A 224,368-nucleotide genomic window follows, 5' to 3' on the forward strand; every position below is an offset into this window, starting at 1 on the left:
AGCAGAAGCTGTTCCGATAGGTGTCGCAAAGTCTCCGTCTTCATGTTGCTGGAAAAGTTGGATTTTCTCGAGAACGCAATTTATAATTTCAGAATCGATTGTTTGTAACCAATATACAAAAATGTCAGGTTCGCGATCAAATACATATTTATCGTCCGAAATAGTCATACGATTATCATCACATCGTTTTATGGCTTATCATCTCGTTGCACACGGCGGGTGAAGTATCAATTGAAATTTTATCCGGCACTATCACTAATTGACCGAAAAAGTTCATTGTGATGTGGCGTATATTCTTCCATCTTGCGCAAATAATTATAAGCAAGGAAATTTAGCCGCGGCACGTTCTTCACTATAAATCGCATATTTCACTGTAACGGCCTTGTTATCAGGTGTGATCGGTTGAGAATTAGCATTGGAGAATTGTAGAATTCCCATCTTCGATGGCTCTGAACAGTCACATACAGTTGTTTCAAATGCCTGTGGGTGTAACCCGTAAAGGCATAGCAACAGTATGAATGGAATCGGTGACATTTTCTATAGATGAAAACATATAGTGAACATCGCAATCAAGTTAAGCAGCGTAACATATCGATAAAAGTATTTCATAACATCATGTGGGTTTCTTAAAACTAGTTAGGGAAATATAAAGGAAGGTAATATAATAAGCAAAAGCGGAAAAGTATATATGATGGCAATTGGAAAGGTCAACGATCTTCCGTTGGCCTTTCAACAGTTGCCGATGATCGCGAGCGAGTAAAAATACGCATATAGGGTATGCAAAAACACGCTTTGTCTGGAATAAGAGTAAATATTTTTATGTAGTGACTGGTGTCTTTGGAAAGAAGAAAGAATACTCTCAATGATGCAAAAGAAAAATAGAGAAAATAACTTACAGTGCGGCTCCACTTATAGGACCACCCATTTATCGGACCAAACCGGTTATCGGACCGAGGTCAGACTCGCACACTTAGTAGGGGAGGGAGCGCCACTAGGGTGGATTTAATGAAGCATTTTTTAGAACCGGGGTGAGCCAAGAGCGGTCTATATGAAGATGTCCCTTCATTGAAAGAGAAGTTGCTTAAATATGGATGCGTTGCGGTAGATGCCATGATATCCGATCAAACATTATATGACTTCGTTTCAAAAACTAAAGAAAATTTGTTTTAATTAAATGCGTATGTTAAACACAAATTTATTATTTGTCAGCATTGATAAACTTAATTTTTCTTTAAACAATTTTACGCTATTCTGTTTAACTTCGCTTACGTTTGGTGTGTGTTTAAAGTAAAGGTTTCAAATGTAGATCCTTTAATTTTTATTTTTTTATACTATTATTCGTTTCTGTAAGTTAATTCAATTATTATAAAGCTTATCTAGATAGGTGAGTACAGAGAACCAGTGGATACGAGCGGAGCATTAGCCATTATTACGAATGAGCGCGACGAGATGGCGCTGACCGCAGTCGAGCCGCTTTTCGGACCATCCGCTTATCGGACCACTGCATAGGGTGGTCCGATAAGTGGAGCCGTACTGTATCATTTAGGCAGGAGAATAAGAAGATGCATGTTACAAATTTAACAACGGGGAAAAACACAGGTCAATTTTCATTTGAGTTACAACAAAGGGCGGATACAGACAGGGTAAAAGGCAAGTGAAACACGAGCAAGGAGAAAAAAGGCGCGCTTGGTGGGCTTGGAGGGTGCATTTTCCTAAGCTCAACAAAACACGTGACACTGGTGCTAATAGTTCAATGACAGAGCGTTCAGCTGTGATGCTGGAAGTCTGAGGTTCGAATCCTCAGCAGGACTAGATAACTCATCCATCAATAATGGTGTTCACTACGCAAAAGGTTACAATTCATTATTTAAAGAAAAAGAAAGGACGCGAAATCTAGCTTTTATTTGCGCCAATTTATTTGAGTCCAACACATGAGAAAGAATAGGGGGGAGAAATAAAATGTCGCAAAAAGGGAACAAGCCTATGGGGGGAGAAAGAAAAAACGGCTCGGTCGAGACAAGGGACATTTGTCTCCGGCACAAGAGATTGGGGTAAAATAGGCGTATTGCTAGCGAAAAACAAAATCTGGGGAGTTTATGGCTTTTGTTTTGTTCATATGCGCGAAGGACGAAAGGGAGGGAGAAAAATAGAACCTAAGTGAAAAGAGAGAGAATCCAGAAGCTGGGAAGGAAAAGGAGAAAGAAAGGGAGCTCAGCAAGGGGGTTTAGAAAAATCTTTATCACAGGGTAGAAAACTAACGCTGGAGTATATTTTCTATGCGCAACTATAGGGAGAGCCCTTTCCCCCTATTTTTTCATTTTTTTCTCTAACTTAAGATGGAATGCGGAGTAGTCGCTAGGAATAAAAGCTGGAGTAAATATTGTTATTAGCGCGATGTATTGTTAGGGAGCAACATATGACAAACACAAGGGGATAATTGGAATACAAGACTGGAATAGTATTTAATTTTCTTCCAGCGGCGTGTTGGGGCGGCGGGTTTCAGGATCCAAACTGAGAATCGAAGTAAACATTTCGGTTGCCTCGCGCCATTCTCCTTGCTCGATCACCTGGACGAGTTCTTCCGTCCGAGTTCTTGTTACACGAGCTATTCCTCAGCGGTTTTGAAGATGGTACTGGAGATCCGCCAATCTTGTTCGGAATGGGCACCGGTTGTCGAGGGCTGCCCATACGGCCCGGCTTTTTTCCTCCTTTGTCGAAGTAGTGCTGGTAGCTTCCATCACTACCACGGAATTTCCGGTGTTGATACCGCGGCAAACTCGCTTAGAGTGGTGTAACGGCAGTCTCCGTGAATGGTCTTCGGCCATCTTGCGAAGTTGTTGAACCACCGTTTGGCAGCTGTAGTAGTGCTGACGATCGGCAGCGTCGATGAATCGAGAGTGGAGGTTCAGCGTTCAAGACGCGTTGACTTATATAGTCAAACCTCCCATTTGTAGTTTTCGGCTTCTCTTATTATTTTTGTTAAAAAGTCCGAGTTTAACACTAAGTCTCTTGAGGCGTCCCTCGATTGTTTCAACAGGTGTCAGTTTTCTTTGACGTTGTCGTGAGGGGAATTGTTTATTGCTGTGTAGGGTCGGATAGCGTTCTTCCAAGGGCGCACCACGGTTCGTTTTTCTTCCATTTTTTTACAGTTAGTTTTACTACTGTTTATTAATTGTTGATAGGGAAAGAATAAAAAGTGAAAGAAGAAATGACGAAGTGTAGTGCTTCTACAAGTGAGTATGGTTAATTATGCATAAATTGTGGATATCAACTTATGAGGGATTCGAAATATGGGCGTTGACTGTGTGGCATAATGTTACAGCTTCTGACTGCGACTCGGGAGTCTTAGTTTCGAATCACGCCGTGACCTTGATTAGAAATTTACTGGTAGGTTCCTCGGGAGTTAGTGAGGTAAACTATTCCCTAACTACTGAACTGTGGTTTGGTTATCATTAAATATTTTAAGCTTTATTTATCCTGTTTCGAACTTAGAATTACACTTGTTAATGAAATCAGTATGGTAAATGACTAAATGGCTGGTTAGTATAGCCCTCGACCACGGCTCGAGAGCTCTCAATTTGGAGCCTCGCCTCAGCCGTTGCTGATATACATCAAATAAATGTTTTCTTTTCTTTTGGTATTAAAAAAAATTATAGTTGTAAAATGGCGGCAAAAATACAGATCATAATCTTTCTGCTACCTTTCATTTCCTTTTCTATTTGAGTGTTTTCAGTGCGATGACGTCCTCTTTTACTCTTGTATCTTAAATTTGCCTACAATGAATATTTAAAGGAGGACACGACGTTGTCATGTTGCCTCCGATACGGAGAAATAAAACTAAACGCAGCGCTGTTACTCACAATGTCGCGTATAAGTAAGCACGAGACAATACGTGTTTGATAGAATAATCGTGTATTAAAATACCACAAGTAGTCAATCGAATGAACAGGTCGGAGGCGAGGGCCTGCTATTACGTATCTATTACTCGGGCATACACTACTAAGGAACAACTAAGACAAGTAGCGAATATTACTAAGGAGGGGACTTACGCTTCAGCTTATGAGGATGAGGTAGCGGCTCGGAAGGATGTTGAGGTACACACGATAGCTCTCTCAAGGGACGACTAACTACTGCGAGTTGCCGATGGCTTTTTATATGTTAGCCATCGACTGTGAGAGCCATACGGCACAGTGTTAAAGGATAGGCGGCAATATCGGGCGGTATCGGGCGATTTTGGGCGCCATGGAGAGGTATAGGCGGGCAAATTCGGACGGTATCGAACGAATTTGGACGATAGTTAAAATTCGGTTGGACGGTTTTAGGCCATTTCGGCCAATCTCAGACCAACCAAAAGAAATCTATTTTTAGCTGACGTGCCGGGACATGTCTTCTTTATTTTTTATATTTTTATGGGACTTTTTAAAACTAGGTTAGTAAATGAAGGCTTTAAGTAAAAAGGCTACAGGTATAAAATTCTAGTCTATTTGAAAAAGGAAGTAAGAAGAGGCTTGCTAGACGATTCGTTACAAATAGCTGATGTAATTTATGCATTCTACTGCGTTTATTTTTGTAGCGTTAAGATAGTGGATATAATGCGAAGGGGAAAAATTTTAGGGGTAGAGTTCTATACTATGGGGAATACATTGCTAAAGGGAGTAAATAAAAGTTTTTTTCTGTCGGTGGTCCTTTTCCGTTCCTTTTCTTTTCTCGTTGTCTTCAATGGTGAAGGTTGGGGTCGTGCCTCTGACGTTTTCTACCTGTGTCACACAGGTCTGGTGTCCAGTTGAAGGGAGGGGGATGGCGTTTTGCTGGATCTAGGTCTAAGATCAATTTCAGGGTGTTCACAGTTCCTCCCCAATCTTCGGAGAAGAGATCAACGTTGAGTTTACGAGTCATTGCGGCGGTCCTTTCTTCGATGCGGCGCTCGTAATGCTGCCGCTCAATCTCCCACGATTCCTGGCTGTCTGGTTCCGGGGAAAGCGGCGTCTGGCTAACGACGTTGACCGTTTTTTCCGGTACTGGGGTCCACTCGTAAATTGGAATGGCAACCATCGGTGCCATTACTTTTTCTGCCTGTTCGTTGGCACTGAGCCACTCAGTGGCTGATGGATTCTGATGGCTGCTGGAGTTAGCGCTAAAAATCCTAGCACTGTTTGGCGGGTCTGAACCCAACAAGTGTAGGAAACGTTGTGAAGCTTCTTTGAAATTTCTTGCTGTTAAATACATATCGGGTACGTTATGTGACCGTTTGAATTGTTTAAACATAACCGTTCTAATTTCTATAACGTATAGGTAGTCTTCGATTTCTTCGCGGGCGTCCGGTTGCATTTGGGGGTGTCAATTCGTCTGCTTGATTGACGGCAGGCGCCACCTGTCGAGCCTCAGACTCCAAATTTATGGCAACTACATTGTTTTCGGGAATTGGTGTAGTTTTATGTTGATTTTTAAACATGTCATCAGCGATTGATTTATCACCGTCTGAATCATGTGTTTTTCCAGTTTCGTTTTCAATGTTGTTTATTGTTTTGATCGGCGTCCATTTGCATTTAAGCTGGTTCCAATTCCGCGGTTTCAGATTCCACATTTTCCACATCCACTCTTTATGAATGTTCATTTGCCGGAATTAGGTTTTCTGATTCCCTCACTTCCAATTCCACATTTTCCACTTCACTTATTTTTGGCTCCGTATGTTCCGCAATTTTCATCGTTTGGGTCGAAATCGATCATCATATGACGCACCGATGGGTGGATATCTAGCCTTTTACAAAACTTATTTGAAAGTCAAGAATCATTATTATTGTCCAAATATAAGGAAAGATATCAAAGAATATTGTCAAGCTTGTGAGCTATGCATTGCCAACACGTCGTCAACTTATAGAGCATTATTGCATTTTCATGGAAATAGCAAAAGCCCGTTTTCAAGTTATAGGAATGGACTTTTTGGGTCCTATTACGCCAGCTTCGCCTACTGGAAACCGTTATATTTTAGTTATTACAGATTATTTTGGCCGATGGGTAGAAGCTGTTGCATTGAAAGATCAAACTGCGCAGACGACAGTAGAATGTGTATATTGTCACACTCGACTTTACTTTATAAAAGATTTGTATTGATCTTTAACAGAAAATACAAAACATATCAGAAATGAAGAACAACTACGCGTTTTTACTTACCTTGAACGTGAAGAGAACTAGGAAAGTGTGGGAGAACTCGAAGAGTACGGGAGAACTTGAGACCTAACTCAGGGCTAAAAATGTATGGGCTTTTATACCCTCGTGAAGGATATACGCCCCATCTCTAGGGTTACATGAGTTCTAGGGATAACTATCTTTTACCAAATTATCGGCGTGTTGCAGCATCTTTTCAAGAGAAGCTGTATTGTACGCAAGTTAAACGTTGGGTGTCACGACTTTTCAGAAATGACAACCACGTCACTATTTTCCCCTCGCGACAATATAAAACAATTATAGTTAGGCATGGTATGCCTAAAGCTATTCTTTCAGATCGTGTAACCAATTTCACGTCGAAATTTTTTCGATATTTTTGGAAGAAATTAAAAATTGATCAGAGACTAGCACTGCTTATTGCAATAATCAAGACCCAGTCACGTCTGACGCGACTGGGGGATTAAGACACACACAATACTGACGACGGTCAGGTTAATTTCTTAAAACTAATACTCTGGTTCGGATGGGTGGTACATAATTATGTTTGTTATGATCCGTCAGCCAGTCACGTAGGCTACCCGGATATGAAAAGGACGACGTTTAGGAAAAATAGGAAGAATAAGAGAGTGACAGTACTGATTGCCGGAGAAATAGGACCTGGAGAAATAGGACCTGGAGAAATAGGACCCGGAGATTTAGGACCCCAAAATAGGACCTGGAGAAATAGGACCCGGAGAATTAGGACCCAATCTTCAAACATATTTAGAAGGGTCCTATTTCTCCATCATAAGGGTCCTATTTCTCCTTAGTATTGGTCCTATTTCTCCATGGGAAATAGCCCTAATGCCCGCTGTTATAAAGGAAGAACCGGATGGCTTATATAGTTTTCCGCACTCCAAACCACGTTATCAATTGCTCTTGCAATCAGTCCATCATAACTTTTTTGTTAAAAATTATTTTTGTATTTTTTTTGCACGATTACACGCATTATCTATTGCTTTACACAGCTCATGTATAAAAGTTATATTTATTTTTACACAGTGTTTGATTTTTTGCCCTTGACCTTTCGTTAGTGGCGTTCGCAGTCCTGGTATCGCTCTCCTCCCCCTCCCCCGGCTGATGTCCTTATTCCATGGGAGTTACCGGGGGCGAGGAGGTGACTTCCCTGAAATACCCCTTAATACACTGATAAATGAGAAAAAAATTATATGTAGGTAATTTAAGATAGATACATTTTATAATAAAAAAAATACTCTTTGCCACAAAACCACAGATAAATACCTATACGGTCAGAACGAAAATAATGCGTTCCGCGGGGCTTTAGGTGGGTGCAGGAAACGAATATGTTAACATAAAGACTAGCTTATTATTAATAACTTTTGATAAATAATGTTTATAGGATTAATAATACAATTTTTAACTAAATATCGCTTGAAGCAAGGACAAAAGGAGGACTACTATAATTCATTCTTGATTCAAATACTATTTATTTCATCATAAAATTTTCAGTGTTTATCAGTTACAAAGATTCCAACAATTATATTAAAATCAAACCCTACTGCTATAACTATACCAGGCTGTGAAAGCTGCCTGTTATGTAGGGTAGGAACGCTTTTCACCAAAGCAATGAATGATTTTGGTCTTTTCCTTTCTCTTTTCCTGTTCTTCGATACGTTCAACCCACTTCTTTTCCGTTTGTAATTTTGATTTCATCCTGTTTCTTAATTGGTTTGGTAAGCAATTCGACATTGTCTTTTGCCCATATTACCTTTAGTATACAGAAAAGTAAAATTATTTGATGATATAAATTTTTTTTTGTCAAATGAAAGTTACCTTAACATCTTCAACTCTTTGCCGAGCACCTTCCCGTTGCTGTTTCTCTTCAACGCTTCTTGCCTTCTCAACTTCTCCTTCGCTTTCCAAGAATATCAATTTTTCTTTGACTTTTTTTCATGTTTATGATTGACGCGTTTGGACCTCAAGTGTATCTTTTTTTCAAAATGGTTGAGAGTTGATTGATGATTTGCTGATAACCATGCGGCCTTCACTGTAAGAATTGGTTTTGGCAGCGTACTGGTAGATCAGGAATTTCTGTTTTGACACACTCTGTAAGATCAGAGGTTAATGTCATTGATGCTGCCCTTGTGGCTTATGCAAGTTTTACAATTTTGGACCTCATCCTGTTATGTTTCCTGTTTAGTTTCTTCTTCTCAAACTTATCTAACCTCCGTTTAAGTTGGGTTTTCATTTTATTAGTCTTGCTTTTCCCCTGAAATTATATGGCATAAGCTGGCTGGCCTTCCTTAAATAAAAAGATTAGCACATCCATATGAATTGTGAGTATATTTGCAGTATTTTTACTTTCTCTTACTTGAGGAAAAAACGGAAATTTAACCCTGAAAACTTAGCTGCTAAACATTCTTTGTGATCTTCAGGATTGGTAGAACGATTACTGGTGTCAATTTTTAGTTAGAACTATTGCAGTCAACACCAACCATGTTACTATCGAGATCTTAAGGTGTAGAAACTGTGAGTTGGAATATTGATCAATAAGCAAGAATTGTAAAGGTCTTCAGAGGAGAGTTTGATCATCGCGTTTCATCAGGCTCTTGATTTTTTGGTTCCATTTTCTTAAACTTTGTTTAGACGATACTTTCAAGCACTTGTTTTCCTTTTGCTATTTGCCAAACTGCCTGTTAAGTGATAACCATTAAAATCAATCATTGTATACCTTGGTGCCTTATTACGCACCTTGCTACTCCTTCGGCATTATCACACATCACTCCGTAGATAAAACTTTACAAATCTAGCCTATTTTTATTTTCGTTAGGCAATAACATTTTCAATCATAATCTGCACGCCAAAAAATGCCACAAACAATGGCGTCTGCTGGAAAGCTGTTATTTAGGCTCAACTAGTGATCAAAGCCTCCACCTGGGGGCAGTATAAGCAGAAGAAGCATCCAAAAAAATCGTGGGAAGGGTAGTACAAATTGCTGCGACAGCAGCCCATGTTATTTTTCTAATGGGGATGACGAACCAGTAGCATTTATCTATGGCAAAATATTGTGTGTAACCATTTGTTGATTTATATGGCAACGTTGTACTACAAGCAGACGATTTGGTATGTAGCTACTCTCAATCACGTAAGTTTACCAACTTGTAAATATTGTTGTTAATAGAAATTAATGCTGCTATTTTGCAATAAAGTATGACTAGAATGTGGAAGTGACCGACATGCCTGTAACCTCAAGTGTTAATGATATAACCCAAGATGCAAACATCAGGGAGCCTTTGGTAAGGCCTAGTCCCAAACAGATGCTTTCCTTCACAAAAGTGGTTTATCATAGCAAGTGAGTATTAGATTTGGCAGTATCAATTATTCTACAGTCGTGGTAAGTATACTTAAATTAAGAGGTTTATAACAGGAACTCATTTTTTGAACAATATTGTTTATGACAGTGGATCAATGGTATTGAATTATCCAATCCTTCGAGAGGCCATTTGCCTATTGACGTAAACATTACCGACAATTTGAAATTTTGACACTTAAACTGGATCACTGTAGCTGTTAACAGGTATGGTAGTTAAGTTGAATTTGTTTATATTGGTAACTAACTATAACTCTGTTTATTCAGACACTCTCAAGCCATGGACCATCCGTCAGGGTAATTGGCATAGAGTCAAAGAATATTTTCAGTTACCGAATGAAATTTAAATGCAGATATAACTCTGAACAACAGCTTTAATTGTATTATTACACCTAATATGCTCTTTTTATTTTTTTCCTTTCTGCAGGCTATTGTGAGCAACAATATAATTTTGCTTATGAATATGTTTTGTTTACTTAAACAGTTGCGATTTTAATAATTACATGCATTTTCAGGAAAAAATGAACATACATTAGAAGAATATATAGATAACTGCATTGCGTTGTTTATGGAAGAGGAGGAATCATGCTTGGTGACAAATGAATCGGAAATTAGTACAAGTACAGATGGACTTTCTATCATCTGTAGGCGGATGATGAAGCGGATATAAACAAGGGATCATTTGTGGTTTACGGTTTATATTGAAAAGGTATGACGGGGTTGAGGAAATACCTGAGCATAGAGTTTTCCCCCGAGAATACGATATTATGCGGTGAGCAACAAAGGGACAACGCAGTGGACAGGTGATGCATGTGGCGCAATGGCTCCTCCTTCAAAAACATGAACAGTATAAATAGAAGTGTTGGTTCCTGAAAAGGTAATAGTCTTTGTTTTAGTCTTGCGCTACTATCATGGCTCCATCTAATAATCGTTGTTCCCGCTGCGATACTGCTGTTTCCGTTAAGAACCAATTCTGTTGCTGTCTTGTGTGTCAAGTCCCAGTCCATCGGGCCTGTTGCGGAGTGATTTTTCATAGAGGTGTTTCACCTACCTGGAAAGAATTCTCTAGCAGCTATCATTGTGCTAAGTGCACTGGTATTGAAGATGATAAAGTTGAAGGTGCCCGTGAGGAAGCCGATGCTAGTGGTGTAGAACATGCCAGTGAAGCGGCGGCCGGTCCTAGGTCTTGCGTGGAAGTTGATGGTGTAATTACCGGGCGTCCGAAGAGAAATTTGAAGCGCAGGGAGATCCTTGACCCTTCACATGTCGCAAAAAGGCGCAAGAATGAACCTGTTGCTGCGGATAAGGATGACCCACCACACTCTTCCCCCCGAATCACACCAACTCGCCGCCTTTCTCCATTAGTAAATTTAATTTCTCCTATTTTTCTATTGACCTCTGTACTTAGGTCTCCTCCTGGTACTCCACCTGTTGCCCCACCACGCCGTAGACGACATGGCCAAGTCCGCAGAGCTGATCCGTTGCTTCCGATTCCAGTCTCTCCTACTCAAACAACCGTTCTTAGGCGAGCTCATGAGAGTGACGGTATTCGGCCTGAACCGCCTGTGGAACCAATTGAGTCCATACTCGAGGTAAATTTCATTTGCTAATCTAATAGTATTGCTTTTCATCAGAACTTTTCCCTTTTACAGAAATCTTCATTTGAAGTGCCAACGGAACCAATTTTCAAGATTCACAAGGAAGGTTCAAACAAGGGAAAGGTTAAGCTAACCAATGGATTGGGTAATTAATTTTAATCATTTTTCCGTCAAAAAACAACTTAACCTTTTTCTCTTTCAAAGGTTATTGCTTTACGAAGATAAGGGTCAGCGGGAAACTGTTTACTTGGCGCTGCAGTTCACGTTCTGCTAAGGACCCTTGCAAAGCAACAGTGACCCAAAAAATTTACAATTCCATCGATTTCTTTGATCACTATGACCAGCAAGATTTCCAGGAAAAGCCACACAACACCGCCGGAGTTAATCACAACCATCCACCAGATTACGGAAACCACAGGAGGGTAAGCATAAATTTAAAATAAAAACTAAGAATGAATTGTCTGATTAAAAATTTATTACATTAGGTTTCAATCTTCAAAAATGCTAAAAAGACATGTATGACGGAAAAATTCAAAGCGCCGAGCCAAATCATAATCGAAGAGATAAAAAATAAATCGGGAATTGCAGGGAGGGAAATGCCTGACATCGATAATGCTACTCGAAGCTTACGGTAATTACTGAATTATTAATAAAATAACTTACCTTAATACTTTTTTTCATGCAGATACCAACGATCGAAATGTTTGCCACCCAATCCTAGAAAGGATGACCCATTTTTTGACGTACAAGAGGCATTCTTCCCTCCCGATTTCTATCAATGAGCGGTCTTTGCTGGAACTGGAAACCAGAGAACACGCCACCTGCTATTTTTTACCTCTGTCATGAAAAGACAATTAGAGGATTGTAAGACGTGGTTCATAGACGCTACCTTTCACTTCATCCAGGATCCTATTAAACAGGTAAGATTTATATTATGAGCTTTCTGTTTTGCGTTTGTACTAATCTTTGTTACACCTAGCTTTTCTCCATAAACGGCTTCATAAAAAACGAGAAGGGAGATCTGAAGCAGGTGCCACTACTCTTCTGCTGCACGACCAGTCGGCGGGCGGTTGATTATATTTCAGTTTTTGAGAAGATTAAGGTATTGTACATTTAAAAGCTTATTTATCATCTGTTTTAGACAATTTATAAGTAACGTGTACCTTACCTTCAGGACTTTATCCCACTCCCGAGAGTTGAGCGAATCGTTACCGACTTCGAAAGGGCCATTTTTGTCGCCGTCCGAAAGCTTTATGGAAATTGCATTCATCAAGGATGTAACTTCCATTGGTGCCAAGCCATCGTTAAGAAGCTTCGCGATATAAAGCTTACGGCAGCGTATAACAAAAAGGGGCCCAATCCTATTCGAGATTTTGTATTTCGTTTGCTCTGCCCTGCCTATCTTCCAGGTAACAATGATTTTCTATTAAATCAATGTGTTGAATATTTGTTTAACTATTATTTTACTTTTTAGCTGAGAAGATCCCTTCCGTATTTGACACTTTGCGGAACTCAGCACCGCCGGAATTGGAAAGACTCCTGGAATACATGGACAAGAACTGGGTTCGAGGTCGGTTTTGGATTCCAGAGAACTGGTCGTGTTTCAATCTGCTCCTGCGAACCAACAACGATTGTGAAGGGTTACACCACATGTGGAATAAGGTACTAAAAATTACAAGCACAATAAAGAAGATACTTAGCATTCTTTTTTCCCAGTTAGCAGGCGGCCCTAACTTACCCTTGTATAAGATGACGATGGTACTACAGCAGCTTTGTGACGACGTTAAAATTACCCAGAAACTCCTTTCTCACAACAAGATTAAAGCGCATCGGAAAAATGAAACCAACACCAAGAACTCGATCCTGTTTACGCTCTGGTCTCGCTACCAAGCGAATGAAGTAATTAAGCCTGTTCAAAGTAAAAAAAACAACAAAAATTAACAATTTCCTCTTTTTCCAGTTATCCAGCCATGAGCTACTTGAAGAATTGGTTCGAGAGCTCCGAAGTTCCTTCCCCACCCCACATAGCACATCTCTGCCGTCGGATGTCCGACTGTGATCCGAACATCCGTTAGATATCCTGCGCCATATCGGGTTGTTCCATGGATGTCCGTCGGCTATTAGAATTTGAAGCCCGGTGGAGGTGCCAAAACAAGATCCTGAGGACGTCCCTGCAACAGCAAAGAAGAGTTTCAATTTTTTTTCTTTTTTCTAAATAAACGTTGTTAAAAAAAGAGAATTTAAACCATGTTTTAAATCGATATCGAAAAGACCTCTTAGGTTTTGATTCAACTTGAAAAAGCTTTGTTAAAGATCACCATACGTAAAAATGATGTTATATAATTGAACGGTCGTTGAAAAAAATTATTTGATTAAAAATTAGACCATGGCGAATGAAATGACAAAATGTTAAACATATTACATAATACATTGTACATTGCAATATATTTATCTCATCAAATCTTATTTAATTTTCAACATACGTTACAATAATAATTTTAATTTTCAATTATTTTTTAATTAAATAATTACAATTCCTAACATTATTCATCTGATTTGTGTCAAAACTAGATTAAAATACCTTATCTCCTCGTTCATCCTACAAAGGTAGATAATGCCGTTACCAATAAACCAATCTTAATAATGATAAAAGTAAATACATTCGGCAATTGCTCGAAGTGCCAAAATTCCTGACTGTTTTTATCTCCCAATCCACACAGAAAAGTGTCTCCTTCAGAACGATAAAGGAACAGGTAACAAATTGTCTTTAAAAACATTTGCTAAAACGTCAAAAATTGTTTGTGTTAAAATGGGGAAGATAGGTAACCATTTACGGCCAAGAACCCCATCAATACCTTAAAGAAGAGCACGTAAAGTGTTTGCTGAAACGTACATGTTAATGAAACTGTCTGTTGGACTCACCAATTGTGTAGAGTTGAAATTTCTCCCTCACTGTGGGCTCATTTTGGCTCGGGGAGCCACAACCTCAATAGAAAAATATAAAAATCATTTGGAAGATAGCAATGGTAAATAATCCCATTCATCTCTAAGTATAAATTGTCGAACTCTGATATCTAAATATAAGAAAAATGTAACGTTAACCAAAATAAATTACAGTAAATGTAAACTTGCCTGATATTCTTCTGATGTCTCACTCGAGCAGACGTTACTTTAACAATCGCCAACTGAATTCAAATTTAGCATTGAGAGGTAACCCAATGTTAATAAATAATTCACAATTATCATCTAAAACGGACTTTAAACACTTACTGTAATGTTTAAACTATATCCTTGTAAAAAACTCCTTCAATAATCAAGTTATTATATAAAAAGATTTTTGAGATGAAACCATTCCCCGGTGTTTAGGGAAAGACTACTGAAATGATAAATAATGGTAGTTTCGACATTCCAATTTTCGCATGCTGATTCAGCATTTCAGCTAGTCATCGTTTAGTTGTTCGTGGTGTAGTTTATCGTCTGTGGTGTTTATGTGCTACGTCTGGAGTTTTCGTGTAACATTAAGTGAATTTCGCGTTTGGAACTTTTTTCGTTAGCAACTAGTGCTTCTGTTACTCTGTGGGCTACTACCGTCTTCCCATTTTGTCTGTGCTGTGCCGTTCCGGATTACTTTCAGTGCCTATGTGCTTCTCTCGATGCTGTCCAGCGGCCTGCTCTGTTCCTCTCCAGCTGCGTAGTCTTCCTACTGAGGCCCCTCACTGTAGATTATTAAAATGGATCAGTTTTTTATTTGTCTTCCAAACTTGAAAGTTACATGTTGTATCTTATATGTCGGTATATGTCAATACAAAGAAATTTCTCACCATAATTCCATCGTTGTGTTACATTATTTATTTTTCATACTTTACTTTAGCCAGGAATGCTTAAACAAAGGTATTTCCATAATTCTCACATGTTCAGAGCATGTTCTTTTCCCGTCCAACAGGACTTCCCTCGGATATCAATCGGCATATTCCCGGGAGGTCTTCTAATATTCCGTCTGCATCCGATGGACATCCAACCAGGAGGTCGGGCAGTTCCACGGATGTTCGTAAGATGTCATCGTTATCCAAATAGGATATACCACGGATGTCCGTGGGACCGAATTGTGCTATGTGGGACAGTTGTTCAAGACCATCCTCTGAACCTCAATGATGACAACATTGATGAATTGGATATTGTAAGGACTCTCAATAAGCTTTAAGCTCAATAATGTAAGAACCTCGACAAACGTTAAGTTCAATAAATAATTAGATGATCTGAGTTATAGCCCTTTGTTGCTGCTACCCCCTCTACCTTCCCCCACTGACTATTTTTGTCTCTTGTTTCGTCTTAAATCACCCTTTTGACGCATAATGGGGGGGTCATCGACAGGGCATAAATCAGCTGACCTCGCTTCTCGCGTAACACGCTGGTTCTGTTCGACGACCCCACGCAACTTAGCGTTCCCACGGAGAGTTGGCGTCATCAAGCCACCGCACGGTATAAAACCCACGCCGGAGTTATGCTCAAGGGTCAGTCTTCACTTAGTTGCCCAAGTGCAGTAGTCATAGAAATAGTTCCTCAGTTTTCTTTTGCCTTGTTCCGAGTATTGTGTAACCCCGTATTGTCAAAGTGCAATAAACTGTGACGCAGCGCTATTACCGACGTGTTTTCTATTTCCTCCTTACCAACGTTCCGTCGAGCCGACGATCCATACCGACGCCGCCCTCATACCTCGACACTGCGCCACCGCACCTTTAGCCCTTCGGAACCATGGTTTCCATGTAAGTACCTCACTACCCCTGCCCTTCCTAGCTTTCTTTCGTGTTCTTTTCATATCCGGGCAGCCGACGTGACTGGCTGCCGGATCCTAACCACTATAACTGTGCACCACCCATCCAAATGACCAGAATATTAGAATTTAAGTACTAACCTGACCGTCGTCAGTATTGAGTGTTATTTGTGTTGTGTGCTTTAATCCCCCAGTCGCGTCAGACGTGACCGGGGTCTTGATTATTGCATCTGGTGGCAGCGGAGTCGAACCGTGACCTCGCCGCTCGAGAACCGACGTGCCCGCTACCAACGAGCTGTCCTTCTGGAGCGTGTCGTGAACGATACACATTGCACGCGAATTAAATAATGAAACGTGCTGTGGGTACCAGACGCTATGCGTGAATGAACGAACAGGTCGTCAAATTGTAATAGCCATCCCTTCCCCCCCTGCTGCCGGAATTAAACAACACGCACCTGCGACGCGTAGTGTAAAACCGTAAAGCTACGGACAACTCCCGAAACTCACGTCAACTCACGCCGAGTCCCGAAACTCACGTCAACTCACGCCGACTCCCGAAATCCACACCGACTCACGCCGAGTCCCGAAACTCACGCCGTCCCGAAACTCACGTCAACTCACGCCGAGTCCCGAAATTCACGTCAACTCACGCCGACTCTCGAAATCCACACCGACTCACGCCGAGTCCCGAAACTCACACCGAGCCCCGAAACTCACGCCGACTCCCGAAACTCACGCCGAGTCCCGAAATTCACGTCAACTCACGCCGACTCCCGAAACTCACGTCAACTCACGCCGATTTCCGAAATTCACGCCTACTCCCGAATGTCACGTTAACTCACGCTGGCTTCAATCGCAAGGGAAAAGGATTCACGTCGACCCCCGTAGAGAAGCAAGACCCTCAAGCAGCTCGTACTACCTCCCACAAACACCTGAAGATATGTCAAAAGGAGGGCCAAATTCCCAAAAAAGGATTCCGCTCTTCAAACGCTGGGGAAAATCCTTCCGCCAAACCCTCCCTTCCTTTAAGAAGGGAGCAGGACAGGGTCAGCCCACCGCTGACCAACAATACATCGAAGACCAATTAAAGAAGTTCGTCGCAAGTTGCAAAGACACACGATTCGACGCAGGCCACTTCACTCCGCAAGAATTACAGGAGCACGCCAACGACGCGGAGTGGGAGCGCCTGGGAGCCCGACCTAAGACCCCACATCCACAACCTTCCGCGCCCCCCAACAATTCAGCATCCCCGAAGACTGTGCCGGAGAAGAAACTCAAAGCATTTTAAGAAAGAACAGACTTTTGGACATCGCCCGACCTCTACTAAAGGACGCATCGGATACCGAAGAAGAACGAAGAGAGCTGCTAAGACAGGCAATCACCCTCCTACAAGAGGAGGACCCTTCTCTATTGCCAAGTGACACCCCGAGGGCTTCGTTTCACAGCCAGTACTGGAACACCCCGATAGAAGAATACCCGAAGCGGAAATCATCTTTGAACTTCAACATCATCTGGAAGCCAACCACCGAAGACGACTGGACTCCGGGCAGACAAAAGCTGCATTGATAGCCCTACTCGAACTCCACCCTTATCTGTCCACACCCGCCCAAGTGTTTGAGTTCCTAGACCTGCGGACGGCCTACAGCCCCATCCGACCGGGGTCTTACGACAGCAACAGCCTCTCCACGGACTCCGCAAGCGACACCCCTCCGCCACCCATCGGAGCAAGCCCACTACAGCCTCCCAAAGTAGCCGTAGGCAAATTGGTCGATATTTCGGAAGGCAACTCATCAAGAACCGACCCTCCAGGAACGTTACATCACCTCGAGCCATTGTCAGGTGGACAAGCAATCCACAGAACCAAACCGAACCCCCCCCCAGTATCGTAGAAGAAAAAATCGTACCTCCCCCGTCTACGAGCACCCCTGTCCTCTCCCCCACAATGCCACAACATCACGCCATGCACCCCACTCCCGTTAACACCCTGTCTTACCCAGTAGCAGCAAAGGTGCCTTCCAACCGGAAAGTATCGTTCACACCGATATTACCCACATACACCCCTACAATGGACCCCCAGTCGACAGAATTTCAGGGAGATTTGGTGGACACATGTGAGAAGGAATTGACCCGACTCCTAGAGGCAGGTGTCGAAATCCATGCAGCAGTCAACACCGCCTTATCTCGCACCAGATTGACCCAGGGTAATTACACCGCACCCGGACACCCAACAACGAATGAGTATCTGAAACCGTCTGGTACCACTCTACAGACACCACGGACGGAACACAGCGCTTCCCAAACTCAAATCACGGCACCGCAAATGACATCAGAACTACCCTCACGAGCGTACACTACCCAAGGCATCGTAACATCAACTCCCCTGAAAACCCAACCAGCGACGGACGGGCAACACCACCCGTTTTGGAAACTTGCTCAAGAACCTCCAACATACACGTCAAACCAAAGCCAACCCCAGCCATCAATCACTTCCGGCATAACCATTGAAGACAAAATCAGGTTAGCCCAACAAGAGCAGGCCATGCAAGCGTTCAGCTCGGTGGCCATCTTTTGCGATAGGCAAAGGTCCGGTCGTTTCGATGATTGGGTGGCTCACCTTGAGGCTACCCTAGACTTAGGTAACTTCGAAGAGGCGAGGAAACTCCGCCTGATGCGGTCCAAACTATACGGAGAAGCCGCCGAAGAATTCGATAACTTTAAACTAGACAACCCAATCCGTTCCCAGGACTACGCAGCAGTTAAAGAGAGGCTCCTCAAGCTCTTCCACTCGACCGAGACGAGATCACAGAGGAGCGTGGAGTTTCACAACATGAGAAGAGAACCCGAAGAGAATATGCGACGTTACGCTAACCGCATACGGAAGGCATTCTACAAGGCTTATCCTATGGAAGGTGCCCTAGATGCCGCCACTGCAGCATCCAGGGAGCAAATGATGATGGACCGGTTCATCGAAGGTCTACAATATGAACTCCAACCTAGGTTGAAACACAAGGAGTGGAACTCCTTCGAGAGCCTTATCGACAAAGCCGAGCTGGCAGCGATGGCCATCGAAGAAAGCCAGGCGAGGATACGCATCCAGGCTGCATATACGTCACCAAACATCCCCAGCAGCCGAAATGCTGAACTAGCAGGCGTAATTGAGGCCTTGGAAAAACTGAACTCCAAAATAGAAAAGAACGCCTCCGACCAAAACCTAGAGTTGCAACACCGGTTGGCCGATCTGCAGCGCCAACTGACCAAACAACAGCAACCCGCCAAACCCCGAGACCCCATCGCATCGCAACCGGAGGCCCTCAGAAGAGCAGCAGTGTTGTGTGAATTCCACAACACATATGGAGGTCATACGACCGAAAATTGCTTTGCCAAATATCTACAACGCAACGATAAGTGCAGCCGCTGCAATGAGATCGGGCATCGCCATAACTTTTGCCCCCTGATCAAGAACCCTCCACCCCCACCACCATCACACAAAGCAGAATCGCCCTCGGCTCAACCGGGCGCTATGCGGCCGCAATCGGGAAACTAAACGCCACCGACCAGCTTGTTGGGCCCCTCGGTGGATACCCTAAGCCCCAACAATTCGTCGAATCTGTATCCGACACCCCAACCGCCCCAAGACTTAATCTAAACGTAGGAGGCTGCTCATTCCGAGCATTAGTGGATAGCGGAGCAGGGAAGAGTCTCGTCAGCAACACACTTTTCAACAAACTCCTGAAGCAAGGAATTAATCTGGAACATTCAAAGGAGGTAGCCGTCGACCTCTTTGACATAAACAACAGGCCCCTGACAAGCCAGGGAACAGTAGTATTAAACCTTCTCGTCGAGGACGAGAAGCCCCGTGAACCCTTCCGGCAAGAGTTCATCATCGTTCAGGGAATCATGGAAGATTGCGTTCTAGGTTTAGACGCTCTTTACAAACATGAGTTCACGATCGATGGTCGTGAGAAGCGCGTCTATCGTGCGAAGGAGTCTGATCAACTCCAGAACGAGGACAAACCGACCATGATGGCGGCTCATCGAATTAGAGTACCTCCATCATCCGCATGCGTGGTGGAGAGCGAGAATAGTGACTTCAAGCTATCTCTCGACAATGCCTGTTTCTTCGTTAAAGACTCCCGCTTACCCCCTGGACTCCGATTGGATCCTTTCGTCTCGACACCGCTGAAAAATGGATTGTTTCGTATTGTAATGGTCAACGAGACCAACCGCACCATCAACCTACCTCGTTACACCACCTTAGGGCACGTGACTGTTAAACCACGTACCTACATAGCCTCTTGTTCCACCGAAGCCCCTACCTTCCAGCCTGCTGTAGTAGAAGCCGCCCTACCAGATGCCGCCGAAGACGTCAAGGACAGTCTGCGCAACCTGCTCTTGGCGAACCAGCGCATCTTCGCATTCAAAACTAGCGATCTAGGTAATACAGGCCTAGTAAAACACGTAATCGACACTCAAGGACAAGGGCCCATCCGCCAAAGGCCATACCGAGCGTCACCCCGACAAAAAGAAGTCTCAAAAAAGATCATCGAGGAATTGCTGGAAAACGGTATCATACGACCGTCACTCTCTCCGTGGGCCGCCCCGATCGTACTCGTGAAGAAGAAAACAGGGGATGACCGGCTATGCATAGACTACCGAAAACTGAATGCAGTAACAAAGAAAGATTCCTTCCCCTTGCCAAGAATCGACGACGTTTTAGACCTCCTACATGGCCAGAAATGCTTTTCCACCCTGGATTTAGCCTCCGGCTACTGGCAGATCGAGATGGAAGAAGCGTCTAAGGAAAAGACCGCCTTCATCGTGGAGAACAACCTGTACGAATGGAACCGCCTCGCGTTCGGCCTCACAAATGCCCCAGGGACATTCCAAAGGCTGATGAACTTCGTTCTACAGGAAGAAATTGGAAAAACATGCCTCGTTTACCTAGACGACATAATCGTGTTTTCGAAGACCCACGAAGAAAACATGAAGAACCTGGGCAAGGTGTTCGCACTGCTGGAGAAAGCGAATCTCAGGATAAAACTTTCGAAGTGTAAGTTCCTAGCGAAGTCAGTACAATACTTGGGTCACGTCATTTCAGCAGAAGGAGTGGCGCCAGACCCAGCCAAAGTAGAAGCAATAGCCACCTACAGTAGACCGCAGACCGTCAAGGAATTGCAGTCCTTTCTAGGGCTGGCCTCGTATTATCGCCGTTTCATCAAAGGATTTTCTACTATAGCCCACCCACTACTATCACAGACGAAAGCAAAACCGCAAGACAAGATAGTGTGGGGTACCGAAGAAGAGAAGGCCTTCGAGTTCCTCAAAAACTGTCTGACATCAGAACCCATCTTGGCCTACCCAGACTTTACGAAAGAATTCATGATCTATACCGATGCTAGCGACTACGGGCTCGGCGCCGTTCTGTCCCAAATGCATGAAGGAAAGGATCGGCCGATCGCCTACGCGAGTCGACACTTGAACAAAGCCGAAGCGAACTACTCGACGATCGAAAAAGAAGCTGCGGCCGTAATTTTTGGGATAAAACGCTTCCGCCACTACCTACAAGATGAGCCATTCGTCATTATCAGTGACCACCGACCACTACAATGGCTGCAAACGTTCAAGGACGAAACCGGCCGACTCGGACGATGGGCCATCATGCTGGCAAACCTCAAGTACTCCATTAAGTACCGCCCCGGCAGAGTACACGAGAACGCCGACTTCCTATCGCGGATTCCCATCAACGCGGTTCAGACATACCCGAAAACCGACGATATTATGCTGAACGAGCAACGAAAAGACGCTCTCTGCAGCGACATCAGGAGGAACCTAGAAGATGGTGCCCTCAGCGAAGAAAACAACAAAGAGATCTGGGTAAAGGAAATCGACCTATACTCGATCTCCAACGGAGTACTGTTCCGCCGGAACGAACCAACATCTAAGAAGAGGAGACCCTTCGCCCAACAACAAGTAGTAGTACCCCTTAACCTAAGAAAACCGCTGCTACAAGAGTACCACGACTCACCGATCTCCGGCCACTTAGCCTATCAAAGGACCGTCCTACGGCTGCGGGACAAGTATTACTGGCCGACGATGCTCTCGGACGTCAAAGAGTATTGTCTGGCCTGTGCACCCTGCGCCCTCCAACGACGATCTAATTTACGAGCCTTTTTGAACCCATTGGATCTCGCCTCGAGACCATTTGAGGTACTGGGAATGGACTTCTTAGGACCCATTCAACCTCACTCACTGCAAGGAAACAACCACATCCTTGTCATAACCGACTATCTCACAAAATGGGTAGAAGTCGTTCCGCTCCCAGACCAAACAGCCCTGACGACGTGTAAAGCCCTAATGGATAAAATCATTTTATATCATGGACCCCCAAGGGCGATAATCACCGACCGCGGGTCAAATTTTACATCCGAGCTCTTCTCGTCATTGTGCAACAACCTACAAATCAAGCAACTGAAGACAACTGCCTACCATCCCCAGACCAATGGACTCACGGAAAGGTTTAACAAAACGGTCGTGGAAATGCTACGAAAATACATGGACCAAGGGTTCCCGAAATGGGAGGAGATGCTAGGACCAGTAGGATTCGCCTACAGGAATTCGGTACACTCCTCTACCTTAGAAACACCGTACTTTCTAAACCACGGTCGCGACCCTACGATGCCCATCGACCAATTTCTACGGGCGCCAACAACAAATATAATCACACCTTCGGATTACAAAAGCCAAATCATGCAACGTCTGCACGAAGCCTTCCTCTTAGTCAAAGACAATCTAGCCCAAGCCAGGGAACAGCAGCGAGCCCAGTACGATAAACGTGCTAAGGAATACGACTTCAAAGTAGGAGACAAGGTCCTCATCGACGTTAGGACCCCGATGGCCGGTACCAGCAAGAAACTTATTCCACGATTTGCGGGACCATACCGGATAATCAAGGTGCACAGCAACCAGACCGTGGAAGTCCAAGAGTGCCCAGGTAAACAAACACAGCGAGTCCACGTAAACCGAATAAAGCCGCTGTACGAGTCCATGATCTGGAAAGAAGAGCCGACCGTCGAACACACAGATCCCCGCCGACAGACTTGGACTACTAGCCTCCCCGGCGAATTGGAACTCCCAGCCCCAGTTACCCTGGAAGAACACCTTAACCTCGACGAAACGGACCTCATAGACTTCCACGGATGGTCTCAGCCAATAGAAATAACTGGAGAAGAAATCCCAGTCCACGAGATAATACCACCATCAACAAACCCTGACCCTCCTACCCCACTCATACCCGCCATACCACCCTTACCCGAACGTCACCCTGGTCTCCGACCCCGAAATGTCCTTAGACCCCCGCCCCTCTTTGAATAACAAACTTTACTTTAGCATTAGAGTAGTAAGACGTAGCAAACAGTTTTGCGCAGAAAGCCAATAGTGCCTTTGTTTTATTGTCATTTTTTGTGTGTAGAATAGGTATTTTACGTTATTATTGTTCTCAAAAAAAAAAAACCCTGTCATGTCTTGTTCCCCTTAGATTTTTTATGATGACCTTACTCGCCCTTTCATCCCCCACCCTCGCGGCTGCTTTTAACGTAACCGTATGCAACTGCGACAACGCGGTGAATTTGGGGTTCCTCAAAATGGAAGAGGACGAGTGCGCGTACGAAGCAGCACCCACACCACCAACGCCGGTGGCGTACGCCATCTACTCCTCACTCCCAGAAGTCAAACGGTTCGCTGGACACACATGCAGCATGTGGGAAGTGACCACAACGGTGTACAAAGACTTCCTGCAGTGGAACCAAGTGTCCCACAGCCGCAAACCCATCGAAGTGGACGCAGCGACATGCCGACGGATGAGGGATTCGCGACAGTGCCGAGGAAAAGCCATGGACATCGTCGGTCCAAACGCTTTTGCTCTTGAGGGCTACCCGTTCGTAGAGACGAGTTGGTTACAGACCACTACGGAAAAAATGACCAATTGCCGCCTCGAAGAAGTAACCCTACAATCGGAGTGCCCAAACTGCACCATCAGCTCCCCGCTCGGAGATGCCCCTGGGGCAGCAAGCGGTTCCCTCCAACACAACTTGGTAACCCTCGTATGGGAAGACACCTGGAAAGAAGCGAAACCATGCGAACTGAAGATGATAGGACACGGACTCGGCGTTAAATACACAACGGATAATGACACCATTTTCCGCGTACGTGACCCATCAAAACAACTAGACTTCATATACTCAATGGAGAATCGCTCCGCCTGCGACAACCAGACCTTGTTTGCGCTTCACCCCGTCCTGGGCATGGACAAAGTCGTCATCGCAGTACGAGAAAGCCCCGAGATGGAAGAAAGGACCGAAATAATAGCCAACCAGTCGAGCGAGGCGGTACCGTCATTAGCGCAGGCAGAGATCGAGTATGCAAGCCACACCCAATACATCAGAGATTTCGCAATGGAAATCTCCAATCATCTAGCTCGTGAGATACGTAGTCTACAATGCGAAAGCCGCAGGGCAGCCTATCATGCCGCCACGACAACAGCCCAATACGACAGCTGGCTAGCGGCCACACATCTGGATCTTCCACTCTGCACCAAACTGGTAACAATAGGAACCTCCGTGTCGGTGCTACAGTGCTTTCCGCAAAACGTCACCTTCGAAACTGTCTTCACGCCTTGCGGCGCCCAACCTAAGGCGGGGAACAGTACGATCAGCATAGAAGGATGGGAGCTCACGAAGTATTCCGAGTGCTACTGGCACGCGAACTTCGTCAACTTTAACGGCAAGGCTCACGCTTTCAGGAATAACACTTGGACGCCCGTGAACCCCAGCTTGGCCATGCACGGCCGACGCCTAATCGACGCGACACCACTAGAAATTGACAACTCCCTAGGCATGATAATGCAGTTACACCCCACCATAACATCGCACCCACTGAGCACCTCCAAAATCATGGCCGACATCTTGGCATACATCCAGCTCGGATACGTCACCGAAATGTCGGGAGAACGACACACAGACACCATACTCATCCACCCAAGCCAAGCAGGGGACATCTCCTTCATGGCAAGACTCGGATCCTGGCTCCGGAGCTTCGGGATTCTATCAGGAGTAGGAATGGCAATTGCCTTAGCCTTCCGGTTTTGTGGATTGGGTTCGCTTCTAGGACTCTACATTCCATGTTGTAGGCACTTCAATCCCTGCAGCTGGTTAACACCACCACAATCCATTCATCGAGACATCGAGATGGGACTCCCAGCTGCTTCTGCACCACCACCGAGCGCCCCGGTGACTATCGTCAACCTGCCGCCCACATCGTCGACGGGATTGAATGGCGCACCAAGACCCACATCAAATCAACAATACTTCGCACAACCATCCGCACACCCCCTTCGCCTTGCACAACGGAGAGAAGCAGCCGCCCTCCTGTCCAGCCCCTAAAACTAGCCAATGTCATGTCAATGTCAATATCATGTTAGCATCGTAGGCCCTTAAGGCAATAGCACTAGTTGATCGTAAACTTGACTTAATACCGTAGAATGATTTAATACCTCCACGATGCCATATCTCCAACCCCCCGTCAACGTACTGTAACCCTACCTAACTCTACCTACCTTAGGACCCCAATACCGTCGGCCATAACCTCGGACCCAAGAAGCCATAGCAGGGACGGTCACGCCTCCTGGTGGGTCACTGACGAAGACGACGAAGACATTCCTTACTGCGCCGATTATCCTTCCAACGACAACGACACACAGCACGCCACGACTCACTACGAAGACGAAGAGGAAATTCTCTACTGTGCGGACTATCCCCATGACGACGAGGCCATGTACGATACCGACACTACAGACGAGGCCTCACTACCCCCGGAAGATGTATTTTGGGCGGAAAACTCTTTCTCTTCAGGCACATCGACCGTCATTCTACATTTAGCCGAAGGTGCAGCCGTCAATCGCCAGGAATCGCCGTACAGTCTGACGCCAACCAGTGACGAAGAAGAAAGAGGTCTGAACTTTGCGGCGTTAAACGACAGTATTGCTAGGATACGGGGCGAGAAACATAATGTTAGCGTCATCAGCAGCCATTATTCGCTGGACTCTGACGAAGAGGATTTCGCAGCAGCACGTTATGTCGAGCGACAATACCTGCTCCCCTCCCAAAGGAAGCACGGCAACGGCTGGGAAACCGCCAGTTGGGAGGATTTAAGAACCGATCTATGGAGCGACATGGAGGACCCGGGACCGCGAACATCCACACCGACGAGTGATGGCGAATCCTGGAACCGACCCTAGGCGCCAGATGACTACCAAATAGATCCGATTGCGAGGCGCAATCTTCCGAGGAGGGGAGTCATGTAAGGACTCTCAATAAACTTTAAGCTCAATAATGTAAGAACCCCGACAAACGTTAAGTTCAATAAATAATTAGATGATCTGAGTTATAGCCCTTTGTTGCTGCTACCCCCTCTACCTTCCCCCACTGACTATTTTTGTCTCTTGTTTCGTCTTAAATCACCCTTTTGACGCATAATGGGGGGTCATCGACAGGGCATAAATCAGCTGACCTCGCTTCTCGCGTAACACGCTGGTTCTGTTCGACGACCCCACGCAACTTAGCGTTCCCACGGAGAGTTGGCGTCATCAAGCCGCCGCACGGTATAAAACCCACGCCGGAGTTATGCTCAAGAGTCAGTCTTCACTTAGTTGCCCAAGTGCAGTAGTCATAGAAATAGTTCCTCAGTTTTCTTTTGCCTTGTTCCGAGTATTGTGTAACCCCGTATTGTCAAAGTGCAATAAACTGTGACGCAGCGCTATTACCGACGTGTTTTCTATTTCCTCCTTACCAACGTTCCGTCGAGCCGACGATCCATACCGACGCCGCCCTCATACCTCGACACTGCGCCACCGCACCTTTAGCCCTTCGGAACCATGGTTTCCATGTAAGTACCTCACTACCCCTGCCCTTCCCTTCTTTAGCTTTCTTTCGTGTTCTTTTCATATCCAGGGCAGCCGATTGTGATTTGTGTTGCTGTCGCGGATCGGGGTCTTGAACCAATATGTCATTAAATGATAGTTGTGTTTAATTGAATGCACCACCCATCCAAATGACCAGAATATTAGAATTTAAGTACTAACCTGACCGTCGTCAGTATTGAGTGTTATTTGTGTTGTGTGCTTTAATCCCCCATGTCTTGACGTAACTCTAACAGCTGTAATGCTGTGTTTTCATCTGAATGACAAGAAAAATGATTATATAAATTTTCTGGGCGTGTAGTTGGTTATCTACTCAACAAAAAATCTGTGAACACCTAGATTACCAGAAGGATGATAGTATATAAGGCAGCAGAAGGATGATAGTTATAACAAGTTGGTTCCCAAACGGTTTATGGTAAATCATGCTCTAGTTTCATGATTCTCCTTGAAAGTATACACCTAAGAAACATTTCGTATAAGTAATCTGTTTCAAATTTCCAACTGCAATTAATCAAATTTTATCTACACTTTTAATACCTTTCCTTCCAAATAAATTTGTTCCTTCTGTGGTGCTAATGCCAACATGAATTTGAAATGTAGCATAACTGCCAAACCTAGGAAATAAAAAAATTTTAATTTTACTGAAACTAACCACTTACCTGTCAAACAAACACCGCTTACAATAAACAACTTCAACGATTCATAGAATTGTAGGATGTTGACACTTCGAGCTTGCAACAGTCGTCTGCTTGTAGTACAACGTTGCCATATATATCGTAAAAAACAATATTTTACGCAAGAGCAAACAGTGTTTTATTATTAAATTAAAGTTTCTTCAATTATTTTTATATAATAATTTGCGTATTAAGAGGTAGCTGTACGCCCCCCAGGATCTTCATCGAGGCACGAAGAAAAAAGAAAAAAGTGAATAACGGCATTAGTAAAGGGCGGATGATGGTAGGCCTGAAAACACCAGTAATAAAATGTAAAATGCAAAAATCAAAATACTGTGTAAAAAAATTGATTTTCAATTATATGAACTTTAAGAAACAATAGATAACGCTTATAATCATGCAAAAAAAATCACGAATATTATTTCAATAAAAAAGTTATGATGGGATGAAAAGACGTCATATTGATAACAGTGTTTGAAGCGCAGAAACCAATATAAACCGATAGGTTTTCTTTTCAATAATCGGACAGGTGATGTCCGATAAACATTATGTATTCTTCTGATGGAGAAATAGGACCTCTATGCTGGAGAAATAGGACCCTCAACATGGAGAAATAGGACCCTTCAAAAAATGTTTGAAGATTGGGTCCTAATTCTCCGGGTCCTATTTCTCCAGGTCCTATTTTGCGGTCCTAAATATCCGGGTCCTAATTCTCCAGGTCCTATTTCTCCGGCTACCCCGCGAGAGCCATACAGAACAGTGTTAAAGGATAGGTGGCAAAATCGCGCGGTATCGGGCGACTTTGGACGTAAGGGAGAGGTATAGGCGGGCAAATTCGGGTGGTATCGAACGAATTTGGACGATAACTAAAAATCTATCTGTCGGTTTTAGGCCATTTTGGACAATTCCAGACCAACCGACATAAATCTATTTTTAGCGAACGTGCCGAGGCATGTCCTCTTTATTTGTTATTTTTTTAAAGGGGTTTTTTAAACTAGGTTAGTAAATAAGGGCTCTAAGTAACAAGGGCTACAGGTATAAGATTCTAGGCTATTTGAGAAGGAAAGTAAGAAAGGGCTTCGCTAGACGATTCCTTACAAATGAACGGAGCTGGCAATATACGAGAACGGTGTTAGCGGAAGGTGATCGGATCCCATCCTTCTGGGCCTGGGCTATCGATTGTATTGTGGGGAACTAGCCAATTTGACTTTAGTCAGTCTTGTTTGTAGTATTGAAGCTGACAATAGTGTAGTACACCTTTAAACTTATTGAGTTCTTTGAAAGCCTTTAGTCGATACCGCGACAATATGATGTTTTACCCAACTTAGTAGAGGTTTCTTTCATTCCGCTTAATATTTGTTTATGACTATCCGTACGTACTATTTCTACGCACAGCGTGTTTGTCAAGCTGTATCGTTCTTTTTATTCATCTTCATTTTTCTTTTCTCGTGCAACGCAGTAAGGTTATGCGTGACCAGTCGATAGGCTACTTGTTGCTAGAAGTGAACCTAATGGTGTCACGAGGCAAGAACCTTCCATTTTGTTGAAAACAGTTGCAGGGATTTGCTTGATTGAATACGCTGATATTTCTTGACGATCGTTTGAAACCAGGAGACAATCTTTCACTTCTTCCGATTGAAGAAGAGAAATTTCTGCACGTGGTGACTATCCTGTCGTGAACGGCAACCCTTCTGATTCGCAGTCATTGTGAGTGGCTTGAAATGTCTGTAAGAATCGTTTTCCAATAGTAGTTCATAGCCCGACACCGGCATGACTATTGTGTTTCCTGTGATAGTTTTGACCATGTGGTTACTTCAATATCTGCCGTAGTCGAAAGGGACACATGTATGGCCGTTTACGAGAAGAATCTTCGGTCCACTCAGAAGTTTTTTGGAATCTGGTTTTTTCAAAATAATTCGGATGAAATCACGGTGACTGCAGCTCCTGTACTAATCAGCACCGTTGCATTCAGGGCTCAAAAAAAGAAAACAGATGCCTGACTTAATTTTGCCGCCGCGCTGAAGGGCTTCTTTTTTACAAAGGCCAAACCGGTGCAGTTCGGTTTGTTACTTTTTTGAACAGACAACATCACGGTTTAACGATTTGCACCCGTGGTTTTACACGGTACAGCGAATGGAAATTTATGTTTAAAACAAGTTGTATTTTTTGGATAATCGTGTGTTGCGCAAATACCTTCCGGTAGTGGTAGTAAACAAACCATTTCTCACCTTAATATTTAAATAATCATTCGCTCAAATGAAATAAAAAATACATTAAAATGTTACCTACCAATTGAAGACTAGACTCACGCTCTCCTCGCTCAACTTAGAAATTAAAGGTCAAAATTAATTTAAATGTATTTAAAAATTAAAAGACTCCTTGAATTCAATGTGATTTACACAGGGAAAGGCTAACACGGAATAAAGATGGCTGATTTTTTTCGTTGCCGCATTGAAATTTCGTGTTTTTCGCATTGTGAACCAGATCTAGGGCTCGTCCCTGATCGTCTTTGATCGGGGCAAACCGCGGTTTTTCATAAAAAAATTTTCAAAGCAATTTTTGTCTGCTGTTTGGTTTTCGGTTTAAAACTGGGCATAACCGGTTTGAACCACCATTAAAAATTTTTTTTTCAAATTTTGCTGACATTCCAAATCAACTAATTAGCACTAATTGTTGTGAGCGTAATGGCTTTCAACAACTTGTTATAAAGCAAATTTCCGATCAGACTTGCCGTCATCGCGATCGAAAATTGGTCGATCTTTCTGCCATCTAGCGACAAGCCTTTTACTGATTTATTGTCCTATGCAAACCGTAAATCCACGGTGCAAACCGTGTAAAACCGCGATGTAAACCTCAGTTCACAACGCAGGTACAAACTGCCTGTATAAACCATCAAACAAGGGTTCGATCTGTTTGAAAAAAACGCAAACCGAACCCCACCGGTTTGTCCTTTAAAAAAAACCACGTGGTTCGTCCAAAATTGTGCCCGATCGTCGCGAGGCCGAGCCCTAACCAAATCTATGGGCGCATTTTGGCGTCAACCTTTTGTTGAACCGTTTTAGTTCATCTTTTCGTCAAAGTTGGCGCCAAAATTGAAGTTCATCGCAACAGTTGAGAAAGGGGAGAAGTTGAAGTTCAGTTGAAGGTCAACGGTGGTCTGGACCACCGTTGAAAAAGCTCAACTGTTTCAGTTGAACCTCCCACTGGTGTTGTCGCCAAAACGGTCCCCTAGTTGAACTATCTACCGGGCAGTTGACGCAAAAATACAAGTACACTAAAAAAAGTTGAACTAAAAGTAGACGCCAAAATGCGCCCTATATTAAGTATCAGAAGCCAGTATTAGTTCAGTGTTAAGCCGCTAGAGCACGAACACTGGTACGGCCAGAGATAAGGAGATGGGACGCGGAATACGGAAAGCCGCCATGACAGATTTCGGCATACCATCTAGCGGCTAATTCCCTCCCTTTCTCATTAGCAGACGAATTCCCTGCAAGCAAGCATTGTTACAGACGGCTGATTTGAAATGGTCACGGAGAGTTAGACAAGGCGCCAGAGAATAACACACAAAAGAAAGTTTCATGACTAATATTAAACTCTCAATGAAATTAGTTTTACAGATTGGTTTATAACATGATTTATTTAACTGGTTATGATTAAAAGTTCCTTCCTTTTACGAGGTAACTAACAATATTTGATTCCGCTTCATGCTGGTCTTGGGGTCCATCCGAATCGATATGTGCATATGAAACTATCAAATTAAGTTTACTATTAGCTAATATATTCCATTTCGCCGAGAAAAAAAGCCAGTATGGTATTCCAAGTTAACAAAGCTGAACCAAAGTGGGGTGAGTACAAAACAGAAGTTTTTAAAGGCTTAAATCTAGGCGCCCAATGTTTCAGTAAGATAATTAGTCGCAGATCATCGCTAGGAACCTTACGAAATGAAACTGGTTGATCACTACTCTTCGAATTGCAGTAAACGGCACTACATTTGGGAGGCATTTGTGCATCTTACTCAAAGAGAAGAAGAAAACACATCTAGAACTACTGTGAACAACTTGTAAGCTGAGGCTGGGTATTTTGCAGGATAAAATTCGATAATTAGCTAACAGTTCCCTGGAAAGTATTTGTAAGACAAAAATTCCAGAAAATCGACCCCTTTTGATTCTCCGAGTCACCGAACTTTCGTTGTGTGTTTTTATCTGGCGAAATGTCCGACTTTCCTTACCCATATTCAAATTAGCCGCCTGTCACATTGGTTTCTTGAAGGGAATTTGTCTGCTAATGATGAAGGGAGGGAATTAGCCGCCAGATTCTGCCCTAAAATGTGTCATGGCGGCTTTAACACGGTCGTGTCCCGTCTCCTGATCTCTGGGTACGGCCGGATTCTGATGCCTACGATAGGAAAGACCACTGGACAGTGTCATGTCAGACATTTTAATATTTCTTAATTACCTTCTTTAACTTTATAGCCTTTTGTTTGTCAATGACCAAGTTTGGCCTACTGGCTGAGTATTTTGCCTATCTCATTTTTTAACTGCAATTCAATGTTAAAACTTTCATTTACAGTTGAACTTGTCATATTTTTCCGAGTATTATCGCTGACTATGCCGCTAGTTTCGGGTTGCTAGTTGTGCGCAGACTTGCCGCGATCGCGATCAAAAATTGATCGGCGATCCGATCTTTTGAGAAAGATCGGAGATCGGATCGGCGATCCCAAAAAACTGATCGCGATCCGATCATTTTTAGCGATCAAACTTTTCGCCATCTAGCTGTAAATTTTGCAGTCGCGTGGCTCTTTGCACTACTGTTTTTGCGAATGCCAATTGAAGGAAACTGTTTAGGGTTCACCCTCAATGGCCGTCAGTTACTGCCGCTGCAACAGCCAATGCAACATTCGTTAGACGGTGTGAATTTTAAGCGTTAGATGTCGCACAAAAATGATCGGTAAAAATGATCGGCAAAATTTGATCGCCGATCCGATCAAACTCAAAAAGATCGGATCGGAGATCGAGATCGGAAAATTGATCGGCGCGGCAAGTCTGGTTGTGCGCACGTGACATTTCTCAGTATGCAGAATGTTTTGTTTAAATAGATTTATTTATCAATATAAAATTATATTTTGTTTATCTCTCACTTGAAATATTGCAATATTGTTTCTAGTACGATTTTAAGTAACGGGATAGATAGCATTTACATTTACCCAAACGCTCACTATCCCCTAACAATAGAATGCACCACAAAAAGACGTTTCACTCTGAATTATTTAGGGATCGTCCCTTTTCCAGTTGGCTTATTCATTTTTCTTTGCCCACTTTGTCTTTCTTCACCTGTGTCCCCTTTTTATTAAAGCAATTACCTCGTCTATCACGTTACTGTTTTGTGTGCCAAGTTGAAGTCCCAATTCATAGCGCACTCGATAAAAATAAGAGAAAAGTCTTATCATTTATGAATAGATCCTCGTGTTATTGAGTGTCTCTCACGAGAGGTACAGTTGCGATGGAAACTACACAGCATTATTTTGATAAGAGAAAAGATAGCTTTTTAGTGAACAACATCCGGATTGCAAAAAAAAAAGAATGAGTGGTGTTTTTGACGGACTTATGTATAAAGAATGCAATCAATGTCACTGTACACTTGTATACAAGAAAACAGGTGGTCGTCGCAATTCATCTGTACTTGAAAAACACGAGAAGGGAAAACAAGAGAACAAAAAAAAAAAATTAACATTCGTCGTCCTGTGTCCATACTGTCAAGTCATCGGCTTTTTTTTTTTGTTTGTTTGTTTTTGTTTCAAATCGAATTTTGTCGAGGAATGCGGTCACAAATGAGTCGACCTCCAAGTTCCAACACGCGATCAAGTCATTCACACACTGTCACGATCGAGCGGATATCACCATTTTCGACCCGATCGCCAAACGAATAACGATTTCCCGGTTACGCAAATCAACGAATGAGCTCGATTGGACAGGCAGCATTAACAAACACACACACACAAAAAAAAAAATACATGTCAAAGGAATAAAGCGAAAATTAAAAAAAAAAAAAAAAAAAAAAAAAACGCTGGCGGATGTGGTAATAATGAGACAAGATCACACGTACATTCGCAGTACACAGTCACATGTTTATATACAGCAAGCACGCTCGTAAATTTATTTGGAAAAAAAAGGTAGGGGGTTGGGGGGAGAGGAGTGGGGTTGGAGAGGTTGAAAACATGATGAAATCCTGATGTGGTGAGGGGAAAACAAATTTTTTTTTTTTTTTTTTTTTTTAAAACAAGATTTGTTGTGGGTACATCCCGCTGCACAGGAGGAAAAAAAAAAAGAAATGAAAAGAAACAAAAGAAAAACGATGTTAAAAATTCTGTTTCAAAATGTTGTCATATGCGATTGAAGAAGACGAGTGAAGCGGGTGGAAAGACTTTGCTACTTGATTAGGATTGGTCCATAGAGTGGGGGGTGGAAGTGGTGGAGGGCGAGTGGGGAGGTAGGACGACACGAGAGGGAATGAATGAGGTGCCACGATCGAAGCCGAATAGATATCCTGTGTCCACACCAAAAAAAAATTGAAACGGCTTTTCTTTTTGTTTATTGCCTATTTAAATAGCCACTTAAAAGAAGAATTTAAAAAAAAAAAAAAAAAAAAAAAAAAAATGAGGGTGGGGTGAGGAGGAGGAAGTGGAGGACAAGGGCTAACAGAATATGACTCGAATGAACAGACGATATAGGAATTTGTCCTTATTATTATTATTTTTTTTTTTGTTTTTCGTTTTTGTTTTGCGCATTTTTCGCTGCTCCGGCCAAGAAATTGTAATCAGAAATATATAAAGTATGTTGGACGTCAAGCGAAATGAAAGGAAAACAAAAAAAAAACAAAAAAAAAACACACACACACACGAGTTTTGAGGTTTCGTACAGTTCTTTTTTTCAATTTCAAGGGCTGCCCATTTCAGCGGCCATGAGATTTCGCACTTGCTCCAGTCGATAAGCCAGTCGTTGCTTTTGCGAAAATTCGTCTTCCTCTAGTGCCATCATCAGCTGCTCATAGTAGCGATCGGCGTAGTTGTACAACTCCTGCAGGGCGCAATTGACGTTGAAGTCGACCGTGTGCTGGCGAGACTCTTCGGCAAGCATCGCGTTCATATCCTGATCGGAGATGGCCGCCATCGTCTTCTCATCGTAAATAATAAATAATTAGCAATTAGAGGGATGAAATTTATAATTCTTCTTCTTCTTCTTCTTCTTCAAAAAAAAAAAAAAAAAAATAGCCTCACCTTGATGTCGGCGTAGTATCGCTCTACCCATTCCTTGTAAACGGGTATGTCTTTGGCGAAGAGGAGCTTGGAGCTGGGCGAGTCCTTGCCCAGTCGATGGTCGGAAGTTGAGCACGAATCCATAAATGTTTGAGCGACGACCGAGAGGCACGAGTCAACAATATTGGACTTGTGGACGTCAAAGACAAAATTGGGATTCTTGATGAGATTGACCCAGAAGCGGAGAGGCAAACTGTTGGATTTCCACGTGTGGACCACCTCCGGATCCGTGATGCCGTGCTGCAGAGCCTGGTCGTCCAAAAAGTCAAACATGTACTTGATGGCCAGCGGCAGGGCGGATCCGCGGTTGGCGATGCTGAAAATCGTTTCAAAGAGATCGTCCACGTATTTCTGCAGCGTTATCTTTGTGGAGAGGAGCCGCGTCAGGTAAATCTCGGAAACCATTTTATTGCCTCGTTGGTCGCCATCTTTGCGGTTGTTGTCGTGGTCGTGATGACGGACCAGATGCCACACTTTGACGCTCGGGTCCTGATCGCCTCCGCGATCGTGCGTTCCATGGCCTCCTCCTCCTCCTCCACCCCCTCCTCCTCCTCCGCCGCCGCCACCGCCACCGCCGTGGCTCCGATCGCCGTGATGGTTCATGGGCGACGTAGCCCGGCTCATGGGCGGACTGGCCGAACTGAATTTCGACAAGTTGAGGTTGAGCGTCTCGTACTTGTGGTGGTGGCCCTTGTCGGCGGCGCCGCCGCGGTGCTGATCCGACAGGATCGACAGGTTGTACATGGACGACTGTTTGGGAATGAGCGTCAAGAGGGCGCCGTCCGGCACGCGGTAGTGAGCCAGCGTGTTGAGCTTCTTCCAGTCGCCCTCCACTTTGGAAGTAGAGTCCTCGTCGTAGAGCACCAGCCGGCCCGACGTGCCCGTCCGCCACTCGAGGTCGAGATCCTCTTTGCGGGGACGCTGGCTGTAAGGCGTCGAGCGGTAGATGGTGTCGAACGCCTTGTCTTTGACCTGGACGATCGTGTCGCAGTCGAGGACCTTGACGGGCGTGTCCGTGTTGTCCGTGTGGGCTTCGAGTCCGCTGACGTAGATCGTCTGCGGCGAAATCGAGACGTAGACGGTCATGATCTTGTACTCGATCGACTGGCGGATGAGCTTCTCTTCAGAGAGCGAGTAGCGGGCCTCGGACGTGACGCAGTCCACCGGTCCCTTGTCCACCTGGTGTTTGATGGCGCGGAAGAGGAGGTAGAGCGGCTCGCCGGCGCACTCGCGCAGGAACTTGTAGAGCAAAAAGGTGAACCAGGCAGAGAGCATCTTCTCGGCCACCGACTCGGTGCGACGCAGCAGCAACTTGGGGTGGCTCTTGCCCTCCATGCACTTCTCAATCAGCTCGGCCAGCAGCGTCTTCAAAATGTCGGTGCAATACTCCATTTTGCTCTGGAGCGTCACCATGATGAGCGAGGCGACATTGACGCGGTCGCGCATGTAGAAATAGCGGTTGCTCTCCAGCGTGCGGATAAAGAGGAGGAGGAATGTCTTGTTCATCAAAAGCTGGCCAAAGAGACGCAGCGGCTTGTCCTTGCGCAGCAGCTCCGGCCGTTCCCATTGCAAGAGCGTGTGCTCCTCCATCGAGGGGAAAAGGATCTTCATGGCGTAGGTGCGGTAGTCGAGGAAAGGGATGCCGCCAGATGTCAGGTCCGACGTCAGGTCCGTCATTTCCGTTTGGAGCTCGGCGAAGGCCTCTTTGCACTCGGCGGCCACCTGCAGTTCCAGCGTGTCCATGTGCTCCTGCATGCTCTTGAGGACGCGCGAGCTCTCGGTCGACTTGCGACGGTAGGCGATGACGACGCAGATGAAGACAAAGACCAAAAGGCCGCAGCCGATCGTGACGCCGATGATGACAGACTTGGGTAGCTGGCCCTCGCCGCTGTTGGGCGAATCGTAGCTCAACTTGCCGATGACGTAACGCAGGCTGCGGCCGACCACCACCACCACCTCGGGCGCGTCGTTCGGGTTGGCACCGGCCGCCGGCGGCTGGGCAGACGGAGGCCGGCACGTCAGCTGATTCCTGGAGAGCGACGTCACGTTGCACGGCGCCGTTCCAATCGATACCTCCACGTCGTTCTCCTAAAAAAAAATTCGTTCCAAATCCATTTTAAACAATTGTTCCAGTGAAAAAAAAAAAAAAAAAAAAAAAAAAGTGTGCAAGTTAATACCTGACAGGCTCGATCCAAGTTGATGCCGTTGATGGTCAAATAGTCGCTCTTGTAATACTTGACTTCTTCGTCAAATTTCTCGTAAACGGGATCCGGGTAGAGGACGAATTTGGGGAAGTTGGGCGAGTGGGACAAGTTGCGCACCGACGGGACATCATCCATCAAAAATCCATAGTCGAGCGAGAGTGGCTCCTCGGGCGATATCTGCTGGCCGAGGACGGGCACCGAAGGAGACCGGCACTCCATCCTCTGATTGGACAGCACCTGGCAACTACTCGAGTGGACCACGTCTCGATAGCGGACAAACATCTTGGGTTCCTATTTGTGATCGCCGTCAAGCAGAACGAAAAATCAATATTAATAACGAATGACAATTTAATTATAATAGAGGACAACATTATCCTTTTCACCTGAATGTATTCCAAATTGTTGCCGGCGACCGAGATGATGATGCCGCCTGCGGGGATGCCTTTGGGCACCTTGACTTGGCTAACGACGCCCGATTCGGCGTACTCGATCGTCGGATCTTCGACGTATTGGTACATTTGTCGAGTGTAGCGGCGGACTCCGCGGTCGAACGACATTTGCAGCTCTCCGCTGCGGAGCCGGTTCGAGGCGCTCGTCCGGCAGATGGCATGCGTGGCGTTGGTGTAGGTAATGGCGCAGGCCAGTGCCGGATCGATGACGGCCTGGATGGAACTGCCGGCGTTCATGAACTGTCCTCGAATGATCAATTGAGTGCCTCCTGAGAGCGGACCCCAAGTCGGATGGATGGACTCGATGATTGGATTGACAAATTCGTAATAGTCGGCCGATTCGCCTTTAAAATTGGAGACGCGGACGATGACGGGCCCTCGTAGCGGTTGGCTGTTCTGCGGGCTGTCCACCAGGCAGACGATCCGTCGCGTTTGGACGTAGAGCTCTTCGTAGGGGTGACACGGCATTCCGGCCACTGTGATTCCGCCGGATATGTCGCCAAACGTCTTGCCCAGATTGACACCCTCGATCGTCACGTTGGTTCCGCCTTCCCACGGGCCCAGTCTCGGGTCGAACCGTTTCACCTGTCAAAATTCAAGAAAAAAAAAAAAAATAATAATGATTAGTCTTCTTGTTTCTTATTCAAATTTTTTTTTTTTTTTTGTGTGTGTGTGTTTTAACAAATAGGAGGAGAAGAAGAAGAAACAAATGAAAAACGGGTTAGGACAAAAACTTTCACTCTGATTACGTCAAGATTGAAAAATAGAGAAAGCGCCATATGGGTATTGTCTCTCTCTCTCTCTCTCTCGTCACACACAAAAGAGAACGTGAAATTGATTGATTTTTTTTTTTTTTTTTTTTTTTTGTTGTTGGTTCCTTTTTTGGAAGCAATGACCAAACGTTAAAGAGAGAAGAAAAAAAAAAAAAAAAAAAGGAGAAAGTTGCCAAACCAGATCTCTCTCTCTCTCTCTCTCTCTTTGCTAAAGATTTTGGAAAAACTCTGGATTTTCAAAACAGAAAAAAAAAAAAAAAACATAAACAAACCTCAGGGTTTGGACAGATTTGGTCTCGATCCAACCAAGGCGCTCCCGTCGCCACCGAAACTGATCCGCCGATTCCACTACGATCGCACTGTTCCCTCACTTCGCACCTAATCAAAAAAAAAAAATCCAAAAATGAAGAAAATCAATTTTGGTCAACGCCCATCTGACTGCGAGACAGAACAACGAACTTGTCGGACGTCTGACACCATCCGCAGAGGTATTTGTCAGCGAGGGCGAGGCAGAGTCCGCAATTGTCGGCCATTTCTCTGCAGCGATAGATGAGGACGTGGACGTTGTCGGGATTGTCCAGGGGTTTGGATCCGCCCCAGATGACGGCGAACGTGGCCGTGATGTTGGGCGCCCGCGACGAATACGTAAACTCCATGTCGTCGCAGTAAATGATGTCGCCGAGGAGCTGGGCCCGCACGTGCGTCACCCGTCCCTCGATGTTGAACTGACAGACGAAATTCGTCTGCGCGATAAACTGGGCGATATTCTCCACTTTGACTTTGATGCTCTTCTTGATGCCGTGCGACACGAGGATCTCCGTAGAGACGCTGGCCGTCGCGTTGATTCGCGGACAGAAGCCCGGTCCACTGCGGATGCTCGGCCCGATTCTCTGCAAAAAAAAATGTGCATTTTTTTTTTTTTTTTTTTTTAATTAAAGCAATTTTTTAAAGGGAAAAAAAAAAAAAAAGATGCAACTTACGTTGACGCCGGTAACGAGAATGTCGTTGCGGCAATTCTCGGCCGTGTCGTGAGTGCACCGGTGTCCGTCGACGCACCAGTCGCAGGGGTACGAGGACGAGACGCATTCCGTGCACGACGTGTAGGTGGTGCAGTCAAAGAAGGTGAAATTGGTGGCGACAAAATCGGGTCCGGTCGTCGTCCTCACCGACAATTTGGCCGTGAAATGATCTGTGTGTTGAAATCAAAAAAAAAATAAAACGAAAAATTTCCTTAATTTTTTTTTTTATAGCCAATGATTGAACAGTCACGTCCTATCAAGCTCGTGATCGCGAAAACGATCCACGAAGCCAATCTTTTTTTTTCTTTTCTTTTTAGGGGGTGGGCAAATTTCAGGTGAGACGAAGGGAAAAAAAAAAATAGATTTTCTTTTCCCTTTTGATGTGTCGTCTTTCAATTTTTTTTTCTTGGCGGAGGTAAAGTAGCCAGATAAGAAAGAAAGAAAGAAAAAGAAAGAAAAAAGGTACAAGATGAATCACGCTTCACAGTCGGAAGCACCTCTGTGTATGTGTTCTGTGTACGGAGGGGGGATCGATACGGGGGGACTGTAACTGCCTCGGCCCTACACCCCCCCACCCCCACAAAAAAAAAAAAGGCCGGTAAAGAAAATAGAAAAAATCGAATAACTCAATTTCCTTAATGGTCCTAACGTTGATCATCGACCAAATCCTATTTATGTAGTCCCCCCCCTCCTCCTCCTCCTCTCCCTCTGAGCTTGCAACCCCCTCAATGCAAACGTGGCGGGCGACTTGAACGCTCATGCATAAATAATACAATCATTAAAAATTGGGGGGGGGGGGGGTAGAGAGGACGAAGAGAAAAAAAAAAAAAAAAAAAAAGGCGGTGGAGGGTGAAGTCGATTTTCGTTCTCATCAAACGAACTTGTCGCCGTTGAGCAAAAGTTTTTATTATTTTTTTTTCCTATCCCGCGCTTAGTTTTCGCTTGAATTGATTTGATCAAGTTAGTTGAGACAGACTGCGACCCATCTTCAATACTAATGAGTATCATCCCTTTTTCTTTTTTTCAAACGGACAGAACAGAAGCCCCTGCAAGGAAAGATTTTGTTTTTAAAAACAAATTTAAAAAAAAAACGTGTTCAAGATGATCTCTATTGATTTTTTTTTTTTTTTTTTCATGTGTGTGTTGTTTTCTATGATTTCGCTCCTAATTCTTCAAGTTCAACATTGGCAAACATGAAAAGTACAAAGTCTACCGACTGCCAAGTAGAAACCAGAGCTCTCTCTCTCTCTCTCACACACACACACACACACACCGAGAACCCGGAGGCCCCCAACTTATCGATCACGAGCCCCACCCTCCGCACTGCGATCGTTTCTGTATTTTTCGATGCTAGACGGGGAGGAAGACGAAAGGAGAGGGAAGCGGGGTGGAATCCGAGAGAAAGGAGACACGTGTGAAGCTTGCAAAGAGAGTGAAAGGCGAGATTTGAAGTGGGATAGGAGAAGGAGAGAGAGAGAGAGAGAGAGAGAGAGAGACGGGAGGCAACAGCTGCAACGACAGTAGCCAAAGGTTCCACGCTCATCAACCGGAAAAAAAGGGCAAACGAAAAATAAAATAAAAAAATTAAGTGAAGCAAAGTGGAAAATGAACAATAAGGCCATCTAGCGTGAAAAACGCACTGGGAACAAAAAAAATTAATTAAAAAAAAAAAAAAAAAAGAAAAAGACTCTCACGTTGTCCGGGTGGGTTGGCCGGTATGTGATCGGTGCGAGGTGTTGTACAGCTGACGCCGTTGGCCGTCCTCGTCGCGTTCGTCAACAGCGTTTTGCCGAATGCTGAAAAGGCGCACTGGAACTGGCCCGAAAGGGTTGGCAGATTGTCAATCACCAACGAGAGCTGCCCATTCAACAGTTAAAAGGCAAAAAAAAAAAATATATATATATATATATAAATGTACAAACAAAGAAAATAGGCGGACCATTTGTTTAAAAAAAAAAAAAGAAAGATGGTACGAATTACCGTGCGAGCTGTGGTCCGTTGGAGCTGGTTGGGCGTGACGGAAGTGATGGTGGTGCACCTTCCGCTCTTGTAAGAAATCCAGTAGAGCGGATCCTTGGCCGCATCTTGACAATCGCTTCGCAAACTGCACCTGCACACCCAAGACACAAGAAAAAGAAAAAAAAAAAAGGCAAAACATTAGCCAAATACAGCGGAAGGGTCGTGTTTCCTGGTATAACGGGGCAGACGGTTTTTACTTGTTTTCCAGGGAACACCATCCGCAATAGGGGTCGCGGGCTCCGAGGCATTCGCCGCACGTCTTGTACACGCCGCAATCCTGGACGCGAACTTTGGTCACCTTTAAAAAATACGAAAACAAAATGTCAGGCCAACGTTTGTTTTTTTTTTTTTGTTTTTTTGATCCATTTGGCAAATTGCAAATGAACGTGCAAAGTGTATTGATTTTAGTACTTTGCGTTCCGTCATGGCGTAGAGATGCATCCGCTGCGGATCAAAGACCAGATCGGATGAAACGCGGCTTCCTTCGTCCACGGTAATGTCACCGTACTCGAAGGCTCCTCGACCTCCGCTATCTCCTTTGACATTCTCCACCACCACCTACAAGACAAACAAAAAAAAAAAAAAATCAAGTCGTCGTTTTATTATTTTTAGATGAAAATTGACTTCTTTCTTTTTCTTTTTTTTTTTTGCATCCAAAATCCAATTTTTTTTTTTTGGTCATTGCTCAACGAGGTGCGCTTTCTCCCTCCCCTCCCCCTGTGCGAACACCTTAAAAATCATTTTCCGGACGATGATTTCCATTAAAAGACGTTCACAAAAAGAAGAAACCCAATCGACTTTGCAATTGTTTTTCGCTACATCGATTCGATTGTGGAACTTGGAATTTTAAAAGAAAAGGCAGGTGTTTTCCCAATTGGGGGGGGGGGGGGGGGGGGGGGAAATAAATAAATAAATAAATACTAGGAAATGGATATTGTTCTTCAAACAATTCGCCCAATGGGCAAAACGATAAAAAAAAAAAATAAAAAGTATCGTCTTTTTTTTTTTTTTTTACGATGTGTCGTTATCACGTTGCTGGAACGCACCGGGAATCGTTTTCTTTCCTTTCTCCCCCTCCCCCAACAGTAAATTTTTTCTTTTTTTGCATATTTAATATAACACAGAATTTGATGTTAAAAAAAAAAAATCAAGATCAATTTACCCGCCCTAAATGTTCATTTGCGTATGAAAAAAAAAACAAAACTGTCAGATAAATAATGTAACAAGAGATTGAAAGGCTGGCCAGCATGCCATTTCACGCAAAGAAAACGGAAAAAAAAAAAAAACTGGAACGTAACAACCAACGATTGGCTTCTGTTTTCTCTCGTCTCACGCTTCTGACCTGTTCACAACCTTTGAACGAATTGACAAACTAACAAGAGAAAAAGCTCGAGGGCGTGATCATCAGCTTTCACCTCTCGTGAATCATTTTCTTGTTCTTGTGTCAAGTCAGTGAACTCCTCTCTTTTTTCTCTTCCTCTAGTTCCAGGCCCCAGAGCGAGAAAAATCGGAATTCATAAAGACCTCTAACCTCGAGAAGGTAAACATGAAAATAGACACATTTCTTTTTTTTTTTCGTTTCCCCCCTAAAAAAAAAAAAAAAAAAAAAAAACTGCCAAAGGAAAAAAAAAAAAACCATTAAGAAAACAAAAGAACGGCGGGGGGTGCATGGCAGGAAGTCACACGGAGACAGTTCAAATAGAAAAGGCAAAAAAAAAAAATAAATAAAAATAAAACACATGTTCCCAAATAATAAAAAAAAAAAGGAAAAAGAAAGAGAAAAGGTAAATAGAAATAGAAAAGAAAAGGAAGATTCGTACCTTTTTCAAATGTCCTTTGGAAGTGCCGAGAAAGACGACGGTGAAATCACCAGTGGATGTGGCTGCCACGGCCGTCAACAGGACGTTGTTCATGGTGCAGACGGGCCGCTCGATGACGGGTTCGCCACCGCCCAACGGAGTGTTGACATCCAGACCGCAAAAGTCTTCTCCAATCGTTTGCAATTTCTACAAAAATAAATAAATAAATCAATAAAACAGACACAAAAACATTTTTTTTTTTTTCTTCAAGTTCGAGATCAACGTCGGTTCTAATGAGCTATCGAATATTCAAAAAACGATAAAGAAACTCGTGAGGGGGGGGGAGTCCAACCATTTAAGCCAATTTACGATTGGCAATGGCGGATACTTTGATTTTCATCAAACGATGACGACTTTCTTTTCAAATTTTCATTATCGGATTTCATCATCAAAGGAGGGACGATGGCAGACAACTAAGAGTCTCTCGTTTTATTTTATTTTAAAAAAAAAGAAGATAAAACACGCGATGCGATAGGGAAAAAGTGAACCATCCAGTGGAACGACATCGTCATCCGGTTTTGTTTCGTTTTTGTTTTGTTTTTCAAAGGTGTACGTGTTGCGGTGCAACTTGGAAAAAAAAAAATGATGGTCGGTGAAAGAAAAAACGAGTCTTGCGCGACGATATACCGCAAAAGACAATGACCATCTGGCAACGTGTTCACGGGGGGGGGGGGGGGGGAGCAAAAATAATAATAATAATAAAAACGTGGAAAACGTTCAATCTCAAGTTACTACCGGATTTGTCTTCCGGTTTCTTGTGAGAGGGAAAGGCGAGAGTTTCAATCAATAACACACCCACCACCCCCCTCCTCTCTTGTAGTCCTGGCGCTGAAACTGTTGATTGGCTTGTAAAAAAAAAAAAACTGGGGAAGGCCTTATCGTTGTTCATCCAACTGTAGGAATCAGTCAAGCGAATGAAACAAATTCCGGTTTCTCCTGTTCCGATTGTTTTGTTTTCGCACAGCGTACGCCAAAGGCACAGAGAGAGAGAGAGAGAGAGAGAGAGAGAAAAAGGAAAACAGGGGGGTCGATGTAGGCCACTCGATCGTGACTGACCGAAATAAACTCGATCACGAATGGCGCCTCTCCAAAATGAAAAAAAAAAAAGGTCTGACATTTTCGTTAAAAGAGGCCCTTGAAAAAAAAAAAAAAAATCATTGCAAAATAGAAGAAGTTTGGGTTTGTGTCACCTGTTTTGTTTAAACGTTTCAGTTGGGTTACGATGTGTGGCACCGTCAACATCCGACCTTCTATAACGAGATTCGTAGGAAACAAATCGCATTTGAAGGTGTGCCCCCAGTCCAATGTGAATAACGACTCGAAAACTTAATTACAAGCCACGAAAAAGAAAAAAAAAAAAAAGCCATAAAAAAGAAAATGGTTTCAAAGCGTCTTCTTCTCGCCCAGCAGCTCCCAACGGCTTGTTCAAGACGCACAACATTTCACCCCTCTCTCTCTCTCCTTTTTCCATGTCACCTCCTCCCATTTTTTTGTTTTGTTTCTCCATCTTTATTTTATTCCCAAGAAGAAGAAAAAGGGCGAAAAAAAAAAAAAAAAAAAAAATCTTTCAACACCAGAGGGGTCTGCCTGCCTCGTCTAATGATGGAATAAAAATCGATATAGAAAAAAACTAGCAAGGTCGTTTTTTTTTTTCTTTCTTTCTTCGTCTAAATTGACAATAGCTGTGCGATAAAAACATTTTCTCGATCCACCGATATCTTCTTCTTCTTTTTTTTCGAAATATTTCTCCGGGTGATCCGGTTCGTGGTGATAGCTTTTGTGGTGTGTGTGCATGTGTGTGTGTAGCAAACGGCAAGAGATGAAATACAAAGTTCACTTCATTTCTCATGTTGTTGTGGTTGTACGTGTGTCTCTCTCGGTTGGGGTTTGTCTAGTCATAAAAGGCGTACTACACTGCAATAGCCGCAGGGCATCACATGTTACCTCCCCCTTTTTTTTTTTTTCTTAAGGAATTCTTCTTCTCTCTCTTTTTCTCTTTTTATTTCGTTTTTTTTTTTTTTTTTTTTTTTTCCATCGAAAGAAAATGACCGGGGTCATCCGAGCCGCAGGCTGGAGGGGAGGGAAACAACACACACACACACAAAAGTCCTCCTATTTTTCCACCATTTTCACGGGCTTCAACGCCATTGTTGCCTCTACACACACACACACACACACTCTAGTTGACGAACGCGCTCGACCTTGAGCGAGAAAGAAATTTAAAAAAAAAAAAAAAAAAACTGTCTCTTTTTTTTTCTACTTTTGGTCTTCTCCGACTACGAAAAAAAAGAAAAAGAAAAGAAAGACATGACACGGTTTCGACTTGAAATCGAATCCTTGGAAATTAAAAGTAACGGGGTAAGGTGGGCGGGGAAGGCAAAATAAATCAAAGAACGCGTTTTGCATATGTAATGAAAAACAAGGACGTCTCTTTTTTCCCCTATTGAGTGCGCAGAGATCTTACCGTGTGAACGCAGGGTAGACTGGGCGAGATAAAGTCCAATCCGCGATGTCCTTCTCCGCTAAAACACTTTTGAATGTTGTGCATAAACTTGCGCCGGATGGATTTGAGCGAGTAGACGCAGAGAGCGGAACGCGGCGCCGGTCTGTTGCTCATCTCGCCGCCCTCGGCCGGGTCGGACTGGGCAAAGACGGCGAACAAGATATCGTCCTGTACCGTAATGCCCAATTCGGCTGCCAAATCCGATCCGGGCTTGTCCACGTAGGCGGCTTGAACCAAATTGTATTGAGTGCCGTCCTCGGCCACACATTCTAGCGGCACTTCCGTGTAGGATTGATAGTGTTCATCGTCTTGGCACACGCGGACCAACTTGGAGATGTAGGACGAATTGTTGGTCGTCGATTCCTTCATTTGAGTTGTCAGGAAATACGAGAAACCCTCCGAGGAAAAACCGTAGACGTAGTGAATGGGGTAGCGGTTGCGACTCGGCGAATTGACCGAAATCCGCGTGCCTGTCGTCACCCGCGTGTCGCCTTCCCTCCTCTCCATATTGGCGATTTGGAACATTTTGTGACGGGCCAGCGAACGCGACGACACGGCCGGCACATCGGATCGGTAAGGGGAATTGCCCGTGTACGTTGCGCCAACGTAGAGGACGTGCGTACTGGGCGGATTCGGCGGTCCCGGAGCGATGAAAACCACAGTCGTCGCCGTCGAATTGTTGGCCACGACCGGCTCCCTCACGTCCATCAATTCCTCGCTGATGTTTTTCAGATTTCTCACACTGCAAATGCCTTTTCATTTTGATTTGATTGAAAAGAAAAAAAAAAAAATGTGTTGAATGAGTTTGAAAAAGAAGGGGGAATGAAATCAAATTGAAATTTACCTTGGTAGAAAGTGCCACAGGCAATGAGCCTCGTGTCCGTGTAATCGATAACAAGGGCTTTATTGACATTGTCCGTTAGCCTTTTGACGACCGAGTCGCTGCAGCCGACGGCCGGGCATTCAGGGCTGTCTTCCCTAGGGCCCGTCTCAACCGTCACCTGTAGATCAAGATCCGGCGAGAGCTGGTAGAGCCGGTTGACTCCACCGACGTAGACCAGACCACTTTGCTTGTCCACAACGAGATGCTGCAGGCGGTGGCCGCCATTGCCTTCGTTAAATGTGTTCACGATCGGACCGGCCGATACGAGACAAAGACTCGTCAACACCAACAGCGGCCAGCAGATGGAAAACCAATCTCCAAACTGATGTTTCGCACTCGCCATTTTTGATTGCACACCACTTTTGTAACGTGTCTCTCTCTCTCTCTCTCTTCGTTTTTATTTCCGTACAGACGAACGAGTCATCACAGCACCAATCTAAAAAAAAAAAAAAATAAAAATCACCATCGTTTTTTTTTAATCGAATTCAATAAAGAAAGAAAAAATGACATTAAAGGTGGGCGTAAAGTGATTAGAAAAACTAAAGTTTTTTTTGTTTTTTTTTAAGATTATATGGTTTCTTAACTTGTCCGTAAATAGACTAATACAGCTAAGGTTTCGTGACGTCATTTGATACGAACAATCTTTTTATTATTTTAAAGAGGGCGTCCTTTTTTTTTTTTTTTTTTTTAAGAAAGAAAAAAAAAACAGGTATTTTAAAAGAAGAAAGAAAAAAGATTCTGTGCTGCCCTTTTTTTCCCCACCACTTTTGCTATTCTCAGATTTTTTTAGTTTTTTGTTGACATCGTCGTCGTGTCTGGACTCGCCCTGTCCTCTCCCAAAATCCCTCCTTATGTACTAAACCATCACCCACTACCACCATCTTGTTTCTTTCTTTCGTGCCCGGTAGCTGGAAACCGTGTTTCTCTCGTTGGCTGGTCGTTAAAAAAAGAATATATATATATATATAAATATATAAATTGACTTGAAAATTGTTATGTGGTGGTAGAAGAAGGGGAGAGAAAGGCGAACTTGCTCGAGGGGGCTAAAAAGGGAGAATCGATAGTGCACGAATCGATCGAGGATAAAAGAAAGAAAACAAAAAACAAAAAAACAAAGAAGAAACATGTCCAGCTGCGTGAAGAAGAAAAAAAACTGAATCATTGCAACTCGGTGTGTGCTGAAAATGAAGCCGAAGAGAATTCAATCTGGGCGAGAACGCACAGTTGCCACACATACACACACAGACTCGCAGACACACACACACACACACAATGGAATGCTGCTTGCTGCTGCTGCTGCCCTCCCTCCTTGGACGCTCTAGGCTTTTGACAACCCATCCCCCACACACACACACACACACAACACGAAGGGGATGAAAAGAAAATGAGGGAAAAAAAAAGAGATGAAACAAGAAAATGGCATCAATTCCAGTGGGTTCACCTTTGAAACACGAGACGAAAGAAAATGGGCAACGTAAGAAATATGGCTGCCTTCAATGATGAGTAAAGCGAAAAATTTGTGTGGGCAGAACAAAAACAGAGTTTTCTCTTCTTCTCACGACCAAAAAAAAACTATACACACACTACTACACATCTAGACACACACACACTCACACACACAAGTCGCTTGGGAGGCGACGCTATGCGCTTCACTCTCTAACCTAACGGGCACTAACAGCAACTGAGTCACGAGCTTCGAATCCGATGCCTTAGCAGCAGCAAAAGCCTTGCGGCTATTCGACGCCCCTCTTTCCCCAACAAATTCATCCGCTCCCTCTGATCCGACCGCCATCCAGCGTTCGACAATCCAACTGTTTCTGGATTCAATTCAACTACAACGTTTTTAGTTATTTTTCTTTCTTTATTGGAATAGGAAAAAAAAAATGGTTTCACCACGCGGGTTTATACAAATCAGCTGGAAAAATATGTCAAAAAATTTCAATTCGATCCCGATTGACATGATGACGGTCGTTATTTTTTTTATTTTTTTTTCGACAGATTTCCCCGGATTATACTTATTCATCCCTTCAATGAGGTAAGGGGGGTGAGGCAGGAAAGAAGACGTTTGATTGACGTGATGCCAATTGTATGCTGGGTGCAACTGCCGACATAACTGGAAAAAAAATAAATATTTCAGAAAATACGGAGCGGCTTTGAATGCAACCCAGATGATTTGCCTATTCTTCTCGTTTCGTCACTCTAATGATAACAACGTCAGTTAGTTTCCCATTACTACCGTTTTATTGATCAAGCTCTTTACTCTCTCTCTCTCCCTCTCGCCCACATTTCTCTCTTTCTCTAATCGACATGTAATTCCCAGTTTTGAACAAAAAAAATATTAAAGAAACATGGGGGAAAAAAAAAAAAATAAAAGCGGTTGCCATTTGGGGGTAGCAAAAGGTCAAACACGAGGGAATCGGAATCCCGCGATATACAGTCCGACCAAAAGAAGAGGAAGGGGGAGGGAGGAAGGCCTATCCGTTTCAATTAGATGGTAGATCTTTTTTGTTTGTTTGTTTTTTTTAACGTTCACCGCACACGCAATCTAATATCAAAGTTTACAACCCCCTGCCAACAATCTAAACCTCTCGTTGATGGTTTGCTTATTTTTTTTTTTCCTGTGTGTGTGATTTGTCTTTGGGAAATCAGCATTTCGCCGCAATCTATCGTCTAAGGTAATAAAAAGAGCCGTTTTTCTGTAAAGCGATTTCATCAATGTGAAACGCGAAAAAAAAAAAGAAAAAGAAAAAAGAAAGAAATAACGTAAGCATTTTTACAACGAGTTATGCCTCGTATGCAAATGAAACGCTGCGGGGACCGGTTCGTTTTTCACGTTGGTCATCATCGCCAGTTTGACCTGAGCCAAACGATTTCTTTTATCCACATTTCAAAACAGACAAACTATCTCAAATATGTTTGTAAAGACGCGCGGACTAATGCAACAGTCGGTGATGCAATGCGCACGGGCGATAGCGTCACTAACCAAATCAAAATCATTTCCTTTTTTTTTTTTTTTTCCTGTTAAAATAAAGAGCATTTAAAAAAAAAAAATCCCGTACTATTTAAAAAAAAACCGCAATGCGGGTTTGCCTTTTTTTCCCGGAAATCTTTCCGATTGCTTATATTGCAATGGTCTGTGTGTGTGTACAGTTCAGAACAGTAGACACACACACGGTACGTAGAGGTTTTACGTATATGTATTATTCGACAAGTTTTTTTCAAACCCCCCTTCTTTCTCCAACGCTAATCAATACGCACACAGCGCTTGTATGGTGTAGCGTATATAGACTGTTATACTGTCTACATGTGTATAACGCTGGCCCTGGCTATGGATGCAAGGATTATTCCGTCCTCTTACGTGGGGGGGGGCCATGGCGTCGGTTTTCACATCTTCCATCCTTTCGCTCTTTTTTTTTTTCTGTTCCTTCAATCTCTCCTCCTTTTATTTATTTCTTGTTCCCCCCCCCCCCGTTTTTTTTATTTTTTATTCGATCCAAGGCTCCGACCTCGAGCGAAAATCCATACACACAGAGCATCTCTTGCCATTGAAGAAAAGAGAGAGAGAGAGAGAAAAAAAAAGTCTTGTTTCCTTTCTTTTTTCGATCCCTTTCGTTCAATCCCGAACGAAATAAAGCTCCGGGTCTCCGAACAACAAATCCCCCTGTTTTTCCGCCAATAAAAATGCTTCGGTTAAGTAAAAAAAAAAAAATGTATAAATGCACGTCATTGCTGCCAATAGCAAACAAAAAAAAAAAACATAGAAATAGAACAGGAGGCAAGAAGAAAAACAAGTCCAAAGATGTTGCTGTTAGACTAACAGAAAAACACAATAGACACACATGAGAAGATGATCAGACCTTGTTTTTGCCTTATATACCGGAGGATACAGTTGGTGGCATCTTACCTGTTCCCCGGTATGGGGCAAATCAAACAAAAACTGGAACAAAAAGATTTTGTTTTTAAATTTAAATTATTTGTTTTTGCCTTTTTTCTTTTCTTTCCTGAGAAAAGAATGACATCATAAAGAACATTACAGCAACGCCTTGACTGTTGGCCTTGTTTGCTGATACGCAAATGACTTCACGATGACGTGCGCAATTTCGTTTCTTTTTTCTTCTTCCACGGATACCGTAGTCATTTCGATTTAATTTCTTTTTTTTCTTTTTTGCTCTCCCTCCCCCCTTCGTTTTAAAATGATTTTTTTTGTTTGTTTTGTTTTGTGTACGTGTTAAGGCATTCTCACCTGTCGATAAACCTTTTGCCCTTTTTAGTTTTTTTTTGTTTTAATCGTTTCCTCTCTGTTCGCACGGTTTGCGTATGCGCGCAGTACTCAACCAAAAGTGCGAACTAAATTTCACAAAGGGTTTCCCTCATTTATTCAAAAACAAAACTCAATTCTTTCTCGGATTCTTTGAGAGAGAGAAAAAAAAAAGAATCCCCTCTCTAAGAAATAAAAATCTCATCAAAAATGAGTATAGACGCACTTTGATGCTGACCCTCGTCGATGCTCGGCCGGAAGTAATGACTTTTGCAGCAGCGTGCAGTTGTTCAGGTGCACACACACACACACATACACACAAAATGCCGAATGATTCATATATAAGGAAACGGGTATAGCGCAAGACTATACATCAGTTATTTGCGAGTGTGCGTGTAGATTGCGCCTATGGGCTCCGGCACAGCTTCTGTACACATTAGGGGGTTCATTATTTATCAATGATGGTACCATACAGTGCCCTCCTCCCCTCTCTTCCGCCAGCTATACATACATAATGTTCATCGCTTCAGATATATGTGTAACACTAATGGCACACACACACACATTGAGAGGAATCTAAAGGATTCGGCCAATCAAAAAAAAAGATTTTTCTATTTTTGAAATGTAGTGGTTGTAATGGCGCCAACGATTGATTAATAGCCGACTGCTGTCCTAATAGACATACGAGTTCTAACGTAGACAAAAAAAAAATTAAATTAAAATAATAATAATAAGCTTTTTTTTTGTTTTGTCTTGGTCAGATGGTACAGAACTAATTTAGTGGCGGGGAGATGGAGGATAGCGTTTTTATATACAGATGCATTTTCTCTGCCATTCCTCGTGTAAGATGGTTGAAAATTAAGGAAAGCCTACTCCTTAATTAAGTTATAGAAAAGCGAAAGAATAAAAAATGTTCGAGCCAAAGTATTAGATGTTTCTGTCTGTTAGCTCTTTTTGGTCAGCATCGACTTGGTTTCTCTCTCTCTCTCTCACATACCTCTTGTCTCACTCTCTCTGTCTCTACACCCAAACGCACATGAGCAACATAAAAGAGAATTCCAATCGTGCTGTCTCTAGATCACCTTTCATGTCGCAACTGTTTCTAAGATCTGGCCTATTAACTTCTTTCTCGCACCGTCTGGCTTCGACTTGCAATCCAATTTCCTCCGTTGCTGCCTCCCTTGTAAGACATGTACACTATGTAACTGCGTCCACACACACACATGTGTGTGTATAGAAGGAAGTCGACCCCTTTCTTTCTTAATATAAAACGCCAACTCTGTATATACAGGACTGTCAGTGTGCAGACTAGCGTTATGGACATAGAGGAGCAGTTTGAGTTTTTTTCTTCATTCCTCTCTTTGTACCCCCTCCCCGAACGTGGGGCGTTTTCAATTAAATACCTTCCGCTTCTGATTTTGAGGGGGAATTTGCTGAAGGAGACGAACCGTGTCCGCGAGGCCGGCAAGAAAACGGGGGGGGTACAGGAGTTTCGAGCAACTTATTTGCCATCCAGCGTGTGTATAACTCCCCGTGCACTGGCTCACGTTTTTTCAATTGAATGCCCGTGAGTTGGGGAACTGTGTAATGTATATACAGACAGAGCGAGAGAGAGAAAACGGGCGTGACACGGGTGGCTGGACCAAAAAGCATCTGTCGAGTCTCATCATCACCGTGCTCACTGCTGCAAGACGGGAGAGGGGCAAAGGCGAGTCTGAACAAGTATAGACACGCTGAGACAGAGAGCTATGTGCGCTTTCAAACGGCCGAGAAATGGCTAAAGATGTGAGGAGGGGGCACTTGTCCTGTGGAATGGGATGGCAGAGCAGGAGTTGGGTTGGCCCGGGTGGACATGGGCGATAGCCGCCCGTTGTACGGCACACACACGCAATCATCGATTAGCTGAAGACCTGTAATATTTTAGTGCAACTACAGAAACGGGACGTGTTTCAATTGCTCCCTGGGACGGATATGGAGAGAGATAACGTAGCAATGTCGTGTCTCAATCGTCATTCAATTGGCTTGTCATTACATATTTTCTTGCTTTTTTTTTTAATTTAAAATGTCATCATTAAGGCCTAAATTAAAAAGAAAAAAAAATTGTCAATTAGAGAAGAAATGGGCAGTTTCGATGAATTGCTATACATGAACGAGACTCTTGCGTTCTCTATGATACGCACATGGCAGACAAAACAAAGATGGAACGAGCTCGAAAACATATAGGATGACATCTTATTTCTTTAGCCAAACGCTAAGTTTGGGCCTATATCCGACGATGCAAGTACACGTCTTCTCTCTCTCTTTTCTTTTTTTTTATCTTACTTTATACTTTACAAGTCTAAGGCGGCCCCCGTGTACTGTATATAGAGTTACGAAGAAAGGTATATTCAGCATAGATACACACAGACACGCGTTACGGTATACGGTATTGATCGACGCTGAACAAGAAGACCTCCCTCCCTCGTTGCTCCGTTCACCGCTCCGACGCCACGCTCCCGCTGTTATATAGACTTTAGCCCTTGCTATGTCTGCAGATATGAATCATTGCTCTATTCTCTTTCTCTCTCTCTCTCTCTATCCCTCCGTCCCTTCGTTTCCAGAGTTTGACTCCCAACAGATGAACTCGCTTTTCTCGTCTATACACACACTAAACCTGAATTATATAATACAGACACACACACACACACACTGGCCGTGAAACATCTTCACGCTGCCATTTTGTCAATTTGCAAAATGGATAACTTACATATCGTCAGTGCGGATGTATCTGCGCCCTCTCTGTAAATGTCTCCCTCCATGAATGTGTGTGTTTACATTGAATATAGGACGTCTATTGTCTTGTTGGTTTGTGTTGACTATCTGCACGGACGTTTATGGGGGGGGGGATACAGTCTACAATGGTGAAGGAGCAAGAGAGAGAGAGAGAAACGGTGTCGAGTTTAAAGTTACAAATTCTTGCGCGATGTGTAGCGCACACCTTTTGTTGCAATGCTAGCGGCTGTTTTGGATACATATTTATAGAGCCTTTGCGTGTGCTTGTTTATTTCGCCTCTGGTATGGATAGGCAAGAGAACCCCATTTTTACAACTGAAACTCTGTGTGTGTATGTGTATATGTAATATATATATAAAGGGTCGTGTGCGGTGTAGGTTAGGGGAGCAGGCAGAGCAAAAATGTCTAAACAAAAGTGAATTTTTTTGGATAGGACGAAAAAGAATGTCGAAATCTGGAACGATATTTTGTTCATTCTTTTCGTTTTCATTTTGAAAAATGGGAATCGTTGTTTGTTCAATTGACGTGATCCCTCCTCCATTTGGAATGTCGATAAAGAATTTTTTTTTTTTTTTTTTTTTTTTTCACATCTGACATCGATCGCATTTTCTTTTAAGGCTTTTGTGTATGTAACTTGTACCGAGTCACATTCAAATAACAATGCACGCATCACTAGTTTTTTTTTTTTTTCTGTATGTGTGTGTGCGCGTGTGTCAAAGGTAGGTTACGCGACATGACACACGTTTGTCCCATTCAACTGGTACGGGCTTTATTTTTTATTTCACTGTTTCTTCCTATCAGGTTGTGAATTGCTGTACAGATTAGAAGCATACGACTGTTGATTATCAAATCGGAATGCCATTCTTTGCTTAATCCTTCGTTCTTCATACGCTAAATGCCTTTCCTGTGAGTCAGTATAAATTTCAACAAAAAACCTTTGTTTGATTCATAATTCTCCGATGTTTCGTCATTAACTGAACGTTATTGCACATGCAGCGTCCGAATGTGGAATGTTTTTGATGACGCAACCGTTTGTGGTTGTAGACCATTATAGATGACGCACGCAGACTCCCGACGAGAGAGAAACGATCAAAAGCGACAGCCGCGATTCTTCATCGTCCTGAGTGCTGCACACACACACAAGGAAAAAAGAAAAAAGAAGGTAACGGTTTGTTTCTTGGTATCCATTTCGTTGATTGAACGTGGCAACTTAGGTGCGACGATATGGTTTTTTTTCCCTACATCGACTCTTTTTTTTCTTTTTACGGGAAATCTACTCGCTTTTTGGGTTTTCTCTAGAAATCCATTTGTTTCAGAGGCCACACATTTTCATTTCTGTTTTTCTTTTTTTTCGTTTGTGGTGTAAGTTTTACGCAATCCATACACACACACACACACAGCTGCAATGCTTGATGTATGTACGCCTAATGCTTAAGTTTTTGGATCGAGATAAAGAGAAAATGCCGAATAAACAAAATGATTGTTAAAATAAAGACTGTTTTGAAATATCGATCTAACTGACGCTACGTATTAATATAGATACACCTGATGCGGATTTATTAATGACTTGTCTCGCACCGCGACTGGCTCTCGGGTCGTTTTCAGAATGGAGGTCTATAGAGTCGGGGAATAGAACAGCGTATTAGATGGCCACATTGAGCCTGAAGTCCGTCCAATTCATTAGCGGGCATGCCCGTTGCTAACGGCAGTAATCCGTAATGTCTTATATAACCTTTTTTTTTTAAAGATCCCGTAGATGTTTATTGAGTCGTTAAGGCACGTCATTGGATCTTAGCCAAATAAAAAAAAAAGCACAGGAGTTTCATTTAAGGTGACATCACTTTCGGAAACGGTTCATTCTGAACGTGCCAATGGCAAGACATCGAACGGTGATAACAAAATTCTACACGTCCTATTTGATTTCTAGACTGTGAAAATCAACCGCATTACGCAAACAAAGTGTAACACGCTCGTCATGTGGGGAAACGAAACCAACTCGCAAGAGCTCATTTGCATACATCCGCGATGAATAAAAAATCTTTTAATTCAAAGGAAATAGAGAGAGACCTCCCATGGTGCTGTATGGGAAATGGACCCAAAACAAAAACGATGCAACTTTTAGCCTTTTTATTGATGGTTTATTTTTTTTTTATATCGTAGTACATACGTCGTCATGGGGTGGCGTCTGCCCATTGGTTGTCAGAGACGCCAGAACAGTTGACGTGACCACGACATTTCGAATAATTGATGATCAGTTCGCGACGACGGTGACTGGGAACGGTGCAGCGGCACGACCGACGATACGCCCTGTTGTTTAACTGATAGGGATCGAGGCGCAGGTCGTACGATTCGACGAAGGCCTGCGAGTCGTCAAACTGGCAGTACAGGCTGTCTTCATTTGCATGCTGATTGTCAGTCGGACGACGCAAGGTGCGCAAGCAAACGAACGTATTATTGGCGGCGTCTTGGCATTTGCAGCCGAACTCGTCCAAACACAACTGAAAAAAAAAAATCAAAACATGTTAATAACATTTACAAATCAAAAGAAATAGATCAAAAGATAATTCTACACACATATGTTCGTTTCTATTTTGTTTTTTTTAAATACATCAAACAAAATATAGGAAATGTTGTATTAGATGTGATGGCCAAAGGCAAAATACACCCTAGAGCTAACTGCCTCCTTGTCGTTCACAGATAGGCCTTTGGTCTTGAATATATAAAAAGCCTGGGGATTCTATATACAAAATAGACAAAGATTTTTTCTTATTTGGCAGAGGGGGGGGGGGGGGGTCATTATTGTGTCCGTATAGTAACGGCTTGGTAATAGGGGGCGAATCCAACAACAGAGGACGGTGTATTTGTGCATGTAGAAAGGTCTTCATCGATCGATGCGCAAGCACAGCCTCTAGAAAACAAATACTTGACTCGCATCAAATGTTCAGGCGTATCGTAACAATAGAACAAGAAACTAATCATTAAATGTTTAAAAGGGCCGTATAGCCCAAGGCCCACCAGTATAAGGGCAGCTGTTTTTGCCCTGTCGGCTCTATACGTATCTAAAGCAATTCGTGACATGTCGTGTAGAATCCAATCCAATAATAATATAACGAAAAAAAAGCCACGAAAAAGATGACAAAAATAAGAAATTGTGTGTCTCTCTCTCTTTTTCTCTCAAATATATACCGTCGTATTGGCGTCCTGTTGGCATTGAAGATCGACATCTTGCAGGTCGGCTTCGCCGTGGTATTCGATCAAGTAGAATGTCCTCCACGGTTTGGCTGATTCATCGATCCCGCGCCAATGGCTGTCCCGCGGCTCGGCAACACGCGACACCTCCTTTGATACACAGCACGTCATTTTAGTTTTATATTATATACGTAGAGTGTGCATACATCAAAGAGCAACAGCCAAATCAATGGGGTTTTTTTTTTAGATATAAAAAGGGGGAAATTTCGCAATTCGATCATCATCAACAAGGCGAGACAGCTTCCATTTACTTTCTATTACACGGATCCCCAACTCGGCCTTTTTTTCTTTTTCTTTTCAACCGCCTCGGATGATATGCGGGGGCAAAAGGCTTTTTTTTTTTTTTTCAAGAGAGAAACGGGCCACTCAATCAGCTGTCGAAAAAATGTCGCAACATCTCCTCGTTTTTTTCGTTAACGATAACGAGAATTTGATTTATGGTGTCTCGCCCTGCTTCTCTTTGGTGTTTTTATTTTTTTGAATGAAAAGAAAATTTCTTTAAAAAAAAAAAAAAGCAAATTCTATTCGGATGTCGGAAAGTGTTGAGAAAATGATGAACGGCAGTTGTCAAAGAGATCCGTAATCTTATAAGCTGTTCGTCGCTAATTAAGGTGATTGGGAATAAACGATCTGGAGATTTGTTTCCATCGAACTTTGATTTCTTTAATGAAATGCAACTCGACCAACCCAGCTAAGACAAACACAGTCCTATATATGGGCAGTGTCGAGGACTTGTACGAACACACAAACGTGCCTACATCTAAATCTATACGAGGGGGGAAGATGATTGGATGCCATTTGCTTTGCCATCAGCAGTTTCAAAGGGAATTTTGAAAGGGAAAAGAAACATGCGACTTCATTAGGGAAAGAGCCAAACAAGAAGAGGAGGCGGATGTTTATAGTTTTCTATCGTTTTCACCCTGGCCGGGCAGCAGCAGAGGGCAAAACAGGATCCTCGTTTTGTTATTTGTTCAGTCTAAATAGATGTGTAAGTTTTTTTGGCTCTTCTTTCCCCTAGAAGGTGGGCGAGCGCAGCGGATGTGGTTGCCTACGAAAACTAATGCCGTTATGTAATCAGCTGATGCGGTTTTAGCGGTTCTGACGTATCGTTCGCCCAACACGCAACGCTGATTTGCATACGCACTCGCTTCCGTTTTTCTTTGCTTCGCAACCAACAAACGGCTCGTCATAACAAACAACAACAACAACAAACAAATAAAATAAATAATCAAAAGGTTTTAACCTTTGAAACGTTGCCGTGATGCGATGGGGGGGCGAAGGCGTTGGCCATCAGCGGAAGGAGAGAAACACCGTCCATCTGGTCGGGGACGGGTAGGCCGGCCATGTCGAGGACGGTGGGCGCCAGATCGATGGAAACGACAGACAATGAATCGATCTCAATGTCACGGCTCTTGTTATTGGCTGTCGGCCGGTTATGGCTGGCGGCGACGACCAACAACGGCACGCGAATGTCCGTTTCGTAAGGTAATCGCTTGTCGATGGGCATGGCAAATTGGCCCATGTGGTACCCGTGATCGGACGTCACGATCATCCACGTGCGATCCAGTTGACCCTTTCGACGCAGCAATTTCACCATGTTGCCTATCTTCTCGTCAATGTACGTACGAGAAAAAAAGGGTGTCCAATTAGGAAGGCGGGGATTTCACGTTGAAAGCGTTCGCGTTTGGAAGAAAAAAAATCTAGACGTTATGCATAATGCAGTTGGGCAAAACGATCGTTTTTCTATCTCATTTTGAACGGGCAAGTCGACTCTATGAATCGTTGACGAGTCATAAAAGGATTTCACTGTTTCAAAGCTCTCTGCTCTCGCGTATTTTTTTAAAGAGAGCCCAAACGAAATGAATGAATGATGATAGAGAGGAGAGAATCAGGGCTGATGGCAGAGACATGAAAGAATGAAAAAATAGAAATTCCCCTAACGGATCGACTAACTTTCCGGCAATGTCAGGCCGACACTGGAAAAATGTAACAAATGAGCTGTTACCGGCCAAAGTATAGCACTATCCAGCAACATCGAATGCCGTATACGACTCGAGGCTGAAACATCTCGTTTGTTCTCAATCAAAACGAGTCGGCCGAATGAATATGCTAATTCAAGGCAAGTGGTTTTTAAGATTCATACGCTAACAATTAAAATAAGAAACGTACCGCATTAAAATCGATAACGTACCATTTGATCGACGGACAAGAGCGTCCTCCATCTTTGTCGGAAAACGTGGTCGACTTTGCGAACAATGTCCTTGGGCAATGCGCCCTGAGGCGCTTGCCGCAGGAGCCAATGTTTGTCGTCGGCCGGATGGCGGTTGAAGCTGGGCGAACGCGGAGCTCTGCGTCCGGCGAATTTGCGCGAATGCTGCGGCGCCGGAGTGAAAGGTGAGTGGCAAGCCGGCGGAGCGATCACGGCGAAGAATGGCCGGCTGTCTGCGGCGGCCGATAACGAAGAGGGATGTCGGTTAGGAGCGACGCCGTCTATGAAACTCAGCGCCTCCCTCGCCTGTCAATCCCACAGTTTTCCCGCGCCCCGCCCGCAGTTTTGCCGCATGAAACAAACACACACGCATAAAATAATAAACAAATGAGTCAAAGGAAAGTCGTATTATGCAACGAGAGATAAAGTCAGAATCGGGCTGAGATGCACAGCCCCATCGTTTTTTTTTATTTCCAGTCAAACCCTCTCCCCCCCCCCCTTTTTTTTTTGTTATGCAAAAATGGGGAGGATGAATAAAATCTTTAATCCGCTATCGGATGAGATTATTCAGAAAACGAAAAGAAGGGCAAAAATAGAAAAATGCGGGCAGCATTGTCTACTAGTTCTTAGCATTTCATACGAAGAAAACTATAAGGGAAGTTTTGAATATTTCCCATCGATTCATTTCTTTTTTTTTTTTTTTTTTCGAGTGGAGCCGTTCGAACTTATTTTTCTTCAAAGGGGAGAACAACAAAAGGCCGTCTAGACTTTTACGAAAGAAAAAAGGGCCCATGCTAAAAAAAAAAAACGCGCAGCAGCCGCTTAAAGATGGACGATATCTACGTCATCGACGTTCTCCGACTGGCAATCTCTCCCCCTCCACTCCAAAAAAAAAATGAAAGAAGAAAAGGCGTTTTTGAGCTTCGTAAGACGATTAATATTTTTGCTGTACACAGGAAAAAAAAAGAAAAAGAAATATAAATATAAATCGCTCCGAGGTGGAGCAACGACGACAACTGCCCTTCTTCTCTTTCTTTTTTACTCCAAAAACTCTTAAGCCGGAAATGATAAGCAATCGTTTTATTGGTAGGACGCGCGCGCGCCAGCTTTTGATCGGATATAGCTATATATATATATAGAAAGAGAGCCCTGTGGCAAGGTTGATGATTCCGGCCTTTCCCTTTTTGTTTGATTATTACATCCTCTTAGATATGGGCAGGGCGGGGGGTATTGTCTCTCTCTACGTTGATGGCGAAATGAAGGGGTTTCGGGGAAAAAGAAAGAAACGAGAAGGCAATTGGCACTGATCTATAAAAAATAAAAACGCCCACCGAGCGTGAGCTCTTGCCGTCGGGGTTTTAGTGACAACAATCAAAAGAAACAAAAAAGAAAATCAACGTTAAGATGATTGGCATGAGTCTTTCTGTTGGCACGTGCCGCCACGAGGTGTACACGTAGACACCCTCATAAGACAGGGAGGAAGTGTGCGTGTGTGTGTGTGTGTGCGTATGTGTGTTCGTAGCACCAATCAAAAGTGTTGAGCCCTCGTCAGCTCGTATATTTTGCCTCGAGACAATCATTGATGACGACAGTAAGAAAGGGCAGAGGAAACAACGAGACTCTCCCCCCGCCCTCCCGAATCAATTAAGAACTAATGTTCATCATTTCCGCTCGGTGTGACGTGCTAGTAGTTAATTTCTGAAATCTTTCATTCAGCTCATCAGAAATCTCGCAACGATAAACTGCCCTTAATGAGAACTCGTTTCTTTGGTTTTCAAAAACTCGGTTTTATGTAGTGAAAAGCTGCGAAATGAGATGATGTTTGTATCTCTAATTCGCTTTCATCATCACGTCGACATTCACATCGTCCGTCGTATAGAAACGTGTGACACCCACAACACGCCGAATCGCTATCCATCGCAATTTTCACGCGACGCATAAACTTTGGGTTCCATTTTGTAAGTTGCCTCGGGATTGAGTTTGTTCCACATTAATGCAAAATAGAAAGGCAAAAAAATGATCGCAATAAAATCAAAGACATACCAAAACGTCGGTTAGGTAGTCACGGTGATAGTCTTCTCCATGATCCCGGCGCCTTCCATCCACCGACAGTGTGTAGTTATAGTAACGCGAGTTGCCAACCAATCCCACTGCATTTGAGCCAAAACAAGAGATGACATTTAAAATTTCGCAGCATACACACACACACACACGTGTTTTTGTTTTAAAGACGATCCATTTTTTAATGTTAAGACATACCCCAGCGATTGTAGCCCGGTGGCACGTGTTCAACGCCGCCCGTTTCATTTTTGCCGTACTTTTGCCGAACATTGTTTTTTGTTTCCGTTCCAGCAATCCGATTCCACCCGAATATTAATAAATAATAATAAAAAAAAAAAAAGAAGGTAATAGAAAAGAACAAAAAATATTGTGACGTGATATCGTCGGTTGCGCAGAGTGCGCGACCGGCAACGATTTCAAACGGTAAGAAGGGAACACTTGAATTGAAACTCGATCCCCGCCCCAACCCATGTCCCAATGGGAGCCTCTCCGATGGCACCTGACGCTGGGCTTCAACTTGTTCTTTTTCTTTCTGGAAAAAAAAACCTCATTGTTGTTGCCAGAGGCATCAACCATTTTTTTTTATTACAGCAAAGAACTATGCCCCTAATGGATTCAAACGTTTTTTTTCGATGTACAAAGGATTTCAGTAGGCATAAAAAAAAAATTCCGGCCTCCTTCAAAAACGGGCAATTTCATTACCTGATTGAGGTATTTGCCGCCGTAGAAAGTGGCGTATCCGTTGGCTTGCAAATATGTCGCCATCGTCTTGTGTTCTTCCCCGTCCTGCCATTGGCGGCTGCTGCAATTGCCCGTCGCCGTGTTATTGATGACCCTAATTCGCCAAACGTTCAATGCTTAATTAAGGTTTGAACTATTCTAATCATGAATTTCGTAAGGAACTCGGGTTTGGATCGTAAAGACAAGTAATGATGCGGGCTATTGAAAATAGCTTACCGATGATTATGGACGTATTTGCCGGTCAAAATGGACGATCGGCTCGGGCAGCAGACTGGCGTCGAGATGAACTTCAAGTGGTGTCCATTCCGATTCCATGAAATAATAATAAAACAAGAAAAAACATTTTCGATCCATTTTTTACGACGACGGCACGAAAACGTAGCATGCACGACCCTTCTTCCAATCTGCGTAGGTAAGCACGTAAAAAGAAAACGGAGGGTTGGTGGGGGTTGGAAGGGAAAAAGCAATTGGGGACGGGGTGTTTTTCGAGCTTACGGCATTGGTAAAAGTGGCGCCATGTTGGCTGACCAGACGACGGGTGATGGCCATCGGTTCCTATTCAACATTGAAAAAGAAACAAAAAAATGACAGTCAATAAGAGTCGACATGTTGTGAAGTAAGACAGGGTAAGGGGAAAAAAGAAAAGGAAAAGCTTATACAATGGCTGATACTATATAGCGTGCCACTGTATATAATAGCATTAGGGGACACGCAATCCAGTAAAACGACATAATACCCCCCTTCTTCTTCCAGTCTTGACCATAAAACAGTACGTTGTAATCTGTTTTTTGAAACAAAACAAAAAGAAAAAGGACTTACCAGGCCACCTAAAACATAATCGAGATCATCAATTAGAATAAGCACTATGTTGGGTCGTGCATTTGGAGGTGTTTTACAGTTCAGGCGGCCGATAAACAGTGTAAACCAAATGGAAACAAGGTGAAGCGTTGCCTTTCTCATTCTATGAGTGGAAAATCAAAGACCATGTGTTTTGTCACACTCGTATACAAATAAATAATGTAGTTGGAGAAATCTGAAGGGATGATAAGCAAAATAACTCTCAATGAACTCGTTTCTTATGGAATTACAAAACTATTAGGTGAATCATTGTTGTATGGTAATGATGGGGGTGTGATTTCGGCGTAAAACATATTTCGACTCAATGTAAATCAATACCATCTAGCGACAATTTCCAAAACTGCATCGTTTTAGTTTCAACTTAAGTCGAATTTTTATGTCGCTAAAACCAAACGAAAAATGACACAGAACCTACCTGTTATGGCATCACTTTAAAATGTGACTTGAATTTCAATAATGTTGCATTGTAAAACCGATTCACGAAATCGAAAAGCAGACACGATAATGGTGAGCCGCGACACTGGTGGCCGTCTCATCAAGCTACTTTTGTACACAATGGCGCTACCCACGATCTCAAGACTTGGTTAGTTTCGACAATTTAATAAATAACCATAAAGTTTATGATGGATTGGTTTCTTTATTTTTTCGCGTAACGCTTGTGTAGGTTTTGAACTGACAAGGATAGGACAGAATGGATCACGAAGTTTTGTTACAAGCAGTTGTTGCCTGGTAGAACAAGATTGGCGATACAAGTAACAAATTCTATTTTTAAAAAACAAAATACAGAATTATTTATTTTACTGTGTAAAAATTAGAAACGGACTACCGAGAAATCCGAATGCATATGGTCCCCTGACTGACGGACGTGACTTTACTTTTGTTGATCAAAGAGTTACCCCAATTGGTGCTGGTCAACTAAAACGTCTTGAGAAACACAGAATTTATGCAGTGAGTAACTTTTAATAGTTGACTACTTGAAAAATGCACAGAAAATGATGCCATTCAACTATACAGGAAAAAATTCTGCAAACTGTAAAAGAAATGAATTTTGCAATTGAGAGGCGTGCAAACCTTCAAAAACAGAGTGTTGAAAAACGGAAAGAGATCCTAGAAAGCAAATTGAAACCTAAAGGTCACTTGCTGCTTTCTGAACGAAAATGAAAAATGAAATTTTCTAGTACAACATAATTCATGTAATAAAAGATTAACAATAATGATGAATAGTTACGACATCTATTTTCGTCTTTGTCGTTAGCTTTTCAGTTAAAATTTTTGGAAGAGACGTGTTCAAGAAGAGTATCATAGCCCATAGCTTAATCTGAAGCTCACCGTTGCCAGTTTATTTATTGAAATTGAATATAAATGATGTAGGATCTCCTTTGCGGCAGCCGGCAGTCTACGACTAGGAGCGCTTGTTTACCAAGCACCATCCTATACTGCAGGAATATTGACATAAATTGGGTCAGGCCGACACAAATCAAACCATTTAAATATATTTAAAAAAAAAAACAACGCCGTCGATTATTTAGTAAGATTATAAGAGAAAGATGCCATCCTCTTGACATTATTTCCAAATTTCGAAACGAATTGGACTGTCGGTTGCTGAAGGCGTTTTTGTTATACAGCCTTGTTGTAATTTTTAAAATCAAACAACGTTCTATAAACGCAATGCCTAAAACGAAACCCTAGGCATACTTTGTAAAAACTACGCACTACTTTTGCCATTTGGGAAATGCATTTCGAAAAATAGAAATCTGTGTGAGATCAAAAATGTGGTCAAACGGCTTATAAACGTTTCTGCAGTTCCTTCTCCTAGGTGGCGTTGATACCGGTAAAATTAACGTCAAAAATCTGCTACAGCCGACAGTTCAGTTTCAGTCAGGTTGCTGTGGTCACCGATTTGCTTACTCTCATACATGTGCATTCCATTTGTCTTTTGGATTTGTTCTACCAAGTAACCAATAATTTAGATTGCGACCTCATTTTCAGGATCGTTTATTACTTTTGAAATGCTGTAACGTAAATTTTTGTAGATTTGAAAAGTAATACGGTCAGTAAATCAGGTTGTAAGGTGGCACCAACTAAAATGTTAACCCTCATTTCTGGTTTGGTTCTTTGGTCATTCTTCAGTCTTCCCGGATGAGGTCGTTAAGCCGTTCGTCGGTTTTGACCCTTGCTGCTGGAATGACCTTTGGCTTTTGCCTGGCTTACATCTTCCATTCAATCCGCTTATCAAGTCATTCACCCTTCTCCCGGTTGTAAGCCAAATTTCTTGAAATTAAACTTGGTGATTTTGTCTATCTACCTTCAAAATTTTTTATATTTTTACAATTTTCTACAATTGGGCTACGGTTATTTAACAAAGTACAACTTGCAAATTGCTACAAAGACCTTAAACAATGCTAAACAATTTCATGACCTGTAACGTTGAAGCAGTTTCTCTGCATATTGCAAAGAGGTTGTCTGACTAAAGCCAAAGTGGTATAGCACTAACTGGTGATTGGTGTTTCCCATCAGACATAAACCACGCTTTCCAGGAGATGGTGGTGAGGATGCGCATGGGCATGGGCATGATCACGGTGACGTCCACAATGAAGAGGACATGGATCATCTATCTGGTCCTGTTCATGATTTTGGATTGCATGGCAGTCACGAAGACTCCCACGCCGGTTAGTCAACCTTAACTTGTTCGCTTACTTCCTTTTGAACTATAGTAGTTTGTCAGCGATAACAAAAAACGAGGGCCATCGGAAACAAAATCACTCTTTACCCTGTGTTTTCACTACCAGACTTAACAAGTTCGGTGTGATTAATTATTGAGAAGGAAGTAAATGGATTTGTTTTCAATTTTGTTGCAGGTGAGGATGAAGTGGCAAAAGAGCTACGCGAAAAGGTTCGTGTGTTATGCTGGGTCATGACGGGCCCCAAGAACCATGAGAAAAAGGCGATTCATGTGAAACGCACTTGGGGCAAACGCTGCAACATACTCGTATTCATGAGTTCCGTGGAAGGTTCGTATATCACCATTTTTTCATTTGATATTGTAAATTGATACATTTCCTTCTTGTGTGGCGTCAACACAGACAAGTCGTTGCCTTCTGTGGCGTTACCTGTCGGAGAGGGTCGTGAAAATTTATGGGGTAAAACGCGCGAAGCATACCGTCACGTTTGGGAAAACTACCGAGACAAAGCTGATTGGTTTATGAAAGCCGATGATGACACGTATGAAAATAATCTTTTCACGTGTGTATCTTTTGTGGTTTATCCTATTCCTATGTTTTTTTTGTTTTTTTTTACAGTTATGTGGTGCTGGAGAATCTCCGCTACATGTTGTCACCCTACAATGCTTCGGAGCCCATTGCATTTGGCCATAAATTTAAACCCTTCGTCAAACAAGGGTATTTCAGCGGTGGCGCTGGTAATGATTGTCCCTTATTTATCTGTTGACATCAAAATAAGCAGTTTGTAACGTACACGCATTTGAAATAATTTACCAACTGAAACAAATGTGAACATGGAATAACGTACGGCCGTTAAAACATTTGTTTGTTGTTTGACGTAGGATATGTTTTAAGTAAAGAAGCCACCAGAAGATTCGTCGAAGAAGGACTTACGAATCCGAAAAAATGTAGAGAAGATCCTGGAGGTGCTGAAGATGTCGAAATGGGTAAAGTTGTGTGGTCGGTGTTTTACATTTATTTGCAATTCTTTTTCTCACTGATTTTTATGTTTCCGTCAGGTAAATGCTTAGCCAATCTGAACATAAAAGCGGGTGATAGTCGGGATTCTTATGGCAGGGGTCGGTTTTTCCCATTTGTTCCTGAGCACCATTTAATTCCAGGGCACGTCTCTAAAGACTTTTGGTTCTGGCAATATATTTATTACCCTGTTAAAGAGGTGAGATGTTTTTTGCATTTGTGCCATATTTTTCGTGGCGGTTTCATAATTACCTATGATTTCTGGTGGAAAAATTTTAGGGGCTTGATTGCTGTTCCGATACAGCCGTGTCCTTTCACTATGTTTCACCAAACGAAATGTACGTGCTGGAGTACTTAATATATCACCTGAAGCCTTTTGGGATCCAAAATAATTTGCAAGGGACCGCTGCCCCACCACCCGACCAAGATCTGAAAGCCACGCCGTGGTCAGGACCAACTGATTGAGAATATACCTGTCTCTTTATCTTTTGCGTACTAAGTCAATGTTATTAGTTTTTTTTTTATTGTGTGAATTCTAAATCATTTTGTATTGAGGCCAAAAGAAACAAAATATATTTATGAAATTTTCGCCAATTGTGCATAAATATTTTTTAGGTGGTTGCATCCCAAGTTGATTGCTGTGATAGGGTTCATATTTGACGTTGGACTTTTGAAAATGGAATAGAAATTTACTGATCCATGGAAAAGACATAGCTGTTCTTTTTTTTTCTTTTCCTGGCTTTTGAGTACTTTGCGAAACAAAAAACTACCAACAGCGTTTGAGAAAAATAGTTCACTTTATCCCTGGAGAAATACGATGACACACATCACCCTAAAGAAATGTGGTACTCAAGAGAACAACAACAACAAAAAAAAAACGAGCCAAACAATCAATTAAACGTGTCGGAAAATCGCAGAAAAAATCCCCATGCTCTACTTGTTCATTGAAATCAAATTTTTTTTGAATCAAATACAACACAGACATTCACACACAAAATGTGGATATCAAATAAAAAAAGCTCGACAGGAAAAAGAAAAACCTGGATAAACGTACCTATAGCTAAAAGGTGAATGACAATTACGGTAAATGTTGACGTGTTTTTTCTTTCCTTCTCTTTCATCTCGTCAAGCCTCTCGCATGTAAGTTTTTTTTTTATTTTCCGGAGGTAGTGGGAATCGAAAGATCTTTTTAAGGTTTGTGCCTGTTTTTTTCCAAAAATCTTTTCAATGGGCGGAGTAAGAGGGGGAAGAAACGAGACACACGGAACGCTTTTGTATTCGTTTCTGTCATTGCCATCAATTCCCCCCCATTCTGTTTCTTCCGCCATCGCCAGAGGCTAACCGTCTTCAACAGCTGCTCTCTTCGGTGAGGTGATGGCGCTTGAGCCTGCCACAGCTTAGTGAGTCGGTAGAGTTGGCCGAGAGCGGACTCGTTCAGTCATCGGGGTTTCATTTGCTTCAACTGGTTTTTCTTTTCGTTTTACGCGCTCCCAGCTTTCACTGTAGGGAATGTAAATATTTCATCATTCCTCCTCACTACCAAAAGAAAAACACACACACGAAAAAACCTGTGGCGCTTTTTTTTTCGGGATTATTTCGTGCCAAAACATACAGAACAAACGAGTGTGTTTCTCCTGATTATTTAGGCCGCGGATTATCCCGTCTTTCGTTTCATCTACGCACGGCACACACACACACACAAAGAATTCAAACGTAAATTCCTTGAATTCCATTCGAACGCAGGTGTTTGAAATTGACACTCATCCAACGGGAGGAAGTGGCCACGAAAAGGAGACGGGAATTCATCACCGTTTTATTTTTTCACGAGACGAGATCCGGTTTGAAGCACAACAGAAGGCGGAAGTGCAAGTTCAATACCATAATCAGCCATGCCGACATCGTCTTAGAAGCGAACGAGCCAAACAAAAAACAATTAAACTAGCCAGAGAGAGTCAAAATCTTTTCCGAGGTGAACGTCCCATCGCGCTCAGGTCTAACGGTTTTCGACGAATTTCTCTGTTTTTTTTCGTTGTCTTCTTCTTTCCTCCAGCCGTCTTCGGTGGGAAATCTTTCACCATATCGGATTCTCGTCAAATCGTGTAGAGCTTGCGCAACTTGTTCTACGAGAAAGAGAAAGAAGAGGAAAGAAACAGCAAACAAACGGAGAGATAGTTTTGTCGCACATCTCAGTCAACGCACCGGCCGGATCGAGGACGAGACCTACCAATTCACACCGATTTACCTTCTGCCACGCGTCTGGAAAACACAAAACCAAACGAGTGCTAATTCGAGACGAACGGAATGCGGTCGACTTAGGTGAGCTTCTTTTCCCTTTCTATGTTCTCGTTGAAAAGAATGTGGGGATTTATATTTTTTTTTTGTCCAATCGATTGGCCTCTTCATTCATTAGAAGCCATTTCTTCATGATATTGCTAATCGAAAAACGTGGGGCTGTTAAGTAAGCTAAGATCAAATGAGAGTTGTTTGGCCCTATAACAACCGGGGAAAAAGAAACGAAATCCCGCCGGCCAGATTCACGGTCGTGGTTATACAGACAGCAACAGGTGGCACTAAAGGTTATTCACCCATCAGTTTGTTGTTATTTTGCTTGTGTTACGGGCCTCTCTCTCTCTCTCTATCTATTCTAGTCCGTTCATTAATCACACGCTGGGATTTTTTCTATTTTTTATTTGTACACCAATTCGAAAAGCAGGTTTAACTAACTTCATTTTATGTTGTTTTTTTTGTAAAATGCTATGACCTGGTACAAACGAAAAAAGAGTGTCGTTCACCAAGATGATTGCTTTCTTCTGGCTGTGGCTTCTTCTAGCTGCTTCACCTTTGCTGGCTAAATCTATAGCACCGACAAGCTACCAAGAAGGTAACGTACACCTACGAGCAGCAAACGCTCCACATTTTTTTTCTTGTTTTATTTATTTACGTTATTTTAACCCTGTAAAAACCGCACGAGGGCTGTGTCTCTCCTAGACGCCCCCCCCCCCTTTTTTTCGATGTCTCTTGAAAAAAAAAATGGTGTCGCTGATGACACAGTCGTATGAGAACGAAACCGCTATTCAAGGAGCAAAAATGTTTTTTAAACGAGAGATGTTTCTGCTTAAATGAGGATAAGGTATTTAGCTCTTAGCGGGGCTTGAACCACCGCGGTGGAACGAACGACAATGTTGCGTGACATTCAAACAAAAAAATAGGCTAAACTGTGGTATTTCGAATGTTATGATGAAAAACAAAACAAAAAAACGGGTGTACGCTACACGTTTGCGAGCTTTCTTTGAGGAAACAGTCCTCAATCTGTACACTCTCTAGTGTCATTGGAATAGAAGGTCACGTCTCTTAGCCCGCCAGTTGACCTCAATAATCGGAAGGAAAAAGAAACTGTAAAAGAGAAAAGAGGGATAGAGAAACGGGTCACTGAAAGCGTGCGGCATCAACTACGCTGAAGAAACAAAAAGGAAAGAAAAATGGGATGTAGCGGAAGCGAAAAAGAAAGAATACAGATTGGGAAAGAGTTTTTACTTGGTTTGTTTTGGTATAACGCAGTCATGCATGGAAAAGTTCATCAAACAATGACGATTCATGGTGCAGTATGTTACCTGCAACCAGGAAGTATCTCGCCGACGGAGTCAAACTGTAAAACGACATCCTATTGCGTAATTGAAAAGGGACGACAATAAAGAAAAATTAAGCCTGCGCAGGATCTTAACGGAATTGGTCCTTGATGTTTTCCCCTTTTTGAAGCAGTTTGAATCCAACAGAAGAAATTCTTTTTGATACGTACAGGGGGGGGGGGGAAGGTCTGTTGAATAAGGGAGAATTAGGGAGGGAGGAGGGAAGAGTTGAAATGTTTAGATAAAAAAAAAGGGATTATTGCATTAATTGTTTATTACTTTTTCTTTCCTGGACTCTGGCGTGTTAGGTGATTTAATGTATGACATTCAATGGGAACGGAGGGGGGTGAGATGCGCAGCTGGGGGCCAACTTTCTATCCTGCTGATGGGCGTTGGAAACTAGAAAAAAAAAATAGTAAAAGATGGAAAGAAAAACGGAGAAAGGAAGAAGAAATAATAATAATAATAAAAAAAAAATAGAATCCCGTTATTCAGGCCACCAAACTGGCGCCAAGATACCCTGGCCTTAATTTTTTACCAAGCCAGTCGCGTTTCCTTTTCAGCCGTTTTCACCTACCTTCTTTTTTTTTGACAAAAAAAAATAAAACGTTAATCAATTCCAATATGGAAAGTCGTTTCCGTATATGCAGATAAGCTCAGCTCGTTTCTTTCAATCCGCGTGTTCTACTGAAAATGGCCAAAAGAAAGTTTCTTTCCGCGTTGTTCGCCAGCGACCATTCGATCGTTTAAATTACGATCGACAGCTTTCTAAAAAAACTGACCGCGATTGCAGAAATATCAAGCGTGTCACACTTTGCTTAAAATTGATGAAGATTAAAACTAAACGCAGATGTGCTGGAGGTGGATCAGCCGTTGGCCAGCGGCCGATCGTCGTCACTGCCCGAAAGGTTCTTGCAGATAGCCCACAAGAACTGCCAAGGTCCCGAACGCCAACCGGGCATTTGCATGTTCAACTTCGAATGTCAACAGCAGCGAGGCAAGGTCGTAGGCGCTTGTCTCGATGGATTCTTATTCGGCGCTTGCTGTCACTTGTCGGCCGATCATTCGATGAATGCCGCCGTCGTCTCCGCTTTGCAGGCCGTCGGTGCACCCACCGTCGTCGATGGACCGTAAGTTTTCACATTTAAAACTCCGCCTCCTTATTTCATCATACGATGAAGTTAGTAAAAACGTGATTTTAAAATGATACGTGTTTATGAATTCAAATAACGGGAGTTCTAATTTATGTGTGTGTGTCTTTGCTTTCAAAAAAAAAAATAAAAAAATAAGGGCTCATTCTTCGGCGAACGAAGGGGATGTTGACTCGGAGGTCTCTGGCCATCCTGAGCCGTCTAACGTAACGTCCGACTTGATTGGCTACGGCAGTTTGCGCGTTCCCGCTGCGATTGGTGGACACGACGTCGCCGACGATGCGAACAAAGACGCATCTACACCTGTGCTGCCCCTCGTGCTCATGTTCAAAAACGACTCTGTCGCGGCCGTGGCGACCTCTGGCGAAACGCAAAAGGAAGGCGAGGGCGATTTAGAGTCGACGGCCACTAGCCAGAACAATAAAGCGTCCCAACTGTGGACCAGTGATGTCAGCTTGCCCATAACGGCACTTGCAGACAACCAGATTGCGCTCTCTTCGCAAGACAATCCGACTACAGCCGGTTCGCTTTTAGCGGACCAGCCGGTGCAGCAAGTCGTTCTGCAACCGACCGCTTCGCTGCAGATCGATGCGCAATCATCGAAGCCGCCCGCGGACGAACCGCCTACGCCTACGCCCGCCACCAACCGCGTGCCCGTGCGCGTCAAAGGTCAATCGAACAAGAGGCCGCGACCTAAACCGTCCACGGCTTCGACTAAAAATGTTGAAACGACGTCGACTACGGCGCCATCTGTGGAAAACGTGGTGACCACCACGTCGGTCGAAGTTGGTAACGTTGCGGTCACGGAATCGCTGGCCGATCAACAGGCCAACGTGCTCCAGTTTCTCGTCAGCAATCCGCCCGCTTGGGTTTTGGATGAAATCATCAACGGCTCGACTTTAACCACCTGGTATCCTCTACCCATCGCCGGTTTGTTTATTTTAAAATAAACTTCCAATCATTTTTATTGTTGGACGATGCTTTAAAAAAAACAAAAACATGAATGTTATTGCTTGTTATAGAAAGTGGAAGTATGATTGATCTTGGGACGGACGTCGCGGCTCCTTCCGTTTCCGCATCACCTGGGATCCGACCGCTAAAGAGGAAGCCGGTGAAGAACCGACCGCAGTCGACAAGCAAAATCAGCCCTACAACGGCACCGACCGTCAGCCAGATGGAAGACGACAACGACGACGGGGATGACGGTGAAATCAGTGAATCGGTTACAACGGTAGCGTCCATAACAACAACGACCGATCCACCAGCAACATCGACCGTGACCACTAGGAAACGAAAGCCGGTTTTCGATTACGTCAAGGGTAATTTACCTTAACAAATAATAAAAAACAGATTCCTTTTTTTTTATTTTAAATACCGTAGAGATTTTCAATCGCAAGTCTATCAAAACGCCTTTTGTTTATAATTTTTTTTTGTATTGGGGGGTGGTGTAGATTGCGGAGTGCGGCCGATGGCGCCAGAGGCTCGCATCGTGGGCGGTAGGCGTTCGGATTACGGCCGTTGGCCGTGGCAAGTGCTGATTCGCGAATCCACCTGGTTTGGAATCTTTTCGAAAAACAAGTGCGGCGGAGTGTTGATATCCGATCGGCACGTCCTCACCGCTGCTCATTGCCAACCCGGGTAAGTGGGGTTCCAATGTTTTATAACTCTACGCTTCTTCGCGATGAAAACCCAATCCGCCGTTACGTGAAAAAGATTCGACGTGTTTATTTCAATGTCGTCTATGGCGATGCTCGTCGTAGCGGATTTTTCTGGCCGTAAACGAGATTGAATACGACGTAAGCCGCCCATAGAGCAAACAAAAAACAAAGAACCGCACCACTATCATTAAACATTGTTTGGGCGCCTAGTCGGCGGGACGAAAGTCACAGCTTCTCGCGTCGCGAAGTGTCTCTTGGTAGGTACATAACGTTCATCGACACCCAAAATAAAAGAATCACGCTCTGTCGACAAACGGTAATAGCCCGAAGAGTCGTTCTTCCTCTTTCTGCACCACTGGTTTGTGACCAGATGGTTTGTATGGGGGGTGGGCTTCAAACCGTTAACTTCGCTACGCGTACACAAAACGCGTGAAACCAGAAACGAGATCTTTTCCCCCCGTCTTATTAATTATCCGTTAATTCGAAGTATTTAAACAGAAAAATCTAATTCGATATAATGTTTTATTTTCGATGAGTTTAGGTTTCTTGGATCGCTGTTGGTGGTGTTGGGAGAGTTCGATTTGACCGGTCATTCGGAGCCGAACACGCCGATGGAGAAGAACGTGAAACGAGTGGTCGTTCATCGCGACTACGTCGAGCGAACGTTCGAAAACGATTTGGCCATATTGGAACTCGATTCGCCCGTTGAGTTCAAGCCGTACATTGTTCCTATTTGTTTACCTTCAACTTCCGATGGCGACTTTGTCGGCAAAAAGGCTGAGGTCACTGGCTGGGGCAAATTAAGCCACAGTGAGTATTTTTGTTTTATTTGGTTGTCTGCTGCTATGCGGCGTTGCCATTTTCGGTGGAAGATGTAAATGAAACATTAAAAAATAAAATTATTATTTCAGACGGCCCTACTCCCGGCGTGTTGTACGAGGTTGACGTGCCGATCATAAGCAACCCGGAGTGTCACGACATGTTCAAAAAAGCTGGTCATGAAAAACGCATTTTAGATAGCTTCGTCTGTGCTGGTTACAGTGAAGGCAAAAAGGATTCGTGCGAGGTATTTCGCTAATTAAAATGGAAAAATCAAAACGAGCAAAGAACAAAAAAAAAAAAAAAAAGAACTACTAATAACTTATTAATATTTGTATCTATTTAAATAATAAAAAAACAGGGCGACAGCGGCGGACCGCTCATGTACGAACGGGACGACGGACGATGGTCGCTGGTCGGAACGGTCTCTCACGGCATCCGATGCGCCTATCCCAACATGCCCGGAGTCTACATGCGCATGACGTACTACCGGCCGTGGATCGAGCGCGTGACGGGCATCGGCGGCACCCAGCTGGGCCGGTGAATACACGTCCATCCTCGTCTTAGCCGAACGCAGCGAGGAATAAGCTGTGATTGTTAGATGAAACCTGACTAAGAGATTCCCGTCTTCTACGTCTATACAAATTTAAAAACAAAAATAAATCCACCAAGTTCATTCAGCAGTTCAAAATGGAAAAAAAAGGAGGAACAAGCTGAGATGAAACGTGGCCCCCTCTTACATTTGTAAATAAAACTTGAATTGACATGTTGCCGGGCATTTGTACTATGTACAGCCTGTTCCGGTCCCATTCGTTTTAGTTGCACCTTTTTCAATGGCACATTTAAAAGAAATAAACTTGTGTACGAATTCAGACTTTGCAACAAGAATTTTCCTATCGCAGTCAGTTTTATTGATCAAGTCATCCCCCCCCCCCCCAAACCGAAAGTTACAAAAACAATCGATAGTAATTTAGGAAAAAACAAAAACAAACATCGAATTCAAGAGTAAACCTTGTGTTTGCTCGAATTGGACGAGCTGGCTAGAAAAAAATTCGATAAGGGATGTTTATAACTGTTGGGTGGAGTTGCCGTTCCACGTTCCGTTATCATCACTGCTGTCATCAGGGCTAGCGTCGCTTAAACGGTGTATGTTACCATCAGGCCTCCGACGGCGAACTCTAGAAAGCCGTAATTTAGAAATATAACTCCTGAGTTCGAGATGGATAACGAGTAAAGAGCGCCGAACCATACCCATGATTACTAGGCTGTTGCTGAGCCGCTGGAACATCGTCAGTCACACGAGGGGTAGGATTCGAGAAAAATGTCCAAATCCAATTCCAGATGAGAAAAACTCGTGCGAAGAGCGAACTAAACAGCGAAGGGCTGGCGGATGTGCTAGCCTTCGGCTTAGAACCTGATGACAAGGTGAACAGAAGATTGAAAATGTAAAAAAAAAAATATTCCATCTTAGATCGAAAAGGAAAGAATAAGAGAAATGACATTAAAGGTAAATAGGAAGCCGAGGAATGATAATAAAAATGAGAACACAAACCGGCTGCAGGAATGATAAGAAGAGCTGCAGAAGGAGAAAGATCCAGTTCACGTAACGTTTGCTGCATGTGAAACTCATCGAATTGGCGGCGAGGGAAAGTAGTGCTGATTGTATAAGGTCTAATAATGCAAGTGAGTTGATAAATAAAATGGCAAGCGCAAACGGGTTATGGCTGCATGTTGGATTAGGACGTAAAATCATTCATTAATACAAAACGCTACCTGAAATTTGGTTGAATTTCGCGATCAATGAATTCGATGACGGCCGATAATTTGGCGTCCGAGGAAAATTGATCGGTACGAGTGGAACCGTCTGGCAAACGAAACTGAAGGCGAGCAAACGCGCTACGAGCCGCTGAGGCCCTTTCTTGTTGAAGTTGTTCTTGGGCACTCTGAGCAGTACGTCGCCGCTCCTCTTCGCTAATCTGAGCCGCTTGGTACCGGGCAGCTCGATCTGCCCTGTCTTGAAGAATTTGCTGTCGGATTTTCTCCAGGGCTTCTTTTTCTTCGCGTTTTTCTTTCTGACGAGAATCAGCTTGTTCACGTAATTCGCGTTCTCGCTGCATTTCTTTCAATTGTTGAAGTTGTTTGCCTAGTTCTCGACGTTCGCGTTCCTTAATTTTTTCTTTTTCACGTTCTTCTTCGTTCTTCTTCTCACGCACGCTAGAAAATAATTAGGGGTTGGTACACCAGAGTTAAAGACGCACTATTTAATTGGATAATGCTGTAGCATAATTACAGTGCTAGCAGCTGATCAGCTCTTTCTAAGCGAGCTTCCAATGGTAAATTACCAGGGACAACATCGTTATTTTCACTTTCACTTTTGGAAGCTTCATCGCTTCGTGATGAATGTGATGCTTCTGTGCTATGGGCTGTTGTTTCTGGCGAATCACGATTGTCTGCCGGCTAAAATCACATGAAACAGATCATTTAAAGAATAATAAGAAGAATTGATATAAATACCTGCAATATTTGATTCACATTCTGCTGTTTGTCATGTGCTTCCAATGCTAACTGGGCTCTCTTTAACAATGTGGGAATGTCTACCAATCCACCGATAACTTCTAATGGTGATCCTTGAAGACCAATCATGTAAATTGCTGGCAGGATGACAAGAGGGTCTACATGGAAGGAGGTATTGAACATTAAAGATACAAGAGAAAACAGGGAGACAAATGATAAAATTATACATACACAACTGACTGAACTGATTGGCTTCACTGGTCCCATTCTTTAAGGAAATTGAGACACAACTGTTAAATAATTTTGAGACTTCTTCATCTTCTAATCTGGCTAAAAGGTTTCGCGAATCCTCATCTTCTGTGGTTACAACTACTACAAATATGCATTTTCTATTGCGTGATGCTCCTATAGCTTCTGGAATACTCCCTTGAAACCAAAGCATTTTTATTCGTTAGTTTTACTATCCCCTTGCTTGATTGCAATTGGAGTGCAAGAAATTCGTTCTGTTTTCTCTTCAATAACTGCCACAGTATATTCCAGAACTTGGGAGTAGGAGCGGATGAAAAAAATGTAAATGATAACACCTGACGACGACAACCAGAAGGGTTTACCATAACATCTGTACTGGCCAGTGTAATGTGCGGACGTGGGCCGCGGACTGTGAATTTGGCAAACAGTGGACTTCAAGCCGCGGACTGGCTAAAAAGAAATTGCAGCAGTCCCCAGTTTCCCCACTCTACAACGGTCCGCAGTCTGCGTATTATACGGGGGATGCAGCATACCACGTAGCACAGTACCGGGTTGCCTGCTTGCATCTAAGTGCCATCAAATCCACCTATCATCTACCCTAGAAAATACACTTAGCCTAACTTCCAGTAATTGACGAAAACACAGCAAAAACGTGGATTATAATTATCACTGAATATTAAAATGAGTTTATGTGACAGATCGAGGCAGAGAAATACTGATTCAAACTGGAACGTTTCATAAAAATTTTTTTGCTCATGTAAGTATTGTTGCTGTTTTTTTTTTTGTAAAAAAAAAAGACAGTCTTTGTTAAAGAAAACATGATCTCCAGTGAAAATTGGGGATTGAAATCGACATAAAAGATCAGACAATACACTGTACAAAACAGTGCGATCGGGGTTTCTGATCGGGTTTGGTGATTTTTTTTCAGACCAATTTTGATCGGGCTAAAAAAACGGTGCTCGGTGCACCAAAAAATCCGAACCGTAATTTCAAAACAACCCAAAACCCACAAAATCCAACATGGTCTCAGTACATATGTACTAAGTAGTACATAGTTGCAGATGCACTTTTTCTTATGGGGTAAATGACAAACGCGCAGGGCGTTAGTCAATTGTTTTGTTTTTTTTAATATTGTCTGCTTGGAGTTTTTCCACGCGGAAGTCGCGATAAAACGTGGTTTTCTACGCGGATATGTGGAAAAAGAACCCTAAAATTGTAAATTAAATGAGAACCCATGAAATAAATTTGTTTAAATTATCTTACTTAATTTTTAATACAAGACGGAATGTTGAAATTTTCTAGACACAAACAAAATGTAAATATGTACTTATAATTAAATATTTTTACACTTATTTACACTTTTTAAAATTTGAACTTGGCGCGGTAAAAAAATGGCCGCCATAATGGTTTATCAAAAACAACTTTTTCAAACGTAATTTTTGGGGTTAAATATAGCAGCTTAAAAGTAAACGTTTAGAATAACTTGTTCCTGGAATCACCAGGAACAAAAATATTATAATGGTTTCCTGTTTTGACGAAGATTAAGCATCAAACAATCAATGCAAAGTTTCGTCTTTTTCACACACCCCCTCCCCTTTCTAAAATCATGAAATTCTTTAATAATTATTTATGAAGAAACTAAACAGTTAAAATTGACAAATTTTGCATCAATCGATAGCTCTTATCAAGAGCTATCTAATTCTATGAAATTTATGTTAAATTTTCAGAAAAGGAAAGAGTTTAAGTGTAACATCTATTTTTTTATTTTTATCGGTTGCGTCCATTAGAACCTTAGATCGAAAAACAACAAAAACACATTTTGCGCTTAAAATTTTTTCGATTTGAAAATATTGATTACAATTACCTAAAAATGGATAGCCCTTACCAAGGGCTATCGATTTATATTATATTTATATTATTTATGTATTAAATCAGCGAATATCATAATTAATTTTGCTGACAAATAATTAAAAAATTGTTTCTCTTATATTCCTTTATTTCAATTACTATAACTATTGTACATACATATAATAGTAATATATATATTATAATTGTATGTATAAATATATAAATATAATTGTACGTATGTATAAATATATATGTATAATTTGTAATATACTGTATATATGTGTATTTATTATATTGTAGTATTTATGTACATTATCATAATATTGTAAATATAAATTTATATAAACCTAATTCATGTTATTCGCTTCGAAAAAAATTAAGACATGCGCTACACGCATTTTTGTTTAACTAGTTTAACTTTAACGGTTTAACCATTAAAGCAACCAAATCAAAGCCCTAGAGGCGACAACACACACTTTCCCCATAAAGAAAACTGTAGGCGCGATTATGTACTAAGTAGTACATATTGCCTCGCGACCAGCCTGACAAAATCAGGATCGATCACTGACCCAAATAACGCGGGGCTGAGTGGTAAATGTGATCGAGGTTTGCCCAGTCCGCGGTCCGTGTCCGCATTTTACTCTGGCCGCCGGTCTATAGTGCCAACGTTGCATTTGCCAACTGTCAAGTAGGTGATAGAGCTCTCCCATATCGTTTGTGGATTTCGATTACAGCAAAGGTTCTCTCTAAAACATTCTGTACATTTCCGTATTTCGTGTGTTGGGAAGCACGTTCTGCAAAATGGATAATCATGTTCTGGTAACGAAATCCCAAATGTTAATCTTGAACGTTGTTTTTTTTTTCAGGGATCCGCCACAGGTGTTCAATGTAACGCAAAAAAATTCCTTTTACTTTCAGGAACCTTCACTGTATGTAATTAAAGGCATTGCTATTCTGGATAATGACGGGAAACGCATCCTTGCAAAATACTACGATCCAAATACACTCTCCACTGCAAAAGAACAGAAGGCTTTTGAGAAGAATCTCTTTAACAAAACACATCGAGCCAATACAGAGATCATAATGCTTGAAAACATGACTTGTGTGTACAAAAGCAATGTTGATCTTTATTTCTATGTCATGGGTAGCAATCAAGAAAATGAGGTAGAAGGTGCTTTGTTACTTTCTGAACAAAAAGAATTCATAGAAGTTGAATACTCTAATTTTTTTATATTTAGCTGATCTTGGTGAGTGTTTTGAACTGTTTATATGATTCCATCAGCCAAATACTTAGGAAAAATGTTGAGAAACGATCATTGATGGAAAATCTGGATGTAGTTATGCTGGCCCTAGATGAAATATGTGACACTGGGTAAAATATATCATTTTTCTTTGGAATGGTGTTTACTTAAAACTTAATTACCGTGATTTTCCAACTTGGTGCAGAATTATTCTGGAGTCAGATCCTACTGCCATATCATACAGGGTAGCTCTCCGTAATGATGACATTCCAATTGGGGAACAGACAGTTGCTCAGGTTTGTGTTAAAAGTTTAACAATTATTTCGTAGAATAGAGACATCTCCTTTGTATAACCAAACCAGTTCTTTTGGAAAGTCTTCAGCCAATTTTTATCAGGTTCATCTCAGAACCAAAGCTTTTGTGCATAGCATATGTTATGGTATCAAAGGAGATTCTCAGTACTTATTGCAATCAAATGGCATTTAATGTAAAAGACATTTTTCTAAAATGAGTCTTATTAAACCATTGCTCTGTGGCTATCTTGTGTTGATGCAGTATTATAATAGTAAAAAGTTAAGGTCTAATCTGACAATTCCTCGCTTTTTATGCATAGGTGCTTCAATCGGCGAAGGAGCAACTGAAATGGTCTCTTCTGAAATAGTGGTTGAATCTTTGTATCAACTATGATCTACCAATGCCGTTGAAAACATTTCTCTGTGTTTTCCCTACAGTTATTTTGTTCTTATAAAATACAAATCTGTTCTAATGAAATTTGTTAACATTTTTACGTATCAAAAACAAAAATATACAATAAGTTTTTGCATTATGAAAAGCATGCATGGAAGACATTGTTGTTATGCCCCTCTAGTTTTATAACTAAATTATTTTGTGAATGTTTCAGTGTAACTTGGTGGTAATCTAATTTTATGTGACACAGGACGCTGAAATGTAGCCCTTCATTAGCTTATATAGGGAAGTCCGTGCAAACTATATACTGTACGTTTGCGAGTACAGCGGGAATTCCGAGTAATCAGAAGTTACTCCACTTTTACCTCCTCAGTCGAAATCGCAAAAATTAACACGTTCGTGTAGTAAATGGCATTACCTTGATGGGCACTATCAGTTAACTGATAACTTCTGTTTTTTCCCCCTCCAGGTAATATTTACCAACCAGTGAATTATTATGTTCTAAAAATTCCAAACCCAGGCCAAAATACTTAACTGGATACCTCAATATTTATAAGAAATAAAAAAAAAACATGTACATGTACGGATAAACTAAATGCAAAGTAGATCGCGCTTACTGTTTTGTTCAGTCATAGCTCGGTGTATTTATTATAAACAAAATAAGCCAATAGTAAAGAGATTCGTATTGTGAAGATCAATGCGTTCAGATTAAGTTTTTTTCTGTTTAAATGAAACTTAGTAACAATTCTGCAACATAGGATCTAGCTTTGAAAAAGGGGGAAGTAATTTATTGTTGTGGAATCTCATTGGGCCTGCATCGCAATTCGCGAACCCATATCTGTTTAAAATTTTAAATAACGTCAAGAGTGCAATTAACTGCATTGACAGTTCTAAGCTATAGACATAACGCGCATTTTCTTTAGATAAACTTTTCTGAGGCTTTCCCCTGAAAGAAAGGGGGAGGGGCTTTTTAGCTTTCTGCATACCGGGATTAAGCAAACTAAAGTGGTAAAGATGTCAATTTGTTTTCCTGTTTTTTGTCGTCATTAGAGACTATAGCGGCAGGCTGACAGCTGATCGTTAAAGGCAAAGTCAGGCAATGTTCGAATTCGAAGCCGTGATCTTTCTTTTGAAGGCGTGGGTACACTGGTATCCTAGCAACCTGGTTGCAATTTGTGTAATGAAGTCTGTTGTTTGTTTTCGTTATAACTACTATACCATTTACTCGGCTTAGAGCTTAGTGACACCATTGACACTAAAAGATATCCATCTTAATTCCTTTTGTTTCACAATCGTCTAAGATTTTGAAATCCTAAACAAAAATTTGCCTTACACCGCTGCAGATAATTAGGAAGGAGTGCAGTATTAGCGGTATTAGAGCACAATAATGTGTGCTAAGAAATTTGTTTGCCTAGTACTGGATGGGATGACGTAAGTAACACTTGATTTCGGCAGTAAAAAGGAACTACTTGTATGAAGGATAAGTGTTTAAAAAAAAGTTTTGGTTTTGTAATGAGGAGAAAACAGAATGGTTCTTTAGGTGTGAGTGTAATGTAACAGGTGTTATAGGTATACTATACTGTACTTAATAGGCTTAACTGCACTTTTCCAGGTAGATTTCCACAAAATGGCATACTAATTGCAGATAACATGGTGACAAGATAGTGATATACAAGCAGAAGACTGGTATTGACAAAAAAATGCATTACACAGATGTGCGAATTCAACATTTTTTACATTTCTGTTTATAGATGACCCTGTGGTTTCAGTATGACTGTGTCTTTCCTATGAAAAATTACCTGGCTGCACCTCCCGTTCTGGAGCTCAACTTTCTAAAGGATTTTGATCTGGACAAGCTTAGAAAGCTTCTCAGAATAGAATCAAATCTTGGTAGGACATATCAATTGATATGGATGGAAGTTCAGATAGGGTCTCGCGATTTAAGGAGGTGAATCAGCATTTGGCTTGCGTTATTGGACCTTGATTGGAGCCATTGGTGTCCGGTGGTAGTGCATAAACAGATGTCAGTATAGATACAAGTTGATGTACGTAATGGAGCAAAAGCTAAGAATTAAATACTAATGAACGTTGTAGCAATTTTTTTATGGAATTTGCCTGTTTGTAAGTTGTCTTGCCAGTCGCTTACCATACTTGCTAATAGGCAAATAACATCTTACTGTATATGTACAATGTAGGATACGTACACAGTCTACCTTCCTTGTCTAATTGACGGAAGTTGTTTTGTTTTAATTATCATTTTTTTAGACAAGGTAAGGACGCTTCATGATTTGCTAACTTATGCAACATTTATGTTCGATGGGCCTTCATGGGAAACGAAGAAAATATGCCATTTTTGTGTTTGTCTTTGCGCCATAACGGACATTTAACATTGCATATTGCCATGTCACGTACGAACGTATTTGAAACCTACCTTTTGATTTGCGCAGTCAATGCGAAATCGGGGGTTGATTAGCGCAGTCAACCTGGATTGTTTGGGGGTTGGGAGACGCCACATCGGCTGCTGAGCTATCAAACGGGAAAATGCAGTTGACGGAAAACGAAGCAAAAAGTGGAGTGTTCGGATTTGCGTTTTCCCATTTCATGCTTCCAAGAAAACTTGGAAATTTTGGTGAATATTGGGCATTATTGTCCGCCATGGTCGTTATAGTATGTGTTTCTTTTAACAGTTTTACAGCAGTCTCGAGATCATATTGGGGTAAATTGGTATGGCTCAGATATAGACAATTGGACACAGTCTACGTTCTTGTACCTGTTGGTTATGATTATAAAAACGTTGCTTTGTAGAAGAAAGTTTAATTCCATGAAGCATGGGCTTGTTTGTCTAAATGTTGTTTGAGTAGTGAAGTCGAATACAAGCTTAACCGTCCCAATGCCAAAAAAGGGCGAACACTTCGGTTTTACGGAAAATGAATACGGAATTTCGCAAAATTCCTTTTACTTGACCGCTTTAAGGTGTGTTCTCATCTCACGGCGCTTCATAAAACTTTGCGGAAAGCGTAAATCTCTCTTTACACACACACACAGAAAAGTTGAAATAAATGATCAATAAATGTTGCTGAAGATCTAAAATCATGGGCCAAGCAAACGATTCATCTCCCACTGAACTTCCTTCGCTATCCGGAGATTAAGGCGAACAGAACTTCTGAATCCGACGGAGCATGCTGGTATATGACTAGTGTCAGTTTTTATTTTATAGACACGATTCGTTTTTTAAATTCTTACCTAAACCAAAATAACTCCCTTGACTATAACTCTAGGGGATTTTGGCCGGGATACGCGATTACCCTGTCTGGGTATCACCGTCTGATGTTGAGGCGGTACATATCTCGCTTCGAAAGAGATACAGTTTCTATTAATTAATGCAAAAATAAACAGTAGAGACGGTATCCAAATTTTTTTTTAGAAAACACCGTAGCATTCCGTAGCTCCACGGAAAGTGCAACATGATCGACAGGCATAAACAGTTGCAGAAAATGATTAAATAATTTAAAGAGTCAAGGTGATGGAGAACCTCGTGAACCCCGTGAGTGCCTATAATCGATGGTTTAGTTTTGGCGAATCAACAAAGTTCCAGTTTCTTTTTTCCTTTAAATAACCATGTAACTTTAGGTTGCGGCACAAGATGGCGTTGCTGCTAAGTGGATATGCGTAAAATATCGAATTGGAATAAAACATTTAACAGCTTAATGTAGTAAAAGTATACTTATCGTCGTATTTAGTGTTTAAAATGATTATGTTTCTTATATTTTTTTATGCCAACCTTTTTAACATGCAAATTATTGAACTGATGTGTCCTCCTCATTCAGTATGAGTTTCTTGGCCGGGTTTTATAGTCCACCCTGGTGACGTTTCAGTAGGGAAGGGCGGGGTTTAAAGTTTGTCTTCTGCGTCGAATTTTCATCGCTTGTCCGCCATCTTGGCACGAGCAAAACTTACCAGCAGATTGTTTGAAGAAATTTTGTGATTATTTCCTCTTTGGAGAGTGCTTCGACAAGAAACGACAATATGGCTATGTGTTAGTTAAGATGCAGTGTTAATAAGTGTGGGGTAGGACCCTCTTAGCCCTACGTTGGGCTAGATTTCCAGCAAATTGCTTGATCGGCTCAGCAGATTCCCGGGCTCTTCAAGATGAGCACGACGAAGTTATCGTTTCGAGCCCGGGCTTTGGATGCCGCCAAGCCCATGGCCGTCTTCATGGCCCATGAACTGCCAGATTTACCGGATTTCACGATTATCAATCGCGCAGTCCCTCAAATGCCAACTGGCATGGAAAAGGAGGAAGAAACGGTATTTAGATTTTGGCATAATTGTGTAAATTATCATTAAAGATGGCGGACAGCGGAAATTGCCGCCATCTTGGATGCTCCTAAGGTTGGCGCCAAATTCAACTGTAAATCTGTTTTGAATGAGTTTTGAAATTCGAAATCATTGAGCTCGTGTTTCGTTACACTCATCCCTGGACATTCCCCCCATGATTATTGTTTTATATTTATTTTCATTTGTAGTAGATTTCTTTTCCAAGTTTTAGTAACAAATTTACAATTGGTTTTTTTTTTTACAGGAACACCATCTGCAGCGAGCTATTGTCACTGGCTTGATTATTCCTACTCCAGAAGTGTTCCAGGTTGATGAAGCTGGTTGCTACAGTAGATGTTACCCAGGAGAATGGAAAGTGCCAAGAAACCTTATTCACATGCAACGTATGTCAATTAATTATGTGATAGATAGTATTGTCATAATGATACTTAAACCAAAAATATATGGAACAGCATTTACAATGGAACAAGACATTCCAGACTACGACATGGATTCAGATGATGAAAGATGGATTACTTCTCAAGCAGGAAAATTAGACATTACTCCATTACAGGTATTTATATCCACATTGGTAATCAAATACAAACATAGTTTATTTCTTTATGTTTAATTCAGTTCGAAGAAATGATGGACAGGTTGGAAAAAAATTCAGGCCAAACTGTAGTTACCCTCAACGAGGCAAAATCATTGTTGAAACAAGACAATGATTATATAATTGCAGTATATGATTATTGGCTAAACAAACGTCTCAAAATGGTATGTTATTGTTCACGTCGATAATTGTTTCCATCGCTTAAGTTGATGGATCGGTTTTTTGCAGCTCAATCCGTTAATTCCACAAGTGAAGACGGAAAAATTCGGAGGGACTGGTTCCAGTGGCAATCCGTACATCGCTTTCAGGCGTCGAACCGAAAAGATGCAAACACGCAAGCATCGGAAGAATGACGAGGCTTCATACGAAAAAATGTTGAAACTGAGGAGAGACCTTAGTCGAGCGTTGTCACTTTTAGACATGATAAAGAAACGTGAAAAGTTTAAGCGAGAAGTTGTTCACTTTGGTATTGAAGTTTACGAGAAACGTTATCAACTCTCCGACTATTCGGGACATGTCATCAATGAATTAACTGCTCAAGTTAAACAACAACCTCGTCCCAATTCGGCACCGTTGTCCACTATTCAGAGCTCCAACGTATGGCCTAATGCAATCCCCCCTTTGACTGGAAACCTTCCTTCTCTACAAAGAAATCGAGGCCGATCTTTCAAAGTAAGATGGCTCTTATGATAAAACTTTAACGTTTTCCTATACTAAACTGAATTAAATTGTTTAAGGACGAGTTGCTTATCCGTAAAGAACGCCGGAATTACCGGAAAAGGCGGCATAAGAATTCCACAACCCGAGGAGGATTGGCAACAGCCGGAGTTCCTACACCGACTGCGTCAACAGTATCGGCATCAGTCGCATCATCAGTGCGTGGTATGAGTTGTTTTAGCGATGGACCTTCTGCGAGCTCTGAGGATGAGGCAGAAACTGCCGCTGTTGCATCCCAAAGCGAAGCTGATGAAGCTGAATCCGACATCGAAAAACAAGGCCCCTTTACATTTCGGCGTAAACTTCACTGCAACTACCTTGCTGTAAGTTCGCAGCGATTCTGCTGAACGTAGGCATGTCCTCGCAGAAGAATTGCTTACTGTATCGTACAAATTGTTACTGTACTCAAATAATTTCTATTCTTTGTATTATAGCCGACCCAGGTGTCAAGTCCATATCCCTACCATGGTCCCGAAGATGGTGGGCTAACTGATCAGAGGTTCCGATTCTGTCTGACATCTTTAGCGACGCCCCGGCGTCGTTGTATTGGGTTGGCCCGCAGACGTGTCGGGCGGGGAGGAAGGTACGTTAATTTTCAGTTTATGTGATTCGCTGGTGTGGTGATTTACATGTTTTAACTTTTTGTATCATAGGGTTGTCCTGGATCGCACTTCTTCTCCTTATGACGCCACTTGGGGCAGTATGGATGACAGATCTAGCCATCAGACTCTATCTGAAGATTTGAAGGAAGAAATCCGAACAAGCTGGAAACATTATAGGCCAAGTTCGCCCGTCGAACAACTGATAGAATCGAATTGCAACGACCCCAGTACCAATACTGTCGGTTCAGATGATATCCATACGGATGAAAAAGAAGATCATTATCAGAATTTCGATTCTCCGACTGTTGACAGTTTGTTTTTCGATGCCGGTCTAGACGGCTTTAGAGTGCCACCTTCTGAGTTTAGCCCACCTTGCGTCACCAATTCGAATTTCAACGTTATTGGTGACACTGCGTCCTCTATGGGGAAAATGGATCTAGACTGGTGGAATTATTTTGACTCAGTCCAACCCGAAGATGTTACGGGAGAGGCTAACCCGCAGGAATTGAACGGCAAAAAACCACTTCCCTCTGTTCATATGAATGGAGTAGGATCACCTTCAACTGCGACAGATTCCCCATTCTGGAAAATTCCTAAGAGTGCCTCTTTGCCGAATAACGATTGGTAATTCTAGTATTCACTATAAGTTTGCCTTACAAGATTTCTTCACTAACGGGGCTTATTACAAAAACAGTTCCATGGTCAATCCATGCTTGGGCGATTTACACACTGCTGAAGACAAGGACCAAAGCAATCAAACTGTCGTCGATTTTCTGTTGATCGATTCGACATTTGCCATGGAAGTCACGTGACTTGCGCTAAAATCGGATCCACGCGGAAATCAACCTTGTTTTCTCTCATCCCAATTCTTTTTCCTTTTGTATCATTGTAGATTGTTCACATCGTCCTCAATGATTATTATTCATTTTTTACTCAGGGATAGTCTTCAGTTACTTATCCGTATTCTCTATGAGAGTTCGCTTATGTAGAAAAGTTTCACGTGTACATTTCTCATTCTTTGGTAACGTGCTCTCCATTTTTCGCGTAAATGTTCGTTTATTTAAGGAGAACCAAACACGATCTTACGTATTAAGCGGAGATATGAGCTTCGATGAAGAAGCAAACATTTCTATGGAGGATCAATAAGCAGCTGGTCTCCCAACTCATTGGCATTGGATGGCACCTTTAGGGATTTCGTAATTTTCCTTTGGCTGTGAATTTGTCTCGTTTTGCTGCCACTTGTCTTTGCTTTCCGTGGAAGCATGTCGGCTTGACAGCTGGTTTAAGTAATCATGCTTGTGTCAAGGTTAACAGACAGACGCGTTAATTGGTCTTTTTCAATGATTGAGTTAAGACTTCTCGAATGTTCCATTTTATTTTGGAAAGAAACCCTCCTTGCGAACCGCTGGAGCCTCTTGTGTAAAGTGCAGCCTCGAGCAAAAGGCTGAGTGTGATAATTTGGCTCCAACAAGAAAAATGCTTTTTCCCACAGTAAAAATTTTTCCCCCTCATCTCCCCAATCAATTTTTTTTTTCTGTTTTATAAGCTGGAATACCATCTTCATCGAAAATCGCGTTAAAAAAAGGATGATTCTGAAAAGCGAAGTATTCATGATGAATGTACAGTGTCGTTCGTGTGCGTGTAAATACATGTATTTTGTTGAAAATCTCTCATGTCTTGTGTTTGTTTCGTTTCGTTGCTATTTATCAATGAAATATCGTTGTGCTATTGAACGAAATCTGTGCGGATCACATGGTTCTTTTTTTTTTTTCGTCTTTTTTGAAGTACGGCGTCTTTCCCCAATTCGTTCAGTTTAAGCTTCCGTGATGTCGTGTTCTAGTTGCGAATCGTTTCGCGAACTGGACTCCATGATCTAGTACTGTGAGAAGTTGCGTATCGATTGAAAGTTGAACTATTACCATTTAGGGTTATCTGAACAAGTCGACGAGCAAAATCCAAATGACGCTGATACCCAAGATAGTCATTGCTCACCCGCGTGTAGATAGTTCACATTCCTGGCATTCCTGTCGAGTGTATTCAGCATTCCAACCGCATGGTTCTTTCTTTCGTTTTTTTTATCCTCCGTAACTTCGTGAAGGTCACTCGAGATCTTGGCGCCATCAGCTTACTGCAAACACTTGCATTTAGAAGGCAAGCAACATCGTAACGGTCTATACCTCAAGGTTGCTGAAATTCCTTGCTAGGGCTTCATAAGGTTTACGTAGCTGCTCCTGAACTTAACCTTCTTTCGTGTATTTTCCGCCCCAATCATGTGAATAATTCATTGTTAACTAGAAGCATGGTTACTTTCAATTATTCTAAATCCAAAATTGTAAAAAAAAAGGAAAGAATATGAGAATTTGTTCAGTACGCAAGAATGCAACGGTGCCGAAAGCTTTTTGTTTAGCTTTCTGATAAATTTAGCCATGAATACCGTACGTTTGTCACAAGTACGACTGGTAACTGAACATGTTTTCCCTGGTTTATTCCCAATGAAAAGTGACCTGTCTTCTCCTGAACGATGTTCGAGTTTCATATTCGACGCTAGAACGTCAGATACTAACTTTTTTTTACGGGGTTTTCAATTAACTTTTGGCCTCGTGATGTGGATTTCTTTTGACAATGTCTGAGTAGGAGAAATAGAGTTGAAAATTGTCCTGCTCATCTGTAACATGAATTCGGGAGTTCTCGCTAAAAGAGGAATTCCTTTCTGGATGCCTTTTAAGGTAATTCTCGTGACGCCAATTCCATGCTACTGCGATGCACCAGGAGGCAGAGGTGGCGCCGAATGCCTAAGATTTTCACCTGGAGCGGTGTATCGCCGCATTCTTCAGCGACGAGTCACGAATAATCTACGACAATTCAAAGGTCCAATGCACAGTCAATCGAAAGTCCCCTCCTCTTTCGGCTAACAACAGCTAGTGCAGAGCGTTGCGCGAAAAAATGCGGAAGTGTTTGGAGAGGGGAGGCATCAGCCTTTCAAGGCCGATTCGTGAAGCTACTTGAACGGACGAGTAGGCGAACGTGAGCCGTGGGTCTTCTGATTGTTTCGATGCCATTCGTCGCGCTGTGTGGAATCAGCTGTAGGGCTAGCACCCACATACCTGAAATTCTTCGGGAAATCCCGTACCTGGCTTACCTTGCAGAATATGACAAGCTGTATCCTTTACGAAGGACAGCCTTTATTTCTTGCATCTTTCCACCATTCCTTCTATCCACGCTTTTTCTTTTTCAACGTGGTTTCTCAAGATTGTTTCCCTTTATCCTCAGTTCTTTCCCAGTTGCTGTCTAATACCGGCATCACAGTCAGCCCGCGTCTCAAACGCCGCGTAGCAGTCGACCGCGACGTTCTATCCCAATTTTGCTCGATCGCCCTTCCCCGCTGATTTGTGTGTACTGTAGTGTGAACACGTAGCTCACTTCACATTTTGTTTTTATTTAAAAAAAAAACACACATTTTGAAAATTTTCGGTGGTGTAAGATTGTTTCTTATGCCGACCTAATCTACATTGAATTGAAATTTACTGTTCGCCGTATTAGGTAGCTCGTAATCGAAGGCCCCGTCGAGTTTCGTATTTTATGTGACTTCATCCACTCTGAGCGGCAACATCTGGATTACGCCGTTACATTGACCGCAATCTGCTTCAACCACGAGAAGAGGTAATCAGGCAACAACTTCGAGACGGTGGTTAAAAAGTTCCACAATACGCATAACATATTTGCTTGGTAGCCTCTCCTAGGCTTTGTCTTGTTTACGTTTGGGTTCTTTGCTTCGGCAAGAACAATTCTAGACAACGTCTTGGAGAGCGCTACTTAGCAGGTATCAAAAGCCACCTCTGACACGCATGCCTCATTTATTTCTTATGCAACGAAACAACCGAGCTTTTTACAGAAACTTAAATTTTTCTTTCTCTAGAAGTTTTGAGGAAACGAATAATGCAGGTAATATTTTGAAAGGAAAAGTTTTCGTAGCTTACTTACAATACGTATAGGTACAAGTGTTTTTGTATGATTGGCTGCAGTTTTTCACTGTTAACAGAATTGCCTATGGCTTAAATTTTCTGTAATGTTTCTTCTTAAATGAAGTCGGTTGAACTACCGCGTTCAGAATTCATTTACCATCTATTAGTGACCTACTAGAACGGTACTAGAAATTGTACTAATGGACGTTTAGGTATGGATCTCGCTGTGCTTTGCTAATTCGGAGTAAAATATCTTGGAAATGCCATCATGAATGCTTAATTAAAGGCTGACCTTTTTTTCCACGTCCATACGTGTACGAGGATGACAAATAATAATAATGGTTTGCATCGTGATGAAGTATTAGCCAAACCGATCCACACATGAAATGAAGATACGATTCAAATATGTAGGAAAGGGAACTTTTCTTTTTGTTGTACAAGCAAAACATTAGCAGCTCGATGAGTTGTTCGTCTTTGTAACAGTTTTTGAAAATCGCGAAAGAATTGGGAAACATGAAGGCTTTTTAAATTTATATACAGTACATTTTATGAAGGAAGTGTAACTTGCATAAATATTAGTTTTTGTTCTTTTAAGTTTACATCATGGCCTATAAAGTACACGATTTGTTTCCAGTTTTCAGACACGTATTTTTAGACAGCGGTCGCTGCAAGCAGGATTCAAGCTACAATCTCATGCTGCCATCCTGTACATTATCAAAAATATATGATCCCACAGTTAGGTAAAACAAACTGGTACCTACAGAGTAGGAACAATTACCGAAGGTCACTAGCGGGAGCAAAGTAACAACCTGGTATTAGCTGCCTCGCCACTATATTCTGGTATTTAATATTTCGGCGTGCAAGTACTTACGGTTTCCGCCCTCGAACTTTTCCTGAAAGGCATGGGGTGTATCAAGGCTTTACCATCATTGCATATTTATTTTTAAATTATGATCAAAGCGGTTTAATGCCTCTTATATTTATTTCTCTAACTTTGATGCATAGTTTAACTAAGTAATGCATGTTTTTCAAGGTTTCTTCAAATAAAATGTCGAACAGACCTGAAGAGGATACTGATTTGTGGAATTTTTGCAAATATGCCTACAACATTTGATCTTAAAACAATAATTATACCACACGTAAAATCTATCGTTAAATTTACAATATTATCATAATGATGTAATGATCTTGTAGTTGTATTCAATATAGCTAATTTGGCGATCTTTTGAAAATTGGGTAGAATTGCGAACCGAGACTTTGGGGTCTATTTTGTAAGCTCTGAATGGTACGACATCGCGGCATTATTTCTTATAGCAATCCCATTTTTATTTCGAAGTGTAATGGAACTCAGATGCAATGCACTTTTGCTATAAGATCCGAAAAGGTTAAGAAACAAGCGACCGATGCACAACGGAAAAGTAAACAGCAAAAGATGTCACGTTGATGACGATTTGACGTTGAGGCAACCGTACAACCTAGCTCTTAACCCCAAACTAATTGATAAAAAAAAAATTTTCGTGGAATTTGCAGACTAGATAAAGGGCCATGATCTGCAGAAAAGCTCACACAAAATAGTTAAGTTAGGTACGCTAAATTTAAAGGAAAAAAATTTTACGGTTTTTTACGGTGTAAGTAAAAAACACAAAAATTTGAAAAAATGAACTTTAAGAACTTACTTCTTCGTGTTCCATGTGTGTGTGAAGATATTTTTCGATATTTAAAGGTGTAGCTTTGTTAGTTAGTTATGTGAAAAATAAAATCGCTCGACAGAAAATATGGCATCAGCTTTTTTCCGCGGGAGAAATTTGAGTTTGTACCTCGGCTGAGGTCAAGTGCATGTGTTCGGTAGTCTACCACGTTGAACAGGAATCCACGAAAAACATTAGAATCCAATGCCACCAAATCAAGTTTTATTTGGGGGAAGACAGGCTGGGTGGCCGGCCCGATCACAGCTGACCGAGTTCCGCATACGACGGGAAAAGATTCTGTGGCACTGCGCAGTGAGAAGCCTGTATAATTGCAGATGGAACAAATATATGACAGCTACAACTGTTAATACAAACTGAATGTGTGCGAAGAGTTTCCTTCAAGAGGGGGAAACGGGGGAAGGCCAAATAAATTTTCGAAAATAGTTGCATTTTTGTGGTTTTTCGTGTTTAAATATTCAGTTCAGTTCAATTTGAGCTAAATTGTATTACATTATAAACTGAATTGAGTTCAGCAAAATCGATTTTTTCATAAAGTGATTTATTTCAGCTGAACAAAAGAGTAGAATGTAGTAAAAACCTACCTTCAAAATACTATGCGACAAAAGTAAAAAAAGAAGCCAAATAAAATAATATAAACAAGGCGACACCTAGGAGTACAAGGGAAGAACCTTACTTCTTACAGAGAAGCATCAGATTTCTGGTCTTCAAAGAAAGCGTGGGTTCAAATCCCACTCCTGACAATTTTTCTCTTGGGCGATGTCCTTGTAAAATGGATTTGTTTTAGAAATGTATTGATTAGCATAGCGCGATGGTGGTATAGTGGTTACGACATAATGTATATTTTCCTACCTGGAACAACCATATATGGCACACGTCCATAAAGGGCAAAGAATTACATAATGAAATATGAACATAAGACTGATATACAAGAAAATCATAAAATTACATACATGACAGCGCTATAAAATGGAAAATAGAATACCGTTCAAAGTACAATTTTCAATACTATTTACAGAGCGTAAAATGGAGATCAGCGTGTTATGTTTGTCTGGCGGGATCATTTGTGCTAGCTAGGCGTTCCTTTGCCGTCTCCATGGATTCTTTACTAGCCGCCAATCTGGATTTCCTCCCGAACGAGGACCAGTTGCGTTGGTCAATTTTTAGAAGAGATCGGATATCTCCGTTCAGTGGATACCAAGAACCTAGGGAGCCAAGCACTAGTGGTAGCATTTGTCACCGGTGTTGATACTTGGTTATTTTCCGGTTGTATGCTGCTTTGAAATTTTCCGGTAGGTCGTAGGAAATTGCGACGTCAATCATCAGACAAGAACCCAAAACTTGGAGTTCGACGTCGGGTTTCATTCGCGATTCTGAAAGTTCTCGGTTGATGGTGGCAGCATACCCCTTTCTAGATAGCAACAGGTAGAGGAGCTCTAAAACGGCGTCATGCCTTTGTGTAGCAAGAGCCAAATTAACCCTACAGTTGTTGAGAACATGAAAATCGTTCTCGGAGCTTTCTTCGCAGTGGCGAAGGGACTCGCCACTGCGAACTCGTCGGAAGACGACCAGGCGTATCCGCGTAGAGGGAGGAGGTCAAGCCTTGCTCGGTGGAGGTACCTCCAGTCGTCGTGTAGTAGATTAGTCCTGCAGGGGCTGAGGGGGCCATGCCTTTGGTCGATTGGTCTATTGCTAAGGCCGAAGCAACTCTTCCTTGATGAGGAGCACATGTAAATTTCCGGGTGTGGCGTTGTTGTACCACCTGTCGAAGGCCATGAACTGCCTTTACTAGGGACACGGAGATGTCGTCGGTGATAATTCTGAAGATTCCGTCGGCGGATACAGTTATCCGTGCTCTTAGGCGTTTGGCAGCACCGCAAGCGAGTGCCCACAAGTTGGTACCAGCCGGTTTGTAGCAAAGTCTGTAGAGACCGGCTTCTGTAGAACCGGTCGTAATAAAGGTATTCCCCATCGGGTGATTTGCTGGGGTTTCTCTCTAATCCCTTGCAGAATGGTGTGCTTGAGCTGTTCTATGAAGAAGTTCTTCACCAGCGGGTCCATGCTAGTGAGCAGTTGAACAGATCTTGCGAGGGTCCAGATGTCAGCATCTTCAGTAATGTTGAAAGTTCCAAGGCCACCTACTCGACTATCCGCGTAGAAAAATGGTATCGTGACAGTGTTGGGAACCATGATGATGTGTCCGAAAAACTTGTGGCATTCGGTGTCGAGGAGGTAAAAATTTCTTTTAGGACTCTTGCAGACGCTAGGGGGCGAGAAAGCGATGGAAGAGGATGACTCCGATATAACTCAAGTTTCTGCCATGTAGCTAATAGTGATATAGCAATCTTGTCAATATTACTGATGAGCTGAATAGAAAGGCGGAACCGAAGCTTAGCGCCAATTGAAGTGCCGAGATAGACCTCTTGATCTTCTGGGCCCAGAGATCTAATTGGTCAACCATCAACAAACGGTTCTACTTGAAAAGCTTTCCCATTGTCGAAGTTGAGACTGGCACGCTTCTCAGCATTGGACCTAAGGCCCAGGATTTTAACTACCTGTGATAAGTGGTGAACTGTCTCTTACAGTGCTGGGCTGTATTGGACACTACCAATAAACCAGGCGTAGGCGGCAGCCTTGGCAATTTTTTGAAGAGGTCGATTCTATAGTTGCTCTCCGACAGTGCTGCTTGAATGAGCGATTCGGCGGCGAGGTTGAAGACGGTGATACTGAAACAATCACCTTTCCGAACTCCTGCTATAGTTACACATTCTTTTCCGACAACGAAGTTCATGATGTCTCCAGAGTATATATCGGAGAGCATGCGCTTCAGTTCACCCGGCAGTGGAAGGGAGAGAAACAACTCGAACACTACTTCATAAGGAACTGAACCAAACGCATTGCACAAATCCAGCTAAGCCATGGACATGCACTTGCGTTTGGACGTTGCGTGTGCTCTTGGATGCCATGAACGCCTAGTAGATCTTTTTGGTGCCCGGGATAAGCAGCCTAACTATACTGCGATGGCGGTGATTTACTGGCTAAGGATGCCAGAGTAAATCTTGTAGAGGGTAGACAGAAGGGAGATTGGCCTGAAGTTAGAAAAATCCCTAGGGTCACCTTTTTTGAAAATGGGAACCGTTCGTGACTTCCCCCATTCATCTGGATTCCAAACTGCCACACCTTTTCATCGATAACTTCGAATACGCGGCCTTGAGGGTCGAGGGCTCTTATGTGGCGATACTTGATTCCGTCAGCTCCCAGTGCAGAATTGATAGCGCAACGTTCAAGTTTCAGTTCAATTTCCTCGCTGGTTGATGGCCGATTCAAAAAACTTAACTGGTCTTCTGTCGGGCTTGACCAGTTGCAAGCATCGAAGAGTCGTCTAGCCCTAGTGTATTCTTCTGCCAACAGCTGAGGATGGACGTATGTGCTTTGAAGATGTTAGTCCGCTGTCTCAGTGCTGCCAGTATACGGGGACGACTTTTCTTCAAATCCAAGCGATCAAATCAGCGATGCCGATCCATATAATAATATGCCAGAATGTCCAAGCGGTCTTAGACGCCAGACTCAAGCATAAACCTTACTTCTCAGGGAGAAGCATCAGATTCCTGGTCTTCAGTGATGGCTTGGGTTCAAGTCCCACTCATGACAATTTTTTCTGTTGTGAGATGTCCTCGTGAAATCTTCTTTTTCTTCTTATTTTGCTTTAATATGTGTGGTTGAGCAGTTAAGGCGACCGACTCTAAATTATTCCCGTCTTGGGGTGTAGGTTCGAATCATACTATCTGCGGAGAACCTGTGCAAGGAAGCCGAAAAGGTTAAACTGGCTAAGTTTCCCCAGACTCTTGTTACGCAAATATTGAAGTGTGAATTGGTTTCGCCTTAAGGAATGTATTAAGAGTTACCCTGATTGTGATTGCTTTGCTTCTCGCGATGTCTTTGAAAAGAAATCGTGTGAGGTTTGTGTGAAAAGTGTGGAACCAACCTTATGCTCACAGTGATTTCAAAGGAAAACAGAACATTTCTTTATGATACTAACTAACTAACTTTTAAATCGGAAAGAAGATGCTGGCTCATCTATTTTTGCCACTACAATAGCTTATATAATACAACCTGTTAGCTCAGTTGGTTATAGCGCTGTGCTAATAACGTGGAGTTCATGAGTTCGATTTTCTTATGGGCCAGTTACGTTTCCATCAATATCGTGAATTTGCTAACCTCAACATTTAACGCTCGTTTCAAAGCGGCTCTTTTGCTGACATCAATGTTTCAAACTCTAAGTTTTGTGTTTGTGGATGCTTTGACTATCGATCATTTTATTCATCGACAGTGTTGTAGTAGATGTGGCCGAATGGTTTCCACGTCAACGTTTAACGCTCGTTTTAATCCGGTGATTTTGCTGACGTCAATGTTTCACATATCGGATTTTTGCGTTTGTTGACGCTTTCATTAGTCACCCTTTCAATTTACAATTGATTTTATAGCAGATGTGGCCGAGTGGTTAAGGCGACTGACTCGGAATCAGTTTCCATTTGGGAGCGTTGGTTTGAATCCTACCATCTGCGAGCAACCAGTGCATGATATCAAAACAAAAATTTTAGTGTGGCGTTGGCATTAAACTTCCCCAGACTCTTGTTACGTGAATGGTGAAGTGTGAATTGGTTTTGCATTACGGAACGTTTTTAGCGTTACCCTGATAGTGATTGCTTTTAATTTTTGGGATGTCTTTGAAAAGAAATCGTGTGAGGTTTACGTGAAAAGTGTGAAAACAACCATGTTTTCAATCCAAATGAAGATGCTGGCTCAATTTTCATCACTACAATACTAGTGTAACTTTAATGGCCTGTTAGCTCAGCTGGTTAGAGCGCCGTGCTAATAACGCGGAGGTCATGAGTTCGATCCTCTTACGGGCCATATATATTTCCATCAATAACTTCATTTTGCTAACCTGAACGTTTAAAGCTCGTTTCAAAGCGGCTATGTTGCAGACATCATTGGTTCCAACTCGAAGTTTTGCATTTGTTGATGCTTTGACTATCGATCATTTTTATTCATCGGTAATGTTGTAATAGATGTGGCCGAGTCGTTTCGACGTCAACGTTTAACGCTCGTTTTAGTCCGGTGACTGACGTCAATGTTTCACACACCGGATTTCTGCATTTGTTGACGATTTCATTAGTCACTCTTTCAATTCAAGATGATTATGATGACGTGGGCTCGTGTATTCGGCAAAAAGCCGAAATAGTTATAAAATGCGTTGATCTTCAATTTTACCATCATCTGTTAACGTGAATGTTGATGTGTGAAAAGCTCGGTTCAAGCTAATGATTTTTTAACTTCACAGTTTCTTTAAATGCTGGCTTATTCATTTACATAAAACAATAATATTGATGAGTACCTGATAGCTTAGCTCATTAACTAAGTTTTTCCCGTTTCCAATAGTGATGACACATCAAGGAACAAGAAAATCTTAGTGTTGGAGTCCGCTTTATGCCGATTACTGCAATTCATAGGTCAACAAGTATTTCCCATTTGGTAATTTATTTTTAAGACGATTGTCAGTTGTTAGTTTCAGTTACCACTGTAGAAGTTATTTTAATAACTTATTACTATACTTCCAGTACGCGTCCTGTGTTGAGTTCTCTCTTATGATGTCGGATAGTTCCGGATACGACATAAAAACATTCTGCATTAGTGTGCTGTGAAAAGCTGCCCTACCAGAATGAACTGGAACGGCAGCTTAGACCGAGTTATTGATTCAAACATATTGCCCTTTAAGAACGCACTTATCGGATTTTCGTGTCCCTAGGCAAAAGTTAGTAAGGTTTCTCACAAGATGTCGCGCTAAGAAGCACATTTTGCTGTAATGTCACTAGAATTCAGGCCCGACTAGGCCAAACACGACTGATCAGATCGGCACCTCTTTCCAGGGGTTTGACTGGGTTGAAGGTTTAACCCGAATAAACTGATGCTATTTAATGAAACTATGGTTTGAAGAGTTATCACTTGGAAAAGATCTGTTTTTGGCTAACTGTCACTGGATTTCGTTATTAATAAACGAGAAGTTCGATCGGGTTACACATTCTGATCAAACAACTCGATCACAATCCGATGCGGCACGGGTTGAAAAATACAACTGGCCAACCCGCCCTGAAAGTCAAAATGACCCGACTGGTCAGCAGAAGACCCGACTAACGGGGGTGGCCGAGCCCTAAATGTCACTTATAGAAATTACGGAAGTTAAAACTGACATTTACCGTAGGGTGGAATTAAGGGGTTTTCATTGCACACAGTTGATTATGTTATACTGCTTTCTTTCTGAGCCAAAGAAAAAGAAGTCGATCGCAAAAAAAGAAGTTCGTTCTTCATTTACTCATGCGATCCGCTGTTAGTGCAATTTTGTCAGCTCCGGCTCCAGAGTCAAATATGTCTCACCCAGATTACAGACAAGTGAACGAATTATGTTATTTCACAAATGGATGGATTCTTAATCTGACACTTGCATCTTAGACAGCCCATGATCATGCTGCTTTGTTGATTATGGTGAGGCATCTTGGTTCAAAGCTAAATCCTAGAAACTTTTCCCGGTTATATGAACGCATCTCAAAGCAAAATTCTTTTAGAATTAAGGATAGCTCAGGAAGTGTGCGTACCATTTCAACCCGGTTTATTAAATCATATCCTGTAGAAAACAATGAATGGGGAGATTTCCAAGTCAGTTCATATTTCCATTTATAGCTCTATTTTTTTAGAACATGTTCTGACTTGTTGATAATTAGACTCACCGTAGAGTGCTTGGTCTCATTTGTGTTGGTGAATGCACTAATACACAAGAAGTGAGTGAGCTTAGCAAAATTCACGAATCCTTGAGATCTAAATTCAGTGGGACTTTGTATGATTCTTGCTGCCTTTTTTTGGGTTTACAGCATGATGGTAAGTGTGAATTATCAAAAATTCATGGCAAAGAACCTAAATAATTTGTTTGCATTATGGAAAGGTACACCCTATGTCACATCTGCTGTTGAGCATTCACCAAAAGAAAAGCAACAACCTGTGCTCCCTAAAGATCAAGAAAATTCATCCATTTCCAGTAAAACCCACAGTAGTCCAACGGAGTCATATCATCCGTCTTGCAGCGATGCTGAGGGGCCTAGGTCTCCTGGTATTAGCGACCATGATAGTTTTGGTGAAACACCGACCGCTATGAACATAAGTAACATCACAAGCAAAGTAGTATCTCATCCGTCTCGCACCCTCTATTATCCGAGTTTGGACAAGTGTGTCACTTTAGAAACAGATTTACAGGTACTGAAATGAAAATGAAAATGACACTAATATTATCTACCAAGTTTTTTCCAACTTGTTAGTTCATGAACTTTTCTTTTTGTATTCCAGGATTTCGTGTCATCACTCTTTTGGGTGTTGGAATCTAAAAGGCTCGTCGCTATTGGCAATATCGACAAGGAGAAGCAACCTTTTTTGTGTGCTCCATTTGAACGAAAAGATCTTATCGGTGTGCTCCGAGTTTGGCAAATATTGCGATGCCGACGACTCACTTAATTTTTTTTACATGCTTTTCTTTTATAGGAATGGATTTAGAATCTCGAACTCATCGGAAACGCTGCATTGGTCGTTGGAGGAAACAAGTTGGAGATTTATCTCTTCAGGCAGGACTAATAGCCGAAGCACTGGAGCATTACCAAGCGGCGGCGGATGTCCTTCGACCAGCGAACGATTGGTAGCGAAGTCCTAGATAAACATTTCCGAGAAGTGAATTATCGAATATCATACAGGCTTTGGTTAGCTGGCGCTTTCGAAGGACTTTGTGCCGCCTCCATCACTCTTCTTTATCCTCATCTTCGGCGGCCCACGGCCATTCAGAGAAATGGATCACTAACAGGCGAAGGATTCAATGGTCGAATAAGGTATGTCATAATCATCTGAAAACCTTTTAAGCACAAATAATTCACGGAAATTATGCTTTTAAAAAAATTATTGCTATAACATCCGTTTTTAGTATTGAAATACTTGCCCTGAAAGCTGGTGTTTATCAGTTCAACAAATGTATCGTGATTTTGTAATTATTTGTTCGTTAGGTCGAATTCTTCGGGAGCTGGAGTTCGTTCTCTTCCTCCTGATATCGACACCCATCAGCATTTTCTGAAGAATCGTTTGAAATTCAAACATGCGTTGGGACCAGACGAAGTTATTGAAAAGTATCACGAAGCCGTAGTCCATTACTCCAAGTACCGTAATGCTGGTGTAATTGAAACAGAAGCGTCCATTAAGGCTGTACACGTTCTTATTGAACAGGTTAATTTAATCATTGTATTTTTTTTTTTTTCTTCCAAAACGCTCACTTTTCATTGGTTGACAGAGAAAATACCTTTCGGCTGCAGAATTCCTACAAAACGTAGTTTTCATCAACTTACACCTTTCCGATGAAGAAAAGGTATATACCTTAATGGATATCTAGGTTTCTAAACGATTTTATTTTTTTTTTTTTGTATTGTTGTGAAAAGCGGTTTTTTTTTAAATTTTGTTAATTGATTTGGTTTTCTTTCTAGATACAAAGATTTACTGCCCTGTCTGAGCTTTATAACCAACTGGGATTTAAACGTAAAAGCTCTTTTTTTCGCCGCGTGTCTGCGATGCGTTGTGTTGCTCCTATGACAACACTTCAACCGAACTGGACACTTTGCTATCAGCTCCTTTTTGAATCAATTGGTGGTTTTAAGCTTTCACTTGAGCCTGGCGTATTATCTTACGGTAGCCTAACAAATACCCTGTTCTACCTCATTTCATAGATATATAAGCTTGAATCTTTTGTTTATTTTACAGAGCACGCAAATGGATGGCCAGCTTTGCAAGTTCAGATTTTACAAGAACTAACTGGAACAGCCAGACGCCTGGGCAATGTTCCATTGGCTATTCGCCACGCTTCTTTACTGGTGCACCTTCTACTTATCCAACAACAACAAGCCGGTGCAGCGGCAATCCTGTCAAGTCAAGAGCAAGCAGAAATGGCAAAACAACTTGAACAGCTGTCGCAACGGTCGGAGACGCCACTGCATCCGGGACCTCTTGCACTTGAAAATGGCACTATAATCCCCCCGGTTTCCTTGACTCTTTTGCCGAAAATTGTTAGCTTTAAATTGCAGCCGCCAGGAGCTGTCTTGGCCGCTCAAAGGCTTGTGCCTGAGGATGAAGTCAACAATGGTCCCTTTTTGTTTACCCCTATTCAATTCGGATCTTTTAGGAAGCAACCAACAAGAAAAACACAAGTTGAAATGGGTGACTATATTTTGTTTTTATTTTTGTTTTTTAAATTAAATTAAATTAATTTTATTTTATTTTTTTATATTTTTTTTATTTTTTTATTTTATTTTCTTTTTTGTTACCTTTTATTTAAAAGAGTGTTTGATAATCTTTGAATATTACGTATCGTAGATTTCCAATGGGTGGAAGGCGACCGATGTGAAGTCATAATGCAAGTCATTAATCCTTCTGCTTATGAACTGCGCGTTTCCAACATGCAGTTGTTGACAGAAGACGTTGAATTTGAACCGGAAACTACGAACGTTATTCTTCCTCCGGCTCTTGACCCAAAAACAGCCACACCTACACCTATAACCCTCAGTGGTAATGCTTTTTCAAATCATAATTTTTTTTTTTTAGTTTTTTTTTGTTTCCTTTTCTTCATCTCCGATCTCCGTCTTCCGTTTTCGTCTTGTACTCCATTTCTACTTGTCTCAGTGTTTCTTTTTTGCCTAGTTTTTTTACTTTGTTTTCAAGTTCCACAGTTTTCCAGTTGTAATTTCTTTCTTTTTTGTTTTGAAGGCATACCACGTAAACCTGGACTTCTTAAAATTGTGGGTTACTCGATGACCGTACTAGGTTTAAAGAACCACTGCAAATTGAAAAGTGCAATGCCCTTCATGGGCAGTTCTTTTTTTTCAATTCATGTGGTCCCGGTTTTACCCCGTTTATCTGTTCAGATTGCCTCGCCGAATCAGTAATCGAATACCTTATGCTATATGACATCTCATTATATTTGACTTTTATTATGCCCTTTCCTTTAGTAATTTAATCACCACCTCAGAATCTCAGTCCGTATCAGCAGCTAGCTCAGTACAACTTTACGCGGGACAAAGTACTGAGTGTAATTTGTCGTTGGTCAATACGGGCGATGCTTCGGTGGAATCTTTTGATTTGGAATTAGTCCATGCCAACCGATTATCATCTAATCAAGTTTTCAGCGTCAGGTAAAAAGTCTCTATACATGATTTTTGTAGTCAAAAGATTTTTTTACTTGGTATCTCTTTGGCAAATTTCAGCATAGATAATCTGAAAGCACAGCTTCCATGGCAACCTGGTACGGCCGTGAGTGTTACCGTCTATGTTCAGGGTGCCAGTGATTTTCTCATGCCAGCCATGAACGATTGTCTCACAAATCTCCACTCGGCTGACGATTCTGCAAGTCTTCCAAGCTTGTCTGGTATTTCAGTCGACGTGAAAATAAGAAGGTTGTCCACCATTTTAATGCATGTGCTTGATTTGTATATTTTGAGCAGGTCCACCATCAATATTTTCGCGACTGAGCAGTCATACTGGAGTTACTGGTTCACCACGTAACAAAGCCAAGCGAGCCGAATCTCTTGTATCAGTCCGCTCCGGAGCATCTAGTGTCAGATCCGGAGGAAGCAGCAATCTTCGTGCAGCTGAATGTCACAGCAACAGTCACATTGCTCCTCGCACGGTTGCAGCTCTGCTTAAGCTGCAATATTCTGGAGGTCTAGGATACACAGCAGGGTTTTGTAGGTCCACTAGTGTTGCTTTGACTGTCGAAATATTACCGTCAGTCATAATTACCAAGTGGGACGTACTACCTGCAGAAACCCCTTCGCACTGTTATCTTGTGCTCGACATACTAAATGCAACTCAGTATGGTAAGCCAATCATTATTTGGGACTTTAAATTAATAGGGAATAAGTCAAATTCTAAAATGTCCTTAATTTTGGCAATAAAATGTCAGCGATAGCTGTATCTTCCTTCTAGGCAAGTTAAGATATCATTATTTATAAACACAGCTCTATTGTTGGAAGTATTTAACCACAACACATTCATGCTAATTAAAGCAAAAATGTATGATAGATCTTTAATGTAGCATGTTCGTTTAAGTGGAATGATCGTAATGTTGCTCTATCCTTATTTACTTGGGAGGCGAAATTCAATAATTCGAGTAATTTTCTTATATTGGCAGAAATGGAACTCCAGTACAGCAGCTGCAAACACATTGCTATTGAAGCCCAAGACACGTGCCGTATCCCTGTGCCGGTGGAACGATGCCCATTGGTCAAATTAGCACACGTTTATACTGAAAGTGATCTGAATCCGGAGCAGCAGCTTGAAAAAATTGCCAAGATTTGCTGCGAACATATATCTTCTTTGGTCGAACTGAAATGGAGCATTTCGGGTGTCAACCAAAGTTCTTGTACTTCCACAGCTGATGGCACGGAATATAATTCCCCTAGGCCAATAAAAGGCAAAGCCTCATTGAGTAGCCTGCGCATAGCGCCTTCAATGTTGGACCTTCTTCACATCCCTCCTATCCAATTGGAGATTGAATTAAATCAAGAAACGTGGTCGGCTGAGCGAGCCGAATTTGTCTGTTCAGTGGGCGATGTATTGGACATCACTGTCAATTTATTTAACGCGTTAAGCAAATTTTTGGGACCCCTGAACCTGCAGATAGCGGTATACCAAGACCTACAAAATGGTACATTTCACCGGCGATTAGATACACGCCTCCTAACTATTGGGTCAGACCGTGCTGTTGTCGGAAAGGTATAATGATTGCCCTTTTTGTTTACATTCAAACCTGTAACTTTTCTTAATTTTGCCTTTTTCTTTGTTAAGATGGATCCAAATAGTAGCTACAAACATAATTGTGGCATAATATTTTTTACACCTGGAAATTACAAACTAGATGTGGTTTGTTCACTCCAAATTTCAACGCAACATAGAGAGTCGAAATTCAATATGTCATATGATCCAACTCACGAACAACATATTTGGAAATTTGTCCCATCCGTTGAAATCATCGTTTCTGAACCGTGACCTTTGAAGAGTAAGTTCACATTGAAGTTGTAATTGGAACTTATTAGCTTTCCAATTGTATAAATGAGTAAATATCATCTGACTTGGTTGTAAATTGTTAACCATCGGTGGCTATTTGCCCTTCAATTGAAAATGGTGTTGTTTCACGCTAAAATTTGTAGTTTTTATGGCGCTTTTTGTTTAAGTTTGAGCTCTCTTTAGTCGCCCATGTAACAATAGCCACCAAGACGAACGACGAACTTTCTTTTCTTATGGTATAAAAAACATGTAATACTGCTGTATTTTCAAATTCAAGTGTCACCGTAAACTCCATTGTAAAAACAAAGTATCCTGCAGTAGCTATATTTTCCGTAGCGATATCTAAGATTGACGAGAATTCCAAATGGAAAGTAAAAAGGTGTGCATAGGGAACAGCGATAGAGTCTGGGGGTGGCACCGTAACCGGAGTAACTGAGCCATTGTGGTATCGTCAAGTGCAAGAGTAGGCACTACAAATAGTGGCAGCATGTGGAATTTCTAAACAAAACCGGAATATGGTGAAGCAGGAAAAGGCAGTTTTGGTGGCTTGAAGCAGTTAAAGCAGCTTGTTATGAATTATTTAATTAAACAATTAGAAATTCCAAAGTTGGCAAACACTGTAGACCTGATGTTACGAGCCAGCAGCAGTCTCCAAGTAACGGCTGGGCGGGTAAGGGAGACAATAGAATTAGCGGTTTTCTTAATTTAAGGCCGTAATAATGGTGTTATGTTTTTAGTCGTTTCACAGCATCTATAAGAGGCTTCCTTTGACAGGTGCCCTTATGGCAGACGTCAGCCGTTCGGAGCACAAATTCGCACAGGGATGATGATGAATAATCATGCTTGAATCGCTTGAACGCCATCAGTTCCCCAACGCTCTACCGGAAAAAGCACCTGTAGAAAATGTAATCGATGTAATGTGAACGGCAAATAAAAAAAAAATTCGAATGTTTTGCGTTACCGCTAGCGGATGAGCCGAGCATCGCCGTCGAGGGGTTTTAAGGGATCGAAGTCTTCAATGTTCAAAATTTCATGTTGTAGTCTGCTTGATAGTGCTAGGGTGGAGGGCCTTTCTTTCTAGTTTTTTGTCTGCTACCGTAGCCGGCAGAAGTTTTTATACCTATGTTTAAATTTCCATAAAAAATCGTGAATTGTCTTTCTTCTCTAAGTTCTTTCGTTTTCTTCTGCAGTTGGTGCCTTAAACAACATTTTTCTAAACGAATTTCCACATTCAGTAAAAGACATACTAGTGCTGCTTCTCAAGAATAATTCAGAAATGCTCCCCCGTTGTCTACGCGTAACTGATACTGCACTATGTTTGTTCTATGCATTTGTTTTCTCATATGCCTAATTTTTTTTTCTAATTTAGGCCTTCAGCAAACCTCTATGCATTAGTTTCCAAGAAAGTGGAATACTAGGAAAAAATTTAAACCGTCATTTGCAGTTTGTTGGAGTCAACAGCTTCAGCTCAACAAGAATGTCTTGCATGCCACAAGACGTAAGCCTGGAGGTGAATGAAATGTTTGTTGTTGTTGCTATTTTAGATTAACAGGCATCTTTTTAGAAATGCAGTGGCAAAAAGGATACTCTTTACAAGAGTGTAGAGATTGAGATACGTAGTGGTGAACCAGCTGTCCTTCTAAGCTATGAGTGGTTTACCTCTTATGCTGCAAAGCAATTGGGAATAACTATAGGCAAATGGTAAAATCTTGCATATTTTTCCTTCATCTCACTGCACTCTTACCCTGTTCAATTACAGTTGGGCCCCACCAAAGGCACATCACAATCGATTGACTCTTCTTAAGTCAATTCACATTTATAAGAAACACAGAGTGCAATACGAAATTCGAACTTACTTCCGCCACATGACTTATGAAAGGTTAACAGAATCCACGCTTAAAACTTTCTTGGAATATATTCAACGTAATGTTCCGGAAGGTGTTGCTGTTAAGGTCACTAAGGTAAGGTTCAGTTCCTCGTGTTTGTTAATATAGCATTTTCATTTGTTATCTTTTTCCCTAGAAATCCGTATTGAATCTTCCGTCATCACTGAGTGATTCAGTTCGAAGATTGTCCATTCAATAGTTATTGAAGTAAAATTGTAATAATTTTTGAAGAATTGAAATAAACACATAAACGACATGTGTAATAATAAAAGAAATTAGACAATAAATCTATACACTCACGTACAGTTAAGAATGCTTTGGAAAAAAATGTCTACGGTAAAAGATTGTAATTAACCTGGTGCAAACTTCCCTTAAATAGGTGCAGTGAACAGGGGACAAGAATAGGATCCAACGCCAAAAAAAAAGGATGGATTACATATAATACAGTAGTAATTGCCAAATCGAAGCTATCGGATTACACGAAGATAAGCAGTAAGAATATCGAACGGCGAAGGGTTCATATGTTGCTGAAAGAAGACAAGAATAGTTCGTTGTTTCCGTTCACGGAAACCTCCTGCCCACAGATCTTGAACTTCTGATGTTGAAGGTAAACGCAACTCTTGGCAGAAAGCTTATACAACATGATGTACATATTTCATGTATATTACTGTTTCCCAACGCAAACCCGTGTGGACTAATAACCACGTAATTAACAAAAGGAACAAGTACAACTCAAGTAACGAAAAGATAATGGATGCGTAAACTCAAACAAGAAACGTCGCCAAATTAAGGTAGGGTTGTCGTCGTTCCTGTGATGCTGCTACTACTAGAACCGGAAGTGGCCCAAACTAAATAAAAAAAATTATAATAAATTTAAAACAGAAAACAAAGAGAACTAAGGCAGGAAACTAGCATCGCACAAAGGGTAAATAAACGAAATTAAGGAACCGACAGCTGTAATTGAAATTTAATAACCTTAAGCAATAAAATGCGAACGGGGAATGAAGGCATGAAGAAAAATAAACCATTCAGAACAAAATCTGACCGAAACACTTAAATGATGCTAGCGTAAGAAAGATTTGCCGTAATGTCGACAACCAATGTCGCAACGTACACTATACTAACACATCACTCACCCAACAAAATGAGAAGACGATCGTTCTACGGATGCACAACAAAAGGTTGATAACCACTTAAAATGTCTCCTAGCCAGGTACCTTTATTCATTAAAGGTTCCAAAAGGGACAATAAGGGAGGCATCTAGTCATTACTATTTTCAAACCCTACTGAATTAAATGCCTTGAAAGCCAGAACATAGTTGATGATATAATTCTGTCACAGCCCATTTTACCCAAGGTGAAATTTTGAAGGAAAAGTAAGAAGAATGTTCTGTACCGGAGTCTTATGAATTTTACATAAAGTTCACTAAACATAACGAAATATTTGTTAAAGATGGTAGGAATCCGCCAGCAGCCAAAAAATAGATGCGTACAAGTAAAGTAATTAGATTATTGCTTTAAACACCATAGACGAATATTCGATTAGAGAAGCAAAGACATACTTTGCAGTACAGTTTTGGAGAAAGAAAGATAAAACTAAAGCTTACCTATTATAATGATGAGGATTATCAGCCCAATGACGCCCATCACAATCATCATCTAAAAAATATTCAAATTTATTCAGAATTATTTAAACCACACTTCTGCATGCCATGTTTTTTCGTTTTGTAACGCAGAGGACCGCCCGGAATTCTCGTTATTCATGATTCAAGTATAAATGGTAAGCAAAAATGGTACGTAAAGCCTAGGTAATCAAACATATCCTATACCTTCAGATTCTTCCACCAAAACTTCCGTTTCAATTTGCCAGCTTGTTGTTCAAACTGTGAAGCTCCTTGTTGCAAAGCATCTATGAAAATAATTATTTTTAATAATCTTTGCCCATTTGGACAACAAACATAATAATGTTTTAAAATGTTTTAGTGTGGAAAACAAGGATGTAAGATAAAATATCACACCAGAATGAAAGAAAATGATGAACATTGGAAGGATAAAAACTAAACTTCAAACACTTAAGTTAAAAAAAAAAAAAAAAAGTACTACCTGCTCTATCGTCAAGTTCTGAAAGCTTTTGATCTCTCTCCAATACTTTCTCAACGTTTACTCGCATAATTCCAACAACCTATCAAGATCAAAGGATCAACTGTTAGCTGGTTCCACTAAGTGTTGTATATATGGGCTGACCTCATCCACTTGGGCTTGGGTTTGCTGCAATCTTTTTTGGGCAGCCATCTGTTGCGGGTTTCTATTTCCTCCAACAACTGGAGGCTGGCCATCAGGTCCAACTTCTGTTCCGGGTGCAGCAGACCTTAAAATACAGTACATATTTAGAAATCTAGTTGTTCCATCTTTAGAAGTATCAACCTCATATTTATATGCCAACTATGAAATAGAAGTTAACGTAAAATGGTCGCGGAAACTCAGATTCGGAATATCGAATGAATAAAATAACTAGCATTTAGTATTGTATGGACCATCTGCAAAACCCTGACAGAACTCGCCCTAAAGTTTCGCTCATACCCGTTTCAAAATATACCACTACATTTCATTCTAATTTGAATATTTTTACGTATACACTGACCAAAACAGCGGTTAGTTGAATACTATAATATGTTAAAAAACGATAATTCTTTGCTTACATTATGATTCCGAATACGCTTGCAGGTTTGACAGTACAATGGAGGAGCTCCTAACGTCTCTCATTTAGCAGTATGGACGCTTTTTTGACGTCATTCTCAGTATGGCTTTCTTGATATAGGAGGCCTGCAATCCGAAGAAAATTCTGGCCCCTGCGTGAGTCATATGGCTTTCGCAGGCAGAAGGCATTTCAGCGACGCTTGCGGAAGAAACCAGAAACAGGTTCCCAACGCCAACTTTTAAATAACTATAGATATTTTCTAGGCGAGACTTATTTGATTTCGTAACCCAAGTTATCTGCTATAGGTATGGCATAATGTTTTGTATTTCAGTTTATGCTCGTGACTATTTTTTAGCATCTGCTCGTTATTTAATAATTTAAATACATAACTGATATAATCCACTTTCTCCGCTAGATGACAGGAAACACAAAGTTCTTTAGGAAAAAAGAAATGCGAGGAATGGAAAGTAGGCGACAGTTTGGGTTTATGGAAGAGAAACGGGTATTCTGGCTTTTCGTTATAGTTGCGCTATGTCATGTCTATAAACCGATAACACGGATTATGAAACTGGCCTACGAAAGCCTGCACAGACCCACAACATCGAGACGTGGCAGCCACTGTGTAACAAGGCCCGACCTAGTTGCCAGTCGTTACTCCCCGCCCTGGATGAGAAAAAAAAAAATTATCCATTTCTTTTCACGCTAAACAATTCGTATGATGAAACATCCGTTTGCTTGCTGTGCATTTATTCGATGTATCACATCAAATTTTAATGTCATAGTTTTCATGACACTATACTAACCGATTTTCTTAAGAGTAAGTATAGCTGTGGTTAAAATCTTAAATAACTGAAAAACAGGAGACCTCCTATTCCTTCAAAAAAGTGTCACGACAAAGAACTTGTATTGATACTTGCTTTTGGGCCCTTCGTATACAAGGATTAATTAGTTGTAATACTATTCGTAAAACGGCAACTCATTCTGAGCTTTATTTTCACGTCATCGAACATAACGCCATAAAAAGTAACTTGCTGAAGCTTGTAGTCGTTTTGCCGCACCTTCCCCGTTGGTATCAACTGAAAGAAAACGCGATTTGTATTGCACGCTCCATGTGTAGTTTATTGTTTTATTTGTCTAAAAATTGTTGAAAGCAGCTTTTCTTTCTGTTCTTTAGCAAGGGATTTCCATAGCTACCGTTTTAGGCGATCACATGTACATTAAAAATTTAGCTACTCTTAATTCGGATTTGTAGTTGAGAAAACGTGTTAACTTGTTTCCCATTGCATATTATCCGCCAAACATGGATATGGCATAGATTTCAGATAGGCAGAACTGGGAAGCCGCAACGTGTAACATTTAACGGGTACTAGGATGGGTTCAATGAGCCATTTTAAAAAATCTTTTTTTCTTTTTCCCTAGGTATGGGCCTAGGCCGTAGCATTAATGCTGCGGCAATGGGGCTAGTTTCAAGACGAACCTGTGCGCTTCAGGTGAGACTGGCTGCAGCATGCCCAACCCAGGCTTTGCCTGGTCTGCAATGCGTTCTTGAGTATAAATTGCCGAAATGGTGGCCTGCTTGCTCACGCAGGCCATCCCACCCCCCATTGACGGGGAAGCGAGTGGCGGGAGAGCCGAGCCAAGACGGAGTATGAGCAATTTGAATTAAAGTCGCCGGATGGTGTACAGACTGCACGGGCAAGGGCTTATTGGCCTTCTCAAGGATGAACAGTCGCGCATGGCCTGAGCGCCATGCGGAATGCATTACATGCAATCGTCTACCTGAATTTGAAAATTAGCAAAGTTTAATTGCTGAACTATCTAACCAATAGCTAGGCAGACCTCTCCTACTTATCATATTCAAGCTCACATTCTAAACTACCTATTCACCAGCTAACAAGAAAATGGCAACCGTTCGACCATCTCTACCAGTATCGATTGATCTAAATCGGCTACAACGGATATTGATACCTGTGCTGCCGCAACCAGAACCTGATACGATGCGCCAGCTACCACCGGGAAAATTGCTTCCTGTGGAGGAAACATACAGGGACGTAAAACCTAGACGCATACGGGTGGCACGGGAACAATTACAAGAGAGGAACGTGTTGGAGGCCAAGAGAAAGCGAGTTCAGCAATCACTATTGGCTGAGGCTAAGGCCGAGGCTGAGACTAAGCAAAAACTTAATAACGGTAAGAATTTGGCTATAACTAAAGCTCCTGTTTTTTTCAGATATACCCGCTAATCCTGGACCGTCCAAACCAGTGGGTAAGCGTAAGCGGGAAGAAAATGCGACGGCAATTCTTCCTGACGAGAAACGTTCGAGACGATGAAAATCCTCCTTTAGTTAGTCTAAGTTATTAGTAGCGTGCATTCACGAAATTCTGTAAGAATGACTGTGTGTGTGAATGTGTATACCTTTGATGTAAATATCCTAGTCAAAATTATTGCGTGTTGTGCATGTGTGTGTGTGAGTATGAATGTGGTTTGAATGTATCATGTTTTGGTTTTAATCTGAAAATGCACTGCTTAATACCTAAAAAACTGTCTTTTCTCAATTTATTTGGTTGGTGTGGGGGGATATTAAGGCTAATTTCGCCTAACTTAAAAGAAGTTTGCTTTGGTAAGCCATGTACGTGTAATATCGCCTTATTCTTTTAGCTGGCACTCCATACAATTTATTTGCCGCATGGTATCTTTTCATCAGATAGAACATCAGAAAAGTTTTCAAATTCCGTGATTGTTCAATTGAATAGAGACATCTCGACGGAAATGATTTGCGTCCGTCGTCTTGGTGAAAGAAGCGAAAAGGCAGAATGTCTCGTACGAAAACGGTTTTCATGCGGAGGTTCCTAAACTTTGTTTGAAATTGCAAAAAAATTTCCTAGACAACAGAAATTGTAAAACAAGTTTGTTTTGATTCATTTAACGGAAAAACGCATGCTTTTTTATGGACCAAAATATTATTTTATGTTGGTGCGACATGGGGAACACATGTCTAGGCTATAAACTTAAAACTATGAAACGCGGACAGTTCGTAAGGCTCTTGCATTTCCGTTGATGGACTGTAAATACAAGCATGAGTGTATTGTCACGTTCAAAACTACACTGTACGTTTCGGGTTTTTAGAAAGAGTTTCAGTTTCGTATTCAATTTCAAGTCTTGGTTTTCTCCTGGCATTATCTTTGACGGCATTTATATCTTTAGGTTCAATGTCTTCGACATCGGATTCACTTTCTAACTCTGCTTCAAGATCACTGTCAGCTTCAACATACTCCACCTCTTCATTTTCACTTTCTTCTTCAAGTTCTTTTTCTAGCTCCTCATCAATCTCCTAGTTACAAAAAAAAAATTATGAACTACAAATATACTTCACAATTCTACAAGATTTTCAAAGGAATCTACAAACCTCTTCTGCTTCTTCCCCTTCGTTTTCTTCATCTTCTCCATAGTCCTCGCCTTCCATATTCACTTCCGCGTCTTCCTCCTCTTCCAAAGCTCTATTAAAAGCAACTTGAGGGAAGTTGTAAATGTCACCGTACTAAAGATTATTCCAATCGGTGAGTACTATTATTATTTCAATACTAAAATTATATTTTTAAAAAACATACAGTTCCCCGTTTAAGACGTTCAAGAAGTTCTTTTTCGATAGCCGAATCTAGACGGGCAGCGACTAGGGCTTTTTCTTCTCGGCGACGTTCACGTCTATCTTGTTTTCTTTGGATAGGCACCAGCTTCTTCCTATTGGGAGCAATTATGGAATATTGAGATATTTAGGAAAATAGGGTTATTCATGCAGAATAATTGATAAATGACATTTTAAACACTTACTGTCTTCTCAGCCTTAATTTTCTCATACGTATGAGGTACTGAGAAATTTTTAGCAAGCGCTGTTTACACTTTTGTTTAAGAAACCCAGGCCAGTATACTAGGTATTCATTAATCTGTCTAAGAGCTTTTTCTAAACTTTTAGACAGCTTTACTTTTTCCCACATATTTCGAGGAAATCCGGACCTTAAATGAAATAATTGGTTTTACATCTAGACAAACTATGTACTAACAAAATTTTACCTTTCTACTGTTTTCATATAAAGAAAGCAATTTCCATCTTCTTCTCTAACTGTTGCATACTGGCTGTTGGCAAGAGGGCAAGATGAACGGTTGCACAATCCAGTAAGGTTGTACTCATTCCTGCAGAACCTTTGTGTTTTTGTGCTGCACAGAACAAGGATACAATTTAAGCATTGTCACTCGATAAATATAAGTCGTTATTTAGACGCCAAATTAACTAAAACATACTTGACTTTGTAAGAACAGAAAGATTTGTTGATAATCGACCAAACAATCTATCCGGATTTAGAAAAAAATTATTAGCAATCTGTCAATGAACGTAAAATATAATCAAAATATACATCGTCGTTTTCCATTTTTTAAACAGTTGCTCGTTTTCCCTAATAATTGCCTCAATTACTCCTTTTTGCTGTCAACTGATTTAAAATTGCCGATGGAAATACTGTAGAAAGAAAATTACTGTTCACTGTCCACATGCTCTACAAACAAGCATGCGGAATCTCACAGTCGCCGTCTGCGTGTCACATATGGAAGTACCAGATAAAGGCCAAAAAAATAAAAAAGTAAAAAAAAAAATTCTTAACATTTTCAGTTCTGCCCGCTTCTAGCAGAGTACTCTCCCGGTAATCGGCGTAACTGTCTCTTCATTGATCGGCTTTCATCGTTTGGCGCCGCTACTTCAACGGATTTCTTATTTTTATCGCATGGAAATGAAAAAAAGAAAAGGTCTCCGCGCGATTAAAGTACGCCAAAAATCGAAAGGAGATGTGATTATAAAATACTGATTACGGAATATTCTGCAACGGTACTGCTCTTTGGCATAGACGTAGCGTACAGTATGTTCCAAAAATTAGTTCAATGGTAAAGTATTCTTTGGAATGGTCTTGCAGAATTCTACCATATCAGCCGATAGCAATTCGAGTACGTATTCCAGTCGTTCGGCACGGGTTTTGTGAGGAAAAAAAGGCTCACGCCAGAGTCAGTGGCAATGGCTTGAATTACTACAACAGAAAATATTGCACTAGGCTACATGCATAACAAATAAAGTACCAAAGCTGCTGGTCGTTTATGCTATTCTTATCCATTTACTCCTTTTCCCGAACAGTGTGCTTTATCACTCTATATGATAGTGAAACAGAATTACAGACCTATTGCAACCGTCCAATGGATCATCATTTATTAATTTTTAAACAATATGTCGTATTTTCTCCGATTTTCTCTTACGAATTGATCATTTCCGTCATCGGAGCGGTGAACAGGAAACAAAAAAAGAAAAAGGGGGGGGAGGGATCATTAGGCTGTGGGCAGTGGCCTACGCTAGGGAGGATGATCATTTAAAAGAGTAAATCTGGTGGTTGTCTGCCTAGGGAGCCTGCGTTGTCAAAACCAGATCGAAAGGTGCAAGGTTCAACTGGACCTTGATCATATAGTTCACGATAGATTTTAAGTTCACGTTAGATAGAGTTTAATTTTTTCATACATATAATTCAGGACAATCGTTTCTTCCCAGATTTGCGAGTTCAATGACTGAACACATCGCTGACCCGATATTAGAAGCCACAATGGAACGTGAAAATTGGAATACTTTAATCGTTGTGCTAACACAAGCAAGTCTCACGGTGGTAATTTAGCCTACAACATGCCACTGCCGATATTTGGGAAATAGCCTACATCTCTAACGCCTACTGTTTATTCCATACGGCAATTCTCCATTTTCCATTGGTAAGTGTTGCTTTGCAATTGCAGTACGTCACAGGGACAATCGAGGATCAGCTATTTTTTTTTTTTACTAGCTAAAATGCTACTTCATTACACATTATTTTCAGCTACACCACATTATATCTTTGAATTCAATTGCGATTTGATATTTAAGTTTCAGCGTGCAATTTTCAGCTTCTAAATTTGCCGATTAAACTGTTTTCTTACGAACACTTCTGCTTGCAGTAGGGCCTAGGCCTAACTATAGGCTATACGTGGACAGGGTACAAACTTAACGTAATTTTCGTCCTCGCTTAGGCTAACGTCGAGCTTCATTTTACAGGGTATGAACTATTACCGTTAGACAATTAGCCGTGTAGTTGAAATGAAAAACGAACCTATGCTAAGGATCAATCAACCAAATCAATTCAAACGGAAAATGATCAAGTCTGAATATAGCGAAGAATTTTCATCTTTTAAGAAAGTGGACGAGATTCTTTGTTTGGATATGACATTAGGTGCGGGTACGACAAGTTGCATGTTCTTTTATTTGAGTCATCGGTTAGCGGTAAATCTTGCGTTTTATTATAAATGAACATCTGTCCTACATCTAGGACGTGTGCACATGCCCATTAGAAATGTCATTACTTAAGGATAAAATCATCAGTTTTAAAGATGGAAACAATTTTTATAAATAAATCTATTGCAATTCAGCGAGGTGGCCGCAATAGTTAAGGCTCGCGGGGATATTTGAATAGTCGATTCGGTGCTGTTGTTGATGTATCTGGTAGCTTGATTCGACCACGGGGATCTCATCTCGGATATTGTTCTGATGATGCGAGGACTGCTGTAATTGATTTTGCAAATGGTGATCATCTTCAGCCATGCACTCGTGGAGGTTAAAGTGATCAACGCTTGAGGTGGGCGAATCAGACCCGCTATCTGACGAGGAATTTGTCTGACCGTTGCCGGACTTGTTGAACATGAATGGCCAACTCTGATCATTCAAAAAGTAAAAATGAAGGTGGATTGCAAAATACGGCTTAATTCAAATCAGTAGCTTATTAAACGGCTGACGATTGGTATGTTACGAAACACACGATTTTTGCGTGTGCCATTTCATCAAACCACCGCCTACAGGGACACTCATGTTGTTAATTAATGCAAAATAAGGGAATGGTAAAGTCAATCGCATTTCTTTGTCCAACGTTCAGATAGAAATTATGTTTATCAAATTCAAAAGAAAAAAGGTTTAGTGAGATTTTAAAGCTGATGGAATGCACCCCTTTCAGCTCGTTGGGGACAGAGGGTCATTTACTTCAAGTCCAGGTGGGAACAGTCTTTGCAATCTGTCTCAACAGTGTACGACTCCTCTACCAGCCTGTTCTAGATGTTAAAGACTTTTCAGCCTGTGCGCGCGTTCGTCTCCTTATAGGCTTGTTGAAAGTAAAGGAACATTAACGTCAACGGTGCCACGCGACGCCGATGCTCGAAGGAACCCAGCTGGGTTTACATTAAAGCTCAAACCGGATTTTTTTTTCCTTCTTCTTCTTTTCTGCCTTTATTTTACTTAATTTATTTTATTTTATTTTATTTTTTACAATTCTTGCTGCGGTTGTTGGATAATCGTCATTTCAGTCGTTCTGTTCCCTCATTTGTGCTTTTGGACGTGCTAATGACAGCGGAGTGAATGGACGTAAAACGAAACAATTGGGATTCAGGAGCTCTAATTTAAAAAATCTCAGAACAAATCTACTGGATGCATCAATAATTATAAAATGGAAATAAGTTGACCCCTGTTATGTATAAGTTAGACATAAAATTAGCCTATCTTTTGGAGATAAACAGATCGAGTGGTTTCTAAAATTGATTGCAGGGAATCTCACGTAGGGCCTAATGGAGACCATTTTTAGACATAAACAGATAACTAAAAATCCACGCATAGGCTTTTTTCTCGAAAGTTGCATGACCGAATCATCCCACTCTCGAGTTTAAGCGATCGAACTAGTGGACACATCATACGATCCACGTTCAAGACAACACGCAATTATCCAACGAAGCATTTTTCCACGGACTATATCACGAAAGCAAGCTAAAAAAGAAGAAACAAAAATTATACCATGGACACAACCGGATGAGAGGTAACGGGCGAAGTTCTTCCAGCAGTGCTACCTTCCACCAATACCGCTCGTAGGTGTCCGATATAAGTTGTAGCCAATCGTAGAGTATCAAGTTTAGATAGCTTTGTGTCGGCTGGAACCCAAGGTAAGGTCGTCTTTAAGCGACAGAAAGCTCGACTAAGCACACGCATCCGAGCACGTTCTCTTGCATTTGCCGCTGGATGGAAAGAAAAAAATTGCATTGCCTAAGTTAGTTAACCATTTATAGTAATAGGCCTAAACAGTATATTTTGATTTGGAATGTCGTTTCAATATGTTTCGAGGATAAGACGAATTCACGTACAACTGCTATTACCGTTTCGCTGTTGGGGCTTCTCTTTCGTGACAATCGACCTGTGATGAAGTTGTGAATATCCGCGACTCACGGACGACACCGTGACGCTTCCGCTGATCATGTCTTTCCGACGTCGTGGCATCTGTGAATAACACATTTGAAGTTAATTTTCCTTCAATCAAAAACTGATAGAACTTTTTTTTTTCGTTTATCCCAGGATTGACCATCTTTAAAACCAAAACCATGCAATCCATTTTCTATAGAAGCACAGAATGCAAAAAGCGAACACTTAGTTAAATGAAGGCTTTACTTACGTTTTATATAATACGCTCGGTTCAATTCAGACAGAACGGACAAACAGCAGAAACCGCAAGTGAATGTGACGCCAGCAGCCAACCACAAGAGAATAAGATCACTTGGCTACCGTGTTCATCTTTAAGACACAGAATTAGAATGCAGAGCTAGTCATTGCTTTCGGGTTACACTCGACTTAACGGCCGTAATCAGCCAAAGAGGGGTGGAGCTTTGCGTCTAGGCCACACCCGGCACAACTCGTACAAAGTATTTCCCGTGCGTCGCAATCGACCAATGGAATGCTACAATCTTAAGAGCCAGCTGAGGCACTTCAAACGCAACGACAACGTCAAGATACAGGGCCAGGAAAAACAGCGACCATGCTGTGCCTCTTTCCTGTTCACCCAAAACAACCGGACGGGCTGCCGCCTCCGCTTTCTGCTCGTACTATACATAAACATGACATTTATACAAAGGAAAAAAAAATAAAAGGAAAGTTTTAAAAAAAAAATGTTCTGTGTCAGTTTGGCGTACATCGATATGACTCTCGAACAAATTTAGAAATTTCGTAGAAGGCAATAGTTGCGATGAAATTAATTGATTAAATACCACACTTAAGTCTTCGTTGTTTTCCTGATAGCGTGTTTTGTACGTACAGTTAAACATGTGTGGTTTTTTTTGTTAAGTTGTTAAAATGTTGGATGACATCGGAAGTGCTCGAAGTGCCGAAAGCAAGCGTGGGAAATAATATAGGCATGAGCGCTTTATCTATAATTGAAGCTGATTTGCCGAATAAAGTTTTACGACTTTTCCAACGGCGGCATCTTCTTTGAGATCGAATGCCATTTAAAGAGGCTGTTGAGAGTTTGTTGAGTTTTCCGCCACAATGCCAAGGCGTGCCTCGATCGTTTGTTTGTTGTTGTTTCGTTGGACCGAATTTTACCATGTACCCAGCTGAAATATCAACACCCCTCGTCAAACGCTGGTAAACGCTTCCGCTCTACAAACTAGAGCTTCAAATTATGGCCAGCCTTATTGTTCATACTGGGACAGACAAAATCTTATTCGGACGTCGTCCCATACAAAATCTAAATCTAATCAATCAGTTTTTTCCGATGGGAATTCGGATCGTTAAACAGACAAGCCACTTTCCGCCGAGTCCATCAAACGATTTCTGCGTAGGAAAAAAAAACATTCTAAAAAATTAAATTGCAATTCTAATTTTTGATATTACCACTTAAGTCCTTTCAAGTATTTCGTGATGGCAGAAAATAGTTTAGAAGGCATTTACTCTATATCAATACTGTTTGAAAGAGTTAGTAAAAAAATATTTGATTTTTATTACATATAGTGCTAGACGGTTAGTTGAATGCACGGGACTGTAGGCCAAGAAGAGTTAACATTGGATGGACGTTCTAAGTGAATAAGTGTATATATTCATGCTGACAATTATGGTTTAGTCGTGGCCTTAACTTGAATGGCTGTAAAAACCATTGAAAGGCTAGCCTTGCGTGTGCTCCAAGTCCTTTGGTTTCCAATATTGAGCGTTTCGTCAACTAGCCAGAGTTCATGGCCTGTCATCGGACCACTTTGCAACCTAAGCCCAACCCCCCTCTCCCCTCTCCTCAATAGTAATTCAGTCACTCATCAGTCTCCTCCGCGGTAGATCAATCCTGCCGATTGTTGAATTTGCTCTCAGAGCGTCGACGGTGGGTACAATCGTAATGCTGTTTTTAAGCAATTTTTGCAAAGAAATTCATAATATGCATAATGTAAAAGAGGGACGAAAAGCCATACTACGTACAAAATATATTTTTAAAATTTTAAGAAAAATTTTTGCTTTGATCAAAAGAGAGAAAAGGGGGTAGTGAGTGAACTGTTTAACCCCAGTCGGCACATGACACAGAACCCTAGTGATGGGGTTGACCCGCTGCCCCAACTAGTCGTACAAGACTCGTGTGAATTCTACGCGAAGACAGCCTTAGTCATGATGGTGCTTGCATGGGGTGTTAGGAATATCGAATATCCGAAATCCGAACTTTGGGACTGAACTTCTTGGAGACGATTCTGAATGGCTGTTTTGGCCCATCCTCTATACTCTGTTACGGTAGTTCTTTATGCAGTACGTTGCGGAATATACGCGGACTTCATCAGCTCTCCTTCGTAGGTCAAAAAGGTTCACTGCCACATATTTTGTATTTCGAACACCTTATTCTTTACCGCTGTTCTTTTATGTCGTTTTTTTTTCGTTTTTGCAGAAACTGGTGAAAGAATGAATAGTACTCGTTGCTCTGGCTGTCCTGTACATGCGTTACGTTGTGTACGTGAAAAAGGAGTAGCTTTATGGTCACGGCTTTAAAAACAGTAAAAGACTTAAATTTGTACAATCATTTTGAGTTAAACATGAATGAATGAATAGTCCTACATTGGCTTTCGAAAGCTCCTTATATCTTTGTTCATTAAAGTACTGTATTATGCAAAAAGTTTGCATTGGCGAGAGGAGCATATGATGCGAAAAATTTGATTTCATTTGCACAATCAACTCGTTGCATTAACTGTTAGTTGGAAATATTATTCCTATTCAATTCCAACAAACTGCGAAAAGGTGAACAATGCAGCGTTAACTGTGCAATTAAATTGCAAATAGCTGAAAATCGAGTACACGGTTATAATAACGTGACGACAGAATCACCTGTTTTCTATTATTAGATGTTTGCGGGTGTTTCGTCAAACGTGTACAGTCTGGTGTATTCGGAGGTGACTCTCGATATCGACAATGATTCACAAAACGAACATATTTCAAGGTACGCGGCTTATTCGTTTTCCGTTACTCGGAATCACGAATCAATTCTCCATAATAAGCGGTAATTGTTTTGACTTTATTGTTTAATATGTTTTGCTCAATTTCAGCTTTGCCGTCGCTAGCGGCAAGTTCAATAACCTGTAAACATAACCATTATTGTCAGGCGATTTAGCGACAACCAGAAGGAAATTGTTTGGGACAACAAATTTTTACTTGATCAACGTTGGTATTTCTGGGAAGAAAATAAGCCAGGTTAGGTGAAATTTTTCGTGCTGCTTTAAAAATTTCAAATCCGTTTGGCTGCATGTCTTCAAGATTGAATTGTGGCGCTTCGAGATATTTTGGCCCTCCCCACTAATGATAATAAGAGCTAGGCACTAGTGGCTGGAATAATATATGCGTACAACTAGTTATAGAAACATAACATGGTTTTAAGTTACCGGAGGCGAGAGAAAGACTACGTCAGCCTTCAAACTAGGGGCCAACTGGAAGAAGTCTCCGACAATGAATTCAATGCGATCAGCTACTCCATATACAGAAGCGTTATGGCGAGCTAGCTCTATTTTTACAGGATCAATATCTATGGCGATGACTGTTCAAAGTGTTTACGAATGAAATCAGTGAATTTCTTTGGTCATGTTAACAACAAAGTTATGTATAATGAAATACCTCTTTCACACTTGAACGCAAACTGAATTGAATTTCCACCAGCTCCGCAAAAGGCATCAACAATTAAATCACAGCGGCATCTTTCAGCAATGTGACGAGCAATTCGTTCTGGTGTGACTGAAAACCACGAATCTAGAGAAAGACAAAGTAAGTTCAATGATTGCATATGGTATAATATTAACATTTTGGCACCATAATCTAGTTTTATGCCCTGATCAAATCTTGAAAACAGTCTGTAGCGTTGAGCCCAGTATTTCATCAACTCTTTGTTTTCTTGTACTTCTGGCAAACATGTAGTCTGTTGGGTTTCTTCAACTTCCTCTTTCTTATCATCAGTCTTCAAATAGCATGCAAGTTGTTCAGCAGCCATTTTACTGTGGTATAACTAAATAATTTTACAAGGTAATTTTTAAGCATGCAATCTGCAGACAGCTTCTGAAGATTTAAAACTTTTTCAGCACTTTTCAAAGTTATCCTGTCCGTTATTTATGAAAATGTGCAATGTAGAATATAACAGAGTGGCAGAAAAGTAAAAATACCTTCTTATTCTTGCTTTTCTTCTTTTTCTTTTTCTTCATAGCCAATACTTTACAACTACTAATATTCGAGCCTGTTTTGTTCATGTTGCTTGAGAGTCCCAAACCAACCAAAAAATCTTGGGTTTTTTCTAAAATTCCCTTTTCAGAGTGATTCACATCAATGACATCAGAAGACAACAATGAGACCTCCATTTCCATGTTTGTTTGAACAGTAAGGTTTTCAAAATCAAGAACTGCAGCAGAAACCTCGTCTGCTAAGGATTCCTCATTTACTTCAAAATTGCATTGTTCATTGGCAACATCAGCAACTTTGTTTAATAGCTCCTGTTCAATCCACCACTGTGAGAACCAATTTTGATAGTATAGGTATTGTTCCAGCTGATGTTCTTCCCACAATTTCGTCCATTCATGATTTGTTGATTCTGAAAATTCCTTATCCTGGGTGCTGTCTGGGCAATTTTCACTGTTTTCTTCCTGAACCGTTTCACTTGTGGTATCAATGTAATTTTTGTATTTTTCAATCCAGCTTTCAAGAACCAGTTTGTTGCCCTGTTCTCCCCAGTATTCAATCCAATCACTTTCTAAGGTGCTCAGATTCACTTTGTCAGTGACATTTACAGATGCCACTACTGTACTATTATCTAAACAATGGTCCAATCCCTGGACAAGTAATTGTGTATCACTAAAAAAAAGAAGTAAACATTGCTTATTAATAATATCCAAAAGCACCAATAACTATTAATTTGCTTACTTTAAAAATGACTGCGTAAAATTACACCAAACCTCTGCCGGTGGATTCTTAAACACGAAGTTAAAAATACAAATAGATTTCCACGATTTTTGTTCATTCATCCTTTTTACGACCCTAAAACGTTCAAAACCCAACTCACAACCACGGACCCCGGTAAATCGTGTGAGCGTACCGTATACCGGTACATCGTGGAAAAGATTGTGGAATGGCTTCGCCAACACTAAAGCGGAGGAGCTTAACAGCGTAGAACTGGAATGGACGTATTTTCTCGTGAACGAAGAGGGGGGCTTTTCTTCTTGTTTTATAATACATTACAGCTTTCGTGCTGGACAGCTAGTAATTAGCGTCTTACGGCACCAATAATTATCAGTTGAAAACATTTATTTATCATTTGGGGGAACGGGAACGCCGTGTCCTTCCGTGTGTACTGAAAAAAAGAGGGCGGTGTTACACACTCCAATTTGACAGATCCCTCTGCTTCATTCTTTTAGACTTTTACCAGCTGATAATTGTTGGGGTGCTAGCGTAGTTAATATTAATCACTATTGCCTTCCTATCACGGGTGGCTATAAGCCTTTATATAATGAAGATAAACGTAAATGGCTCTCTTTTTCATCGAAATTTTTGTCCCATATTTTTTGTTGCGCTCTAATAAAAGTCGCGGGTCGTCCCACCACCCTTTTGAAAAAGGGGTGGTTTAACTGAACCATTTCCAGTTAAATTTTACTTCTCATCCGCCTTATGTCTGTATGGCCACTATATACATAGCCTACAGGTCGTTTGTGTATGTAAATAATGCCTCTGTTTGGTAAGTAAGTAACACTTTTCTCAATATTTTATTTAAAACATGTATTTGCACCAGGTGTTGTATTATAATGGAACATGTTTGTCGGAAATATTGTTTTTAAAGCAAGAAAGATGTAGGGTTTTAAATGTCATAGTAAGAGTCATGGCGCCAACACTTATCGGCCTACAGTCGAACAGCTACAAATAGAAGGAAACGTGGAGGAGGAGGGGGGGGGAGAGTTGTAAGCACTTTTAGCGAACATGATTAAAGAATTGTGGGTAAGCCGGGAAATATTTTTAGTAAATTTAAATGCATTACTGCAAAAGAAGAAAAGGCGAGTTACGGGGTCATCTGCAGTTCCGAGAGTCAAGCATTGCTGCTGAAAAAGTTACTCATGTTCGCTTATTCTGTTTGGGCTGGGTTATCATGGAAGAGCATTTTTGCTTTGGACTTCAGGTTATTGGCTTTTTCGGCCATCAAGGACCCTGTATGCTCCAACAGCTCTCTCCAAGTTTTTGGAGGGATTCTGGTTAAAAAACCATGTTTTAATAACCACTCCTCTAAAGTTTCGTTCTTTCCTACGGGTTCCTCCTTCCCTACAAAGGTGTCAGGACCTGAAGCTTCGTCCTTGGCGTGCTTAACTGCTACTTGCAATGCACTGACTGCTTCAGTCAGAGCTGCAACCTGTTCGTTTGAAAGGAATTCAGCCTCTTGGTTGCGTTTCAACGACAACTCCTCCATTTCCTTTAATTTTTGCTCCGCCAATATCAACGCCGCTTCATTAGCGTGCTTCGTAGCTGTTAGCTCCATAATCTCTTTGTCTGTGCTTTGTCTTATTTCCATAAGCTGACGTTGTGCTTCTTCGGCATCCAACTTCAATTGCTTTTCTCCTTCTTCATAAAGAGCCTTTTGGTTGGCAAGCGCATCGGACATTTCTGTCCTTAATGCTTCTGCGTCCTGTGTGGCTTTTCCTAACACGTCTTCCAGCTCTTGCTGTTTCTTGTATGCCAATTTTAATGCTGCTTGACCATCTTCCATCGAAGATTTTAGCTCCATTATCTCTTTGGAAGAAGTTTCTTTCAATTGCTTAAGCTCATACTTTGCTTCAGTCAGAGCTGCGGCCTGTTCGTTTGCCATGGATTCAGCCTCTGGATTGCGTTTCAATGACAACTCTTCCATTTCCTTCAATTTTTTCTCTGCCGATATCAACGCCGCTTCATTAGCTTGCTTCGTAGCTGTTAGCTCCATAATCTCTTTGTCTGTGCTTTGCCTTATTTCCAAGAGTTGACGCTGGGCTTCTTCGGCAAGTAACTTCAGTTGCTTTTCTTGTTCTTCATAAAGAGCCTTTTGGTTGGCAAGCGCATCGGACATTTCTGTCCTTAATGCTTCTGCGTCTTGTGTGGCTTTTCCCAACATGCTTTCCAGTTCTTGCTGTTTTATGGATGCCAATTTTAATGCTGCTTGATCATCTTCCATCGAAGATTTTAGCTCCGTTATCTCTTTGGATGAAGTCGCTTTCAATTGCTTGAGCTCATACTTTGCTTCAGTCAAAGCTGCGGCTTGTTCGTTTGCCAAAGTTTCAGCCTCTTGGTTGCGTTTCAACGACAACTCCTCCATTTCCTTCAATTTTTGCTCTGCCGATATCAACGCCGCTTCGTTAGCTTGCTTCGTAGCTGTTAGCTCCATAGTCTCTTTGTCGGTGCTTTGCCTTATTTCCAAGAGCTGACGCTGGGCTACTTCGGCAACCAACTTCAGTTGCTTTTCTCGTTCTTCATAGAGAGCCTTTTCGTTGGCAAGCGTATCGGACATTTCTGTCCTTAATGCTTCTGCGTCCTGTGTGGCTTTTTCTAACATGTTTTCCAGCTCTTGTTGTTTCTTGTATGCCAATGTTAATGCTACTTGATCATCTTCCATCGTGGATTTTAGCTCTGTTATCTCTCTGGAGGTAGTCTCTTTCAACTGCTGGAGCTCAAACTGTGTTTCTTCAGCCACGGATTCAAGTAATTTGCGAGACATTTGATCGGCATGCAAGATCTCTGTTCTTAATGCTTCGGAGTCCTGTGTGGCTTTTCCTATCGAAGATTTTAGCTCGGTTATCTCTTTGGACGAAGTCTCGTTCAACTGCTTGAGCTCACGCTTTTCTTCTTCAGCAATGGATTCAAGTAATTTGCGAAACTTTTCATCGGCGTGCAAGATCTCTGTTCTTAATGTTTCGGCGTCCTGTGTGGCTTTGCGCAACATGTTTTCGAGTTTTTCTTCTCTGTTGTTTGACAATTTCAACGCCGCTTGAACACGTTCATTAAAACTTTTCAATTCGATAATCTCTCTGGTGAATGTCTCTTTTAATTTCTGATTATCGGTTGCGTGTTTCTGGGCGGCAGACAGAAGGGTTGATTTACACGTGTGAACCTCTTGCATTAACGCGGATTTCTCAACGTCGAATGCGGCTTCCAGTTGTAGGAGCTTGTTTTCGCTATTTTCTAGCAGCTCTTGCAAAAGTTTTATCCGTTTGGATTCAGTTGTCATCGAATTAGCCTGCGGTTCACTTGTTATGTTGTCCAGGTTGTCCTGTGAATGGTTTACACCAGGTAAGAAGCCTGATGCTGGCTTTATTTCTGGTTCGATTTTTCTAGGTGCTGGTGAAGTTTCTGGATGTGATGACAGTGTATCCAAAATGAAATTTAACACCAATTTTAAGCCGAGTAAGAGAAACAGTCCAACGAAAACAACCAAAACAGTGTCGAGAAAAAACCCTTCCATTTTGAAATTCCTGTGTGTACTGCTATATCGACAGTTAGATCAATTCTGTCGTTTATATGTTCGACGTCGTCCTTCCTGCCATTTCCACGTCCTCGAAATCCTTTGTTTTCTTAATTGCGAATAACAGAAAGCCAAATGCATAATCCTATCTGTACATCAAGGCACTTCAACATTTAAAAAATGTAGTTCAATATAAAAAGTTAACGTAATAATCCTATAAACTATTTATTGTGCCCATAGTAGTACCTGGGATTACATAGCGGGCCAAAGTACAATACCTAACAATGAGTTATCTAATTATTAAATAAAGTTTAATTGCAAACAAGTTAAAACCAATAATTTAAAAAATGCCGTTAATTTATAACATCTTTCAGAAAATTCGAAATTTAAAGAAAAATATAAATGGATGGCTACTACACAACTACCTAAATTTTTAATAAAAGTAGTTTTCGTGTTAAAATGTTCTCAGAGCCATTGAGTTCAGAGCCATTGAGTTCTGCCGTTATCCCCTAGAGGATGTACTTTTCCATCTCCGTTCAAAAGTGAAAATATATTGTAGTACAATATTTTATTAAACTGATATGAATCTGAGATTGGAAATGAAAAAAATTAATATGCTTAAATCTTTTTAAGGTCTACACAAAAGTTTAAATTACTAGAAATTCATCACATGTTGCAGCAGACGACGTGACGACAGTCCTATTGGAAGTAATTTACTACAGGAACACACGATCGTGCACTTTATTTGGTTTTTACCATGAAGATCACGCAGAAACGGAAAGTCAACCGTTACATGAGCTTCTTCCGTAACAACTATGGATTTCACGTACCTTATCAGGTGTTAATTGATGGTACTTTTTGTTTGGCAGCCCTTGAGGGGCAGGTAAGAGTTGGTGAACAACTCTCCAAGTACTTTCAAAGTGAACTAAAATTGTTAACCACACAGTGTGTTATTCTTGAAATGGAAAAAATAGGTAAATAATTGTCTATAGAAGCAACTGTCTGCTATCAATGTATTTTATTCTATGTATTCTGTGTATTGTAGGCCCGTCAATAAATGGTGCATTAAGTATCTGCAAGCAATTTGCTGTTCATAAATGTGGACATGAAAAAAAACCTGTTCTTGCATCAAAATGTCTCGAGTCCATGATTGCGGACAACAATCCCAATAGGTCAACATTTATCATTCAAGTGGTTCTTTTATGTACAGTTCTTGCAATGTTGCTTTCATCGAATTTGCTCTTTGAAACTTCTGTACATGAGCCACAAAAATCAAAAACCACAGAAAAGGAAATATTTTTATGCACCGACCAGTCACAGAAGTGATAAAAAAGTCTTCCATGTCAACTCTCTTCTAGTCTTTCGTTTGTTATTCTTTTCTCAATGTTGATGTCATCCACAACAGCTTTTTTCAACAATATCTAGTGTAGTTCACAAATGGAAATTTGCTTTGCTATTCATATATTTCCTTTCACATTTTTTCCTAATTGTGAACATTTTAACCACACAGGTATATTATTGCAACACAAGATCCAAGTTTGAGGGAAGTTGCGAGGGCTGTTCCCGGGACACCAGTTCTTTACCTACATATTCGCTCTCCTACACTTGAAAAACCATCACAGCAAAGCACCGAGTTGGCTGGAGCCACTATCAAATCAAGGTGATACGCAAAAAAAAGTGTAAAAAAAAAATTTCCGAGTGAAACAGCCATTATTTTAAGAGCATAGGAATAATTTTTTTTTTCTGCGTTTTCCCAGTATTCATGACCAGGGCTGTACTATGGAACGATTGCGTCAACTAAAAAAACAGGAACTCGGCAGTCAAACTGGGGAAGAAAAACGGTTCAAAAGAAGGAAAGCAAAAGGACCAAACCCTTTATCCTGCAAGAAGAAGAAGAAGAAAATTGGCACTCGAGAACCGTCACAGAAAGCCTTGACATCTTCGGTTCAAGCGCAGCGCCCAAAGAGGCGGAAGCGTGTCAAAATAGCCGAACACATTCGTCAAGAGTTGGCAGCTCGTTTAAATGTACCAAGGACCACAGATTAATTGTTTATTGACGTGAATCGAAACTAGGTCTTCTGGCTAATACAATCTTCTCGTCCGTTTCATGACTACGATGTAAAAAATCGCCGTGCATTCGTTTTACACAAGACCTGTGCGTTGCCTCGATGGCACCCACCGAAACGAATAATCTTGCATATTTTGTACAGGATGCCATGCGATAGGTGTCGAATCCAGTTCCTGCATCCGTGACGCCTTCATGAAATATTATTCCAGGACGAGCATAATAAGCGGCGTCTGTATGCATCAGGCGAAACATAGAAAATTCCTTTCCTCTACGCGCCCTTCCCTCCGTTCTTTCCCCTAGTTCCGTGCCCACATACGCCTAATGCTGGGCTGCACGTCACAAAACCCTACCGACGCTTTATGTGTGCTTAAAGCGTTAAAAGACCGGTATCGTTGTCCGCCTGGTGTCAGTAGCAAACTACGTTGCTCGCTGTCGAGACTGTGGAAGGCGCTACAGCCGCATTGTTCAATTGCTGTACGGCGGCTGTATGGGGTGAGTCTCTCTGCATTACGCATTTATTCGATTCTTATCTCTTCTCAAGTTGTCTTTGGCTCCGTTTTTAAAAAGCGTACTCGAAAACCTTTATGTCACGTACTGTAGCGGGCTTGAAGAGAAGTTCGGCTAAAGAACTGCAAAAGCTTTGCAAAAACAGTGCAAAATTAAAAATGCAATCCTCGATTTGTGTCGGTGTTAACATTGATTCCTACCGTGTTTTCAAATCCGATTTAATGTGGAAAAGTCCGAAACTGGCGTGTCGTTTTTCTAAGCAGGGAGAAAAATCATTTACAAGATATGAGATCCTACAGCGCTCCGTGAATTGATCAAGACTGTATGGCGGTAAAAACCGGGAAAACGGAGAAGTGGCTTTTTTTTTATACAGGATTAGTATTCGCTGGGTTTCAGGCTGATTACTATTCTCAACCATGCCCAGCATTTGGGGATTGCGTGAGGAGTTGAAAAAGCTCATAATAGGATGCAAGTAATCTCACCGCGATCGCTAGATGTTAATAATTCAGTTTGAGACGTGACTAGTCATGACGACTTACCTATTACGTGTCGCTGAGAACGGTTAGTAGCCCATCGGTAGGGGAAAAAAAAAAATCTGAAGCTAGATAACACGGAGAGGTTGCTTGTTCGATTTCGGATTGATAATGAACTATCGCTTTTGTGCTTTTTTTGTGTGCAATAAAACGAACTTAGCATGGAGCACCACTATGGAGGCCTGAACCGGCGGGCCCTCATGTTCGTCCTCCTATTGATGGCTGTCGCTCTAGCGGACGAAGACCATCTTGAATCATCAGATGCCACAACACCAGATCTCACCACCGACACCTCTATTCCATTTACCGAACGTGATGAATTTCCGAACGATGTGGAGACTGACGACGATGCATCCATGATGCTTGCCGTCGAAAAGACAACAACGACTCATGTGTGTCAAGCACCAGCCGATCCGGGTCCTTGCACGGCCGAATTGATCAAATTCTTTTATGATTCTACGGCTCAACGATGTCGCCAGTTTATCTATGGGGGATGCGATGGAAATGAAAACAATTTCGTCACGGAAGCAGAATGCCTGCAAACGTGCGGCCACGCTCTAGTCGGCCAACCCCTTAGAGATAATTACAACAACGATTTTCCCACGGATACTTCTCCATCCTACGCTGACAAAGACGAAATTCTAACACTTGCTAACGGTCAGGGCGAGACTTCTTTCACTTTCTCGGCCGAATATCCTTTCATACAGCTAAAAGCCGTTGATATTAGCGCATTCAAACTTCGGTAAGTCATAAACACGTAGATCTACAGCGTAATGCGCTCTATTTGATTGTCGGGAGGTTTGACTTTGTTGGTCCTTTTGCCAGGCAAATTAGGGAAATCCATTTCGAATTCCGTTCGCCGGAAGCGCAAGGCTTGTTGCTATATCAAACGCTGAGAAATCCGCCTCCAGACGAACCCAAATACGAATTGTATGTCCTTTTAGAAGGCGGGGAACTGAAAACGATTCACGTTTTTGGCGCCAATGAAACCACGCTATTGGTCGGCAAGGGTCTCAATCGCGATTGGTGGCATCGCGTCAAGATCAACGTTGATCCAACGATCGCATCCCTGCAAGTACAAGTGGACGACGAAACACAGTCCATAGTGATTGAAGGGCTCGACAAAGACGCCGGTTATGGACGACGCCAACACATCAACTCGACGCTCTTTATCGGAGGTAAGCATTTAGAAATGTCTTTGGATTATTTGCGTAGCTAATGAACAACAATCAAGTTTTGACAATCTTTCGTAAAAAAAATAAAAAACTTTTTTGATTTTGCAATGCCTTTCATTACAAATGTAAATTATAAAGGCATGAACTGGGCACAAGATGAGGTGGAATCCAGTTACCTTTTTGAACACTTTGTCGGTTGTCTAAGGAACGTGCAACTTAAAACTGGATCTGATTTAAGCATCGTTCAACCTTTAAAGGCCTCCGCACATCGAGACATTGTCGAAGGATGCGTTGACAAGTTCGTATGATTATCCATTTCATACTATTTTTTTTTTTTTCGTCGTTGAATTAATTAAACTACTTTTATTTTTGATCTCATCCGATAGGTGCAAAGCAGGTGAAAATCGATGCCGCAACGGAGGGAAATGTTTGAATCGTTATCACAGCACTGCCTGCGACTGTTTTGGCACCAAATATGAAGGCGACAGCTGTGATTATGACAGTAAGTAACCTTTATCTACAAGCTCTCATTACAATCAAACTAATAAAAGTTATGTTAAGGAAAGCCAATTTTTAAGTTCAATTTTAATCAACTTTTGATTTTTCGTTAGGTGCAACAACCATCACACTTCGAGGCTATTCGTACATCTCCTACCGCATCTACGACTGGAAAGATCGTGCCCACTCCGAATCTAACCGTATCAGCGTCATATTTCGCGTAAGATTTTCTTAAGAAAAAATCAAATAAATCGACGTGACTATTGTTAATGCGATAATTTGAAACATTAGGCGCTGATGGGGGATTCCATTCTTTTCTACGCCGGGGGAACCTTTCCCTACACCAATCATGTGGCCGTTACCTTATTGGCGAATAGTTCACTATACGTCGAAGTGGACTTCGGTAATTATTATTACATAACTAAAATAATGCATGACATTGAATATAAAATTTAAAAAACTACAAGCATATGATGTATCTAGATAATAAAAAAAATTACGTCGTGTAGAACGACCCATTGTTGGATAATTTTTGGTTAAAATCAACGTGATTGAATTAGGTGACGGACCGCATGGAGTGCATTTAGGGGAAGATTTGACAACGGGTGTCTGGAACAATTTCACTCTGGTTCATAACGGAAACGTCCTGAATTTCATACTCAACGGACGTGAGCATAAGATGATTGTCCAAGGATCTCGTTATTACTTGCGTTTCGACCCGCACATTTTCGTCGGTGGTGATCGCAAGCCTTTAGGGCTAGGTAAATAGTTTGCCGTGATTTCTTACGAATATTTTTAATGACGCTATTCAAATGTCTCGTATTTTTTGAAAACTTGCCACAGGACTCCGTTCCAGCAACAATTTCGTTGGCTGTTTGTCCGAAGTCTATTTCAACGACGTCTCCATCTTGCAGAAATTGCGAACCAATTCCCCGCACGTCTTGTACCACAGCATTTTTCGGCCCGAGATAGGCCAATGCAAGGACGTACCCGTCGTTCCAATCACCCTTCCATTCCAGGAATCTAAACTGTCCATTAGCTTGAAAACGGTTCCTTCGTCAGAGCAAAAACTGCAGATTAATCTCGGCTTTAAAACACGCAACTCAACGGCTGTCTTAGCTCACGGCACTGGCATAACGGACAACGGCAACGTTGGCTTGTGGGAGGTACAATTCAGAATCAAATATCCTGGGTATAACCAATCCTTTTAATATTTCTTTGGATCGGTAGTTGAAACTCAATAAAGGCGAAATGCAGTTCCGGATCTTTGAAGACGCCAGCAACGAATCGCTGAGTGTCACTGTCTTGAAGAAAGGGCAACGCTTGGCCGATGGATCGTGGCATCAAGTCCACCTAGTCTACGGACTAGATGGCGTCAGTTTGGCTGTTGATTATCGTAGACCAGAATTCAAAAACCTGAATCAAGCAAACGTGCCTACGCTTACATTAGATGAAGATTCCGTCATTGTAATTGGAGTCGGCTATCTAGACTCCCAGCCTGGTATGTATTTTTTAATAATTGATTTTCGCAAGTCTACTTCTAACTTAAAACGTAATCGATTTTTTTTTTTTTTTACTGGATCAGGATTTATCGGTTGCATACGGGATCTTGTTTTGAATCGTAGAAAGCTTGATCCTCGAGCTTTGCTCTATACGGCCGAAGTCCGCGAAATATCGCTCGACAATTGTCAGTTGGTTGACCCTTGCCATCGTCCAAACGCTTGTGAACATGGTGGATTGTGTAACGTTGACGAAGGCCGCGTAGTTTGCGATTGCACGGGGACAGGCTACACTGGAAAGAACTGCCATTTCGGTAATGTATACGAAATGCATTTTATCCATTAGAAAGCCTCCTAACCGTATTACTTGTACTGCAGCTTTGTACAAGAGGACTTGCGAAGAGTTGGCACTGTTAGGGTACATGAAGAGCGGGGTCTACGAGATTGATATCGATGGCAATGGACCTCACCCTCCGGCTCACGTTCGATGTGAATTTGAGGCTAACAGCGGTGTACGCAAGACGGTGGTTGAACACAACCTTCCTCACGATGCTGTAAGTATTGTTTGGTTTCGATTTGTTTGATAGAAATGCTTACTATTAATCTGGATTTTTTTAAATGAAAGGAAATTCGAGGCCTCAGCATGGATGATGTGGTTTTTAACTTGACCTATCGGGAATTCAGTGCTGAAATGTTGCAAAGTTTGATATCGCAGTCGCTTCAGTGTAAACAAATCCTTCGATACGATTGCTACAAAGCTCCGATCGAACTGCATTCGTACACCTGGTTCCGTTCGGCTGCAGGAAATTTACTGGATTCAATTCCTTTAGGCAAAGCGAAACCTGGCCGATGCCCTTGTTCACGTACGCGTTTAATTATTTTCCCCTTCCATTATTTACCTAATCGTTTTTTTTTGGTACGCATAACCACATGTGCAGAAAACCAAAACTGCAAGCACTCGAGCGTGTTCTGCAACTGCGACGCAGATGAACCCCGTTGGCTGTCTGACGAAGGATACTTGACGCAGCCCGAAGATTTGGGAATCACTCAGATTTTCGCGCTCCAGCAGCGCAAACTTGTGCCCCAATCCGAAGGTCGAATCACCCTGGGACCGCTGGAATGTGTAGAAGCGAGTAACTATTACGCAGAAATAACTTTTATTTTGGATGATAAAGAGCTTGAAGTTAAAAACCATGAATTTTCAAAGACACGCAGCAGTACGTAGTTACGTTCAAATCGCCAGACTCGTACATGGAGGTTCCAGGATGGTATCTATTATTTTTCGATATCATTTAAAAAAAAAAAATTTTATGAAAAATATCATTTCCAATTAGGCATCGTGGAGATTTGGCATTCAGTTTCCGAACATCCAGTGAAAGGGCTATCCTACTTTACCAACCTCTGTTGCACCCAAAACATCCGTACTTTAGAGTTCTTCTTGTCAACGGTAACTTTTGACAAGTAAAAAGGCTTGTAAGCCACAATCACCTTAATTTACATACATTTTTTTTTTCGAAGATCACAAATTAACACTCGAGTTCTCAATTAACGGCGAGCCGCGAAGCGTTACCGTGAAAAGCTCGCGTGACCTCAACTCTGGCGAATGGCAACAAGTGTGGATCGATTACAACGAGTACCATGTCAGATTCACCGTCAACCAAGAATCCATCCTTGTCGATTTGAATGACGGTGAGGAATTTGGACCGTTCGAAGCCACTTTATTCATCGGTGGCGCGCCAGAGTACGTAACAACCCCAAGGATTTTATAGCGTCATTGTGAAATTTCTTGCTCACACGTTGAAAACATTTTAAAACGTTAATTCAGGGAAATGCTTGGTTCCGAAATGGCACCTCATACCGATGGTCTTGTCGGATGCTTCCGAGGTTTGGTTATGAACAACGAAGGTATACGACTTTCATTTGTTTTACGTATTCTATTTAACGGAGCTACCGTGAAAATCTGACTCAGATATTTTTTTTAAATGTTTTTCGAGAATTTTTTTTTCCGCCCCATTCAATTTTTCTATTAAGTGACGAGATTCCGGATTATGAATTTTTGTTTTTCGGTGCACGTATTATGTCAATTTCCCTAACGATTTGTTTTTTTTAGTTGTGAATCTGTATGCGTACATGAACGCTCGCTTCCCCGATATGATCCAGAAACATTGCCGACCGTCATGCGATCCCAATCCGTGCAAAAATGGAGCGTCTTGCGTCGAGTTCTGGGGTTCTTACAAGTGTGTCTGCAAGGTCTGATAAAACTTTTTTTTTTTTTTCGTTAGTGTTATCAATAGCCCACTATAGATGTGCATGTATTGGTTTATCTGTGCTGCGTGATAAGTGGAAAGTCTTTAAAATCGCAAAACTTGTTAGGTGGTGTGAACCCAACCTTGTTTACAAACTCGGATAGAATTCTTCCGTTAGATCTCGTCCAATCTTTTTATCTGTCTTATTTTCATCCGAAAAATGAAGAGATTTACAAAGACCTATTTAAATACTATAAGGGGTAAAACGTTTTTAAAAATCGTCCTCGCTATTTTTATAGAATCCTCTGGCGCATTTCGGATACAACTGTGAGATTGGTGAGACACGCTTTGATTGTTCAATAGTGTTTTCCTAGCCATTCTTTGTTAACCATTAACTGATAAAAATGTGACTCTCTTCGCAACTTACGTTAGACATCAACCAAAACGCTATAACTTTCCGTACTGCCACATCATTCGTGGAGGCTAACGCCACGACATTTGACATTGCCAAGAACATGGGACTGAGTGGATTCTTCCAACAAGATATACTCATCAACCTTCGAACGTTTGATAGCCGTTCGCTGATCTTCTATGCTTACGATTACCACAACAATTTCGTCCAGTTGCACATCGAAGATGACAATCAGGTGGTCTTCACTTTTAACTCTGCCAACACAATCCACAGCGTTTCGACCGTCGTCAAGGGTATAATCTTTCATGCAAATACACAAAATTTAGATTTATGATTGAATGTTACCGATCTCGTTCGAAATTAAGGTTTAACCACTGGAGACTCGATTCAGATCCTGATTGACCGCGAACCAGAATCGACTACATTACATGTCAATACAGAAAAGAGTACTGTGGAAGCGCCTCTTCTTTTAATGGACACCTATGCTCGATCTCCGTGGGTGAACAAGGAAAAGGGTAAGTGCCAGCACACGGGATACTGAAGCGAACTAATGTTGTAAAACGTTACGAAATGAATGTAGAAATGATCAGACCACCTAGACCTGTTCGGCGGCCTGAGGAGTTCTACCAGGTTTTCCTTGGTGGAGTTGACCAGGACTACATGACCACGTCTCTTGGTGGTTACACTGGCTGCCTGCGTGGTTTGAGCGTCGGTGGCAACATCCTGGATCTAACATCGAAGGGTGCTGAAGGTATCGGGCGTGGTAAGCTATTTTTCTCCACTCGTGCTTCTCATCACTTCATCGCCCATTGCTATTTAAGACCTAATTTCATTAAGTCCGCCTGCTTCCGCAAATCATTTGAAAATTATCCTAGATGTTAAAGATTGGCTTCCATTTGGTAAAACATTCCTGGCCACCAACTGGGCAGCTAGAGCAAGTCTTGCCTACCAAGACCGAGACGCCTCACAAGGTAAGAAGGTTTTTCGCCTTTTTTTTTGTTAGCTTTCCTTTTGCACGAATTTACCAGGTGTTAAAGCTGCAGTGATGACCACGAAACTGTTTGAAACATCCAGTACGTCTGCCACGGTCTGTTTCGAATTAAGATTTTACTAACTGACAGTTCGTACTCATTAGATGTTTTGTGTCTGTGACAGCAAGTGGTCATTCCATATTGTTTTTCGATTCATTACACATGCAAAAATTCATCATTTCCATCTATAATCTAATTTTTGCCAATTATATATATATTTTTAATATTTTTTTTTAGACGGAGGCGAAGAATCTGGAGTTGTGCATAGTTGCAATATGCTTTGCGACCAACAACCGTGTCAAAACGAGGGCGTTTGTCTCGAAGATTTCCGATCAAACACTTATCATTGCGATTGCGAGATGACGTCGTATTCAGGCCCTTATTGCACGGAAGGTACTCAATTGTGGTGTTGTCTTTTTTAACTAGTTAACAGAGTGGAAATTTCAAAATACGATCGCGTTTTGCAGAAAAGGGAGCGCATTTTCGCGGAGATTCATACATCACAGCGCATTACGCTTCTTTGGACTTGGACGCCATCAAAATTCAACTGGCGTTCTCAACGACTGCCGTGCGCAATATCGCACAAGCTTTGCTATTGATTCAAACAAGCAAAGCGTAATAGTCCTCTTGGCCCAGTCGTCCGCTTTTGCATATGACCAAGTTTGTTTTGACATTTTAGGAAGACTAAATATCTTTTAGTAAGCTTAACGGCTCTCGGCTATCTGAGAATTGAAGACGATCGCGGCAATGGCATTGTTTACGGTGCTGAGGTGAAAACCATCAATTTTCTTAACGGTGCTCGCCATTCGGTTTACTACAAGCGCAATGGGGCTAATGCCGTATTGTTGGTAGGAAAGCAATTTAAATGTTTCGATACTATGTGATTACAGTGGTTTTTGCAACTTAGGTCGACAGAGACGATGTTCCACTTCGTCCGTTAAGCACATCGATACATCCAGACGGACTGGCTGAAGTTACTGGTATGCTAATACATTTGAGGGATAATCGTACACGATCACTCACAGTAAAATTAAAGTTTTAATCTACTTTAATTGCTAAAATATGATTGGCTTCAGATGAAAATGCTATCCACGTCGGCGGAGTTAAGGTCACCAATGACCCGCGTTTCACTGACTACGATCACTTTGACGGATGCATATCAAGTATATTTATTGCTAACAAATTATTTTCGAACTAACCAATGTTCACCTGAAAAACGCCTTTCTCATCAACTGTAGATGTTGTGGTAGAACTGGACGATAATCAGTTACACCCACTGCTGGCTTACCTTGGTTACCAGAGATCCGGACTTGAAGCGGTAACTTCCCACGATCCAGAAGGTTTGATTCATATTCTACAGTTTGACGTATACTTCGTAGAAAACGTGAGTATAATTGACAGGTATCGAGGAGGAAGCGAGATGTGCAGCATTTTCAGTGACACCTCCCGGAGTGGTTGAAGATGACATGGATTCTTACAATGATACATCCGACGAGGAATGGCGTCCTAAGCCTCCGCTGATACTTCCGTACAAGCCCGTATTTGTCGGCCCGGCAAATTACGACCCAACTACGTCAAACAGTGTGTCATCGTACATTTTGAACTTTGAACCTATTGGCTAATATTTTCGTTTCGTGCCTTGCTGAATCGTCTCGACAGGGATCCTGGTTGGATTGGGTTGCATCTTCCTTGCTGGACTGATTGCGCTAACCATCTACTTGTGCAAGACTCACCGCCGTAGCAAGAGGCGCCAATATTTGCAAGACGACGAACAATTTTTGATTTTCCCATCGTCGGCGCAGAAAGCACCTATTCGTCCTGCTTTGCGGAATAATCCTATCCGAAATGTAGGTGTCACAGCTCCGGTTGCTCACGTTAGTACACCCGTTCATACTTGATACAGTCCATTGATTTAGTTGAGATCATATATAGCCGTTTTGTAACCACAGTTTAGCTTTGCCTCCTGGTGTAGGTCTTAACAATACACCGTACTTATAATTTTGAAAACAAAACAAAGACAAAAACAAAAAACTTGGTGTATTTCTTCTGAATTAAGCCTTGTCTTAAGACAGGTCCTGGATATCCCAAAACTCGAATCACAGTCTGGCTTCAATTGCTTGAAAAACGAGGTCATCCCAACCAGTGGCACTCAAATAGTGTACAATTTATTGGAATCAATCTCCAATCAAGAAAATGAGAATCCATTAGAAAAACCGAGTGATATCCCGTCTGATGCGATTCCGTACTTGGACGACCAAGAGGTGGACACCTTAATGTCGGACATCTCAGAACAAAGCCGAGAAGTCACATCAAGTTTTGACGAAACAGGGACGATTTCACGTGGCTCTCTGGAAGGGGTATATCTAATAGCATTATTTTTCACGCAGTACATTTATAAAAAACAGTTGCAATGTTCAAAATCCAGTCTGAGACTCAACTAGAAGGATTGCCATCCGCGAGCAGTAATGACACCGAAGCGCCACATCCCTCTGAAGAAACATCGTCTGCTGCAGCCCTAGTGGCATGCATGCCATTAGCGATCGAGATGGTAACTGATGTGCTACGAAACGCGCAAAACATCCTGGAAAACGATGCCGAGTTGGACAAGGAAATAGACTTGATTAATTTATCACAATTAGTACCAGAAAACAACGTACGTGGCGATATCGACCCAAACCACGATGCTGAAGCAGAAGACGAAAACAATGTAGCCGACCATGTGAGTATTTGACACTATTCTTTTTGGAAATGAATCCTGGTAGACGATTTACTTTTTGTACCCCCCTCACGTTTTATCATGGGAACTTGAAACATTACAGCCTGCCCCTCTAGCCGATACTTCACTCGATTCGAATGCAGATCCTTGCACGAATGACGACATTCTAACTGTCCCCAAAAAGAGGGCACCCATTGAACGCATTAGCGAAGCATTCCTTTCCGACGACGATGACGATGGATCAGTTAGCGTCGCCAACACGGAAAAGGTGAGTTCAAAGCCATTATGAATCCAAGAAAATGATTATAACTAACGACAAAACAAACCGAATTACATCATCGTCCTTTATTAGGAGCTGGCTGATGCGGAATATCCGATGGACAGCAATCAACAAACTCAGCAACCAAAAGGTGCTGACGAACAACACTAGGCAGCATTACTATCTTTTCTAAATGATGATTGTTTTTACAGCAGTAACCAGAAACACTGTTACAAAAGACAATCAGTTTTTCCTTATGCCTCGGTATGGTGCAGAAAGTGTACGCAACTATGCTAACCCGTTAAGTTATCTAGGAGGCCCACGCCTGCTTACAAAAAATCTACAAAAAACTTCCAAAGAATCTATTTTATCGATTGATGAATAATAGTATATAGCAAGCAATGGCAGACTTGAATGCCTCATTGTTCCGAAAAATACCCGCCTTTCGGTATATATTGTGATTGACGGAGCAAAAAATGCTGTGTTGTACCTTAGAGTGTAAAAAATAAGAAGTCTGGTCGAATAAAGAACTTAGTAAAAATGTACTGATGGCCGCAAACGCGTGGGGGCATTATTGAAGTTATGGGAACCAGATTTTACATTCTAATTAAGAGTGGTACAGGTAGTGGTTTGGAAGATAAATGAACAACATCGAACAATTGCCATTTCAAATAAAATAAAAAGGAAATAAAACCCATTATGATAGATTCAAGCCTTTTCTCCTTTACTACTGTCCGCACTTACTGGGGCTGCAGGAGAACTTGATTCACGCGACACAGATTTATCTTCTTCGGGTTCTGAAAATAAGAATTTCACGTATGAAATAGGGAACACGTGAAACAAGACACAGGCAGTACTAAACTAACCTTTCATTTCATTCGCGGTAGACAAAGCACTACTCCCTTCACTAGAAGATTCACCACTGGACTTGAGGGGAGCTTCACTTTTTTTGTCTACATCTTTTGTGTTTTCTTTCGGTGTGCTTTCTTTATTTTCGCCATTCACTTCCTTTTCATCTTTTTCCTCTTTTTTTGCTTCCGCAACCCCTTCGGCAGTTTCGGTTCTTGGTCTTTTACGATTGGCCCCTTTGAACGATCTGTGGGAATGGTATATCAAGGGTCAACACCCAAATTAGTAAAAATACGAATGAATTTCTGTGACTATGTTTACCTCTGATCTCGACGAGAATCACCTTCGTCTTCTGAATCACTGTACTCATTGTCAGGCGCGATTCTTTTATCAGACGCTCGTATAGATATTCGCTCATCTGGATTTGATTTGTCTTCTTCGTCCGAATCTTCGTTTATGGCATCTTCAGGAATAGCTGGAGGAAAAACAAGCAAGTAAATAAAAATTTCGGCTTACCCAAGGGTCCCCGATAAAGGTTGAAATTGTTGTTACCTTGCATTTGAACACCCGGAGCATGTGGCAGCATACGGAGGTTCTCGAAAAGACGGGTTCTAAGGATAACGAAGCAAGCATTTAAAAAACTAGAACTTCGCCGGATAGAGAAATTCTGAGCAGCTTACTTGATTTTATCCAAGTATTCGGGAGTATTTTGATTTGCCATGTTCGACGGACTGATGTGCAGTTTAAAATCCGGGCCAAAATATTCGAAATAATCATTGTACGGAAGTTCATTTGCAATATCGTTTCCTAATGCCACCGCAGTCTCGTACGTCCAACAACGTGCAACATTACGGATAGTATAGCCACCGCCTCCGAGCAGAAGTAAAGGTAAGTTATGCTTTTTAACAAAGTCAACACATTTTGCATGACCTAAACACAAATAGAAACATGATGACTAAGCAAATTAGGCTAGATATTTTACAATACAAACCTTTCAAAGTAAGGTTAAAGCACCCTAGACGATCCCCAGACAAGCTATCGGCGCCGCATTGTAATACAACCGCACTCGGTTGATAAGTTTCCATCACTTTTGACATAATAGGCACAAAAATCTGTTCATAACTCTCGTCATCTATACCATCTCTTAATGGAAAATTGACAGCATAGTATTTTCCTTTGCCTGCACCAATATCCTACAGATAAAAGCAGATTAGTTTGCTCTGGCTTACAATAAACATCAAGTCATTTACCCTGAGATCTCCAGTTCCAGGGAAGTATTCACCATATTTATGGAACGAAACCGTCATTACACGGTCGGTAGTGTAAAATGCTTCTTCCACTCCATCACCATGATGAATATCAATGTCAATGTACAAGACACGTTGATGGTACTTAAGTAACTCGAGAATCGCTAGCACTATGTCATTCACCTGCACAAGCACACCCATTTAATAATTCAATTATTGAAGGAAAGAAAGCAAATTATGGTCACAACACTAATCACTTACATAACAAAAACCTGAAGCCTCAGATTTTTTTGCATGATGTAATCCTCCAGCCCAATTTACTGCTATCTCAGTTGCTTGTTTATTGAGCTTGACAGCCCCAGCAACAGAACCTCCAGCAGACAACTGGCAAAATTCATAGAGTCCATCAAAAACAGGACAGTCTTCACCAACGTTGACTGAAAACAATACAAACACATATTATCATGACACATTGCAGAAACTAATTCATTATGAAATAAGTTTTACATCGCTGCATTTGCTTATTGTATTCAGTCATGTTATCAGGTCTGATGCTCCGTAAAAACCTAATATAATCATCACTGTGAAATTTGGTCATTTCTTCAGCAGTGGCTTTGTGAGGTCGCTAGAGAAGTATTCATTGTTATGGTAATTATATTTTAATTACTAAAAAATTTAATTGTTAATATTACATATATCTCCATTTTCCTGTATAGACCATAGTTCAAAAGTAGATTGTGAGTCATGCGTATGCGATGAGGTTTCATTGGGTGCCCCTAGAAAAAAAAAAAATTAAGAAAATATAAAATGGCCAAACAAGGCTATCAGTCCTACCTGCCCATAATAAAAATTTCCAATATCACCTGGAAAGAACAAAAAGAAACAAAAAAAAAGCAATAAATATTTTAGTCAGCAAAGTCAAACACACACTACCTATCCCCTAACAAGTATGAGGTATGACATCAATTAAGCACAGTGAAGATTTTACATTTTTAGATATACTTATATATATATACATATATACATATTACTAAGCAATTGTTGGCATGTAAAGAACAGGTCCCATGTTTTGTTTTTTTACTATTACGTTTTTACGTAATTAAGGATACTTGTCAAAGATAGGCTCGTATAAATGACGTCCTACTCGCCAAAAGTTTTCTGTAGGCAGACGCTCTTGCTTTTGGTGCAACCCAAAATTTAAAGAGAAAATCGATCAGCTCTCAAGTTGATAAGCAAATTCAAAAACAAAGTATGCACATTAAAACAAAGAACATCCATCTATGCAAACGCATTTTCAAAAGAACGCCGCCAATAAGGCACGCGGCATCAACAATAGGTGCAAATATGTTTAAAAATACTTACTGTCGTAATAATAGCAAACGCGTTTTCTGCTATGACTTGGCTGAGTCGTCATTTCGAAATTGGCTTTTACTACTTTCGATTCTGAAATTTTGCAAATTTCTTTGAGACTTCCAAAAAAAACCAGTATCAAGTTGCTTTACTGTCCATCGAATGCCAAGCCAAGGCTACAACATTTAAGTTCTGGCAATGAGCTAAGCAAAATGCTGTTGAGATCAATGCGCCTCTAACTGCCAATACGCTCGTCGTTCGTCTTTTGTTTTTATTGTTGCTGGAAAATGGAACTGGGACAGTAGACTGCTAGACGGTGGGATACAGATATACATATTCACACACCAATGATTGGAGGATTTCTGTTGTTTTGTGTTTATCGTTGAAATCTTCTGTCTCGTTGTTCGCTTAATCGCTTCCGTTTCATGCATAGTTTCATATTCTTAGATTAAGTAATTGTATTTGTCGCATAGTGCAAAAGAGTAACTTGAAATGAGTAGTGGTTTCATTTCCGAAAGTAAGCTCGAAGAAAAAAGAAGGTACCCAAACATTAATGCAAAACGGAAATTAAATCGTATTTTTTTAAATATTGCTTTACACTTTAAATTTATCGTATAGGCTAAGGCAAGAAGAGTGGGAAAAGGTTAGAAAACCCGAAGATCCACGTGGTATGGCACCCCACAATTGCATTAACTTCTTTCTTCTACAAATTCTTAAGAAAATTTCAGAACTTGACAGTAGTTAAAAGGTTTATGGAATAAGACATAGTAAAATTCTGAGGTGCTTTTTTGGTTCTAATAGTTCTTAAATATATAGATTCAGTTTGTTTTGAAAAATTTTAATTTTAAAACTAAACCAAACAATGATGGGAATAGTTTGAAGTTTTTATATTGAAGCTTTTTCTGTGCTGTACCTGTCAATATGTGCTAATAATATTACAAATTGTTTTGTCTCCTTTGCCTTCATAGAGGCCCCTGAAGAAGAATATGATTCAAGATCCTTATATGATAGGTATAGGATAGTTTTCTTGGCATTAAAATGATAGCTTAAAATAACCCATCTTTTGTTTCAATTTATAGGCTTAAAGAGCAGAAGGATAAAAAACAAGCTGACTGGGATGAAGCACATAAACTAAGTATAGGATGACATCATTGTTTAAATAGAGTATTGACAGAAATCATATGATGTTCAACATATTAATCTGAATGTTTTTAGAGAACTTGGTTCGAGGCTTAGATGATGATGAAGCAGGTTTCTTGGACTTTGTTGATAAGACAAAATTAGCAGAAGAATCAAGAATTCTTCAAGAGGAAAGAGATGAGTTGGAGGAATATAGGAAAGCTGTTGCTAAAGAAAATGAAGAAAGACTAAGAACTGGAATGAAATCAAATTCAGTGACTGTGATACCAACAAGATCTGGACACTCTGTATTGCCATCCATTGGTGTATCAAAAGAAAGCCAAAAAAGTAAATTAAATGCTTGTGTGGTGAAGAGGAAAAATGTGACAAGTACTCCTGAAGCAGACATTTCAAAAAAGCAAAAAACAGGTTAGTCAGTTATAATTTTTTATGGTAGTCTATCCTGATATTTGGTTCAGTGCACTGGAAGGTTATAGGCCGACTGTCATAATGATTAGTTATTACTGTAAGATTATTTCTGTACATGTTGATTATGAGTCTTCTAAACACATTCAATTAAATAATTTTGAATTATTACAAGGTGCGACACTCCTGGTCTAGTCGTAAAATTTTATTTTATTAAGCACTTAGACTATTGTAACAAATTTAATTTAAAATTTTTAGATACTTCAGTTGATGTTGAAATATTGCCTAGCAATAATTTGAAATGTATTGCAATACTTCCTGGGATTGGATATTACGAAGAGTCAAGTGACAGCGATTCGAGCGTTGGATCTACTAAAGCTGATGAAAATAATCAACAATTTGATTTATGTGGAAGACCTATTAGTTAGATTATTATTATCCAATACATGAAAACACAAACATTGATTTTCAAGTTTATTGTGTCTAGATTAAGCCTCACACACAGTTTTGAAAACAGCACACAACCTTCACACTGATAGGTTAAATACTGATTTAGGCTAATAATCACACAATTGTAAAAATGAGTTTGCTCATGGTTCAACTCTTAATAGCTCCACATCAAAGATAAGTGTAGCATTGGGTGGTATAATTCCTGGGTGGCCACGAGAACCATAAGCTATAAGAAATAAAGTTATAAAAATGCAGGAGACATTTTGATAATTAACTATACCATAGTCTGGAGAACAAATCAAACGAGCTCTCTGACCAACACTCATCTTAGGGAAAAGAAACTGTAAGCAATATTTTTAAATAGGTGTGCTTTGTGGTAAACCTGTGCTACTCCTTGATCCCATCCTTTGATAACTTCTCCTTTGCCAATTTTAAATTTAAAAGGAGCGCCACGGTCTCTGGAAGAATCAAATTTACTTCCATCCTGCAGAGTACCTACACAGTAAATTATGAAAATAATGGTGACGAATTTAGGAAAAAATTCATTACCTGTGTAGTGAACAACTACAGTTTGGCCAGTCTTGGGGAATGTTGACCCTTAAAATAATTTAACATTCAAAACCATAAGTATAGGAATATGCATGAATAAAATAAAAAGAAAGAAAATTCTCCAACCATTCGGGCTAAGAGCAATGACAACAGTGAAAAAATTTTGAGTTCACCAATACATTCCGGTATAGAAAGCTTTGCGACTTACCGTCACCAGGCGAAATGGTTTCCACTCGGACTCCCATGTTGCTATCCTAAATAAAAATTCAAAGGGTAAATTGGATTTTCAATAACAATTAAAGCTGACTTTAATTCTTTTAAAATGTACCACTTTCAATAAACGAAAAAAAATTTTACCTTTCCAGATCAGAAAACGTACCTCGACTGACCAAGAACTACCAATGACGGACTAACAAGCGGTATGCTACTCAGAAAGTACGAAGTTGCCAAATTATTCTATTGGTCCAAACTCCTAGCAGGTCCAAGCCAAGGATTTGTTAAATTAGCAAAATGGCAATGTCCGAGCATGGCGTAGTCCGTAGCGGATGCAATTACCCATCAATGATGACTATATGTCACATTTCCTACAGTATATAAAGTGAACTAGTAACGTTGGCCCGTCCAAGGCCGGGGTATAGGTGGCGCTAGCGTATCCTTACGCTGTTTCCGAGAAAATGATTCCACTCCGTTTTTTCGCCGTCTACTTCTAATTTTTTTCGCAATCAAGGGTTCCCCTGTCTTACCCGCCAACCCACTCATTGATTTTGCCCGTCCACCCCCTCACTTTCTCTGCCCGTCAAGATACCAGCTGAAGTTGCCCGTCGACCCCCTCTCTGTCCGTCAAACCACTCTCTGCCCGTCAACCCACTCTCTGCCCGTTAACCCTCTCTCTGCCCGCCAAAACGCCTGCTTTAGAGGTCCACCTACATTTTTTCCATTTGCCCGTCCTTTTGTCCAGTCGCCGCCCGTCAAACGCCCGCTATAATTGGCCCTTCACTCACTTTTTTCCTCTGCCCGCCTTCCCTCGTAAAGTCTCTGCCCGTCAACCCACTTTGCCCACCAAGAAATTCACTGTTGTTGCCCGTCGACCCACTCTCTGCCCGTCGGCCCACTCTCGGCCCGTCGACCCACTCTCGGCCCGTCGGCCCCCTCACTGCCCGTCGGCCCCCTCTCTGCCCGTTGACCCACTCGCTGCCTGTCGACCCACTCGCTGCCCGTCGATCTACTCGCTGTCCGTCGACTCCCTCGCTGCCCGTCGGCGCCCTTTCTGCCCGTCGGCCCCCTCACTGCCCGTTTGCCCTCTCTCTTCCAATCGACCCTCTCGCTGCCGTGGGCCCTTTCTCTACTCGTCGACTCACACGCTGCCCGTCACCCCACTCGCTGCCCGTCGACCCCTATTCTGCCCGTCACCTCACTCGCTGCCCGCCAAAACGACTACTATAGTGGCCCATTGACCTTTTCATTTGCTTTTGCCCGTCTTTCCCTCACAGTCTCAGCCCAGAAAACGCCCGCTGTAGTTGCCGTCCATCCACTTTTTCCCTCTGCTCGTCTTTTCTCGAATAGTCTCTGCCCGTCAACCCCCCTTGCCCACCAAAAAACCCGCTGTAGTTGCCCGTCTCCAACCGTACAGTCTCTGCCCGTCCGCTTACCTATTGTAGCGCCCACCCGTTTTAAACCAAGCCCGTAGACTAAAAAATTGCATTTATCCGTCCTATTGTACAGTCTCTGCCCGTCAAAATACCCGCTTTAGTTGCCTGTCCACTTATTTCTTGCCTCTGTCCTTCAACCCACTTTGCTTCCCAACAAACCCGCCGTTGTTGCCCGTCGACCCCCTCTCTGCCCGCCAAAACGCCTGCCGTAGTGGCCAATAAAAATAATAAATAAAACTAATAAAATTAATAAAATTAATTAGAATAATAATAATAAAACGCCCTGCCCGTCAGCTTACGTGTCGTTGACCGCCAAGCCCGTAGACTGGAAAATTACCCGATTCCGCAATTTTACCCGCAGTTTAGTTTTCCACAACCCCATCCCACCAAGCAGACGGCGGATTTGGCGCCAGCCAATCACAGCATGTGCACAGCAGGCTCCACCTCCAATTCCCTTGTTTTTTTATATAGTATAGATGTTAATTTGTCTTTCATGTCGAATTTACTACCTCTACAATCGGTAATAGCTATTAACTAGATATTTTATTTTTTCAAACAATGGAAAAATTCGCGAGCGCTTTCTGTAAAACTCCGACTATTATTGTTTGCAGTGATTTGAACAAAATGTTTCCAACAAACATTTTAGATAAGGATAACCCCAACTGTAAATTCGAATTTTTTTCGAAACTTCATTCGTTATATGCGATCCTGTTATAAAATGCGAATGTTTTTTTTATTCGTTATACGATGCTTTTTTATCTTTCAAAACGAATTACGTTTTTTTTTTTTCGTTTCGAGACAACATTAGTAAGCTCTTCTCGACTATTTTGCGTAATCGAAAAAAGGCATGAGGACAGTGCTACCCACTGTCACAAGTACCTAGGGTGTTCGACATATTTTACCCCGAAAAATAACAGACATACCCCGACAAACCTTCCCCTGCCAAAAACGAGAAAACACACCCGTCACACTTACCCGACATATCTATTCCTAGAAATGTATTTAAATTACCCGCGAATCGCCACCAAAAATTGTCGCTTATGGGCGATCCGGGTAGCCCAGGCTGGTCGCGAGGCAATATGTACTACTTAGTACATAATCGCGCCTACAGTTTTCTATATGGAGAAAGTGTGCGTTGTCGCCACTAGGGCCTTGATTTGGTTGCTTTAGTGGTTAAACCACTAAAGTTAAACCAGTTAAACAATAATGCGTGTAGCGCATGTCTTTTAAATTAATGAAATTACTTGAAATAACATGAATTCGGTTGATGTAAATTTTTCCAATGAGGTAATATGTACAATATAAATACTAATGTATATGTTACAATTATACATAGATATTTATATATATTACTATTATATATGTACGATACTATTATACATATAAAATACTATAATATATATTATATATATTTATTCTGCTTATATAATGAATATGTACAATTTGTGTGGTAATTGAAATAAAAAAATATAAAAGAAATTTTTTTTAATTATTTGTCAGCTAAATTAATTGCAATAATTAGTTGATTAATTACAGTAAATAGCCCTTGGTAAGGGCTATCTATTTTTGTGTAATTGTTATTAACATTTTCAAAGGGAAAAAATCTTAAAGGCAAAATGTGTTTTTGTTGTTTTTCGATCTAAGGTTCTAATGGACGCAACTGATAAAAACAAAAAAATTGATGTTACGCTTAAACTTTTCCTTTTCTGAAAATTTAACATAACTTTCATAGAATTAGATAGTTCTTGATAAGAGCTATCGATTGATGCAAAATTTGTCAATTTTGACTGTTTATTTTCCTCATAAATAATTATTAAGGGATTTCATGATTTTAGAAAGGGGAGGGGGTGTGTGAAAAAGACGAAACTTTGCATTGATTGTTTGATGCTTAACCTTCGTCAAAACACGAAATCATTATAATATTTTTGTTGCTGGTGATTCCAGGAACAAGTTGTTATAAACGTTTATTTTTAGGATGCATTATTTAATCCCAAAAATTACGTTTGAAAAGTGGTTTTTGATAAACCATTATGGCGGCCATTTTTTTACCGCGCCAAGTTCAAATTTTAAAAAGTGTAAATAAGTGTAAAAAATTGTAATTATAAGTACATATTTACATTTTGTTTGTGTCTAGAGAATTTCAGTATTCTGTCTTAGATAGAAAATCTTAAATATTAACTAAGATAAGTTAAACAAATTTATTTTATGGGTTCTCATTTAATTTACAATTTTACGTGTCTTTTTCCACATTTCAGCGTGGAAAAACTCCAAGCAGACAATATTCCAAAAAAACAATTGACTAACGCCCTGCGCGTTTATCATGTACCCCATAAGAAAAAGTGCATCTGCAACTATGTACTACTTAGTACATATGTACTGAGACCATGTTGGGGTAGCCTGCTTCCCAAAATGGATATGCTGGGCCGGTTTGGATGGGTAAGCCGGGTATACTCAACACCATCTTGAAAAATGGTAGCAAACAAGTTGGTTAGACTGATAATTTTTAATGCAACCCTTTGGTGGAAATGAAAGCAACTTGCCAAATTTTGGAGGAAAACACGAGGCAATCGGATACAAATTCGATTTTAACCAGTTTTGAAAATAACGTTTCGGTAATGAAACCGGTTTCGATATTGTGTTAACGACGTGAAACCCGGGTAGGTAGTGGGCACAAAAACTTAAGAAGCGTTATCCACCCATCGGATCCCAGGCTGGTCGCGAGGCAATATGTACTACTTAGTACATAATCGCGCCTACAGTTTTCTTTATGGGGAAAGTGTGTGTGGCCGCCCTTAGGGCTTTGTTTGGTTGCTTTGATGGTTAAACCGTCAAAGTTAAACCAGTTAAAGAAAAATGCGTGTAGCGCATGTCTTAATTTTTTCAAAGCGAATTATATAAATTCGGTTTATATAAATTTATATTTACAATACTATGATAATATTGATAATGTATATAAATACTACATTATTATAAATACACATATATACAGTATATTACTATATATTATACATTTATACATACGTACAATTATATTTATATATTTTACATACATACAATTATAATATATATATTACTATTATATATATCAAATATATGTACAATAGTTATGATAATTGAAGTAAACGAATATAAGAGAAACAATTTTTTAATTATTTGTCAGCAAAATTAATTATGATATTCGCTGATTTAACATATAAGTAACATAAATATAAACATAAATCGATAGCCATTGGTAAGGGCTATCCATTTTTCGGTAATTGTAATCAACATTTTCAAATAGAAAAAATTTTAAACGCAAAATGTGTTTTTGTTGTTTTTCGATCTAAGGTTCTAATGGACGCAACCGATAAAATAAAAAAATTGATGTTACACTTAAACTTTTTCTTTTTCTGAAAATTTAACATAAGTTTCATAGAATTAGATAGCTCTTGATAAGAGCTATCGATTGATGCAAAATTTGTCAATTTTAACTGTTTATTTTCCTTGTAAATAATTATTAAAGGATTTCATAATTTTAGAAGGGGGAGGGGGTGTGTGAAAAAGACGAAACTTTGCATTGATTGTTTGATGCTTAACTTTCGTCAAAACAGGAAATCATTGTAATATTTTTGTTGCTGGTGATTCCAGGAACAAGTTGTTATAAACAATTAATTTTAAGATGCTATATTTAACCCCAAAAACTACGTTTGAAAAAGTGGTTTTTGATAAACCATTATGGCGGCCATTTTTTTACCGCGCCAAGTTCAAATTTTAAAAAGTGTAAAAAAGTGTAAAAAATTTGAATTATAAGCACATATTTACATTTTGTTTGTGTCTAAAAAATTTTAATATTCTGTCTTAGATATAAAATCTTAAAAACTAATTAAGATAAATTAAACTAATTTATTTCATGAGTTCTCATTTAATTTACAATTTTAGGTGTCTTTTTCCACAATTCCGCGTGGAAAACTACGTTTTATCGCGACTTCCACGTGGAAAAACTCCAAGCAGACAATATAAAAAAAAAAACAATTGACTAACGCCCAGCGCGCTTCTGATCTACCCCATAAGAAAAAGTGCATCTGCAACTATGTACTACTTAGTACATATGTAGTGAGACCATGTTGTCGGATCCTATTATTTAGCCGAGAGTACCCGTTCGGCCAAATACCTACCCATTTGACGCGGGGCCGGTTCAGCTAGTCGCTAGTCCTTCTCTTAGACCGATTGTTACTTACGTACTGCTTTTCAGATCCGATATTATTGAAAACTGGCACCTTATTTGCCCACACCCTACGGAAACCTTTGACAGATAACGAAAACGACTATGTTGAAATTGTCAAGTTGAAATCTTGTAGTTTGAAAATGATTCTTCTTGAAATAAACAACAAAATAGTCGAAGATACTCTCAGTGTTAAAATCAGAAATTCGCTTGCAGGGTTAGCATTAGTTTTAAAGCGTTTTTTTGTAAATTTTTTTTTTCCAGATAAAACAATTTTTTCACGTTTTTCTTCAGAAACAAACCGGACTCCGTTAATGTAATCATTGCTGATTTTGATGGAGTGCTATTCCATATTTCAAACCCTGACTCTGAAAAATCAAAAGTTCGAGTAAGTTATTTTGTAAAAATGGTATGTTGTATTTGAAATGATTTCTTATATGATTTATCAGGTTAGCATATCATTGAAATTCTACAAGGATCTTCAGGAACATGGAGCCGATGAACTATTGAAGCGAGAGTATGGTACCTTACTTTGTCAAACAGAAGATGGTAAAAAAAAAATAAGATTTGACTGTTACTTCTTGTTAACATTCTTTCCATTTCCATAGGGTACAATATTTCACTTGTTCTGGATTTGGAAAACATACCTAGCAACTGGGAAGAAATTGTGAAAAAAATTGGATTGCTAAAAAGGAATTGCTTTGCTTCAGTTTTTGAAAAGTATTTTGAATTCCAGGAAAAAGGTAATGGTGAAGCAACTTTTGGGAAGTTAAAGGATGTAAAATAAAACTAATATATAATAGGCGAAGAAGGACATAAGAGAGCAGTAATCAATTACCGTGATGAAGAAACGTTGTATATAGAAGCTAAAGCAGATAGAGTTACAGTTGTGTTCAGCACCGTTTTCCGTGATGAAGATGACATTGTGTTGGGTAAAGTTTTCCTCCAAGAGCTCAGAGAAGGTCGTCGGGCGTCGCACACTGCACCACAAGTTCTTTTTTCCCACCGCGAACCACCTTTAGAGCTGCAGAACACCGATGCTAAAGTTGGTGACAATATCGGATATATTACTTTTGGTATTGAATGATAAATTAAATTTGAACTTTGCTAAAAATAATTATCTTTTTTTAATGCAGTACTGTTTCCACGACATACGAACAAGAATGTCCGGGATAATACCATCAATTTGATCCATTTGTTCAGAGACTACCTACACTACCATATAAAATGTAGCAAAGCCTACATTCATTCACGCATGAGGGCTAAGACTTCTGATTTTCTGAAAGTCTTAAACAGAGCCCGACCTGAACCAAAGTCAGTGGAGAAAAAAACCATCACCGGCCGTACTTTCATTCGTACCCCATGATGTTTAATTGCATTCGATACTTTTTGTAATTCAGCATATCGCTTATTGATTCTGTAACACATTTACATAGACAGAGCAGCATTACAATAACTTTGCTTTGTGTCACCCATCTGTTTCGCAAATGTTCACAAAAACGGTTCAATGTTTAATTCCAAGGCGGAACATGGAAGGTTTAAATCGAAGGATGTTACAACTTCAGGATGTAAAACTCCTAGTACTCCAACTGTTACACCTGCAAAAACCACGTGCGCACATCGGCCGGGAAAGAATGTCGCGTCTGCAAATAATGTTTAGACATGTGTTTCAAAAATAGCATGAAACAACTATAAGAAAATATACCATCGCACGATTTCAGCGAGTATCCTGTTGTCCCAGTGGGATCCAATGGAATTTCCAGCAACTGCATTAAGCGATCTAGAAGACCGTGGACCAATTCAAAACCTGGTGACTTGTTGTAATAGACGATGCACAGCTTTCGACAATTACGCGCTCCGACATCGCGCTCGTTATCTTTTAAAACGACATCAGATACTTCAAAAAACTAAAATAATGAACAAGAGTAGGTTAATGACACAAAACTTTCGTTTAACACCATCAACAATCTACCTTTAACGGCAGAGGCAATTTTCTATTTGCTGCTATAGTTTTGAGCAAACCAGGCAGTAAAGTGGAGCGAGCAACTTGGAATTCCAAAGTTTTCGGATTGGACACATGAACTGCCGGAATAGAGCTCAGAGGTTTTCTCAGTTTGTCACTGATATCTTCCTTTGAGCATAGCGAGAAAGTGAGGGCCTCGGTAAAACCAGCTTGGGCAAGCTGTTCTCTTAGTTGGTCCGATAGTTTATTAAGGGGAAACTGTGATGCGATGGTGTTGGTAGATGGCAAAGTTTTTGCAATGTTGTTGTATCCGAAAGCAATGGCTACATCTTCATAAACGTCACAAGCATGAATTATGTCATGACGAGTTGGAGGAATCGTTACCTATGACAAAAGTATTGGCCATTAATAAGAAATAACAATTCGTTTTCGGATTTTTCATACTGAAAGGCAACCATTTTCTGCAACCGTCGCAGTTAAACACATACGGGTAAGTAGATCTGCGACCTTATCTGCTTGCTCATTTATGCCCACCATTCTATTTATCTTGTTAACGTCGATCTTTTCTTGTCGTGTTTTCAAAATCGGATAGTTTTTGATTCCTCCCTTAGGAGTCTCAATCTCGCACATTTCCACTGTGAACTGATTTTGGCAGTACCTAGAAAACATGCATACCAATGTGTCCAAAACTATGCTCGCCTTGAACAAGCATTTAATGTACACATCACCACAAAAGACGGAAAGCTATTATATTTCTTAATTATCGAATGAACTGAAAATTGCTATACCTTGGTTACGTCGGTGGCGGTGCATTCAATAAAAACATTTTTAGTGTTTAAGGTTATTTTCGAATGTTCACCGTTAATAATAGGTGGCATAGAAAGAACTACCCCATTGCTATCCTTAATGACTGGATAAACGGGACTTTCTTTAATAATTGGCAGATAATGGCGAAGATGACTATCAGTCTGAAAACAAAAATCCCACCTGTAAAGGATACTTACAAACGTAATAATTTATGCTTACCGCGTATAAATCCATTAACTGAGATGCAGTAAATTCTTTCGTTTGGTTTAACGGTTGGAACTTGATTGAGTCAGGTGAAAGCGCCTCATAGTAGAACGGCCCTTGAATTGTATCCAAGTCATGAGTTCCTATGGCCACCAGACTACGCTTTCTGCACAAGTTTTGATGTAGTTTATCTTGAAGGTCGATAAAGCTGTTAAAAGTATTTTGGTCAAAATGCATGTTTCTCAGAACTGCTGCAACCGCATATGGTCTAATTGAGGATGTCTGTAATCAAGTAATGTTATTAATTAATACTAGTATTTTAACAATTATTAAACATAGGATTATTTCTAGGAAGACGAGACTCACTGAAGATTTGACAATTAACTTTTGAGGCACTGTCTGTGATGGAAGAAGTTTGAATGGTGGGAACCTAGTTCTAATTTAATATATTTTTAAAATTTAGCATGAAAAGTTTCATGAATTGTAAGTTTGCAACTCCCTTACTCTCCCAAAAAAACTTGAAGACCTTGAACAAGCCCTTCCAAACACAGCAGGTCATATCGGTTGGCAGGAATATCAATCTTGTAAATGATTTCTTCTGAAGCACCTACTGATCGTTCAGTTCCTTGTTCTTTCAAAATGATCAGTTTGTCACTGGTCTAGAATTACAAAAGTATAATATATTGGAATTTAAAAAGAAGTGTTCCTTATATATTTGATGAAAGCACAATTAATAATTATTAATAACTTACAACTTCATCAAGTTCTATTCCAAATTTGAAGCAGAGTTCGTCAAATTCTTCTTCCGCTAAAATGTAATTACAATCGGTTGAAGTAATTAAAATTTATTGTGTGTTTCCAGTTAGATGCCATGTAAACTTACAATAAGACTTTCCAAGGGCATTAAATAGCAAGTCTCTATTGATACTTATGGTAGGCATGTTGTTTCGAAGAAAACGGCGAAAATGGTTCAAAACCAGATAACAACGTGTAATACACACACTGTGCCTAACCTGACGTAACGAAGGAGTCGTAGTAAACTGCGGACGCTGCTTGCGCACCGAGTACACTGCGGAGTTGCAGATGCGGGGAAGTCCAAAATATTTTGCAGCGTACAACATAATAATAATACCATGTAGGCTACCAAGTAGCCTTGAAGTGTAATAAAGCGCACCTTTCATCCAAATGTGCTACCGTATCGTAACATATAGGAACAAACATTTGATGCTGACAAAGGAGCACTGTGATTTATACATAAGATAGTTTCGTCATTTCTTTAATATCATAAAACAAAGCAAATGTTGAACAGGAAAGTAAGTTTCATGTTGCACATGTTGTGGTAAAAATGAAAATCCAACATAAAATTATTTTGATGGTCTACTAAAAACCCAAATAAAGCTGAATGATGTATACCGAACGCAATTTTTGTACAACGTTTAAAACAGTGCATTTTTCAGTCAAAACCATATCAATACATACGGCATTCACACAGCATCAGAAGACAAAACAATTTTGGTAAGTGGTTTAAAGCAGTGCATTTAAAAAACTATAGCCAAAAACATTATACACAAACACACTCACCACATACTTTTGTTCGTTAAATGAATCAAATACAAACCTGGCTTACAATTTATTTTACACTCATGCTTGTATCTACAGTCCACTAACGGAAATGCTAGCGCCGTACGAACTGCCCACATTTCATAGTTTTAAGGTTATAGTCTAGAGATGTGTTCCCCATATCGCACTAACGTAAAGTAATATTATGGTCCATAGAAAAATATGCTTTTTCCCGTTAAATGAATCAAATACGAACCTGTTTTAAAATTTTTGTTGTTGCCTAAAAATTTTTTTTGCAATTTCAAACAAAGATTAGGCGCCTCCGCATGAAAAGCGTTTTCGCACGAGTCTTTTCGCTTCCTCCACCAAGACGACGGACGCAAATCATTTCCGTCGCGATGTCGCTATTCAGTCGAACAATCACGGAAATTGAAAACTTTTCTGATGTGCTATCTGATGAAAAGACATCATGCGGCAAATAAATTGTAACTAAAAGCATAAGGCGATATTATACGTACATGGCTTACCAAAGCAAACTTCTTTTAAGTTAGGCGAAATTAGCCTTAATATCCTCCCCCCCACATGAGACTCACATGACTGTGAGCTTGAATATGATAAGTAGGAGAGGTCTGCCTAGCTATTGGTTAGATAGTTCAGCAATTCAACTTTGCTACTTTTCAAATTCAGGTAGACGATTGCATGTAATGCATTCCGCATGGCGCTCAGGCCATGCGCGACTGTTCATTCTTGAGAAGGCCAATAAGCCCTTGCCCGTGCAGTCTGTACACCATCCGGCGGACTTTAATTCAAATTGCTCGTAGTCCGCCTTGGCTCGGCTCTCCCGCCACTCGCTTCCCCGTCAATAGGGGGTGGGATGGCCTGCGTGAGCAAGCAGGCCACCATTTGGGCAATTTATACTCAAGAACGCATTGCAGACCAGGCAAAGCCTGAGTTGGGCATGCTGCAGCCAGTTTCACCTGAAGCGCGCAGGTTCGTCTTGAGACTAGCCCCATTGCCGCAGCATTAATGCTGCAGCCTAGGCCCATACCTACGGAAAAAGAAAAAAAAGTTTTTTAAATATTGCTAATTGGAATTTAGTCTACTTAAAATGTACGGCTAATACTTCCCGTTGAAGCGGCAGCAATCGCGTTTTTCGCCGCTTAATATCTTCGGTTATCGCCGCCAGGCGCAATATCGGGATTTCGGCGTCTTCGGTCCTCCTAATAGAGGAAAAACAGTCGTGAAGTTTCGATATCATACTAGAACTTCCGTTTTCGTTTTCGGCCACCAAGTGGCACTTTCCAACGGTGTTGTGTTCTTCGCATGCTATTGTTTTCTTTTTCTTTTCATTTTCAGTATATTTTCTAGTTTTTTTTATTTATATTGAATTTTTATTTCGTGTATGTGGAAGATAAATGACAAGAATGTTATTGGTTGGTTCGGATTTAAGCCTTTTTTCTTTGGCGTAGTGTGAGTTGGAGCAGCCGTCGGCAAATGTGAAAAACCCCGTAAGACAAAACGTTGTATTTCTTTTGTTTTGATGAAAATAATTTAAAAAGTGTTGCAGTTTTTTGCATAGACCATGTAAAACAACAAAGCCATGCTCTTATGGTATTGACAGCAGACTGCTGCATTTATGAAAATTGCAAGCATAATGTTGAAAGAAAGAGGCTTCAATGTGACCCTTCTCCTTACACAGTATTAAGTTTCATTTTGTTGAGTAGATTAGGAAGTCTTTTCTGTTTTTAACTAAGAAACTACCTGTTAAATATATTCTAACAGAAGCTACTGTGTAAGTGAATTAATATTGTGTTGTTAAATGACTCATAGCAATCCAAAATCGATAACAGGATTCCCATACAGGGAACTCAAGTACCAATACCGATGTAAAAATTTGAGAAAAATCTTCTTTCCTTTCGTCTTCTTTCCTCCTTGTGTCGAAAACCCTAGAAACCATCGTCCTTCCTGCACGCAACACATTCAAATTTGGGTTTGTTTTGTTTATGTTTTTCATTTTTTGTATTTTGATTGTCAATAATTAATTTTAATAATAATAATTTTTTTTTCTATTTCAACAGAATTCCCGCAGCTAACATATCCGATGCCTGGTGATATTTAGTCTTGGTCTTCAGATTATTATATTTCACTAAAAAAAATGGCAGCGACGTCACTTGCCCTTAAACATCTGAACACAGGACGGCGGGGTTGGTTTTTCCAAGGCTTGCTTTCGGTATTCCGTGTTCTTCGTGATGTTGTTTCTCATCAACTTGCATACATATGTGCCTTCTCTCTCCTTTTATTTCTAATATTAGCCTTAGCCATTAAGATATGAATGTAATTTTATGGCTGACAGTTTTGAAGGGATAGCGAAGAGATCTTATGTTTCTTTTTCATTCCGAAGTGCTTTGGAAATAGAGAACATACACCAACCTACCTGGTTTTTCATTTATTGTTTTCATTAATTTTACGCTATTTTTCATACTTCTGGTTTTATCCGCAGAAACGGATGAATTTTACATTTGTGTGTAGTAGAGACGATGACTAAAAGGTAGGATATCGAATTTATTGATCGCTCTATGCTTGTATTAATCAACCATTTCTTCGTCTCTGCAAGCAGAGTGCAACAGTTCACGGCGGATTTCTGGTGTCAACGTATGGTGTTTGTGAACAGTGATTAGCTGAGGCAATGCCTCTTTCTGTTCACTACTACGCTCCGCTTTGTATCGCTGACAAAACGTCAACAGCGACTGATGCCACAAAACGGGCATTTCCCTTGAATCGAGCTGAAATCTGTAAAAAAAAAAAAAAATTTCAAAAACGTTAACTAACGAGTTTTATCGAGTTTGCATTCGACAAGAAAATACTCACGTGAAGAAATGGTGAACAGCTGCATCAACTACACGATACGGCAAAGCGTACTTTTTGTCGAAAAAGATCCGCAGGAAAATTGAATTCAATCCACCGTAGTTCATTTCAGCTAGCTTTAATATGGCCGCAGCAGAGTGTAGGACAGGAATGGAGCATCGCGAAATGACGGAGCCCACAATGATAGCTTCTCTTAAGGTGCAGGTGCCACTCTGGGATACATAATTAGAAAGAAGAAAAAATGTAACTATTTATATTCATTCTTCCATAAAACGGCGCATTCCTGGTAAAGCAACCGTCAAAATAGAAAAAGAAAAAAAAAATAAGGAGATTGATTTTGCATTTCTCCCAAGAGGTATTTCAACCCAAGTTACCCAAGCGCCAGTACGTACCGTAATCTGCCTATTCAGCTCCACAGTGTCTTACTTAGTACACCTGCCATTACGTGTCTTAGGCGAAACTCAGGAAACGACCATTGTGACTATTACTCATGCAACAGGGACAATTATCTCGTCTTGCACACAAAATCTAGATTTCCTTTTTTTCATTGTATTACACTCACGACAGGGTGAGTGGTCGTCAACATTTCAAAACGACCTTCGCTTGACAAAGTACCGAGAAATTTGGCATACAGCTGGTAGCTATGCAAGAGGGCCACCAGCGGCACATTTCACAAGATACTGCAAGTTAACCTTTCACGGCCATTTCCTTCTAAATTCACCTGAAGTTCGTTTTTTTTTGCCCTTCTTTTGTGTTATTTTCGTGCAGCGTTACATATCGCGAAAAGCTAACTCTATTCGTTTCATTCCTTCCGTCACGATGATTTTGAAAATAAAAGATAAGAAACATGAAAATCGAAAACAAACGAGACGAATTCGAAAGACGGAAGTTATCGGAAACAAGATAGACGTCATGCTGCCAAGGTTGATGTATGTGATGCTATCGTTGTTTCGTATTATGCGCACCACATCAAGCTTGGGGGGTGGGGGTTTCCGTTTTTATATTTACTCACGAGATAAGCAAATTTCACGCTGCGTGTGCAGTTTCTACACAATGTTGACACTCGTTTGTTGGGATAATTGGATATTAATAAGTTCGACACAGATAGCAGACGAAGACGGCAAAATATTTAAAGAACAATTCACAGCGCTGCGTCGTGATTATCAACTCGTACGACGGGCTGTACTTGGTCCGTCCCGCTATTTCCATCGACGCTCGAAGAGAACTCTAGCGACGTGTGCTCTGCCACGGGAGGGTTTTTGTTTGACAATGGGTCAACAGATATACATACATCACGTGTAGAAATATCCCTGAGCAAAATTTGCATATCTTCACCTTCGTTGAGGATGTGAAAATCACACCCCATACGGGACAAAATGAGCAAAACTTCAGGTTTGAGTCGGGTCAAAATGAGTTTGTGCCCGTGTTTCTGTAGCCTCTTGATCATGTTGTCAAAGCCCTGTGTATAAACGACATTTGGGTTTGGTTAGGAGAATGATTATATCATTTTTTTTAAGTGTCATTTTACGTAAGCCGTGGTAAAATCCGCTGCGGAGACGTGGCTCATGTCGATCACTACGATAATACCAGGATATAGCGCCGAAGCTTTTCGTACGCTGGACATGAACTATTCCATGGCGGTGAACACTAAACTGCGATGCGGTATGATAAGAAGATACTCGGTCACTGGGTTCTTTTTTTTTTTGAAACAAAATATTTACAGACAGATAAGAAAACATTTGAATTCTTCATTCCACCAGTATGAATTTTTTTTTTTACCTTGATTTTATGGATTTTAATCCGTGGACGAGCCGTGCTGTATAAGAGCATGCCAAGATTGATAGCCTTGGCAATCAAAATGCCTTGCGACAGACCGACAAAGACGCAAAAGACGAACGTAAAGCCAAAAGGCACTAAATCAATTGCTGCGTTTCAACCAGTTGAAATTAGTCCAACGTGTGGGGGATTCCGATCGTAGTAAAAAATAAATCGTTTCACTAACTTTTTGATTTCCAAACCATCTTGACTAAGCTGACTTCCACCATGAAAATAACAGCGGATCTGATGACCGCTGCCAAGCAGCTTTTTTGAATGTAGAAAAAGTAAGGCGTCAAAACCGTAATGGCCAGAAGTGCAAGAGCACCTGAATAAAACAGATTTTTCTTTAAAATAAATACTCTCAAATAAAGAGGTAAGTTTTCAGTTACCAGTGTAGAGTCCGCCGAAAGGCGTGCGGACGCCGCTGGCGGCATTAACGACCGTGCGTGAAAATGCGCCTGTCACTGGAAACGATGACGCAAACGATCCTAAAATGTTGCTAGTACCGATGGCGATCATCTCTTGACTGACATCAATGCGACTCCCTTTGGCTATCCATTTGCAATTCCACGTAATCCAGACATGATTCAAAGAAAAAAACATAACATCATCTCCGTATGGCAGCTGCTTTGATTGACCCTACCTAAGGATTTGGCAATCGCAATCGATTCAATTACGGTGACCAGTGGAGAAATGTAGAGCGAAGAGCCTAGATTTTTGCAAATGTCCACAAAAGAGTATGTCTTTCCGTCTGCCTCAAACGAAAAGGGCGGCGCTCTGAATGGAGAGAATCCGCTAGGAATCTCACCTAAATGTATACACGTTACCTATTTAAAGTTAAAATTTGCTCGTTTGCTGACTAAGAGCTGCGGCACTTTTAACAAAATGAGATGCGTTGCTTTTTAATAGCGAAATAGTTTGGTCTTCTGTTTTTGCAAGGGATTCATTTAACTAGAAATATATTGAGATGTGCGTTTTTTTTCTTTTGGTTTACTAACTTTCTTAACCCCCGCCCTATAGCAGTGAAACACAAGACAATTTTGATAAGGTGTTTAAAGCTGTACATTTTAAAATTCCAACCAAAGTGTGGTACATACAAACAACATTCATTCTCACATACACACACACATACACAACAAGTAATTTTGACTAGATGATTTGTACCAAATAAATTACACACTTGCACACACACTTGCACACACACATTCATACGCAATTTTGGAAATATAAGCTATTCTTAACTTAGGCTATTAAAAGGAAAATTGATAATTATAGTTGTAAAAGCTCTGCCGACACCATGGGGGCATACCATATTCTGGGTCAGTCTTAGGCAGCGGCGGTCGAACCGGACGTTGCGACAGCGGAACTGGCCTACTCGTCAGGTCCTTGGATGGAAGCAAACCCTCGAATAGGCTGCTATGTAGGTTTTTAATCTCCGCCTTGGTCTGTGCCGCTGAACGTCCAGCTGTAGCCTTGAAGCGGACAGGGTCTTTGTAGTCCTTGAAATTCAGATCCTTGAAGCGCTTCTGCGCAGGAAGGGTTGCTTGCGCATCCTCTTCCCGCTTCCGCTTGGCCATCGAGTCATTGGGTAATTCTCGGGATGGTGATTGGCACGGCAAGCCAGGATCTGATTTCGGCAATGATGGCAATGGTGATCGGATATGACAGTCTACCAAGGGCTTTGGCTTATCAGTCAGCTGCTTTGGTATTCTTGCTGGTAGTGGAAGCTTACCCCCAAACAGACTGGCGTAAACACTGCCCGCCTTGGCTCTGGCCGCTACCGCTGGATCAATGACAGGTGCCTGCAAGAGATTAGGAACTTTAGTTTTTGCCACATTATTATCATTAGCGAGCCTTTGCTTAGTAATACGCCCAACCCGTTTCGGCTTAGTTTGTAACTTGTTTATATCGTCTAATGATAATAATGGTGGAAGCCGAATGACTTCTTTTGAATTGGTTCCCTCAAAACGTTTCTTATATACAAAAGGTGATGGTGCGTCATACCGCTTACGCTTAGCCGGCAAGTCGTTAGGTTTTGGAGTATCAATCAGCGGCATTGGCTTATTAATAAGCTGCTTTGCTTCTGGTTCTGGTTTCGTTGCTGGTTTTAGAACCTTATTGCCGAACATAGCGCGATGGAGACTTGCAATTTTCGCACTGGTCGCTAACACCTTACGCATTTGAGGTGCAACGGGTGCCATTTTCTTATCAGCTTATTAATCGAAGGTATAGAATATGAGTTTGAGTTTGTGGAGTAGGAGAGGTCTGCCTAGCTACTGGTTAGGTAGTTCAGCAATTAAACTTTGCTACTTTTAAAACTGAGATAAGACGATTATTGGTAATGCATTCCGCATGGCGCCTAGGCCATGCGCGACTGTTCATTCTTGAAAAGGCCAATAAGCCCTTGCCCGTGCAGTCTGTACACCATCCGGCGGACTTTAATTCAAATTGCTCATAGTCCGCCTTGGCTCGGCTCTCCCGCCACTCGCTTCCCCGTCAATAGGGGGTGGGATGGCCTGCGTGAGCAAGCAGGCCACCATTTGGGCAATTTATACTCAAGAACGCATTGCAGACCAGGCAAAGCCTGGGTTGGGCATGCTGCAGCCAGTCTCACCTGAAGCGCGCAGGTTCGTCTTGAGACTAGCCCCATTGCCGCAGCATTAATGCTGCGGCCTAGGCCCATACCTACGGAAAAAGAAAAAAAAGTTTTTTAAATATTGCTAATTGGAATTTAGTCTACTTAAAATGTACGGCTAATACTTCCCGTTGAAGCGGCAGCAATCGCGTTTTTCGCCGCTTAATATCTTCGGTTATCACCACCAGGTAAAATATCGGGATTTTGGCGTCTTCGGTCCCCCTAATAGCCCCATTGCCGCAGCATTAATGCTGCGGCCTAGGCCCATACCTAGGGAAAAAGAAAAAAAAGTTTTTTAAAACGGCTCATTGGAATTAAGCTATTGAAAAAGTACGGCTAATACTTCCCGTTAGGGCGGCAGCAATCGCGATTCTTCCCGCTTAATATCTTCGGTTATCGCCGCTAGGTGTAATACCGGGATTTCGGCGTCTTCGGTCCTCCTATATATAGTAAAAGCAGTCGTGAACTTACGATAACATATTATTATAACTTCCGTTTTCGGCCACCAGGCGGCACTTTCCAACGGTGTTGTGTCTTTCGCCTGCTATTGTTTTCTTTTTTTTTTTCATTTTCAGTATATTTTTTATTTTCGTTGTTTATTAATTTTCTATTCCGTGTATGTGAAAAGTAAATTACTGGAATGTTATTGTGTGGTTGCAATTCAAGCCTTCCCTCTTTGGTGAAGCGTTAGTTGGAACGGCTGTCTTACCAATCGTGAAAAACGTCGTAACACAAAAGGTTGTATTTTTTTATTTTGACATGTGTCTAAACTAAAAAGCGTTTCAACTTTTTACATAGATCATTTAACGCAGCAAAGCCATGCCCTTACGTATAGACAGGAGTAGCAGTATTGGCTGCTGCATTGTTCTTTGCCGAGTTAGTTTTTGTTTCCTGTGATTGTGGGTAGTGAGATTTAACGGTAAAACTTCCTTTTCATGTTTGCTTTGGTGGAGGATGAGTGGTCCTATTTTGGCTTTGTTTACAATTGTATTCGCCACTCCCTTGATATTTTCTAATAAGTTGTATGAAACACAAATCTTAGAAATGTTAAATTTAATAGTTATCTTGTTGTGCTAATGTTTGAATTTTGTTACAGTTCTAGCGAACCATCCACAAGGGCGCCATATCTGTTCGATCCATGACTAACGGGACAATAGAGCCAGAGCTGCAGAGGATTAATGCAATAAGCATCCTAGTATGTGCAGCAACAACAGCAGCAGCAGCAGCGATAACAAACTCAGCAACATCAAGCATCATAGTACATCTGAACTTTTATGCCACAGTAGAAGTTTTGATCTTTATTCATCCACTGCATAATCATCCAGTATGATATATGTCACCTGACTATGAGAGAATGCACAAAAGCATTAGGTAGTTCCTTAATTATATGGTATCTGTCCTAAATTGCCATTTACATTGAAGATATTTTTTTCTAATCAAGACATTCTTAGGTGGCTGAACCATGGCTGACCTTCAGTAGTTATGAACCTGTGGTTTCTAAAACAGCTTCTACTTTTCTCCTTGAAAATGAAGGGGATACTTGTCCACCACTTAAGAGGAAATTTAACAACAAATAGATGTGTAATAATGTTCTCATCAAACTAAACATTCTCAACATACAATTAACAACAATGATGTAACTGATTCATTGAACTAGAAACAAAAAAAAGCCTACCAAAACAAAGAACAGATTTTGATATGTAGATCAGGACGCACGGAGATGAAGCGGCTTTAACCACATAAAATGGTGATTAACACGAAAGATTTTAAAACAACGATACTTTTAAGTGTTAACCCTACAAGGTCACACTTGATTTCACATTAAACCGCAGGACTTTACGTTTCTACGTACTATTGCACTGAAGATTAAAAAAAAGGAGTTGATCTTTAACTTGTGCGTGGATTCCAAAATTTAATGAATTTACTGTGAACTGGTTTCCAGTTGATGAGATTCTTTCCGAGATTTTTCGGTGAGCTTTTTGGACTACAACAGATATTATTCCTGAGCTCGGAACGGCCTTCAAATTTTCGATACAGTTTGGTCTTCGTGGCTCTGTTTTTCTTCGTAATTTTCACGAGGAGTCAACTAGAATACGACGACGTAAGGCAACAAAAACAAAACATTAAATATCCTCCCTTTAAAATCAAAATATGAATATTATGATTTTACCAGTAAGTTGGGATCTGGAAGATGATGAGAAGTGCGGAAACACTGCGGAAACATTGGACTGAGCAATTCTTCATTGATCTTTTGGCCTGATACGCCTCGCCTTTCAACGCTTAATCTAACAATCCGGCTGACCACTTGGGCAACAAGAACTGTCAGAAGAAATCCAAGAGGTGCGTACCACATAAACGATACACGATATAGTGGGAAGTAATCATCTGCTGGCGTGACTCCTGTTGGCAAGGCAGAAGGAGAAATTGTTGAAAGGTACTGCTCAGTTGTGGAATCAATTGTTGCGTTCAAGAACTCGGCGCAGCCATCGTTTCTTAAAGGAAGACGTGGAATGGGAGGCTTCGGACCACCAAATCCAATCCACAAACTGAATGCCAGTCCAGTAACCAACCCAGTAAGGGCTCCCTGCAAATTAAGTTGTGTTAAAGTGAAGTTAGGAATCAGTGGCTTGATTGATAAATAAACCTTTTGCTCGACGGCGGTGGAGAACATTCCTATGGTAAATAGTGCTAGGAGAGGTCCGCCCACAACACCAAAAATGGTTAAAGAAGCTTGCAAAACACCACCTAGATATTCAGCGACAAAGGCAATAGCTATACTGATCCCTCCATAAAATAGCGCCACTAGCTGAGTAAGCCAGGCTAAACGAGTGTCGGATGTATTTTTGAAACAGCACGGCTATGCAACATTAAATTATTTTACCGTTGCGGGAGAAAAATTAGTTAGGATAACACGGACATAAGCGCCGGCCATAAAACTAATTTCCGCAACCGAAAAAGCGGAGAAACTTTTGAGAATTCGGATAGTCTAAATGCACAGAAAAAAAATTATAAGTACGTGTGCAAAACTGCGGAATTTCACGTAACGCGAACTGACCGGTTCTGGATCGGTGTAGCCGATAATGTACACTTTGCCATCGCTGGATAGAATTAATAGGCCAAGGGCAGTGCAGATCATTTGTTCGATTGTGATTGAAAGTTTGTGGACCTCGGTGTAACGATCTGTCGTCGTCAAGGCATTTAAATCCAATCGAATTAAAGTGTTTTCAATGACTGTTCGATCCTGAACACGAAAAAGTAAATTGTCATGAAACGTAAAATAAATTCGGTGAAACTGCAAATAAAACCGATAGTGGTGGATGAATAAATGGAGCTGCTAATCGATCCAAATGAGCCAAGATGAGAACAGCAGCTTGATATAGGTCAACGTCGACGTCTTTGTCACCATCTTCTGGTTCAGGCGATAAGCTGGCTTGCCTTAGAAGGCAAGCCGATGGACTAGTAGCGTATTCTTCATCACTGTATTTTTCGGAACCCCCCGTCTGCTCTTGCTGTACTGCGCTCCAACGGCGGAGCGTCAGAATTAAGGGAGCAATCGCAAGACCTCGATTATTTGAACGGTTGTCCTTCAGAAAAGAAAAGGAAATCCTTTAGTAGAAGGATCTTTTCTACTTAACGCTACTGGTAAATTACCTGACCACTTTCCTCCACGTCCCATAATTCGAGCAGAAGGTGTATAGCATGTAAAACACAGAGGAGGCTTCCACGTTGTATGCTGACTTCTAAAAGAAGTTGTAGCGCCACATGTCGATCCCGTAGAGGAATGGAACACGAACTTTCTCTAAATAAGACGAGGAGTTTTCATAATTTTACTTGGTAGGAAAATTTTAAAAATTAAAATCCGTACTCGAAAATTATGGAACGCAGAAATGAGACAGATTTGTTGAGTAATCTGAACCAGAGGTCATATGTGCTATTATCCTTTTGATGTAGAAGACGAAAGATAGACGCGGGAGGTAAACTGCGAAGTGATTCTAGTGCATGAATCAGCAACTCAAAACAGGCATCTCCGTCTTCGCCTATTGCAAAACAATGTGTTAAACGTTTTGGCGGCTATACTAGAATCTGATGTATACCTGATTGCCATGCGCGACGGAAAAATGCAAATAGAAAATTAAGTGCAGCATTAGATCCTACTTCAGTTAAGGTGGTGACAATTGTGTGAGGTGATGACACAGGATTTTTACTCTTCTCTGATGAAATGCTGCCTACTTCTTCATACACCCTTGCATTTACATTCAATCACTATTAATACAAGTGAAAAGAAAACAAGACTAAATGGAAAAACTACTACCATTTTCTCTGAACATTAGATTTATCCAGTTCGTTTTTATTCAGATTTCCAATCCCCCGAGTTCTTGCATCCTCTGAGTGGCGAACTTTCCTCACCTCTTCTATGTGTCGACGGAAAAGGGTGAGCTGTTTCGTTAAATTTTGAAGATTCAAACTGCTCTGTGAAGATTTGATGCAGAGATCCTCTAACTGAATCTCGAGATTCTTTCTACATTCTATTACATCGCCCAAACCTAGAAGTAAAAGGTGAGTAATCTTCAACCGGCAAATAATAATGTAATAAATGTAAGTCAAACCAACCAACATCCTTGTTCCATGTCCATGCATTGAGAAATTTTATAACTGGTTTCTCAATATATGAAGATCCAATTGAGTTTTGGGACACGCTTTGACATTTTAACTCACATTCCCCATCACAGCATGCACAAGGGAAATTTCCACTTGGACTTCTTATTGTTTTGTTATTGGTAGCTTCAACCAACAGATTAATCTGATCAGATGTTAGTATCCCATTTTTCACTAGTTTGTTCCATGTTTCATTTAAAGACTGCCGTTCAAGTAGTAACTGGAGATCAAACTTTATGCCAAGATCATGGCTGCTTTGAAGTGTACTGTTTAAGTGTTTTTTAGTGCTGAAACGATTGCCAAACGATCCTTTTGAAAAGGCATTTGGCTGGGATGACAAAGGACAAGACGGCATGCTCGTTTTGACACATTTCTTTCTAAAGAAAAAAAAAATGTCAATACTAACGATAACCCTAATTTAATCACTACACCAAATTTACCAACGATCATAGAGCAATATGACATTAGGCTGGGAACTGATTTGAAATATTCCGTTACTTATAGCTATCCATACGTCTATTGTCTAAACATAAAGTGATTTTTTCATAGTTTGAACACAAAAAATTCTGTATTTTTTAAAGAGATGTGATGCGATTAGGTACGTCTGCTAGTCTCCGGCAGCGCCTGGTTTGTCAACACAAACTCCATCCGAAAACGGACCCTAGTCCTGGTGCAATCTATTGCACCGCAGCCTTTCTTGCCTTAACAAATATTTAAATTTTTAAATGTCTAAACAACGACGGTTTAGATTTCTAAATCGATCCTACTTCTGTTTTATCATTTATTTTACTTTTTTTCCTTTACAAATTTGTTGCTCATGAAACTGAAAAGAAGAAAAAAGTTTCTTTTTACCTTCTGCTCAACCAAACCGCATCTAAGAAAGAAGTACCTCATCGTATGGTATCCGTAGCATTTTTCCTATAGTGTTATACTGAATATCCGCGATTATACTGCTTCTCGGTAAATAGAAGAAATGCAGTTTTACTTCACTTAACGTGCATATCATCATTTAGAATACTATCTGCAATGTAGTTACTAATGTTTAAATAATTAATTAATTAATTATTAATGTTTTTTTATTAATGTTTATCGTGTACTTGATACAAAGACGATGAAGATGAAGAGCAAGAAGCTGGTGGCATCAGTTATCGTATAATAACAGAAATATACAACTAAACAATCTGAAAAATACGTGTATTTTCGAAAACAGATTGAAAATTAAAACAAAAAGTGCATTAAACGATTTCTTACGAAATTCATTTTTTGACATTAAAAATGAAAAAAAAATGTTTCGTCACGCTTTATCGTGCGCTACCGTTTATCTTATTCACCCTATTTTGCGCTTTTTCCCCTTCTTTCACGGCGATGTATGGTAAAACAAATTCGCTCGCTTTTTCATTTGTCATTTTCCATTACTCTTGTCTTAGTCGAGAAAATATATTCCAACATTGTGGATTAAACGCCTGCTATTTTATTTAATTTCAATAGCCTTGCATTCGTTTCAATTCATCGTTCAATTTCATAGAAGAGGGAAAACGCTTGATACTAGTTCAAGACAAACATAAAGATGCATATCTTAAGAATTCTGTCATTACTATATTTTTTTTTTAAAGGAAGAAAGGAGGGTAGCTGTTCTTTTAGCATTCGCTTCACTGGCGCTATTTTGTCACCGCCAGCTGGAAAAGTTTGTAGATCGCCATGTTTGCAAAACTTCAGATTGGACTGTTACACCTGTACTAGCCTACTAACTTGTTGCAACCGTGGTAGATTTGGTTGGGACGATTTCTTTGAAAACTAGTCGAGTTAAGAATGCACATAAAACGGATATTTTTTTTTTGAGGAAAAATGTTGAAAAATGTAATCCAGCAAGGGTACTAGGGAATGGAAAACCCGTGTTAACGAATACCCAACTAGAAGTCTGATGCACGAGCAAATATAAAACGCAAGGAACTTACACCTGGTGCTGGACGCACACGAGCTGGGACTATTGTGAACCAAGTTCGACTAGGATTCGGCAGCCTAGGAGAATATTGCATAGGTAACTTTAAACGTAGACTGTTATACGTTCATGAAGAATGTATAAAACGTGTTTAATGGAATAAAAAAATTTACAAAAAGCGATTTTTCATTTCAGGACCTTGCACTAAAGATGGGTCGGACTATTACTGTTGCAGGCGTGGATCGGCTTACGACTAGCTTGATAATTGGGACTATTGCTCACCGGAAGTGGGACTAACGCGATTCGGGACATCCGTGCGCCAAGCATGTCGGAAAAGAATACTACTGGTGTTACGTCGAATCCAATCCGAGATTTTTAGCCTTACGATTTGCATGAATTCATGGACGACTATAGCTTGAATTATGTGGGCAATTTTGCCGGACGAACAAGAACGGGACATCAACGAAGGAACTGGTCTTGACGAGCTATCCTTTCCTTTAGCTTGAATTATGGGAGGTGCCGGACGAACAAGACTTGCATCGAGTTGTCAAGTTAGGAGCAAACGCTCCCGGGAGATTGGCCGAGCTATCCTTTCCTTTACCGAATTTTCAGGAACGGGACATCAACGAAGGAACTGGTCTTGACGGGATAGAAAGTAGATCGCTGCGCAACAATCGAGAAAGACCAACTATTAACCAACGACTTCAGATTCCCATACATGTGGCGCGAAACCCAAATGACACTCCGTGGATATCAACATCGGCTAATTTTGAACTACAAGATTGCACAATTCGAAGGAACGTTGAAAGGCGATACAGGTATAATAATAATAGGGGAGGTAGGGCGCAATTGGAACACGCGGCAATTGAAACAAAAATTCTACCACTTAAAGTAAGCAAGAGATTTCGTTTAAAAAATTTGAGCTAACGGGAATTAGGGTTCTACATTTTTAGAAAAAATTGGAGGTTTTAGACTCTAAAAGTTTTCGAGCTATCCCAGAAAGTTTTTTTTACTGTCTATTTCTAGTTTTTTGCCCAGACAATTTTTTCGTTTTCACACCTAAAACGATGGAGGAAATCATTAAAAAAGGTCTCAAACAATTGTCGGCACAATGAAATTGGCCGCAACGCTAGGTGTCGTGCAAATAGGAAAAGGGGCGTTTGCGTTCTCCTATACCCTACAGCATTTTCGTTTTATTTTTATTTTATTTTCCTTTTTCGAAGCAACAGTCTCGTTTTAGGTGGATGTGTGCACACAAACAGGATATTCTCAGCTAGTACTTTGGCAACTTCAGTTTTCTTGTGCTGTATGCCTTTTCATCGACTTCCAAGTTTTCGATAATATTTTGGGTTTTGAATTGTGTGCATAGAAATTTAACCATCTCCTTGGCATTTGTTTGTGTGTTCTTACACGTGAAACGAGAAAATATTTGTTATAGAAATGATTATATAGAACTGTATTTAGATCGTTTGGAAAGCATTCATCTTGACTTATCACGAAGAAAAACTTTAAGCAAGAAAACAAAACAAAATGCCGCTCGATTGCGGAGCTACCGTGGTGAAATACGTCCTGTGTCTGTTCAACTTTGCCCTTTTTGTGAGTATTGGCTTTATGGGAACGTTAGAGACGTAATTGGGTTACCAGATTCTAATGGATACAACTGTTTATGGGATGTAGTGGGCTGGAGCCGCTGTTTTAGGAATTGGGATCTGGTTAGCCGCCGACCAGAATTCTTTCCTCACTCTGATCAAATTTACTCAAGCTGAAAATGTGCAGGTAAAACAGACATCACTAGCAATTACAACTACCTCCATCTGTCTTTCGAAACTTACATTTTTCTTGTATTGGCACAGAATTTGGTACAGCCAGCGGTTATCACTCAAAGTGCCTACTTGTTGATTGCAGCTGGAGCTTTCATTTTCATCGTCAGTTTCCTGGGCTATTGTGGCGCTGTTAAAGAATCTCGCGTCATCAATATCCACCACGACCGAGTTGTTTCTTTTGCCATTAGCAACCATGCAAGTGGCTCGACCGACTCTGCCCCCCCTCAATATCGAGCTGGCCCAAAGGAAACCATTACAAACGGCCATTCAAAAATCAGACGACGTATCGGCTGACACCACAAATGGAAATGTGATTGAAGCCATCCCGCCGACGCCCCTCTCGCCGCCGACGTTCTTGTCCAAAATCCCAGCCGCGGCCCCCGAAGTCTGCCCCGCTGAAATCCTTCTGTTAAACGAACGTTATTTACTGCTGGAATGAATCGAAGGTGCCGTGTCTCCTCAAAGTCAACCACTGCGTCGCTGCATCGACACGGTCACAGAAGAGACCTACTTTTGCCGCGAATTCTCGACATCGCCTTCGACGGCCACGTTGCTAGAGGATCATCACCGCTTGAGGGATTCCGTTGTTGTGACGCCCGTCTGTCACGTCATCCATGCCGAAGGAGATGCGCACACGCCAAAGCTCTATCTCCTCTCGCCAGCCTCGTACGGCGATTTACATTCGTACTTGAGATCGAAGCGCAGATTGAAAGAGAACGAAGCGAGAAATCTATTTCGCCAAGCCGCACAGGCAGTGTTTGATTGTCATAAACACGGAGTCGTGCTAACCGATTTAAAGATCAGACGTTTCGTATTTGCCGATCCACAAAGGTAATTCTTAAAAAAAAAAAAAAAAACAGTTGTGAAATTTCGAGAAGCTAATTTTGATTTCGATTTTAAAAAAAGGTCCAAGTTAAGATTGGAATCGTTAGAAGAAGCGATTGTGCTGGAACGATCGGATTCGGACGACGGCGTTTGGCGGAAGCACGGATATCCGGCTTACGTGACACCGGAAGTGTTGTTGAGTCGCGGCGCCCGCTACTCTGGCCGTGCAGCTGATCTTTGGTCTCTGGGCATCATCCTCTACACGCTGCTCGTCGGCCGCTATCCGTTCCAGGATTCGGAACCATTCGGACTCAATCAATGAAGTGCGGGAAGTGCAAACTAAATGCAGAATGAGTGGTTCGATTTAGTCAGTGGTTGACTGCAGATGAATGTATCACCCACAGCTAAATTTGTTGCTTACAATCTAGCATGTTTTCTTTTTGCCAATGTTTGTTAGAGGGCTAGGCCAGTAGCCAACCTCTTACATTTATCTTGACGTAAATTTCCCATCAGAGCTTATTTCTGTTGTCACTCTATCGCACAGGCGATGGCAATTTTCTTTCGTTCGTTCAGCTACGCTACTGATGGCGATTGTAATGCATTGTACAATATGCAGGATGATACAAAATATTGAACACTTTGAATCGGTTTGTCCGGCCAGTACGTGCTTGCTGTGATCGTCAGAGTAAGCAAGTAATAACAGCTGACAAGCAAAATGTCAATGCCCAATATACATTTTGCATTTGTCTCTGAACTTGTTTCAAAATCCTTGCTGACAGGTTGTCATCAACAGATTCATCATCTGCATCGATTCTCTTTGTAGTCTATTTGGCAATATTAGGACATTAAATACCTCTAGTCAATATGCACACAAGTTCTCTTAGCCTGTTTGATTTTAAAGGCAATTGCCTTGACTCGACCTTTATTCACTGCAAATTCTTCGTCTAATATTGGACCGTACTTTTCTGTTTGAAATAGTAACAGCCTACAACTGCTTTCTAACCACTCTTCGCCCCCCACCCCCACAGAAAAAGACAAGACAATTTTGTTAGGAGGTTTAAAGCAGTGCATTTTGAAACTAGAACCAAACTGTGATATATACAAACAACATTCACAACAAGAATTTTGAAAAGATTATTCATACCAATGATACACTCATTTGCACACACACATTCACACAGACATTCACACAATTTTGCCAATACACGCTTTTACTAATTTAGGGTAATCAAAGGAGAACTTCATTTTCTTGAACGTTTCCCGTCAGGAAGAGTCGCTGGAGCATCTTCCTCCCGCTTGCGTTTAGCAACTAGTTGGGACGGTCCAGGATTGAGATGTGTCTCTGAAACAACCGTTGCTGTAGTCTTAGGCAAATTAGTATCGTTAGTTAGTCTTATTTGCTCGTCTAGGCTTAACCACAATCTCAATCCAAGCCTCATACATAGCTTCAATCTCCTCCTTCTCATCCATATTCTCATCCCCAGCCCCAATCTCAAGCCAAGCCTTAGCCAAAGCTTTACCCCTCTCCGCTTGTTCATCCACCGGTTCTTCCTCCTCCTCCTCCTCTTCCTCCTCCTTCTCTTCTTCCTCCTCCTCCTCTTCTTCTTCCTCCACCTCCTCATCCCCTTCCTCAGGTAATTTCTCACTCAAAGCGTCAAGCAAAGCCTCAAGCGCCTCTATCTCTTCCTCATCCACATCCACAGGATAAGGAGTATATAAAAACTCAGCCCAAGCCCTATTCCAAGTTTCCTCGTCTTCCTCCTTCTCCACCTCCGCATCCGCATCCCCATCCTCAGCCAAATCCTCCTCCCTATCCCGATCCTCAGCCAAATCCTCCTCCCTATCCCGATCCTCAGCCAAATCCTCCTCCCTATCCCGATCCTCAGCCAAATCCTCCTCCCTATCCCGATCCTCAGCCAATTCCTCATCCAAAGCCTCCATGAAATACCTAAGCGCCTCCATCACCACCTCATCCACATTCCCAGGCCCAGGTCTATCGAAAAACTCTTCTCTTCTCACAGGTACACACATTTTCTTGTTGGCTTGTAAATAGGTTGTCTGAAATATGAGTTTGAATATGGTAAGTAGGAGAGGTCTGCCTAGCTACTGGTTAGGTAGTTCAGCAATTTGACTTTGCTACTTTTCAAATTCAGGTAGACGATTGTTGTAATGCATTCCGCATGGCGCTCAGGCCATGCGCGACTGTTCATTCTTGAGAAGGCCAATAAGCCCTTGCCCGTGCAGTCTGTACACCATCCGGCGGACTTTAATTCAAATTGCTCATAGTCCGCCTTGGCTCGGCTCTCCCGCCACTCGCTTCCCCGTCAATAGGGAGTGGGATGGCCTGCGTGAGCAAGCAGGCCACCATTTGGGCAATTTATACTCAAGAACACATTGCAGACCAGGCAAAGCCTGGCTTGGGCATGCTGCAGCCAGTCTCACCTGAAGCGCGCAGGTTCGTCTTGAGACTAGCCCCATTGCCGCAGCATTAATGCTGCGGCCTAGGCCCATACCTAGGAAAAAAAAAAAAAATTTTTAAATATTGCTCATTGGAATTTAGTCTACTTAAAATGTACGGCTAATACTTCCCGTTGGAGCGGCAGCAATCGCGTTTTTCGCCGCTTAATATCTTCGGTTATCCTCGCCAGGTAAAATATCGGGATTTCGGCGTCTTCGGTCCTCCTAATAGAGGAAAAACAGTCGTGCATTGACGATAAAGTTCGGGAACTTCCGTTTTCGGCCATCAGGTGGCACTTTCCAACGATGTTGTGTTCTACGTTTTCGCCTGCTATTGTTTTCTTTTTCTTTTCATGCCATCAACAGCATGCAATGCAACACCAACAGGCACTGCAAAAACAGGCACTGGAACAACAGGCACTGAAAAACGTCAAACAACAGAAGTTTACAAACACAAAAGTATTTTTTTTATTTTGACATTGCACTGCAACAACAGCGGCATTGCAACACCAACAGGCCCTTAACGTTAGACGGCATCAACAAACTGCGACTTTGCTGAGTTAGTTTTTGTTTCCTGTGATTGTGGGTAGTGAGATTTAACGGTAAAACTTCCTTTTCATGTTTGCTTTGGTGAAGGGGTCGGCCGGAATTTCACCCAGTTACCATTATACTGCCTTGATAATACACAGCCTTGTAGCTCAGGGGTAAAAATATTCTAATCATTATTTTTTTAACCTTCTTCTCTTGTCTTGTTTCATAATTCAGGGATCGATGCTGATGACAAGGGCGCCGTATCGGTTCGAAGTTTCCTTCCCTGTTAAGAGACTATTGTGGTGGAGTTCTGCAGACTTTGTTCTTGAAAATAACAGTATTTGCAACAACAGCAGCAATAGGAGTAACGTAGTATCTCTTAACTTTTATGCCATGGTAGAATCTTTGATCTTCATTCATGCACTGCATAATCAACCAGTATGATATATTTCAGCCGACTATGAGAAAATGCACCAAAGCATCAGGTAGTTCCTTTAATTATATTGTATCCATCCTAAATTGACATTAACATTGATGATAGTTTTCTTCAATCAAGACATTCTTATGTGGTTGAACCATGGCTGACGTTCACTAGGTTCATATGAACCTATGGTTTCTAAAACAGCTTCTACTTTTCTCCCATTTATTTTATACAATATTTCAAGCAGCAACCTTTTGAAACTGCTGACGTTCGGCAAAACTCTTCATTCGAGCTTCGATTTCGGGGCGGAAGTGCCGGATGAGACCTTGAACGGGCCAGGCCGCACCGTCTCCAAGAGCGCAAATTGTATGACCCTCAATTTGTTTGCTCAGTTCCCACAACATGTCGATTTCTTCTGGTTTGGCGTTACCCTCAACTACGAAAAATTGAAATCCATTGATACAGAAAGCGATTAGAAAAAACAAATAAATAGATAACATTTTATAATTATTTTGCTACATTCTTACCAAATCGATACATGATTTTGTTCATCCATCCGGTACCTTCGCGACAAGGTGTGCACTGGCCACAAGATTCGTGATTGTAAAATTCAATAAGACGAGCGATGGCTCGGATGACGTCAGTCGGCTTGTTCATCACAATTAGGGCAGCTGTGCCTAAACCAGTTTGCGCAGCTACGAGGGCGTCAAAATCCATCAACACATCATCGCAAACTCTAAAGAAAATATTTGTAGAACTATGACTGACGAACGGCGGCTTTTTGTTCAACATACTTCCGAGGAATCATGGGTGTGGAGCTTCCTCCTGGGATAACAGCTAACAGATTGTCCCATCCACCAACCACTCCACGAGCGTGACGCTCGATTAACTCTCTCAGTGGGATAGACATTTCTTCTTCGACAGTGCAGGGATTGTTGACATGACCCGAGATGTTAAAAAGCTTCGTCCCCAAGTTCCTGGGACGGCCAAAGCCCACAAACCAATCCCCACCTCGCCGACAAATCGTCTAAATAGGTTTTCCGAATGAGTTCATATGCAATTATAAGAATTTATGACAAGCTGCGTACCGGGGCGACCGCCACCGTTTCTACGTTGGCGACGGTAGTGGGGCAACCAAAAAGACCAATATCGGTTGGGAAAGGGGGCTTCAGACGTGGCTTGCCTTGCTTGCCTTCCAAAGATTCAATCAACGCAGTTTCCTTACCGCAAATGTAGGCACCTGTAACAGACCAGTTTTAGAAACTTATCGTTGCTGTAGCTATTTTGGGAACATACCTGCACCACGATGAACAAAGACATCAAAATCATATTTTGCCAATTCATCCTTGCTTATAGGCCTCATGGATTGCGACCAGTACCATTAGTTCCTTCATTGTAAAACTCTCCACGAATGTAGATATATGCAGCACGGGCTCCCATGGCCCGACCGGCGATGAGGCATCCTTCGATAAGCTTGTGAGGATCGTGACGCATAATCTCACGATCTTTGCACGTTCCTGGCTCGCCTTCATCAGCGTTGACAACAAGGTATCGGGGTCGACCGTCAGAAGGTTTGTTCATGAAACTCCATTTCATGCCACTAGGAAATCCGGCTCCTCCACGTCCACGAAGACCAGATTTCTTCACTTCATCTGTTTTAGTTTACATTGCCATTAATTGAAACCAACTCTTAACAACATAAATTCTCTTACTTGGTTCATATTCACCAGTTTACGTTATGACATTCTATAAAATTTCTAACAAGAACTTTAGTTTGCTTACTCAGAATCCAATCAACTCCTTTCAATAAGATTCCTTTCATTTTGTACTAGTCACCTCTTTTCAGGGCTCCTTGCAATTTCCAATCATGGCAACCATAAAGGTTGGTGAAGATACGGTCATCATCTTTAGGTGGCCCAAATTTTGTCTGCATTCTGACAAAAGCAAAAGTCATGGTGAATGGTAAACTTGGATAACATTTTTCATCAATGTTGTTTCTTTTTTTACCTTAGCAGGAGGGGCAGTAGCGGTAGTATTGTATCGAGTTGAAACATCAATGACTGCACACCTGAAATTAAGTAATTTACGGGTAAACATCCATCACGTAAAGGTACATGAAGTTATGCATAGCTTCAGGACAAAATTACAATTTAATGCGTTACCGATTATCTTAAGAATTTTTGCTTTGAGACATTAATGACATGAAGAACTTACTTAGATTTGGTCTCGTAAACAGGCTCAACTTTGTTAAAGCCATGACGAAAATAAAATTCACTCTTTGACGAAAATAAAATTCACTCTTTGACGAAAAAAAAATTCACTCCTTGCCAGACCGTGAATTGTTGGAGACTGTTGGAGGCGACCGTCGACTGCAACGGTCGACGTTCGTGACACACGTTGTTAAACCAACCGTTAGATGGCGTAAAAGCTGTTTCAAACGTCTGCTAGGAAAAAACCGTTATTTTTCCCGACTATTTGACGAATTGACATTCTAGATTTCTGGTTAGATATCGACGTCGTCGACAGAATGTTTTAGCGAGCAATCTACATCCTGAATAAATAAGTGAGAAATGAAACGTAAATGTCAAAAGGTCGAAGATATCGCGTGGTGATCGTTTTGACCTCTGCAATGGGTCCAGATCAGTCGTTATGCAAATGAACACGTAAGACGAGTATAATGAAGATGTTTTTTATCTCTTTATTCATGAAGATCCATTTCATGCCGCTTGGAAAACCAGCGCCTCCACGTCCACGTAGGCCAGATTTTTTCACTTCATCTGTTTTAGTTCACATTTGCCATTAACTGAAACCATAGGAGTGATAGCCATTAGCTATTACCGCTAGGTAAATTATCGGGATTTCGGCGTCTTCGGTCCTCCTAATAGAGGAAAAACAGTCGTGAAGTTTCGATACCATATTAGAACTTCCGTTTTCGTTTTCGGCCACCAGGTGGCTGCTGTACCATATTTTACTGTTGTGAGCTGCAAGGAGACATTCGTCTGCTGTTATTCTCTGCGGCTTTATTTTCGTTACATTTTTTGAATTATTTTTATTAGAATTTTTTACTTATTGCGTGTTATGTAACAAAGGATAGCTCTTTGGTAATGTTAACAATGAACAAAGGCAGGTTAAAAATGGTTGGTATGAAAAAGTGAAAAAAATGTTGAAGCTTACAAAATTTTAATTTGTATTCAAGTTTAGTAAAGTCATTAACAGAGAATTACGGCTCCATTGTATTGTAGAAAATTGCAAGACCAGTGAAAATTTTTTTTTTTCAATCTCTGCAGGTGTAATAAGATTTTGTTTTAAAAATATGTTAGTGCTTTGTTTCATAGTGAAGTGAAAGTGTATTCACTGAAGTGAAAATTTATTTGAAGTGAATCATATATGGAAGACAGTGAAAAGCTACAAATGCCATCAAAGAGAACACCAGGAGAAAACCAAGACTTGAAATTGGAGAAAACAGAAACTCTTTTAAAAAACCTGAAACATACAGTATAGTTTGGAATGTGACAACATACTCATGCTTGTACCAACAGTCCATTTACGAAAATGCAAGTGTCATACGAACTGTTCACGTTTCATAGCTTTGTGAAACATTTTGAGAGATGTGTAAGTGATATCTTAACTTCTAAACAAAAGCCTTCAACAATGAAAATATGTCACATAATGAGACTTTTAGTTCTAGTAGCTCTGTTGAGCATTATTGCAGTTCCAATTTCCTAACTATAGGTCTAAGCTCATCCCAGTATAAATGGCCGTTTTCACCGATTGCATAGACAGAAACTTTCGAAGCATTTCTTGCCTTAACTAGTGGTTCTTATTTTTTTTCAAATTATACTTTTCCATCTTCCACGTGTAACCCTTGAACCATGCACACTTCCAATTAGAGAATCTTGTCATCTATCAGACCGTGTTTATTCAAACACCTCATCTTTTAAGGTGAGAAGCGAACTCGTCATCCTTTCGCCACCCTTCTGTCAGAGTGCAAAAGCATTCCCGCCGGGTGAGTATCTACTAGACAAATGCGTCTATCATTGCTATTTTCTCAGGTAAAGGGGTAGAAACTGAAAGAATTGGCGCAATTTATCAAGAAGCAATAACATAAACCCAAAGGAACAAGTGATATGACGGTAACTGTTATACTCATATCCAGACTGTGATTAGGTTATCAATTTTACTCAGTTTCATGTTGTCATTTCAAGTATTCTTAATCGATACAGTACCACACGGTGTCAGATCTAAGAAAATTCTTTTTTGCAAACGTGTTAAAGGCACAAACAATATATCCAGTATAACTAGACATAATCATCATGCTAAATTAAAGACAAAGACTTCATATTGAATTTATCCAAAATAAAATTTACATAAAAAATGAGGTGCGGCTAGGATGGGCGAAACATTGCATAGTCTGAGGTCCCGTTCTAGCAGATTATGAAATATGACTTTCCAAGTATTGCCTATTTGAACTGGAAACGGTAGCAGCAAAGCGTTGCATACTTCCTTTCGCTTGGGACAAACGGCTGAACCAACCCGTCCATTAACACCACTCGCATCTGCTTTTGATCAGTACAGATTAATTTTACGTGCGATCAACTTTCGGCACATATGACAGGTGCGTAACGTTTGCGAACAGCTGTCACACGCACCATGGCCGCAAAGGAAAGCCTAGAAAAGCATAAACTTTAATTTATGTAACAAAAATAATATATTATGTTTTATATTTACCACATTCCTACGGCGTTCCATACAAATAGAACATGTATAAGCCTCTTCTATTTCAGCGATACGAGATTCCAAATATTTTAAGCGATCTTTGCTGGGCTGTTGAGACGAGTGGCTTGATATTGGGGTGCCGTCTGCAAGAGAGCACAACGTTGAAATGAAACACAATTGAGCATGAGCTATAAGTGAACTTGGACCTTAACAAACCATTAGAAACGATTTTTACTAACCTGCATTCGCTTTGAGAACAATGACAACATGGCATTTTAAACATTTTTTCATCCGTTGAGCACATTCGGAACAGGTGACGACATGGCCACACGGTTCAAAACGCACATCCGGCGGATTTTCACAGCAGACGATGCATTCAATGCCGGCGGAAGGTGGCAACGATTGATCGGGCGACCCCCCTTTACTGGTAATTTTTGTCTCGCACGGAATGACGACTGAATCAGATTCAGTAGCAATTTCGCCGCCAACCGAAGCTGGCGAAAGCGAAGTTCGATGGTTAACGTAACTCATCAACGTTTCCCATACAGAAGAGTCAGCAATAAGGTCCGCACATGTTTTGTTTCTGCGATTGCGGACTTCGGGATTACAACCAAGCTGCACCAAGTAACAAGCGATTGCCAGCGCTAGACTATGATTTGGATTTCGGCCATTCGCATGTAAACATTGTTGGATCTTGATTTGAAATATTCGTTAAAATCCTTTTCGATGAAAGAGAAAATTCAAAAGAAACCTACACTGAATATGTTGGGTGACATCGTAGTGCTGGCTTCTCCTTGGAGTGAATGCAACTTGAGACAGGCAACGTGGATTCCCGTATCACCATCTTCATCCGCAGCCGTCACATCGGCGCCGGCTTCCACTAAGAGCTCGACAAGCGGAGCATGTCCTTGGGAAACCGCTAGTAGTAAGGGCGTCTGCCTCCGGTTGTTCAGTGGATCAACGCAGCACTGGCCGACATCCAACAGCAGTTTAGCCATCTAAAAAAAGATTACGCAGAAATGCTTTAGAAGAGCTCTGAGGGAATGCCAGATAACGAACAAGCGCCAACCTGAACATGGCCATTCAAACTAGCTAAATGAAGGGCGGCGAATCCGTCATCCTTTTTCACATCCACCAGCTGTCGGCTGCGCATCAAAATGCGCTCCGCAGCGCTTAAAAAACAGTCCAAGATGTTTAACTGTTGGTATTAAATAAATTTCGTTCCATCGTTCCATACTTACAAATAATTCCCTTTCAGAGCGGCGTGATGAAGAACATTGAAACCTCGCGTGTTCCTCAGTGTACAATCGACAGCTGATGACGAAGCTAAAGCTTCTATAATATCCGCATTCTCTTTGCCGATTGCATCGTGCAGGGCCGTGTCTCCGTATGAATCCTAGTTCAATTTTTGAAGATAACTTTAACGTGTCCTTATCAGGGATGGTTAATGTACGAGTAGAAATTCGTACTTGCACATTTACGTCACATCCGTATTTAAGAAGCATTTGAACACAAGCAGGGAATTGCTTATTAACAGCAACATGCAAAGGAGTACATCTCCCACGATTCGTACTATCAATAATGGCACCTTTCTTGATTAGCAATTCCATAACTTCGGGTTGATTTCTGTAACAAATAATATCAACAATAAGTTTCTACAACGTAGGGAAATCATCAGGGAAATCCTGATAATGTTACCCAAAAGCGGCATAATGTAATGCTGTATCGCCGTCATCGTCAGCGATTTCCATGGATGCCCCTTTGGACAACAAGAATCCAACCAGTTCAGTGTGACCCTGATGAGAGGCAACTTGCAGGCAAGTTTTCCCGCTGCTTTTGGCGTTCGCTTTATCGGGATGCTGTAGTAATAGTTGTTCGAAGATATTAAATTGACCCTGTGCAGCCGCCCTTACAAGCCGATCGGCTATAGTGCCCTCATTCAACGTTCCCGGCTGATAGCTGGGATGGGACAGGGAAAGTGGTTGTTGTTGCTGTTGTTTCGGGCCACTCACAAGCAGATGAGACAGCAATGAAGCCAAAGGATCTGAAAAACGCAAATTCGGACATTTAAGACACCGTTAATAGTAATACTAATAAAATAGAGAAAAAGGAAACCCACTTATGTGCTCTTGACGAACGCTTGCAGCCATGGTATTATGCAGTTCTGTCGCTGAACCAGGCAATGGCGTAAGACATAATGGATTGAGAGTCCAAGTCTGTCCATCCACAGTGACTCGTAGATCACCATCGTCATAAACTTTTGTCACCTTTCCGATTTTACCAAGAGCCTAGGAAAAAGATTTAATTATTATTTTTTTAATTTATTCTTTTCAGATAATACGGAGTTGTGCGTAATTTTATTTGACAGAAGCGTCGTGTTTCAACTATGTTGCATTGTTAAAAATCATACATACCAATCGCATTAAATCAACCCACTCTCCATGGCCTCGTTGAAGAAGTTTCACGTGTACAATATCATCGGTTAGCCTTACTGCGTCTCCGACGGAAAAGGCCGATAAACGATAAATTGCTCGCGGATGGAACGTCCAGCGCTGGTTACTGCCATCAAATTGAACACGAATATCTCCCCTTTCGGTGACGCGGTGAACTGTTCCGACGTGACCTATGCACTGTTGACCACCAGGAAAAAGGGGGGAAAAAGACGGAATGTCATCTTGCAACGCTAAAATTTGAATTCGACAGATTTACCTCCACCATCCGAGGATTCCATCCACCATGTCCTTCTTGCATTTCTCGAAGTCGATCAGCGTCAACTGTAACTTTGACTTTGTCTCCTACGCTAAAAGCTGCGGCGGCGCTTGGGGAGCTGGGACCGCGCGAAGGTCTGCTGGTGGAATCGTTTGACAGTCCCAAAACCGGAAGTGCTTCACGATAGTAATATCCCCCAACAGCAGCATGAACACACTTCAAATCCACTTTACCCTTGTGTCCCAGACGGTAAACGTTTGTTGAGCCAGAAGCCCAAGCTACATTAGCGACGCTGCGGCCAGATTCATTATCCCAGCCTCGCAAATCAACAACCCTGCCAATCTTCCCTTCTCCACCATCCTTTATGGAAAAAATAACTATGAGTAAAATCAACTGTCGAAAAAAAATTCATTTTTGCATACCTGGTTGCCCCAGTCCCAATCAGGTCCCCGAACGACTTTGGCCCCAACAAATATACCTTTGACTTGAAGTTTTATCATGCTTTGTCTTTTATCCAAAATAACACTGTGAATTCAGAGATAGAACACAGGCACTAGAATTATGTAAGACTTAAGAAGCAAAAATACCCAAACGACGATGCATTTTCATAGCGTGAAAATGAGTGAGCAAGATCGTGTTTATCTTCCATAAAACAGGATGTGCACAGATCAAAATCTTTGCATAATTGGCACTTCCATCTCATTCCTGAGATTCCCTGGCACTTGCAGCCATCACATACAATATTCTGAAACTTAACACCAACTGGGGCATTATCCCATACCTGCATTATCCCAATAATTGTAGCATTAAAACACAACTGAAAACACAACAACAATAAAATTGATTTTGTCTTACCCTTAAATCATAAGCTCCTTGATAACCAACACGGTAATTCGTTCTAGCACCAGCATCCCACTGCACGACAACTGTTTTGTCAGGGCTTGATGGGCTTCCGGGTTTACCTATTTCAACAACGGTTCCAACATTCCCGTCGCCACCATCCTGGTTACCCTGCATTTGTTTTCAAACAAAATATAATAGGTTGCAAGTCATGTCAGTTTTTTAGTTCTACTATTTGTTTTGAGATTCATCTAACATTTTGCATTAATCATATTTATTAAAAGCAACAGTGCTATGGAAGTTAATTGCACAATAGAACCATTGAAATCTAATGGGAACATAATTCCTTATTCTAAAATCACTGTATTTGAATATGAACTCTATTGTGTATGAGCATAATCTGCTGTATTCAAATTTGAAACCATAGCTCGAAACAGCCATACAAATTTTTTATGATATCCCGGGAAGATGGTAATTTCCATTAAGGTCTTCAAGCATAGATCATGCTTAAGAAACTGCCACCGCCACAGGAAAAATGAATGAGATCTTTTATTGGATGTACAGGATTTAATTTAAAACTTTTATGTTCTTAAGGAACAGCTGATTATGTACATAATAGAGTGGCTGTACTTACCCATTTCCAATCAGGTCCTCGAACTACTCGAAGTCCTACATCCATTTCTCACAATAATACTTATGTGAGAAGTTTGAACTTAGTAATTGTACGTTAAAGCTCTTGCTAACCCATATCTTCGGAAATCTCAATGTCTTTTTAAACAAACATTCCGTACGAACACAATAAACTCTAACTTTTTTAATTTTATAGAAGCACAAACTTTCAGGATACTACCAAACCAAGATAATGTTTTGATACATTTGATCTCTAGGCATTTTATCGAACGAAAAGTGTAACTCAAAAATAACAGTAGCAAAATAACAAACTATTAAATCGACGTGGAGAGCTTTTACACCCACAATAAACTTTCAAGAACGGATTGGGGGGTACGCAAAGTGCGGACCTGGCTGGGTAAAATGCTGTATTCGGTTGCGGAAATCCCGCAATTAACGCGAGAGAATCCCAGTGACGCAATGAAAACCGTAAATTGATTGTCGTTATAGAAACAAACAGAGTATCAGCATCATATGAAGTATTTTTCATTTTCGCAAGCGCTTACCACAGGAAATCTCATTTTCATTATTTATTATCATCTTTTCCAAACAGATTGCGCTGAAACATTTTCTGCATTCATCTTAATGATTGCTTTCTGAAACTACCAGCCAAGCTTCTTGTTCAACATTTTTGTAGGGCAAAATCTGCTTGATCTCATGATCTGGATGCTTTACATTGATGGTTGGAGGGCCCAAAACACTTTCCTAATGCCAGGAATAGCTGATATATGTATGGCATCCAATTAAGGTTCAAAAGGAATAGGCCCCAAAGACAAAATATCTAATGACATATTATAGTCAATTACAACAGGACACATTTTATCACAATTGAGCTAGGTAATTCAAACGTAGCTTTTGTTGCCTCTCATTAATTACTACGATTTTGGATTCTAAACTGTTATTGTTGTTGACATTTGCCTTAACGTCAACAGTATTAAATTTTTTTCAGATCACAAAATATAAAGGCACAACCTTTAACATCATTGGGGAAAATAGTTGGCTGGAAATGTGATTGCCTTTGGAGTATGGCAAATGAAAGATTAAGACTACTAATAGTTTGATAAAACATAATAACTATCTAATAGTTACTGTGACACACACTCCTGATATCAGAGGTGAGAAGTGACATGAGATTTCAAATGTCAGAACTTCAATAAGAAAATAACAATTATTCCGTCTATAATTGGGTTGGACGCAAATTCAATTGTTCGTCGAAAACTATTAACGAATATCATGCAATAAAAAAACTCAAGTAAACAACATTTTAAAACATGACACCACAGTTGTTTCAACCACTGCATTATTTGATGCACCTTAATTATGTTGAACATGCTACTCAAACGTAGGCATTGAGTTTTTTATTGCTTATACAATCACTGCGCCGAAAAGAAATGGATGTATGGTAGCTACAAACATATATTAATATGAAACACTTTTCGCACCAATAGTCCATATCTATTTTCCCTTTTTTTAGCCTTACCAACCAGATCTTCATGCAACCACTCCTTACATATCTACATCAACCCAGGTCGACAAATCTGTGTTAACGAGGATCTTGGACATAAAAAAAGTACGATTCATGCAGCATATTTGTATCCGTTTGTATTTTACTTTTATGCCGATTTTTTTTCATTTTAACGCAGCTCTATTTTGATCCTTATTTCATTGTGAGAATTCTTCTCAGTGGTCCTTCACGTCTTTTTGTCACTTTCAACCCTATAACATTGTCTTAATAGACGTATTGGTTTGAATACCCGTCGGCCTCCGTTACCTACCCCCCTCCGCAATTTTTTCCAGGTCCTATTTTTAGGAATAGCCTATAAACTCTTTGGATGGAATATTGACACGTTCACTGGATGCCTCTGCAAATACCCTACACAATACAGTGTCATATGCAGCAATAAGCCAGCCCTGAAATTGGCTAATTAAAGCAGTTAATATTTGAAGTCAACACAATAACATCGGTTGGTTTTATTATCGATTACGGATTGTAATAGAAACCAGTCGTCTCTTGTCCCGACTTTGTGTGATAACGAAACGCCTAACAATCACGACGAAAAGCTCTTAAATACACATATGGGCATAGGTATTTGGTAAAGATTTATGTCAATTCGAACTTGAATATTTAAGGGGGATTCCTACTTGTTTTAAGGATAGGTTTAGTTTTGTGTTTACATTTCTTCGTCGAATTGAAAACATTTACCTTTTACATTACCGATTTTTTTTCATATTCAGGTGAAATACTGCCTGTTTACCTGCCTTCTCCAACCTACAGCATGGAGATGGAATGAAATCCCCAGCCGCTTTTAAGACTGAGCGTGGAACCCAGGAGGAAAAAGTTTTCTTTTATTCGTTTGTAAATTACAACGCAGCTTAGGAAGTATATTATTTGTAGCGCCAGTACTCCTATACGGCTATCCTGAAAGTGCGATACGGTATAATTATACATACTGCTTCTCGGTATAATTAAATAGGCCAAATTTGATTGCGCATTTGGCTCGAAATTCACCTTCTCCTATTTCAAAATTCGCCTTGCCCATGTTTTTTCTGTCTCTGAGTCCATCGAATAGTAGTCTAAATCTATAAGACAAAAGTTGAGCAAATGATCAGAAAGCCTTATTGGTCTGCGCTGCTAGCGAACGAGTTTCTACTACTTAAACTGATACCAGTTTCATTATTTCTTGCCTTCGCGATTAATGCGTTCTTGAAACATGAGTTGCAACATGCAGGACGATCATTTCCCTAGAAGAAACGTATTCCTATTTCGCTTACCATGCAACGCCATGGTTAAACATCTGTAACATGATTCATAAGGCTGACCAACTGATCTCGGACATCCTTCATCTCTTTCTAACAATCGTTATTTGAATATTGACTTGATTCATGCAAGAGTCATATGAGACCAGAAAATAAGCTTCATGCGAAATCCCAGTACAATGTAAAATCAGTCTGGTGGTTGCCTTCTTAGGGTTAACACCTTAAATCCTGTGTTTCTCGCTTATTATTCTCAGACATAGTTTTGAATTCCCTCGGAAAACAATTTTTTCCATATTACAGGCGTATTTTGTATCGTACTTCGTCACGTTTTATCGTGCCCTACCGTTTATCTTATGCGCCCTATTTTGCGCTTTCTTCCCTTCTTTTACGGCGACGTGAGGTAAAACAAATTCACTTCATTCCTTGTCTTCTTTTCCATTTGTTATTTCGCATTAATCTTGTCCTAGCCGAGAAAATATGTTCCAACATTGTGAATTCAACGCTATTTTATTTTAGTTTCAATAGCCTTGAATTCGTAAAGTCTTTAGTTGGAGAGGGAAAATGCTTGATTCTAGTTTAAGACAAGCACGGACTTCCCTATTGATGTAATTGGTGTAGACCAATGTATTGACATTCAATTTATCGTGTTTTTTAACAAATCGATATTACTTCTTAAGGTATCACACTTTCTTGTACTGACTTTCACTCTGCAAATGAAATGTCTGAAAAAATGTATATTTTTAAGGATTTTAGCATTATTATTATTTTTTTATTAATTAGTTCTTTTATTTTACAAAGGAAGAAATGAGGTTAGCTATTCTTTTAGCATTCGCTTCACTGGCGCTCTGTCCCTATCTTGTCGACTCCGGCTGGCCAATTGCAGAAAATGGAAAAGTTTGTAAATCGCAATGTTTGAAAAACTTCAGATTGGACTACTACACCTGTGCCACCAACTTGTTTGAGCCCTGGTCGATTTGAGTGGGATGATTTCTTTGGAAAACTAGTTGAAATTAACGATGTTTTTTTTTATTTAGGAATAATATTGAAAAATGTAATCCGGCAAGAGTAGTCGGTAATGGAAAATCGGTGTTAACAAATACCCAACTAGAATTCTGCATGAGCGAGTGTAGAACGCAAGGGCACTCTTACACCTGGTGCTGGACGCACACGAGCTGGGACTATTGTGAACCAAGTTCGACTAGGATTCGGCAGCATATAACCAGATGGGGAGAATATTGCATAGGTAACTTTAAACGTAGACTGTTATACGTTCATGAAGAATGTATAAAACGTGTTTAATGGAATAAAAAATTTTACAAAAAGCGATTTTTCATTTCAGGACCTTGCACTAAAGATGGGTCGGACTATTACTGGTGCAGGCGTGGATCGGCTTACGACTCGCTTGATAATTGGGACTATTGCTCACCGGAAGTGGGACTAACGCGATTCGCGTTCAAATGCAAGCCGGGACATCCGTGCGCCAAGCATGTCGGAAAAGAATACTACTGGTGTTACGTCGAATCCAATCATTTCAAATGGGATTGGGATTATTGTAGCCCGCCTTACGATTTGCATGAATTCATGGACGACTATAGCTTGAATTATGTGGGCAATTTCAACGTGCCGGACGAACAAGACTTGCATCGGAGTTGTCAAGTTAGGAGCAAACGCTCCCCGGGAGATTGGCCGAGCTATCCTTTCCTTTACCGAATTTTAGCAGGTGGGAGGATTTTACCTCAGGAACGGGACATCAACGAAGGAACTGGTCTTGACGGGATAGAAAGTAGATCGCTGCGCAACAATCGAGAAAGACCAACTATTAACCAACGACTTCAGATTCCCATACATGTGGCGCGAAACCCAAATGACACTCCGTGGATATCAACATCGGCTAATTTTGAACTACAAGATTGCACAATTCGAAGGAACGTTGAAAGGCGATACAGGTATAATAATAATAGAGATGTCCATCAACTCTATCTGGTTACCATAGATGTCCGTTACCTTACTGCTGGAAGTCAGGGGCATCTCAATCAACGTACTGTTGTGAATTTGGATGACTATCGCATCAGGAATGTACTACTATCATCTAATATGCAGGCACTTAATTATGCGCGTAGATGGAACGAAGTGTTAATCTATTGGGCAGTACCTTCCCAGGCAATCGTTAACAGCAGAAGATACTATTTCAATCGATACACAAATCGAGTGGAGGTTATAGAAATTTTTAATCCCAATTACTGCAGAGAAGGTTGCAACGAACAAAGACCAAAGGATGAAGATTTTTCCGATGAGGATCGCTCCTATGGCGGAGGTTACCCTAATCATGTATAGGTTAGATAATTCCGAATTGGCAAGGTTTACTGAATTAGTACCATTATGTAACTAACAATGAGATCGACTTACTGCGCTATTTAGAAAGAGACTTAGTCGGAGAAAGTGTTCCCTAAAACTGTAAACCCTATGTTGCTTGCAAAAAATTATATTTTGGTGGAACGAAAAGATGCGTTTTTTCGTTAAATAAATCAGATACGAAACTAAATGACATTTTTTCTTGTCCTTTGTGAGTTAAGCGAAATAAGCCTTAATACGTTCCCCAACCAAATCCCCCCCCCCCCAAACCCAACCAAAAACAATTGAAACAACAATTTTTTTTGGTATTAAGCAGTGCATTTTCAAATTAAAACCAAAACATGATACATTCAAACCGCATTCATACTCACACACACACACACATGCACAACTCGCAATAATTTTGACTAGGATATTTACATCAAAGGAATACACATTAACACACACAGTCACTCTTACAGACATACAACAGAATTTAGTGAATGCACGCTATTAATAATTTAGGCCAATTAAAGGACAATTTCATCGCCTCAAACGTTTCTGGTCAGGAAGAGTTGCTGTAGCATCCTCTTCTCGCTTACGCTTAGCCACTGTTTGGGACGGTCCAGGATAACATCTTACGGTCAGTATCTCACCTTTAGCCTTAGCCAAAGCCTCAGCCACAGCCTTAACCTCAGCCAAAAGCTCAGCCAAAGCCTCCCGCTGAGCCTTTACCTCAGCCCAAGTCTCATCCTCATCCTCCAACTCCTCCTCCAGCTCATCCAACTGCTCCCCCATTTCCTCCAACTCCTCCTCCAGCTCTTCCAACTCTTCCGCCAACTCCCCCTTCAGCTCCTTCAACTCCTTCTCCAGCTGCTCGTCATCCTTAGCCAAAATCTCACTACAATTCTCAGCCGAAGCCTTAGTCTCTTCTCTTCCTCTTCCTCCACATCCATATCCTCATCACTAGCCTCAGCCAAATTCTCATCTCCAGCATAAAGTAAAGCTTGAGCCAACTTCCTCACCTCATCATCCACATCCACAAGTTCAGCCTTAAACACAAACTCAGCCCAAGCGTTAGCCAAAATCCAATCCTCATCCACATCCCCATCCTCAACCTTAGTTAAATTCTCAGCCAAAGTCTCAAGAAAAGCTTTAGCCGCCTCCTTCACATCGTCATCCACATCCATAGACTCCGCCTTAATGATAAACTCAGCCCAAGCCTTAGCCGAAGCAACACCCTTAGCATCAGCCAGAGCCCAAACCTGCTCATCTTCATCCTCCTCTTCATCTTCGACTACATCCCCATCCTCAGCCTTAGCCAAATTTTTATCCCGAACATCAAGGAAAGCTTGAGCCAAATCCTTCACCTCATTGTCCACAAAAACAGGCCCAGCCTTAAGGACAAACCTAGCAAAAGCCTTAGCCATAGCCCAATGCTCCTCCTCATTGATATCCCCATCGTCAGCCTTAGCCAAATTCTCAGCCAAAGTCTCCAGGAAAGCTGTAGCCTCCTCCTTCGCCTCCTCATCCACATCCACAGACTCAGCCTTAACGATAATCTCAGCATAAGCCTTAGCCATAGCAAAAGCAACAGCCTCATCATGAGCGAAAGGCCAAGTCTCCTCTTCTTCCTCCTTCTTCTCTTCAACCTCCGTCTTCTCTTCCTGCTCCTCCATGTTTCTCTCTTCCGGTTCCGGGAACACAGGTAAATACATCTTCTTATTAGCTTGTGAATAGGTTGTTAAAAATGTGAGTTTGAATATGATAAGTAGGAGAGGTCTGCCTAGCTACTGGTTAGGTAGTTCAGCAATTTGACTTTGCTACTTTTCAAATTCAGGTAGACGATTGTTGTAATGCATTCCGCATGGCGCTCAGGCCATGCGCGACTGTTCATTCTTGAGAAGGCCAATAAGCCCTTGCCCGTGCAGTCTGTACACCATCCGGCGGACTTTAATTCAAATTACTCATAGTCCGCCTTGGCTCGGCTCTCCCGCCACTCGCTTCCCCGTCAATAGGAGGTGGGATGGCCTGCGTGAGCAAGCAGGCCACCATTTGGGCAATTTATACTCAAGAACACATTGCAGACCAGGCAAAGCCTGGCTTGGGCATGCTGCAGCCAGTCTCACCTGAAGCGCGCAGGTTCGTCTTGAGACTAGCCCCATTGCCGCAGCATTAATGCTGCGGCCTAGGCCCATACCTAGGGAAAAAAAAAAAAATTTTTAAATATTGCTCATTGGAATTTAGTCTACTTAAAATGTACGGCTAATACTTCCCGTTGGAGCGGCAGCAATCGCGTTTTTCGCCGCTTAATATCTTCGGTTATCCTCGCCAGGTAAAATGTCGGGATTTCGGCGTCTTCGGTCCTCCTAATAGAAGAAAAACAGTCGTGCATTGACGATAAAGTTTGGGAACTTCCGTTTTCGGCCATCAGGTGGCACTTTCCAACGGTGTTGTGTTCTACGTTTTCGCCTGCTATTGTTTTCTTTTTCTTTTCATGCCATCAACAGCAGGCAATGCAACACCAACAGGCACTGCAAAAATAGGCACTGCAAAAACAGGCACTGGAACAAGACGCACTCGCACTGGAACAACACACACTGGAACAACAGGCATTGCAACACCAACAGGCCTTACGGCATCAACAAACTGCGACGCACCACAGTGGCTAACCGGGGTCGGCCGGAATTTCACCCAGTCACCATTATACTGCCAATACACAGCCTCGTAGCTCAGGGGTAATATTCTAATCATTGTTTTTTTTTTAACCTCCTTCTCTTGTCTTGTTTCATAATTCAGGGATCGATGCTGATGACAACGGTGAAGTTTCCTTCCCTGTTAAGTCGGACTATTGTGGTGGAGTTCTGTCGACTTTGTTCTTGAAAATGACACTTTGACGAAATAGGAGTAATTGTAGTATCTCTTAACTTTTATGCCATGGTAGAATCTTTGATCTTCATTCATGCACTACATAATCAACCAGTATGATATATTTCAGCCGACTATGAGAAAATGCACCAAAGCATCAGGTAGTTCCTTTAATTATATTGTATCCGTCCTAAATTGACATTAACATTGATGATAGTTTTCTTCAATCAAGACATTCTTATGTGGTTGAACCATGGCTGACGTTCACTAGGCTCATATGAACCTATGGTTTCTAAAACAGCTTCTACTTTTCTCCCATTTATTTTATACAATTTTTCAAGCAGCAACCTTTTGAAACTGCTGACGTTCGGCAAAACTCTTCATTCGAGCTTCGATTTCGGGGCGGAAGTGCCGGATGAGACCTTGAACGGGCCAAGCAGCACCGTCTCCCAAAGCACAAATTGTATGGCCTTCAATTTGCTTGCTCAGTTCCCACAACATGTGGATTTCTTCTGGTTTGGCGTTACCCTCAACTACAAAAAATTGAAATCCATTGATACAGAAAGCGATTAGAAAAACAAATAAATAGATAACATTTTAGAATTTTTTTGCCATGTTCTTACCAAATCGATACATGATTTTGTTCATCCATCCGGTACCTTCGCGACAAGGTGTGCGCTGACCACACGATTCATGCTTGTAAAATTCAATGAGACGGGCAATGGCTCGAACGACATCAGTCTGCTTGTTCATCACAATCAAGGCGGCCGTACCTAAACCGGTTTGCGCTGCTACCAGGGCGTCGAAATCCATCAACACATCATCGCAAACTCTAAAGAAAATATTTGTAGAACTATGACTGACGAACGGCGGCTTTTTGTTCAACATACTTCCGAGGAATCATGGGTGTGGAGCTACCTCCGGGGATTACGGCCAACAAGTTGTCCCATCCACCAATCACACCACGAGCGTGGCGTTCGATCAATTCCTTTAATGGGATGGACATTTCTTCTTCAACGGTGCACGGGTTGTTGACATGACCCGAGATGTTGAAAAGCTTCGTACCGGAGTTTCTGGGTCGGCCAAAGCCCACAAACCAATCTCCACCTCGCCGACAAATCGTCTAAATAGGTTTTCCGAATGAGTTCATATGCAATTATAAGAATTTATGACAAGCTGCGTACCGGGGCGACCGCCACCGTTTCTACGTTGGCGACGGTAGTGGGGCAACCAAAAACACCAATATCGGCTGGGAAAGGGGGCTTCGGACGTGGCTTGCCTTGCTTGCCTTCCAAAGATTCAATGAACGCAGTTTCCTTACCGCAAATCTAGGCACCTGTAACAGACCAGTTATAGAAACTTATCGTTGCTGTAGCTATTTTGGGAACATACCTGCACCACGATGAACAAAGACATCAAAATCATATTTTGCCAATTCATCCTTGCTTATAGGCCTCATGGATTGCGACCTGTACCATTAGTTCCTTCATTGTAAAACTCTTCACGAATGTAGATATATGCAGCACGAGCTCCCATTGCTCGACCAGCAATTAGGCATCCTTCGATAAGCTTGTGAGGATCGTGACGCATAATCTCACGATCTTTGCACGTTCCTGGCTCGCCTTCATCAGCGTTGACGACAAGGTATTTCGGTCGACCATCTTTAGGTTTATTCATGAAGCTCCATTTCATGCCGCTTGGAAAACCAGCCCCTCCACGTCCACGTAGGCCAGATTTTTTCACTTCATCTGTTTTAGTTTACATTGCCATTAATTGAAACCAACTCTTAACAACATAAATTCTCTTACTTGGTTCATATTCACCAGTTTACGTTATGACATTCTATAAAATTTCTAACAAGAACTTTAGTTTGCTTACTCAGAATCCAATCAACTCCTTTCAATAAGATTCCTTTCATTTTGTACTAGTCACCTCTTTTCAGGGCTCCTTGCAATTTCCAATCATGGCAACCATAAAGGTTGGTGAAGATACGGTCTTCATCTTTAAGTGGCCCAAATTTTGTCTGCATTCTGACAAAAGCAAAAGTCATGGTGAATGGTAAACTTGGATAACATTTTTAGCATCAATGTTGTTTCTTTTTTTACCTTAGCAGGAGGGGCAGTAGCGGTAGTATTGTATCGAGTTGAAACAACACTCAATGACTGCACACCTGAAATTAAGTAATTTACGGGTAAACATCCATTACGTAGAGGTACATGAAGTTATGCATAGCTTCAGGACAAAATTACAATTTAATGCGTTACCGATTATCTTAAGAATTTTTGCTTTGAGACATTAATGGCATGAAGAACTTACTTACATTTGGTCTCGTAAACAGGCTCAACTTTGTTAAAGCCATGACGAAAAAAAAATTCACTCTTTGACGAAAAAAAATTCACTCTTTACCAGACCGTGAATTGTTGGAGACTGTTGGAGGCGACCGTCGACTGCAACGGTCGACGTTCGTGAATACACGTTGTTAAACCAACCGTTAGATGGCGTAAAAGCTGTTTCAAACGTCCGCTAAGAAAAAAACCGTTATTTTTCCCGCCTATTTGACAAATTGATATTCTAGAATTCTGGTTAGATATCGACGTCGTCGACAGAATTTTTTTTGCGAGCAATCTACATCCTGAATAAATAAGTGAGAAATGAAACGTAAATGTCAAAAGGTCGAAGATGTAGCGTGGTGATCGTTTTGACCTCTGCATTGGGTCCAGATCAGTCGTTATGCAAATGAAAACGTAAGACGAGTATAATGAAGATGTTTTTTATCTCAAAATTTAGAAAGCATTGACTAGATGCGTTAGCAAAACTTGATCCTGATTTGGGCTTTGAGTAAATGACTTTCTACTCGTCAAACAATTGTCGGCACAATGAAATTGGCCGCAACGCTAGGTGTCGTGCAAATAGGAAAAGGGGCGTTTGCGTTCTCCTATACCCTACAGCATTTTCGTTTTATTTTTATTTTATTTTCCTTTTTCGAAGCAACAGTCTCGTTTTAGGTGGATGTGTGCACACAAACAGGATATTCTCAGCTAGTACTTTGGCAACTTCAGTTTTCTTGTGCTGTATGCCTTTTCATCGACTTCCAAGTTTTCGATAATATTTTGGGTTTTGAATTGTGTGCATAGAAATTTAACCATCTCCTTGGCATTTGTTTGTGTGTTCTTACACGTGAAACGAGAAAATATTTGTTATAGAAATGATTATATAGAACTGTATTTAGATCGTTTGGAAAGCATTCATCTTGACTTATCACGAAGAAAAACTTTAAGCAAGAAAACAAAACAAAATGCCGCTCGATTGCGGAGCTACCGTGGTGAAATACGTCCTGTGTCTGTTCAACTTTGCCCTTTTTGTGAGTATTGGCTTTATGGGAACGTTAGAGACGTGATTGGGTTACCAGATTCTAATGGATACAACTGTTTATGGGATGTAGTGGGCTGGAGCCGCTGTTTTAGGAATTGGGATCTGGTTAGCCGCCGACCAGAATTCTTTCCTCACTCTGATCAAATTTACTCAAGCTGAAAATGTGCAGGTAAAACAGACATCACTAGCAATTACAACTACCTCCATCTGTCTTTCGAAACTTACATTTTTCTTGTATTGGCACAGAATTTGGTACAGCCAGCGGTTATCACTCAAAGTGCCTACTTGTTGATTGCAGCTGGAGCTTTCATTTTCATCGTCAGTTTCCTGGGCTATTGTGGCGCTGTTAAAGAATCTCGCGTCATCAACATCCACCACGACCGAGTTGTTTCATTTGCCATTAGCAACCATGCAGGTGGCTCGACCGACTCTGCCCCCCCTCAATATCGAGCTGGCCCAAAGGAAACCATTACAAACGGCCATTCAAAAATCAGACGACGTATCGGCTGACACCACAAATGGAAATGTGATTGAAGCCATCCCACCGACGCCCCTCTCGCCGCCGACGTTCTTGTCCAAAATCCCAGCCGCGGCCCCCGAAGTCTCCCCCGCTGAAATCCTTCTGTTAAACGAACGTTATTTACTGCTGGAATGAATCGAAGGTGCCGTGTCTCCTCAAAGTCAACCACTGCGTCGCTGCATCGACACGGTCACAGAAGAGACCTACTTTTGCCGCGAATGCTCGACATCGCCTACGACGGCCACGTTGCTAGAGGCTGATCACCGCTTGAGGGATTCCGTTGTTGTGACGCCCGTCTGTCACGTCATCCATGCCGAAGGAGATGCGCACACGCCAAAGCTCTATCTCCTCTCGCCAGCCTCGTACGGCGATTTACATTCGTACTTGAGATCGAAGCGCAGATTGAAAGAGAACGAAGCGAGAAATCTATTTCGCCAAGCCGCACAGGCAGTGTTTGATTGTCATAAACACGGAGTCGTGCTAACCGATTTAAAGCTCAGACGTTTCGTATTTGCCGATCCACAAAGGTAATTCTTAAAAAAAAAAAAAAAAACAGTTGTGAAATTTCGAGAAGCTAATTTTGATTTCGATTTTATAAAAAGGTCCAAGTTAAGATTGGAATCGTTGGAAGAAGCGATAGTGTTGGAACGATGGATCGGACGACGGCGTTTGGCGGAAGCACGGATATCCGGCTTACGTGACACCGGAAGTGTTGTTGAGTCGCGGCGCCCGCTACTCTGGCCGTGCAGCTGATCTTTGGTCTCTGGGCATCATCCTCTACACGCTGCTCGTCGGCCGCTATCCGTTCCAGGATTCGGAACCATTCGGACTCAATCAATGAAGTGCGGGAAGTGCAAACTAAATGCAGAATGAGTGGTTCGATTTAGTCAGTGGTTGACTGCAGATGAATGTATCACCCACAGCTAAATTTGTTGCTTACAATCTAGCATGTTTTCTTTTTGCCAATGTTTGTTAGAGGGCTAGGCCAGTAGCCAACCTCTTACATTTATCTTGACGTAAATTTCCCATCAGAGCTTATTTCTGTTGTCACTCTATCGCACAGGCGATGGCAATTTTCTTTCGTTCGTTCAGCTACGCTACTGATGGCGATTGTAATGCATTGTACAATATGCAGGATGATACAAAATATTGAACACTTTGAATCGGTTTGTCCGGCCAGTACGTGCTTGCTGTGATCGTCAGAGTAAGCAAGTAATAACAGCTGACAAGCAAAATGTCAATGCCCAATATACATTTTGCATTTGTCTCTGAACTTGTTTCAAAATCCTTGCTGACAGGTTGTCATCAACAGATTCATCATCTGCATCGATTCTCTTTGTAGTCTATTTGGCAATATTAGGACATTAAATACCTCTAGTCAATATGCACACAAGTTCTCTTAGCCTGTTTGATTTTAAAGGCAATTGCCTTGACTCGACCTTTATTCACTGCAAATTCTTCGTCTAATATTGGACCATACTTTTCTGTTTGAAATAGTAACAGCCTACAACTGCTTTCTAACCACTCTTCGCCCCCCACCCCCACAGAAAAAGACAAGACAATTTTGTTAGGAGGTTTAAAGCAGTGCATTTTGAAACTAGAACCAAACTGTGATATATACAAACAACATTCACAACAAGAATTTTGAAAAGATTATTCATACCAATGATACACTCATTTGCACACACACATTCACACAGACATTCACACAATTTTGCCAATACACGCTTTTACTAATTTAGGGTAATCAAAGGGGAACTTCATTTTCTTGAACGTTTCCCGTCAGGAAGAGTCGCTGGAGCATCTTCCTCCCGCTTGCGTTTAGCAACTAGTTGGGACGGTCCAGGATTGAGATGTGTCTCTGAAACAACCGTTGCTGTAGTCTTAGGCAAATTAGTATCGTTAGTTAGTCTTATTTGCTCGCATCTAGGCTTAACCACAATCTCAATCCAAGCCTCATACATAGCTTCAATCTCCTCCTTCTCATCCATATTCTCATCCCCAGCCCCAATCTCAAGCCAAGCCTTAGCCAAAGCTTTACCCCTCTCCGCTTGTTCATCCACCGGTTCTTCCTCCTCCTCCTCCTCTTCCTCCTCCTTCTCTTCTTCCTCCTCCTCCTCTTCTTCTTCCTCCACCTCCTCATCCCCTTCCTCAGGTAATTTCTCACTCAAAGCGTCAAGCAAAGCCTCAAGCGCCTCTATCTCTTCCTCATCCACATCCACAGGATAAGGAGTATATAAAAACTCAGCCCAAGCCCTATTCCAAGTTTCCTCGTCTTCCTCCTTCTCCACCTCCGCATCCGCATCCCCATCCTCAGCCAAATCCTCCTCCCTATCCCGATCCTCAGCCAAATCCTCCTCCCTATCCCGATCCTCAGCCAAATCCTCCTCCCTATCCCGATCCTCAGCCAATTCCTCATCCAAAGCCTCCATGAAATACCTAAGCGCCTCCATCACCACCTCATCCACATTCCCAGGCCCAGGTCTATCGAAAAACTCTTCTCTTCTCACAGGTACACACATTTTCTTGTTGGCTTGTAAATAGGTAATTTGAAATGTGAGTGAATATGTTAAGTAGGAGAGGTCTGCCTAGCTATTGGTTAAATAGTTCAGCAATTAAACTTTGCTACTTTTCAAATTCAGGTAGACGATTGTATGTAATGCATTCCGCTTGGCGCTGAGGCCATGCGCGACTGTTCATTCTTGAGAAGGCCAATAAGCCCTTGCCCGTGCAGTCTGTACACCATCCGGCGGACTTTAATTCAAATTGCTCATAGTCCGCCTTGGCTCGGCTCTCCCGCCACTCGCTTCCCCGTCAATAGGGGGTGGGATGGCCTGCGTGAGCAAGCAGGCCACCATTTGGGCAATTTATACTCAAGAACACATTGCAGACCAGGCAAAGCCTGGGTTGGGCATGCTGCAGCCAGTCTCACCTGAAGCGCGCAGGTTCGTCCCGAGACTAGCCCCATTGCCGCAGCATTAATGCTGCGGCCTAGGCCCATACCTAGGAAAAAGAAAAAAAGTTTTTTAAAAATTGCTCATTGGAATTTAGCTACTTAAAAAGTACGGCTAATACTTCCCGTTAGGGCGGCAGCAATCGCGTTTCTCCCCGCTTAATATCTTCGGTTATCGCCGCCAGGTGCAATATCGGGATTTCGTCCTCTTCGGTCCTCCTTAATAGAGGAAAAACAGTCGTGAAGTTTCGATACCATATTATAACTTCCGTTTTCGGCCACCAGGTGGCACTCTCCAACGGTGTTGTGTTCTTCGCCTGCTATTGTTTTCTTTTTCTTTTCATTTTCAGTCCATTTTTTATTTTCGTTATTTATTAATTTTCTATTCCGTTTGTGTGAAAAGTAAATTACTGGAATGTTATTGTGTGGTTGCAATTCAAGCCTTCCCTCTTTGGTGTAGCGTTAGTTGGAACGGCTGTCTTACCAAACGTGAAAAACGTCGTAACACAGAAGTTTACAAACACAAAAGTATTTTTTTTATTTTGACATTGCTCTAAACTAAAAGCGTTTCAACTTTTTACATAGATCATGTAACGCAGCAAAGCCATGCCCTTAACGTATAGACAGCAGTAGCAGTATTGGCTGCTGCATTGTTCTTTGCTGAGTTAGTTTTTGTTTCCTGTGATTGTGGGTAGTGAGATTTAACGGTAAAACTTCCTTTTCATGTTTGCTTTGGTGAAGGATGAGTGGGCCTATGCTTTGTTTACAGATTCTATTTGCCACTCCCTTGATATTGTCTAATAAGTTGTATGAAACACAAATCTTAAAAATGTTCAATTTAATAGTTATCTCGTTGTGCTAATGTTTGAATTTTGTTACAGTTCTAGCGAACCAGCCACAAGGGCGCCGTATCGGTTCGATCAATGACGACGATCCCACCAGCGAGAGTCATGGGCAATAGAGCCAGCGCTGCAGAGGATCAATGCAATAAGCAACCCAGTATGTGCAGCAACAACAGCAGCAGCAGCAGCAATAACAAACTCAGCAACATCAAGCACCGTAGTACCTGTTAACTTTTATGCCATGGTAGAATCTTTGATCTTCATTCATGCACTGCATAATCAACCAGTATGATATATTTCACCCGATTATGAGAGAATGCACCAAAGCATCAAGTAGTTCCTAGTTTGCTACTGTTACAAGTTATATTTGTCTGCTGTTGTTTTTTGTTATTTTTAAAATATATATTTACTACTTTTTTGTACAAGTTTACTTTAATTATTTATTCCTCATATATAATTATTCCTAATAATAATAGAAGACTCCTGGAGGTTTCACACTACCCTGCTTTGTCCTAGGACTAGTTAAAACAGCTGTTGCCAGTGTCAAAAATGAAGAAAGGCAGGTTAAATATGGTTTGTATGAATAAGTGAAAACAATTTTGAAGCTTACAAAATTTAGGTTTGTATTAGCTATTCAACTTTAGTAATGTGATTAACAGAAAACTAAGGCTCCACTGTATGGAAGGAAACTGCAAGACCAGTAAAAAAAAATGTTTCTTCAATTTCTGCAGGCATAATAAGACTTTGTTTAAAAAATATTTAGCCCTAGCAGAAATTCAGAGGGCAAAAACCCCTCCAAGACTGGTATTTCGGACTCGTCTAGAGTCCTAGACCGGTCCAGCGGGCGGGTATTTGGACCCCTTGTTTGCAGCCATAACAGCCTCCTAGACTGGTATCGAGGACGGTAAAAAAAAAAAAAAAAAAAAAAAACGGTGAGCCTCTTAAGTTAGAGCCAAAAGCCGTTCCCATACCCGGCCGTTAGACTCAGCCGGGGCTCATCTTCTGTACTCGTCCCAATACTCGTATTCATGTCCGTTATGGGACTATTGTTTGATTTTTTAAATGCATTTTACTCCCTACATAAAATTGTTACAGTTTCAGAAAAAAAAATGACTGCAGAATAACACAAATTTCTTTATATTTAACATGAAGTCACTGATAAATCCAGTTCGTCCTGGCAACATACCAACACGGCACAAAGACTAGAAAGGCGCAATGTGGCCAACACGGCATGGCGAGGACACAGAAAAAAAAACATCATTTAAGACATTTAGACAAGAAATTTGTAACTTATTCGATGGGTTTTTTGAAATCTCTTATGTTCTTTTCCAGGCAGCAATTTTGGACTGCAGTTCGGCCTCGTAAATAGTACTAGGTACTGGCGCTTCAAAAGTTGGCTGGTTGCGCGAACACCTAGCTGCCTGAGCTTCAACGGGTGTTATGCTTCTTTCTTCGCGGTATTTTTCTCCACTCTTTCTGCACGTCTTTATCTGTTCCAATAAACAGTCAATCTCAATATTTTCTTCGTTTTTTTGTCGCGCCTTTGCGTTCGCAACGACTAAAATAAAAAGAAGGAAAATTAATTAATGAAATACAATGTAGCATTTCCATATACCTCCTAGAACTGAAATGAGGTTCATAAATATTGAGAGACCAGGCCGTCTATCGTCGCCGCGAGGAACTGCCTTCCACTGAAGTTTTTCGGCCAGCTGAGAAGAAATGAGAAAATTAAAACTATCTCTCAGGACTTTGCCTACAAGTGGATTTGCAGATATGTTTCTTACCGTTGTTTGTGAAGATGGAGGCACGTCATCATCCGACAAATATTGAAATTCTATACTGTTTGCGCTGCTGTGGCCCTTTGGTTCGCCACTCTTGCTACCTGAATTGTAAAATAGTTTAGAATTTTTAAGTTTGAAAATATCTTAATGTAATTACTTTGAATAATGTTGATGACGGAACTTGTTCTGGTTGCCGTAACAACTGTAGGCGGACTGGTGTCTTCACTGTCATCACCGTACCTCTTCCTTTTTTGTGAGACACGTTTTCCTTTCCCCCAAGTTCTTTCACAATCGGAAATGAAAGCCTCGGCTAAAGGACGACCAGCAGCTGCCTCTTTGACAACATGCTTTGCTGTCGTAAAACTCACTGCAATAACAACATGAAAATTAATTTTAGAGATTACAATATAATTGCACGTAAAGTAAGTGAAACTTACCAGGCTTGTTCTCTGGATTCATAATATTATGAACATCGTATTCCAGCCAAGTATTGAATGGGTGGTGAAATCTTTTAAATGTTCCCCCCCCCCAACACGCAGGATTCAAATTGCCTTCTGATGTAGTACATGGTGGGTATAGCAAAAACTTGTGGTCCGTTGATAACCAGTAACAGGGCACAAAGCTGTAGAGACATAATGGATTGTTGTCACAGCCCTTTCTAAGGTTTGTACGATAAAGAATGAAGGCTCTTTGTATTTGGAAGGCTTGGTCTTTTCAGTATTTTCCTGTATCGTAACATATCTTCCACACCATTCACAAAATGGTCTTCCTTCCTGAGGGATAAACATTTAGAACCACAGAAAATGTTTAATAATAATATAGAACATTGAAGAAAAAGTATACCTGAATGTTTCTTGCAACGTGTGACTGCTGAATTATGTCGTGGTTAGTATGTAATACGTTATCGTCAACTACACGATCCATGGTGGCAGTAATCTTTTGAACTTGCTCAAAGCTTTGCAGTAGTAATGTTAAATTTGCACTACGAATGCAAAAGACTGCACTAGACGTAGAATATTAAATAAGAAATCCAACCTGAGTGTAATTTAGCGTTTCAGAACAGTAACAATAACGTGAGTCTCTGTCGAAGAACTTCAAGCATTTCTGTGAAATACGTACAAATTTCATACGAACAGCATGGGCGTTGCCAGTTTTCCAATTTCGGGTTTTTTATATAAGTGCCATGTATTGGGAAACCATTTTCTGTTGTATTCACAGTTACTTTTAAATTATTTTCAATTCTTTTAGTAAGGTTATTTGATTGCTAAGCTAGAATTCTGCATGTCCACGTACAAAGAAAAAAAGGAATGAAAGTTAGGTATTGATTTTCCCTTGCATGCCTGTTAGACGTAATCGATTTCCTCCAAAGCAGACGACAACAATTCTGTTGTCTGAAAGGCCAGGTTGATGCTAAACAATATTGGATCATGCCTGAATGCGCAAACCGGAAAACGTTATTAAAATTGTACCAATATTATTCCGCATTTATAATTTATTTATTAACTAGAGAAGATTAGTCAAGATACAAGTCAGTGTATTTGAAGCCTCCAAAACTGATAATAAAGCTCCTCAACGGTGTAAAAACATTGAAGCAAAAAAATTGTAAGAACATAGGCCAGTGAAAAAACGAGTCTAATACTGGTTTTTTGTATCCACATCAATCCCAATTTTTGCAGAAAATTCTGAGGACATATTAGGCACGTATTAGACATAACAAAGGCCAGTATTAGACGAGTATAATACTCGTACCACGGGCTGTAGCGCTCGGCTTTCGTGCTAGCGTACAAGAGACCAGTAAAAAATGAGCCCAACATTGGTACCAGGGACTTAAGCGCTTCGCTTCTTTTTTGCGTCCATAATACCGGATTTGTACTAAGCTAGTACCAGACCACGAACCGAAAGTACTTAAGGAAGTTGATTCCGTATTCAGTACGCAAACTTGACCAAAAAAATGAGTCAAAATTAGAGTATCGCGGACGCAGACCCCATCTGGACACCAAGTTTCTGCTAGGGAGTGCTTTATTTCTTAGTGAAGTGAAAGTTCATTTGAAGGGAATCAGATATGGAAGACAGTGAACATAAAGCTACCATTGCCATCAAAGAGAACACCAGGAGAAAACCAAGACTTGAAATTGAAGATGAAACAGAAACTCTTTCAAAAAACCTGAAACATACAGTGTAGTTTTGAACGTGACAATATACTCATGCTTGTACCTACAGTTCAGTAACGGAAATGCAAGCGCTGTTCGAACTGTTCCCATTTCATAGTTTTGTGGAACATTTTGAGCGATGTGTTAGTAATATCTTAACTTCTAAACAAAAGCCTTCAACAATGATAATATGTTGCATAATGATATTTTTAGTTCTAGTACCTGTTGAGCATTATTTCAGTTCCAAATTCCTGACTATAGGTCTAAGCTACAGATCTAAGAAAATTCATTCTCCCTTTAGAATTTTTTCAGCTCCTGTTTTTAGGAATGGCCTATAAACACCTTGCATGAAATGTTGATACATTCAGTGGATGCTTCTGCAAATACACAGTAGTGTCCGATGCAGCAATAAGACAGCCCTGAACATCGCTAATCAAAGCGACCATTCAAAGAAAGGCATGATGCATTATTAGCTTTAGAGTGGATCCCATACACAATTTTCACAGTTCATAAGTCATGATTTATAAACGTCAATGAAACAACATTTAAAGCCCATACACAAATTGTACATAGAACACTATTTGCCTTCACATTTAAAATTTTGTTTGCGTAGCATTGACCCACAACGGGCAATAGCTCATCTCAGCGCCGTGACTGCAGCTCGAATTCATACCCCAGTTAACGAATATCATAACGAGACCACTAAACGACATGAGTATTCCGAAAAATGCCATCATTATAGCTGGTAGTTTATGCCAGGTTTTCCATGAACTGGGTTCAAGGCGTATGTAACACAACGCCGGAAGGATGTAAGCTAAAGGTATGGCAGCGAAAACTCCCTGAATGTCATGTAACGAAAAGGTTAAAAACAAATACTGATGAAATCAAAACGAAATCTCTTCTTACGTTGAATTCCAGCACAATGCTCAAACAGTCGGTGGAGAAAGATATTAAACACGTCGCTGTAACAAGTGAAAAGCTGACAATGATCTTCGGAAGGAACTTAGTTTTCGCGTTGGATCCATCACAATTGCCACTCGATACCGACAAGGTGCTCATTATTAAATCACGAGCCACAAAACCTTCGATCGGCGCTGTTAGTAGAATGGTTACGCAAAACATTATTCTAGCGGCATTCATCAGGTGGTCTCCTCGGCAATAATTCTCCAATAAATCGCCTAAAATTGTGGTAGATTGAAAAACAAAAATAGACATCTACTATCAGGCATATGGGGGTCATAGACGGCATCAAATATATCAAGGAAAGCGAGTGATAGGGGTGGCGCCATCATAGCGTGCAAAACTGAAAATATTCCAAAATCGAAATGATGCCATCCTGACTTTATTGAAATTTTGGCATCATTTCGAACTCGTTACCACTCCTCCCACGAAGCCAATGTTCCTGTGTCGGAAAGCTTACCTTGAACGAATCCGGTGAAGGTGGCATAGCCAAACAAAGCGAAGAAGATTTCAATGAGGGCCGAAGTGAAAACGGACACGTGTGTAAGTCGAGCCCAACGGGCCTCTGTTGGTTGTTTGAGAGAACCGTACAATAAGAAGGTGGAGTGGTGGCACATGTAGGCAAACGAGGCAATAGCAACCGCTTGTGTAATCCCAGGTTTGGCCAGGACCCAAGCGTCATCTGATTGTGGTCTGCAACAAAAGCATACACGCATGTTGTTAGGTGCGATTCTGAGTCAGTCATAAATAACTTACACGAAAGGGCCGAGCGTGAATAGGCGGATGATGATGGCGCATAATACGAATGCGGTGACAACCAAGGAAATAAATGAAACTCTTGCAAATTTCGCCATTCCGTCGCACAGAGATAGTGGAAGCGACAAACACAGTGTTCTGTTTTCGATAAAAGAAAGGTATCTTTTTAAAACAAACATGTTTTCCACGGGAATACGTTTCAGGACAAGTTTTGTTCGATATACTGATTTTTCAATAAAAATATGATAAAATAGTAAGTGAGCTTACATGATTGCTATAACGACCTCTCGGCGTACCCAAATGTTGCCGCTTTCCAGTCCGGCGTAGTACATTAGAACTTTCGTTACAGTGTCGCCAACGATAACGTTGTAGCTGATCATTGCTGGTGTACAATTATTTTTTTTTTTAATGAAGAGGATATCGTAAGAACGAGTGCCATTTTAAAAATTGTTGATAACTTAAATACCAATGAACGGGTAGATGAATTGCAAGAGTGATAGAACTGAATATCCAACTTTTCCAAATGCGGCTTTCATAACACCTTGATACGAATTCGTACCTGAGATGAGGCTCGATCGGATTAGGATGATTAGCGAATAATCGGTGACCTGTAACAATGACATCATGTGTGAAACAATTGAATAAATGTACATTTTGGGTTAAGATTTTTTCTTGCTCAATGTTAGTAGTTTTTTCAATGACTTTATTACGAATGGATGTGTCATTACCATTCCCAAGCCGATAATGAGGATCAGTCCTAAAAGTAATGTGTAAAATGTTTTGAAAGTGGAGCCATGTGAAAAAAAAGGTTAATCGAATTTCTTATTGTAATTAAATAACTAAAACGAAACAGACGCTCCGTTGATTGACATACCCAAAAGAATTCCGGCTTGATTTAGCTGAATCCACATTCAAAAATGACATAAATCATTATTGATTTTAAATCAATATCAAAAGTTATGGTTTTTACCGCGAATGCCATTCCTGGAAATGAAAAGAAAGTTTTCTTTTTAAAAGGGATTTGTGATGTCGTTAAAACTGAACTGGGAATCGCAGTGGCGATTACTTAATTGAGGAAAATTAATTTAGAAGTTGATTTTAAAATATGTTGGCACAATGATATCTTCTTTTTATTTACCCGAATGATAAGCGCAAGCGTATTATTCAAAAAGGACAAAAACCATCAAGGTGATGGCTCATGTTTCAAAATGATTTTCCTCAATTTAAATTTCCGGCTTACGGTAGTGTAAAAATGAGATAAAAGTTTAAAAGTTGACTTACCAATAATGCCACTTCCTACGATTGAGTTGACGTAATTAAACGATGCCGCTAGAAAAATAAAACAAAGACAATAAAACAATTTTAATATGTGTATCGCAATATCATTGTTCCAACGATATACAACTAATGAGTACACTCACACATTACAAATACGAATCTCTCAAGATGTGCTCCTACAGTACAGAACGACCGATTCATTTTCGAAATGATTTTACGACCTCTTAACAAAGATTCAATCTCTGTAGATATGTTGTTGACCCAATAAACATAAGGCGGGTGTTTATAAAAAAAAAAAAAAAAAAAAGTTTGGATCAATAACAAGCACATTGTTACGTGCTTCATAACCTATGGCATTTTAACATCTTCTTGGCTGCTTACGTTTTTTTTGGGTACCATTTTCAGTCGCCTTTAACTTTCAATCCTGACGACGTCAAAATACCATAAACACTTTCAAAATTGCCTAGTTCGTTGTAAACAAAATTGAAAATACTTAATGCTATATTCTCGCCGAAAGCCTTATACTTAGAAATAAATTGACTTAAAACAAACGATACGTACGACAACCCTACTTTAAAAGGTAACTGAAACGTTCGCGTGCAACGATTACGTTCTTTAACCACTAGACACGTCATTTTTGATTGATCACATTTACCTGGTAAACTGCTGCAATCTTTCTTCCGTTCTTCGTTCTTCTAAAATAGCAACATCAAAACTTCTGTTAGAATAAATAGAAAATGAACTAAAAACAATGTACTGCTTACTGCGTGCGGATGTTGGCTTTCGACGGACAATATGTGCCTCGTTTCCTCTTCACAAGTTGCATCGCTGGCATCCATTCTTTATCAACTTGTTGAACTTCGTATAGTACGTCGGTCCGTCACAGCGACAGGTTTTATACCACGATGCGAGCAAACGTGTGCACAGTGCCTCCTTCTCAGCTGCTGTTGTTCAAGAAAGAATGATACGTTAATTGTTACTTTGCCAAATGTTTGATTTCTAGGTAAATGTACTTTGTACCTCTCAATCGATTTCCAGAAACGACGCTTTTTTTTCGGTAAGAGACGACGTGTTGTACTGGGAAAAATATCTTGATCACAACCTCCTCGATCGGGCTCCGCAAGGGGGAAAAAAGAAAAAAAAAATGCGTGCGCATGCACTTAGCGGAAGTAGGCGGAGCGTGACCGGCTGAGGTAACACAATACAAATCGATAAAGCTTACGAGATAAATCATTAGGAAATTAGCGCTGAAAGTAAAACCCTTCAAAAAAGAGGGATTGCTATAGGTACGGCATATTGATTTTGTTGTTCTGTAGGAAAGAAAGCGGCGCCAGACCAACTTTCGAATTGTGGCATGTCGGCAAAAGGTGGTCGTTATTTTGTGTGTGTGTGTGCCTTAAATCAGTCACAACACATCACCTACCAAAACACAGCCTTTTCGTAGAATTTACTGTGAAATGAAAGCCAGTCTGTATTTTAATAATCTTCCGTGTACAAGTTTTGAACATTTAGGCCGACGTTTGTGCGCCCGCAGCCGACGTTCCAGGACGGTTCATACCCCAGGAGAGGTAGTCAGACTTTGTTGCGGCCGTATATTCGTCCACCAAGTTTTGGATGACGTCGCGCGAATCATCCATTTCGTCAAGGCTATCTTGAAACATTGCTTCCTTACGGAACTGATCAAGAAAAGCTTCTCGTTTCCTTAGTTTATCGAATTGCTGCAGCGTCCGCGCAAAAAGCTGACATCAAATAAAGAATAGACAATTGCCATTGGACTGCTGCTATAAATGTGACTCTGCTTACGGTAGAAATACTCGTATGGTTAGCCAACATCAACCCGGATACGCGATGGGATGTTGTGACGTAAGGCGACTTGCGTGAAAGAGCCACTTGGATAGAAGCCGGACCCCAAGGGATAAACTGCGCCAGTTTTCTTTCGCGAATTCTCTGGAGCGATTTATGGATCTGCGTTGGGTCTACCTCTCCCTAAAGAACTAGAAGTTAGAACTTGTTGAATATTAAACATCCGGGATTCGTTTACCTGAATTATGTTTAGTATCGAAGTGTAACAATGTGAGCCATTACGGTCGGGTGTAGTGGAGACCATCATGTTTTGGGGTTGAAGCAAACGCCTCATTACATCCAAGACTGTTGTTTTCCTTACAGATGTTTCCTGTAGATTTATGATTATAAAATGAAAAAAAAAAAAAAAAAAAGTTAAACCAGATGGCGACAGCCTATTTACCTCGTGGTCGTTCGTAAGTGGAGTGTACCCTGTCATGAGGAAATGCAGCCGAGGAGTCGGAATAAGCGGAGCGACCAACCCTATGAGGTCGTTGTTCATATAACTTGGGTATCTTAAAGTGGCGGTTGATGCGGACATTATGGTTGAAACGAGAGAATTGATCTGCGTGAACGATGGCGTTTCAATGTGCAGTCGATCGGTGGCAATCCGATTCAGGGCCGTGTTGTCCAGGACTACGACGCAATCGGCATTCAGCGTCAGCCGTTTCAACGTCAGCAATGAATTGTAAGGTTGAACAACAACGTCGCTTTTTAGGAGAGAGGGATATCATGTGATTCCATGGTTTTAGTTGTGTAAGTTTTTTTTCTTATGATTATGTTTTACCTTGATTCTGCAAGGTTAGGAAACACACTGTAAGTTTGAACCAACTTCTTGGGATACCGCTCTGATATTCTTTCCAGCATATAAGAACCCAGACCAGAACCAGTTCCTCCAGCAATTGAATGGCAAAGGGTGAAAGCCTGTTAATAAAATAATGGAACAATTAATGCGCTTGATGGCGATAACGTTTTTTTTTCTTTTCTTTCATACTTCAAGATTTTCACTGCCCTCTGCTTCTCTGTCAATGATATCAAATATTTCATCAAAGAGTCGTTCACCGTGACTGTATCCTGAACCCCAATTGTTTCCTGCACCACCACCATGCTTTGATAGGTAGATATTTTCTGGGTTGTACAACTATGAAACAGAATAAGATCATGTAGTAATTCAAGAATAAAAGTTGCATTTACATTTTTATACTTTGGCATATGGAGAATTCATTATTGTGTTTATAACTCGAGGTTCTAAATCGAGTAGGACAGCCCGGGGAATGTAGTGCTCGTCATCAGCCTAGGATATAGAAGTAGCAATTATAATACTATACAAAATGTGAACAGATATTGCATTCATACTGTATCTACCCAGACAATAATATATAAGCCATAATCTGAATATATTTTATAATAAAAAGTTAATTTTTGCAAACCTGGTAAAAGAAAACATCTTTTCGATCAACTCCTTCTGTTGCAAAATCTTCCAGTACTCCTTCAGAGCTGATTCCATGTTCTGCACACAACTTCTTCCAAAACTCAAAGCCAACTGTATTGAGAGTTGATGTGTGAAAATGTTAGACAATGTCACCCAGAAACAAAGGCTAGTTGAGAACATAGAATTGCATTTAATAGTTTTAAGAAAGCAAGAAATTTTGATTGACATTTGCGCCTAAAATTTTTTTAATAGCTATAGATGAAGTCGTAATACAATGAATTTTCTTTCTCTGAATGACAGTAGTTTAATACTTTGATTTCCACACTGCCCTAGTTGTAGGGTTATGACTTCACTAGGCATCGCTTTTCGGTTCCCGTAAACAACAGTTTTGCTTGTAAACTATTTCCTGTTTCAATTAACAGATGAACAGTTGGTATTTTCAGCGAACACAACAAACTTGTTTAGCGCTCAAAATTTAATTCCTCTTTCTGCTTTCTCAGGCAGCAAATGTGCAATTTTGCTAGTGAATCCAAGAGGAGAAAATACATCAATAAGCGCATTGTTTCTCATTACGTTTTCAATTTACGGATTTACGATTCCTTGTGTAAAACAGAGTTTTAAAAAATAATGTTTTCCTCATTAATTAAAATTTTCAGGAAGTTAATTTTTTTTTATTAATTCTAAAAAGTTAAAACATAAAAAAAATTTGATTTCAAATTTCACTTCTGTAACTGGCCGCTACGTGACTCTACTGACAGTGCACGTTTACACTTCGAAGGTGTATACAACTCATCTAAGGTCACGTTTTCTTTTCGAATTTATTTTTATTCATGTTTTTCTTTAAGGCGGGAGTAGCAAAACTAAAAACTTTGTTCACCCACCAACCTTGATGATAAAATCGTTCATCACGATCAATTAGCAAATTTTTAATTGGAACACAAATTCTTTATTTCATGCGCAAGTGAAACTGTGGGAATAAGGGAAAAATTAAAAGTTCGTCCCTAAAATGACCATGTTGCGTTTCCTCCAAATTATCCAAAACAACAAACAAAAAAAATAAATTTAATAAAAAAAAAAAAAAAAAAAAAAATTCGTAGGACCTACGCAAAATGAGCTAATGTTGATTCAAAGATGGCGCACTGACATGTTTCACGAGGAAAAAGTCAAGCACACACACACACACACACAAAATAAAACAACCGCTGACGGCCGGAGAAGGTAGTTAATGTCGAATACGGTTTCTCTATTCTCGACTCGGACGGGATGACGAAGTGTTACGACCGTGCCTGTTTTTCCTAGTTTTATTCCGTTCTCTCGCCACTCTTTCTTTTCCAAAATACATTTTGAAAAGACGGACAAAAAAAATAAATCGTACGCCCATCTGAGCTGAGGAATGCATCCGTTACGAGAAACGACGCTCGCGGCGCCGTCTTGAACAGAAGAAGACGAAAAGAAAATAATCATAATCCAACCCAGCCACGATGGTTGAACGCGATATCCAAAGACTTTCCCGATCTAAGCGATATATTGCGATGCCTCCCGTCGTGTTCGTTTTGTATATTTGATGAGCACGGCGTTCACGGCCACATATATACGTAGGACGGCAGAGATACAGTATTATATGTGTACCTACATCTCCGCCATCTTTCTTAATAATATGCAAAAAAGAAAAAGAAAAAGAAAAAACACAATAGGAATAAAATAGAACGACAGGCCTTTTATCCCTGGGTGTACTATGTTTCGTATGTTGTTGCACAGCAACGTCGCATTCATTGCGTCAATGTCCGTGTACAGGCGGTATGAGAAACTAAAAGGATTTTTTTTTTTTTAGATGAAACAATGTAATTGAAATAAAACTATCAAAGAAAATTTCCGATTGCGCATGTCTGTTATGCCTCTTGTCCAGTGTTTTGTTTTTTGCGTCTTCTATTCTCGTAACTGCGGTTCGAGTCTGCATTCCATCTCATCTTTTTCTTTTTTTACATCGTGAAAGCGCACGAAAATTAGAAAACAAAAAAAAACTCTGCATTAATTCGTTTGAAGGAAGAAAAAAAAAACTGTTCTTATTTCTGCATTTGGAGCGCCGGGTTCCAGGAGGAAAATTAAATAAGCAGTGCACACGCTTTTCCAGGTAGACCCCTATCAGCCTTATACGTCCTATATATTGAAGCGAACAAATGTGGTACGAGGTATTTCAAATTTCCCATTTGTGTGTATAAATTATAACAAGTCGGTTGAACCTGCAACTCATAAAAAGTTAGAAGAATCGTGCGGATTCATGTAAGAGATGAATTCGTTCGTTTAACGTTTATTGCAGAGTCTCATATTTCAAGTATTCAACAACTTGTTTGTAAAAATTCTCTGGAATGGCTGGTACAGCAGCCAAATGAATTTCCAAAATGCACTACAGGAAGTTTCAAAAAAATAGAAAATAAAAAATTGCGACGATTTAGATTGTTTAGCTAAACGTTTTAAACGGCCTAAGTGAAAAATAAAATCTTTATTCCTCTCGATATGGGGTGAAAATCCCCACGCAGTGAAGATGCTCATAAAATTACCATGCGGCTAAGTGTAAACTGTCCATCTACATTTTAGGTGGCTTAGGCTTAAGGCTTAAAAGGCATGGGAGGTTTGTTTGTTTTTTTTAAAGAAAAAAAAAGAGTAGGCTGTGACGGGAGTCGAACGCGGGACTCCGACATCACAACCGAATCGCATTTCTCTAACCTTTGGATCTTTCGTGTTAAAATCTGTGGATTTTTAATTGAACGTTTGCTAAAATATACTTCCATTACGTGTTTTGCTGATTGCAGATGATCATAGAATGGGTTTTAAATTATTATTATTTGATTGAGTTTTGACGACGTCGATTTTGCAAACCCCTCCTGCCTCATTTGAATTTTTCGTGAAAAATCGTCGACATTGCATCTTTTTTTTTGCCTTTGCGTTGACACATCGCAGCTGATTGTTTGACGATGCAACCAAAAAATACATGATAATCCCCCTTCGCCACCCGTGATTTCCCACGACCTTTTTAAAAATATATTTTATATCTTATTCTGCCTATTTGTAAAGGGATGCGCATGTCAATGGGATTGCATAACTTCAAAAAATCTGGTCGAGGATCATTGAATTGAACTAGGTACACTTTGATGATGAACGGCAAATGTGGGGAAGCATTGCTTACGCTGTATTGAATTTTTGAATTCATTTAGCAACAGGAAACGATGGCGAATGGGAACGTGAATGGCTTTTGGTAAAGAAAATGTATAAAGATAACAGTGTGGCGCTAGGAATTATTCTTTAATTGGCATTTTTCTTTATTTTTCTTTTCTGCAGATTGTAAAGTGCAAAAAAAAAATTCATTAGTCATATCAACAATATAATTGCTGATTGACGGAGGCGCTAAACGTTTTCACAGGTTAAGAGGTTTCGTTCAATCGATGAACATTGATTAAAAAAAAAAAATTTATATGCAGTGCGTATTGATTATTGCACACGTTGCGACTGACTCGTTACGAAAGTGTCAAAACTCGAATTAAAATGTCGTTTGAAATTTCGGCTAATTTAATCAAAACCGTGAAGTCAAACCTAAATTTCCGAACATTAACCCCCAATCTTGAATTCTGCGAAGTACACGGAAACATATAGACCTCGACTTTAAAACATTCCAAAAAATGAACTGTGCATAATTAATTAAAAAAAAAAAAAAGAAAATAAAATAAGGCCAGGTTATGTTTCCACATTTCCTGTTCACATGGCCATTTTTTTTTTCTTTTTTTTTTTTAAATTATGATCACATTTTTTTTTTTTTTTTTTTCTCTTTTACAGTTCGCCCATTGCAGCCGTTGGAGCAGCGAAATTCCGTTGAATTCGAGCTTAATTGGTGGTCCCCCACACCCATATCGCCGGATGGCTGTTAAGATTCGGTTGCATACACATGTGTGTCTACACAGTATACATGTAGCGATGTGAATTTGAAGCTTTTTTATTATGCACGTTCGAAAGGGAAAAAAGAAAAAGGGTGAATACCAAGTGATACATTTAGAGCGCGTTCATCGTTCCCATAGCCGATCGACCTATGCGAAGAAATGTGGGAGAATCGGGGTGAATATTGGGGGCTGCAGCTGCATATCCTACACCAAAAAATTTACATATTCACAAGTATACAAATGGGCCCATCTAAACGTACCGGTAGGCATAGGGGGTTACGAAACAAAGTGGCGAATCTAAAAAAAAAAAAAAAAAAAAAGGGAATAGAAATAAGAAAAGGAAGAAAGAGAAAGACTTAACCGAGTTTTGTTACAGAATTCTTATGTACGAGTGTTTAATCATTGAACATTGTGTTATTGGCCTTTAGAAATCAACGGGCCATAAATAAATGCCAAAAAAAAAAAAAAATGTACACTCGACTGCATAAAACGTAACAATTGCAACGGTGGTCTAAATTTCAATGTTTTATTTTATTTTTTTTTTTGCATATTTAATTACGAAATTTTGAATTTAAAAAATATGAATTTCCATTCATAAAAATTTCCTTTTCTTTTTTTTTTTCTTTTTTAAATTAATATTTCAAAAATGAAATTCCGAGTTAAAATACGCTATAGGCTTAATGATATACCGTGCTGGAACATTTGTCTCCGTATGGGTGAACTGGTCAAACGCGTTAGCTGTTGGGTGGCCCGCACGCAAGTTCTCGGTAAGGGTGGGCATCATCGAAACAGGATTCGAAATTCCGAAATTTTCGTTCCCAAACACCGCAATCAAACTAACCAATTTCATGTTCCTATATGTATATAGCCCAAGTTCTTGTATTTGTTTTTATTCAATCTTCCAAGTGATGAAGAATTTCATGGCCTATTACGAGATGATTGACGGGGCTATTAAGGTTTACAGCATTCCATCTTATGCAAATTTCAATTGCGAAAAGATTTTTAAAAAAACAAAACAAATAGATTTGGATGACTATCGCGAACAGCAATCACACGGAACGCATTTTATTTTATTTTTTTTTATTTTATTTTTTTGGCCTCAATAACAATAGAGAATTAGCCCGTCTGCTGATTGCGATCATTAAAAAACGGAATTCGGTGCACATGTGAACGCATCCCTCAATGTCATCGTAAAAATTGACCATCAATTCACGCTCAACTGCATTTTCTGAACGGATGGAGAAGCAAAAAAAAAAAAACAAAAAAAAAAACAAAAAACACATTTTTTTTTTATAACGAAACGTCGTCTTGTTTTTAATTTCAACAGTTAAATCTTTTTTTTTTCTTTTTTTTTATTTTTCCTTTTTTTTTTTTTAATTGTATAAGGTATTTAAATAGTTGGCCTGTTGTCGTGAATGATGCCTGTTGGCAAAGCATCTCGCGTTCAACTCTCTCCCACATCATTTCACATCTTTTTGCAAAGCCCATCAAGCTCGTCCTTTTTTTTTTTTTTTTTTTTTTTCTTTCTCTTCTTTCTTCCTCTGAAATATGTGTAACATTTTTTTGTTTTTTGTTTTCTCTCTCTCTCTCGTTTTTTATGCATTTTTTTTTTAAGGATACACACAGCGCAGCGTAGATGTACATATAACGTGTACAAAGAAAAAAAAAATACGAAATCTCGTTTTTTTTTTCTTCTACTCCTCCCTCATTCTCCTTTTTTTTTTTTTATCCTCTGGACTTTCTTATATGGTCATCCACATATTTTTTTTTTTTTTTTCCTTTTGGCTTTCTTTTTTTTTTTCCTCTTCTTTTATTCAAATTTATATACACATTCATATATATATATTTTTTTTCTTTTCAGTTCAAAATGTTTAATTTTTTTTTTTTTCTTTCTTTTTCCTTCAAAAACTCTGGGAGAATCTCGTAGTAATCAGACACACAGAGTCAAACGCAAAAAAAAAAAAGAAGGGAACTTCTAAAAAAGGAGTTTAGGATACTTTCTTTTCTATTTTTTTTTTTTGTATCCTTCTCGGTCGCCTTAAAGCTAAAGATGGAACATTTTGATTGGTGGCTTGCCTTTCGGCGGGACTAGAGCGTTCAACACTTTTTTTTTTTTCCCTTCATCTTCTTCGTTCCATCCTTTTCAATACGTCTCCCAGTTTCTACACACACGCTTGCTCAGCTTTAAACGGTTTAAACGATAGGGACCTTGAAAATTGGAATTTTGTCTCACTACGTTTGTCCCGAAGAGGAACAAAGAAAAAAGAAAATGAAATAAAATAAAATGGATTCTTTTATTGTTTTCGCTTGTCATTTAAGTGGTTGCGAAGAATTTAAAAAGGGAACAATTTTACGTCGCTATCTTCTTAATTTCAATGTCCAGCGATTGAAATAAAAAATGGCAAAATAAAATTCTCACCGGAAGCGCACCCGGAAATGCGAAACAAGAATTTGCATCCGATAATTCCGCATTCCATTTCATCGATTTTATTATCGCAAATCGCCTTGTCGCATATTTGTTGTTTATGAATTAAGCCAACTAATTTGCATATTCAGTTGGCAACGACAGAAACGTTTCCGATTCGTCTCATTGGCTGCCCATTTACGTGAAATGTACGAAAAAAAACAAAAGGCCAACTGGTAACAAATCGATAACTGAAAACATTTGCCTGCTGTAGTCAGACGTACACGCAACTCTTATCAAATGTGGCATCGATTTCCATTGCCCTTTTGATCTTACCGTTTGCATCTATTTGAAAAAGAATAATAACAATAGACACACCGCACACATCAACTCTTACAACAAACATATGCAAATAGTCTATACCTATAAACGGACTGTCTCTTACTCCTATTGATTCAAACCCAACCGAAAAAAATCTGTTCAGAAGAGGGCCACCGTCTGTAGGCTATACATGTGTGTGTTGAATGCGGCTGTTTCTATTTAGGCATAGAGCAAGAGGAACTTCTTTTTTTTTTTTTTTCTCACGCGGGATCGGCCGTTGGAGAGGGAAAAAAAAAAAACGGGCAAGGGAATTTTCAATCGAATGTAGTTAGTACATAGACCTATATAGTGGCAACAATAAGCATGCAAAAGAGCTGCTTCACCGATGCATGTATATATACGGGGGACGATGTATACCCAACCAAACGAACTGAGTACAAGAAGAACAAGAAGAAAGAAGGGAAGTAAAAAAAAAAAAAAAAAAAAGAAACCGTTAAGCCAGAAGAAATATGCAAATGGTGTAATACGAAAAAAAAAAATTAAATAAAGGGTTGCAAGAGAGAGAGAGAGCGAGAGAGAGAGAGAGAGAGAGAAGGATGGGGCACTACGTGATGTATGGTATATATATACCGAGCGCAAAAAAAAAAAAAATGATGATCAGGTAAGTTGCATATATTTAAAATATTCGAATGCTGATGATGGCTGTGTGGATTGTATACAGTATATGTATATGATGTTTCCCCTTTGCGTTTTGGGCGCCATTGTCGTGTCATCGATGTTAGTTAAAGCCTTTTTTGTCGGTCTTCCCTCATCCTCCACCTTCCTCTTCTTCTCTCCTCTTTTTTTTCTTCTTTTTTCTATTTTTTATTCCCCCCACCACCACCACCACCACCGCTCTTTATCCGAGCGTATGCAAACGACCTTATGCAAAGGAGGCGAATGAGAGGGCGCCACAATGAAAAAAAAAAGAAATCTTTTCTTACGCGTTTTACAAGAGTTAGTATATATATGCCATACTGTATTTTTTGTTGTTGTTGTTGTACTCTCTATCTATCTCTCTTCCTCTTTCGTTTTCTTTGATAGATTCCTATATAGCGACGGTTGCTCGGGTGGCCTATAACGATGTGAGAGGGAGGTAAAAAAAAATCAGGATCCCACGTTTTATATTTATAGGAATTTATGCGCGTATGTGTGTGCTACACATCACAGGCATCTGCAACAGCCAATGACGTGTGTGCATATATAGTTCTCTTGCATTTGCATACGATATAACGATTCAAGAGCCTATAGGCATTTTTTTTTTTTTTTTCACACAGGCCTACCGTCTAACCGCTTTTTGAATGTCTTTAGAATGATCTCTGGTATTATTTAAATGTCGCATTCGAAACGCGATGCAGTTCGTTAGACAACTTATTAGATATAACCTGCTTTTTGTTAATCGTTCTACGTTCTGTTCCATTCTAATTGGGCTGTTTGTAACATGTAAAAAAAAATAAAGCCTTGATTGTTAGACATCAATTGGCTTGGACGCACCCAAACGCCTTAAATTTTTTTTATTATTTTTTTTTTTTTGCTTTGAAAACAAAACACCACCAACAACAATAACAAAAAAGATGTTGGTTGAAAAGAAGTCGTTTTTGTTTTGCAAAGGAAAGATGGCGAGTGTTTCTCGGAATATGCGCGCATGTGCACCCCGTGCGCGCGCTGTCCCGCAAACGAGGCCAGTAATCGCTTCTCCGAATTCGGCCGCTTTCCGTGTAAAAGAGAGACGCAAGCACAGCGCACTCTGTAACCCTTCTCGCGAAAGCACACGCTTTTCGGCGTTCGGTTATTAGTCAAACTCCAATTTTTTTTTTTTTTCGTGGGACCCCATCTATTTAAGGCGACTCGGCCCTTTTTTGTTCTCCCTGTCCTCACGCGTTTCAAAACTAAAAGCGAAATGTTTTTATTTGGGGGACCGATAGATGAATTGATTCAAAATTGCATTGCCAATGTGGATGTGGATATGTAAAGGCAACGTTTGCACGCCCCTGCCTTTTTTTTTTTTTTTTCAATAATGTTTGCACCTCTCGTTTTGTTGTATTTTATTATAGCTGCTGTAAGTCATACGTACAATGATGGACAATTGAAATCAGGAAAAAGGGCTGCGGCGTGAAGTGTGTGATTTGATTGACCCTATATGATCAATAGGGCGCATTATGGGCGTAGTGGTTGCTGTTGTGTGTGTGTGGGGGGGGGCAGTGGCCGTCATGTTTGGTTTATATATACATTTTGTTATATTTGTAAATATTGCTCGTCTCTTTTATCTCATCGCAGCGCTGCCCCTTGTCCCCTCACCACCATTGTCCGATCCCCTCTCCCTGTGTGTGAGGCCCTTCGTTTCAGGGGGGGGGGATAAGGGTATGGGGGCACGCGTTCCCTTTTGGACTCGATGGCCTTTCGTATCCCTCCCCATTCGAATGATAGCCCCATTCTTTCAAAACAGGTAAATTACAGGCTATATCGACTGTATATATTGTATATATATATATATATATATATAATCTATCTATAAATAGCCAATCTATTGATTGGCATACGTGTGTTGTGTGTGTAACGACAGCTTCTTGTGTGCATGTCGGCCACATATAGAAGAACGATGAAGTCAAACTCCATTGTGTTCCTCCATGTTGCCTCGCTATACACATACAAAAACCTGTATATAAACAGCATAAATATATAAAGACAAAGTTGAAACCCGTTTTATTTTTCAATGACAACAGTTTCTGTTTGAACGAACAAATGTTAAAACGTTTGATTCCAATCAGTTAAATAATACCCCGCTTTTGTTTAGGATGTGTGGCATTCACTCTGAAAATCACCTGTCGTGTTTTATAAACAATTAAATATAAAACGATGGTAGGCCTACAGTGACGTTAGCTTACGTGCCGTGCTTGCCTTTGATTCTATGCACGCGTGAATGAATTTTCATGCAAATTTCTGACGAATATGAAACAAAGATCACTTGCCATTATTTACATTGCTCTTCAGCACGCAATCAGCTGGTTCGTTTTCGACTACAACCAAATTCGGAATTGCTCGTTTCGAAATGTCGGAAAGCTTGCAGTGCGAAAATTGAAATCAAACACTTGGTCAAGAACACAAAGCAAAAAAAGAAAAAGGGGGGGTTCACTAGTTACGTACAAGCCGAGTATCAAATATATCCGTTAACTCAGCTCTTTTTTTTTTTTTTTTTTTTTCATTTTATGTTATACGAATTGCTTAGATAGTTTCGTTATGATATTCGAGTAATGCATATATATGTATATATATATATATATATAGGAGGGTTGGCCCTGATTACGTGATGGTTATCCAACACAACCAGATGACAAACAGTTGGTTGGACATTATCGATGTTCATCGCCACATGTTTCCTTCATTGCTTCAATTTGTGATGGACATTCTTGCATAATATTATAAGACGACCCAGGTGATTTCAAGCGGATACAAGTTGAATGAAACAATTGAATTGCGAACCTATAGACGATGAATACATTTGAATTTGACCTGTCCCATTGGCCGGAGGCGGTTGTGCGATGATCTAACGAACAAACCGAGATTGTAATCGTCGATTTTTTCTAAAATTGTAATATGCGTGGAACAGTAACGATCGGTGAGACGTCGGTGGCCTCATTCCGAAATCACGAATAACATCGAAAAACACGGTCGATCATCAAGATTTCTTTGCAGCGTGATCAAAACATTTTTGTTTGTGTTGTATTAAATGTTTCTTAGCGGGAAGTGGACGCTTGTGATGCAATGATTGGGCGCAATTTTTCTCACGTTGCCCTGTTGGCGGGTAGAGAGAACGACAATCACCTCGAGTTCTTTTGACCATCAGCACCCCAAGTTTCGAAACATTTTCGTTTCTTTCATTTTTTATGTTGCTGCCTCACATATCCTTGTAGGAAATGAAACAAAACAAAACCAAAAAAAAAAAAAAATAAAATAGGGGATGCTGTTTTAACAAGTTTCAGCAAAATGTGATCCATCATCCAGTCCCGCGCAATGGTAACTCAAGATCAAATTATCCAGAAAAAAAAAAAAAAAAAAAAAAAGAAAATTATCGCGAGTTGTTTTACTTCAACTGGAAACCCCTTGGAAAATTCAAACCCAACGTGCAAGCACTTGCCCTATAGTCTTTTCACGCACATTAGTTCAAAACAAAAAAAAAAAATGAACGATAAGGAATTTGTAAATATTCAACGGACATTGAAAGAAATTCTTTTCGGCGAACAGCGTTGCAGTGGATCACGAGAATATCGAAAAACAGCCAACGTGAGTGACAATTTTCCAACGAGCTTCAAAGTAAAAAAAAAAAAAAAAAAACCATATTTACTTTTTTTTTTTTTTTTTTTTTTTTCTGAAATTATCTGAAAAATATCTGTCTTTTCAAACAGTCATATGTTGGGCATCGTTCCAGACTTTTCTGATGTCTATACATATATATTTTTTTTTTTTTTTTTTTTTTTTCAAAAAAAAAAAATAATAATAATAATATCTATATATTTTTTGAGTGTGTGTAAGAGAAGAACAGGATGTTTTTTTTTTTTCTTGAGGTCGCTGGGTCTATATATCGGCGTCACGTTGATTTCCATCGAAAGAGATAAAAGTACATTTTCTTTTTTATTTATACCTTTTTTTTTTTATTATTATTATTTATTTAAAAAAGAAAAAAACAATTGTTTTTTTTTTTTTTTTTTCTTTCCACCCCAACGTTTTGGTTCCAACCAAATAACGATGAAGAGAAAAGACAAAGGGGACGAACGACAAGTTGAACCGAAAGTTTTCGGCCGGGCAGGCTCTTTGCCCGCCTTGTCCCGGTGTCGTTTAACTTTTTTTTTTTTCTTTTCTATATATTTTTGTTTCTTTTGAAACGCGTTGTGCTGCTGCCCCTTTTTGTTTTTCTGTTTGTTTTTTTTTTAAATTTATTTTCTTCGTCATTTGTGCGACTGTTGAAGGGGAAAAAAATAAAATAAAATAAAATAAAATGAAATAAGAAAAAAAAGGGGTACACACAGTGAGGTCGTTTTTGGCTCTGACTGATACAAACCAACATCAGTTTTGAAATAACTTGGCGCCCATACCCATTCCCATGGATATTTGGTCTTGGCATTTTCTATTTCAATCGCCTCACCCCACTCACCACACACACACACACACACTCACCAAACAAGACGCATTTCTCTGTTGTTGGTTTTTTTTTTGTTTTTCTGTTCCTTTCTTTTTCTTTTTTTTTTTTTTTTTTAACACAAAAAAAAAAAAAATAAATGGGGACGCTGTTGGACGACGTCTAGCTCCGTGTGTGTGTGTGTGTGCCTGTAAATCACGGCCGCACTAATCATGTTTCGCTTTATGACGTTTCCAGGCTGAAGGCGCAAAAGGGAGGGCCCTCCAACACAACCCCGTCGACATTGTCTCCGCCATCACCCCCCCCCCCCCCCCCCCAGCACATCCAGTCTCTAACATTTTGTTGAAATAGTTTTTTGCTTCTCCCAATCAACAAAGTGTGTCCCTTTTTTTTTTTTTTTTTCTTAAATAAATGAGGCAAACGATGCAAAACGGCATCGTGATGTGTCATCGAAAACGAGAGTCTAATTACTTGGTTGAAATTGACGAAGACGTGCAATTATTATTTTTGAATTCAAGCAGCTTGGGACGCAGTGTGTCGATAGGTAAAAACCCGCCGTGGGACGAGCAAAACCGCTGGACGATTCGCTCGTATCCTTCACAAATGCCCTACCGGACCACATATGCTAATAAGGACAGCGGCACTATAACCGTTTAACCAAATCAGTAATATTTCTTTTTAAAAATCTAATAAAGCACGTTGTTTATATATATATATATATATATACACATATATATACAGATAGATAGGCCTGAAATCGCTTGTCTACATACAGCACACCGAAAATGAAACATTCAAATAAATGCAAATGATTAGGGGTTTTGACGCATCGGCCAGCCATCCCAAGGCTGCCAAAAAACATCAAGGAATTTATATTTTTTTATTTCAGCTTTTCTTTAATTTGTTTCATTTATTTGTTTCGTGTTTGTTTTGTTTTTTTTTTTTTTTTCTGTCTTCCCTCATTTTTCGTTCCAAATTTTTTATTTATTTTTTTTTTTTTGGGTGAGACAAAGATGGGGAGAAAAGTCAGCAGAAACCGTTGCCAAAACACGCGGTGAACTGTCGTTAAAATGGGGGTGCGGTTGTTCGTCGTCCTCCTCATTCGAATCATTTTTTTTTTTCCAAACATTTTCAGCTCTTTTTCTTGTTGCGCAAAACGTTCGTTTTTTTTTTTTCACAAACAGTTGCAAATCTGCATGTATACGCGCGTTTCACTTGTTTCGCCTCCCCCTTTTTTTTTGCACTGCAATTCGAACTGGCAACTGTATATCTATATTTAAATATAATATTTCTTTAGTTTAGCTGTTGTTTTCTTTGTTTTTTTTTTAGAGCCCAACGACGACAAGAAAAATGTAAAGAGAAAAAAAACGTTTTCCATGTTTTTGTGCAGCATTTTGCTCTCGTTTGTTCGTCTCCGGCCGCCTTGCGCCATTTCAAAGGCATTTGCATATTGTTAGCTGTCAGTTTTGTTTTTGTTTTTAGTTTTTTTTTTTTTTTGTTAAGAAAGAAGGACGTTTTTGTGAGTTCATTGGAAAATGGAGAGAGAATTGATCCGCGTGAAATTGAACGTCCAGCACTTTTTTTTTTTCGTTTTGATTTATTTTTATTTATTTTTTTTGATGTATACGCCGAATATATTCATTGGAATTCGTGTATAGATGGGCGACAGTGTTGAGTTGATTACTGGAAAAGAAATAAATAGAGAAGAATTTCTTTTGTTTTTTTGTTTTTTTTTTCATTATGCAGATGATCTTTCTGGGAAAAAAACGTTGTAATCTTTTTTTTTCTCCGTTTTTTCTATTTTTTTTTTTTTTTTTTTTTTTTGGCCAGCCACAGCAGTTGTGTGTATTTGGGAGAAAACTGGTTCCCCTTTCAAAAAAAAAAAAAAAAAAAAAAAAAAAAAAACTAAATGAGGGAAGGAAAGAGGGAACGACACGGAAACTGTACAATGACCAACGTGACAGTTCGCTCTTTTTTGTATTCTATTTTTGGTGCGTTTCAGAGATATGTACACGCGCACGATTTCTTAGTGGCTGTGTTCAATGTTTAAAACAGCAGCAATCAGTTTTTTTTTTATTATTGGCGTAGGTCCGCTGTTCAACGATCATCACCGACGCCAACGACCTGGTTTTTGTGTTTAGACTTATTCGAATCATCGACCTCTTCTAATTTGCATGTATGCAAAAATTCAAGATAACTCTTCAAAGTTCGAGACATTTGAACACGATAAATGCACACAACGCTGTCGTCAGTACGTCCAACTCATTCCCTCTCGTTCATTTTCCACCGATTTCGGTTCAAGAAAAAAAACAAAAAAAACAAAGGGATCCGTTTGAGCCGTCTGTTTTTGTTTCCATCGGTGTCCATGAGATAGAGAGAGAGACGTCTACCATTTCCGAATCGTTAGGCAAAGTGTGTACACATATAAAAACCTGATTGTGTGCATCACGGGCGCGAATGATGTATAGCATTCACACACAAATGCACACGCGCGTCAGTTGTAACGTTATATTCCCAAACAGCTACCGCTCATCAAGTATATATAGAAAAACAAAGATATCAAAAAAAAAAAAAAAAAGTATAGTTTTTAGAAAAAAACGGAAAATAAAATGGCGGTGAAACAAACGGTACACATCATCTGTCACGATGTTCTTTTTTTTTTTTTTAATCTTGAACGATGTGTGTGTGTGTGTGTGTGTTTGGACCGTGGTCATTGCTCCACACTGTGTATTTGATCTATACAAATGCATGTTGGGTAACGTCTGCTCGATAGATTAACTCCATTTTGTTTTTGTTTTTTCTTGC

The 224,368-nt window shown here is 40.8% G+C and overlaps 31 protein-coding genes, 6 long non-coding RNA genes, 2 other non-coding genes and 5 pseudogenes across 51 annotated transcripts; 22 read left to right on the forward strand and 22 right to left on the reverse strand.

Moving 5' to 3' along the window:
- The first annotated feature begins 7,126 nt into the window (after positions 1-7,126).
- Positions 7,127-63,940, forward strand: LOC130702833 (large ribosomal subunit protein mL52-like). 3 transcript variants are annotated; one of them, XM_057524448.1, is made up of 5 exons: positions 7,127-7,130; positions 63,272-63,302; positions 63,384-63,471; positions 63,535-63,667; positions 63,734-63,940. In XM_057524448.1, exons 2-5 carry the CDS (start codon positions 63,275-63,277, stop codon positions 63,878-63,880), a joined length of 396 nt encoding a protein of 131 aa, XP_057380431.1. In that variant the 5' UTR covers positions 7,127-7,130; positions 63,272-63,274; the 3' UTR covers positions 63,881-63,940. The 3 variants fall into 3 exon arrangements, with proteins under 3 accessions (XP_057380431.1, XP_057380430.1, XP_059351291.1); XM_057524447.1 differs by lacking the exon at positions 7,127-7,130 and adding an exon at positions 54,294-54,297; XM_059495308.1 differs by lacking the exon at positions 7,127-7,130 and having other exon boundaries at positions 63,206-63,302.
- On the reverse strand, positions 7,759-8,413 carry LOC130703079 (uncharacterized; annotated as a pseudogene).
- On the reverse strand, positions 32,996-48,226 carry LOC130702816 (plexin-A4-like). The gene is made up of 15 exons (XM_057524429.2): positions 48,013-48,226; positions 46,533-47,007; positions 45,650-46,440; positions 43,147-43,332; positions 41,738-41,884; positions 41,524-41,624; positions 41,288-41,417; positions 41,002-41,164; positions 39,269-39,477; positions 38,748-39,178; positions 38,561-38,666; positions 37,450-38,100; positions 37,040-37,357; positions 34,824-36,950; positions 32,996-34,719 (listed from the first exon to the last, which is right to left on the reverse strand). Exons 2-15 carry the CDS (start codon positions 46,912-46,914, stop codon positions 34,483-34,485), a joined length of 5,979 nt encoding a protein of 1,992 aa, XP_057380412.1. The 5' UTR covers positions 46,915-47,007; positions 48,013-48,226; the 3' UTR covers positions 32,996-34,482.
- LOC130702823 (N-acetylglucosamine-6-sulfatase-like) lies at positions 55,740-63,153 on the reverse strand. 4 transcript variants are annotated; one of them, XM_059495303.1, is made up of 11 exons: positions 63,135-63,153; positions 62,681-62,822; positions 62,357-62,416; positions 62,078-62,148; positions 61,823-61,955; positions 61,319-61,376; positions 61,103-61,209; positions 59,038-59,365; positions 58,094-58,452; positions 56,788-56,940; positions 55,743-56,099 (listed from the first exon to the last, which is right to left on the reverse strand). In XM_059495303.1, the coding sequence occupies exons 2-11, from the start codon at positions 62,819-62,821 to the stop codon at positions 55,773-55,775; spliced, it is 1,737 nt and encodes a 578-aa protein (XP_059351286.1). In that variant the 5' UTR covers position 62,822; positions 63,135-63,153; the 3' UTR covers positions 55,743-55,772. The 4 variants fall into 4 exon arrangements, with proteins under 4 accessions (XP_057380419.1, XP_059351288.1, XP_059351286.1 ...); XM_057524436.2 differs by lacking the exon at positions 63,135-63,153 and having other exon boundaries at positions 55,740-56,099; positions 58,094-58,456; positions 59,042-59,365; positions 62,681-62,934; XM_059495305.1 differs by lacking the exons at positions 59,038-59,365; positions 63,135-63,153 and having other exon boundaries at positions 55,741-56,099; positions 61,099-61,209; positions 62,681-62,933.
- Positions 63,941-64,558: 618 nt separating the features above from the next.
- Positions 64,559-67,006, forward strand: LOC130702836 (glycoprotein-N-acetylgalactosamine 3-beta-galactosyltransferase 1-like). 2 transcript variants are annotated; one of them, XM_059495306.1, is made up of 9 exons: positions 64,559-64,673; positions 64,850-64,977; positions 65,237-65,388; positions 65,578-65,730; positions 65,803-65,941; positions 66,019-66,137; positions 66,282-66,386; positions 66,459-66,616; positions 66,697-67,006. In XM_059495306.1, the coding sequence occupies exons 2-9, from the start codon at positions 64,859-64,861 to the stop codon at positions 66,880-66,882; spliced, it is 1,131 nt and encodes a 376-aa protein (XP_059351289.1). In that variant the 5' UTR covers positions 64,559-64,673; positions 64,850-64,858; the 3' UTR covers positions 66,883-67,006. The 2 variants fall into 2 exon arrangements, with proteins under 2 accessions (XP_059351289.1, XP_059351290.1); XM_059495307.1 differs by having other exon boundaries at positions 64,582-64,769.
- Positions 67,007-67,835: 829 nt separating this feature from the next.
- LOC130702819 (serine protease filzig-like) lies at positions 67,836-74,520 on the forward strand. The gene is made up of 9 exons (XM_057524431.2): positions 67,836-68,733; positions 69,198-69,298; positions 70,894-71,173; positions 71,334-72,124; positions 72,217-72,513; positions 72,646-72,832; positions 73,394-73,662; positions 73,764-73,918; positions 74,033-74,520. Exons 2-9 carry the CDS (start codon positions 69,214-69,216, stop codon positions 74,213-74,215), a joined length of 2,247 nt encoding a protein of 748 aa, XP_057380414.1. The 5' UTR covers positions 67,836-68,733; positions 69,198-69,213; the 3' UTR covers positions 74,216-74,520.
- A 140-nt stretch (positions 74,521-74,660) lies between these two features.
- LOC130702824 (UBX domain-containing protein 4-like) lies at positions 74,661-76,777 on the reverse strand. The gene is made up of 7 exons (XM_057524437.2): positions 76,417-76,777; positions 76,186-76,343; positions 75,962-76,128; positions 75,445-75,885; positions 75,224-75,342; positions 74,923-75,085; positions 74,661-74,849 (listed from the first exon to the last, which is right to left on the reverse strand). The coding sequence occupies exons 1-7, from the start codon at positions 76,625-76,627 to the stop codon at positions 74,738-74,740; spliced, it is 1,371 nt and encodes a 456-aa protein (XP_057380420.1). The 5' UTR covers positions 76,628-76,777; the 3' UTR covers positions 74,661-74,737.
- A 2,164-nt stretch (positions 76,778-78,941) lies between these two features.
- Positions 78,942-80,294, forward strand: LOC130702831 (coatomer subunit zeta-1-like). Its single transcript, XM_057524443.1, has 5 exons — positions 78,942-79,101; positions 79,201-79,446; positions 79,521-79,654; positions 79,729-79,819; positions 80,137-80,294. The coding sequence occupies exons 1-5, from the start codon at positions 79,084-79,086 to the stop codon at positions 80,182-80,184; spliced, it is 537 nt and encodes a 178-aa protein (XP_057380426.1). The 5' UTR covers positions 78,942-79,083; the 3' UTR covers positions 80,185-80,294.
- Positions 80,295-81,362: 1,068 nt separating this feature from the next.
- Positions 81,363-82,436, forward strand: LOC130702845 (uncharacterized). Its single transcript, XR_009004456.1, has 2 exons — positions 81,363-81,896; positions 81,962-82,436. It is a non-coding gene; the product is annotated as an uncharacterized LOC130702845 (long non-coding RNA).
- Positions 82,437-84,105: 1,669 nt separating this feature from the next.
- Positions 84,106-87,310, forward strand: LOC130702820 (enhancer of polycomb homolog 1-like). The gene is made up of 9 exons (XM_057524432.2): positions 84,106-84,518; positions 84,793-84,931; positions 85,001-85,101; positions 85,164-85,304; positions 85,369-85,812; positions 85,878-86,180; positions 86,292-86,440; positions 86,511-87,083; positions 87,154-87,310. Exons 1-9 carry the CDS (start codon positions 84,360-84,362, stop codon positions 87,269-87,271), a joined length of 2,127 nt encoding a protein of 708 aa, XP_057380415.1. The 5' UTR covers positions 84,106-84,359; the 3' UTR covers positions 87,272-87,310.
- Positions 87,311-96,610: 9,300 nt separating this feature from the next.
- Trnap-cgg (transfer RNA proline (anticodon CGG)) lies at positions 96,611-96,692 on the forward strand. Its single transcript has one exon. It is a non-coding gene; the product is annotated as a tRNA-Pro (tRNA).
- A 275-nt stretch (positions 96,693-96,967) lies between these two features.
- On the forward strand, positions 96,968-97,041 carry Trnai-aau (transfer RNA isoleucine (anticodon AAU)). The gene has a single exon. It is a non-coding gene; the product is annotated as a tRNA-Ile (tRNA).
- Positions 97,042-98,340: 1,299 nt separating this feature from the next.
- Positions 98,341-104,341, forward strand: LOC130702817 (trafficking protein particle complex subunit 9-like). The gene is made up of 18 exons (XM_057524430.2): positions 98,341-98,577; positions 98,638-98,841; positions 98,907-99,060; positions 99,125-99,432; positions 99,523-99,640; positions 99,715-99,865; positions 99,921-100,052; positions 100,224-100,440; positions 100,505-100,579; positions 100,695-100,896; positions 100,969-101,421; positions 101,578-101,769; positions 101,968-102,142; positions 102,210-102,392; positions 102,465-102,625; positions 102,702-103,076; positions 103,391-103,974; positions 104,047-104,341. The coding sequence occupies exons 1-18, from the start codon at positions 98,503-98,505 to the stop codon at positions 104,245-104,247; spliced, it is 3,960 nt and encodes a 1,319-aa protein (XP_057380413.1). The 5' UTR covers positions 98,341-98,502; the 3' UTR covers positions 104,248-104,341.
- A 1,035-nt stretch (positions 104,342-105,376) lies between these two features.
- Positions 105,377-106,407, forward strand: LOC130702830 (small ribosomal subunit protein uS10m-like). The gene is made up of 5 exons (XM_057524442.2): positions 105,377-105,562; positions 105,635-105,775; positions 105,830-105,966; positions 106,025-106,226; positions 106,288-106,407. Exons 1-5 carry the CDS (start codon positions 105,542-105,544, stop codon positions 106,348-106,350), a joined length of 564 nt encoding a protein of 187 aa, XP_057380425.1. The 5' UTR covers positions 105,377-105,541; the 3' UTR covers positions 106,351-106,407.
- LOC130702832 (neuronal synaptobrevin-like) lies at positions 106,391-109,001 on the reverse strand. Of its 2 annotated transcripts, none has more exons than XM_057524444.1 (6): positions 108,850-109,001; positions 108,395-108,518; positions 108,254-108,332; positions 107,980-108,059; positions 107,758-107,809; positions 106,391-106,999 (listed from the first exon to the last, which is right to left on the reverse strand). In XM_057524444.1, coding segments are annotated over exons 1-6 (399 nt in total). In that variant the 5' UTR covers positions 108,852-109,001; the 3' UTR covers positions 106,391-106,937. The 2 variants fall into 2 exon arrangements, with proteins under 2 accessions (XP_057380427.1, XP_057380428.1); XM_057524445.1 differs by lacking the exon at positions 106,391-106,999 and adding an exon at positions 107,355-107,576.
- Positions 109,002-111,918: 2,917 nt separating this feature from the next.
- Positions 111,919-113,418, reverse strand: LOC130702825 (protein MAK16 homolog). The gene is made up of 7 exons (XM_057524438.2): positions 113,259-113,418; positions 113,146-113,192; positions 112,918-113,061; positions 112,678-112,860; positions 112,458-112,587; positions 112,256-112,387; positions 111,919-112,180 (listed from the first exon to the last, which is right to left on the reverse strand). The coding sequence occupies exons 1-7, from the start codon at positions 113,271-113,273 to the stop codon at positions 111,950-111,952; spliced, it is 882 nt and encodes a 293-aa protein (XP_057380421.1). The 5' UTR covers positions 113,274-113,418; the 3' UTR covers positions 111,919-111,949.
- A 1,746-nt stretch (positions 113,419-115,164) lies between these two features.
- Positions 115,165-117,499, reverse strand: LOC130702828 (musculin-like). Of its 2 annotated transcripts, none has more exons than XM_057524441.1 (4): positions 117,384-117,499; positions 117,091-117,211; positions 116,735-116,952; positions 115,165-115,612 (listed from the first exon to the last, which is right to left on the reverse strand). In XM_057524441.1, the coding sequence occupies exons 2-4, from the start codon at positions 117,209-117,211 to the stop codon at positions 115,316-115,318; spliced, it is 636 nt and encodes a 211-aa protein (XP_057380424.1). In that variant the 5' UTR covers positions 117,384-117,499; the 3' UTR covers positions 115,165-115,315. The 2 variants fall into 2 exon arrangements, with proteins under 2 accessions (XP_057380424.1, XP_059351257.1); XM_059495274.1 differs by having other exon boundaries at positions 117,079-117,211.
- Positions 117,500-120,093: 2,594 nt separating this feature from the next.
- LOC130702822 (trimethylguanosine synthase-like) lies at positions 120,094-122,245 on the reverse strand. Its single transcript, XM_057524435.1, has 7 exons — positions 122,126-122,245; positions 121,375-122,056; positions 121,028-121,220; positions 120,836-120,967; positions 120,607-120,758; positions 120,380-120,520; positions 120,094-120,304 (listed from the first exon to the last, which is right to left on the reverse strand). Exons 1-7 carry the CDS (start codon positions 122,224-122,226, stop codon positions 120,191-120,193), a joined length of 1,515 nt encoding a protein of 504 aa, XP_057380418.1. The 5' UTR covers positions 122,227-122,245; the 3' UTR covers positions 120,094-120,190.
- Positions 122,246-123,314: 1,069 nt separating this feature from the next.
- Positions 123,315-125,672, reverse strand: LOC130703081 (CAP-Gly domain-containing linker protein 1-like). Its single transcript, XM_057524698.1, has one exon. It carries the CDS (start codon positions 125,670-125,672, stop codon positions 123,315-123,317), a length of 2,358 nt encoding a protein of 785 aa, XP_057380681.1.
- A 701-nt stretch (positions 125,673-126,373) lies between these two features.
- Positions 126,374-127,783, forward strand: LOC130702826 (rRNA-processing protein UTP23 homolog). Its single transcript, XM_057524439.2, has 4 exons — positions 126,374-126,646; positions 126,718-126,844; positions 127,183-127,332; positions 127,430-127,783. The coding sequence occupies exons 1-4, from the start codon at positions 126,430-126,432 to the stop codon at positions 127,716-127,718; spliced, it is 783 nt and encodes a 260-aa protein (XP_057380422.1). The 5' UTR covers positions 126,374-126,429; the 3' UTR covers positions 127,719-127,783.
- Positions 127,784-128,076: 293 nt separating this feature from the next.
- LOC130702835 (axotactin-like) lies at positions 128,077-139,125 on the forward strand. 3 transcript variants are annotated; one of them, XM_057524450.1, is made up of 37 exons: positions 128,077-128,232; positions 128,941-129,522; positions 129,606-129,958; positions 130,094-130,253; positions 130,342-130,457; positions 130,567-130,673; positions 130,745-130,856; positions 131,014-131,214; positions 131,297-131,619; positions 131,684-131,954; positions 132,039-132,266; positions 132,331-132,506; positions 132,578-132,815; positions 132,891-133,085; positions 133,160-133,220; positions 133,287-133,399; positions 133,471-133,693; positions 133,778-133,857; positions 134,063-134,202; positions 134,498-134,534; positions 134,631-134,903; positions 134,976-135,125; positions 135,191-135,373; positions 135,486-135,581; positions 135,879-136,034; positions 136,109-136,256; positions 136,321-136,489; positions 136,549-136,621; positions 136,718-136,804; positions 136,880-136,981; positions 137,043-137,222; positions 137,301-137,515; positions 137,714-137,998; positions 138,067-138,360; positions 138,461-138,625; positions 138,710-138,767; positions 138,829-139,125. In XM_057524450.1, exons 1-37 carry the CDS (start codon positions 128,228-128,230, stop codon positions 138,999-139,001), a joined length of 6,528 nt encoding a protein of 2,175 aa, XP_057380433.1. In that variant the 5' UTR covers positions 128,077-128,227; the 3' UTR covers positions 139,002-139,125. The 3 variants fall into 3 exon arrangements, with proteins under 3 accessions (XP_057380433.1, XP_059351284.1, XP_059351285.1); XM_059495301.1 differs by having other exon boundaries at positions 138,832-139,125; XM_059495302.1 differs by lacking the exon at positions 135,486-135,581.
- Positions 139,126-139,139: 14 nt separating this feature from the next.
- On the reverse strand, positions 139,140-142,262 carry LOC130702821 (histone deacetylase 1-like). The gene is made up of 12 exons (XM_057524433.2): positions 142,075-142,262; positions 141,547-141,575; positions 141,405-141,488; positions 141,220-141,337; positions 140,974-141,149; positions 140,716-140,895; positions 140,457-140,658; positions 140,146-140,395; positions 140,018-140,076; positions 139,787-139,940; positions 139,483-139,712; positions 139,140-139,413 (listed from the first exon to the last, which is right to left on the reverse strand). Exons 1-12 carry the CDS (start codon positions 142,124-142,126, stop codon positions 139,325-139,327), a joined length of 1,623 nt encoding a protein of 540 aa, XP_057380416.1. The 5' UTR covers positions 142,127-142,262; the 3' UTR covers positions 139,140-139,324.
- A 100-nt stretch (positions 142,263-142,362) lies between these two features.
- On the forward strand, positions 142,363-144,070 carry LOC130702827 (PSME3-interacting protein-like). The gene is made up of 6 exons (XM_057524440.2): positions 142,363-142,601; positions 142,681-142,730; positions 143,031-143,073; positions 143,142-143,197; positions 143,278-143,610; positions 143,866-144,070. The coding sequence occupies exons 1-6, from the start codon at positions 142,555-142,557 to the stop codon at positions 144,033-144,035; spliced, it is 699 nt and encodes a 232-aa protein (XP_057380423.1). The 5' UTR covers positions 142,363-142,554; the 3' UTR covers positions 144,036-144,070.
- On the reverse strand, positions 144,068-145,058 carry LOC130702834 (peptidyl-prolyl cis-trans isomerase Fkbp12-like). The gene is made up of 6 exons (XM_057524449.2): positions 144,964-145,058; positions 144,815-144,860; positions 144,607-144,654; positions 144,440-144,552; positions 144,338-144,383; positions 144,068-144,283 (listed from the first exon to the last, which is right to left on the reverse strand). The coding sequence occupies exons 2-6, from the start codon at positions 144,849-144,851 to the stop codon at positions 144,198-144,200; spliced, it is 330 nt and encodes a 109-aa protein (XP_057380432.1). The 5' UTR covers positions 144,852-144,860; positions 144,964-145,058; the 3' UTR covers positions 144,068-144,197.
- Positions 145,059-150,514: 5,456 nt separating this feature from the next.
- Positions 150,515-151,925, forward strand: LOC130702995 (actin-related protein 2/3 complex subunit 2-like). The gene is made up of 6 exons (XM_057524619.2): positions 150,515-150,673; positions 150,751-150,844; positions 150,906-151,005; positions 151,065-151,199; positions 151,260-151,532; positions 151,593-151,925. The coding sequence occupies exons 1-6, from the start codon at positions 150,600-150,602 to the stop codon at positions 151,820-151,822; spliced, it is 906 nt and encodes a 301-aa protein (XP_057380602.1). The 5' UTR covers positions 150,515-150,599; the 3' UTR covers positions 151,823-151,925.
- On the reverse strand, positions 151,904-154,451 carry LOC130702992 (phenylalanine--tRNA ligase beta subunit-like). Its single transcript, XM_057524617.2, has 10 exons — positions 154,314-154,451; positions 154,183-154,238; positions 153,935-154,089; positions 153,797-153,866; positions 153,446-153,712; positions 153,208-153,387; positions 152,864-153,118; positions 152,429-152,803; positions 152,162-152,363; positions 151,904-152,099 (listed from the first exon to the last, which is right to left on the reverse strand). Exons 1-10 carry the CDS (start codon positions 154,369-154,371, stop codon positions 151,948-151,950), a joined length of 1,770 nt encoding a protein of 589 aa, XP_057380600.1. The 5' UTR covers positions 154,372-154,451; the 3' UTR covers positions 151,904-151,947.
- Positions 154,452-156,837: 2,386 nt separating this feature from the next.
- On the forward strand, positions 156,838-157,281 carry LOC132087977 (uncharacterized). Its single transcript, XR_009421013.1, has 2 exons — positions 156,838-156,980; positions 157,069-157,281. It is a non-coding gene; the product is annotated as an uncharacterized LOC132087977 (long non-coding RNA).
- A 284-nt stretch (positions 157,282-157,565) lies between these two features.
- On the reverse strand, positions 157,566-158,063 carry LOC130703082 (bystin-like). Its single transcript, XM_057524699.2, has 2 exons — positions 157,859-158,063; positions 157,566-157,780 (listed from the first exon to the last, which is right to left on the reverse strand). Exons 1-2 carry the CDS (start codon positions 157,960-157,962, stop codon positions 157,576-157,578), a joined length of 309 nt encoding a protein of 102 aa, XP_057380682.2. The 5' UTR covers positions 157,963-158,063; the 3' UTR covers positions 157,566-157,575.
- Positions 158,064-163,930: 5,867 nt separating this feature from the next.
- On the reverse strand, positions 163,931-164,979 carry LOC132088005 (putative sodium-dependent multivitamin transporter). The gene is made up of 2 exons (XM_059495450.1): positions 164,479-164,979; positions 163,931-164,394 (listed from the first exon to the last, which is right to left on the reverse strand). Exons 1-2 carry the CDS (start codon positions 164,977-164,979, stop codon positions 164,329-164,331), a joined length of 567 nt encoding a protein of 188 aa, XP_059351433.1. The 3' UTR covers positions 163,931-164,328.
- Positions 164,980-165,167: 188 nt separating this feature from the next.
- On the reverse strand, positions 165,168-167,526 carry LOC130702993 (E3 ubiquitin-protein ligase HERC2-like). The gene is made up of 9 exons (XM_057524618.2): positions 167,405-167,526; positions 166,920-167,341; positions 166,621-166,852; positions 166,403-166,551; positions 166,174-166,345; positions 165,960-166,107; positions 165,614-165,892; positions 165,364-165,549; positions 165,168-165,294 (listed from the first exon to the last, which is right to left on the reverse strand). Exons 2-9 carry the CDS (start codon positions 167,317-167,319, stop codon positions 165,181-165,183), a joined length of 1,680 nt encoding a protein of 559 aa, XP_057380601.1. The 5' UTR covers positions 167,320-167,341; positions 167,405-167,526; the 3' UTR covers positions 165,168-165,180.
- Positions 167,527-170,188: 2,662 nt separating this feature from the next.
- On the forward strand, positions 170,189-172,416 carry LOC130702996 (tribbles homolog 3-like; annotated as a pseudogene).
- A 2,486-nt stretch (positions 172,417-174,902) lies between these two features.
- LOC130703001 (uncharacterized) lies at positions 174,903-175,467 on the forward strand. The gene is made up of 2 exons (XR_009004500.2): positions 174,903-175,024; positions 175,081-175,467. It is a non-coding gene; the product is annotated as an uncharacterized LOC130703001 (long non-coding RNA).
- Positions 175,182-177,232, reverse strand: LOC130702994 (NADH dehydrogenase [ubiquinone] flavoprotein 1, mitochondrial-like; annotated as a pseudogene).
- A 1,891-nt stretch (positions 177,233-179,123) lies between these two features.
- Positions 179,124-184,130, reverse strand: LOC130703024 (E3 ubiquitin-protein ligase MIB2-like). The gene is made up of 15 exons (XM_057524649.2): positions 183,860-184,130; positions 183,241-183,396; positions 182,973-183,166; positions 182,808-182,910; positions 182,386-182,745; positions 182,091-182,306; positions 181,796-181,964; positions 181,375-181,720; positions 181,146-181,302; positions 180,918-181,072; positions 180,746-180,848; positions 180,432-180,674; positions 179,916-180,369; positions 179,689-179,819; positions 179,124-179,628 (listed from the first exon to the last, which is right to left on the reverse strand). The coding sequence occupies exons 1-15, from the start codon at positions 183,902-183,904 to the stop codon at positions 179,527-179,529; spliced, it is 2,934 nt and encodes a 977-aa protein (XP_057380632.1). The 5' UTR covers positions 183,905-184,130; the 3' UTR covers positions 179,124-179,526.
- Positions 184,131-184,293: 163 nt separating this feature from the next.
- LOC130703009 (uncharacterized) lies at positions 184,294-186,842 on the forward strand. Of its 2 annotated transcripts, XR_009004502.1 has the most exons (7): positions 184,294-184,373; positions 184,448-184,731; positions 184,827-185,009; positions 185,148-185,296; positions 185,369-185,464; positions 185,538-185,858; positions 186,130-186,842. It is a non-coding gene; the product is annotated as an uncharacterized LOC130703009 (long non-coding RNA). The 2 variants fall into 2 exon arrangements; XR_009004501.1 differs by having other exon boundaries at positions 185,369-185,858.
- Positions 186,843-187,455: 613 nt separating this feature from the next.
- LOC130703029 (uncharacterized) lies at positions 187,456-189,000 on the forward strand. The gene is made up of 3 exons (XM_059495247.1): positions 187,456-187,619; positions 187,686-187,894; positions 187,991-189,000. Exons 1-3 carry the CDS (start codon positions 187,456-187,458, stop codon positions 188,983-188,985), a joined length of 1,368 nt encoding a protein of 455 aa, XP_059351230.1. The 3' UTR covers positions 188,986-189,000.
- A 525-nt stretch (positions 189,001-189,525) lies between these two features.
- LOC130703083 (FK506-binding protein 5-like) lies at positions 189,526-190,661 on the reverse strand. The gene is made up of 2 exons (XM_057524701.1): positions 189,933-190,661; positions 189,526-189,867 (listed from the first exon to the last, which is right to left on the reverse strand). Exons 1-2 carry the CDS (start codon positions 190,659-190,661, stop codon positions 189,526-189,528), a joined length of 1,071 nt encoding a protein of 356 aa, XP_057380684.1.
- A 777-nt stretch (positions 190,662-191,438) lies between these two features.
- On the forward strand, positions 191,439-192,457 carry LOC130703032 (uncharacterized). The gene is made up of 2 exons (XR_009420962.1): positions 191,439-192,011; positions 192,068-192,457. It is a non-coding gene; the product is annotated as an uncharacterized LOC130703032 (long non-coding RNA).
- Positions 192,187-194,219, reverse strand: LOC130703027 (NADH dehydrogenase [ubiquinone] flavoprotein 1, mitochondrial-like; annotated as a pseudogene).
- Positions 194,220-194,881: 662 nt separating this feature from the next.
- Positions 194,882-197,126, forward strand: LOC130703028 (tribbles homolog 3-like; annotated as a pseudogene).
- Positions 197,127-198,978: 1,852 nt separating this feature from the next.
- Positions 198,979-199,962, forward strand: LOC130703031 (uncharacterized). Its single transcript, XR_009004521.2, has 2 exons — positions 198,979-199,402; positions 199,577-199,962. It is a non-coding gene; the product is annotated as an uncharacterized LOC130703031 (long non-coding RNA).
- An 891-nt stretch (positions 199,963-200,853) lies between these two features.
- LOC130703030 (uncharacterized) lies at positions 200,854-202,404 on the reverse strand. The gene is made up of 6 exons (XM_057524652.2): positions 202,162-202,404; positions 201,756-202,091; positions 201,476-201,685; positions 201,322-201,419; positions 201,153-201,246; positions 200,854-201,095 (listed from the first exon to the last, which is right to left on the reverse strand). The coding sequence occupies exons 2-6, from the start codon at positions 201,775-201,777 to the stop codon at positions 200,854-200,856; spliced, it is 666 nt and encodes a 221-aa protein (XP_057380635.1). The 5' UTR covers positions 201,778-202,091; positions 202,162-202,404.
- Positions 202,405-203,937: 1,533 nt separating this feature from the next.
- Positions 203,938-207,616, reverse strand: LOC130702853 (putative sodium-coupled neutral amino acid transporter 11). The gene is made up of 13 exons (XM_057524461.2): positions 207,483-207,616; positions 207,227-207,406; positions 207,118-207,157; positions 206,466-206,513; positions 206,155-206,168; positions 206,059-206,083; positions 205,913-205,941; positions 205,651-205,792; positions 205,452-205,566; positions 205,185-205,322; positions 204,889-205,121; positions 204,375-204,646; positions 203,938-204,307 (listed from the first exon to the last, which is right to left on the reverse strand). The coding sequence occupies exons 2-13, from the start codon at positions 207,299-207,301 to the stop codon at positions 204,062-204,064; spliced, it is 1,377 nt and encodes a 458-aa protein (XP_057380444.1). The 5' UTR covers positions 207,302-207,406; positions 207,483-207,616; the 3' UTR covers positions 203,938-204,061.
- Positions 207,617-207,908: 292 nt separating this feature from the next.
- On the reverse strand, positions 207,909-210,231 carry LOC130702862 (tubulin gamma-1 chain-like). 2 transcript variants are annotated; one of them, XM_057524473.2, is made up of 9 exons: positions 210,048-210,231; positions 209,735-209,847; positions 209,509-209,598; positions 209,299-209,445; positions 209,092-209,228; positions 208,708-209,014; positions 208,504-208,635; positions 208,266-208,448; positions 207,909-208,201 (listed from the first exon to the last, which is right to left on the reverse strand). In XM_057524473.2, exons 1-9 carry the CDS (start codon positions 210,094-210,096, stop codon positions 207,971-207,973), a joined length of 1,389 nt encoding a protein of 462 aa, XP_057380456.1. In that variant the 5' UTR covers positions 210,097-210,231; the 3' UTR covers positions 207,909-207,970. The 2 variants fall into 2 exon arrangements, with proteins under 2 accessions (XP_057380456.1, XP_059351441.1); XM_059495458.1 differs by having other exon boundaries at positions 208,504-209,014.
- Positions 210,232-224,368: the final 14,137 nt, after the last annotated feature.

Source organism: Daphnia carinata, chromosome 5 (assembly GCF_022539665.2).
Source record: "Daphnia carinata strain CSIRO-1 chromosome 5, CSIRO_AGI_Dcar_HiC_V3, whole genome shotgun sequence".
Taxonomy (NCBI): domain Eukaryota; kingdom Metazoa; phylum Arthropoda; class Branchiopoda; order Diplostraca; family Daphniidae; genus Daphnia; species Daphnia carinata.

What these genes read in the sequence shown, in the direction of transcription:
- LOC130702816 (XM_057524429.2), bottom strand. Translation starts at nt 46,914, where the DNA reads ATGGCGAGTGCGAAACATCAGTTTGGAGATTGGTTTTCCATCTGCTGG. An exon ending in GGCCAACCCACCCGGACAAC is followed by an intron (nt 39,478 to 41,001) that starts GTGAGAGTCTTT and finishes TTCAACACACAG; the next exon opens with ATCATTTCACGGCCAAATTG. An exon ending in TGGTGTCAGACGTCCGACAA is followed by an intron (nt 38,667 to 38,747) that starts GTTCGTTGTTCT and finishes TTTTTTGATTAG; the next exon opens with GTGCGAAGTGAGGGAACAGT.
- LOC130702823 (XM_057524436.2), bottom strand. Translation starts at nt 62,821, where the DNA reads ATGAGAAAGGCAACGCTTCACCTTGTTTCCATTTGGTTTACACTGTTT. An exon ending in AAATACGTCCATAATCATCG is followed by an intron (nt 61,956 to 62,077) that starts GTAAGCTATTTT and finishes TTGGCGAATTAG; the next exon opens with GGTCATCAATAACACGGCGA. An exon ending in ACTACCTAACCGACGTTTTG is followed by an intron (nt 59,366 to 61,102) that starts GTATGTCTTTGA and finishes TGGGATTGACAG; the next exon opens with GCGAGGGAGGCGCTGAGTTT.
- LOC130702833 (XM_059495308.1), top strand. Translation starts at nt 63,224, where the DNA reads ATGGTGAGCCGCGACACTGGTGGCCGTCTCATCAAGCTACTTTTGTAC. An exon ending in GAACAAGATTGGCGATACAA is followed by an intron (nt 63,472 to 63,534) that starts GTAACAAATTCT and finishes TGTAAAAATTAG; the next exon opens with AAACGGACTACCGAGAAATC. An exon ending in AGAAACACAGAATTTATGCA is followed by an intron (nt 63,668 to 63,733) that starts GTGAGTAACTTT and finishes TCAACTATACAG; the next exon opens with GAAAAAATTCTGCAAACTGT.
- LOC130702836 (XM_059495306.1), top strand. Translation starts at nt 64,859, where the DNA reads ATGAGGTCGTTAAGCCGTTCGTCGGTTTTGACCCTTGCTGCTGGAATG. An exon ending in TCACGAAGACTCCCACGCCG is followed by an intron (nt 65,389 to 65,577) that starts GTTAGTCAACCT and finishes ATTTTGTTGCAG; the next exon opens with GTGAGGATGAAGTGGCAAAA. An exon ending in ATGAAAGCCGATGATGACAC is followed by an intron (nt 65,942 to 66,018) that starts GTATGAAAATAA and finishes TTTTTTTTACAG; the next exon opens with TTATGTGGTGCTGGAGAATC.
- LOC130702819 (XM_057524431.2), top strand. Translation starts at nt 69,214, where the DNA reads ATGATTGCTTTCTTCTGGCTGTGGCTTCTTCTAGCTGCTTCACCTTTG. An exon ending in GTATCCTCTACCCATCGCCG is followed by an intron (nt 72,125 to 72,216) that starts GTTTGTTTATTT and finishes TGCTTGTTATAG; the next exon opens with AAAGTGGAAGTATGATTGAT. An exon ending in CTGGGGCAAATTAAGCCACA is followed by an intron (nt 73,663 to 73,763) that starts GTGAGTATTTTT and finishes TTATTATTTCAG; the next exon opens with ACGGCCCTACTCCCGGCGTG.
- LOC130702824 (XM_057524437.2), bottom strand. Translation starts at nt 76,627, where the DNA reads ATGCTTTGGTTTCAAGGGAGTATTCCAGAAGCTATAGGAGCATCACGC. An exon ending in CAATCAGTTCAGTCAGTTGT is followed by an intron (nt 76,344 to 76,416) that starts GTATGTATAATT and finishes CCTTCCATGTAG; the next exon opens with ACCCTCTTGTCATCCTGCCA. An exon ending in CAACAGCCTAGTAATCATGG is followed by an intron (nt 74,850 to 74,922) that starts GTATGGTTCGGC and finishes ACGGCTTTCTAG; the next exon opens with AGTTCGCCGTCGGAGGCCTG.
- LOC130702831 (XM_057524443.1), top strand. An exon ending in GTAGCAATCAAGAAAATGAG is followed by an intron (nt 79,447 to 79,520) that starts GTAGAAGGTGCT and finishes TTTTATATTTAG; the next exon opens with CTGATCTTGGTGAGTGTTTT. An exon ending in GATGAAATATGTGACACTGG is followed by an intron (nt 79,655 to 79,728) that starts GTAAAATATATC and finishes AACTTGGTGCAG; the next exon opens with AATTATTCTGGAGTCAGATC.
- LOC130702820 (XM_057524432.2), top strand. Translation starts at nt 84,360, where the DNA reads ATGAGCACGACGAAGTTATCGTTTCGAGCCCGGGCTTTGGATGCCGCC. An exon ending in TAAACAAACGTCTCAAAATG is followed by an intron (nt 85,305 to 85,368) that starts GTATGTTATTGT and finishes GGTTTTTTGCAG; the next exon opens with CTCAATCCGTTAATTCCACA. An exon ending in TTCACTGCAACTACCTTGCT is followed by an intron (nt 86,181 to 86,291) that starts GTAAGTTCGCAG and finishes TTTGTATTATAG; the next exon opens with CCGACCCAGGTGTCAAGTCC.
- LOC130702817 (XM_057524430.2), top strand. Translation starts at nt 98,503, where the DNA reads ATGCGATCCGCTGTTAGTGCAATTTTGTCAGCTCCGGCTCCAGAGTCA. An exon ending in GGATTCAATGGTCGAATAAG is followed by an intron (nt 100,053 to 100,223) that starts GTATGTCATAAT and finishes TTTGTTCGTTAG; the next exon opens with GTCGAATTCTTCGGGAGCTG. An exon ending in TACACCTATAACCCTCAGTG is followed by an intron (nt 101,770 to 101,967) that starts GTAATGCTTTTT and finishes TTTGTTTTGAAG; the next exon opens with GCATACCACGTAAACCTGGA.
- LOC130702830 (XM_057524442.2), top strand. Translation starts at nt 105,542, where the DNA reads ATGCTCCCCCGTTGTCTACGC. An exon ending in CACAAGACGTAAGCCTGGAG is followed by an intron (nt 105,776 to 105,829) that starts GTGAATGAAATG and finishes GCATCTTTTTAG; the next exon opens with AAATGCAGTGGCAAAAAGGA. An exon ending in GGAATAACTATAGGCAAATG is followed by an intron (nt 105,967 to 106,024) that starts GTAAAATCTTGC and finishes GTTCAATTACAG; the next exon opens with TTGGGCCCCACCAAAGGCAC.
- LOC130702832 (XM_057524444.1), bottom strand. An exon ending in CCCAAGCCCAAGTGGATGAG is followed by an intron (nt 108,333 to 108,394) that starts GTCAGCCCATAT and finishes TGATCTTGATAG; the next exon opens with GTTGTTGGAATTATGCGAGT. An exon ending in AGAACTTGACGATAGAGCAG is followed by an intron (nt 108,060 to 108,253) that starts GTAGTACTTTTT and finishes TTATTTTCATAG; the next exon opens with ATGCTTTGCAACAAGGAGCT.
- LOC130702825 (XM_057524438.2), bottom strand. An exon ending in TTCTGTTCTTACAAAGTCAA is followed by an intron (nt 113,062 to 113,145) that starts GTATGTTTTAGT and finishes TGTTCTGTGCAG; the next exon opens with CACAAAAACACAAAGGTTCT. An exon ending in AAATTAAGGCTGAGAAGACA is followed by an intron (nt 112,588 to 112,677) that starts GTAAGTGTTTAA and finishes TGCTCCCAATAG; the next exon opens with GAAGAAGCTGGTGCCTATCC.
- LOC130702828 (XM_059495274.1), bottom strand. Translation starts at nt 117,211, where the DNA reads ATGCCACGACGTCGGAAAGACATGATCAGCGGAAGCGTCACGGTGTCG. An exon ending in GCGAAACGGTAATAGCAGTT is followed by an intron (nt 116,953 to 117,078) that starts GTACGTGAATTC and finishes CTTTCCATCCAG; the next exon opens with CGGCAAATGCAAGAGAACGT. An exon ending in CTCATCCGGTTGTGTCCATG is followed by an intron (nt 115,613 to 116,734) that starts GTATAATTTTTG and finishes TTGAATGATCAG; the next exon opens with AGTTGGCCATTCATGTTCAA.
- LOC130702822 (XM_057524435.1), bottom strand. Translation starts at nt 122,226, where the DNA reads ATGAATGAACAAAAATCGTGGAAATCTATTTGTATTTTTAACTTCGTG. An exon ending in AGAAAAGCAAGAATAAGAAG is followed by an intron (nt 121,221 to 121,374) that starts GTATTTTTACTT and finishes AAAATTATTTAG; the next exon opens with TTATACCACAGTAAAATGGC. An exon ending in GAAATACCAACGTTGATCAA is followed by an intron (nt 120,305 to 120,379) that starts GTAAAAATTTGT and finishes TTATGTTTACAG; the next exon opens with GTTATTGAACTTGCCGCTAG.
- LOC130703081 (XM_057524698.1), bottom strand. Translation starts at nt 125,672, where the DNA reads ATGGAAGGGTTTTTTCTCGACACTGTTTTGGTTGTTTTCGTTGGACTG.
- LOC130702826 (XM_057524439.2), top strand. Translation starts at nt 126,430, where the DNA reads ATGAAGATCACGCAGAAACGGAAAGTCAACCGTTACATGAGCTTCTTC. An exon ending in TCTTGAAATGGAAAAAATAG is followed by an intron (nt 126,647 to 126,717) that starts GTAAATAATTGT and finishes TGTGTATTGTAG; the next exon opens with GCCCGTCAATAAATGGTGCA. An exon ending in GGAGCCACTATCAAATCAAG is followed by an intron (nt 127,333 to 127,429) that starts GTGATACGCAAA and finishes GCGTTTTCCCAG; the next exon opens with TATTCATGACCAGGGCTGTA.
- LOC130702835 (XM_057524450.1), top strand. An exon ending in ATACGTCGAAGTGGACTTCG is followed by an intron (nt 130,857 to 131,013) that starts GTAATTATTATT and finishes TGATTGAATTAG; the next exon opens with GTGACGGACCGCATGGAGTG. An exon ending in CACGTGGCTCTCTGGAAGGG is followed by an intron (nt 137,999 to 138,066) that starts GTATATCTAATA and finishes TTCAAAATCCAG; the next exon opens with TCTGAGACTCAACTAGAAGG.
- LOC130702821 (XM_057524433.2), bottom strand. Translation starts at nt 142,126, where the DNA reads ATGACGACTCAGCCAAGTCATAGCAGAAAACGCGTTTGCTATTATTAC. An exon ending in ACAGGAAAATGGAGATATAT is followed by an intron (nt 141,338 to 141,404) that starts GTAATATTAACA and finishes ATACTTCTCTAG; the next exon opens with CGACCTCACAAAGCCACTGC. An exon ending in CTTTAACCTTACTTTGAAAG is followed by an intron (nt 140,396 to 140,456) that starts GTTTGTATTGTA and finishes ATTTGTGTTTAG; the next exon opens with GTCATGCAAAATGTGTTGAC.
- LOC130702827 (XM_057524440.2), top strand. Translation starts at nt 142,555, where the DNA reads ATGAGTAGTGGTTTCATTTCCGAAAGTAAGCTCGAAGAAAAAAGAAG. An exon ending in TCAAGATCCTTATATGATAG is followed by an intron (nt 143,074 to 143,141) that starts GTATAGGATAGT and finishes TTCAATTTATAG; the next exon opens with GCTTAAAGAGCAGAAGGATA. An exon ending in TTCAAAAAAGCAAAAAACAG is followed by an intron (nt 143,611 to 143,865) that starts GTTAGTCAGTTA and finishes TAAAATTTTTAG; the next exon opens with ATACTTCAGTTGATGTTGAA.
- LOC130702834 (XM_057524449.2), bottom strand. Translation starts at nt 144,851, where the DNA reads ATGGGAGTCCGAGTGGAAACCATTTCGCCTGGTGACG. An exon ending in AACCATTTCGCCTGGTGACG is followed by an intron (nt 144,655 to 144,814) that starts GTAAGTCGCAAA and finishes AATTATTTTAAG; the next exon opens with GGTCAACATTCCCCAAGACT. An exon ending in TGTAGTTGTTCACTACACAG is followed by an intron (nt 144,553 to 144,606) that starts GTAATGAATTTT and finishes TTTACTGTGTAG; the next exon opens with GTACTCTGCAGGATGGAAGT.
- LOC130702995 (XM_057524619.2), top strand. Translation starts at nt 150,600, where the DNA reads ATGATTCTTCTTGAAATAAACAACAAAATAGTCGAAGATACTCTCAGT. An exon ending in ACTTTGTCAAACAGAAGATG is followed by an intron (nt 151,006 to 151,064) that starts GTAAAAAAAAAA and finishes CCATTTCCATAG; the next exon opens with GGTACAATATTTCACTTGTT. An exon ending in TATCGGATATATTACTTTTG is followed by an intron (nt 151,533 to 151,592) that starts GTATTGAATGAT and finishes TTTTTAATGCAG; the next exon opens with TACTGTTTCCACGACATACG.
- LOC130702992 (XM_057524617.2), bottom strand. Translation starts at nt 154,371, where the DNA reads ATGCCTACCATAAGTATCAATAGAGACTTGCTATTTAATGCCCTTGGA. An exon ending in CCGCCACCGACGTAACCAAG is followed by an intron (nt 153,119 to 153,207) that starts GTATAGCAATTT and finishes TGCTTGTTCAAG; the next exon opens with GCGAGCATAGTTTTGGACAC. An exon ending in CTCGCTGAAATCGTGCGATG is followed by an intron (nt 152,100 to 152,161) that starts GTATATTTTCTT and finishes CATTATTTGCAG; the next exon opens with ACGCGACATTCTTTCCCGGC.
- LOC130703082 (XM_057524699.2), bottom strand. Translation starts at nt 157,962, where the DNA reads ATGAACTACGGTGGATTGAATTCAATTTTCCTGCGGATCTTTTTCGAC. An exon ending in GCTGTTCACCATTTCTTCAC is followed by an intron (nt 157,781 to 157,858) that starts GTGAGTATTTTC and finishes TTTTTTTTACAG; the next exon opens with ATTTCAGCTCGATTCAAGGG.
- LOC132088005 (XM_059495450.1), bottom strand. Translation starts at nt 164,979, where the DNA reads ATGTTCTCCACCGCCGTCGAGCAAAAGGTTTATTTATCAATCAAGCCA. An exon ending in TTCCAGATCCCAACTTACTG is followed by an intron (nt 164,395 to 164,478) that starts GTAAAATCATAA and finishes GTCGTATTCTAG; the next exon opens with TTGACTCCTCGTGAAAATTA.
- LOC130702993 (XM_057524618.2), bottom strand. Translation starts at nt 167,319, where the DNA reads ATGCCGTCTTGTCCTTTGTCATCCCAGCCAAATGCCTTTTCAAAAGGA. An exon ending in CCGTCGCGCATGGCAATCAG is followed by an intron (nt 166,346 to 166,402) that starts GTATACATCAGA and finishes GTTTTGCAATAG; the next exon opens with GCGAAGACGGAGATGCCTGT. An exon ending in TTATTCATCCACCACTATCG is followed by an intron (nt 165,550 to 165,613) that starts GTTTTATTTGCA and finishes TTTCGTGTTCAG; the next exon opens with GATCGAACAGTCATTGAAAA.
- LOC130703024 (XM_057524649.2), bottom strand. Translation starts at nt 183,904, where the DNA reads ATGGATGTAGGACTTCGAGTAGTTCGAGGACCTGATTGGAAATGG. An exon ending in GGAATCCTCGGATGGTGGAG is followed by an intron (nt 182,307 to 182,385) that starts GTAAATCTGTCG and finishes GGTGGTCAACAG; the next exon opens with TGCATAGGTCACGTCGGAAC. An exon ending in CGTTCGTCAAGAGCACATAA is followed by an intron (nt 181,721 to 181,795) that starts GTGGGTTTCCTT and finishes TGCGTTTTTCAG; the next exon opens with ATCCTTTGGCTTCATTGCTG.
- LOC130703029 (XM_059495247.1), top strand. Translation starts at nt 187,456, where the DNA reads ATGAGGTTAGCTATTCTTTTAGCATTCGCTTCACTGGCGCTCTGTCCC. An exon ending in ACCAACTTGTTTGAGCCCTG is followed by an intron (nt 187,620 to 187,685) that starts GTCGATTTGAGT and finishes TTTTTTATTTAG; the next exon opens with GAATAATATTGAAAAATGTA. An exon ending in ATGGGGAGAATATTGCATAG is followed by an intron (nt 187,895 to 187,990) that starts GTAACTTTAAAC and finishes TTTTCATTTCAG; the next exon opens with GACCTTGCACTAAAGATGGG.
- LOC130703083 (XM_057524701.1), bottom strand. Translation starts at nt 190,661, where the DNA reads ATGGAGGAGCAGGAAGAGAAGACGGAGGTTGAAGAGAAGAAGGAGGAA. An exon ending in CTAGTGATGAGGATATGGAT is followed by an intron (nt 189,868 to 189,932) that starts GTGGAGGAAGAG and finishes ATTTTGGCTAAG; the next exon opens with GATGACGAGCAGCTGGAGAA.
- LOC130703030 (XM_057524652.2), bottom strand. Translation starts at nt 201,777, where the DNA reads ATGAATCCAGAGAACAAGCCTG. An exon ending in CGTCATCAACATTATTCAAA is followed by an intron (nt 201,420 to 201,475) that starts GTAATTACATTA and finishes TTTACAATTCAG; the next exon opens with GTAGCAAGAGTGGCGAACCA. An exon ending in CTCCATCTTCACAAACAACG is followed by an intron (nt 201,247 to 201,321) that starts GTAAGAAACATA and finishes ATTTCTTCTCAG; the next exon opens with CTGGCCGAAAAACTTCAGTG.
- LOC130702853 (XM_057524461.2), bottom strand. Translation starts at nt 207,301, where the DNA reads ATGGATGCCAGCGATGCAACTTGTGAAGAGGAAACGAGGCACATATTG. An exon ending in ATTCATCTACCCGTTCATTG is followed by an intron (nt 205,567 to 205,650) that starts GTATTTAAGTTA and finishes ATTGTACACCAG; the next exon opens with CAATGATCAGCTACAACGTT. An exon ending in GCATTGTGCTGGAATTCAAC is followed by an intron (nt 204,308 to 204,374) that starts GTAAGAAGAGAT and finishes CATGACATTCAG; the next exon opens with GGAGTTTTCGCTGCCATACC.
- LOC130702862 (XM_059495458.1), bottom strand. Translation starts at nt 210,096, where the DNA reads ATGCCTAGTGAAGTCATAACCCTACAACTAGGGCAGTGTGGAAATCAA. An exon ending in AGGGCAGTGTGGAAATCAAA is followed by an intron (nt 209,848 to 210,047) that starts GTATTAAACTAC and finishes CTCTCAATACAG; the next exon opens with TTGGCTTTGAGTTTTGGAAG. An exon ending in ACCATACGAGTATTTCTACC is followed by an intron (nt 208,202 to 208,265) that starts GTAAGCAGAGTC and finishes ATTTGATGTCAG; the next exon opens with CTTTTTGCGCGGACGCTGCA.